The sequence below is a fragment of the Astatotilapia calliptera genome, chromosome 9 (assembly GCF_900246225.1).
Source record: "Astatotilapia calliptera chromosome 9, fAstCal1.2, whole genome shotgun sequence".
NCBI lineage: Eukaryota > Metazoa > Chordata > Actinopteri > Cichliformes > Cichlidae > Astatotilapia > Astatotilapia calliptera.
The window spans coordinates 23602462-23808434 of NC_039310.1; the positions used below are offsets into that span (position 1 = coordinate 23602462).

Here is a 205973-nt window from a genome sequence, read left to right on the forward strand (position 1 = left end):
ATGAAAGCATAGTAGTGATTGGATAATCACAATAAACACTTAAAAGTTTGGTTAGAGCAAGTTTTCTTTAACATTACACAACTTTAGTGACTTTGACGTCACATTACAAAGAAAACTGAAGCATAAATGTTCATAAAGATTGGGCTCAATTTCTCCCTTTTATGCCTTTTCTAGAGCATGCTGCTTTAAAAGCAGCCATAAGCATTTTTGTGGCCTCAAACCTCTGTTCATAATATGCTGGCCTGAAGGACAAGCAAGAATTCATTAGGTTTGATTGACTGATTGATAAAGATATTGATAAGTCCCATCTGACACTTTGTATGTGGAATGTAGGAATCGATACCGCTCTCATGATATTGGTAGCCATGAGTGTTGCACCACCATCGTGTCTTAGTGTTTTATTGCTTTATCCTTCAAGCTTCTATTCCGAAGCCACAGAAATGTAAATGTTTATGTAAATATCTTGAATTTCCTGTCTATTCGTTGACCTACATAAGCCCAATGTCTCCGTCCACCTATTTTGTGCACTGCTGCTAAAGTAATTAGTAGAAACAGTGTCACAGTGTCCCATTCTCCCTTCATTCGCTGTACTAATCACATGGACATACTTGAAAATGCTGAGTGGAATAATGGTAGGACACAATCAAGGGAAATCAGAGATCACTTCAAGGAGATTTAAGGAGTGACGCTCTGATTGTTGATGCCGCTGTCATGCAGATCAGTGGATGGCTGGCTGGGTCTGCAGCACCCGAGTCGACTCAGTCTGTGAAGACTGATTGAATAAGGCTACTGATGAGGCTATTGTGACCGTGGGTACGTGGTGTGAATGCATGACAGGCTCATGGCTGGCGTCAATGACTGGCCGCCATTGTGGCAAACCACTGGGCTGTGACTTACCCAGCTGTGGTGCACACATATCATGAAGCACTGAAATGAGTATTGGGATTGTGCAGTTGATAGAAAGATCATTAGGCAATCATTACTACAATATACATGCATGCTGCTCAATTTGGTCAGCCTTTGTTCAGCTGACCTGACAACCTTGCTCATTATAACATTAATGTGCATAGTCTGGGACACTTTTACTGCTGGGAGTCACATGAAATTAGACAATCTCTAATTGCAAATTGGTTTCTTTTGCTATCATGCAGGCAAGCACACCATGAAAACTGGGGAACTGCAGCACAACCTCAACATATATAGCTAATCTAAGTATCTCATGAGCTTCGTGAATGGATTTATTGAAGGCTGTAGGATGTGAATTGGATGAATGACAGTCTATTTATAGCTGCCTTTGATATTCAGACATTTAATTTTCATTTTGATCTCCTTAATCGGACACAGTATTTCTTTGAGACATTAGCACCCTTTGCAACTCTACAAATGCTAATTCGAGCTATTCACAGAAAGCTAATAATTATGTTGAATTATTAGTTTTCTATAAATATGCATAAGACTTTTACCACAGTGTGTATACTGGAAGGGTTTGATAGATATCAAATACTTGGTTCGGTGCTTTGAGTCAAATGCTAAACTTCAGCATGCTAACATGGTAATTTATCTAATTTATGCTAAGTCATGTTGTTTACCATCTTAGCCTTCTGTCACACATGCTTAGAGACTGTTCTAAAACCCACTGGTGCCTACTTATGCTAGGGAAAATGGTCATTCTCCAACCAGTTAATGGTTAGTTTCTGGCAGTTGAGGCTCTTCGTGTTGTACCAAAAACATGCTTGCGATTGCCTTGGTTGCTAGCAGACTTCTCTGGTCAGTGCTAGATTGCATGAAAGATGCCAGCTTGTGTGCAAACACTGGCCAACTACTTACTAATTAGTAATGAAACTGTGACACAAAAAGAGGCCATTGCATCTTTTAAAATGTGTAGATTTCAGCAGTAAGACACATCATTGACCTTGAAGGTGATTGGTCACTGTTTCGAAGATGTGTTGGCTAGTGTTTAAACGCTAGTCTGGATCTTTCAAACAAACTTACAGGCAATTATGGCAATCTGTTAGCAACCATAATAACCAAAATGTTTTGGTACAGTGCTTTGTGACTGACTTCACTAAACAAAAGCATAAACTTTGTGTGTGGGCCTTTAAAGTTTGTAGTTGAGTCATTTATGATATATGGAAATACATTCATGCCTCTTTGACAATACAAGTGTTAAATATATTATTTTCAACTTCTAATGACTAAATTTAAGAATATCTCTAATAAATAAAACTAAGGGTATATGTATGGAAACACAGCCATTAAAAAGTATTCCTATATTGAATATAATGTGGTCATAAATTACTTCAATTCTCCCCTTTTTGTTTCACCATGGTTTTCAAGGTGAAACAAAAAGGGGAGAATATATTAAAGGGTTAAAGGCTGACTTCATGATAGCACTAAATAAATAAAAAAATCAAATAAATATAAATCAAGTCAAATAAACCAATAAGTTAAATGCAAGAAAAACACTGCCATCCCCAGAGGCATGGTTAAAAAGTTTGTGGCCCAGGAATCTCAGTAAGTGCATTAAATAAAGTACACACTGTGAACAATAAACAGCTTTTGACCACGCTGTTTGCCCACTCCACTGTCATCCCACATTAGAAAAACCAGAAGGGGTTCATGACCCTGTGCTGAACAGTCCCAGCCATGACTCACCATCAAAACAGAGTTTGTCCTGTTCACCGGTAGAGAGGAGTTGCATAACTTGGCAATGCAAATGCCCCGCTTTGCGCTTCAGTATTCATATCTATCTATCAACAATTCTGTCTGTGATTTTGGGAGTTTTTGTTATAGCATCCCTTTAAGCCGTGGTAAAAGTTGACTTGACTTATATAAAGGATGACATCCAGAGAAAAAAAGTTCTGATTTTACTTATAGCTACACTCCCATATTACCTGTTACAAATGCCTAACATTAAAAGGCTTAAAAATATACCCATATGGCCTGGTTCTCCATCCAACTGCATATTGGAGCTTCATTAGAAGCTATGAAATTCAAGTATTTTAGTACTGAGATCTGGTGACTGTGCCTGAGGCCATTTTAGTGACATGTTCAGGAAACCACTTTGACATTACCGGGCTTTTCACATGAAGTGCTGTCCTGCTCATCAGAAGATGGCTACACTTTGGACATAAAGGGATGGACATGGTCAGCAAATGCTGCCATCTTTACTAGACTTGTATAGTCCCAAACAAATATGGGTACATATACAAGTCTTCTCAAGATATGATCTCACACATATGAAAAAAACTATAACAGCAACTGATAGCAAGAATGCCAGTTGTCCTTAAAACCTTTCATTATCTGCAGATATATTTATTTATTTATTATCCTGTGAATCTATAAAGGCACGTATAAGGGAACATGCAATGTGTGAAAACAGACAGACTGGAAAACCCATCACTGTGAAATTAACATGTGTTATCAGAACAAAGGTCAAGTTGAAGGAAAGATCTGCTGCTGCTAATTTGATAAAAATCCCTCCTCCATGAAAAACTGCAAACACTCATCCTATGAGAGAAATACCAGAGATGCTGTATGTTACACATCATCACGTCTTTCTTTCATTGCTTTTTCTGACTGGCTTTCTACTGTCATCATGAAAGACACTCGCATTTGCCTCGCGGCTAAACCTCACATCTGTCTGTGTTTCCAGATAATACGACAGCTCTGATCAGCGGTTAATGGCCAGCAGCATTTTAGTCATTTCACTCCTCCGCTTTCTTCGTTTTCTTTTAAAATAATCTACGCATTTTTTTCCTTATCATTAAACCCCAAAAGACCCAGAGGACCTGCAAATGAATCACTCATGCTGAAATACATCTGGGGACAAACAGCCACCGCTGAGATGATGCTGATTCGTGTGGCGTTTGGATGAAATCCAAGCTCGTCTCTGAAACATATTGTGATGCATTCACTGTCTAAGTTGTTTGTCTGCATGTACCCAGTCCCCTTCAAATGATTTTTTTTCTCTTTTTTGGCCCAAAGATGTCTGCTTTGCCCTGCGTCACTGCACGAATAACCAACAGGATTTAAGGGTGGGGTTGGGGTTCCTTCAAGCTGTCATTTTGCGTGTTCTTCTACGTCACAAGCATCACCTCTTAACACCAGTTTCTATGGAGAAGAGGGTAAAAAATAGTCTTTTCTGGGGTTTTTTCTTTTTACTTTTGTGGGAGAATGCAGATTAACAAAATGTCCACTGTTTGTGCAACTGCTATCACAAAAATGTGCACAGTTGGTCAGATATTAAAAGAACCTACAGCATATAACCATTCATCATTTTTTTCACCCCTCTGTCTGTCTGAGGACACCTAAGGGGTACAAACTAAAAAAAAAAACATGGAGTTGCTCTGACCCTGAAAATAGAGGTCACACAAGCTTTATATATTCCATTCAGTACAAAGAGGCAGAGCCATGGGGGCCTGCCACACAGGAACAGTTCATTTTAAATGTCCTGCAAACACCGACATATATCATGGATGTTCCGCATATGTTGTGACTGAATACTGCCATCCTGTTTCTTCAGGAAATAAACGAGCTTGAGGCAACATCATGACTATGTCAGCGTGATGTCCTCGCAGTACCATCCCTTCAGCACCCACTGGCTACATCGAAGGGGCTGTCTTTGCCCAAAATGCATTCAGAAAGGGGAAGATGAGGTTTTGCTTTATAAGGCCAAGCCTGCTGGATACCCTCAGAATACATTATGCCCCCCTCTGCGCTTTTAAGCTTGCGAGACTATTATCCAGCAGCTCCCAGTAAGTTCTTATCAGTGGCAGCCAGATGGAGAGCGCACCAGCAATACCTCAAGACTTGTTGATCGAGCAGTGCTGCCAGAAAGGCCGTCATTGTGGAGCGGTTCTGTGGTTTGAGATTAGCATCTTGGCTTTGTTTCCCCCTCTACATTTTATAATTGCTAAGAGAGGTCTCGTTAATGATTGTTCATTGGTTGGATTGATTTGTCAGCATGGACAGCTTGAAGGAGAAGAAAACTCTGGCGTTGCATTTTTTATGGTGTCCTTTTTAAAGCATTGGTCCACGTTGTCTTGTCCACACCTCCACATATTTGGCTTAATAATGGGATGTCACACATGTCCTAATAGCCTATCAAATGTAATCTAATCAACTGCAGTATGAGAAGATGTTCACCGAAGGGCTGTCTGCATGATAGGTTTGGCCACACAGACACCAGTACACACTGTCCTCTAGTGCTTCTTACCACTAGTGGCAACTCATCCACGAGATGTCCTGCAGTAAAGAAAGATTAGACATAAAAGCAGGCAGAGCAGAAATATGCCGAGTTAAAATCTGGAGATAAAAATATGATTGCATGTTGACATAAACTGATGCTGACTGCTCCACCGGCAAAACCATGTCACTGCAGAGAAAAGCACAAGAATAGGCATCCACCAGTGCGCAGTCTCTGGTCTCTACCTCAATTCTACCGAAGGGGTAAATACCCACAATGCACTACTTGATGCTTTTGTACTGAGTCCGCGTCACAATGGTGCTCTGACCCACTTTTTCAGCAGCCGGCAGGTTATTTTAGGATTTCATTAGCGGGAACATCAAGGGCAAATGAAAGGTGAAGAATCTCGTACCCGCAGTCAAATGAACTATCATGTTCTTTTTTCAATGGAATTGGTTTGAGCGTCTGTCCTGTTTTTATTGTGCAGCCTGGCTGGCAAAAGAATTGCAACCACATTTCAACCAGGTTTAAATGCAGGACCAAGTAACTTTGATGACAAGCGACGAGTTGTCAGTTATGGTTACATGTCCTCAGGGAGAACGTGTCACCCCTCCTCCTCAAAAGCACCAGACACCACCTGGAGACAAACTGAGTAAATAAACACATTATAAATAAAATCGTAAACTTAAATAACAGATTGTAGTCTGTTTTTTTCTATCAAGAAAAATAGTTCTGATCTAAAAAGGCATAACGATTTTCTTTTCTTTTTTACTCTTTTAGGAAATTTGCTGTCATGTTGAATCTTTTCAACTGCTCAACTCCTCATTAATGCAAATATCTAACTAGCCAATCATGCGGCAGCATCTTGGTGCATAGAGGCATGCAGACATGGTCGAGACAGTCTCCTGACATTTAAACCAAGCAACAAAATGAGGAAGAAAGTGCTTCGAGGTGAGAAGAAGGCAACAGTAACCACACATTACAACTGAGGTATGCAGAAGAGCCTCTCTTCTGGTTTCATAACAGATGAAACATTGAAGCAGATGGGCTACAGTTACAGAAGACCACACTAAGTGTCACTCCTGTCCATTTCTGCTGCACAAGCAACATAAAAGCACAGATCCTTCTCGTCTTATCGGTTGGGTCATGGGGTTGGTGATGTGATTGGTACAATTTCGGCTCCTTAGTACCAACTCAAAGCATAGTTTCAGGGTTTTCTAGAACATGGCAATGAGTTCACTGTACTCAAACAATCCAAGCGAAGAACCAAATTGTAAGAATGGCACCTCATGTTCTTACAACAGAGTGGATTATAAAAACATAACAGGGTCTCAATGGCAAAGGTTAAAAGTGATGCAAACACAGAAAACTAGTCTTTACATGCAAGACCCATGAACTGGGTGTTATGCACACGCTGTTACTCATTTTCATTAGATTATCATAGCACATCATTTAAAATCTGTTGAGACCTTCAAACAATAGGCCCGGCACAATACGTTACTCAACATCTCACAATAATCTCAGTAATTATGATACTGATATTAAACTCGCTGTTTTCAAACCCTATTTTCACCAGTCTGAGTGCTTTAGCTCCATTACAAGCCTCGTAATCCTTTATATAACATGTCTGAGGCATTTATTATGCAGCAGGTCTGAAACACCCCACCATTACAACAACAAAACATAACCCCGGCCCATTTGAACTCGCCAGTTCAAACACATTTTACTTGCACCATTAAGACTGTGATTGGTGGTTATTACAAGCTACTCTCTGTCAGAACGTCCAGATGCTCTTTTTGTCAAGGTCAGGATTATTGGAGGTGGACAGGGGAGGAGGCGGGGGTTTAAATTTGTACCCATCAGGCACTTGGAGCCTCCGCAGTGACGTGGCACCTGCAACCAGAAAAAGGCACAAAATGGAGTCCCAGCTGGCCTCACATGAGTGTGAGTCAAAGAGCCGGGGGAGGAATGGAGAATGCTTCAGGCTCGATTAGTCCCACATCGTATTTCCATCTTCTGCTCTGAGCTCTGTCACCCCGAGTCATTAGCACCAAATTCACAGTTGCCATTCTGCAGCATTAGCTGCTGCACGATGTGGCCTGTTTTTTTTTTGGGGGGGGGTTTTTGAAACGTGCTGATCAACCTTGGAGGCAAAAAAGATATAGTCATCTACCTCAACAACATCGTGCACCTTACTCGCTCTCTGCAGAAAAGCTGCCTTTACACCTCATCTCAGTGATGAGAGAGAGCAGAAGTGACATTGGCATGCCTCAGGAGGTGGGAAGAGAAGAGTGCTGGCAGGAGATACACCCACCCTTTTCCACCTTATGCGTCTGAGCAGACCAGCATGCACCTGTCCCTTCTGGCTGTACACAACCTGAGAGAAACTTCAGGTCGCTTGCGATTGCCTCCACTGCCATGAAATATCCCTATGCTGTCCAACCTTTGTATCGGGATAAAAAGACATAAAGAAAAGGATAAAAAGAGATGGAAGGAGCAACACATAATTGGAAATGACTGAATCTGTGCATAACAGAAGAGGGAGTATGCTGGGAGGGAGGAGGGATGTGAACGATAAGCAGATAGCGGGCGTGAGAATGGGAGTGACAGTGACAGAGTCCAATGGAAAGATAAACAGCCTGGGTGCAGCCCCTGTAATGGCTTTGCACAAGTAATTTGTCACTCCATGTGAAAAGCAAACAGCAGGAAAGGCAATGGCAACACTTTGCACTGACACTTAAGATTGGCCAAGGATGTCTCACCCATCTGTGTACAAAACTGGCTCGGCCTATTCCTCAAGAGCGAGAAAACACCTTGAAAACGTCCAGCCGCATTTCAGTTGACGAGATTATGTCAGGTTCATTATTTTAACTGGGTTTAAATAATTGTTGCTCCCTGGCTGAAGAAATACAGATTTAATAGGAGTCATAGCTTCTTGGTACAAACGTCTTTAGACATGAACAGAAACATAACTTAAGTGAAATCTGTAGTGTTTTAATTCCTTCTTTAAAGGCAGCTTTTATATCACTTGCAGTATATGAAACTCTACATAATGAAACATATTTTTTACATCTTTAAAAGGCTTGAAAATGGAAATTGACCAGCCACCATTTTGAAGTAAATGACAAGCGACATGAGCTGTAAACATAATTTAGCATGTGAGCACTGCCATCTTGTGGCCATTTCCAATACTACATGCAGAAGGAAAAAATATTTGCATCAATAAAAAGCAGGTGCCGACATTTTTCATTATAAATGAGAATATTAAAAACATTCCTGAGCCATTGAGGCATCAGCATAAAGAAATAGGGAACAAAACAATGCTGTGCAAGTCATTCAAATCCAGCAGTTCATTTTGAAACAAACAAACAAAGAACAGAATTTTGTGAAGGCATTGTGCACCATCTCAATATATTATCACACCAACCATTAACCTATTAAAATGCTCTCTGCAGGACCACCCAGCTGCGGCAGGTGAGAATGCAACAACCTTGACCTTTTCCCTGAGATGGGCAGAAGCTCGCCGTTGGCTTTCATCTGGTCTATTTTCCTGGACAGGTCGGCGTCGCTGTCAATGACCAAAGTGCACCTTTGGGCGTAGCTCACCAGAGTCTCTTCCCCTTGGCGAAAATTGCCAACCAAGGAGACCATGTCTTTACCCGCCAGGTGGAGCTCGGCAATTGATGCCGTGTTGGCGATGGTGTTCCGGTCAATTCCGAGATGGCGGAACGCTTCGCTCATGCTTTTCTTCTTGATGAAAGCGGACAGGACTTGTTTGTAGCGGTGAATGACGTACTGGACTCCGGTGGCTTGTGGAAATAGATGACAGGTTATGAAATATATGAGTTGCTGTTGCTTTTTATTAGTTTTAGTAACAATCTCAACTCTCACTGGACACACATACAAATAATTCATGCATATAGTTTCAGCCTTCCAATTTTAATTGAAAGATTTTATTTTGAAAACAGGGAAATCGTCTAACTCACTGTAACATTTGTTTATTTATTCCTATAATTTTTAGCATTGCTTTTAGGATTCACTAAGCCTTCAGCTGCTAATATCCACAAACAAATCTTAATTCTGTTACTGATGCACTGATACCACCTTTGGGTACTTAACTATCCTTTGTAATATTACATGACGTTAAAAATGTCACCTGCATCAGTTTGAGTGAAGAATTAATTTTCTGTTAATGTCCTTTTTAAAAAGTCATACACCTACAGTAAGACTGCAGCTGATAGGTGGGAAAACACATCAAACTTGTGTTTTTTAACAGCAGCTAATTATCTGCAGTGTTGTCTTTATGAAAGTGTGGTTATTATGCAGAACCTGCTGACTGCTTTTCATTTGCCTGCTCAACCAACCAGTTACTGCTGCCTTAAAATGGTGATGCTGGAACAAGACTTAGGCCTGATTCAGACCTAAGTGAATCTTTCTAGAGTCTACAATGTTGCCTATTTAAGTGCCGATGACTGTGCTGGCATTTATGCTTGTGTGCTATATTACGTGTTAATTACCAAGTGATCATTTCACTGTGTTTTATATGTGGCGACAGATGACAGAAACATGTAAAATACTAGGACTTTTTTCCCCTCCTGGGTCCCTGCGCTTTGTCGTGGTCCGTTTTTTGGGGGGGGGAGCAAATACATCTATCCCTCAAGTTTTTGCCACTTCTTTGTACATTCCCTCACATTCTGATAGCTTCAGCAGCCTCCCTCCAGGAACCTGCTGACATTTACGAGTCCTTATATTGATGCTATGATTATTAATCCTTAGTTTCAGACAATGATTGTTATTCTGCCACTGAGAAATTCAAAAACTGTGCACAAAAAAAAAAAAAGAGCTGGAAATGCATAAAAGCAATCGATGGTACAGGACGGGCCAATCACAGAAGTCACCGACTGCATCAACCTGATGTGTTGTTACATTTCAAGGGCGGTGCAATTCAGGTTAAGTTGTGAGTTACGGCGTATGGTTTTACAGCAGTTTGTAGTTATGACGTAGCTACAAGTAGATTTCCCACTGAAGCATAAATCCCCAGTTACAAGAATACATATAGCTCATGAGTGAAGCATAGGACCAATGAGTACTGATTATACTGATGCATCGCTAAATTCTAGTCAAACTCAATACAAGACTGAATTATTACCCCTTTTCCTGCTGTAGTCCCTCCCTTTCTTTGATCTTTTCTTATCCTTATGGTGTTTCTTGCGTCTGTGTTCACTAGATGCTGCAGACACTTCCGATGAGTCGGATGCCTCAGAGCCGCTGTCGCTGCTGGTGGAGGAACTAGAAGAAGCTCTTTCTCTCTTTCGAGATTTATTTTCTGAATGCTGCACTCTGCTCAGCTTGGGAGCTGAAAAAAGACAAAAAAAAAGCGTATAAGAGACAGTATGATAAATAACTTTGTGTGCACGATAATATTATACAGTATATGCTGTATACCTTAGTAGCGTTATAGTAACATCAAAGTTGACCTGGGCAGTTCAACCTACCAAAACATACTATCGATCTAACACCTAGCTGGCTAGCTGTTAGATCGATAGCCAATTGATGCCAATTGTTACTAGCATCATTCACAGCTAGTAACAATTGGCGCAAAGCAACATTGGAGCAACCGGTGGTTCAGGGGGCTGGGAAGCTCATCTTGTAACCGGAAGGTTACCGGTTCGATCTGCCGATCTGTCTTGGTCGTTGTATCCTTGGGCAAGACACTTCACCTACCGCCTACTGGTGTTGGCCAGAGGGGCCGATGGCGCGATATGGCAGCCTCGCTTCTGTCAGTCTGCCCCAGGGCAGCTGTGGCTACAACTGTAGCTGCCTCCACCAGTGTGTGAATGTGAGAGTGAACGAATACTGGAACTGTAAAGCGCTTTAAGGGTCTCGAAAAGCACTATATAAATGCAATCCATTATTATTATAACATTATTCAGCATAATATAGCAATACAGGATCAACTTAAATAAAATCATTTATTTAATTAAAAACAACAGTTTATTTAAGATGCTTTATACAGTAAAGATACTTCAGTATTATAGAGAAAACCTCAAGAATCATCTGATCCTCATACGAGCAGCAGGTGATGATGGCTAATGATGGAACCACAGGGGAACAGCTAAGAGGCAGTGGGGCAAAATATCTGCATCTTTTATGTTTTTTAAATGTAGTTCTTCAAGTAAAATAACTATAGACCATATAGAGGCAAGTGAAAGTTTTAGACTAGTTCTCATAAAAAAAGGCCTGTAGTACAGTAAAGAAACAGTATACTTCACTTCAGTTACTGACTTTCAGTCACAGGACTGGGGGCAGCAAACGCTGGCATGGAGCGGTTACTTGTGAGGTTTTCAATCTGGCTTCTCAGGAACTTGCGGTCTTGCATCAAATCCTCCACCTGCCTCTCGAGAGCAGCGATGCGTTCTTGTTTGCTCTCCAGCATGCACTGCAGCTTGGTGATGGTCAGCAGCACCCTCGGGGGAAGACCCTCTACTTGGGAAGCAGCTAGAAAAGACAAGACAGCCACACAAAAGAGGATTACAAGCACACAAGTTAAACTTCTATCATTTTTCTATCAGTTTTTGTCTGTAGAAAGGATGGTGTGCTTTTCAGGCAGTCGTTTCAGTATTTGTTCAGGATGAGAAGATAAAATCAAACAAATTATTATCTATTTTCTTAACTATCAACATGTTTACATCACTGCTAAGCCAGAGGCTGATGCTGGCTCAGCTTAAAGGACCATAACCATAAAAAGTAAACTACATGAAGCAGCAAATACTGTCAGAGCTTCCCATACCAGACATGGCACTGCTGGGTGTGTTGTCCTGAACAGCATCTGCTGATGCTCCCGTTTGAAAATTCTCCCACTTAATGATACGAAGGTCGTCTTGCTCCTGCTTTAGCCAGGCAGGAGAGCTGAGGCGCTCTTTGGTCCTCACGGAGCTGGAGTCGATTTCTACACAGGGCGAATAACATGACGGCTCCTGATGCCAAACAGATGACATCTCTTCAAACCTGGAAAAGGACAAGAAGGGGGTATCATAAGCCAAAAAGGTCAAAGGCTAAAGGACAGAATGATGTAAGAGTTCCTATATGGATGACACCCCAGAGAGAACAGGTTTTTCACCAATCAGAAGATTGGCGGTATAAATGACACCTCACCTGTACAAGTGCCCATTGGGAAGACAATGAATCTCAAAAATCACTCCTGATGCATTTATCAGTGAGTGTGATAGATTAAGTGCTTAAGCCTAAGTCACACAGTCCTTTAGACCAGGTAGCATCCCCCTGGCAACCACCAGTGATAAGGGAAAGGTAGGGTAGCACTTTAATTTGGTTTTTTTAAGGCAAACATTCGCAGTGTAAAGTTTGTGTTGCACGTTTTAGGGTTGCATTATCCCATGGTGAGTCGTTGCTGAGTATCTTCATTTTCCATGCAAACTATGGGTAATTTGCTAGTGACCAAAGAAAGGAGGTTTTTGGTGCAGCAGCCTCTTTTGACCAATTTCATGTAGCAACAGCCAGAAACCTCCAGCAACCACACACCAAGCAATAGGGGAACACTAGCCTGTAGGCCTGCTGAGGCCTTTAGTACTGGTGATGACTCCAGTACTAAACCTAAAACAACTTTTACTGTGTCACAGAAATTTCAGTCTTACATTAATGCAGGAGCATAGGGGTAATGCAATATCTGGAGAAACATTGATTAAAACAACAAAGCAACTGAGGAGTTTTTTCAAAGTTGCAACAGTACTGCTCAGGAGAAGACTGAAGTGCTTCTAGGGAACCAGAATCAAGTTACAAAGGCGTTTTGATGTCACTGTAAAAAGGGCTTCAACTTCTGGAAAAAACAATGTAATGTCAGGGACTCATGTGTAGCCACAGAAGGTGCCTCGTCACATGCACTTCTTTACAAAATGTCGACACATTTTAAATAATATTTACTGGTTTTGAGAGTACTATTCAGCAAATGTAGTACTTCCTGTGCTGTTCAACGGGGCCATGCTCAAATGTTAACTAGTCATTACTACAGAAAGAAACCAGGATTCTTCGATTACCAACAATCTTGAGTTTGACTCTGCAAAATCATCTGCAAATTTCTGTTCATGGAGATTTACAGGATGCCACTGGCAGTGATTTTTCTCAGGACTGCAGCTGTATTTTTTTGGTTTAATTAATGGATATGTGGACTTCCTTATGTTACTCATGTTAAATGTGACCACAGTTTAAAATGAAGAGGTTGGCCTATGTGCAAGTAATCCCTGTGAGCCAAGGTTCAGCCTCAGGTTCCAGACAGCTCTCGACACTCAGGTTTTCATTGTTGGTTTTACATGATGTCAGCAAGAGATGATACAAAGTGAGAACAATTCTGTACATTCGGTAAAAAGTTAAGACAATGAAGCATCATGAGGTTTTTGGACTGCCTGATGCATAACACAGTTTTAAGAATGGATCATTTAGTATTTCTTTATTGTTCAGAAAAAACAAGCAAATGTGATTTATAACCATGAAAAAAGTCAGCCACCCTCTGTTCCTGCACAAAGCTACAGGTTCAAACCAAAGGATTACTCACATGTGGTGGCTTGCATTGTTACAATGTTTACCATCAACAGCTCTCTGCAAGTAAACCTGCACCAAAGCTGTATCCATGGCAACTTGATATGATCTTGTAATTAAGCGATGTGTATCTTGTAATTAAGAGATGAAGATCTTGCAATTATGAGATATTTTTAAAAGATGCAGATCTTCTAATTATGAGATGGTACGTTAAAATTACGAGCTACAGAAGTCATAATTACGAGATAACATCACCAGTTCGTGCAACGTGCTACTGAGCAAATGAAGGCTTGATGTAAAACTGAAACATGACTCAAAGCGCTTTAGTACCTGAACAATGCTCACGCAGTATGACGGCCCTCTACGGCCTCATTTAATGCATGGCTGGCTGCATCAAGAGCTGTCACTCAAAATTAACATAACAAAGGCGATATTACTATCACGCTGTAGGTCATGCACAGCAGGCTTTAGTCCATACGTAGGTCTGAGGCATATAGTTTTAGCTGCAGTCAGGTTTACTCTGAGAAGAAAATAGATTTTATCTTCTAGATTCACTTGTAAAGAAAAGAACATTTTCCAAATTGTATATAAGGATGCACCCAGTTTTAGAAGTGTTGATGACTGAATTTGTCATCTGGATGAAGGACTGAAACAACTATTATTTATTAATTAGCAATGCTTAAAATAGCTTGAAACAAACTAATAAGCAAATATGACTTTTGTATATTAAATAATGAAAGAAAATCTGTTTATGCATTATGTTCATTAAAGAAAAGATGAACAGGATATTTTATTCTTCAATTATGATCTCTGTCATTCATAATTCTAATTTACTCACTCATAATTACAAGGAAAGGTCATCAGATGCTTGATTAGAAGTTTAATTATTATTATTTAATTTACCTCTATTTTAACATAACATTATACAGGATACCTGAAGAAGTTAGCAGGGTTTTTTCCATGTAGAATGACTCATGTGGCCTCTCATGGAAAACAGCCACATAATAGTTTCTGTTTCCCATCATCGTCATCATAACAGATCCAGAGGTTGACAGTGAGTCTAAAACATAGAGGTGCAAAGTTTTCCTCTGTGAGCTGACTGTTACCAAACATGGGAATGGTCACACACGGACTTTGTATAGTGAGAGTCATAGTTTAACATACTAACCTGAACGTGTATGGCCACAATTATTGGATAAAGACTATTAAACAAAGATAGATAGAGATGTGGCAGATTTTTCAAGAAAAACAAACGTGTTTGCATACACTGCATAAAAAGCAAACAAAGAAACAACACAATAAAGTGTATAAGAAGAAGAAGTCACCACAACCAGTATGGATCTACATATTTGAGCTGGCCGAATATCTTAACTTCTACACTATTGAATCATTCACTACCAGAAACCAACAACAGTTTCTAAAGGGTAAAATTTATTTTGAGTAGAACTGACTTCAGCTTTTTGGTTCAACCCAAATAATCCCTGTTTGTCATGTGGCCCCTTGGGAAAATTACTGCCCACCCCTGGTGTAACATCACAAAAACATCTATGCTAGTGTGGGCCACAGTCCTCTGGTGGGATATGAGGGTACTGCAGGTAGGCCACATATCTATTTTCTTCTACATATCCAGTACATGTCATGTCAGTAGGTGTCATGGAGAACTGGGACCTATCCCAGCTGTAATAGTGCGAGAGGCAGGCTTCACCCTAGACAGGGGCCACAGTCATTTACAATAAATAAACTTTTTATTTGGTTTTCTGAAATTCAATCAAATCAAATCAAATTTTTATGAAATGTTTCTACTGTTCTTCTAAAGAACTTTTGATGAAGGTTTTCTAATTTTATTTACTGGGTGGCCGAAGATGTTCACATTTCAAACTATGTTCAGACATCGATGTTCAGACACCTTTCATGGATCAGTGAAGGGTGCTTGCTACTTTTTCTGCTCCTGAATGAAACACTAAACAGCACTATGAGATCTTCAATCCAAATTATGAGATAATCTCTTCTGTGCTAAAACACTGAAACAAAAACACTTAGTTAAAAGCACATGTATCATTAGTTATTGTTTTAATCAGTAGTTACTATGAATATCCACAGTGTGTCTTTTGTCCTGTGTCCCTCCTGTTAACCCCCATTGGTTGCAGTAGATGTCTGCCCCTCCCTGAGCCCTGCCAGAGGCTTCTTCCTGTTAAAAGGCAGTTTTTCTTTCCCCCTGTAACCAAGTGCTTGCCCACAGGGGGCCTTTGACTGTTGTGGTTTAATTTAACCCTAATATTGTGGCATTTACCTTAAAGTGGCTTGAGGCAACTGTTTTTGTGATTTGGTACTATATCAATCAAATTGAACTGAATAGGTATAAACTGCAAAACGTTTATATGACGTTTATCACGTCTGAAACACAGTAATAATGCATGAGGAATAGCGAGGAATAGCAACTTCTGAGTATCTATACATCAGAATAATGCACTAAGTGCATTAATGGAACCACTAAGGTATTTTTATCCTCTATAACTGACGTCACATTGATCAGAAATTGAGTGCAGTTAAATAAGTAAGTGACCCGAGTGTTAGCTTTTCATGACATCAGTGGGTTTGTGGGCCTTTGGTAAATGATTGATGATTAATGATTGAAAAAGATAAAAAACTAAACTAAAAATAATCTGTCTGCTTTACTGCTGCAGTGAGCATTGCTTTTACCTTTGTGCAAAGGCCTCGTCATTTATTAATCAAGAACCATGAGTTCATAACATATCACACATTACTACACTCAAAAGGAGATCATGAACAAAGCACAAGTTAAGCATTGATTGATTATGTCCTAATTTCTGCTTCACTACAGTGTTATGCTGTTTTTCTAATTTTTTATCACTCATTAGCATGAAATGTACTTTGTTAGTCAGGAGAGGTTTCTGAATCAGACACACCTTTGCTGGGAAGATGTGGAAAGGAAACTCCAGGTGGAAAATATTTCTGAGTAATGCAACAACGCTCCATCTAAAGTGATGTATGTTTTAAGCTAAATTCTAGTGTTTACTGTCACAAACTTCTGGTAGCAGTTTCAAATGCGGCTCAGCCTCCTCACATGCATAAAACAAACAGCTGCTTCTGCAGGTAAAGAAAGCTTTGTTTACCATTTCTACTGTGATACTTACAGTGGGATCAAATATCAGAGGCTGCCTGCAACACATGAAGACGCACACCCTGTATTTACAAGACTTTGAAGGGTGAGCTTGGCTCTGTGTTGAAACGATAAAAACTCTTAAAGGTAGGAGGAAGAGTGGGTGACAAGCTATAAAAGAGATGTAAATAACATGACTTGTGAGTTTAGACACTTTTCTCTTTACATAATGAATTTTATGCCACCAAATGAACTCAAAATTGGTTTCTATCAATCAAACTTTTTGTCTGAAAGTAGCAAAGTGTAGCATGTACAATTATGCACTGAAAACCAAAATGATCTAATGTCTCTTTAATCTCTCTAATGGTTTAAGATGGTAGTGAGACTTGCTATGATGTATGGTTTGGAAACAGTGGCACACAAAAAAAAAAGAGCTGGAGGTGACGTAGCTGAAGATTTTCAAGGCTAACATTTTTACTGGGAATAACCAGAATGGACACGTCTAAAAATGAGCGCTGCAGAAGGACGGCTCTGCTGAATGTTTTGGAGACACAGTTGGAGAGGCAAGGCTGAGATGGTTTGGACATGTGCTGAGGAGAGATAGTGGATATATTGGACAAACAATGTTGAATAATAAACTGTTTGGTAGAGGGATGAGAGGAAGACTACAGAGAAGATTCATGGATGTAGTGAAGGAGGACATACAGGTGGTTGGTGTGACAGAGGAGGATGCTAGGGATAGAGTGCCATGGAGGCAGATGGAGTTGAACTTAAAAAAATGTAGATACATACAATTTTCTGTTAGAAATATGAAGCTTTATTTGCTGGAAGTTGGGCCAAAACTGAAGCAGAATTTCTCATCATATCTTAAACCAGTGAGGCCAAAACATTTCCCATAATGCAACTGAGCAGCACCTTTCAATTTCAGTTGTAGCACATTAATTCTGTTTAAACACTGTATAAAAGTCAACCAAAAAAGAAAAAACAAAACAAAATAATGAAATCACAACACACTGACTAAATGCTAAGCAAAAATAGTTCATCATACGTCTCCATAAATTCCTGCACCAGCAGACGCCAATCGTGAGAGACTGGACAAATGTCAGTGGTTAACGTTTGTAAGAAAAATCCCTTTTAATGAATGCAATATATGTATATATTATTTTAATCGTCGAAGGCTGGGCCAAAAAATGAAGCAGCTATGTCAAACCTCCATTGCCCAGAATGCAACCAAACTGTATGTTTTGTATTAAAACATCTTGAAGCATGCTCAATCATCCAGGTAAGTAAATCTCCAAAAGTTGATTCTGTTCATCTGAGACTGAAGAAGTCACTGGATGAGTGACGAAACGTTTCTCCCACTGAAAACGCTACGTCCAGATGAACAGAATCAATATTTGAAGATGCATTTTTTGTAGTTGTAATCAAAGTCCTCATTGTATAATTTCTCTCTTGCAACTTTTGTGGAAATACTAAAGTTTTGTGATGTTTGTGGCAATTTCTTCTAACCTCTTGGCCAGATCTCTCTGGAAAGAGATTCAGTCTCATCTGAATGAGACTTTAGTATATGTAAAATTAGCACAAAATTAACACAGAATCACAACATCATGATAAAAAACTAATGACACATCTGCATTAACTCATGATGATTCAGAATACTGGCCTTGTATTTACTAGGTATCTGATCTATACCAGTTATCGATCGATAATTTGCAGTATTGCACAGTATTAGTGTAAGATGTAATGGCTGCAGCCACAAGATAAGTGGTGCATTTAGGTGCTCAATTCCTTAATGCAGTATATCAAAATGACAGTAGTTTATCTGCTTGTGTAAACTGGAGGAAGTGGACATCACTGCTTAACTTGGTGTTTCCATGGAGATGTTGACTAACTCTTTAACAAGCTGAAGCACCAAAACACAAGTAAGTGAGTAAGTGCTGCAGTGATTAATCTGAGTCCAAAAAACACATTAATATCCGTGAGGTGATCCTAAGCTACTAAGAGAAAAACATGGGGCTCAATGCAGAAGGAAGACCAATGTTATTTTTTTTTAACCTCTATGTTAATTACAGAAGCATAAATGTGTTCGGCAACTGTTTTAAATAAGGATATTTAGCATGACAGAAGTTACAAACCTTATAAAACACACAAAGGTGCAACGTTTAGAAGACTACACAGGGCTAAACATGTCTCCTTGCAGTGGGTTTAATTAGCTCCTACCAAGATGGATGCTAATGACTGTAATTACCAGCAAAAGAAGGGGAAAGGGGAGCAAGCAACAAAGCCGGTGAAACACGCGGGACAACGTACCTTTAAGAGAGTCCAGTGGATAAAAGTGGAGGTGATAATGTCGTCCTGTTTGTCCTGCTGTCAGCTGAAAATTCACCTGGAGTAAATCACTTGGTTGGAGGGAAATATAAACAGAGACGGGTGAGAAAATGAGGGAGTACTGTAACGTGCGTGTCTGGCAGAGGGGCGGGGCCATGGAGCTGCCTTCAGGTGCTCCACAGAAAGTCAAGCTTCTCGTAACTGTAACTTTGATTTCAAAACTGTGGCGCTGTCGTTTCAGAGGTATAGCCAATGTAACTGGTTGCAAAGTTCTTGAAGTAACAGGAAATCATTAGTAGAGCTCCATGATTATAAAAAGCAATTTCTGGATGTAACAGTTGGAGTGTGAATGTTCTATATATCCAATATGTACCTTTTGCTGATGAGTTGTACACCGGATGCCCTGACTTGTGTCACCAGCTGGAAACAAACCAGACCTTTTACTTACCAAGCAAATGTGTGTTTTCTCGCCGGCTGGATTACAATGTATTAAATGCATTGTTGGACGTTGTTAATAATTAAATAACAATGGTGTTATATTACTGGAACAAAGATTGAAATGGTGACTGAATCAAATTTCTTACTAGCAGATCATAAGCTCTCTTGAAAATATAAGATATGGTGAATCAAATCTCAAAAAGCATTTTCTTTTTTGAATCTTGCTTTATCTCAGTTATTGTTCTGAGCTATGGGATAAAGCATATGACCTTAATTTGAAAACCTTAAAAAAATTATAGAAAGAACAACTAGGATAATAGCCGAGATGGGTTCAGGAGATCCCACCAACAAATTGTTTCTGAGTTTGTAAAACTTTAAGATGTGATTGACTTGTGATCAAAATTTGATTAATCATGTTCAAAGCAGTGGCCATTTGAGGCTAGCTCCAAAAGCATATTGATTGTGATATCCAGAGCTAAAAAGTCGAACTTTAAATAATTAAAAATAATCTTTGGATAGTTTCTCCCTTTCAAAAGGTCTTCACATAGTTCTTGCAAAGCTTTGATGTGTGTCTGGGCTCATTATTCATCTCCATGATGATGCAACAATGACACAACAATCATGGCTGCATTCACTGTTGCAAATGTTGTCTGTTGCAAATGCCAATCACCCATGATCTTCTTTCCCCCAGAAATGACTGCAAATGTGTTTCTAAATCTTTAAACTTTCTAATAATACTATGGAAAATAGTTTTTAAACTCTTTCACACCATCACCAGAGTAGGTACTTTAAGTTCAGAACTAGAATAGGAAATAATATTTATTCATGTTTGACATTATTTCTTGTGCGTCTTTGCTGATTTTATGAAGGCCAAGTTAGGATAACCACATGTTTTAAGAGTTATTTTTTGTTTTGTTTTTCAAATGTGTATTTCTTTTCTTTTCCTTTTTCCACAGAGAGAATTTTCTCTGGCTAGTGTTGTATGGTTCTGATCACCCCAAATTTATGTTCCAGTGTGAGTCAAAGAGTAGGTACTTGTCTGTGTCTGGGGTTTCTGGTAAATTTCATTACTGAGGCTTCCATCTTCCTCAGTGCACACAACAATAGTAACCTATTTTCTTTGGTTTTTATTTGTTTTTATCCACAGTGTTAATGTGTTTGTTAAGTTACAACAAATATTCTTACAATCTCAAAGATATTTTGAGGTTAATAAAAGAAAGCTCAACACTTACCTCCCAACTTGGTTAACTGTGTCCTTTACATGTGAACATTTCCCATTTTGATTTCCTAAATTAAATTACATTTACGTGCTGTTACCATATTTCCCACTGTCCTCGAAAGCAGCAAAGGGGTGGTGACAAACTTGAAGGTGGGGTCTCCTTTCACGGAACATAAAATGATAGTAAGCCTTTTCCCATTCAGTGTAACATGTTCAGTGTTCATGTTCCAGGCCATTTGGATTACTGAGGTATGAATAAAGTCAGACATGATGACATTAAAGGAAACTTTATTAGCAGTAAGACTAAAATTCTTTGGCTATATAGAAGCTAATAAGCAGGCTGATGCTGTGACTATCTCATGTGCTGTAAGTCATTTGAGTATCTTTTTGCAATATGTTTATAATAGTGGTCACTCATAAGAATAAATCTCAGCTGCCATTAACGGACACACAAGTGACACAGACATCAGATTCTCCACATGTTAAAAATCAACCTGAACATCACGATCAGATTTCTTTTCACACACCCTCTGGTCTATTCTAAGCAGTATGCTAAATAATGCTCCGTATTAAACACTCTTCTTTGTTAGTCATAAAATATATTTAAAAAAAAAAATACATGTATAACAAGGAGAGGTGTATTTGGATTTGTCAATTCCTTTTTTTTGCAACTAAATATATATCAATATATAATTTATTTCAATGAGAAACTGATAAAATATATAACCGCTGCTGTGAGAACAGTTCAGATTCAAGTCCATTGCATTGCATAGCCTTCATAATGTCAGCTAATACTCCTTCAACTCGAAATTTCACATTTCTTCATTTAAAAGCACAAAGCCATGCTGACTGATTGCATTAGTTATAACAGGCACAGTTTGGGGCACGGAGGGTGAAAAAGGTCAAAGAAGTATTTGATCTAAAGAAGCATAATACTTACATGAAAGTCTTAATAGATTAGTGAATGCAAGAGAATCAGGTAGCGAAGTAAATACAGGTCTTATGTTTTTAACGTCATTATCTTATCAAGTCTTAAGCCACCTGATCACACCACGCTCGATCTAATTGATTCAGTGTGACTACAGCTGGCTCCTGTTTGTGTTGTAGAAATCTTGGTGCTTTATACTGGCCACTATATAAATGCTGGTTAATTAAAGATTAAAAATTGACTAAGAAATGGGCAGTAATTGTGAGACACAGCTTCACTCACTGATAAGTTCTAAGTAAGAGAATCAAGGTCAGCGTCTGTGAAGGAGGTAAAATAGAGAGCCAACCACATTAACAGTAAGTCAGTTTGGACAAGACACGAGCCAAGTTAATTATTTAATCGCCCCACTACCCTCCTGCTCCGGTCACAATATCATACAGAGAGACCGAGTAAAGTTAGTTTGTTAACCAGACAACCCGCGTCCATCCTGCCTGCCTCTCTGGCTTTCAGTGGCAGATAGCGAGAAGGAGGCGCTTAAAGTCACCGCTGCACTCGTCCCTCAGGGCGTCCTTAAGGGACACATCATACTTCTCCAGGTACATGTCCTTGATGGTCTCCAAATCATACTGTTGAAAAAAAGAGAACCACAAAATTAAATTAGCCTTTATGTCGAGCCTGCCAGAAGTCAACTCATGGGAATTTACCAAATATAATATGATGGAAATAATCAGTTTCAACTTGACCCTCTAACAAATGTGGAGAAGACAAACTCATGTTTAAAGTTTCACTCACACAGGCCTAGAGACAGGCCAGCGATTCCCTAGAAACCTCTGGTCACTAGGGAAAAATGTGTATTCCCCAACTGGTTGATTAGCAGTCACTATAAGTTACTGGGTGAAAGTGGTCGCAAAGACGGTGTGGCATCGACAACCTGGAGTTACTGGGAGTACTGCCCAGTATCACCAGATAACATCTGGGAGTTAATTCTGAAGTGGTGCTTCTATGCAAATTGCTGATAACTGTGGTGACCAAAGCAATCACATAGAAGTTTTAGTTGCAGCAACATATACCTGTTTTTGCAACCAGTTTTTACAAAGCTAGAGCCACCAGTCTTCTGCAACCACTTGCCAACCACTTTGGGAATACACATTTTTCTCTAGCAACCAGTGGTTACCATGAGGTTACTGACTTTAAATCTCTGTGAGTAGGGCTTATACATCAGTTTCACAGTGACTGTCAGAAACCTAAAGCAACTACTCATAATTTATCTAGAATACAAATTTTTCCATAGTGACAAAAGGTTGCCAGGCAGTTGCCAACTGGTCTCTAACCTACGTGACTGGGGCCTAAATCATTTACATTTTCTGGAGTAGATTTCTGATCCACATTCTGCACTTGTTTGAATTCTTTTTGATTAGCATTTAAAAATGTCTTGTATACTATACGTTTGTATCTTAACATAAACCAGGGGACAGGATTTACCAGAGTTTGCCTGAAGATGGCAGTGAACAGTCTTATAAGTGACTTTAAAGTGTAAGAACATGCATACTGTAAAAAAAGATGTAATAATCAGTGAGCTGTTTAGTAATCGCAGCATGTTGTGAATGTTTTTAATCATCTTTTATCGTGTATTTTAGCTTGACAGTCTTTGGCCCCTTCTTATAAACAAGGTCATGCATCATTAGCGGAATTACCTCGGAGCGACACACAATGATGCGAATCAGGGTGTCCTCATCAGTGCCTGCTCCTTTCATCGCTTTGTTCACACGTCTCGCAAAGTAAAGCTGGGGATTCTTGGCAACTCTTACTGTGAGGAGGAGGAAAGGGTTTCATTAAATTCCACAGCAGATTATGAACCATATGTTCCTGCAGCAACAATTTATTATTCTTCAATATGCTTATTAAACACGAAACTTTTATTTGCATAGCACAATAGGAGTTTACCCAACGTACTTTCCTGTCATCTAGTATACAAAAAACTAGCAGTTTGCCATGTGATTTTGATGCTACCACTGCTTCTCTAATCTTCTAATCAAATTAAATCAAATCTAGAATCATAGATTTTAATATGGACAGCTTTCTAATTCATACTAACCGAGAGCAGTGTAGCATTTTTTCAGTGTCCCTCCAGTCTCGTTCTCAATGGCATCGAGGATTTCTGTTCCAGAGAGCTGTTGAGATAGTATAACTAGCTGAGTTAAGCACTGTAAATGTCTTACAGAGTAACCTTTCACTTTCCATATACAAATATTTCTTATGTAGTGATTTAGGTGTCAGGAAACAGTGATGTGATATGTGCAAGCAGATATGCAATATCACTGCAGCAGTGGGCACAAATACCAACCTGCTCATATATCTTGAAGGTGGCCTGGAGCTGCAGGTAATTTCTGGTGGCCAGGATGTAGGTGAAAGTGGATTCGTCTGTCCCAAAACGGCTTTCACCAGCCTGCATCAGTTCAGCGAATATTAATGTTTTTCAGGGTCAATAAATCTGCCACGATGCCATTATGAATAATTTAAAAATGAAACTGTACCTCAAACAGGGCAATAGCATCTTGTTCAGCCAAATTCTCATCCACCTCATAACTCTCATCTCTGTTGCCCTGGAAGAAGACAATTAAGAGGACTTTGGTCCTTACTGAGGTCTATTTATCTGACTCACGCAACTTTATCTGGGCTCCGTTTTACTCGTGAGAGGCTGTCTGGATGTTGGCCAGTGTGTGTGTGTGTGTTCACATGGCATGGTTTGGCGAAGGGAGAGTGAGCTCGATTTCAGTCCAGGGACAGATGGGAGGAATTTAGTTACACGAGTAGAGTAGAAACTCAGGGCCACTTACCTGCAAAAGAGCTGTGAGAAGGTTTCTAACATCCCCGCTCGTATCTCCCTCGATATCGGCTTCAAGATCACGCTCGTGCACTGCAAGAGTGACACCGAGAAAAGTCACAAAGCATGAGGACCACCAGATATTCTTTTACCATACGATACAAGTGTGTTGGTGTTTTCTGGATAGTATTTTATGTTAGTATATTCCTAGATTTCATCCACCATTTTAGCCATTTCCTGCAACCATTCACCTATTCTCATTTCCTTGCTGTGCATAAAAGTGTACAGCAACAATCAGAAAACTAGTTAATAGTGTAAAGTGAAGTAGTGCAGTTAGCTGCTTAGTTAGCTTCACAAGTAATATTGGAAGCAGAGCACATGACTCAAGTAAATATTTTCACATACTTGGTCATAGTCCTGGTTAAATGGGGCAGCACTCTAAACTATTAGGATTGGGCACTGGAATGATGGCATCTTTCTAACAAGCTATTATTTATTCTTTATAGCTGAGGTGACCAACAGACCAATTACTAGACAAATCTAGTGGTCTTTCTAGATTTGTCTGACCATTTCTATTTTACTCTGTGCAACATTTGTCACAGTTATATTAACCTGCACAGCCTTTTTCCTTTGTATTTACACTCAATGTATGGAAACAGGAAGAGAACTTATTTAAAGATTTTGCAACCAGCCTTTTTATTTTTGAATACAAACCTTCTTTTACTTGAAGTGAGAAAATAAGATTTTATTAATATTTTATTATAATTAATAAATTAATAATAAAAATTGTTGAACTACTGTTGAATTGCTGTTTGTGTTTTATTTATCTCTTATGCTATTCGTTATTGGCCCGTAAAGCATCAATAAAACATTTGATAACTATAACATGGTGCTTGACTACTATATGGAAGCTTGCTATTACATTTAATAATTTTCTCATTATACGTTTATTAGCAGTGTGCCCTGCATATGCTATTGTGCTAGCTTTATGCTGTCCCAAGTAAAACAACAATACCTAGCAAAGTCAGCAAAGTCATCGCTCAGGTCTATAAAATGTAAGCTTTAGCTATCAGTGTGCTAACATAGCATATTAGCTAGTTCACCCGAAGAATAAGGACAAAGCATGCTAATAATCTGTTCAGCTAACCAGCATATCCACAGGCTGATTAAAAGCCATCAAACACATCAACCAAAGAATGTTCTAGTCATTCTAAATCCTAATAAAACAAACTCTTAAATAATCATACGCACTCTGTAGAAAATTACAACGACAAACTTGAATGATGATGTAATTCCTTCCATGCATAATTATAAAAAGAAAACTAAACAGAGGTTACTCTGTTCAAAACTCATAAGATTTCAGTGCCTATAACCACAGAGGATATAGCCAGCTATAGTGGTAAGTATAATCAACTCTCAGCGCCAGCACAATAATGAAAGGGAAGTGGAAACAGGATGGGCCTTGACTAAACAAAATGTGACATAGCACTAGAGACAAAAATAATAAGCTACTGTATGAGGTGTAGGTTGATGACTCACACTTAGTAATTTCATCAAACGGAGAAGAGATTTAAAAACTGCTAAGTTGCTTATTGTACTAACCCTGAAAGTAGCATTCCTTGAACATGGCAATGTCCTGTTAAAAAAAAAAGTAGGAAGTTAGACATTTCCTCTGAAATTGAATTGCAATATGATTGTCAATATAAATATATATTTTGCTAGTTACAGCGTTTGTAGCGGTGCAGAGGAGCTCCACCAAGACATCTTCATCAGTGCCCGGACCTTTCATTGCCTTCCTGAGCTCCTTCACAGCATAGATAACCGGCGGATCCAGCATGGCAAGGACAGCCTTCTCAAAGTTCCCTGACAGCTCTTTCTTCAACACATCCACCAATTCCTATCCCAGACAGACATGCAGATTTTAGCAGAAACATAAAAAAAAAATGTTTCTTACACATTTGAAATGAGAAACATGTCAAATGGCACTCACGTCATCATATTTTTCAAAATAGGCCTGTTTAATTTCCTGACGCTGAGCTGAACTCCGGTTTGCCAGGATGTCAATAATAGCCTGCTCATCAGTTCCTGAAAAGAAGTCACAACAGATCAGATGCAGAGAAATCAGATGCATCCTTTCAAAGTTTAAAGAGACTAGTTTAATTAAATAATGTACCGTTTTCATCATATTCACAACCTACCTAACCCCTTGCAGGCTTTGCGAATGGCCTTGATGTCAGCAACAACATCAAAATCTTCATAGGGAAAAACTGTGGGCTGAGAAAACAAAAATAATAATGTTACATGCAGTAACTGTTATGGACACACACTGATTACAGCTAATCACTGTTTATGCAAGGATTTCTGATCGCAGGCAAGAGCAGCTGGCAGCTGGGGGAAGGGATGGTGCTCCTCGTTGAGGAATTCAGCAACTGAACTCTTTAAACAAACTTGGTGGAGGCCACATGAATGAAAGCAGTCAGTGAAGTGCAATCGAGGGACCAAAAGCAAGCTGAGAGGGGTTTCACAGAGAGAGAGAGAGAGAGAGAGAGAGAGAGAGAGAGAACAGTCTCCCATAGCAAAGATACATTAGACTACATATATGGGCATGAATATTATGGTATTTTCATATATACAGGTTCATACAACACCCCTAAAATAACATATGCGATATTTTAGGGGTGAGGGGAAACATTGATACAGCCGAGTATCTTAATATTTTGTATGGCGATAGGAACGCCAAATATCGATATGTTATTAAACAAATTCAAATACTGGACACACTTCGCTCGACAGGACAGCAACCTTCCTGCATCTACAAAAAACCTCTGCCTGATGGGAGGCAACCTTTCTGCAGTCACAATCTGCCTGGGACAGACGTAGAAAGATTGTCGTAGGCCTGTATTACTCTCTAATCTAAAATTGCAGACAATGCCAACATGTTGCCATCAGTCTGAATGAGTCTTTGTCAATAAGCCCAACTCAAGGGTCTGATCTCAGCTGGCTCCCAGCCATACTTGCCCACCTTGAGACCTCAGAATTAGGGAGACATTCAAAAGGGGGGGGTATACATATACATATATTTACAAAAAAAAACTTTAATTTTGCAGTGTTTATTTATCGGATAAAATAAGTTAAATGTCACCGTTATTATTGTCCGGCGGAACTGGCCTTCGCGGTCTAAGTGGGCCGGGTACTCCGAAAGCCAGGTAGACTGGAAGTGAGCAACTGTGAAATTGGAGGGTCTAACCTTCTTCTGTTTGACGTTTATTCAGCTGTGTGGAAACCCTCCCGAGGGATTAATAAAGTTTTATTTAATCTAATCTAATCTAATAACTTTAAACTCAGCCAAACCGATTTACTCACGAACAAATAAGACACTGAAAAAAGCCAAACAATAACATGTTTACGTTATCTAAGTGACTTATATGTCATGTTTAATGTGCCGGGAGTTTGCTGTTCTCGTCAGCTCAGATATTTGAAGTTTACACAGCTACATTCTCGCCTGAAAATATGTTAAAAGTTTATTTTGCGACCCAGAAAAAGTAATAAGAGTAATATAAAAACTAAGTAGCTGCAGTAGTAGTAGCCATTGTTGGAAACTGGAATTGACTGGGCCAGTGTGGGATATGGTTTTTCAATTTTGTTGTCCGGGTGGAAAATCGAGAGAAATTCGGGAGAATGATGGCTCCGGGAGATTTTTGGGAGGGGCATTGAAATTCAGGATTCTCCCGGAAAAATCTGGAGGGTTGGCATGTATGCTCCCAGCTGGTTTTATTCTGGTTATATTTCTATAGAACACAAAGGTTTCTGAGCACAAAGGTAACAAATGTGAATTTCTGTCTGTGTAGACAACATCAGATATGGGATTTTTGATGATTTATGACATTTCATTGGTGTATTGTCAAAAAAATTTAATAACTGGCTTGACACCCTTTAATTGCAGACTGATCGCAGACTGACTCCATCCTATGGCAGCATTTGTGGCAGGTTTTACTGATAGGGGCTGGCATGTTTTTGGGGTTTTTTTTTTGTCCATTTCTAAGCAAAAAAAAAAATAACTTAAGTGAGATAACTGTATACTGGATAAAACAGATACTGACAAAGTTTAACTTTGAGGACCCCTTCCTGTGCCCCCTTCCCTTGTTTAGTTTCAGCTGATCTCCTGACTGATCCTCATTTCAAATTTAACACCACGGGTGCTCAAGCTTTCAGCTGTGCCGCACCTTGTTTCTGAACCCATTATCGCTGCACTTTTGTCAGCTTGAGTCTTTGACAGAGTTCAAATCTCAGCTCAAAACTCATCTGTTTTCATTTTCACATCAGTGATAATCCATCCTGATTTTTGTGTTGTAAGGTGACCTTGAGTGTTTTGAAAGGCACAAACAAAAATATTAATTATTATTAATAATAATAATAATTTGCAATTAAATCACATTATAATTGCAATGAGTTTTACAATACTCAGCAAATCTTAAAATGTGAAGTCAAGATCTTCAAAATCAACTGAAATTTCCAGCCCCATAAATGGACGAGCCAAATAGCTTCTGGGAAAAAAATTTTTATGGTCAGACGAGACAAAGACTGACTTATTTTGGTTACAATGACAAGAGGAGTAAAGATGAGACTTTCAAAGCTTAGACCACTGTACCAGCTGTCATGCATGGTGGTGGTAGCATCATGCGCTGAGGCTGTTTTGCTGCCAGTGGTGCTGCTACATTGCACAAAGTGGATGGAATAATAAAGGTGGAGAGTTTTGAATTCTTCAGCTTCACCTCAAATCAACTTTTAACAAAATATCAGGCGGAGTCTATGGATGTATTAGAGCCTGTATACTTACATATAAAATAAATAAATATGAAATAAATCTCCTTTGCAAGTATCCTTATAACTGGACCTTATTCTACCTATTCTTCTTTCTGCATTTTAATCAGTCCAGTTATTTTTCTTTTCCCAGTTAAAATATATCAATAGCATTTTTAAAGGAACTTTGCCAAAAACTTCTCACAGAAATTTTCTTTCTGCCTTAAAATGTTTGACATATTATAGGTTCGACCTGCACTACACTTATTTTTTAATTCTACCAAAGTACAATATTTAGATTGAGAAAAGTTTATATAATTATTTAGCCTTGTTGTGCAAACAAGCCTGCAGAACTTAATAAATACAGAATTTGAAAAATAACAAACCTAAAAAGAAACACTAGGTACGAGATACATGAGGACCTGCGATACGGTGATACTTTTGGTAAACAACCATTTGACTAACATGTGTGTCTCACCTGCTCTTGTTCATCTGTTCTGTCCTCGTTCTCCTCTCTCTCCCTCTTTGTGCTGACAATCATCAAATATACAGTTGAAACCAGATATTTACAAACTCTTCAGATAAAAACACTTTTTTAATTGTAACATCAAATCAGACTAAATGTTTATTTCTTTAGATTGATAAATATAAAAACATATTTGTTAACTTTAAGAGTAAAGAGAGAAACTATCTGTATTTCTTAATTGCAAATGGCACCAAATTGTATTCAAACTTGAGCCACACTTATGGAGCTCCACAGTTCTTTTCCTGGTGTTTTGGTTGATATCTCTTGATTTTCCCATGTCAAAGAAACAGGCTCTGTGTTTTGCCTTATATGCATCCACAGCTGTGCCACCAGTTTACTCACATGGACTCTACTAACCTATCAGAAGCTTCTTCAGCTCAGATTGGAATCGTCTGGAGTTTTCTTATTAATTAACAATAAATTTAGTGTACATGTACTCCTAAATTTGATGAAAGTGATAAAAATAGCTCTGTCTCTCTTTATTCTGAAATTTAACTAATTCAAAATATATTTCAATATTTATCTAAAACAAAAGTTTACTCTAAATTGATGTTGTACAGTAAAAATGTTTTATGTTTTCTCCCTAAAGTGTATGTAAATATCTGGTTACAAATGTGAATATCCTGCTGTGTACTGAAATCCCTCTTGTTTTGCATAGAAATATACTGAACAACATACAAAGCATAATATATAAAATAACATTTACCTGAGTTTTTTCTTTGAAAGAACCCTCTAATGTCCATTCTTATGTTTCAGTACATAACTGAAACCGATTTAGTCGGGAGGGTAAGAACTGAGAATATGAAATAAACACACGTAAGCTAAGACTCTAAAAAAAAAATAGCATTTGTTCTGCTTTTCATTTTGCCATTTGTTGATTCACTTGAAGAGCAAGTAAAATAATATTGGTCAAGTGATCAGTTTGATATCAATCTTTCGTGATGCACCGTCATATTTACATTATTTGTACGGTACGAATGATTTGCTTTGGTACCTGGTCAAACTTAAGCTCTCCTTAGTATGTCTGGCTCCGTCTCTCCAACAGCGCACTCACGGGCAGCAGCTGCCCCGCCCCCTCGCTAAGTCGCTTAGTGCCTGAGCTTGGATCATACCAATATCAGGGGGGATTCACGCACAGTCGTAAATTCCCACCGTGTGCACTATGTGCTTCGAATATTGTGTGTACTTTTTGTTTTATACAGTTGTCAGCCAGGCATCTAACTTACAAGTTATTCACAACAATGTGCCAAGCCATATTACCTATAGCAGTATATAAGGAAGCATCTGAAAGACATCTCCTGGACTATTCTGCTCTGCCCTTCTATAATATTAAATATGACTAATATTGAAAAGTCCCTGATTTCCAGATGAGATTTTAAAGTCGAGGTCTTTTGCAGTGGATAGAATATGTTTTCACTGAGATAAGCCTTTGTGGATTCAGAAAATATATTGTACTTGTTTTTTTGTTAGTTTTTTTTTACATTTCAGGCTGGAAAATGCAGCCAGGAAGTGGTTAGTATGGTTAGTACGTTTCCAGTGGTCGAGTGTTGACAAAAACAATTCATCTCACGCTCTTCTCTCTACATCCAGCGCTGAATCATTAAAAGTATAGCTGTAGTATTTGCTCACTCAAATAAAAAGAGTAGTGTCAACCATTTGTACTGATTAATAACATGGTGATAGGACAGGATCCACAGCCTCCCGTGAAATCCTTTCATTGCGCACAGTCGAACTCATTAAAGAAAAAAAGAACTAGTGTAACGGGACCGTGATGAAATTCCGCAAAGGAGTGGCCCTTTCCTTTGCGTAAACCCCGATACGGCGTCTCCCAGACGGTGTCATTTGCAGCGTTTACACCGCTTGAACCTTAAAGAAACAGCGCTAACTGAGAATCTATATTCACAGCTCTTTATCTCGTCAGTGTAGTCGCAATAATAGAGGTTCCGTATGATGAAATGGGTTGTGCGTAAAGCCTTAAAAGTGGAGGGCGGCTCGCATTATACGGACTAAAATGATGCAAATAAAACATGTTTTAAACTCCTACAAAGACATAATCCAGCCGTCATTCCTGGCGGTGGTCGAACCGAAAGTATGGCTCATACAGACTTAAACCAGCGAAGCCAAGAGATTTTTTAAAAAAAAATCTAGCCTTTAATCAGTGTTTTTCTCAGAGAGATTAGGAGGAGAATGACGCCTACTTGACAGTTGCCCATTTTCGTGGAGATGATCCGTCAGCAGCGGCTGATCTCTTGTTGAACTGGCAGCCTTTGGGTGGGTTTGGGGGATATTTGACCTCTTCTGACCAAACTGCGACTCAGCTGCACATACTGGAATGTGACGTCACCGCGGAGCACAGCGTGGCCCGGTTACGTGCGCAGTTAACGTCCACAGCCCTTCCCCCGGTTTCTGTCTGACTTAATCATGCTTACTGTAAAGATCCACTCCAGAAATGTTGCGTTATATAAGAACATATTAGTAATTCTTCCGATTAAATAGTTTAATTAGCCAATATACAAATATTTTTAATAGTCGGTATGAAGATATGGTGCACAAACGAGGATTTTATTACACAGCAACCAGGAGCGTGTACTGAAGAGAGGCATAGGGCACCAACCCCCCCCCCTCCCCCCCCCCAATATTGATTATATGGTCATTATTTATAGTGAAGTTACTCTTCCTGCTCACTTCATGATTAGCTCCTGATCATTTACCATTATCAAAAATATTTAAAAAAATTAGTATGAATATACTTTTTTCTCTTAATGCCCCTTCAAGTTGGGGACAGTGTGCATCTTAAACACATTTATAGTACAATTATAATGGTCTAACGTAGCCCAGAAGTCAAAGCCATCCCACCAAAGTCGAGTTAATTAATAACTCAAATCAGGAAAATGCATTGTTTTTTTTTTTCCCTTTTCCTCTTCCTATGTGATACCAGAATTACAACAAAAATAATGAAAATCTGTGTGGATCACAAAGAAGAAATATTGTTTAGTTATATAAAAACAACATCGCATTTGAACATTTTGTACTTTTTGCAGATCCACTGTCCTATATGCATACCATACATTGATATGAATGGATACATTAGATGAGAACATTTTGAGAATCCATGTTGTCCCATATAGGAGGCAGCGAGGTGATTTAGATAATATATGGATTCCCTGTGGCCCTCCTGTACAATAATACAGACCCCCCCAGAAAAGATCGTCATGGATCAGTCCACTCCCTTTACAAGACTTTGTAGTAGATATAATAAATCATTGGGTAATGATTATTAGATCGCCATCAGTAACTCAGATACTAACCACACCTGGTGTGACTGCTTCTGATCAGTACAAATTAGTCAGACTTAATAAGGCATTCTACCAGATCCCAAAGGTGCTCAATTAGATTGAGATCTGGTGACTGTGGATGTCACTTAAGTGCAGTGAACTCATTGTCATGTTCAAGAAACCAGGTGGAGATGATCTTTGTTTTGTGACATGGTTCATTATCCTACTGGAAGCAGCCATCAAAAGATGGGTGGTCATAAAGGGATGGACACAGTCATCAACAACACTCAGGAGTCAGGTGGGGTGTAGTGTTTAAAGATTCTTAATTGATACTACGGGGCCCATAGTGTTGCAAGAAAACACCCCCACATCACCCATAGCCTGAGCTGTTGATACAAGGCAGGATGGATCCATGCTGCGTACACCAAATTCTGACCCTTCTGAACAATGCAGCAAAGATCAAGACTCATTAGACCAGGCGATGTTTTTCAAATCTTCTGCTGTCTAATTCTCTTGTCTGTATGAATCATTTCCTTTGTTTCCTGTTCTTGGCTGGCCAGAACCAACCCAGAATGATTTAGGTGTGATTTAACCATTTTTAATGTCTTTGACCAAAATGAATCTCATTTAATTGAATCATTCAGAAATATTTTCCTACATATATTTTAATGTTATTTTTAACTTGTTCACACATCATGTTTTTCCCACAAAGAAGTAAAGAGACACGAAATTAAACACTTTATTCATTTATTATAGTTATTGTACCCCTTTTCTTTAATTTAACAAGCGTTTATATAATTAATAAACCAGAGTCAGAAAGATGATCTGTTAAATCGTTAAAGAATTTAGTTTCTTACAGCATAATTACCAACCTTACCAGCCTGTGCTCCAACAGTGAGTATTTTACTGTCCCTTAAAACTGTCACTGCATCATAATTACTCACCCACTGAATGATAGCGCTGCCGCTGCCCTCCATAATACACGGTTTCCAATTAAATGCCTGATATCGTCACACTTACAAAGCCATATAATCAGAGGGAATGAGTCACCTCTCTTTGATATATCATTAAATGCTGATTTCCTGAAACATCAATCAGGGAAAGTTAAACTTATTTCGGCTGATTACTCACACAGTTTAATGTGAGACACTATAATAAGCAAATTAGCAACACATTCTAAAAAATGTGAGTCATTTTCAGCGACAACAATCACTAGCCAGATTAAGTTTCATCAGTAGTGATTCTCACTGGCCTGTGTAGGATGTCGTAATGACACACATTGTAAGCTCACATGAATTTGCTGAAACCAATTAAATAACAGTTGTCCACACTGTAATTTCTCATTCATAAAAGTTTCTGCAGCTTCGGTTCTCACTTTTGCAGCTCACTTAGTAAACAAGGTCTTGTGCAATTATGCTTGTGCTGATGCAATTCAAAATTCCTCCTAACATCAGAGCTGTAGACCTGGACTAAACTTAGATTAAATATAAATAAATAAGACATATACTCACAGGATGGTTGGTGAAGTTAGGAGGGCTGAGAGAGTCCCACACAGAGTGGTCCTGCTCAACCTGACCTGTCCCTCTGATGTACACATTTCTAATGCTGGCATGTGCTCAGTGAATACCTCAGGCAGCAGAAACCCAAGAAGGGGAGCAAGAGGAAGAACCATCATGGAAGGACAGGCCCTTGCACGGTATGTACCACCAGCAAATAGAGGAAGTGGCTGACATCCAGAAATCCTACCAGTGGCTGGACAAAGCTGGACTGAAAGACAGCACAGAGGCACTAATCATGGCAGCACAGGAACAAGCTTGGAGCACAAGATCCATAGAGGCTGGAGTCTATCACACCAGGCAAGACCCCAGGTGCAGGCTGTGTAAAGATGCCCCTGAGACAATCCAGCACATAACAGCAGGGTGCAAAATACTAGCTGGCAGAGCATACATGGAATGCCATAACCAAGTGGTCGGCATAGTATACACAAACATCTGTACCTGGAACGCACGTTGTGGTGACCCCCAAGCTAGGTGAGTGGCTCCAGCAGATCCCAGGAACAACATCCGAGATCTCTGTCCAGAAGAGTGCAGTCCTAGGAACAGTTAAGATACTGCGCAGGAGCCTCAAGCTCCCAGGCCTCGGGTGGAGGACCCGATCTTGAAGAACAGACCGCCTGCAGGGATGAGAGGGGATTTTTTTAATGCTGTCTTGTCTGGGAATACCTTGGAATCCCCCAGAAGGAACTGTAAAATGTGGCTGGGGAGAACAACATCTGGAATACCCTGCTTAGTCTGCTGCCTCCACGACCTGACTGTGTTTCAAGCTTCACTACTGGCAATTTTTCCTTGGTGAAAAGCCAAAGTATCTTTAATGGATGCCAACTTTTTTTTTTTTACTGAAGGAGAAACCCTGGAGTGTTTAAATCTGCTCCAAAGCATTAAGCAATCTACTGCTACAGAAGCACTGCCTCAGTTTAAACATGAAGGGAAGCCACAGCAGCCTCATTCATGGTATAGATCCCAAATAAATGAGATGTAAACTGTTTGTGGGCCAAAATGGTAATAGGTTGCTATGGTTACTTTCAGGCATCATAATGATTGTCTTTTGACTTTCTAAATTGATTGAAGTGGGTTTTTTTTTGAATACTCTAAAATACTCTATTTCACTGAAAAACAATGACAACAATGTCAAATTGACCCCTTTACTAACTGACCTTTACTTGTCCCATGTAAACACAAACTGATCTATAAATACAGTCTGATTATTTATGGCAAATATTTTTAGTAATACTCATCTGGCTGTTTGCTTTTCTTATGCTTTCAAAGAATTAAGAGATCTTAAGTTCAGATATTGAGACCAAAAGTTTTGCAATAACTTTAAACCTCTTTGAGGACTTGAAACACAATTTGTTGACTCACCAGTTAAGATGAACAAGTTCAATATGCTCAATATGCATTGACTTTTTTCTGCCAGGACAAGGTGTGATTGCGGTATGCAATGAGGAGCGCAACACTGTTGCAGGCACCTGTTTATTTGGCAGCAGCTGCAAACTGAAAGCTTGCTTTTGTTTTTGTAAATTGTTCAAAATGTCTCTGTTTGTGTTGTCTTAATTTATTGTTTTCCTTGCGAGAGTTCGCTGCTGAAACAGTCCAAATTTCTGAAGGACTACAAAACTGAGACGTGTCTGGGGGAGGGTGGAAGGGTCCTGGGCTTTATTTCACAGGCGGAGGAAAGGGATCCTGCTGAAGCTTCTAACACAGATCTGGGGGAGGAAACAAAGGCGACATTCAAGAGGATCCAGGCTGTAATGTCATGCTGGCACAGCACCCAGACTCCCGTTATGACCTCAAACACATCTTGTTTGGAGTCTGAGCAGCTCCGACTGTTAATAATCACAGACAGAGGGCTGCGTTTCATCTGCTCTGACACTAAAGACCTGCCTGGAAAAGGAGGCCAAAATATTTGTGTTTAAAAAAAGAAAACTACAGGAGAAAAATAGTCTTAGCACATCTTCATGGATTTGTTTGTTTCAATATTTTAACAAATTCATCAATTCAAGATTTTACTTCAGTTTTGGCTTCTTATCTGAGCAGATATTTTTCAGCCCTCTTTGAATTCTTTTAGTTCAGAGTGATCATGAGGCTTTCTGAGCACACTAGGCTTTTGTTTGCACAGAACAATGCTAATAAACAGTGCATTGTTTACCTGCTCTTGTGGTAAAATTCTAGCATTGTAGTGGCTTGTGGTCATTCTTGCTGTACCCAGGTGGTAGTTTGGGGCACCACACAAAGTGCTGCGTGGTCTCATTGTGTGGCAAATAAGAGCTGTGAAAACTTTGCATGCAATCTCGCTCAAATAGTTTAACTATTTGGCTGTTGAGGTTGTTGTTGTTGTTTTTACCAAAAAGAAGTATGAGGATGCATTAAAAGTATAAGTGATGCAATAAAGTACAAATGTTCTTCTTGGACTGAAGTAACTAACTTTTTAATCATCAGTGAGGTTTCAGCTTTTCACCATTTCTTTGTGTTGTCTCCTCTTCTCTACCTGCTTATTGATGTCTTTCTAGTACCAATTTTTGCTCTGCTATGGACACATTTAAAATAAGTATCTAAAGAAATGTTATGAAGATGATGTAGATGAGATGAAGTTTAACCTCTCTGCTGATACTGGATGCCTTAAAGTTCATTGTGGACTCTTTGGTGCTACTGGTGTCCTGCAGAAGATCTGACAGCGACACCTTTCCCTGGAAGAAACTCGTTGCTCTGCATAAACCTGTCGTGACATTCCTTAAAGTGGATCAACACCACCACCTAGTGGTCACAGTACTAAGTACAGTTGAAATGTGATTTCCGACTTTTCTCCTTAGTGCTTTCCCTCAGTTTTCAGATGTAATGTGTAGAAAGAGCATTTTTCTTTTTTGATTTGTTTTCAATGCAAATGTTTTAGAACACTGGGCCAAAGTGCCAAAGAGAAAATGTCTAGTGTCAGCAAAAACTACTCGTATATGACGTTAAAATGATTAAATTCCACAAGGTATTACATGCAGAAATATTCCATCGAATTGTCAAAATCTGTAAAGCCCACTGACTCTGCCAGCAGTCCTGTGAAAAACTAAGCCCTTCCTTACAACTTCCATAGGAATTAAGAGGGTAAGTAGCAGCCAGGTGCTGCTAACTATATGCACGTGATTAACTGATCATCAGCAAGTGCAAGCACTTCTTTAAAAGCAAAGGTTTTGGCAGTTTCCTGGTCTGGAGCAGTCAGGTGTGTGTTAACACAATGCCACAATCTTACCAGCAGTTGATGACCCTGCAAATTCACTCCAAAGTCTGACCTAAGAGCTACATTTCTACAGGCCTCAGTTAGCACGTTCAATGTTTAAGTTGATGACAATACAATTAGAAAAAGTTGGACCTGGGCTACAAGTAGTACCAAAGTATTCCAGAGTTAAATGTGACATCATTTATCTGATAGCTAAAAGGTCGGCTGAAATTGGATCAGGTAACAAGGTGAAGGTCCCAAGCACAGAAGCAAAAAAAGACACGCAGCAAGGCATTGCAATGTCCCCGTCAAAGTCCAGACCTCAACCTTATTGAAATGCTGCCACAGGAACTCACATGAATGTCCACAATCTCAACGAACTGAAGCAATGTCATATAGAAGAGTGAGCTAAAATTCAACAATAACAAAGCAACAGACTGATAATGTCAGACAAAAACTATTAATTCAATTCATTTGTGCTCCTTTAAGCAGTTCTTTAAGTTACTGATGCATGAACTATCCCAAATAACTGCCATTTCCATTTCAGTCTGCACCAGATTTAGGGGGGTTTAGTTATTTATTGTTTTGAAACTGAATCTGTATATTCTGTATTTGTTCCGTTGGGAGCAGCGCTCCGGTTCTGAGGCTGGGAAAAAGTCATTATTGTTGGTCTTCATATAACATTTGTTGTAAATAAAATTGATGTGAAATAGTACTATGTTTATCCTTTACAGGAACTAAAAATATGCCCCTAATCTGACACATAAGCTGTGAAACTTATTGCAAGTGCTGCTTGAAATGAAGCAGTTCCTTTAGATGTTGTTTCTCAAAGTTACAGTTCCTTCCAGGGTGAGTAATGGCAACAGGGCTGGGGGATAAAAGAGATAGGGTTGAAGCAGTTTATGTTATAGGCTGTGATCTGAACGTGAAGGTGTTTGCAAGCATCTACTCTTGTGAATGCATGACAACTAGAGCTGAAAGAATTTGCTGTCAGCTTTCACAAAAAATCTCTTATGTGTATATAGACAACTTGTTTTAGCTTCTTTTTCTTTACTTTTCTCATGCTAATGGGCATAAATATAAGGAAATATAAGATGCAAACATGCCACATTCATTCACAGTTTCCAGACTTGTCAAATAAAACTTTACAATAAACAAAACAAACAACAGAAACAACTATAAATAGTAACTTGATAAATACAAGAACAACGAGTCTGCTCCTTTATTGCCACTGCTAAGCTACGCCAATATTTAGTATCTTTACTGGTAGCACAGTTTGTGCAAATGTAGGGAACCCATAAGACACTGGTGGCACTGGTATCAATCTCCCTGTCAGTTTTGTGTTTAATTAATTTAAACGTAGTTTGTCAAGTCCATGTAAAAGCTCTAAAACCACATGGCTGCACTTTAAATGATCATAACCCAAAATATTGTGTTTCTCATTATAAAATGAGAATGACTTGCTACTCAAAAAATTTAAAATAGTTCTCTTTGAAGGTGATCCTACTGAATTGGTGTTTCTTCTGTTAATGACCAGGCAGTGAAAAACAAATAACTATCCATCCACCCGCTTATCCTTTTCAGGACTGCGGGGGGCGCTGGAGCCTATCCCAGCTGTCATAGGGCGAGAGGCGGGGTACACCCTGGACAAGTTGCCCGCCTGTCGCAGGGCTAACACATAGAGACACAGACAACCATTCGTACTCACATTCACTCCCGACATTTTGGTTTAAATTATTGTCATTTTGTATAACAGTGTTTGGGTGGCACTGGGATGTTCTGCCCTGGCTCCACCCATGCATAGGTCAATTACCCAGGCTTGTCCTCTCACACCTGTGCTTCCGGGATGTTTTCCATCAAGGAAGCACATTTAGGAGCTAGTGTGGCAATAGATCTCTGCCTGACCATACTATCCTCATGCGAGTAATTTTCTTGCCTTCTGTCTGCATGTTATCCTTGAGTAACCTATGTCTTTGTTCTCTAGCTTCGACCTGCACTCCAGTCTGAAAAGACCTGTTTGGCTTGGGAGGCCCGCACCTCAGAACATTAACGAAGCAGTGTGGGATCATACTGACAGAGAACAAAACAAAAGGTGCCAACATCCATAAAAGAGCTTTGAATGTGCTTCAAGAAGTCTGGAGAACTATTACTTAATACTGCTTAAAGAAATACCAAGAAAGCTTTCCTAAGAGAGTTCAGACTATGTTGAAGAACAAAGGAGATCATACCAATATTGACTTGTTAGGTTGTTAGAAGAAACTCTGTTTTTACCTTATATACTGTATTTCTATGAGTTTTCAAATACTTCACTAAATTGTTGCACCTATTTCTAGAAGAAATCTATAAAAAAGAAGAGTAGCTTAAGACAATGTTACTGCACATTACAGCACAAAGGAGATCATTAATACAAAGTACAAATAAAAGGGGCCCAAATAAGGAGCCTTGGAGGATTCCTGCAGAACATTTAAGGTAAGGAGGCTTGAGATTGCTAGTACATATACATTGCTTCCTATGGGCCAAATCTGATTTACATCACATTCTTCATGAAAATTGAAAAGTATTGTTGCATCACTCGAAATCACTTCTCTTCACATTTAAACCAAACAGGTAGTTAATGATGAGGGACAGTTGTTGGCGGTTTAATGGGAAAATATTGACCGTAAGACAATACCACTCAAAACCTCGTAAAGGCCCATTTCAGCTGGTTTACTTCAAATGTGAATCAATTGGTGGAAACGCACTCAATGACACAAACCAGCAAGAAACTTTGCCAGTATACTCATACTGACCCCAATTGCTCATACTTTTCTTTTTATGACCTGAACAGTGTTTACAATTTACACAAATGAATACTAAAAAGCAATAATATTGAGATATTTGGTGTTTGGCACTGATCATTTCCTTCTGTTTTTGTCTATGACCTTTACCAGTGAGTAAATACAACATTACACCTGAACTGTGGACTGCCAGTTACACATCATATCACATGTCTCTTTCTCCATTCTTGTTAAAGTCACGATATCTGAACTTTTATCGGTTTTAAATGCACAATCTGAATCTAAATTCCTCTACCCTGAAGCACACATCATTTCGTGCTCCAACTTCTGCAAGGGACTCGATTTTACTCCCAGATAATAAATCAATAAACCTGTTTTGTAACCCAGACTGTCTCCTCCGCTGACGGGGGAAAAAGCCTTTTGTGAGAGCTGGAGTTATCCATTTAGCTCCCACTGTAGCAAAGCCCACTCAAAATAAGTTGTACTATCAGGCTGACTCACATCGCCTTTCAGGCCGTGACTGCAAATGTGCTCTTTGTCTCCTCGTGCAGAATTCCCCTAGGCTTCCCGTGAGTGGAGGTGTGCAGTGTGGAGTGGCTGTATTGTCATGGAGGCAGTGATTAAGTAGTCTCAGCCTGATTATGTAACTAATTCAGTACTACAGTAGTGTGGATTAAATCCCCTGACTGCTCTCATTTAGTCTGAAACATCTTTTGATTAAACACAGAGGAAATACAGCAGAAATAATAATTAAATGCTTCTGACTTTATTTTCTTTTCCTTGTTTTATTCATTGTTGATCCACAGCTGTAGCAGCAGCTATGTTAACTCTGTTTTTGTTGTTATGTGGGTCTTACAGAGCTTTAGAGCATCACAAGACCTGCCTTTATATGTGCAACAATGGCTACTGAACATTTTGTATTTCTACAGTCATATGGACTGTGGCTACAAGAGCCTCCACACCATTGGTAAGACTTTATGTAACTTTATCCAAAAGTAGCTGAAGAGATTGAGGTAAGCAGCAGTTTGTGGTATACATAGAGAAAAGCAATCACATAGCAATCACACAGCTTTTGAAAACCATGTTTTTAACTCCAACACATCTTGTGCCTCATAATCACACACAATTTTAATACCTTAAATCACGTCTCAAACTCAAGCCTTGAGGGCCAAATTTTTCCCTTTTCAGATTTCAGCCTGGCCTTTAGGTTCTCAATTAATTTTTGCCCATCCTGCTGTGGCTGTGGTTGAATTAAGGGAGGGAGTCTTCTCCACTGCAGCTGCAAGCTAACAAGCTAGCTAACGTGAAATGGATCCAAAAAGAAAAGGTGATGGTTAAAGCCTCGATTATACTTTCCACATATGCAAGGTCGACTAAGGTCCGTGCAGATGTCCTCATACCTGCCTGGTTTTTCTGACCACGTGGACTTGCTTGCAGACAACTTACATTGCATGTCATTGGTACAATAACTAACGAGCTACGCGTGTGTCCTAGGTGACAGATTTCCAGGTGCCTTTAAAGAAATATAACAGGACCGGCGAGATGTCTGTGTCCATGTCATCAATGCAATATATCAAGGTCTAACGCCAGATTTCTTCAAGACAGAGCTTTAAACAAGGCCTAAGTATCTGCTTGCAATAATGTTTTGTGAAGATAATTATTTTAAAAGAGCTGGGAATTGAATCAATGTGTAGGGAAAGGAAGCTTTAGAAAGTGGCTAAACTATAAAAAGGTATGAAGTTACCACTGAATGTCCTGTTTGGAGTCGAATTTCAAAGTGATGAAGGCAAATTTCATCATAGGAGAGGAAATGATATGATGAGAGAGGGGGAACAGAAAAACTACCAAGCTCACTTGCAGTTTTTATGAATTTATTTGAGTGATTGTGAATTCTACATTATTTATGTAAAAAGGGCCCTCTAAAATGGGTCTGCTGCTCATGGTGACACATGAAGATACTGCAATCCTGAACATGTCTTTTATCCCATCAATAGTAGGAAATAAAAAATAGCGCAGTGGTTGTCTGGTACACCTGTTAATGGAAAATCAGCCTTGATGAGCAAATCATAAGGAGGTCAAAAGATATCAAAGAATGGTAAACTCACTGGCTCTTCTAAGCTCCTGGAGCACTCAAAGCACTTCATTCATACAAGCACCTTTTTTTTCCTCTATGTTCAAGTGCTGTTTTCTATCCAACATCCACACTCCGATGAACAGAGGTGAGTATCTTGCCCAAGGACACTTTGGCATGTAGACTGAAGCAGGCAGGGGTCAAATCACCAACCATCTGATTAGTAGATGCCCTGCTCTACCTCCTGAGCCACAGCCAGGAATCATTTTAGGCTCATGTGATGATCCGAGTTGTGATAAAAGGTTTGACATTTTCAGATTTCCAAGTTTACTACGGCAGTCTTAAGTTAAAGGATCGCTGGTGACAGCTGTAATTGTGACAAATTTAGGTGCAAGGTTAATTTGGTGTCCAGGACTCTGTGTTCCCTGCTAATCAATGGAGGAGTCTTAATCACATAAATTTGCCTGTGTAGTCAAAGAAAGGTTTAGTGGGAAGCATCTGCTGATGGAGAAGTCGCCTCAGGCACCATAGCATTCTGGTTCACAACTGGTTGAGGTCAAGGATATTCACACCAAACGGTGGTCTTATCTCACTACCTCAGGGTTCACATAATAGGTCAAATATCACACTTGTTTTGGTGATTTCTGACAGTGGTGCCAGCAGCTGTAATCCTGCATTCACTGTGCTTACTTTTAAGAGTTTGTAACTATTGGCCTGCATTCTTTACTCGTTCTTTAAAGTGTTTGATATTCACTTTGGCTAGCGTTAATCTTGTTAAAATGACATTAACGCCATAACCGCATTAACGTGGCAAATCTCCGTTAGCGAGTTAGCACGGCGTCAGCGTTAGCGCGGTTAGCTCTATCTAACGGAGATTTGGTGCGTTAATGCAGTTATGGCGTTAATGTCATTTTAACGAGATTAACACTGACAGCGCTAGTTATGATACAAATACATTTGAAGGCTGATGATTGAGGTTGACGTCACTTTATCACGTAACCTATGTGGTGCCTAATTATATTTCATTTTGTTTTTTGGGGGGTTTATTTTGTGTCTTAGCAACATTTTACAAAAAATACTATGAATTGCACTTTTTAAAATGATGATTTAATTTACTGAAGAAAAAAAAAATCTATCCGGCCCTGTGTGAAAAAATATTTTATGATGGCGTTGCACCAGCAAAGTAAAAGCAACTTTTGAAAAGGAAAAATAAGGGGAATAAATCTCTTTGTCTTGACCACTGTGGGCGGTGGTGGTAAAGCTACGTTTTGTTATATGTGCGTTTTTCTTTGTCTTACTATAGCCAATCATTGCAGAATGGCGCACATAGTCACATATTTCCTGCACGCATGAGTAAGAGTGAGTGACTAACAGTGTGTGAATGAGCTCACATTGGTCCCTGAGAGAGGCCGCCTCGTTCCCATCAATCAGTTGCCTGCATTCTACCTGGAGGCAGAAAACAGTGAAGACAAAGCACACTTACCTTCTGGAAATTGCTGTAATTGAGTGATTAAGACTGATGACGTCAAATGAAAGCCTGAATGAGCGCTCATTCACAAACAAACGGTATGTGGGTGACTCACCAGCATCCTGGCCTTGGGCTTTGTGCATGGCATCTGCATTCGTGCGGTAGCAGCTCCTGGTGAAAGACAGCGCCATGATTTAGAGTCAAACGGGCAGCGTTTGCACCTTTTCTACAATCAGAACAGAATATTGGATGAGTGGACCCGTGTTTGCCCTTTCCACACCAAGGGCATGTTTCTGTTGCCTACACTTGTGCATAAACCATGCCGGCGTTGTGATCGCTGCCATCATCGTACTCATAATCACTGTGGGGATGAGCCGTGTAATAATAAAAAACAATTTTACTGAGATGATTATCACGTAGATCTTTAACTCCATTACTGTACATCACTTACATCCAGGGTTCACTGTCATACAAACACAGGAAGAAGACTTATGTTTTTATCCCTGCTGTCCACTCACCCCTCTGCCTGCTGGACTCTGTTTAACGTGCAGATTTCCCCTGCCCTTTATAAATCAGATCACAACATCGCATCAACTTACAACTTAATATGATCACTACTCTGGAATCAGATAACAGTATACTTAAGGGACAAAGGCAAATGTAATTTTATTAATATTTTATAATTCCTGCTAACAGAGATTTTTTTCCATAGAATTCAATAATTTCTTTTAAAAAAATGCCACAAAATCTTTTGTTTCTCTGCCAGATTTAAGAAGTTAAAGCTTAACATACTGCAATGTACTATAAATGGTTAAGATACATATTAACTCTATATGATGGAAAATTTCTTTGTTACAGCAATGAAAAATGTATTTAAACATAACCCATTACAAACTATGTTAAATAAGAAGAATAGTATATAGTTAATAAAATAAACCCATAACAATATGAGTGCTTTTAGTGGAGATAGCATCTGAATTTCAGGAGCGGGACCGCTCCTCCTTCACGCCCCCTCCGGCCTCAGGCTATAAAAACCCTCCTTCTCCAATACCTGCTGTTCTCATTTTCATGCCCCACCCTGCCCACCCTTTTTCTTTCCACTCTTCTCCTGTCCTCTCCTCTCTTCCTTTCCTCTCTTCCTTTCTCGTTAGTACATGGGGGGCCCTTCAAGGCCTTCCCCAAACCGCAGCACTTTTCACACTCCTCATCACTCATCGTTACCAAAGATGTGGTCCCTGCTAGTGAAATCAGATTTTTTGATAACTTTATTTGACAAATCAAGATGTTTGTGTGGACATATACTTTAACAATAGTTAGCTAGCTAACTAAAATTATTATCACACATTTATGCAAAGGTAGGACTTATCTTTTTTTTTTTTTTAATAAAAGTTAACTTTTTTCCTTGAGTTTTTTTTTTTTTTTTTTACCCTGTTCATAAAGTCCATTCATTTGTCTGTGGTTCCCTGTTCAGCTATGGTTTCTTACTTCCTATTTTATTTTGCTACTTACCTGTCTATACTAATGATTGTCACTGTACTGCAGGGGTGTCAAACTCCAGGCCTCGAGGGCCGGTGTCCTGCAGGTTTGAGAGCTCACCCTGGGTCACCACACCTGAATCAAATGATTAGTTCATTACCAGGCCTCTGGAGAACTTCAAGACATGTTGAATAGGTGATTTAGCCATTTAAATCAGCTGTGATGGATCAACAACACATCTAAAACCTGCAGGACACTGGCCCTCGAGGCCTGGAGTTCGACACCTGTGTTGTACTGCCTGTATTGGCTTGTGCTGTGTTTGATTTGACTTCCCCTTCTCACATAATCTGATTAAAAGCTCAAACTAATCATGTGATCAGTTTAATCTGTACTCAGGTGTTTCTACTTTCCTCATTACCTTGTCTGTCTTTTCAAGCGTCTGGTACCCCAGGTGCTGACAATCACGCATCTGGCCTGATTGATGCTTGATTAACAGCACCTGTGAGCATGGCCTTTGCTACAGCAGTTGTTGTGTGCTCCTGGCATGCCACATTTGACTTATGTGGTTTGGGGACTTAGCACAGGGCAACTTCAAGCTGGTGTGCTGCAAATTCAAGTTGCAGCATTTTTTGGACCTATACTGGAGTCCTAGTATATAGAAGTAGTACAGTATAGATATTTATTTGTGCCTTTGAAGCTCAGGAACAGTTCAAACTGTTCTATGAATTTTGTTTCATAGAACATGGAAATCAGTTCACCTAAATATATATATTTTTTATTGTTCTGCCTTGAGACTGCCACATTTGGGCCTTTCTGGTACAAGTATAATAGTCCATACCTTTCCTATACCAGTAAGACAGCGGTTAATGAGGTTTGTTTGCCAAAGAGCTTTACGGGTTAAGATTATACCGGCAACGTGATTTGTGGCCAAACTGGCCACTCATGAACCAAAATACCTGCCTTCAGAGAAGAGTGCCCGGTTGTTTCAGGTGAAATTAAATACATCCAATCAACAAACAGAGTGAAAAGTGGGCAATGAATAACACACACATGAGCACACACACACGTAGGCCTACAGGACTCCAGCATAAAAATACAAACACTGTGTTCGCAGCTGGAGTGTGTCTGTCCAAATAACAGGAGCAAGAAGGGGAATTTCTCAGAGAAACAGCCTCCTCAGGGCTGAAGGCCTTCCCTAATTGGGAGAGAGGTGTCATCGACCCCCAGCAGTTAATCATGGCACTGTGAGGAGAGAACTGCAGACACGGAGGACTCATCGTTTCTCCCCCCCCCCTGCAAGACATCGTGAGTGCTTGCACAGTGTGCTGGGGAAACTCTCAGCTCCTTGTTACGTCTGCCAGGACGATAGCTTACACAGGTTCAAATAATTGTCTCGAGTATGTGGGATAATTACTGTAAAGCTATTTTCTGCTGGGCCATGTCTCTCTACTATCACTCAACTTGGATAAGCAGATATAATTTGGCTGATAAATGTCTAATAAACTCTAGATGTTGGGGAGGACTCCAGAGATTGACAGCATCTTGGGTTTCAGTAATAATAGCATTGATTGGCAATGTTTCTATTTATACTGTATATCATCCTGAACCAAAGCCATTATGTTACATTAGTCATCCGATTTCAGAGATGAGCCAGAACTGGTCTCATCCTGTCAGCTGGGGGAGATAAATTGCCTATTAGCCCTCTGGGTTTATGATAATTTTGTACAATCAATCATAGTGTATGAATAGGTGTCAAATAGAGACTCATCTAACTGGAATAATAAAAGGCTGTATTCATACAGAGTGTCTATTTGTTTTCCCCTGAAATGTGTGCTTATGAGTTGTTCGCTTATACTTTTTAAAAAAAATTTTAAATCAGGGCAGCAAATCTTTCATTGGTTATTAGTGTGTAAAATTAGTACCTGGCCTTATAAGTGTTCTTGGAGTGCGACTGGACGTTTTAGACTCCTCTCTCCTGTCATTTTTTTCTCTCTTAGACTGGTGACTGGTAGCAACGTGTCACAACAAAAGAGGAAAATGTGACACGTAATTTGTCCTTTGCTAGCATGGTCGCAGTAGAGGTAATGAGATGAGAAAGGGTTTTAACTGATTGTGGTGAGATGGGGCAATTTGGAAGCTATTCTGACGAGTGAACAGATATACTGAGCTGGGACTTTCTGCTCTCAGGATTATCTGCAACTGAATTCATCTAGAAAGCAATCGTTCTCTGCTAGGGTGAATTGAGATGCTCAGCCAGCCATAAAACACACAAATAAAGATACAAACTTTGCTTAATTCACTGTAAATATGTCCAGCATGAGGTGATCTGGAGCTACACAGCTTTATGAAATTGATCACTTATTGCAAAATACTGTATAACTTGTTTTTATGGTGTAATTATAGAGTCATTATTCTTGGCATGCATGACAGACTACATGCCTGCTACCAGTCAGTCAGTGCTTAATGGCTTTATATTCAGAAAAAGGTGGCAGGCACTGTAAAAACAAAAACAAACAAACAAACAAACAAACAAACAAAAAAACAGTGTTTGCAGCAATTAAAATCCACTCCCTGTATATAAAAGATGTAAACATTTATGGGCCTGAAAGGTGAAGCGAATGTGAAAGTTAGACCTGCATTCCTTCTAGTGGCCAGCAGAGGGGTGTCTCATCTGGTTGCATATGAAAGTGTGATTGCTTTGATGACTACGGGAAAAGATCCATTTCCTCACTTGATTTATAAACTCAGGTTTTATGCCTGTCATATTTTATGCCTCTCTAATATTATTTTATGTTTATTTTGTAAATGAGGGTCATTATTGGAAAATAATAGATGATAAATCAGAGTTTACTGTAGGAAAGGAGTAGACAATTCATTTTTCCAAGGTATCCCATTAAAAAACTGGTAGGTTTAAAATTAACTTGAACAGTCCCAGTTTTTCCATGTGGCCCTTTGGGGAAATCAATCCCCCAAACCCCTGCTTTGGGTCGTGGCTAACTCGTGATTGATCATTTGCTATTGCATGGCAGTGTGGTGTCTTTTTATTTTAATTTCTCTGTTCTAATATCAGATATTTACTCTGTCACAATCTGCACTGGCACATTTTCAGCCCTAACAACCTACATGTAGGGAGTATTATGATGTAGTAGATTGCCTGTCAGTAGCAATCCCAGGCCAGCCTCTGTAATTTGTATCTACAATGGCAATTTTTAGTCTGGTTTGCCTCCGCTGACTGCCTACCTGTTGCCTATCATGCCTACTGAATGAATAAAGTCTGCTTTTATCCTTCACCTCCCCGTCTGCTGAGCCCACTTAGTAAAGAATTATTTTGCAAAGTGTCCAACCCACAGTCTGACATCCCTCCTCCACCTCCTTGTTGGTATTTGTGTGGTTGGTTTGATTCTCTGGCTCAGGAGAGAACAAGCAGATTAGAAGATATCACGAGCTGCTCAGACCTCTGGCTTCTGTATTTTCTAACCTTTCCATGTCTCTCTTCTGCCTTTCAGGCACCTATAAGTTGATTTCAGGTGACGTGCGTCCGCTCAGCCACTCACTGTATTCATTATTGACCTTAATGACTGATCTAACCCCTTAACATTCACCCTTCTTTTTATCCAAAAAGACTAAAAGCTTGGCGGCTTTTTGTTTGTTGGACTCTCACAGTAAAAATAATGTGCATCGGTGATTCAAAAAGTAACTTGTGTGGTCCTCAACACAGAAAATCTATAAAACTACAGAAATGGGCTCTAGTTAGCTGTGGTTGTGGTATCTTTAAAAATGTTTGCACCATTTAAATGTTATAGTCTTGTGTACCAAAATCATTGGATTTTAAATCTGCTGATACTTTTCAAAACATAGCCACAGAATTTTCAATTACTGTAAATTTAAGGGTCACTTTGAATAAATTTTAGGTTCAATTTATCATTTTAGTTCAGTACTGATTAATATGTGACTCCTTTATTTGTCATTTACTTCAGGTTGGTGAATCCTATAAAAAAAAACAAACAAAACCAAAGGACAACTTTGTGTCCACAGACGAATGGGGAAACACACAGAGAAACACAGGAACACGAACACTGGTACAAATACTGAGGGAAGACCGCATTTTTCATACATAATAATATAGAGGTTTTGGTAGATTTAGTTTGACACTATTAAAAACACATGGCCTTTTTGGCTCAGTATAAATGCAAACACGGAGTATTTCTCCATAAGTTTAACAAATCATGCCAGGAATGAAACATGACAGAACTTAACTGATGAAGGAAATGAAAGAATCTGGTTACAGGACACAGTGTTACCCTCAAATCCAAAGCCTAAGAATTGTGTCACTGGTTTTATAATCATAAGCTATTTCGATGAGTGTAAAATAAAGCATTTTCAGAGGTACTGCCAACCTGCTCAGACATAATCTTTAAGAAAAGGTTTTACAAAAAAAAAAAAAAAAAAGCTCTGTGTGCCAAATAAATGAACAATAAAAGAAAAATCAAACCTTAAGAGTGCATCAGGAATCTGCGAGAGTTAAAAGGTCCTTTTCGGGTACATGTTTTGGGATGTATGCAGATGACATCAGTCCTCCAGAGATGTGTCATCATGTGTAAAGAGCTGATCTGTGAGCGTAATAGAGCAGAGTTACATTAGCTTCAAGGTTTTAATGCTCTTTGTTTCCACTTGTTTGCCTCAGCAGCAGTCACATCAGGGCATTTTTTTTAAATAACTGAATGACCCATTCATTACATACACAAGTAATTCAATCGTGATTGTGCACCTGAATGCTAAATTGTCTGTTAAAGCGTCGATTATTTCCCAGTCCTCCTCCCTCTGGGTGTGGAGGTGGTAGTAGTGGTGTTGGCGGCAGCAGCAGAGGAGCGTAACAGGAACGCTCTGTGAGTCATGAGTGCTTACATGAACCAGGGCCTCCTCCAGTGATGAAACCACCATTGAAGCTTGTAACGCTGTGTGGGAGTCCAGACCAGAGGACAGAGGCTTGTGGGTGTGTACTACTGGCTGGGGTCTCCAGCTTATCAAACATCCAGCTGACTGCTGAAATAAATCAGACTCCACGTTAAATAAAACAAAACCAAAGTGTCAGAAAATCCAAAAAGCTCAGAGGTACATTTACCCACTGAAACTCAATAACAAGATTCAAATCCTATCTCAATTCAAAGGTCACTGACCACTCTTGTTAAGGACATTAATGGGGGGCTTTTTTTTCTCACTGTTGGTCCCACATTTGTATTCTTGGAGTTTATAGAGAAGCAATGCAAGATTTATGGCTGTAAATAATCTTTATTTATCTTATACTGGGTCTTGTTGCCGCCCTTAGTTCCTCTCCCTTAAGCCATCTTTATCCTAATTGGGTGCTCCACACAAACAGACGGTTTAAACAGCATGTGCTCACAGGATATCATCATACATACATGTCCAACAGTAAAAAATGATTTAGAGCTGTATGAAGTATTATGGAGCGGTATTTCACTCATCTGCCTTCACACAGATGAACTCGAGTATCCTAATTTAGCCCTTAATCCACAGGGTTTAATTTCATGTTGGCCCACACTCGGAAGCTATAACAGCCTCAACTCTTCTAGGAAGGCTTTTTTACAAGATTTAGAAGTGTGCTCATAGGAATTTTTAACCATTTTTCCAGAAGTGCACTTGTGAGGTCAGACACTGATGTTGGATGAGGAGGCCTGGCTCGCAATTCCCACCCTGATTCATTCCAAAGGTGTTCTGTTGGGTTGAGGTCAGGTCTTTGTGCAGGCCAGTCAAGTTCTTCTAGACCCAACTCACAAATCCATTTCCATGTCCTGCTTTATGTACTGATCCACTCTACTCATCCCCAAACTGTTCCCACAAAGTTGGGAAACATAAAATTATCTAAGATTTCTTGGTATGCTGAAGCATTAACAGTTCCTTTCACTTGAACTGAGGAGCCAAGCCCAACGCCTGAACCCACACCATAATCCGGCACCACAGTACCACGCTGGAATTCACTGGGCCCCTGAGACCAACCCATTCTGCCACAAATAATTGTAGAAGCAGTCTGCATGCCTAGACTCTTGTTTGTTTGTTTTTTAAACCTGTGGCAATGGAAGTGATTGGAACACCTGGATTTGATGATTTGGATAGGTGAGTCAATACTTTTGGCAATACAGTGTATGTTGTCCTGATTATTTGAAACAGAACAGTATATACATGACAGAAAATACCATATGATAATAGGTCCACTTGGGGTTACCACAATGGAGCACCTTTCTCCATTTCACCCTATACCTAGTATCCTCCTCTGTCACACCAACCCTCCTAATGTCCTCCTTCACTACATCCACAAATCTTCTTCTTTTCCTTCTTTCTGGCACTTCCATATTCAACATCCTTCATCCAATAGATCCACTATCCTTCCTTGCACAAACCACCTCAAGCTTGCCTCTTTAACTTTGTCACAAAACTGCCCAACCTGAGCTGTCCCTCTGATCTACTCATTCCCAATTCTGTCCACTGTGGTCATAAATGCTTTAAAATTTTGTTAGGACAGGGAGAACACAGGAGGGTCTTGCCCACGTTCAGGCGCAGGCACCCCTTGTTGAGCCAACCACTCAGACTTTGTGCATTTAAATGACAAAATATATCCTTTATCCTTCACATCTGAATATTGTCTCATTTCTGAAAGCAGTTTGTCTGGGCAGCAGTGAGACAAAGTCATTAATTTACCAGTGAAAAATAAATGGTGAAGTCAAACTCTCCTCTTAAATTGTGTCTGTACTACATGAAGTTCAGTGTCGTTTCAAACTTTTTAATAGGTAACAGTTTGTGTGATTTTATACAGGAATAATGATCACAAAGTCAAGCTCCAAGTCTGGTTTGAGCTTAGACAGGTTTAAAGTCGACAAACTCTTAACTGGACTTACATTGTCACAAACTGAAAGCAGGGACTCAAGCGCAGAGCAGGTTGACGTATCAGAACACGATTTATTTACACACCAGTGCAATACTATATACAGTGATGGGAAAAGTCCAGGGTTCCAGGGGATTAGGGGAAGGCTCTCTCTTTCTCTCTCACGCTCGCTCACGTCCTCACATCCGACTCACACACGTCCGTACCGCGGGGAGGTCACAGGTCCGGGAAGATAAACTGGAATAGGGAAGGGAGAAATCACTCACAAATCACGAAGGTAGGGCATAAAGGTATAAGACCAAAAGAAAGACTAACGTCAGTAGCTCAATCATCCAGCGATGAGAGGATCTGTGACCCAGCCTCAAATAGTAGATCGGTAATCAGCTGATCGCCAACAGCTGTGTGAGCCAAGGGTGGGAGCCAGCTGTGAGCTCCGCTCAGGCAGAGAGGTAGGGGAGAGAGAGAAAAAGCAAAAACACAAGTGTAGCCTTGTGAGGCCGGCTGGGCAGGCACAGGGACCATGACATACATTTTTTTAGATTTCAGAATATATAAAAGTTTTAAATTAACCTCCTAGGACCTGGTGTCCACATATGTGGACATCACATTTTGGGTTATTTAGACCAAAATACTCAATTTTGCTCAATTTTGCCTGATATCCATTTACGAGGACATTATACTATCAAAATATTAAACGAATATCCTCATATGTGCCTCTTATTTTTCATAAAATCAAAAATAAGGTAAAAAAAAATATCTGGTAATTCTTTGTTTTTACATTTATCGGGCCCCAATATGCCCAAATATCAAAGAGAAATGAAAAATGCATGCCGTGGAAGAGTTTGGGTCTTAGGAGGTTAATCCAAAATGACGTCCTTCTGTGGTCATGAGCTACAGTAGAGAAAAACCAGATGCTTGCAGCTGTAATTATGTTGTACACATTTTGTGTTTCCACACGCATCTCCCACATTGCTCTCCCCCCACGCATGCACCCCCCTCTTTGTGAGTCATGAGTGCACCACAAGACACGATATGTCCTCAGTGTCTTTCCCCCTCCCACTACCCACCACCCCCACCCTCCCTCCGACCCTCCCTCAGCTGTTCCTGCGTCTGAAAGATGGATGAGTCAGCAGCAGAGTATACTTTGGCTTGTGCCAAGCCATCATCTTCCGCTCATCTCCCGTCTCGCCTCCTCTCAGCCGCCGTCCATCTCTACACGCATGCCCCTGCCACGAAAGGCTGTGATTCATGTGCTGTTCACTGTCTATACATAACAGACAACTTAGCAAAGAACCAGTTTTAAGTTATGTTTTCAGATGCTTTGTTAAAGAAATTATAAAAAAAATAATACATTATAATCTTCTTGTGACAAGCTGCTAGTAACAGAGTCTATGAAAAATGCCAAAGGTAACAGTTTGGCAGGCATTAAATAGTATTGTTGCAATAACATCAGCAATGTGATTCCCAAAGAACTATTAGCTTTAAAACTCGTGTCCTTAAAATATTTGAGGAAACTGAAAATAAGTGGCAACAGGTCCTATAGAGGGACAAATCCAAATGTGAGAATTGAATTGGTTCATGCTGTTCTGAGGCACTGTGCAGGGCAACTAGGAAGTGTGTTCCGGACTCTATTTCAACACTCAATTGACAATCACACCGTCCCCCAGCTGTGGAAACACTCGACAGTCATCCCCATCTCCAAAAGAAACAACCCAAAGTCTCTGAATGATCTTCGTCCTGTGGCCCTCACCTCCCTGGTGATGAAGGCCATGGAGAAGATCATAAAACAGCACATTGTAAGAACAACTGACCCCCTGATGGACCCATTCCAGTTTGCTTACCGTGCACACAGAGGTGTCGATGATGCAAAAATCTTCATCTTGGACCCCATCCACAAACATCTGGAGCTCCCTGACTCCTCCGACAGACTTCTGTTTGCTGATTTCTCATCAGCGTTCAACACTCTGCAGCCTCATATCCTGGCCACTAAGCTTTCCACCCAATTTCACCGGAATGATCAGCTAATACTGTGGATATTGGACTTTTTGACCAACAGGACTCAGAAAGTTCGGGTGAACAACTCTCTTTCTGGTCTCCGTTCCATCTCCACTGGCTCCCCCCAGGGCTGTGGGCTCTCCCCCCTGCTTTTCATCCTCTCCACTGATGACTGCAGATCCACACAGCCCAACTGTCAGCTGGTTCAATATGCTCACAACACAGTTCTCCTGTCACTGCTGTCAGGCCCCTCACAACACCATGGGCCCGCTCTGCAGGAGTTTGTAGAGTGGTGTGACAGCTCCAAACTTGAACTGAACGTGAGCAAAACCAAAGAGATGGTGGTGACCTTCTCCAGTAGGCAGAGGGATCTGGCTGCTTCAGTCACCACCACCATCCACGGGAAGCCAGTGGAGGTAGTTGAGGAGTACAAATACCTGGGAACCATCTTTCACAACCTCCTGAAATTCTCTGCCAACACAGAGGAGATTCTCAGGAGGTGCCACCAATGGCTATACCTCCTTAGGAAACTCAACTCCTTTGGAGTCAGCACACCCATCAAGACGACTTTTTACTATGCCTTCCTGGAAAGCATCATGACCTTCTCCATCACCTGCTGGCTCCACTCCCTCAGCGTTCAGAACAGGAACAGACTGCAGCACACTGCATCAGTGTGCTCTAAAATCATTGGCCTGCCTGTCAGAGCCCAAAGACAGGTAGCCAAAATCATCAATGACCATTTCAATGGCTCCCCTCTGGGCGACTCCTCCGCTGCATTTCCTGCAGGACTGAGAGGAGGAGAGCCACCTTTGTCCCCAAAGCCACTCTGCTTTTTAACTCCAGCCGATAAGACCATCTCCCACACCAGAAACATAAACTACTCTAGACTCTTTTTATACTACCGACACTTTATTCACTTTTAGTCACTGTTATATGTTAATTGCCCCTTGGGGATAAATAAAGTATTTCTGATTCTGATTCAGGAAGAAGTCAGGAGAGAGGGTAATGAGGGAAATGGAAACACCTAGGGAGACACAGCTGACACAAATGAACATGACGCCACCCGGGAAGTAAAACAAAACACCTTGAATGCAAGAGTTTCAAAATAAAACAGGAAACATGGAGAGACGTAGACATGATAACACAAGCTTGACAACATGAAACACAAAGACAAGAAATACATGACAGACTAACACAGGCAACAGGAAAAGACTCACAAACACAGAGACATAGGTGCAACATAACCTAGACTAAAACTCAACTAAACTCTAACTAATAATAACACAAGAACCTGTTATCACAACTTAATATAATTCCAATGAGACACGAGGAATCAAAAATACAAAATAAACTCAAAATGCTGGGTCACACACTCAGCCCCTGACAATAGCTTTCTACTGTTGCTAACAATAAGAATAAACAAACAGGAAAGAAAGAAAATATGAGTACCTGAAACCACGATGAAAAAAATATAATAACACTGTAGGTAGAAGTGTTAAAAAAAGAATCTAGGTACAGAAAAGCTCATTATCTCAACATGTGCATTCAATATTTTTTATGTTATCCTCGGATGACTCAAACTGCTTTCTAACCATAATTAATATTAAATGGAGCATCAAGTTCCATTTATCCAGTATCAGCACATCACAGGTTATTTATCATAATTAGTTCTTTTCTGCTCTAATGTTTCTCAATTTTAGTTCCCTGTAGCAGCCTGTATTGATCTTGTATTTATTAGAAAGGCTCTGCAAATGCTCTTTAAAGAGCAGTCAATGCTTAGCCTTTTGCACTGATATCTGACTGCATCTCGTCTTATGGGATGTTCAAAACTGTTGTAGTCTAAAGTCAGCCCTCATTTCTTCTATATTTTGCTTCCATACAGCCAGAGTTCTCCATCCTTTGTGAACATAAAAGTTTCTATGCACATTGGCTTTCTCTCACTTTTAGTCCAGTGCTTGCAACGGATCATTTCAGAGGATTTTTGTTTTGTTTACTAAGCCACTTAACCTTGACCTATGAATCATTCAAGCATAATAAATGCACCGAACTAAAGAGATGAACCTGTGTCGTGTCTACACATAACAGTCAACTTAGCAAATAACTTTTAATGGTATCTTAAGGCACTTTGTTACCAGCAGCCTGTCACAAAGACACATGATTTAGTCCCATTTCTTCAGTTGAATCTATGAAAAATGCCTAAGATAACACAACTGGAAAGGCAGTATTTTTGCACGAGGTGATAAAGAGTTACTAGCTGAAAACCTTGTGCATTTTTGCATGGTGCACAGCATATCCCTAAAAACTGTAAAATAAATAAATAAATAAGTAAATTGGACAGTTTAGTTTAGGACAAAAGAAGAAGTGGGAGGCCTAAAAAATATCTACAGCAGATCTGAAAGTATCAGAAAGTCATGTCCTTAAGAAATCCACTAAAGACCTCAAAGGGCCTGATTGTTGCATCTGGCCTTTCAGCTGATCCATCTGCTGTTTACTGAAGACTCATCAGAAATAGTCTCAGTAGTAGGTTGGCCCAAGAGTTAAGAAGCCATTCTTAAGGAAGAAAAGCTCGAGATATATAAAATTACAAAAGAACTGGACTGAAAATATTATGTTGTTATGGATCTTATTGTGAGATTTTCGGTTCAGATCATTGTCAGTGTGCACAAAGGAAGTCAGGAGAGACGTATCATCGGTAACCATGAGTGTGTACATCCTATAAAACATGGTGGAGACTCTGTCCTGGTTTGGGGCTGTATTTTAATAAGTGGTGTTGGGGGATTTTGTCAAAACTGAATTTTAAACACACCAAAGCACTGCCAAATTTTTTGATTCCCCATGTAATATCATCTGGAAAGCATTTAACTGCAATGGCTTCATTTTCCTGCAAGACAATGATCCCAAACACACTGCCATTGCAGTAAAAGCAGACCTTGGTGGAAAAAACAGACAATAGAACACTATTAGTCATTGACTGACCTCCCCAGAGGCCAGACCTCAAAATTAAAGCAGTATAGGATCATCTTGACAGAGAACAGAACAGAAGGCAGAGGACATCCAAGAACCATTCCTGAAGACTCATTACAATTGTACATAATCTGTTTAGCCTTATATACTGTATTTGCATGTGCATGTGCATATACACACTTGATATTTCATTGAATGCTATGATTTTATGTTGCTTTAAACTAGTGCTGTCAAAATTATCGTGTTAATTGTTAAGATCAACGCGAAATGTTTAATGCATTAAAAAAATTTAACGCTGATTTTGTTTTTTTTATTAATTTCCTGTAATCTAAGACCTTTAAATTCATGAGCACCTCTGGAGGAGGGGGCAACAGTGTGCTATGCTGGCGTTTGGCCTGACAGAAATGATTAGAAGAAGAAGAAGTGACACCATGCTACTATCTAGCTAACACTAGCTAACACACGCAAGCATGGACGAGGGCGGACTTTTGGGTGGAAAGTTTCTCTTTAAGAAGTTGCCTGATGGCTTGTTGGACAAAACGAGAGTAAGATGCACAATTTGCAACGCTGAATTCAAGTACCACAGAAGCAGTTCATCACTGGCGTATCACCTGAGAGCAAAACACCCAACTGAATCCACCTCTACGGGACCTCGCCAGTCTACGCTTCAGGAGTATGGTGCTTGTGGACGAATAACAAAAAATGTGAGAGAAAAGGTAACCAATTCCTTGGTTGTTTGGATAGCTAAAAACTGCCGACCAGTTAACATAGTAGAAGATGATGGACTGAGAGAAGTCATTCGTGCTGCATCAGGAGATGAGTGTTACAATCTGCCCTCGAGAGGAACCATTGTGTCGAGACTGCACACTTTGTATGGGGACCAGAGGGCTCAGCAGTCCAGCAAGCTTGTGCAAGTAAGGAATGTCGCTCTCACCGGAGACCACTGGACTTCGGTGAACAACGATAATTACTTAAAATATAAAGAATAAAAAAATGTAATTGGAGCCAGGCTATTAATAAAGTAATTGAGATTAATCGCAATTAATAACAGAAAATTGTGAGATTAGTTAGTTAATTTTTTTAAATCTATTGACAGCACTACTTTAAACAGTATTAACAGAGCAGGTTTTCCCTTTGGCTTGGGTATGAAATAATTTCACCTTGGCGGATAATTATCTCAGAATAGGAAAATAACAGCACTCAGTTTTTCTTCAGGGGTCTGGAGTCAGCATTTGATATAATCTTCTGTGTCCTGCTTCGTGTAGAGAATGTCCATTGATCTTCATCCAAAAAGACCACAATGAGCCATAAAAGCATTTCAGGGCAGTCGCCAAGAAGCACATACTCTAAAGTGGTTATGATGCACAAGGTCGTTAAATGCTGGACTTTCTCCAACTGTATGTCTGCACAAAGAATAAGCAAATCAATCTGAGACAGGCATGATTATAAGCAGAAATGCATCACGGGACTGTCTTCCTGTAGGATCTGAAGCATTGTAGTGGAAACAGAGGAGAACGCACAGTTAATTTTCATATAAATATTTATTGCAGAGGAGGTATCTTTTATGTACATGCTATCACAATATAACACAATATAAATCTACCAAATATTCCCATATATTGATGCTATAAGCTTGTCATAGAGCAATAGTTATAACAAGCACAATACAGTGGGTTAGAGACAGTATCACTCACTATACAACTTGTAACAGTCCATAAAAGATCAATTTTTTCTTTTCTTTCTTTTTTTTTTTGTTCTATCAAGGGCAGTGAAACATCGGTCCTACTAATTTCTTGAATTCATGCAGAAGCCACAAGAGCAAGATTTACGACGTTACAGCGTTGAGTAGTAGTAGTAGTAGCGATAGTAGTAGTTGTATTTGCCTTTGTGTGACTTTGTTTGGTCACAAGAAATAGAAGTCAGGTTTAAATGAAAGCAGCTAACCAACAAAAATGCACCATGGTAGAGACGACCCAATTGGAGGACAAAGAAGCTACGGGACACGGCGTGGTACAAGAACAATGATCTTGGATTTTCACACCCGAGTAAATGGCTGAGGTTCAAATACTCACAGACTCATTGATGAATTCCAGAGAGACGGACAGTAACAAACACTTGGTTATGTATCACACTGTTTAATACGCATACAGCTATGGACTGGCAGAACTGAGAATTCCTGCAGCAAGCACGCTATTGTAAATTAAAAAAGTAGACTCAAAGTTACATAAAACAGTGACTTCATTTAGTGCTGGGATGTTGCACTGTCATTTTTTGGGGTTTAGTTTTAAAATCAACATAAATGACACCATAAAAATTCCTTCTGTTGTTAAAAATGCTAACATATTGCTTGTTTTTGGTTCTTTTTCTTTTTGGGATTAAATTCAACCAAAATCATGGAGCCTCTATTCGCTCCATTTCACTTTGAAATATGAAAACAAACACATCTTTCCATTTTGAAATAACTTTCCTACAGTGACAGTAAAAGAGGCAGCAGGTTATTCTTCTCCCGAGTTCAGTGAAAATGGCAGTGACTCCAAAGTTAGGTTTAAATAAAGAAGGGGCTTTTCAAATGTCGCTGTACTCATGCAATAAAATCCTGACTCAGATGATAGATGACGCTTAACATCTGGTTCATAAAGATCACAAGGATCCATCAAAGGATTGCAATCAATCAGTGCTCTCTGACACCTCCCACAGGCTGGAGGTGGAGGTAATTCTCAGAAAATGATATCAGTTGCTGGATTGTTTTCATTTGAGTTGTGCCAAAGAAATTTAGTAATTCAAGAAAACTCACCGATGGGTACTGGCCTGAATCATAGTCATTACCAACCCCTAATGGGTTCTGAGGAAATTGACATGAAGACAGACAATTACAATCAGTAATTCTCACAAGATACCACAATGCACTGTGGATGCTTTACTGACACACAACTGCAAATATAAACGCGGGTATTTTTTTCACTTTGATAGTTTATGGTGACTATTTAGACATTTTGATACAAAACACGGCACATCTCAAAACCTTTAAAAGATTTAGTCAGATTATTATTTGATAACTACCATGCTAAGTTTAATTATGAACTTATTAGGTTGATAAACAAATGGGGGTTCAGTCTGATTTGTATTTAAGTTGAAATGACGCCTAATATGGAGATGCAAAGAAAAACTGCAGCAGTGCTTAACCTTTAAATATAAAAGGTCACACTATTGTCAGTATTTCACATCATTCAATGACAGTTCCTTTATCCAGTTAATAAAAACTTGGATTTTATTTTGGAAGTTATGGCCACTGTTTCTATCATTTAGATAGGATCATACTTGATGAACCTTCATTCATCCCTGTCTGTGTCCAGAGTTTCCTACATTGCAGATATCAGACTTGATGCTTAATCTGCACTAGACCATAAACTTTGAAACACTATATAAGTAAATAAAAGATGGATGTGAACAACATGACATCACTGATGAAGAGTTGAGTTTGGCATTTCGGCTGCTGTTGGGATTTCTTCTATTTTTTGGAGCCAGAAAGAACCACATGTGGAAGTGAGGATGAAGGTATAAGTCATCAACTTACCTTAACTAACCCAACCTGGTACTAGTGAGCAAAGTCCTGGAAATATTCTTCAGAGACTTTGGTTCATAGTGGCATGATCACACAGTTGCTGTAGATCCATAATGTGAATCTCACCACTGGAAGGTGCGCTATTGGATTAAGGTTTGGTGGAGGCCATTTGAGTACAGTGAACTTAACGTAATGTTCAAGAAACCATTTGAGATGATTTGAGGTTTGCGTTAGCCTACGGGGAGCAGCTATCGGACAATGGGTACGCTGTGATCATAAAAGGATCAGCAACAATACTGGGGTAGGCTGTGGCATTTAAACGGTGATGAATTTGTATTAGAGGCCTACATCCCCCAAGCTATTACAACACCACCAGCATCACCCTGAACCACTGATACAGAGTTGAACCATGCTTTTGTGTTGTTAACTCCAGCTTCTAACTCTACCATGCAAATGTTGGAGCAGAAATTGAGGCTTCTTAGACCAGAGGGAATATTTTTCCAGTCTTCTATTGTCCAGTTCTGGTGAGTCAATGTGAAATAGGCTCAGTTTCTTGTTCTTAGCTGACAGAAATAGCATCTAGGACAGGCTTCTCCAGCTATAGGTCATCGGCTTCAAGGTTAAGAGATGCTCTTCTGCATACGTTGCTTGTAACAAGTGGTTATAAGTATTTTTCTTTCTTTCCTATCAATTCCAAGTAGTTTGGCCATTCTCCTCCGACTTCTCACATCAAAAATGTCATTTTTGCCCAGAGAACTGCCATTCACCGGATATTTTTCTCTGTTTTTGGACCATTCTCTGTAAACTCTAGAGTGGGAATGTGAGAAAATATAAACAAATCAGCAGTTTCTGAAATATTCATCCCAGCTCATCTGACAACCACAATCATACTACGTTCAGTCACTTAAATCACAGATTTTTCCCATTCTAAACTTCCCTATTAGCAGGTCTTTTTGACCATGACCATGTGACTGACTAAGTCAAGATTTGCGCTAATGAACAGTGAACAGTTGAGTGTAAACAAAAACATACCAGCACTCACACTCATTACAACTGTTGTACAGACCTCTTGCATAGACTCTTAGTACATTGAAATGCATCATAATCTATAATATTTGTCAGATCACTCGCACACTGTAAAGTTGGGCATTTTCAATATTCTCAAGGGATTGACTGACTTAAACATAGTGGGCTCAAGTGCAGTGTAGCACACAAGTGTAGCTAACAAAGTCATCTATCGCTGTAAGATCCAGAAAAAGTAGCTATGTCTATGAAAAACGAGGTCCCAGAGGCACAGCAGCATTTCAGGCAGCTCATTTCTTTAACTAAAGGTTACTTTCTGTTGCTACAGCATGGATCTCCACATTTTCGATATTTATGCTAACTGCCCTTGCTGACATGACCCAAAAGCGATTAGTGTCTCCTTCATTTTCAAACAGGGTGTCTTTTGCTTTTAGGCCATTACATTAGACTATAATCTACAGATGCATAGCATGTTAATTTGTTTAATTTTGATGGATGATTATCCAGACTAAGTAATAACTTCCAGACAGTTTTAGCTAAGCCAGAAGTCTCCTTAAAAACCTGTGGGACTATCTGGCAAATTTTAGTGGCCACAACTACTAGACAGAACCCAAGTTTTAATTACCCAGAATGCTTCTGTTATTGTGTAAGAGAAGTTGCTTTCCTTTTTTTTACGTTGAGGCAGTAGGATGGTAAACACAAAGGCAAGAACAGATCTTCTGCAAATTTTTCTGCATCTCATTTGTCCTTTAAATATTGCATCCTCAGGCACACACTTACTCACATTTGGTGCAAGACGAAGATCCAAGCTGGATTCATACACAAAGCTGGTGCAAATAACTTTTCCTTCACTACTTTTGACATATGTGAACATATCTGACACATTCACGTTAACGCTGCTCTCAAATATCACCCTTTAGCTTTTGAAACTATAAAACAGGGTCTCAAAAAAGTGAACTGAAAACAACATTATAGATTTGCCAACACATTAACTGTTTTAGTAGACAAACCGGTAGGCTTCATCTACTCTCGATACCTGGCTGTGCATGCTGTTTATATAATTCACCATCACAAAATGCTGAAGAAGAAGACACTCGCTTCTCTTCAGACTGATACAAGACAATGCTAGTTAGATAGGCACATACAGTACATCTCCGCAGACTTGGAAGCATTTTAATCTGCTGAGAACTACAATTAAATAGATCTAAACAAAAAACAAACAAACAAAACATGTCTGAGTTTGGTCAGTGTGTTATATCGTGTGTGATATCATGCCATGTGGTTGAAAATAAGAAGACAAAATGTACAAGTTGGACATAACCTGTCCTCAGTTCTTAATTTGTGAAATTGGCTAAAGTGCTATAGACTGATTTCTTTCCTACGCCAAGGACAAAAACTAATAAATTAACTTTAGAGCTTTGAGACCTGCATCCCTCTTTGCAACTGTTCACTTGTTCTTTGGCTTTCACTTTCCCTGTTATGCAATTCAACCTTAATTTTATACTTTCTTGTTTATACACATCAATATTTGTCTCTACAGTCTCGTCCAAGAACTAATCATAGCAAAAAAAAAGTAAGAACAGCTGACATGGTGAACATGGATGTTTAACATTGCTTATGAAGTGAAAAGACTGAATTAAAAGTTGCATAATTAGTCTACAATTTCTCTTCAGGAGTGCCCTGTAATAATCTGGAATGCTCATCATGACTTTTTTTTTTTTGTAGATTTCACTTTTTTCCAAAATAGATAAAACAGGAACAAAACCTTGGAAAGGAAGGCAACTTGTGGATCAACTTTGCTTCCAAGTCACCGTACTAATAGTAAAAGGTGATATTTAACGATTTCAAAGTGGAAAAAAAGTATACATCAATAATTATAATATATCAGTGGTCCATTAAGGTTGAGTGTCATGCTTTCTTGCTCGACGTACTATCCTCAAAGTCCCAGGGACAAACATCTGCCTTTTTAGCAGCACCTACAGGCCCCCCTTTAGGAGTTGGTTTGCTCTGTTTCACTGCAGAAGAACTTTTGTCTGTATCCGTTTTTTCCTCAAAATCCCACGGACAGACTTCCGCCTGCTTTTCTTTGGCTGCTCCAACATTAGCGCTTTTCCTTTTTTCTACCAGCAGCATTTCCTGGTGACTCTCTACATCCCACGGGCAGACCTCGGCCATTTTTTGCTGGCCGACATGTTTCTCTGAAGATTTACTCTTGTCCTTCACCTTTGTTCTGCTTTTCTCATCATCAGTGTCTTTTGATTTTTCTTGGTCAACTGTTCTTGTGAAAGGGGGCCCTTTCTTTTTAGAAGGGGACTCCTTGGTTTTGGGTGCTTGTGAGGGGCTGGGTATCCTCTCTGAATTTGGAGCAGCTGCACTGTTGTCGAATTCCCATGGACAGACGTCGACTTTTGATATTAGTGGCTGGAGTGATCCTTTAGGTGGATCTCTCACATCCATTGGAGAGGTTCCCTTTTTCTGCTTTGTCACGTCTGGTGAGTGAGCTGACTCTGTTGGTTTTTTCAGCTCTTCGAAGTCCCAGGGACAAACATCTGCCCGATGTGTTCTGGAGCTTTCAACTGAAGAGGGAGGCTGCTGGGCTTTAGACTGAGACATCGATTGCTTCGATGGTTCCGCTTGACTGGCTTGAATCTCACCTCTGTCTTCCCATGGGCACACCTCTGCTCGAATAGCCGATGACCTCTGAATCTCCTTTGGGTGCCTGCCACTGGATGGAGAATGATCAGAACCTTTCTGCTTCTGAGACTTGGCTCCTTTCGTGCTACCTCCATGAACAGTTGTGGTTTCCTTTGGTGCAATAGATACATGCTTTTGAACCTTATTTTCAGATGGAGTTGGGAGATCTTCCACCTCCCAGGGGCATACTTCTGAGAGATCATAGAGGTCTTTTCCCTTAATGGGGTCGGAGCAGATTGTCGGTTGGCTGCCACTAACTGGCTGTTTCATGATTATGCCTTTTGTGGTGCTTTGTTTGTACTCGACTGACTGGCTGATAATCATCTTGGGTTGGCATTCATTTTCTGGCTCTACATTTGCCTTTGTGTCTTTGCTCTTTGGCTGACTCTTCTTATTGCTTTCCTCTGTACCCTGGGTCTTTCCAGTCAAGCCCAAAGTCTTCTCTTTGGCACTAGCAATGACACTGAGGGACTTCTGCAGCATGGAGGCTCTAGGATGAATTGGTTTCTTGTCTGCAGAGAGATTATGGGCGCTTGCTGACTTGCATACCAAGGGAACTGATTCTGTAGATTCACTGGGGGCGTTTATGTTCTCACTGGATGTCTTCTTGACCAGCTTCTTGCCCATAAGTGTATCCAGGAGGGACCCTTCAGCTGTGTTCTCATCAATCTTATCATTTACAGTGCTGCTGGAGTCCTCATTCTGGTCCCGGACGTGATCATAGCTACTGTGTGACTTCTTCAGGGAGAACACCTTGTTCTTCAGTGTCTCTTCCTTCGCTGGTTTTGCTGGGTGAGTCGTATCCAAGGGGGTTTTCTTCAGCATGGAGATGCTGTTACGATTGCTGCCATGCTCTCCCGCCTCCTTCTCTTCACGGCTGCACTGGCGATGCACAGACTCGGGAATCTCTGTGATGCGCCTCATCAGCGAGCGACCTAACCCTTTCTTAGAGCTTCGCTTTTTCTGGAGATGAGGGTTGTTTGCTAGCATCTTCTTCCTTTTGTAAATCTCCAACTGGGAGTACAGTTTCTTCAGCTCTTCCTACACATCAATGATAAGACAGATACAAAGTTATAAGTCTTTTTTTAAAGACATTAACCTGGCTAAATAAAGAAAACAAACAAACAAAGGTCGCGCTCAAACACTGCTACAGAAAAGCACACAATCTGCTGCACAGAAAGCATGCAGTACTACCTAATGACACATGACTACAAACAGTTTTTAAATAATGCATTACAGAGTATCACATGCTGAAAAAAAGCAAAGACAGGACAGTTTAGGACAGCATCAAATAAGAAAACGGAGTGTCTTTTAGTGTTAGGTCTGAAACAGCCTCTAAGCTCAGATCCTGAATCAGTTGGATTTTAATCTGCATTTCCCTCCGTGACAGTGAATGCTCTCAAACACCGGATGTCACCATAAAACCCCCTCTTCTACATTATAGGCTTAAGGTACCCAAATATTTTGGTAGAGAGACTTCTTCAGCTCTAACAGACAAACAGATATCTCTGCTCACGTTGGCACGTTTTTCCCAAAGGCTGTCGCAAGACCTTATGCCACAGCCATTAATAGAATTGAGATGGCCCATTTCGTCTGGTGTCTGCAATAAAAAACTGCCATGGCTCAGTATTTTTGGAGGATTCAAAAGGTGCACAATGGAAATGTAAAAGTTGGTGGAAACACCCCTCACCCTGATGTCCTCAGGGTCCAGGCTGTGCTCGCTCCATGCTGACGTTATGCTGCTGTTGAGGTACGATCCAGAGCGACCCATGTCCAACTCGTCCTCATAGGCCTCAGACGCGATATCATCTCTCATGTGGGTGCCAGCAAACAGGAACTGATGGAGGGCGGTAAAATTGGTCAACACTGATTGTTTCCATTACATTTCTTAAGCAAGGAAAAGCAAACAATGCAGAAATCACAATATACATATATAGCTTACTTACTTAACCTAACATTATTTAAGAAGATGGAAACAGTTCTTTAGTGCATTACTATGTATTTACGTGTCTATATAGCAAATATAAAACATTATATTTTACTGATGAAAATAAAGACCACCATGAAAGATAATTAATAAAATAAAAAGTAAGAATAAAAACAACAATAATAACAATATCTTAAATTGGAAATGCCTAAATCCTGGACAGCATCGAATACCAAAGGAGCTAAATTACAAGTAAAGCAGCATGTAAGCACAGGCTACATATGAAAGGTGAAGCCAATGGAGAAGTGCTTTAAATCTGGGCCAGTGGGGGCAAGTTGAATGGCCAAGTTAAGGCAATTTACTCATATACAGTAGAACATTTAAATGAAACTTAAGTGCTGCACAGATTCTTCTTCTTCTTTCCTTCCCTTAGGGGTGTCCACAGGGAATTGTGGACCCTATTTCTAGTGTCCTCCTCTATCACATCACCCCTCTGCATTTCCTGACTGCCAGATCCATGTTCACCATCCAATAATCCACTATTTCTCCTCTGCACAAACCTCTAACTTTGTCTCCAAACTGCTCAACTTGAGCTGTCTGTCTGATGTAGTCATTTCTAATTATGTCCCAATGAAAGTCTCAACATCTCCAGCTCTGCCTCCTGTTTTTGTCAGTGCCAATGTCAATGCCATGAAACATACATCATAGCATTCTCACTACTGTTTTGTAAACCTTCCCTGTCACTCTTGCTGCTATCCCTCAGACATAAATCACCCCCAACACTTTTTGGAGCTTAAACTTGAATTAATAAGAACTTTAAGGCTAACTGACCTAGGGAGCATGACATCTAAAACTGTAAATAAGCCCAACAGATACTCAGAGTGCTTACTGCTGATTTGTTCTATGAGTACACACTATTTTAGGCCCCAGTCACATAAGTCAAGAGACCAGTCAGCGACTCCATAGCAACCTTTGGAAAAATGCATATACCCCAGCTGGTTGCCGAGTGGTTGCTGCACCAAAAACCTTGCGATTTCATTGGTCGCTAGCAGTTTGCCAAAATTGACCACAGTTTGCATGCAAGACACTGACTTATCTATGGCAATCTGTTAGCGACCAAAGCAATCACAAGCAGGTTTTTATTACAACACAAAGTAAAAAGTAAAATAACCTCCAGTAACTACTCACTACCTGGTTGGTGAATATACTTTTTCACCCTAGCGACTTTTTTAGGGCAACCTCATAGACTAAATCTATACAAGTTGCTACACTGTGAGCATGGAGGGGTGCTTGTGATTCAGAGCTTCTGAAACTGAGGTCTCACAGTGATGGTTCACAAACTACAATTATTATTGTAGGGTCTTTACTTTGCAATATAAAGCGTCATGAGGCGACTGTTGTTGGGATTTGACGTTATATAAATAAACTTAAATTCAATTAGATACTACACCCATCTTTTCCATACATTTGTGAATGTATTGCATACATTGAAATGGTTACCTTAGGAATGAGTAGAAGACCCAGGGTGACAGTGACAGTTAGGTGAGTGTGGGTGAAGAACAGGAGCAGCATCCAGTCTGGATGCAGCTCAGGAGCGAGAGTGAACCTGTAAAAATAAAGACAGACATCCAGATGTGAAGCTGATGTTAGTCAATTTCATTGACTGCCGATAGGATTTCAGTTTCTTATATTCTGATATCTATAAAGCTGTTCAGCATCACTATTCAACCTGCTAAATCTCATCACATAAACCAGGAAAGTATTTGGACACAAAGACACGTCTTTATTATAGTTAATCAACTTTAAAGTGTTCATTCACTAACTGAAGTGAAACCTGCATCAAAGCTCTTGGATACAGATGGATGTGGGAGAGAAAGCTACCACCAGTGCAGCAGATTTAGCAGCAGTGTCTGTCTAGTCGTCAAATGCACTCCTGCAGTGTTCTACTTGGGTGATCCTCGTGCCAGCAAGGACACAATATTTTCCTCATCCGCTCAATTGGATTCACAATAAAAAGGAGTGACCTTCATCTGGTCAAAAGATTCAGTCTATGTGTACATCAGACGGGAACACACTAGGCTAGCTGTGCTGCAGCAGTTGGAGGAAAATAAGATAATTACCATCTGAAACAACAGTGGTGAGAGGAGTAGCTCCAGCCTGTTATTTAGAACGAACTAACAGGCTTTCAGCACAGTGAGACCTCGTGTGCACTAAGGATACGAAGGCATGTCTTGTTAGATGCTAATTCCACCACTGGAGAGCCTCTTAACAAGCAAATGTCATGTAGCAGGCTCATTACGCTGCTGAGGTTGGCAAATGGCTAATTAACAAACAGTTACTGTGGTAATAGCTGTGAGGCATGAATGAAGGCAAACGTCCAGCATATGAAATGTCTCGAAGCTTTGAAGTCTTCTCTCCTTCGTGTTTTGTGATGAGTTTGTGTGCAGATGAGGATTTAATAACTCTGGCATGCCGTTTCCTCTCAGCCAGCAGCATTTCACTGAGCGATCTCCACCACTCCTACGACTCCAGCGGTTTCATTCCAGCATCCCATTTACCTGGACCTGGCTTATACCTGAAGATGACCACAGCCAACACGGAAGCCTGAGCTTTAACTGGTCACTATGGGATCAAATAGCAGGTTCTTCATGCAACATAAATGGATGGCGGTTGCCTTTAACTAGCCCCGGTGCACACTGGAGCCCCAGGTGGCAACCAGACGGAATTAACCCACCACACCAGGCAGTTCTCCAGTTTATTAAGGACCTCATCTGGCCATTTTCTGCAGAGGAAAGCCTCACAACAATGCTCGAGAGGCTCGTTAAAAGAACTGGCCAAGCAATCACAAGAGCCAGATGTTCAAAAAGACATCAGAACACTTAAAAACTCGCATTTCTTCCAGTAAACTATCGATCATGCACAATTTATTGGTAATGAACGATAATAAAGCTACCAATAGTTCAAGTAATTGATGCTGTCTTAGAAAAAAAAAATCACCCTGACATGGTTCATTAGTGAATAATGTGATGTAGCTGAGCTCTCAATTAGGGCGGCTCGAGCTAGGAGCGGCTGTGGCAGTGTCAGCTGAAACATCTCATTTATTAAAACTGCACATTGCAGCTACTTGACGTGTAGACTGGAGGGAGAGGGCTGATTTCACTATGATCAAAATTAACTACGAGCTGAACAGAACAGTTGAGCTAGCGTACACGGAAATCAGGCGATCTACTGGAGGATATAAACATCAAAATGACAACCTGAAGACAGACTATGATATTAAATATGGAGCCAGTACGTACTGGGAATTTTGCAAATTTAAGTGACAACATTTGCATGCTGAACACAATGTATCTATTAGTAACTATGCTTAGAGCGCTATGTGGGTGGATTCGAGCCTTACTGTTATTCCAGTGTTAAGGTTCTGATTTTTGTGTTTGTTAAACTTGGACTTTGCTTTTGTTTCCTTTATTATTCCATTTACGTGTGCACACAGAAAGGTCCTGAGCTGGATTTGAACCCAACACCTTTTAGCTGTGAGGCAAAAGTGACACAGACTGCCATCCAAATAAAACAGACAAAACAAACAAAAAAACCCACTTCTTTATCTTAAATATCTTAAATAAAAGTGTCTCTTTTTCTTTTAACTGATCCTGTCAGTTATGTTACTGTCAGTTATCATCAGTGTTAGTCATAAAATAAAAGTTGGAGCGTATTTCAAGACAGAGGATTATTACCCAAAGAATCTCTAAATTCAGTATTGTATGGGGTATAACAGAATATAATTTGTGATGCTCAAAGTGTTTTGGTAAAAATTCTAGACAAATTTATTACATAAATAAATAGAAAATCAGTTTAAAAAGTTTTCAGTTTGGATATAGCATTATATCAGATGATGTAAGCTGTAGGCTTCTTACAGTATAGCACAGGTGGGGGAGTTTACTGCAAAAAACTGTCTGTGATGAGTCAGAAAACACAGCCTGACTGTGCAAACAGCACAGGTGTACCTGCGTATCTGCTGATACTTAAATGTCCACCTTTAACAAGTCTCACTGGACCCCAGAGTAGAGCCTTCCCAGTTTCATTTCAAGACAAGCTTATGCTTCTTCCTGCTCCTTTTTGAACATGAACGTTATTTGGAGTTGTGGTTGCTCGTTTTCCTTTTGTTTTGCTTTGTTCATTTGTCTCTTTTAATTCTATTTTGTTGTACTTTTTCAACATGTTCAAAATAAAGATTCAATCAATCAATCAAGACACCTCACAGATTTTTCTATCACACCACTGTATTCTTGGTTTGCATTTTGGGTTATTTTTGTTAAATAAATTGATTTTGCTCGGTTTCAGCCCTCTTCTCTTCAACTCTCTATAGCTTTAAATTATTTGAGCTGCTGCTGCCCATTTCCAGAAGAGGGCAGTACCTTTCCTGCCATTACCACAAACAACCTGAACCAAAAATGCAGCAGAATAATTAAATTCTGTGCCGTAACCTCAAAGTGTCTGAGAAGAGCTGCTGGTTTATACCAGGTCTGTACATATGTACCAAGAATCTGAACAGACTGACTACTTTACACAAAGCAAAAATGTTCTTATGCAGTACTGATAACATATAAGAAATTTCTAGCTGATTAAACAACCTTTCCCTCACTAGTCTGCACCACAAATACCAGCTGGTTGAGTAAATAATTACTATTTTACTCATGTGCAATAGTTAACTGTTCTCAGATGCTACACAGCAGTATGTGATTTAGAAAATGAACAGTTGTATGCAGGCTGTGAGAGAACAAGCTAGTGTATAATCACTGGAGTAATGTGCCATGAAGTACAGCACAGGCGCGTGGATGCTAACCTGCAAAGAAAGGAACACTTGGCAAACTAATCTGACATCATGAGTATGATGATTTGCAGTACAAAGTGCCGCACTGTTGAGTGACATTTAAAATATGATTTGATTATTAAAGAATGTAATTAACAGTTTCAAGTGGTTTCTAAATATAAGCACTGTTTACACAGCCAATTTTTATCCTCATCCATTAGATTAGGCTACATGTTTAATGTCTTTCGTACTATTGCTGGTCTGCTGGCTACCAAATGCAAAGCAAACTTTCCCCCTGAGCTAAGGGTGGTCCACACACGGAGCGATGTGGTGATCAGAGAACATAAAATGCCAAAGATGTTCAGCAACTTCAAGCGATAATAGGAGAAGTGAGTGGGCATGAGCAAATGCAGCAAATACCAACAATGGCGACCCCCACATATGTTGATCGACATATGAGGGGGTGGCAAATAAATTAGAAGGTTACCTAGGCAACTGAGGGCTGAATTGTCCAAAAGCAACCAACCATTGAATGACCAACAGGATGAGGAGGCATGTAACTGATAGCTGGAAAATTTGCCATTTTGCACACCTTCAAGGCTTCATCTATTTTTCCCGTCTCTGCATAAAAGTGAGCTGTGGAGCTCCGTTTCTAATTGTCATCATGGGTTTTTGCTTTGCAACATGATGCAAATTTGAGTTGAAAAATTTTAACCTGCGCAAATGCGGCTTCGCCTCTGTTTGCATTGCCCAGTGTGAATTTGCATCAAATCACCTCATGGGATTGAAAACATGTTCGCAGTTTGAAGGTTTTCAGACTTTCTGATTTCTGTCATGTCATTTCCTTAAGATTCATTCTAGCTTACTCGATGTGCTATAACCAAGAGACTATGTTGGCAGTTCACTGACCTTATAAACAAACTATTTATCTCATATAACTTTTACTAATTTTCTGGTACGATGCAATAATACGATAGAATATATTTGCATTTTTTTTAAATTCAACAAAAAAAACCTCATGGTGCCAAGTCACTAGGAGGAGGAGCTCTTACCTGATGATGTAGAATATAGCTGACAGCACAAGCTCATTATGAACAGCGATGGCCATGTAGCGAGGCTCGTGGAAGGCCGACGGCACAGTCCTCACGGCGTAACACAGATAGACCGCCCACAGCAGGAAGAGGAACTCGGCTGGGAAGCGAAAAAACAAAAAACAAGCTGTAAACACAGCGAATGCTCTGGCCAAGAAATCATTTCAATGCGGCACACGCTCCTTACATGGGCACCAACCAACCAGCCACTTCACACTCCAGCGCACACATGGAGCTGCCACAGATGGTTGTAAAACACACGTATACAGGAAAGTGGCCTGCTCGACAGACTCATTTGCAACAGCTGTGGTTGTATTCTCAGGGCATTAAATGAGTCCCCGTGCACCTCCGCGGCAGCCTCACATAAGGTTTCCAAGGTATCCAGCTCCGCAACTGTAAACACGCCAGGTTGCTGCCTGTGAGGGCAAGTGAATCATGTTTCCTTACAATAGGAACAACAATCACTGCAAAGTGACTCATTACTGTAAACGCCTCCCTGTCTGTTGGACTTCTTTTTTTAAATAATTAGATCTCAAACTTTTATTTTTGTAAGTAAAACTATTTACTCGAGACAACAATAGAAATAAATTTGTTTTCTCCGTTCCTTGAAATAAAATAGCGAGTGAGAGCAACAAGGGAAATCTAACTCTTTTTTAATGGTCTATTCAGAGCATTTGTAAATTATTTATCAGTAGTTCCAGCATATTAATCCTTCAAAATGGGCAGATTTGTTCATTTTTTTGTACTTGATTTTTTTTTTTTACAGCGTTAAACAAAAAATGTTTCTGGTACGTTACCAACTAAAAGACTTCACTCACAAGTTTAGCTACCTCAAAGCCTTTTCTTTCTTTTTTTTAACCATATATTCTGTTATAGAATATAACTTCTATAGAATAACTTTCTTTTTTTGTAATCTATCATGAACCTCCATACAGTTTAGAGTGGGCTTTGTGAAACCAATTATACAGAGGATTTGCAGACAAAGAACTGCTAACCCAATGACATTAACTCATCCCTGTGTATGAACACTTCTAGTGAAACTGGGACCATTTTCCTTCAAAATAAAAGCTGCACCTTTTAAACTTCTACTTTGATGGGGAGCCTTCTCCATTTCCAGTTTGCGTTGCACTTTTGCTAACTACAATCACTTGGGTAGTAGTTAGCAAGTATTTGCAGCCAAGCTGTTCGTCGCAAATTACAGGTGACCAAGGCAACCTACTAGCAACCAAAGCAATCATAATGAGCTTCTTAGTGCAGCATATCATATTCAATATGTTGAATAACGTGCACGCATGATATCACATGAAGAAAAAGAAATCTCTCTAGGTTGTATGGTGCAATATTTTTAAAAAATACTTACTACTCACTACTCATGTACTAATTTCTATAGTGTTTCTGTGTTCTATGATATTTAACCTTGCCATGGGTGTCACAAGAAACTAACTCGCACCAGCATGTGATTTACAAGAGAGGCTGTGTGAGGGATGAGGAAGAGGAGTGTGCAAAAGAAGTGTGTTCTCTTACCATGACTGCTGATAACTGCTTTTTTACTGTTTTCATGTTTATAAAGTTAGACTGCACAAGATTAATACAAGAATCTCAGTGTGCCTGTACTGTCCTCTACCTCTGCACATGCGAGCACATGATAACAACTACTGAAAGTGCAGTTTTGCTGCATGCTTGGGTCTTAACAATTCGTCTTTATTCGATAGGAGTTCATTTTTTATGGGATTGTTTCTGCGCAGAAACACAGCAGAGCAGAAAATACTACAATTATATCTCTTGCTGCGAGCAAATGCAGGTGTGGATTTCTAAATCTGAAAGATTTATTGCATCTCTGTGGGTGTAAATTATAAGCTGCATTCAGGTGGCATCAGAGTTGCCCCGCACTTCCATATTGCCAACCTATTTTTACCTCCTAATAAACAGAATGAAAATGTGTCCTCAGTATACAGTAGCGCAGCATGGCGGCCCGGCTGGGGGTCCATCTGTTTTCCCAGAACTCTAAAACGACCACAGCGCTCTCTCATGAAGCCTGAGTCAGCAGACATACACCAGCATGCAGACTTGCTCAAAGTGAGATGCTGCTCTCAAAGCATCTTTGATTTCTCATCTGTGTTCATCTGCTGCTGGTTGCCCTTCCCCTCCTGTGTACAACACAGGAAAGCATCCAAAAGCGTAGCACCAGTAGAGAGGATTAATGTCTTCTTTTGGGAAACATTTCCAAATGTACATGGAAGGGAGTTGTCTTAATCATCCAGCTTCACCCCATCACTCATTCTTCCCTCATCTCACTTTCAACTCCCATCGCTATCATGCCTAACAAATCACTTCTTAATTTCACGTGTCCATCAAGTAACCCACGTTTCCTCACCACACTTACCCACATGCAGAGTGCAGCACACTTAAATCTACTCACAGCGCCCTGCAGAGGCAGAGGGCAGTAACGGTACTTACCAACAGCCATCATATAGTCCCAGCGATCCAGGAGGCACATGCTGAACTGCAGCCCATTGGGCGTGTAGCCCACCTCGATGAGAGCCAACTTCCTGTCCGGGTTCTGACAGACAGCAGATGTCCAAGCCACCAGGAACCAGCAGACGATGAGCAGAATGATGCCCAGCAGACGTAGCACTCGCCAGCTGGTCATATAGGGGATCCTCTGGGCTGTACGGGACAGGAACACCTTCAGCACCCTGTGGAGGGAGAAGCTCACATTGAGACTGTTTCACAAAGTTTCATGTAAGCCTGTCGTCATTTCAAGTAAACAGAGTATCCATGAGAGGGAAATACCTCTACACTCAGTGTGCCTTGAGTGTATTTATCTTTTTATTTCCCATATCTGCTAGAATTTGAAACCTTCTACATGCAAAAGCTTTAAGCAAAAAATACATCACAGCTGCTTTACACACTGGTTTATTAGTCTATGGCAATATTAGTATCGGAAAAATATTGCTTCCACAATATGACATAAATACTTAACAGAAAACTAGTATTTCAATTTTCATAGACTCTTATTAAGCTTTATCCCAAAGTCAAGACTGCTGCGGCCCACTTAAAAACCAGAAAATCCCAAGGGGCCCACTCATTCTTAAATCTTCACTTTAATCAAAATGCAAGAGAAAGTGATGTATTTCCTTGAAAAGTTTCATTCCAAAAAACATAAACAACGCAGGCTGTTAAGGCTATAAATTGTTGATGCTACTTGGGTGTATGCAAAGTGTTTAGGTCAGTGTGTGACCCATCTTCCTCCTTGGACACGAACTTCACTCACCTGTGCCAATAGCAGTCACTGAACTGAAACTCTCTGCTGTGCTATTGCAGCCTTTCAAAGGATTTTTATTGTGTGCTGCTGTGTCCAAACAAACATGCTGAAAACGCCGACGTCAACTCTGTGATCAAAAGTGGGCCTGGCAAAAAATTAACCGTGATGGTGGATGCTGATGTAAAATATTAGTCTAGTCATGCTGTCTCTTGCGAAATGAGAAGTATACGTCATATTACTTTTTTTATATGGATGAATTTACCTTTATTAGCACCATTTCCTGTGAACTGGCTCCAACATGCTCAGAATCGATGATTTTCTCGACCATATTAGTTCATGAAATTTAACCAAAACAGTTTATCTGCCTTAAACTTACTAAACATAACAAAAAGAGCTGAGTAGGGTTGAGCGATAGGACGAATATATCAACTATCGACGATAGGCTAAGGCCATTGGTGATCGTTTTTACAAGGTCGATTTATTTATTTATTTGCCCATGAGTAAGTTTGCTAATAATGATGGAGCTAATAGAAGCAGTCAACAGAAAAAAAAATAATAGCACTGTTTTAACAGCACCCTTTTTCATCTGCGAGCAAATGCACGCTCCTAAATTCTGTGCCCAAATGCGTGTTGATGGAGCTGCAGAAGTTGGTGATAGCCTTGCATACTCAGCTGCATGGTGGACACGTACACGCTTATGCAAGTTAGTCGTGTTTGAGTACTTTGTTCACACTATACGTCTGCACAAGCGGCACACCGCTTTGGTTACATCCTTAGGTTTACCTCTTTCATCCCAAATTGGCAACTTTATACTTTTTTTAGTGCTGTCAGCATAATCACGACTAACGCGATTAACAATTAACCCATCTGGAGCACAGACGGAGTCAAAGTCCCTGAAATGTCTCTGTCAATGCATTTCAGGCAGTTTGTCCAAAGTTTGTTCATTCTGCACTCCAGATGGTTTAAGCGCGTTAAAATTTTTAATCGTGATGACCACATTAACACTGACATCCCTAATTCTTTGGGGAAATTAGTTCATCCATGTTTGGCCTTCTGTGTTGTAAACAGCAAATCAGTCCGTGCATGATTACATTGCTCCGCCCATCAAAAAGTCTGCGCATACGCGAATATATCGTCGATCGACGATTATTGGACTGACGACTGTCGGTTGGAAATTTTTTACATATCACCCAACCCTAGAGCTGAGTGATCAGAAAAGAAAAAAACAAAGCAAACTTATTGTTTGTCACCTCACTAAATGGGTGAAATTTTACACTATTTATTAAAAAATGCTAATATGTTGCAAACTTATTTAAGGGCTTTGGTTTAAAAGAAAGTGTGCCTTGAGGTATGATTAAATGACATGTCAAGACTTTTTCCTGACTTCCTGCAAAGCAGCGCAGCAGAAAAAAACTGCTAGCCATCACATTTGCAGCACTTATTCCACCTGCCAAATCCACAGACTGTGGAACATGAGTTAAACTCTGCTCAAACACATCACCGGCATAGCTATTCTTAGGCTCTGCCCTTCACGCACATTGATGAAGTGTCCACTGCTCTCTCCACTAATGAGCCCCCCATCAAAAATTGATCTGTGCAATATGTTAACTTGCACCTCTAAGGGTGAACTGGGCCCCGGCTCGTGTTAGCCACATCCTCTTAATCAGTATCTCCATTAGCGCATTTTGACAGATTCACCTGACAAAAAAAGGCCCACAAATGAAGAATTTCATCACTGTCACTTTAAATACAGTGGACCACCCTGTCTCATTAACAGCTATTCACAGCTGGAGAACTCCCCCCCAACACCACTCCACTGCATCCTCTGGCGATGCTTTCTGTCCCTGAGTTCTGCTTTTGTCTTTTTCTCAGCAACTGTCATTCAGGACTTTGTTAAATATGGAGCTCATTTGGGGCCAATGCGCTCCGTGTTTTCTTAATTACTTTACCACTTAATGAGGCAGTATAGCCTGGTGATGAAGTAGCTGAAAAACACGCTGCCATGACACATCACAGGACTCTTTATCAAAGGATTAAGAGGTCAGGTGTAATATAATCTGATGAGTGCTTCCAGGGATGGATAACAGTGTCGAACTGTGGGTGAAGTACCTGTACAACTTAAGAGTCAGCATCCCGTAGACGGTAGCGAAACCCAGCAGTCGAACCCAACGCAGAAGGATGCAACGGAAAACACTGGGCTGGAAGTAGAGAATCCCAACCTGGAAGAGGACAGAAGAAGCATTAAACAACAAAGGTCGTGAAAAGAAACTGAAAAATAAATAAATAAATAAATAAAAGAGCCACCCAACTGTGAGTGTTTTTTCTATCTAAATGATAATGGGCCCTCTTTCCCTGGGAAATTACATTTAAATTCGTGGGAAGCTGCTGCCTCATTGTGCTCTCAGTGGATGTCTCTATAAACAGTAAAGTAATCTTATTTAAATGTTGGTTTTCTCCAACTGTTTTCCTTTGGTGTCGCACAAGTGAATGAGTGGGTTTATGCAGTTTAGTTTACTGTACATCCTATCGCACATTAAGTCCCTCTATAATCAGTTACTTGCTTTGTTTCACCACAGAATCTACTCAGGAAGCTATTTTGCTTGTGTTCTCTAAACCTTTTCTACTTCCTCTGCCACCTTTCATCCATCAAAGGGAATTTAAAATACAGCAAAAGTGACCATCAGTGTGTATCGCCGATGCTGCAGATGAACTCAGTGTGTTTTGGGGCTGTGAACTTTTTTTTTTTATAGTGGTTTTTGTCAGCAGATGGTGTTTCCAGGGATGTCATGAATGTGTTGACATAAAAGATCAAATGCTGCTTGAATTCTAGGACCTTTTTGCTCATGTCGGCCAAAAAAAAAAAAGAGCACCAAATTTTTATTTTTTCTCATATGCTACAAAGAGCAGCTCCATCTGCTGATGAAGATCATGTGCTATGATCAAAAGGTCTGGGCATCAGTTGAGCGCATACACTTGGACTTACTTCTAGGACTCTCAAGGATCAAAAGTTTTGACCGTACTAAAATTACTATGGCTTAACAGCTGCTGAGCTTGCTTCTCAATAATGAAAAAGTAACATTTGTTGAGCACTTTTCCAGTCTGATTGAGCACTAAAAAGTACCTAACAGATACAATATGTACAACAGCTGCAGAAACAACAAAAGGTTTGCTCCACTAAAAGGTATAAGATAGCTTTCTTAGAACAATACTTTAAAAAGCTTGTTGGTGTACGGCAAAACTATGTGCCAATGATCAGGTTCCCTTGATGGAAAAATAACTAAATAAATAAAAACTTCAGAAGGTTTATGGTCCAGGTATGTTGATATACAACCTATTCAAGAAGGGGCAGTGTCAAACAGAACAATAAGTGGACACGACCACCAAAAATGAAATCCAGAGGAAATGATGTGCTCACAGTTGCTATGAGACAGTAAAGCATAGTAACTAACTAAACGAATATATAACAAAGATATAAAATATAACAAAATAACTACAAATAGCTGAAATTATAAATATTCTAGTATTATTAAATATGCACGCAGTGTTACTGTATATGCATATCGTAAAATTAAATATGCATACTTGACTTACCATATTGTCAGCACCCTGTGAAGCCCAGTAAGTAAAGGAGCTTAAGCTCGCGGTTACATCCAGTAACTACTATTTTATTATTATTTTCACTGTATATTTTTCCCTTTGACACATTTTAAGGGTATGACCACTCATTTGTAATTATCTTACAAGCTTTATTAACAACCATAACAAGAACAATGTTGACACTGCATATCAAGGCTGAAAATTCCCTCCACATTGTACATGGATTGACCCCAACCATAACCTTTTGAGAAATGTCACTAAAAGATTAAAAAAAATCAAACCAAACCAAACACATAACACAAAGGAACCAAGCTAATAAATTAATAATGCTAATAATTTAATAACTCAATAGAAGATTACTTAAAACACTGATTATATTTGAATCTTGTGATTTGCCAGACATCGTTTTATGAGCAAGATAAAGCAGTGTGTGTGTGTGTGTGTTATATGTGCATTCAGCGCTCTATCTCATTTATAAATAATTATTTCAGCTTGGCCAACCTTTGGTAAAAGTTTGAGCTAAACTTTGACCAGGCTGGAATTGGTTGTCACTACTTTTTAGTGTAATTTTTAATTTTCAAGTGAAAAACAAAATGAAAGAGACTATATTGAGGGCCGGTATGAATATCACAGTGTTGTTGGTGATTTGATGAATTTAATGTCTAGCTCTTCCAGTCTGGCAGAATGAAACTCATCCAGGAATAGTCTCCCAATCTTTAGGGATTTAAATCCGCATTCCTCTCTTTAGTGCATTGTTTGAACTCCAACAACAGTGACTCAGCTCAGATAATCTTTGAAAGAAACCTTCTGTTAACAGGATAACATCATAATGAGTGACTGACGCTTACCGCTTCGCTCCTAAAATGCCTCACACACATCGTCAGGGTTCAGCCGGTGCTTTGATATTGTTGCGAGCATACAAGTAAACAACCCTTACACTACAATGATTGCATAATAGAGCAATTAGGAATGAAAAACAACTGACATGTTCTGCACATAGTGTCTCAGATATAACACTCAATGAATAAATGTCTAAGAAAGAAACAGGTAGAGAAATTTCTAATAATTAGCATTATTTTCTCCAATAATTATAACTATAGTACAATTAATAGTAGTACTACTGATGCTGCCACTATTACGGGAGGTGAAACCATTTTGGTAGAGTCATTTTCATGAGAAATTTACCTTTTATACATCAAAGAGAAAATCCATGAACTGAATTAGTCATAACAGTAAAGTGCAGTGAAAGCTTGCCCTTGAGACACAGAGCGCATCCTCCTATGTTACATCTTCACGAGTAGATTCTTCTACAAGGACCTGAGCATGCTAAACAGTGCCCATCCATGCTGGTAAAAAAACGCTGATGGTCTTCCAAAGACATAAAAAGAGCCAGAACAAACAGAGAGAAAAAAGAAACAAACATCTGAGGCTACGTAATTATCTGTCCGTTGCAGATGTGCAGAGATTTCCCCTGCGGGATTGTTAATGTTAATCGGATTAGCTGAGGCATTAATACGTTCCCTCAGGCAGCGGCGAAGACGCAGGCATGTGGATATTTTTGCTCACTAGGTTCGAGTCAGTTAAGGGACACAGAGGACCCCACGGGAGGAACGGTGGCCCACATCTTCATCAGCTCACAGAGTCTGGAAGACCAACTGGAGAAACTTCTGATTCAAACAAAGCATGAACAGTTTGACTCGATTTTGCAAAAGGAACGTTGCGCTGAGGAAATAAAGACTTAAAGAGTGCTGAGCTGTTCATTTTCAATACATACAAGGTGCTTAATACTATATCTACTGTCAATATGTTTTTTAAAAGCCTTTTTTTTAAACAGGTGGGATTAACATAAATATCTAAACGATGTGTGACTGCTCCTCAATGCGTTACCTTTTTCACAAAATAAAGAGCAGAGGAACAGGAGCTGATAAAAAGATAGCCAGGCTGCCGCCGAGCAACTTGCTGACGCACGTTTGGCTCCACGGGGACAGGAGAGGGCACAGGAACAGGAGTAAAAATGCACAATGGGAAAACACAGCTCAGGACTCCCTTTTAGATAAACTACCAAATAGCATCTGAATCTCCATCACGTGCCAGTTTTAAGACTGGTGTTGTTTGTGATGAGACGGAAACGGGGAGGTGTTATCCGCCACATTCTTCCCTTGAGGGCTGGCTTTAAATGATCTGAATAAGCTGTCATAAAAAACTTTTTTTACACATTTAGCAGTCTGAGCTTCTCTTTTAATGGTGCGATCTCACCTCTGGTTATTTTAATGGCTCACAACAAGAAACAAAAAGTGATGGATATGTACAAACATTTAAGACATCCTTTTCATCCTTCTCTCCTGCAGTCGTGAATTGGATAATGGATGGATGGTGTGTCGTGTTCATCTTACTACAGTTCGAATGACAGATGATGAAGACATTAAAAGGTAATACCAAATCATTTTGATGATCGCTGCTGATACAAACATGGTGGAGAGGTCTAGTTCAATGACTTCAATGACTTCTGGCTTCATCGTACTTCCTTTGACTAACTTTCAAAGTGGTCACACCCATTACTAAAGTATCTTTTTGGATGATTTATCCAATTAAAAATAAGAAAACAAACAAAAAAACTACTGGTAGTGGTTGATGCTGTTTAATGCTGTCTAGCTCAACATTTTGAGGACTTCCTTTTGGAGCCACCCTCATGTGGCCATTTAAGGAACTGCACTTTTTGATGCTTCTCACTTGGCTTCATTTTTCAGCCTCAGAGGTGGTCACTTGTCCACACGTGTCTTCAAAAATTCTCAGACCAAAAGGCAAAAATAAGTCGCTATTGTCAGACATTACCATGACCCTCAGGTTTCATGATGATCTGCAGAAATTACACAATCAATTTATGCTGGCACAGTACTTCCCATCAGTAAGGTTTCTGGGAAGTTACTGGCCCCGATCCTCAGACAGGTTTCTCTTAATGTTAGTGGGTATAAAGAGTAAGATCAGTTTCTGCCCTCCTTCTCTTTTGAAACCTTCCATTAATAATCGATGTTAAGTGCTGGGAATACTGGATTCAGCGTTGTGGGGAGGGGAAGGAAAAGGATCAAATGTTATTGGTGAATATGTGTGTGTGTGTATGGTGTATATGCATGCAAGTGAGGTACAGTATACCTATCTAATGGACATCAATATCAAGGAGACAATTATGAACTAATATCAAGCCTCTATCTCAGCCCCATTTGCCTTGTCGTTTGCTTACAACATAGCAAAGGCTTCAGCTGAGCTGAGCAGTCCACTTTCCAGTTTTACTTTTTTCATTTCTTGAATCTCATCCTATTGCTATTTGAGATTTTAAAAAGTGCTAGTTCTTCTGTCAGTTTGCATGCAACAGATTTTGCAACTAGTAGTGAAGACATTTAGATAACGTAGTTTTTGTTTTGTTTTGCTTTCAGGCAGGTAGGTGAATATGTCCCAGCTGGATAAACGCCTAGATCAAGGGTCAGCAACCTTTCACACCCAAAGAGCCATTTGGACCCGGTTTCCACGCAAACGAAAACACTGGGAGCCGCAAATACTTTTTGACATCTAAAATGAAGATAACACTGTATATATTGTTTTTTACCTTTATGCTTTTTGTGAACAACTAAGGTGTGTTGCTTATGAAATCCATGAAGTGCTACAAAGAAAGTTACATTTTATTTATGTAATTAACACATTTTGAACTCTTAAAGAAATATAACCAAAGGAAAGACACCCAGCTGAACTAAAATGTTCCATGTAGCAAACAAAAACTGTTGTGAGCCGCCACCCTTATATTGCCTTTGGGCTTTTGGAGCCTTGACCTGACTTTTAAAAAATAATTGGAAAAAAGCACTATGCTGCTAAAAGATGAAAAATAGATATTTGCAAAATTCTGCCTAAATATGTATTTTACCTGGTTAATGTGTGTGGTGGGGCGTGGTCTACAGAGCCGCTGCAGGGGAGGCGGACGCACCTGAGCGGCACCCGCAATCACGCCTCGCCGCCTTAACGTCTGTGCTATCTATGCTGTTGTTGGTGTGTGTCGGGCTGTGAGCTGCAAAGCTACAGCCGGCTGTATGCGTACAGCAACTGTGTGTGAAAAGGGGTCAATAAAGAGATTCTGAAAAGCGTGTTCATGGAAACATCGTCGGGTCTGCCGTGATATGTTTACAATGGGACTTCTGCTCCTGAACCTCTGTGCACAGCGTCTGCAAATCGGGGCTTTTATCTTTACGCAGGACTGTAAGCTGTCATCTGTGAGGCGTGAGCGGTGTTTGTTTTTAACATAGTTCACGGTGGAGAATAGCTGCTGACATAATGTGGATCCGAAGGTCCATAATTGGCCTACCTGGGGTTGAAAGTCTCGATAAATGCACGGCGGGTACACCGGCTTCCGCAAGTGTGATGCTTATTTTGAGCGATGAAAAAATAATAGAATATATTTGTATTTTTATATTTCAATATCACATGGTCACATAAGTAGTATGTAAAAAAAAAAACAATAACAAAAAAACAAAAAAAACAAAAACAATGGTAGTGTCAACAGCTAATGCACTGAGCTGCTGCCACTGGAATGGCTGATTGAATAGTTGAATTACTGAGCAGTTCAACAGGTTTACTTTTCTGTGCATTTTGTACCAGTGGGTCAAGCATCTCTTTGACATTTTCCTTTTCAGATGAGCCACAGTACTAGCTACATATCCAGCATTGCACTAAGTGAGGATGTACAACTATTAACAAAATAATCAACTTCTGTCGGAGTAAAGTTTAAGTAGCTGATTCCCACTCTGCTGGTACATGACATGAAAGAAAACAACCATGGAGGAATCGCTTCCATAGTTCAGTTATAGCATTTCCAGAAACAAAGGCATCTACTGTATTGAAATTTATTTGCTAGTGTTTTGTAATATAAAACATTGTAAATCTGAATGTTATTAAAATACTCAGACAAAAGAGAGTTTTTAGGGATTAATGTTAAATGTTAAGTTTCTATGCTATATGTCAGGACAAGTTATTGCAATTTTATTGCAGTGTTGAGGCTGTCATATTCTTCATAAAGATGAGTGTTAATATTACCCAGAATAATTACTTAATCTAAACTGAACAAGTAAATCAGATTTAAAAAAAAAAAGTCTGAGAAGTTGAAAAGTCTTACCTACACGGTATTTTTGAAAACACAGCTTTTTCTATCCGTTTGGGCCTTTTGTCCACACGTAAACGGCGTTTTGGATTACTGAAAATGGAGATTTTTAAAAACTCCTGCCAGGGTGGAGATTTTCGAAAAACTCAGTTTATGCGTTTACACGTGGACGAGGAAAACTGAGATTTAGTCACGCAACGTCAAAGCTGTGCGCCTTTTTTGACGCTGTCCTTCGTCACGTTATTGTTTACCTGAGATGAATTTCTACAATGGCGGATATAGACAAAATACTGTTGCTGATAATCTTAGAGATCTTAGAGATATTTTTTCAGAAATGGGATTTGGGATTTTTTTTTTAAACGAAAAGGAAAAAAATCTCAGTTTTCCAAAATACCTGTGTATGTTTGGACGTAGCCTTAGTAAGGGCAAGGCAGATGATTCACAACAACTACTAAAACAGTTTTTTGAGTTTTTCACTTACGGTGGACGAGGTTATGGGTCTGCTTTTGAAATGAATTGGAAGAGAGCAACCTTATGGTCAATGCACTGTGTTTATTTGGATTACCTTTTGGTGCAGTTGAGGATATCTATATTTTATTCTTTCTTTTCCACTTAAATGTTGATGGTATGACATTTAGCACATTTCTCCTAAAAGCCAATTTAGAAAATTATAATGATTAAATAGAAAAATGATAAGAACTGACAATAGAAACAGGCATGGGACGAAATATATGATATATTATTATATATTATATCTATGTTGAACTAAGAAGATCTATGTTGAACAGTAAGGAGCAATGGGAGACTGAAAGTGCAGACAAACATGACACAAGCAAGATTCACTCACTCACCCACTTAGTGATTCAATCAACACTCAGTCACTTAATTTGCGGTTATCTCTCATTCCTAATCATCTCTCATTTCAGCACCCACCAGCTGGCTTCCACACTGAGATTCACTGGGTTGGTTACCCACCAGAAAGTGTCCCTGTTGATAGGACTGTGACGCAAGCCGGCCAGCTGTGGTGTGAGCATCAGCTTTCCAGGGAGCTATTGTGATGTTGGCTACTTTAACATTCTTTGAAGTTTTGTTATGTGTCACCGTTTAAAAGCTGCAGATAGTCTGTGTGATATTTGTTCTTCAATAAAATCCAAAGAATTTAACAAAGGATTTGAACTCACGTGTGAGGTTAACTTTTGCAAAAGGGGCTATAATTTGGGGTTAAACGGGAAGAATGTCTTGTTATTTTGAGTAGAAAAAACGCAATAGGAGAAAATGAATCTGCAGGTTAGAAACTACTTGAGAAGTCTTGTTAAAATGAGACAAAAACAACATTATTATGTAATATGTCATTACTACCATTTGTACAGGTTACTGTACAATAGGTTTTGTGGTACTCGGGTTTTGCTTTTGGATATTTAGACCTTAATGTGACCTTAACTGAAGAAGTCAGTTTTATCCTGTAAATGTAAACAGAACCTGTCATAGCAAACTTTTAACACAAACTTTAGCACTTTTCATTCCCCGAAGGCTTCATGTAAGAATGGCTGTACACCCACAACAAAAATATGACACCCAAACTAGATGCGCCACAGAGTGTAACAAAAATCATTTAGTGCTAGGACGCTTTGGATAATTAGCTCTCGCTGCAGGGCAAAAAAGAGATATTCAGCAAATAACACTTAAAAAAGGAAGTGGGTGGATTCTTTTATCAGACTAATGCAGTTAGAAGAAGCACTCCGAGAAGCAGCAGTGTGTAATTAAGTTGTTATGTGCAGACAATAAAAATGCAAATGCATAGGTGCAGGGTGTTTGGTGCAAAAGGTGAAAGCTTTAGGGATAGATCCACCTTCTTGTGAAGGTCAGGATGCCACAGGATATTGATCGCAGTGGACGACAGACCTCTCCCTTTGTGCCATTAAATCAGTATACTGCTTTCACTAAAGAGCAGAGAGCAAAAATTAACTGTGGTCTGTTTTCTTATGTTTTTAAAATCCTCTGTCTTCACAAAATAATGGCTGCTTAAATGCAGAGACAAAATTATTAGTGAGCTGAGTTCTTATGAAGCATTTAGAGGAAGTTTTCAGGTTATAGGGCAATGAGCTAAAAGACACTAAGGTGCTCTGTACCTCACAGTAACTCACACAGTCAACCAACTAAATGATCACCATTTTTCCTGAATGAATGTCTTTTGTCCTTTCTTCCTCCCCTCACCCCCAACTGCTCACGGCAGATGGCCGCCCCTCCTTGAGCCTGGTTCTGCCAGTGGTTTCTTCCTGTTTAAAGGAAGTTTTTCCTTCCCACTGTCGCTAAAGCGCTTGCTCATAAGGGGCCATCTGATTGTTGGCGTTTTCTCTGTAGTATTGTAGAGAGGTGCTTTATATTACATTACAATATAAAGCACCTTGAGGCAACTGAAGCTGCCCAAAAAAGTGATATAACTCAAAATTTTGAGTTAGTATCTCATTAGTTATAACTGTAAGTCAAAATTTCAACATACTAACCTGACATTTTCACTTACAGATGGAAAAAAACTATTAAATTCCAGTAGTGGAAAAAAGCTTCCATATGTGCTGGGCTCAGACCGCACAAATCTGTCTGTTCATGGTTGTGCACCGCTTTGTGAGGTGTTCACGTTAAGTGTCTATTTGTGTTCATATTGTTACTAGAAGGCCAGGTTCTACTTTACTTAAACCCGAGAGCAGCAAATGGCTGTAGCTTAGTAGCTAGCTTCGGCAGTGAAGCTAAATGGTAGTCATTCAATTAATTGGTTTTACTGGATTTGGAGGGAGGAGTGGGGTGTGTGGATGAGGGGGTGGGGAGTGTAAGCGTGAGCTTCCTTTTTTTCTGATGCTTCAATATCAGGAAAAAATCTCCAAAGTCACCAACTTGTTTCATGCATCTTAGGGAGAATCACAACATGGGTGTAGGTCCTTTGTTGCTGAGATTTATTGATAAAAACAGTACAAAAAATCAACCATTTGTACACATTTTTACAAATAATTATAAAAAGTGAGTGAGTACATTTCAACATTTTCAGCAATCACTCACAATCCTGGCACTGCCATGGTATCTGTAGTCTGCATTTACCACATGTGTATCTGTTGCAGTGAACACATCGCACAGTGGCATGATTGTTCTTGCAATTGTGTTTGACCTGACACATGGCTCTTTTTCCAGGGCTCGGTGTGGAGGGTTGTGTCAAAGGCAACTGTTCTTTTCTTGCCTTCTTCGCAGCTACATGAGAGTGAGCTAACTCCCTTGCAAGCTCCACCAGGAAGTCCACCCGTCTTTCCTTCGTCCCGGAGCATGCTTGATACAGCACATGTGCATTCAGTGCTGCCATGTCAATCATGTTATAAAACACGGCAACTGGCCAGCGCCGTGTTCCTCTGCGGACAGTGTACTCCCGAACCATCTGGTCCATCACATCCACGCCACACTTTGTTTTGTTGTAAAGGGTGACAGTGTTTGGCTTCCTTTTGGTAGTGTTATCAGTCTGAACCACGCCGTGCATGCTGCTAAGAATATAGACTGTCTTCTTCCGTTTGGCCGCATACGCCGTCAGCGTGGCAGCAGAGGTTGAAAACACCTAAGAAATAAGATAAATTGTTATTTCCATAGCACTTTTACACACAATGAAAGGGAGACAGGTCCCCACCTGTTCTTCACGCCACACTGTGCCATCTTTCGCTGTCTCAGTCCCCAAACAAGCTCTCTTTTTAGGTGGAGAAGCAGTCTCCTCATCTGCAGTGTGAACAAATTCAAATTGTGAGCAATGGGAAGGTCCAGTATCTCCTCCTTTTTCACATCGCTTTCACTTGCGCAAAAACTTCTTAGACGGAAAACCACCATCCTCGGCACAGTCAACAAGATTCGCAGGGAAATTCCTCAATCCACTAGACAGACAGATCGCAATGAATTCACCACTCAGGTATGTTGCAGGTCTTTTCTGGTTCTATGTTTATGTGTTTCATTGTGTGTAAAAGTGCTATGGAAATAACAATTTATCTTATTTCTTAGGTGTTTTCAACATCTGCTGCCACGCTGACGGCGTATGCGGCCAAACGGAAGAAGACAGTCTATATTCTTAGCAGCATGCACGGCGTGGTTCAGACTGATAACACTACCAAAAGGAAGCCAAACACTGTCACCCTTTACAACAAAACAAAGTGTGGCGTGGATGTGATGGACCAGATGGTTCGGGAGTACACTGTCCGCAGAGGAACACGGCGCTGGCCAGTTGCCGTGTTTTATAACATGATTGACATGGCAGCACTGAATGCACATGTGCTGTATCAAGCATGCTCCGGGACGAAGGAAAGACGGGTGGACTTCCTGGTGGAGCTTGCAAGGGAGTTAGCTCACTCTCATGTAGCTGCGAAGAAGGCAAGAAAAGAACAGTTGCCTTTGACACAACCCTCCACACCGAGCCCTGGAAAAAGAGCCATGTGTCAGGTCAAACACAATTGCAAGAACAATCATGCCACTGTGCGATGTGTTCACTGCAACAGATACACATGTGGTAAATGCAGACTACAGATACCATGGCAGTGCCAGGATTGTGAGTGATTGCTGAAAATGTTGAAATGTACTCACTCACTTTTTATAATTATTTGTAAAAATGTGTACAAATGGTTGATTTTTTGTACTGTTTTTATCAATAAATCTCAGCAACAAAGGACATACACCCATGTGTGTTGATTTCTCCCTAAGATGGCAAACTGAAACACTCCAAGTTGGTGACTTTTGGAGATTTGTTTCCCTGGATGATTGAGAATGCATCAAGATGAAACAAAAGGAAGCTCACCGCTTTTAGCAGCTCCCCCCCCCCCTCATCCACACACCCCCACTCCCCTCCCTCCAGAATTCCCAGGTAACAACCCAATTTACATATGAATGACTAGCCAATTTAGCTTCCTACTCTAGATTTCTAATTGTTATTATTAAGCTGAGTGGGTCCTTACTTCAGTTCTAGTTTAGTATTTATGGAGTGTGCTATTTAAATTTAGTTTTTGTTGTGTTTTCCTGTTAATTCCTGTTTGTCATTTAACCTGTGATAGACTGGTGACCTCTTTATGGTGCTCCACAGTCTGCATACGAACCTGAATTGGATGAGCATTTAAGAAAAAGGATGAATGGATAGACATTTTGCCCGAGTGAGACCTGTGAGGACTACGACTAAAGCAGATATATAACCTGTCGTTCTCCATAGTTATTACATTAAATAAAATTCAGATATTTGTATTAGAGCTATGGCTCCATTCCCAGACCTCCTGTCTCTCCAGGAAATACCTCAGCACAAACTTGAGCAGATATCAATCACAACAGACGCCATCGGATGCAGAATGAAATATGCGCTGGGAACATGGTATGTTGCAAACCAGCTTGCAGAGCACAGCAACTTTGCATAGCTGAAGCAGGTTAATTAAAACACTATACATGACTGTGTGTAAAGGTATCAAGAGATAAGAGCCAACCCATCAGCTGATGTTAATCTCACATGAAGATTAACCTCCTAAAACCCAAACTCTTCCACGGCATGCATTTTTAATTTCTCTTTGATAAATGGGCCGATTGGGACCTGATGAATGTAAAAACAAAGAATTACCAGATTTTTTTAACCTAATTTTTGTTTCCACATATGAGGATATTTGTTTAAAATTTCGATAGAACAGTAGCAGTATAATGTCCTCGTAAGTGGATATCAGGCCCTTGTAGAGTAACATTGAGTATTTTGGTCTAAATAACCCAAAATGTGATGTGGACGCCAGGTCCTAAGAGGTTAATGTTAGTTTTTGAGCAGTTTTACTGTAGTCACAGCAGTGTTTGCTGAATCATTGTTAGATAGCTTCATACTGTAAAGGTCTTACTATTTATTAACAGATTTTAAAAAATAGCCTGTAACAAACTTTGCGTAATACAAAATTACAGTTTGAATTATTTTCAGGGTTGCCAGCGATGACGGGTATAAGAGCAACATCATCCTAATGGAGCACTTACCGAAATGAAAGTGCAGAAATACAACATCATATATTAGTCATCTGTCAATTATGGAGTATAAACACATCACAATTTAGGTTCAAAAACGACTAACACCAAGCGCTAAAAACATTAGCCAGTTCCAGTCAAAAGAACAGACAGTGCCGAATTTCAGCCTTTTGTTATCACAGTTTCTTTGGAAACTGCTACCAGCTAAAAGGGAGAAAAATGACTTTCAGCCATTTAGTGTGTCTGTCTCCATCTGAGTAGAGAATGGGATTGTGCAGCCTCGGGAATCATTCTGTCACAACAAAGCTCTCACGCTACTTTTAATGTTTTGACATGAAATGGTGACAGCCATGCGGTCCGCCCATGCCCCACTTTGTCCGGTCATCATCTCCTGCTCATTCCCCGACCCTTCTATTTCTAATCTACGAAACACCTTCAGTATGAGAGAGTGGGAGGGAGCTGCGGTGGGAGGTGGAAGCAGAAGAGAGGTGGAGTGTTGTAATAGCAATGGATCCATTTTTATATGAAAGCTGACACTGCCACATGGGAAGGGCAGCTTTCTGGAGGGAGGTAATGGTTTCTTCTCCTCCCGCCGCTCCCTGAGGTGGGCTGAGTGTAAATTACATCCAGCTCAGCCTCTGCTCAGTCAAGACTGGAGCTGACTTGCACCCACCTCCCACATTCCCTTCCCTTCTCATCACCAGTTACAACCTCAGAGAGAGATATTCCCATCTTGCTAGGACACAATGAGACATATCAGAGGAAATAGCCTGCCTGCATGTCATACAACTCTCTTTTTTTCCCCACTCTCTCATAGTTCTTGTCTCTCTGCTCAAGCAAGTAGGAGCACTTGAGCTACAGCAACGCATCCTCAGCTTAGTCTCTGTATGCTCTGGGAGACTCTGGATTTTTCAGAAGGAGGAAAGGAAGTAGAGTATGAAGGGAAGGCTGCACATGCACAAAACAACTCTCCAGATCCACTCAAGTCAGATTGAAAGTGTCAGAGCAGCTTGGATGGCAGGCAGAGCAGAGAAAGGCAGACTAACGGGTGGCAGACTGTGTTTCATGGCCTGTCAGGTCAGGATCCATTATCCTCTGGCCATACTGTTTCTCATTAGCCCCCTGATGCGCTGTGAAGGCATGGCTTCGTCCTGCCATGCATGGCAAAACCCCTAAGTTGGAATGAGGCAGCACCTTGGCCCTCCTTGGCACAAAGACAATGCCGAGATTGGACAGGTGGAAAGACAGGGATGGGAAAAAGGGAGTAATACCCAAAAGACCAGTGGTGGAAAACATGGGGACTCTATAGATTCTCTACTTTGCCCCAACCAAACGACTGAGCAGAAGGTAGAGGACTATAATCTCTTCTATTATGGTTAAACACATTTTTCTTTTTCTTTTTTCTTTTAATATTTATTTAGTCAAGAAGTGAAACTCTTGAGACACTCTTTTACAACTGGATTGTGAAAAGCATTTGGAACTTTCACAGTGAGGATTTGGCAGATTTTTTTTAAGTAACACCCCAGTCACATAGGTCAGGAGACCAGTCAGCAACCACAAGTTGTTGAAAAAAAAAGTGTTTTCCCTACAACGGCTTGACAAGTTGTTGTTGACTGTCACTAGATGAAATTGGTTGCAAGAAGGTATACAGTGCTACACCAAAAACCCTTCTTGGATTTGATTGGTTCTCTAGCAGATCGCTAAAGTTGTCTATAGTTTGCATTCGAGATGCCAACTTGTCTGCAAATACTAACTGAGTAGTATTGAAACTGAAAAGTGCAGAAGTGCAGTGCAAACACTAAACAAAGACCCTTTGTCTTTGCTAAAGTAAATGTTGCACCTTTTGAAATATGTTGGTTGCAGAGATAAGGCACAACTTTCATTCTGAAGATATACATTCTCAACCAGCATGGCAGTTTCACTCCTGCTAGTTAGTGAAACTTGTAGTTTTAGTTTGGTAGTGTTTGCAGATAAGTCATCCCCTTCCTGTTCCAACATGACTGTCAGTGCACAAAGCCAGGTCCATAAAGACCTATATGAGCGACTTTGGTGTGGAACAACTCGTCTGGCCTGCACCTGAAGAACACTTTTGGGATGAACTAGAATGGAGACTGCGAGGCAGGCCTTCTCGTCAAACATCAGTCTCTGGCCTCACAAATATACTTTTAGGATAAGTCCAAAATTGCCATAAACCCACTCGTAAACCTTGTGGAAAGCCTTCCTGGAAGAGTTGAAGCTGTTATAGCTGCAAAGATGGGCTGACATCATATTAACTCCTATAGATTAAGAATTGGATGTACTTATGGACTTTTGGCAATATAAATAAATATGAAATACTGGTGGGCAGTAAAATTAAAGTAAAGTGGTAAACACAGAATAGAAAACAACAGAAACTCATCAGCTGCCTGGTTATTTAGAAGGGAAAAAAAGAGGAAAATCTAATTAAGACATGATCTCTGGGAAGTGAACTGACCAAAATCAAAAATAGTAAATTTGATATTATCGCTTTATTACCACTTTTACATATGTGTTAACATTTATGAATGCATGAGCAGCAGCGCAGGGGGTGTGGGAGGAAGAGAGCAACAACGAGGGCTGTCTCTGGGGCAGACTGCAGTGGAGTGCACACAAGAAGGGCTGGGAAGCCTCATATGATGCATTTACATGGATGTTACTGGTTATCTGCAGTGCTTTGTTATTTTTTTCCACCAATGGGTGACTTGGGTTTCCTTGCATTGAGTGGGTAAAGGAATCAAGGATGTGATTTCTGCAGGGGAAACCTTATTTTTGGCAAAGGTGATTTCTAATGTGTGTGCATATGCATGTGCATTTTTTCCATAACTGACTACAGAGATGTGGAAGAATTAAAGGAAGTAGATTTAATTCAACCCAAGTAAATAACCTGAATTTGATCATGAAGATATGTTTGTTTCTTTGGATCAGTAGTAGCTATTATATGAGCTTTAGTGTCCCTTGGCCTTAATTTTTCACATCTATAGAGCTCAGTAGGGATTGCCCACTTTTTCAGCATCCCCAGTCCTAAAAGTAAATTTCCCATGAATTCGATCATAGGAAAATAACGGGCCAAAAATAATGTCTAAAATCTCCAAAACTGTTAATTTGACGTCCTTTAAGTTATTAGGTAATTAAACATACTACAAACATAAGCCAGGAAAAGAGTAGGCAAGTACTGAATATTTGACATCACAAGTACTGAGGTGCATTGCTAAGAGCAACAGAAGCTAGAAGGTAGATAGAAAATAACAACAAGTGAAAGAACATCAACACGGATTAAAGTGACACACAGAAAACATGAGTAAATGGAGCACAAGTGAGGCAAATGTGGAAGAGTCTCTCTCTTCTGGAAGCTGTAGAAAACTAAAATAAGTAAAGTCATGTTCAGTAAAGCAGCTTTCTGTATTTCCATGTCTATCTCCCTTACAAGTCAAGTTTCCTATCTGAATGTGTTCCTGGCTCCACCTGAAAGGAAAACGCGCCGATCCAAACAGTCACTTTGCTCCAATCGAAGCCTCACCAACAGCGTCAATAAGAAGCCACAAAGACGCAAACTGGCAAGCTCATCCAAGGATCACATTGTGATTCACAAATGCGTGTCCATCTCTCCATCTCCGCAGCCAGACAGAAATAGTCAGTTTTGGCACTGCCATAGTTTTGCCTCTTTCCCTCTGCACTGTCTGTCCCTCCCTCCTCTCCTTTCATCTCAAAGCAGGAGGGAGTGGGGGGGGAAACTGAAGTTATTGCATGTGACACACCCAGGAGAGAAAAAAGGGGGGGAAAATCGCATTACTTCACAAAGCTGAATGCCACAGGAGCAGAAAGAGATGTAGCTCTCCTGCTGCTTAATAACAGTGGAAATATTTAAAATAGGAGCAGCGGCAGCAACGGTGGAATATTTCTGAATCTATATTTAGATTGGGAGTGATGTGCCTCGCCCTCGCAGCCATGGCTCATGTGGGATTCACAGGGGAGACATGGAAATGCATCAGGGTGGAGATCAATCTAGCATGCTGCAGAGTAAAATGCAGAAAGATGTCTTTCCCCTTGCACGAACACACACACACACACACAATTGGGCCAATATATCATATATTATCAAAACAAGTTCTGTCGTGTTCAGGCTGATGGCGGACGATCAAACTGAATCCTCCTGCATTTATTCCACAAGAACATTTCAAAGTATTGTAATCTCTAAATGAGGTAGGATTTACAGAGTGAGCTACAAAGTCAAATTCCTTTGTACAGCCTCTTTACAAGCCATCTATTTTTAGCTTCCGCTGCCATCACTACTCCAGCTGGATGCAAGAATATCATCTGCTATTCATTCATTCACTAACCAATAACCTGACTCCCGGGCTTGCTTTCACTCGCAGATTTCAAACATTATTACTTTCCAGGATCTTGTCACAGCAAATTGCATTGATTATTCGGCTCTACATCAGTTGGCTTTAATTACATTTACTTTGCATTGCTTCGCTAAGCATATATCTCCACGTGATTGCGACTAAATTACAATTAGCCAATGCCCCGTGCTCCTGGGAGAAAGACATAATGGTGGTTTCATGTAAATCAATGGCATGTGGGTGTTCATCTGCAAAAAATAATGAGGTACTGCAGAAGCTGGCTGAACAGTGTCACTGATAAACCTGAATTGATTTTTCACTGGTATAGATTGCATAACACTGTTAGACATAATTTTTTTGGTAAGTAAAATAAAGAAAGAGCCTTAATCTGTCGCACAGCTTACAGCTTCAGTGGATATTTTACATGGGTGGAATTACATTTATTCTTATTTAGCACTATTCAAAACTTATACCACAAGTGACAATCCAATATGTTTCTTATTTTCTACTTCAATTTCTCCCTGAATTATAAGAAATCCATTTCCAAAGCCCATTAACACACTGAAGAAGCTTTAAATCTTAAAATAGTATCATTATGTTTATTTATATCCCTTAGTTGCTGTCACATTGATACCCTTTTACAGTCTAAGTTGTTCATTTTAAAAATGGACACCATTTCAAACAATCAGGTCAAGAGAATTCCAGTGAGCCAAAAACGTCTAAAATCAACGTGCTTAAAATATGCAACGGGGGTTAGAGACCATCTCAATCTGACTCTGAGTCCTAAAACTAAAATCCCCTCCAATCAAAAACCAATAAAAGCCACAATTTCAACACAGTGTTTATGTCTGTGTTTGTGGGTGACACATATTTCTTAAATAAATCATACAAAATATACTTTGTAACAGAATCAGTTGTCTCTCCACTGAGCTTCTAATTACTTGGAAATACTCAAATGTTTGAAAAAAGCAAAACCATACCAGGTACACACACTGAAAATCAAAAAATCAGACAATGTCCAAAAAAGCCCTTTAAAGGCCTCTGGAAAGCCTGAAAAATTACTGCTCTAGACTACTTTAAAAATGAAGAAAAAAAAAGTGACTCCTTGGAAACAAAACATAAAGAAGAGAAGACTTTTGGACAGTACTGTAGGTATGGGCGAATCAGTATTGACACCAGCATTGGTAATCCAATTGGACTGAGGGGACCAACATTGTTATTTCAGCTTAGACATATCTGAAGTGAACATCTGAAGCCTCAGTAAACTACCAGCATAAAACAGTTTTCAGCCAGCTGCACGTTCTGGAGTGTCAGACCAGATCATGGAATACCAGCAGCTGCAGTCCGAGACTGTGGAGTTAGATCCTGCCACAGTAGAAAACTGATGAGTTCACCAGTGCTAAAATACAAGTGTGGGGATTGCCCAATTGTATATTGATCCCATCAGTGTCTCAAATGGAAGTAAATCTATATCTAATAATAACATAATAATAATATATATTTAAATACTTGGTGTCTAGTAATATATTTAGGAAGCCGGCCCAAATAAATGTTAAATATGTATATACTAAATTTTACTTATTTAGTTGTTTTTTTCCGTCAGTGATACAGCTAAACAATTTAATTCATATTCATGAATATGACCATGTATCTGTTCGGTTTGTATCTGTGAGTTTTTATGTTATATTCATTCACTGATGCAGGTATATATTATAATATATAAATAAACATATTTCAGCTGTTTACTTATCATTCTTTTGATTGGGCGCACAGTGCAGTGTTTTTTTTTTTTTTTACTTTATCAAAATCAGTGAGGTCGCATTGAGGAAAAATATCAAGCCACCCTTGCTCTAAATGGTCAGTTTTGTTTTATTTTATTCCTATATCGCTCTGGGATTAGCTCGTTTCCTTATATGGGCATTTCTGAGACGTGAAGGCGTGGCTTAGTTTTGTTTGGAGAAGCCAGGCGAGGGGCTGCCAATTAGAAGATACTTTCAGGAGGTGAGGATTAAAGAGACAGGAGCCTGGTTTTGTTCAGACAGAGAATGAACTGCAGGACTGTATATACTAAAGATACAACAAATTTTAATGTTAATTGTTAACTGTTAATTATGCAATGACGCTGCAGCAGATTCCAAGATTAGAAATATGGAGGTGGAGAAGAACACAGTAGGTCTTCTTTGAAAGTATCTACTCAATTATTTGATTCCTTGTGTCTTTAAAGCAAAGCGATTAAATGTATGTGTGAAGCAAAGAAAAAAGAAAGAAAGAATTGATCTCTAGATTGATGGATTAATAGATCAATGAATCGGTTAAAGGGAGAGTGCAGCAGGGGTTGGGTGTGGCTGACGTAGCAGAAGCTCAAGTACTAAATAATGAATTTAAAAATAAATCTTGAATTCAAGACACTATTAATGATAAGTTTAGTTCAGAACTAAAGAAACTGGATCAAATGATGGTAGTTTGTGTTAACAATAAATAAAAATAATAAAGTCTTAAAAAGGTTACAGTAAAAATAAATTCTGTGTGCTGGTTTTAAATTAACACAATGCGTATGAAGCAGCGTGAGTGGCTGGTCAACAGATGGTAGTGTTGACAGGCTGCTGGGTTCATTGGCCAGCTCTGTGTACAGTTAGCAGGGGGTCACCAACAAGCCCTGGGATGTTAGTCTCTGCCAGTCCCATTTTATCACATGCACACTTCGTCTGTGAAATCCCTTCTTATCACAGCTCCATTCAGCTGCCACCAAAAAAGCACCTGAACAGTATGATTTATGAACTGGGGTTTGCACTGTCTGACAAGGCAAACAATCCCACTTTGTGCCGCTGCTGCAGATATGAAACTTTGTTCTCAGATATGTGATTTTGCTTTAGATGAATGAGCGACGGTGTGAAGTGAAGGTCGAGCTGAATGCCAGCCTTCAGTCAAGGAGAACATTTTTATTTTCAGCTCAAAGGAGCATGGCATGTAGATTATCAGCTAACACTTCAAAAAATGATTGCATGAAGAGATCCAAGGCTGCACGGCGACACATGCACAAGCTCACAAGAGTCTCAGGCTTACTGGAAAGTAGAGAAGCAGAGCCCCGCACAGGATGGCCTCCAGCAGGACAAGACCTGATGCTCTGATACTCTGTGGAAACACAAACACACAACAATTATTAAACTTCTGATTTATCGACCATTTAATATATAAGAAATCTGAGCACAAAATAGGAATAATATGTTTAGCCAACTGGTATCAAAGACATTCACAAGCTCAAGTTGTTCATCTTTTACTAGTACAGGGTGGTGGGACTAGTGGTGTTGTTGTAGCCCCAGGGAGATCAGTCAACACATCAAGCTATGATTATTTAACTTGAAATCTGTATAAAGCAGAGATGCAGAGAACCACAACAGCAGCCAAGTCCTGATTCTTTCAGTACCTGTGCCAAATACTCTCAGTCTGGTGACGAGAAAATATAGCAATAGCAAAATCAACTTGTAGCAGTGGACAGAGCAATATTAAACCATTAAACCAACCATTAAAGGATAAGGCAGCTCAGGAGAGACTGTTCTGGTGGAAAATTGTCGTTGGCCGATCCTCCAGGAAGGACCAAAGCCTTAACTAACTATTACTGAGGTTTTATTGGGGCCTTTTCACTGAAGAAAAATCCACCAAACAACCACATTTCAAAGCCATGCAATGGCCATAACACCAAAACAGTGATGTCAAAGAGACTCAAATGCCACATAAAGAGCAATTGTAGTGTTGGGTGGTTTGTCACTATGACCAACTTCAATTACATTACAAACAGATTGCAGAAGAAAGTTTTTCAGTTTTTAATATAAAAACATAAATGGACAGCTTTAATTGTGATGTGTGTGTACCGTAAACAGAAATAAACCAAATAACATGTACAGAACTGCCCACTTTTTAAAAGATATAACAGAAACAGGGTATCATTTAGGCGATTCTGTAAGCCAAAAAGTTTTTATTCACATTAAAAATGTATCACACAGCATGTCAAAATACTCAAGGCTGATTTAAAGAGGATGGAGGTTTGTTCCTTGTTACTTGAAAGAGGAGAAGAGCAAAGCAAAAGCTCCTCCCTTAAGCACTTTTTATAGAAGCATCCACCATTTGCAGGCGCTTTGTGTGCACCTCTTGTGTAAGATATTTAGCAACATATCGTCCTCTAATTGACAAGGCGCTTGAGGGGGGCTTTCAGAGAGCAGAGGACAGCTGTGCCACCCATTTAAAGATACATGCAAAAGAAAGCAAAAGGGCTCTCTTGGTGCACCAGATAAACTTATTTAATTAAATTGCATGAATGTAATTGAAAAGTCTGCAAAGAACTTTGAAACAAAATCTTAAACTTAGTTTAATGACATTAATTGGAATTATATAAGTAGCCTTTAAATTATGACAAAGCCCTGGAGTACCTGAAACATCCATCTGCTTTAATAATGGGGATGATCCTTTGATGAACTCTAGCCGTTGTAATGGCAGAGTCCTCGGGTGTGGAAGACAGAGCAGCTAGAAGTTCCTTTGTCAGGAATGTGGAGCATCTTCAGGCTAAACCTCAGATGTTTGATGCTCAATTCAAAGCTAGTAATTAAGACACTTAACTGACAGAAACAACGAGAGCAATGGGAGGCTGAAAAGTTCAGAGATTTAATTAGGTAGATGTTAAACTAAAGAAAAAATGTTTGAAATATTAACCATACAAAATCAAGTTTTGTGTCTTGACATGAATATATATTTATTTTTTTGTTCCAAAACACGAGACATTGTACGGTGTATTCAGGTAACACTGAACAGTGGGAGCAGTCGCAGTTTTCCCCATATGGTATCTCACTTTTTCTTATCCTGGAAAAGTACACAATACACACCCCGTCTCCTTCTGCTTTTTGTGGGAGTTTTTTCTTCCCACTGTCGCAGAAGGGTTACTTGATTGGGTTGTCTGGCTGTTGAGGTTTTCTCTCTAACATTGTAGGGTCTCACACCTGAGTTGGCTCCTGTAGTGAAATGAAACTGAATCTCCTGTTTGTCTGCTACGGTTTGCAGATCCCAGCAAGTGTAGCATCCTGAGTGTGTGTTGAGGTAGTTCTGTGTTTTGAGTCGCAAAGCTTTTGAATATTAGTATTAATATATAAAACACTCTGTTTCTAATGCATGTTTCATTTTCCGGCATATTAGAGCAGTGATGCTCAGACACCATCAACAAATTGAGTTGCTAGACTGATGAGGAATCTGTGTCATCAAAGTGCTGCTTAGTAAATGACTAAAATATAGTCTTGCTGATAACTAACAAATGTAACTCAATGCCCTCCACAGCATTCTGACGCTAGTCTAATTCTGGTACTTGAAAACTCCAGGACTGATTCCTGGAGGATCGATCTCTGTCTCTCTTCCACAGCATGTCTTTTATCCTGTCGTCCTTCTCTCACCCCAACTGGTCGCGGCAGTTGGCCGACCCTCGCTGATCCTGGTTCTGCCGGTGGTTTCTTCCTGTTACAAGTGAGTTTTTCCTCCCCACTGTCGCCAAAGTGCTTGCCCATAGGGAGTCATATGATTGTTGAGTTTTCTCTGTATGCATTATTGTAGGGTCTACCTTACAACATGAAGCGCCTTGAGGCGACTGTTGTTGTGATTTGGCGCTGGATAAATAAAATTGAATAAAATTGAGTTGAAAAGCCAAATCCCACTTTTAAAAAAGTAGTTACGTAGATCCAAGAAACAAAAGAATCACCAAAGAGATGCTACGAATTAGACTGAATTTGTAATTCGTGTAAGTAGTATGTACTACTTCATGTACGGAAAGTATAGACTTAGAGAGGGTTAGAGTCAGAGGTTACGGTTAAATCACAATAACATGAAAAAATGAATGAGCTCTTTTGATCAACCACAAAATTTGTATAGGTATCCTCACCCAGGCAAAAAAAAAAGGACAACCGTTGTATTTGAACCCAAACCACAATCTTTTTCTAAACTTAACAGAATAGTTTTTTAAGCCTTTAAGTCCATTTAAAATCTCAAACCTGACTAAGTCTCTAAATTCCTCCACTACCAGCACATCCAGCCTGTTTTCTTTTTTTTTTTTCACTTTTTAGATAGAAATTGAGATCTAGAAAGGCGATACAGTAGATACAATGAGATGAAACTAGGAGGAGGATGATCCACTGTGGCGACCCCTAAAGGGAGCAGCTGAAAGTAGGTATGGGGCTTGTCAAATGAAAAAGCTCATTCAGGCAAAGAAAAACCAGACAAACACAAAAACAAAAATAAACGTGACTAATTCGCAAACTCATGCCATGCTCGAGTAAGAAACGAGTAAAATACAGTATTCTCCACGTTTGCTGATCATTCACTCTCTGTGACTGATTATAGGACCCCACCGTACCACAGGCAGCACTCTTGCATGAGCTAAATCTCAATCTTTACTTTGCATCACATCTTACATTCATACTCTTCTTTTTAAAGGTGCATGGTCTCAAGGTCATGTAAATAATGAAAAACTTAGTGAAGTTACTAAATTAAGCAGGGGATTTCAACCAGGTGTCATCATTCAAATATACATATAAACCACGCATCATAAGTAAAAGATTAAACAGATTGAATGGTGAGTGGTCTGATGTATGAATCAAAGTAAATGTGCTTTTGTGTTTGCAAACTTTGGTCGTGATCCAAGGTGGTGATTTTGACTTGATCTGAAGTGTTCGATTCATTTGAAATCATTTCAAAGCTTTATTGTGACCACCCACATTTGGAACTACTGTTTATTAGTTCGAGCGGGCTTTGATGACCATATTGTCATGGTCCCTGTGCCCTGCTGGTCAATCCTCTATTGGGCAATATGTTTGTGGTTTGTTTGCTCTCTCGCCCTCTCTCTCTCACTCTCTCTCTCTCTCGCCACGGCGATGCTCACTGCGGGCTCCCGCTGCTGGCCCACACACCTGCTCATCACCACACCGGCTGCTGATCCCAGCTGATTACTGCACTACTTAGATGGCGAGTCTGCACTAGTCTTCGCTGGATCGTTGAACTATCAGCGTCAGTCAAACTTGTGTATCTGCCAACCTGTATCTTGAAAGCCCTTTGTTATTATCCCGCTAACCCGACCTTTTGTGTTTAGATCGTTTTCGGAACCGGATTCTGAGAGGAGTGACTGAGGAGGAGCTTTTTGTACAGAAAGTGTGGAGCACCTTTTCCCCTAACCCTGTTTCCCACGGACCCTGGCGACCCGGACCCGTTTCCCCTGCACATTGTACATAGCCACTTGGTGATTGTGTTCACTGTAAATAAACGCACTGTTCTTCGCTTTAAAGGAAACCCTGGCCTGCGCCTGAGTCTCTTTCGGAACCCCTAACAGAACGATCCAGCCATTATGGACTCAGCAGGACAGGACCCCGTGGGCCGGGCTCTGGCCGCCCAGGAAGCCGCGCTGGCCCGTCATGAACAAATGCTCGGGCAGCTACGGCAGGATGTCGCCGCATTGACCCTGGCAGTGGCGCAGTTAATACCGCTGGAGGGAAATGCGCAACCAGGGAATCCCCAGCCACCCAGCCCGGCTCCCCAGGCGGCACCGCCCGCCGTAGCGTCAGGTAGCTCACCGCGGGTCGGTACGCCGTCTGACGGACCTTTACCCACACCGGAACCATTCTCGGGTGAGTCTGACAAATGCGCCGGATTTTTGGCTCAGGTGTCTCTGACGTTTCGCGAGCTGCAGCGTTTTCATGGCAACGATGGGGCGAAGATCACTTATTTCGTTCAACTTCTGAGGGGCCGTGCACTAAAGTGGGCCCAGGTTGTGTTAAACTCTGATCCTGTCATCACCTACGCTGACTTTCTCTCCAAGTTTAAGAATGTGTTTAACCCAGGCACCGGGGCAGAGGCCGCTGCTCTCCGTCTCCTCAACTTCAAACAAGGTAGGAGGAGCATGTCTGATTACGCTATCGACTTCTGGATTCTGGCAGAAGAGGCAGGGTGGAATCAGGAGGCGCTACGGAGCACGTTGCTGAACAATGTCAGAGAAGAATTAAGGGACGAGCTAATCATGCGTGATCTCCCTGCCTCCTTTAATGAGCTAATGTCCCTGTGCATTAAGGTGGATGAGCGGTTACGGGCTCGCCGGTCGCAGCGGAACTACAACTTCCATGAGGCTGCGGGAATCTCTGGCACCGGCGCCATGGCGGATGCCGGCCCCTCCCGGACTCACGAGAGCGGGGACGGAGAGGAACCCATGCAGCTGGGCGGCTCCCATCTCACCGCGGCGGAGCGTCAGCGCCGGATTACCGCCGGTGAGTGCCTCTATTGTGGTCACAGGGGACATGTTGTGGCTACCTGCCCTTCGCGGGCAAAAGGGCGCGCCCGCCAGTGATGGTAGGAGTACTGGTGGGCGAGCTGAGCCAGGAAGAAGCTCCTCCCCGTTTAACACTACCGGCCACGCTTTCCATTCACTCTAAGAGCCGCTCCCTATCGGTGTTAATCGACTCTGGGGCGGAACAAAACTTTATTGACTGTCAGTTAGCCCGGCAACTTGGGTTACTATTGGAGCCCCTGCCTCATGCATTACGTGTTACGGCATTGTCAGGTCAACGCCTTCCAGACATCACTCTGGTGACGGAGCCTGTCGAGCTCACCCTCTCTGGCAATCATTCTGAAGAAATCTGTTTTTTGGTGTTTAAAGCAACTCGCACTCCACTAGTTCTCGGCCATCCTTGGCTACAACAGCACAACCCTCACATAGATTGGCTGAAGGGGCGTGTCACTGGGTGGGGGGAGGACTGCCACATGACCTGCCTTAAAGCAGCCTCGCCTCCAAGCGTTGAAACGCCCTCTTCTGGGGTATTGGAATCAGCTGATTTAACTAATGTGCCCTAGCTGAGGTGTTTCAAAAGGCCCGCGCCCAGTCACTCCCTCCGCATAGACCCTATGACTGTGCTATCGAACTGCTCCCGGGAGCTCCTTTACCCACCAGTCGGCTATATAGCATCTCACTTCCAGAACGAGACGCTATGGACAAGTACATCACGGAATCCCTGGCTGCCGGCCTCATTCGGGCCTCCACCTCTCCAGTCGCGGCAGGCTTCTTCTTTGTCGAAAAGAAGGATAAAACCCTCCGGCCATGCATTGACTATCGCGGATTAAACAACATCACAGTAAAAAATAAATACCCTCTGCCGCTCCTCAGTTCTGCCTTCGAGCTCCTCCAGGGGGTTACTGTTTTCACCAAACTGGATTTGCGAAACGCATACCATCTGGTTCGCATCCGTGAGGGCGATGAGTGGAAGACCGCCTTCAACACCCACCTCGGCCACTTCGAGTACCTTGTCATGCCCTTTGGTCTCACTAACGCCCCTGCGGTGTTCCAAGCCCTGGTGAACGACGTGCTCAGAGACTTCATTAACCGTTTTGTTTTTGTCTATCTAGATGACATCCTGATCTTTTCCAGAAACCAATCCGAGCACGAGACCCATGTCAGACAGGTCCTGCAACGACTCCTCGAAAACCGATTGTTCGTCAAAGGAGAAAAGTGTGAGTTCCACGTCTCCACCGTTGCATTCCTGGGGTACATAATCGACCAAGGAAACCTCCGCCCGGACCCTGTGAAGGTAAAAGCCGTTGTTGAGTGGCCGGAACCTCCTAATAGGCACCAACTGCAACGTTTCCTTGGATTTGCCAACTTTTACCGGCGGTTCATTCGGGACTTCAGCCGAGTTGCCTTGCCGCTGACCCAGCTAACCTCTCCCAAGCTTCCTTTTCAGTTGAACAAAGAAGCTCAGGCAGCTTTCCAAGAACTGAAGAAACGATTCGCCTCAGCCCCCATCCTGATCCAACCCGACCTCACGCAGCCATTTGTGGTCGAGGTCGACGCGTCCGACTCAGGGGTTGGAGCGGTTCTGTCGCAACGGAAGGACGGTAAGCTCCACCCTTGTGCCTTCTTCTCCCGCCGTCTGTCCCCTGCAGAGAGAAACTATGACGTCGGGGATCGGGAACTGCTGGCGATAAAACTAGCCCTGGAGGAGTGGCGGCACTGGTTGGAGGGCACGGCTCAGCCTTTCCTCGTCTGGACAGACCACAAGAACCTGGCATACCTACAATCAGCTAAGAGGCTCAACGCTCGACAGGCCAGGTGGGCACTGTTTTTCACCCGTTTCCACTTCTCCATCTCTTACAGACCCGGTTCCCGGAATGTCAAACCCGATGCCCTGTCCCGTCAGTTCTCAGTCTCGGAGGACACCACTGAGCCCGCTCCCGTTCTCCCCGCCACCTGTGTCGTGGGCGCCATCTCCTGGGGGATCGAAGCAGCCATTCGGGAGGCTCAGGTGTTGGAACCGGATCCAGGAGGTGGGCCAGTCCAACGGCTCTACGTCCCTCAATCAGTACGTTCTCAAGTGCTTCAATGGGCCCACACTGCCCGCTTTACGTGCCACCCAGGGGTCCACCGCACTATCAACTTCCTCCAGCGCTACTTCTGGTGGCCCTCTCTGACTAAAGACGCTCGGGAGTACGTCTCCGCCTGCGCGACCTGTGCCCGGAATAAACCATCTCATCAGCCGCCCGCTGGACAGCTCAATCCCCTGCCGACTCCGTCCAGGCCGTGGTCCCATATAGCTTTGGACTTTGTAACCGGACTGCCGCAATCAGCAGGCAACACTGTCATACTTACCGTCGTGGACCGTTTTTCTAAAGCTGCCCACTTCATAGCTCTACCCAAGCTTCCTACGGCCATGGAGACCGCACGACTGCTCACCCGTCATGTGTTTCGTTTGCATGGGATCCCGGAAGACATTGTGTCTGACAGAGGCCCCCAGTTCACGTCTGGCGTCTGGAAGGAATTCTGCTCCTCATTAGGAGCAAAGGTCAGTCTGACCTCCGGTTACCATCCCCAAAGCAACGGTCAGTGTGAGCGAGCTAACCAGGAGCTCGAGGCAATGTTGCGGTGCACAGCGTCCTCCAACCAGTCCATCTGGAGTGATGAACTACCCTGGATTGAGTACGCCCACAACAGTCTGACTTCCTCCGCTACTGGTCTGTCTCCCTTCGAGGTCTCACTGGGTTTCCAGCCGCCTCTCTTCCCCTCTGTCGAGGGTGAGCATTCTGTGCCATCTGTCCAGGCCCATCTACGGAGGTGCCGACGAGCTTGGCGGGCCGCACGGACGGCGTTGCTGCGCACAAAGGACCGAACCAAACAGACCGCAGATCGCCGCCGCACACCAGCTCCAGCATACAGCGTGGGACAAAAGGTATGGCTGTCCACGCGCTTTGTTCCTCTCAGGACTGAGTCCAAGAAGCTCAACCCAAACTTCATTGGTCCCTTTGAGGTTTCGGCACTGATCAACCCCGTCTCTCTGAAACTCCGGCTGCCCCGCAACATGAGGATTCACAATGTGTTCCACGTCTCCCAAATCAAACCTGTCCAGAATAGCCCCCTGTGCCCTCCTTCCGGGCCCCCTCCGCCCGCCCGGCTTGTGGACGGCTTGCCCGCCTATTCCATCACGCGGATTATGGACTCTCGCCGCCGCGGGCGTGGCTTCCAGTACCTTGTGGACTGGGAGGGCTATGGCATTGAGGAGCGGTCCTGGGTTCCGCGGGCCGCTGTCCTGGACAAGCGTATGCTGCGGGCCTTCCATCTGTCTCATCCTGGTAAGCCTGGTGGGTCGCCGGGGGGCTCCCGTTGAGGGGGGGGTACTGTCATGGTCCCTGTGCCCTGCTGGTCAATCCTCTATTGGGCAATATGTTTGTGGTTTGTTTGCTCTCTCGCCCTCTCTCTCTCACTCTCTCTCTCTCTCGCCACGGCGATGCTCACTGCGGGCTCCCGCTGCTGGCCCACACACCTGCTCATCACCACACCGGCTGCTGATCCCAGCTGATTACTGCACTACTTAGATGGCGAGTCTGCACTAGTCTTCGCTGGATCGTTGAACTATCAGCGTCAGTCAAACTTGTGTATCTGCCAACCTGTATCTTGAAAGCCCTTTGTTATTATCCCGCTAACCCGACCTTTTGTGTTTAGATCGTTTTCGGAACCGGATTCTGAGAGGAGTGACTGAGGAGGAGCTTTTTGTACAGAAAGTGTGGAGCACCTTTTCCCCTAACCCTGTTTCCCACGGACCCTGGCGACCCGGACCCGTTTCCCCTGCACATTGTACATAGCCACTTGGTGATTGTGTTCACTGTAAATAAACGCACTGTTCTTCGCTTTAAAGGAAACCCTGGCCTGCGCCTGAGTCTCTTTCGGAACCCCTAACACATATGGCCTATAAAACATCAAACATGTTGATGTGATGTTGCAATTGTGAATTAAATTAGTGTAGATCTCTCTTATCCACTGTTGAGTCACAAAACTTTAGCTCTTCATGGCATTAATGACTACATTCTTGGTTTAAAACACATAAATATGATTATATTAAAGAAGAAGATGCCCTTTAATACCAATTCAAGATGACGTATCTGGAAAATCATTGTTTTATTATAACACCTACCTTATTCCTACGAAAGTGGTATATAAGGACCATGCTAATGAAGACGATCAGCATGCAGAGGCACTGGAAAGAGACCACAGCCATGCGAAGAGCGCCATCCTCTTGTACCACACAGGGGGTGTCATCTTTACAGTAGGCACAACCCTGCTGGCAAGGCAGGCAGTCACTGGAAGATCCCTCCTCTGTGTTGGGACTGCTATCTGCAGGTTTTCCCTTCCTCCCCATTCCTGTCAAAGAAAACATTGAAAAGAAGAAGTCCCAAAATCTTAAATACTCAAAGAAACAAACACTAAATAAAAACTCTCACAGGCTGATTTCATATTTTTTGTGTGTTCCAGGACAATTATAGCTACATTTTTAATAATAATAAAAAATAAATAAACGGCCCGAAATACTGACACAATAACCCCGCCAACAATTTTCTGCAACTGAAGTTCATTTAGGCTAAAGTAGCACATAAATTAGTGCATTTAATAAAAATTAAAAATACTAAAAAATATCTGAATTCAAGAGCACAATGTGCTGAATAAATACATTTCTGAAATATTAAATGCAATTCCAACAGCTAAAAGTCACGGATAAATATTTAATGGATAAAATGACAAATAAGTTTAGCTTATTCAGTTGGCTAACAATAGAAATGAATTATGAAATATAATGAAATAAAGGTTGTACTCTTAGTTTATAAAGCAAAACAAAAGAAAGATCAACAGTTGAAAAATGCTAGAATTAATGGTGGGACTGATAAGTTGTTAACTTAAAATAAATGAGCTAGATGATAAACTGTCGTGTGAAAAAGAAAGTACGCACTCAAGTTTTAAGTTTTTACGTATCAGGACATAAAAAGAGATCATCTGGTCCTTAAGAGGTTCAAAAACTGGTTAAATATAACCTCAGATAAACAACAGGGCAACATATTACACAATGTTACAGAATATTTAACAAAAAAATGAATGTGTGAAAAAACTATGTACACCCTTCCTCCATCCATAGGAATCAAGAGGGTAAATAGCATTTCTGCTAATCAGATGCAGATCATCGTAAACAAGTCTGAGCAGCTCTATAAAAGTAAAGAAGGCCATCATTGTACACTAAGAAAGATTATTCACAAGTGAAAAACATTCAAGACAGTTGCCATCTCTTACCAGGAGTGGACATTCAAGAAAATTCACCCCTAGATCAGACTGTGCAATGCTCAGAGAAACTCCAAAAACCCAAGAACTACAAAGCTTTGTCCAAATTTGTTCATGCAACATGACAATGATGAGCAAATCCACAACAGAACAGCTGGAAAAGAAATCAAGGTAATGCCATGGCCTTAAGAGAGCTGTGCATAAACAAATGCCTTTAATAGAAATTATTTAATAGAAAACACATAACAAATAGAATACCCATACGCTATAAAATAAATCAGAATATAAAAAAGTACATTTATTAATATGGTAACACAATCTGACAGAGTTAGTTAGCTAGAAACAGAACTAGAAAATCAGTTTGCCAGTTGGTTGAAATTTTTTGCTAAAGTTGAATGAATGAATTTGAAACAATAATCAATAGTGTAGTTAAAATATTGGTTGAATGGTTTGATCGCTTTGTTATAGGTAAATATAAAGATAAAAGACTGTAACATCTACTTTCACTGAATTAGGTTTTACACAACTACCCTTGACCTGTAAATCTTTTTGATTTGTATATGTGTTTTTTTTTTGTTTTTTTACTCAATAATTTGACATTCGACATCATATTTTGAAGAAGATAGGAACAGATGGTACAGCAACTGTCATTTAAATTTTCCTTGTTATTGAATTTTCCTCCAGATCTGTCCAGATGAAGTGCGTCAGTGGCAGAGTGAATCCCGACTGTATATATACTCTTCTTCGTCTCTGACCTTACAAGAAGCCATCGACACTGTGTCAACAAAAGGGAGATGGATCTCTGTGTGTGAACATGGAAAGTCAACACTGCTCAACCCTGTTCAGTCACAGGCATATCATACAAGGCTGATGACTTCAGCTCCCTAATAAAAACACACACAAAGACTTTTTTTAAAAAACTTTTTTGGTTTATCCTACCAGGACCAGAGAAGCTGTGAAATGTTTTTGAATGAAGCGTAGTATAAACTAACTATAACCACTTCAAAAGTAGCTGTTTTTTATTTGCTCAAATACATTGGTCACATTGGGAAGTAGCAAAAACTTACGCAAACTTAAGAAAAAAACTCTCTCTCAGGGTAAAGTAAGGTAAAAAAACCAAAAAACTAAACAAACCCAGGGGGACAACAAGGAGGAAGTGGACTTGTTATTGGCTTGTATAGAAATCCCCTGAGAGATGCCCATGTGGTTGGATAGATAACACATTTTGGACTTATAGAGCTTTTATAGAGGCTTTATTGGAAGCAGGCATTGTCTCAGAGATTTGCAGGGATTTTGCCTTTAAAAAGAAACTGGCCTATTTTTCAAAGCTATGACTCGGCACATCATTGATCCCTTCAAAAGGAGTACTTATCTCGGTAGCATTGAGTCATTTCCTTTAGCTCATTCTCAGTGGTTTGTTGCTGCTACGTTTGAGTGACAGTCAAAGGAAACGCAGCTACAGTAACCTCTCTCCCATATTTATATGCAAGATACACAATGTAAGATCACTGTGAGAGAAAGGGAAGAGAGTTGCACAGGCTTCCTCTGCAGGAGTGTCAGTGATGTCCCCTTGTGGATTAACAGGCTTGTTATTGGCCCCATGGTGGGCCAAACTGCAGCACAACGCCTCGCTAACAGGCTTGCTTTTCCTCTCTATTGCTGGGTTAACAAAGATGCACACACACTGAGCTTTCATGCAGATTTGAACACTTGCACATGCAAGTTTGTGTGCCTTCGCAGCACAGCAAACAACACAAATTGGCTAAATCAGACAGAACATATATTTAGCTCTCTGTGCACGAAGTGTGACGTTTTAGAGTAAAAAATGGATGCAATAAGATGGTGGAAAAATCTGAGTGAAGGAAGGTAAGGGGGAGGGAAATGGATGAGAATGGGGGTAAAATTGAAACAGACGCACGAGAACACGCTGTATGAGGTTTGAGTGGGATGAGGCAGGAGGGAAAGTGGATTGAAATGAAAGTATGGCACAGAAAGTGATGGAGGGCAGGTGAAAACCACTGGGGTTCTGTGTCTGCAAAAGCCTTTTTTAATTAACTCACAGCAGACAGAATAAACTGGAGAAAGTCGCTACCATTAAAAAGATATTTCCCTTCTCGAACCAGATTAGCCTCCCCAGGTACTGGGGCTACTTCAATTTTCAGACAGGGCGGATACGGTTATCGCAAATAGCTGACGGTCTTCGTCATAAAGTGCAGCTTTTAGCAGAGTCAGAATTAATAAAATGAACTTATTGTTAATTCATCTGCTCTATTTTAGTGAGAGAAAAAAGGATGATTATGTGGAAACATTTTAAAATTTCCAAACATTTGCTGCCCAACTGCTTGAAAAATCTGATGCTAAATAATAATTTTTTACCTTTGTGTCTCCTGTGCTTTTTACTTCCTGTTCCGCTAATTACCCGCTCTCACCTGCCTCTCATTGTGCAATCAGTCCTGTGTGTCTACATATAATCCTCCCTTCACCTTCATCAAGACGTCAGTTTTCCCCCCATGTTTTACTGGTTCTTAGTGTCTGGATACGCCCTGTTTAGTCCAGTGACTGCAGTGGACATTGTTTTTTTCAGATTTTTGCCAATTAAGGCACTTCTTTTTCATTGTTATTCCACCAAACTCTACATTCTGCACTCAGCTCTTCTCTTCACCTCAGTCCAGGACAAAGGTTTTAACTGTGGACGTTGCAAATCAAAAAGTACGATAAACACAACTTACCAATCCTTCAGTTTACTCACATTTGTCAGATCTTTCAGCCACGTTTCATGGACTGCTGTGGCGTTTAGTCAGTAAGAAAATTTCCAGACAATTTCCAGAAAATATTAAATGCCATCAAACATTTTGATATGCACAGAAGTAACTAATATATTTAACAAAGGTGAATTAAAGCCAGGGTATAATTGGGCACATACTGGCTATAATGTACGCACTTCCACCTGTGATTTCCCTGCTTTAAGTCGTAGGGTTGTTCATTGTTAGCATGTTTAGCAACACTTAAACGCAGCCACATGAATAAAGTCTGCATACAAAGGAACAATCATCTTACAGTGACTGATTTGCCATTACTTACTTGTAAAACCATTGACAGCTACTCTGTTGGGATGATAGAAACCTTTCCTGCAGTGGCACTTGTACTTGTCCAAGACAAATCCGTGACCACGGATCGGCAAACACTGAGAAGAGAAGACCAGAGACAAAAATGAGTGCAGTTTAAGCTAGAATAAGTTTTACAATCAACAGCGTTTAATCGTGACATCTTGTAATGCAGACACAGACGTGAAAACTATTAAAATATGTCAATACCAAAGCAAAAAGTAAAGCCCGCAAACCACATTCAGCAAACAGACTGAGATCAAGTGCCTTGCGGGAGGGACACGGGTCTAATTATTTAAGTTGTGAGATTCCTCTTTCTGTCTAACTGTGCCTCCTCGTCTCTCCATATTAAATTAGTAAAGCCTCTTCCATTTGATTGAACGTGTGATAGGAAGTAGACTGAGAAGAGCAGAGAAAAACACGAGGGGCGTCAGGGGGCACCCTTGGCAGACTTTGTGTGCTGTTTGCCAAATTACAAGACATAATTAATAGCTAAATTAAGAACAGACTTATTTGCCTGATTAAAGAATCGCCATTAATTCTATTTCTTGTGGGAATGAGATTTCATCATCTCCCCAGTACAAACACATTTTCCCCTCTCATTCTTGCTCTCCTTCAAAAACTCCTTTACTGTTTTTTTTATTTTTTTCTCCACACAACGTGAACATGTTTTTCTAAACCAAGACGATAATGACTTATGAATCCAAAGAAACGACAAGAGGCCCAGAATAGCAACGGTACTTTAGCTGACACTTGACACGCTATGAAGTGTTTGTGACCTGACTGAGAGATCTAGAGGAAAGGCCGGTGGCAACGTCAAAATGAAGCACCAGTCACTGTGATGCTCTTCACAGCGGACTGGACTCGGCATGTCTTGAGAGGCTGCTATTTCTGACTGTCTCTCAAGGTCCTTGGTGAGGGCTGAATGCATTTTTCAGTCCGAGAGTGTGCGCTCCTCAGTCGAAGCCTTGAGAGGCCAGCCAGGACTCAAAAGCCCAAGGTAATTACCAGGTTACTATTCAGTGGACAACTTCCTCAAGTAAATTCCACTGAAGAGGCCAAAGTATATGAAGTGACTCTTCACTAATCTGTCGAAGACGACTTGTCGTTTTAGTGGTGAGACCCTAGAAAGACCCTCAATCTGACACCCGTGAATCTGATTTTCCTCACCACTGTACTCAAACACTATATAATACCCACACGGCTCGTAACGAAGTAGATGCTTATTTCAAGACATACCCTCTATGTCACGTATCTGTCAAGTATTGGCGGAGAGACGACCCAAATGCAGGTAAAAATCATTAGAGAGCATGTCTTTATCAGCTAGAAAAACACACGGTCCGAAAGAGAAAACAAAACAGAATCACTGGGTGCTGTCTAGTATTTATAAAATGTCCTCCCACTTCCTTTACCCAAATCCATTTACCTGGAAAATGTCAAGAAATGTATAAAGTTATATGCACATAGCATTATATTTTAGTATATTATAGTATATTTATATTTTAGAATCCTTAACAACATGGCGACAAATCTCATCTGTGTTGCAGCATCAACAGAAAATGCACACCCTGCGTGATCTCACTTTGTTGTTTGAGCCAGGCCATATAAACAAGAACCACCAGTGAAAAACGTCAATTTATCCCAACAGCTGGAATTTTAAAGGAAAAGGAAGACGTGCTTGGATGAGGAAATCAATTAAAGGCAATCCCAAAGACTAAAAATACAATGACAACCTGAATCTTCAAAGATGACAACAATCTGTTTTGATAAGAAGCAGAGTTATTCACAGGAGCCTAATGTTCATAGTTCAGCTGTGGGCTTAACATAGCGACTTGTTGAAGGTTTATTATGGCTGCCAAACAGTTAGGAACCTTTCTGGGCACATTTGACTGTTTGAAACAAAAATGAAACATAAGCAAAAGCAGACAATCAGAAAGGAGGGAAAAGAACAAAAGCAGGAAATAAAAGAGCTGAGGAACCAAACCTTCAAAGTAAAACAGGAAGTAACCAAAAGATAACTAATTAACCACAAGGCATCACGACAGATAAAGGGGAACGCAGAAAGTAGAAAATAACACTAGAGACAACCGAACACTAACAGAACTGCTGACATTTTGTTATATATTTTATGCTATTAGTGTCACATGCTTTGAATATATTCCCCCATCATGCTTTTTTAAGCGCTCTTCCACCAGTCATGTTCATGGGGAATAAAAATGCCCAGAGTTTTTCTTTAAAATAAGTTTTACAGTAGCTTCTGTTAATTTTTGTTTATGCACAGACTGTGTATTGAAGGGTGTAGCCACAGTGATATGATTCACTGGTTTGTGAAGCTCCATCTGGAAGCCTTAAACTAAGTATTAAACACTCTGTTTTGAAAACAGACATATGAAGCTAGAGCTGACTGTCAAACTACAGTTTGACACTGCATGCTCATACCGTAGCAACTTCTCATTCAGAAAGTAGCCATGCCCGAAAGCATTCCCTGCTGCTGTCATCTGGTTCTCTCTGAAGAGCAACGTTAGTTACCCAATAAACATCATGTTATATTTAGTAAGATTTGAAACTAGTGACCACAAAGAAAATAGACCAAATGTTCATTAGCAAAGTGTTTAGTGTGGCTATAGAAAACGTGACCATCAGTCTTTATGTAGCCAGAGGAGTTGCCCCCAGCTGGTCAGCTAAAATAGAGGTGCGACTCCTTAGCCATCCTTTATTTACAGTCTGTGGGTTTGTTGTTATACTGTTGACTAAAGGATATTTTAAACCTCACTAGAAATAAATTATTTTATAGTGAAAGGCAGGTATATTTTGTAAAATTTAGTTACAGTGAAGATCACACAGAATTATCACCCAACCTGCACAGAATTTTAGCATCTTTAGCTCAGTGTGGTTGTTTAGTGAGAAGTTCTAGAGGTCCATCTGTGCAGCTCCAAAGAGTGTATGAACAGAGTTAGTGACTTGTTGTGTTTCACGTAAAGAGTGCTGCAGGAGCTTATGAATCAGTTTTGGAGTTAAGTACATCAGGTCTGACTCAGAGAAGTGACTCCAAATAGTAAATGGTAAATGAGTAATTATCTTAATATGCCACTCCATTATCTTACAAACTTGTTAACTTGTAATAACATATGCAAACAAGAGCACAGATACTCTAGAGAACAATGAGGGAGAAGAATATAGTTCATTATTATAAAAGTCTTACAGATGCAGAATTTGATTACTTTCTTTTGTAAAACTGCATTTTACTGATACCTTGTTTTGTACTTAATAAAATCGAGGCTTATGCAGCTTATGGACCTGATTTTTCTTTGCTTATTATTGGCTTGAAATGACAGCCAGAGGTAACTGCAAACTGCCAAGTCACTCAAAACCAGAGACTCAGATTGGACATTGATGAGTAAAATGAATGAGCGCATAAATAAGGTGCTTAGGAAGCTGTTTGGATTTCACTGGATAGTTTTAGCTCCGCACTGTCTAGAGACCAAAAAAAATCACAGAATTGAATCTGTAAAGCAGATGATTCGCCATATTGGCGAGTTGTCCATCTTTCATCTGAATCCACCTGCTCTTGCTTTAAATGAGGACTGTGGAACAACAAAAAGTCTGGTAACTGATTTCCCCACTGATTCTCCAAAAGTCACTACCTCAGGACAGGTTCATCGTGCTACAGCTACTGCCTGCCACTGTTAATATTCCCACCTGATGGAGACACTAGGAGAAACTGTCAGAGACAGGTGTGTGTGTGTGTGTGTGTGTGTGTGTGTGTGTGTGTGTGTGTGTGTGTGTGTGTGTGTGTGTGTGTGTGTGTGTGTGTGTGTCAGCATGCATATTTTTAGTGTGTGTGACAGGGGGAGCCAGGAATAGCCCTGGCAGTACATCCCATTCCTGCCTGCTGTGGTGACTGATGCAGGGGCTCAGATGTGGAGTTTGTTGAAGGGAGAAGCAGTCCACCTCTGAGCTACCTGCCATCAATCACATGTGATCTCAGGCAGAAGACTGGTACATTTCAAAGGACTGTAAAATGCAAAGCCACAAGAAATCTTTCATCTTAAAAAAACAAGATAATGTTCTTAGAAAATTAGTCATAAAACAGTAATTGTATCTTTTACATTGTTTTATGAACCATATTGACAATAGGTACAACTGTTCCTCTGCTCGTTAATCCAAATATCTAATCAGCCAATAGCACGGCAGCAAGTCAGTGCAATTAGGCATGTAGACATAGTTAGGATGTCTTACTGAATGTCAAACTGAGCATCAGGATGCAGCAGAAAGGTAATTTAAATGACTTTTAAACAGCATTTCAGAAACTGCTTATTTGCCGGGATTTTCCAACACAACCAACTTCAGGGTTTAAAGAGAAAATATCCAGTGAGCAGCAGGTCTCTGAGCTAAAATGTGTTATCAGTCAAGGTCAGAGTAGAATAGCTAGACTTCATCAAGCTGAAATAACCACTCGTTGCAAACCAAGGTTTGCAGAAGAGCATCTCTGAATACATAACCCATTTAAAGCTGAAGCAGATGGACCACAAGCAGCAGAAGACCACACTGGGTGTCACTCTCTGCACAACCTAAGCCCAAAACTGGACTCTCTGATGAGCTGATGACCATGCCACACATGTCACACTGTACTCAAATGGCCTTCACGGTCACCAGATCTGAATCCAGTAGAGGATTTTTGGGATGTGGTGGAACAGGAGATTCGCATTATCACGTGCAGCCAAAAAATCTGCAGCTACTGTGTGAAGCTTTGATCTCAATATTGACCTAAATCTCTGAGGAATGTTTCCAGCACCTTGTTGAATCTATCCAATGAAGAATCAAGACTGGAGGGGTTCAATCTGGTACCAGCAAAGCAGCTGTGCAGCAAGATGCAGTAAACACTTTAGGTTTGCAAATAATGATGAATATTGTAAAATATTAACATGGGGCTATAATTCTTTCCCTTATATACACTGTTACAATGGTGGACGCTCACATAGAGTAAAGTCATCCTTATGAGTAAAACTGAAAATGAGTGAAAATGAACACATCTTTCAAAATGTTTTATGGAGATGTGCACAATTCTAAGTTACCAAGAATATGACTTTTAGCAAGAAACAATTACCTGAGCCTATCACTGACAGAATATTGTCTAAGATCAACGCAGTATATTTGAAATTTAAGTCTTGGAACAATTAGTCAAATTGAAGATCATCTAGTTAAAATACCAAGCATTATGTACATGCATCTCATCAAATGTGTTTGAAATGTTTTCGAGTTTCAAGGGTTTTTTTGTGATGTAGAACGTTTTATGATGTAACTGACTAAACAACTGATTGCTGGAGGAAAGTATTTGCAGATAAATCAATAAAAGGAGGCTTTCAAATATAAATATATCACTGACATTGTCTATTCTGCATTCTGTTATGTAGGCTAAATCTTCTCTGCTTATAAAACAACACAGTGTTATGGTATTTCAAAGGAAGCACACACAGGCAGTGACCTACTTCTATATGCATGACATCTTCTATTAATTATGGTCCAGGCAGGGAAGCTGCAGGAACCCTATTGCAATTGTTCTGATTTTTCTTCTGTTGCTTCTTCTCATTTTAATTTATATTTCCCTGTTAAACGCGGAGCTTCAGACCAGGAAGCACGAAATATAAAGACAGTATTGCAAATTCCAGCCATGTAAATAATCAAATTTCTATTTCTGAAATTATCCCAGAATAAGATGTAAGTAAATAGATTTATTCTTTACGACAGTCGCGTGTATAAGAGACGTGCAGCGCTTGTATTGTAGTGAGTGCCTCAGACACTCCAGGTTTATCCATCAGCGTTGCTCATTGTTGTTTACCTCCCAGCTGTGGCAGCTGTCAGTCACGCACACTCTGACACGCTAATTGTCATGGTGACTTGGTGCCTTTGTGTTAGAGTGCATTGTGCTCTCAGACCAACATGGCCTGCCTTCAACAGGTACGTACACACAACTGGCGGCATGCTTCACATCCACACTCAGACTCCCTATCTCTGCGCTGCCTCTAACAGACCACATTTTAATCATTAATGTCTGATTTTTTTGTGATAATTTTAATTCAAATTTGACCTGAAAAAGCACCAAACAGAAATCCATTTAAGCTCAGCTCAAGCTTTATTTAACTTGAATAATATACCTTGGAATATTACTCTTGACTTGGACACAGAGAATTTGTGGTTTGTTTCTTATTAAGGACTATTTTCAATAGTTTGGATAAACAGCATCGCTTCTGATTTCTTATGTGGCTTTATGTGGGATGATGTTTTAGACAAAAGAACGCCTCCAGCAGTTTCTGTCCTTTCCTGTTTCAGCACGACAATAATGCTCTCATGCAATAAATAAATAAATAAATAAGATTTTGTGTCAGAACCTCTGTCCTGATACGTCCTTATCAACCGACACCCAGCCTCTCTAATGCTTTTGTGACTCATGGGATCAAATTCCTGCAGCCAGGATCCAAAAATGTGGAGGAGAGCCCAAAACCGGAGGAACCAGAAAAGCAGAGGTTTACGCACTGGTGGATGTTTCCGTGGTAACTTAGTGTATTAAAATCAATAGAATCTAAGCGTCTGCTCTGTGGTAGGGGTCTTTTGTCAAAGATAGTTACAGTTTATTTCTAAAATGTATCTTTTTGCCGCCATGTTTCAGATTCATAGCAGTGCACAGCTGCACCTGAATCCATGTTGATCTTTTTTTAATGACCCTGAAAGTCCTCACATTGTATCTCACCTTTGACCTGTGCATTAACAGTGAATAGAGAGCATTATTGAACTCGAGACTAATTCATTTGGGCAAAGCAGGGTCAGATAACAACACCACTTCAATTGTATTCATTTCAGATCAGGCCACTTCAGGTTTTAAAATGGTTTTTACGAGTAAGTTATTATCATTATTGTGGCTATTACTGTCAGTGGATTTATAACATTAGAACCATCATTTTCCATACCCATGGCCTCTATTTGGCATAAACAAATCCTTATGGTCCAAAACCTTTTTAAATTATTGGCACAAAAAAAGAAATCATACAGTATCGTTTGTTGATACTAGATTTTTCTTTGGTAACACAATTTTTCTGACTTATTTACATTTCTGCAATACCAAAATCAATCAACATAATTTTATTTCAGGGTTTTGAGTTGCTTTAGGATGTTTGGACGTGTGTTGATGATTAGTTGTTTAGTCTGTTTGGTTTCTCTCTTTTTGTTGCTCAAAGTAATCTTGTATTTTGACCACCAGTCAGTGTTCACAGAGTCTGAATAATTGTAAGATCATAGAGTGGTGAACCACCAACCTTCCGATGATCGGAAGGCTGGTGAGCTACAGCCACCACTTATGGTTGTTATTCATTTCCTGCTTTATTCTGTTAAGTAGTTCACTCTTTTATCTTGTTTTTGGCTTTACTTCCTGTTAGTTGATTGTCTTTATTATATTCAGCTGTGCCTTGTTCACCACTTCCCTAATCAGCCCTCTGTGTATATACAGTCCAGTCTTCTGTGTGGTGTTTGTTACGTTCTCTGCTTTGTCTTCATGTTTTCATTGTTCCTTGTATTCTTTGAACTGTGGTTAGCTGACACTTTTCATTATCGCTTAATAATGACGTTTGGTTGATTTTTATTCTGTAAAGTTGCATTTTTAACACTGTCACACAGTTGGGACTTCATTGACGGTGACAAACGTTAGAGCACTTACATCGTCTGCACATCCAAATCTTGACAAATCCATTGTAAACTTGTTTTTTTTTACTATTTAGTAGGTACCAAATAAGAAGAGGATAGGTCTGAGAAGAGATAGGGTTAGCTGTAACTATTAAGTAACTAGAGTAATTATAACAGTATAATATTGTGTACACTTTCAACATCTATTTTGTCCAGGCAAAGTCTTCCTCCCTCACCTCTGTACGGCATAAAGCATGAAAGTAAAAAAAGCAAAAAACAAATCTAAAATCAAGTTTATCTTCTCTAATTGATGCAGAGGCCAGGAGTCTTCTACCTGAATGGGAAACCAGAACTACCTTAATTTTGTTAGCTAATTAGAGCCTGCCAAGGACTCTTCCTCATTTTGAAATAGCCCACGCTCTTCCAGTCCAGCATAGCACCTAATCAAGCACTAATTAGCCTCTGTAGATATTTGTAATGATCCTGCAGTTCAGCAAAAACCCAGAGGAAAATTTTTTTATCCAATCATTGCACACTGAACTATAGAATGCACAGAAAGCAGGTTAGGCGGAGAAGGACGAGGAGGAGGGCAATTTATCCTGTTTGCATGTGTGTGCAGAGCAGGCAGTAAATTATCAGCTCGAGATGTGTATGCAGGCACGAGGGAAATTAGACGATGCATGTTTGTTTTTATTTTGAAGGAAGTTGTACGCGGTGTGCTGAACACTCAGGCATCCTGTTGCATTTCTCACCCTTTAGTGAGAGCTCTGAAAAAAAATGCATGCAAGTGACTTCCCATCCAGTCTCTTGTGTGGGTCGCTTCCCACTTGCTCTTTAAACCTTCTGTTTGCATGGGGCAGCTAGTTAGAAGAAAGTTGGCTTGAAGGGGTCTAAGGAGGTTGGACTTCTTTGAGTTTCGTGAAGACATTTCTCATCTGAGAAGCTTCTTCAGTTCTAAAGGTTTGAAAAAAAGTCATGGGTTATTTTTGGCTTATGTGATGAAGCACATAATCAATAGTGGGTCAACAACCCTTTTAAGGGACAGCCCTAAGTAGGGTTTAATACCTGGGACTCGCCACCATTTGGCTTTAGAGCTGAAACTCTTGGATGAGAGGAGAAACCTTGTCATGAAACTTAAAGAAGTCCAGTCGCTTTCTTTCCAAGCTCCTTAGATTACCATAACCTGGATGACTGAGAACCTGCACAAACATTTTGGCATCAAGAGAGGAGAAAGCTATATGAGATGGCTTGTTTTCAAGCAGCAGATGAAGTGAAGAGCAGCAACGTGGCCCATTTTAAGATAAATAAGGATTATTTTGATCGCTAAAGATCATGCAAAGTTACTTATAGAGCTAGAAATGAGCATAAACAGTCCACTTTAATGATGAGAAGATAAATTAAATTAGAGTAGCAAGAATATAGTTCACAGATTTTGTAGCTGTCTATTTTTTGTGAGAGAGAATAACACAGAGGTCAAAAGAAGAGAGTGTCTGACGTCAATTTTTATTTTTGCTTCGGGCTAGTATTGTACTTTTTTCTTCTTCTTCTTTTTTTTTAGCTTTTAGGGCAAAGATGGGGCAATGCATCTTGGCACTGGTTATGGCTATGAAATTTAAGGCTTGTGCAGACTCACCAGCAAACACAGAGGCAGTGACACTGCAGACTGCTGGATGACTGTGGCTCCCTGCTCAGAGGGACAGCTAGACAGGCAGCCAGGCCTTTAAACGAGGTCAACTAGCAGGAGTTTAACCGGAGCGGAGCTGCACTGACAGCAAGGCCTCGCTTTGGGTACAGTCCAAAGACCAAAGCCTAAACACCAGCAAGATAAACAGTCTGGCCTACGGGGAGCTTAACACTGCCATCAGAATGAGACGAGTAAACACATAGAGCTTCTTAGTGCACACAACAGACACTGCATGGATATTGCTTTCATAATCACATTTGCAGCTTATGTATGTGTCAAAACAAACTAGCCAGGCAAATTTATCCACACTGTACAATGCAAGTGATTCTTGCAACTTGCAGCAGACCGTCCACCACACGAACACACACATAAGCACTGAAAAAAGAACTGTAAGCATCGTCAGTGGGCACAGGGACAGAGGTCATGAATGCCTGGGATGTCTGCTGCTTTTGTTCATTGATATATTTCAGAGGCTGTTCTGTACCTGCCTTAGCTTGTTAGCTGAGCATCTCTAGTTCATCAGGCCTTCATTTGAACTATTATAATTGAGTGAAATGTAATTTTTCTGTGTTGTGATTTTTCCGATATTCTCTTAATACAAGGCTGACAGGCAGCAACTGAAGGAATGTGAATAAAAGCAGTGAGAATCCTCAGGCACCCTTTGGCAGACCTAGATGAGGAATTACATTTCATCGATATATTAGGATCTTTCAGGAGTAAAAGACGTGGGTGAAAAGAAGCCTGCTGCCAAGTCATTGTCACTGCTACTACCTTATCTTTTTGCCCGTGCACCCTCACTGTTCTTTTCCCAATTTTTTTGTTTGTAGCCACACAGCTGCACTCATTTTACATCCAATCTCATGGGTCCCTAGACAAATGTTTTACCTTTACTTTCAACCCATCTCTTATCCTCTCTGGGCCGACTGTTTGCTTTCTGCGTCAGCTGATGCCGTGCTGCTACGGCTGGGTAGAGCGGATGCAAGACTTTGCCCGGGGGCAAATGTATTCAACCCTTCAAAGTGTTTCCACGTAAATTCAGAGTTCCAGGATTATTCACATAGCCAATTAGTGCGACAGCATTTAAAGAGGCCTGCACTGCTGGGGGCAGGGAGCCACAGTTAACACCAGAAGTATCTTGTGATCTCTCCTCACTGTGCATTATGGCCAACAGCTCTCTACCTTGATGTTGTCATCTTGAACACCACTGAAGCGAAAACACTGTGGCCCACAGAGCATCTTATTTGTGTCCAGTGGGGAGATTAATTTTGTTCATCAGCGGTTTTATTTATCCTGAGTTAACAGGATATCAGAAAAACAAACAGAATCCTCAATATTGAGGATATGGGTTATTTTTAATGTTGCATGCTTTTCCAAACTGAATACTGAAAACAGAAACTTCACCATTTAAAATTTGCAGTTTAAAAAAAAAAAGAGGAAAAACTACATATGGGGAAAAACTTTACTTTCCCTCCACATATATGTGGGGAAAAAAGTAGATTTTCCCCCCATAAACGATATTATTTCTTAAAATAAACTGTATATGTATGTAAACAGACAGTAGAAATTACAGTATTACTATATAAATATTGTAAAAATAGAGAATCGCTACATACACACTATAGAAATGACATTATTGCTCTCTGTGTAGATTCTCAGTCAACTAAATCATGGTCATTCAAGGAATGTGAATGTTAACGTTAGATATAATACTGTATGCTTTTTATTGTGTTGTCCTCTAAAACAAATAAAAAAAACTTGAATAAATTACAATATAGTCACTGAAATTTTTACAGTAAAGAAATTGCAGCCTTGCTTCAAGTATTTTAATGTAAAAATGTGTGTTTTTCAATATATAGGGTAATATATATTTTTTAAAAAGTGCTTCCAGAAGGAGCTTTGTAAATATCTGAGGAATTATGAATCATTTGAGTGAGTCTGTTTGTTCTGAGACCCAGTACTCATGTTTGTGACTATATTAGTTATGTTAGATCCTTCTGTTAAAGTTTATGTAGCAAAGGAATTCTTTTTACAGAATATGGGTGCTAACCTTATGCCCACCCTCCAACAGTCTTTTGCTTGGCCTATACCCTTCAACTTTGCCAGTATGGGTGATCCTACCTGGTATAACTCTAAGGATCACTGATGCAAGCTCCTTGACCAAAACAAGGTGGTGACCTAACAGGGGTTAGGAGGAAGGGCCTTCAACATCTTGGAGGCACATGATACTGTGTAGTGAAAGAGTTCTTGGAAACCAAAGGAGAAAACATCCACGCAAATACTTCTTGAGGTGAATAGTTAGGAAGAACAGTTGAGCAGTTATCCAATTCAGGGTCCCAGGTTAGAGCCTACCCCAACAAACCCAAACATGCATGTCTTTGGTTTGTGGTAGGGAGACGGAGTACTTGGAGAAAACCTATAGACACACAAGCACAGGGAGAATAAGGAAATCACAGAAACTGAAAAGTCCTATAACTGAACAGTTATATCAGTGGCTTGTTTCTACCCCCTGAAAAGCAGCATATACATGTTCCTAAAACAGTCTGGATTCGGTGGCACACCAACCCCTAAACGTCAGGCAGGAGTTTGAGTCATAGTTTTAGGTTTTGCTGTTTGGGTATTTGGGAGAAAATTGTAATTTGGCTTGAAATGCCCTTTATACAACATTAAGCATGTATTTAAAATCTAAAGTCTATGTTACCCATTTTGACAACAGTGCACAATTTACATTGCACTTTTTCAATGTGACAATAGGTCAGTACAATTTCAAATACAGCTATCATTCTCATGAAACTACTTTTCCAGCACAAAACTATGTAACACTCCATCTGCAGAGCTGCAGATGGATCTAAATCGCTGTTCATCCTTAAGAAACTCCTTAATCTTTCTTTTAACAGTGGAAAGAGAGTTGAATTATCTTTTACCTTTTAAAGTTCTTCCTCCTTACAATGATGCATACCTCACCAGCACAAAAGGATTTCCAGACTTCCTTTCTATCTTATCAACTCTGAAGCATAATCACAGCTTTTGCTGAGATCACTGTAGATAATTATCAATTACCCTGTAAATCGCGTCCAACATACTCTTTCAACAGCAACAACAAGAAAGGAATGTAATTAATTAAAACTTGCTCCTCTTCACCGAGAATGCACAGGTTGAAAGGACCATGGCCCGGTGTGACACCATTCCTGACATGTGCGTCTTGAGGGAATCTCTGCCCCACAACGATGCCGAGTCTCTAACACCAGGGGAATTCCCAAGGTGCTAAAACAACTGCTTTTTTTTTTTTTAATCTTACAATACACGGGAGGCCTGCAGATGAAGAGGGAAGCGTTTTTGCTGAATGAGTGCAGAGGGAACACTTGGATGGGAAAGCTGTCAGAGAAACAAGCAGATAAATGTTGCTCAGCTAATGTGGATCACGTTCCCACAGGGGACTCTGGGATTTTCCTGAGTGTACGCCATGTCGAGTGAAATATGAAGATCCAGTGGAGAAAAAAAGGACATGTTTGGATGTAACTCAAAAGTAGGCCATGTAAAGCGCCTTTACTGACCACAAAAATACACCAATTCTTTGCACAGTATTAAATATCCATGTCTTTATATATTTTTGGAGTGTCAAAAAATGGATAAATGGAATATTTGGATATATTACCAGTTATGACCAGCAATAATGTAACCCGCCAAAAAACACTTAAAGTACATGTTTTTTTCTGTGCTCCCAAGCCCCTTGTCAGGCTTAAATGAGCAACAAAACTATTAAATTACACAAATTGAATATAAACTAAGATTTAATTGCATGTTTAATTGCTCTCAGTGTTGGGCTGAACAGGCATTTTAGCAGGAGAAAAGTAGCAACACTAGTTTTTCAATTACGGTGAATTTTAGGGAGAAAAAAATGGCAATTTTGCATATTCGAATGATTGCAAGCACAAAAGACAAGTCATTATGGGACAGAATGAGGTCTAAAACATTTACATGCAAATACAACTCAAATCAATCTTATTTGTGACACACTGACTAATGAATGTCAGTGTTTTAAAATGAGCCCCATCAGTTTAACCCGTCATATGTCATTTTTAAACGTTAAATGAATAGATGAGCCAAATTAAGGGACTGTATCTCATGTTTTCAAGTAAACTCTCCCAGTAGATTTGCATGTTCTTTTGCATCCACTGCCATGCAAATAAAGGGCACGTTATCATAGCTGCCAGTACAATATGCAGCCTTTTTCTTGCCTGATCTTGGTAAGTTATAGTCCGGCTGCAAGGAAAGATTGCTAGCCAATGAGATGTAAATCAGGGAAACAATGCGTGACATGGATGGCTTGTGTTGTACTGTTGGGGCCAATCAGCTGTTTTCCTTTCAAGCTTGTTGGGACTGCAGGATGTGTTTGCATTAATCGTAATGTTAGGATAGAAATCTGTTCATGCTGAAGAGAACAAATATAGTATGCTTGTAAAACCACTGCAGGGCCAAAAACCTTCCGAGTCTAATGGCCCATTTATGCTCGCCACATCAGTCGCTTCACACGCAAACAGTGATGTCGCCACAGTTATGTACCATTTTTACCAGCACTAGCTGCACTATTCTCGTAAATGATAGGTTTCACCGCCTAAACAAAAACTCCACATCAGCGTTGGTATTACTAAAAAACAGAACCAGAAGCAAGTACAAGGTTTTTGTTTGTTTTTTTAGAAAGCTTAGTCTTTGAAACTCTTGCAACATCTTCCTCTGTATAATCTATGAATCATCTTTGATTGTGTACTGAGATCATTAAAATCGCAGGAAAAACCAACACTGTCTTAAACGTGTGTCATCAATACACACGAGGTTGCAAAAAAGTGCAACTTGTGCCAGCGATGTGATCCGGCACTATTTGCAAGAATGATGAGCACAAATGGGACAATTGTTCTCCCTCCAAAGTCTTGACAACAAGGACACAGAAAATTATCATTCAAACGGACAAAACTCAAAAACTACTTTTAAACTTTCCTATTAAGGTTAAGGTTAGGGTGATGACTCAGGGTGTTTTCATCCCTGCTCTGTTTAGTCCATCTGAATCAGACTCTGGTCTGTTTTCCTCTTCCTTGGAACCAGACACAAGCCTCCTCCTCAAAAAACTCCAGTACAGTTTGTTTATGGTGAGAATGTGATTGGGCATCGATCCAAACCAACTATCAGCTGCAAGTGGGAACCACTGGTGTATTGTAGCCATGACGTTAAATATTTATTTTGGGCTATACTAGGAAAAAAATGTTGTGGAAGAAACCAATTAAATCTGGTCTTTGCATGGTTAATTATTCATTGTTGGACTAAAACATGTTGGTTAGTTTTTAATTTATATTGTGGTAAGTTTGGGAGATTGAGAGAGACAACGCGGTCATAGTGGATGAGCCCCCAGGAAATAAATGGAAGCCACTGTAATGTCCTAATGTGAGGACAACATATGTGTAGGACAGGGGGAGGGACAGAAGGTGAGATAAGACGGAGCAGCAGTTGTTTAACACTGATGCCGTTATTAATTCAGCAGTGCTGGGTGCACGGCGGAGGAATCAGCATGTGATTGAGATGATAACAGGCTGGGCCAGGACAACCTTGTGATCCAAGGTCAAGATGAAACAGTGATTCAACAGACAGAGCACAAATAACCATTTCAGATTTTCAACAGCAGACAGAGCACCACAGTGAGGCAAAAATAAACCGCACATGCTGCTGAGTGCATAAAACGCCATGAAACGTCACCCTGAAACGTCACCCTGAAACGTCACCCTGAAACGTCACCCTGAAACGTCACCGAGGCAGCGGTTTGGTTTTCTGAGTGCTTTCATGGATGTGCTATGTATGTTTTGAACAGGATGGTTGATGCAGCGCGTCCAAATGGAAAGCTTTTTTATTTATTTATTTATTTATTTGATATAATAAAAAGTTTTGTTGAAAATCCTGTTCCATTTAAATTTCTTGTCAAAACAAGCACATACAGCAACTTGAATTTCTACTTCAGTGTCTGGAGTGAGATATCTTTAACAAAAAAAGTTAAGATAGGAAAAAGCAGAGTTAGCCTTTTAAACTGGCTGACTAATTTAGTTTAGTTTATTTCCTTTTTTCTCATATAAAAAAAATAAATGTAATTAAGTAATATATACTTCACAGCTTTAATTTTAAATTAAAAATAATGAAACTCAGATACAAAAATATTATAATACACCAATATAAAGTTTGAGTTGCTGTCATTACCTTTGCCAAGGAGGTTATGTTTTTGGTAGTGTTTGCATGTCATGCTCAAGAACTAAATAAATTCTGGTAAAACCTTGTAGTGGTGTAGAGCAGAGTCATGGTAACAATCCAATACAATTTGGCTTACATCCACCGCAGTCTTCAAGATGAACTTGGTGACTTATTGCTTGAAAATTGACAAAAACCCTTGTAGACTGGATGACCCTTGAAAGTATGGTGTGTATTGTTAACATATAGAAAATACCATATAAAGATTTTCAATATCATGTCACATTTGACCTCTGACCTCTCCTTCAAGGTTGATAGATTGATCTGAAAGTCAGAGTGCTATATAGAACTATTTATAATGTTAATAATAATGTTTAAATACATTTTACAAAACAATAAAATAAATACTTCATTATAAAAGTAAATCAGGTGTGCTGAAATCTGTTTCAACAAAGCAAATAACAAAACTCTGCATTTTATATTTTAGTCGAAACAAGTGCAAATTTAACCTCCTAAGACCAGAACTCTTTGATGGCTATTTGGGCTGATTGGGACCTGATGAATGTAAAAACAAAGAATAACCAGATTTTTTTTTTTTTACCTAATGTTTGTTTCTGAGAAAAATGAGAGCCACATATGAGGACATTCATTTTAAATTTTGTTAGAACAGTGGCAGTATAATGTCCTCGTAAATGGATATCAGGCCCTCGTAGAGCAAAATTAGGTATTTGGTCTAGACATCCCAAAACGTGATGTCCACAAATGTGGATGCCAGGTCCTAGGAGGTTAAAATGCATTTAAAAAGAACAACAACAACAAACAAATATGTACAAAATGCAATACTATTCCTTTAAAAGGAAATACTGCCCAGAGACTGAAAGGCCTTGGTGGAGGTTTATGCCCTTGGAGTGCTTTTTGTGGAGTTTTTGTGTGTGTTTGTATTTTAGGTTTTTCTTCTTTCTTTTTTTTACTATTTCCAGTTAATAAAACTGAGTGAGAGGTTACTCATCTTACTCAGCATCCCTCAAAAAGAAACGGCACAGAACAGAGTCAGGGTTTCTTGTTACGGCGGGTGGCGTAATCATTCAGGTAATGTGTCACTGGCTTTCACAGGCTACGATCCCCCTGGGCCCCACCACTTGTTCCCAGCAATAAGCTAATTGATTGAAACATTCATCATCATCCACAGCCACATTCTCTTATGAAAGCTGACCCCAGGGCAGCAAAGTCCTAGACTTTTGGAGAACATTGAAACGCACTAATGGAAGTGCCATTAGTGAGAGATGAGAGGAGGAGAGACGAGAACCCCAACAGGAGTGTGTACACTTTTTCCACAGGAAATGAAGGTAAGATTGGGGTTGATCATCCGTGGGCTTCGCGCTCGTCTCTGTTCATTCGTGTAGTTTCATCGTGATTGGTTTAAGTCAGACCTGCATCTCTAATCAAAGGAACTGCAGTGTTTGCTCCTAGCTAAATAAATGCAGTCTATAATTAAATTGATTGCTATACTACTTTTTGACAGCAGTACAGTGGCAAGCCTGCTCCTGCAAACTGATGGTGATGTATGTGTAATGCCTAGCATATAATCTTCTGCATAGAAAACCCTGAGCTCATTGGCAATATAGGGAAACATCACTTGTGCTATTTTCCTGCACCAGTAAATGCATCATTGCACGTGATTAAAATATCACCGATCAATGATAAATAAATACAAAGATGTATTTTTATGATAAATAAAATGAAATATTAAAATATTAATACTTCATTATTTCGAATACTGTTTCCTTTCCTCTTTTATGTCTATATTTCGCATTATGGTTTTAAGTGCTTGAGTACTGATATTTCCTGAGGCAATGTGTGTATAGTAATGTACTGTACGGTGCAAAAGCCATCCATCCTTCTTTAGTTGGCACTATTACAAAATGCCCAAGATAGCATAGCTTGAAAAGGCATAGTGCAGCATATTTGCACCAATGAGGTGATTTCCAAAAGGCTATTAGCACTGAACCTGGTATAGTTCAGCATGGTGTGCAATGTGTCTTTAAAAATTTTGAGGAAATTGGCCAAAAGAGATGACAAAATAAGAAGTGGCAGGCTTAAAAAAAAATTCTGTCTACAGCAGAAGAACGGTATCTGAAAGTCATGACTTAACCCTTTAAGACCTACCATAGAACCAAGTCCGCCAGAGCTTATATTATATTTTTGGTAAATGGCCTGTATTTATATAGCGCTTTACTAGTCCCTAAGGACCCCAAAGCGCTTTACATATCCAGTCATCCACCCATTCACGCACACATTCACACACTGGTGATGGCAAGCTACATTGTAGCCACAGCCACCCTGGGGCGCACTGACAGAGGCGAGGCTGCCGGACACTGGCGCCACCGGGCCCTCTGACCACCACCAGTAGGCAACGGGTGAAGTGTCTTGCCCAAGGACACAACGACCGAGACTGTCCAAGCCGGGGCTCGAACCGGCAACCTTCCGATTACAAGGCGAACTCCCAACTCTTGAGCCACGATCACCACGAACGATTTACATGCTGTAGTGCCATTTTTGGGACCATTTCAAGTTGCTATACATCAATACAACCGTTATAGCCCAAACTTAAATAATATGTATGCATTAAGTGCATAATAACTACATAAATTGCAAAAAAGTGCAATAAACTACAAACAAATTGAAAATTGTTTTTGTGGGGTTTTTTTTACATATATTTCTAGTTAGAGAAATTTAAGAGGTTTATCCCTCAAAACTGTAAATACAAAAAAGTTGCACAAAATAGTTTCCCACCACAGGAAATTCATTTTGATTGTCTTCATAGTTTTATTTTGAGATACACCAATTTTTATATACTGCAGGAAAAATGAAGAAAAAATATTATAATGCAAATTTACAAAAAAACAGCATGTGCATCAAAATAAACTATTTCCAGCAGTGCAATTTTAGTCCTAAGCATCCCTGAAACTATTCAGGAAAGCATAAAGTCAAACATGACTTTAAAAAACACCAGCATAGGCTTATAAGGCCCCGAAGGTAAACTACATTTTCTGCGAAAATGACGTCACTCCCGGTTTCAGGCAAGTAATGGCAGACATAGTTCGCTCTGACGTCTGTTCCAACGTAGGAAGTGTTATGAACAGCTGATCGGATCGGCAAAGCATTTTTCTGGAATATAACCGAATAAGAAACCGTGACCTAGGGCAAGCTGATGGCATAACATGTAAGTACAACTCCTCTGGTTTCATATGCAAAAAAATTATTGTGCTAGCTTACGTGGTTGCAGTTCTATAGGGATTTAAAAATAGTTACGCAAAACGGAGCGTGCCCACTCCGACCGGTTTTAAAGGGTTAACAGACCTGACAAAGGACCTGAGAGATGCATCTGACCTTTTTAGTTGATCCATTTAACCTAAATGAGATTATCCTAATGGAAGAGTAGCTGTCAAGAAGCCATTCTTATGGAAGGGAAACGGGAATAATGGTCGAACCCAAAACTGGATTGAAAATCAGCAGCAAGGGGTCTTTTTCTAGGAAAATACAGAGAAGGTGTGACTTCAGCCTTTTTCACAATCTCTATGTAGGAATCCTGTGTATTAACAGGTTGAGCAGGTTGCTATTTTGTGAGTCTTTCATATCACTCAGTTGCTTCCCCAGAGATTATGTCATACACAGTTCAACTTCAGCTTGCACAGCAGCTGGTGACATCTTGATATTCATTTGTCAAATAATATTTTTTCCAACAAAATGGTATTGTTTAATGATTTCACACACAGTTTAGAAATCTGTAAGAAATGGTGAAATGAAAATGAAGTTGTCCCGTTGGGCAGGCCAGTGCGTTTGTGGCATGGACCCAAAAGCAGACACGGAAGAGACAAAAACTAAGGTGTAACAAAACGTGAGCTGTTTATTTGGCCAAAAAACGTGAATACAAATCAATGCAGAGCAAACCGGGACGAAAACTAAAACTAAAACCTAGACTGGGAAAAACTAAACTATGACAACTATGACAATAAGACATGATCATGATTCTGAGCAGGTAAATATGAGAAACTATGAGACAAACATGAACATAACCTAAACAGAATCATGAGATTCCTGAAGACATGACATGAAGAAACGAAAACAGACACACCAACACTGAACAGAGGAAGACAGAGGACTTAAATACACAGAAGGGCAATGAGGGAAGTGGAAACACCTGGGGAGACACAGCTGACACAAATGAGCAAGATGCCACGGGGGAAGCAAAACTAAACACACTGAACATGTAAACACAATACTTTCAAAATAAAACAGGAAGCATGGAGACACATGAACTGGGATGCAAGTTGCAAGCCTGACACAAGAGACAGAGAGAGGGAAAGGGACACAGAGGAGAGAGACACAGGGGGAACCTATATAGACAAGGAGATAACACATGACAAACAGAAAAAGACTCATAAACAAGGAGACATAGGTGAAACACAAACAAGACTAAACACAACAAAACTAATAATAACAATACAAGAACTTAACATATTTCAAATATAACATAAGAAATCAAAAATACAAACTAAAGAATCAAAGACAAATATTGACAGATTTTAAGACAGCATTGCCCTCAAATAACCACAGGCTTTGGATGCTGTTGGGGTTGTTGTATTTTTCCTGTCAATAATCTGAGCTTCATTGTGCTTTGCCTTAGTGTGCGCGCCTGTTGGATCAGTCATCCATGTCATCTGCCTCCATCTGAGTTTGGGCTGCCTGTACGCTCGGCTGGACAAACAGCAGCTTGAGAGGAAAGAGAGGCCTGGAAATCCGGCAGGGCGGCTGGAAGCGACTGCATTTTATCAAATTCAGTTGCTGGAATGGTGCCACTTAAGCAGCTCCTAAGATGCAAATGAAAAACAGCGGATGCGCGACGCATGGAAGTTGTAGTTGTTATGCAAATAATGATGGCGAGATGCATGCATAAAGGACACTAAGTAGTAGTGACGGGTTTGCTGTAAATGCTGCTATAAAGAGCATCTGAGGGTGGAAAAGAAATGTGAATGCTGCACATAAATAAACAACCCCAACACCATCATAACAAAGTGCTTTGTTTCCAATAAAACAAAGAAAGTACGCCTTACATGGATCTTAAAATGGTCCCAAAGAAACCCATTACACATCAAATTGCTGCACATAAAGAGGGAATACCTATACAGCTTAAAAAACAGTCAATAAAACTAAATGAATGCCTATTTGCAAATACAGGGGAACCCTTTTAGTGTTTTTTACAGCATTACCACACAAAAAATCCTAAAACACTTGATTACACTTCAGTCATGCTTTCTATGCCTCCTCTATCAGCCCCAAATTGCCTGTTCATGCACTTTAAGACCAGAAAGAGGCTCTAACAGACACAAAGATTTTGCTTTTTAGTTTCTTGCAAAACATATGAATTACAACCCCTGCATTCCACATCAAAGACTAATAATGTGGTGGCTGCAGCTGCTCTTGCTCTTGGTCAGCGTACGTCCACATATACAGTTGCTCTCCCTGTCCACATAGTTTATCTAGCAGGCATGACAATAATGAGCACCTCCGCACGATAAAGCTGTCAAGCAACACAGGACACATCCTGTAGTGTGCCACAACCACAACAGCTTTCATCATTCGGCTCTGAGCAAGCACGCTCCTGACATGCTCCCGCGGTGTGAGCACACATTATTCCGCAAACCCGGCTAAAATCCATGCCATTAACCAAGCATTTCTCTCCTCGCAGTCACCCGACACAGAGGCACTATGTCAAATGTCTCTGCCATTGACTGTCCACAGAGAGGTGCAAGTGCTCAGACAAAGAGAGTGATTAATTATTCAAAGAGGCTCACTGCAATCCATTACATCACATGCATTATGAAGCAGCCTGATCTACGGCACCTCTTCAAAATCTATCAGTCTTAAGGATGAGGCTGAAACGCACAGGACACTACCTGCTAGGTAGACAGCAGGACAGGTAAATAAAGGGCTGCAATTAACAGCAGGAATAAAAATGTAATGACCTGCACATAACATGGCATTATTAATTATTTAATTAGTGAAACTTTAAATCTTTACTTTTGCACTTTTATTTTCATACTTTTCTCATTTTGAACTGGTCATCCACTAGGTTATTGAACCATTTTTACCAGCAATAACCTAAGTTTAAATAGGTAATCAATGTTCTGTTGCATGACCCACTTTCAGCTGTTGGACGGATGGTCTCATATTTAACTCCAGAATAAGTGCCCAGTTCACATGTCTGCAAAACCAGCCCATCCCTCCACCACCACGCTTGACTAGCATAAGATGTTTGGTTTTCTCTAAACACGACGTTGTGCTTTTATAAACGTGCTCACACTGATGCAGAGCTACTCAAGCTAACTTGAAGAACGTGGTGAAATTAGAAACTAAAGATCAAAAAGTTGTCCAAAACAAGCCAAGTAATATGACTATCTGACCCAAAACCTAACTTCAGTGTTTAATGATAATAGTTTTCAAAATGGTGAATGTGAATGTCTGACATTCTCTTAAAAATAACAGTACTGAGAATTTTATCATCTTTTCCAAGTAGGCCTTGAGACAAGACGTTTTTCATTTTAAAAATGACCAGAGCTACTCTGCCAATGCTGAACATGAGTATAACCCTCCGTCTCAATTCCAGGCACCTATACTTAGAGTTAAATATATTTCTTGACCCTGGAAGGAAACCCTCAAGATTTGAACCAATAGGGTCTGTGTACTTTATCAGTTGGCTAATGACTACAAAATGACTTGGCTCATCTCTGTCTACCTAGTTTCACGCAAAGCTGTGCATTCAGTGTCAGACAAACACATCATATTTCATGACAACGCAACCTTGACAGAGGTAATAGCTGAGACGAGCTGCAGCTGCCTTTGACAAAGCTTCATGTGTGACAAAAACATAAATCTTCCCTGCAGCCTTGGCACGCTGTGGGATATATTCGCATAGATAAACATCAAGTGATGCTTTGTATCCACTGTACACTTCAGTTTAGTGGTTATATTGTTAGCAGTATCATTTAAGGTGAATCGGATCCCCACATTTGTCACAAGACATACAGATTTACTGGTTTTCCATTTGGAGCCTTGTGTAGATGTGACACAGTAGGTGTGGATTACAGTTCAGTTTAACTGAGCAAATCAATCTAGCCCCTATGCTTGGCACACTCACCTCCATAGTGGTCAGGTTGCATCGATGGGTTCCAGCAAACCAGCCATCAGTGGAGCACTGGTCGATATCAACATCCTGTAGATTAATGTCCACTCGAACCACTCCCCTGCAAGATGGAAGGACATTAAAAGAGATCTATTAGGGTCATTTCTACCTCCATGTTTTTATTCTTGGACTCAACTAGAGCTTTACATGATTTTCTAACATTTCACGATTTGATTGTTATGGTGAACAGCTGTGGAATTGAAGCACTTTGAAATTGTATCATTCTTTCTTAAGCATATTGTATATCAGAAAAGTTGAGTGTGGAGGTTTGAATGCAAAACAAGGCCATTAGTTCAGGCAGAAAAAGTTCACGACATCAATGTGAAAACCAACACACATGAAAAAAGATCAAGTGCAAAAAAGGAAGCACAACAGACGCTTCCCTGTGACGACGGGACTATTTATACACACAGGTTTGATTGGACAGTAGAACACACGTGGTATAACTAACAAAGGACATGACAGAAAACTCAATCTTCAAATAAATCAGAAAGTAACAGAAAGAAAACAAAGAATCACTGAGGGAACTACTAAAAGAAACAATGAAATGAACCAAAACACAGGATGTAAAACTGAAACTTGGCATTACAAAAAAACACAAGAAACAACAGGAAGCAAATACTCAAAAATGGACACAAAAAATAAAGCTTGTAATCTGCTAGAATAAAGAAATCAAAACAAGAACCGAAACATTCAACAAACACAAAAATCAAAACTTGAAACATTTGGAACAACAATAAAACCTCAAGTCTAAACTCAATTATATTTGCAAGGAAATCAAAACCCGAAAACAACAAAAAGACCACGGAGTAAACAAAGTGTAGTAAAGCCAACTAAAACCCGCTGTTGAAGAAAGTCATTTACCCTTTTGTTGATTTATTGATTGAGTGATTGATTGATTTGTGTCAGACGGGATTTTTTTTGGATGGTTTTCTAAATAGAAGCTTTTCAAATTAAAAGAGTTGAACTGAGGAAGGTAGATAAAGCAAGTACATTATGAGCTGTATGTTATTGTCTGATCTACAAATTTCACTTAAAAGTACAGTAAAGTTACAACAGCGGTCCCCGACCTTTTTAGCGCCACGGACCAGTTTATGTTTGACAATATTTTCATGGACCGGCTTTTAAGGTGTTGCGGATAGATGCAACAAAATAAAACCAGTACCAGTACCAAAAAAAAGGAAGATTTATTCATAACACATGGGAAAAGACCCAGGGAAACTGAGTTAACGATAAGGATTCTAAAGAATAACGCTAAAAAACGATAAAAACCCTGAAAACCATAAATTTCACACGCGAGGATTAACTCTCGCGGCCACTGAGCCGGTACCGGTCCGTGGCCCGTGGGTTGGGGACCGCTGAGTTACACTACCTTAAAATCCTCAACATGTAATTGCACAAACCTGTACTTGGAATCTTAACTGAAATTTTAATAGGTTCTAACATGTTATAAAGCAAAAACAGACATTTGTCTGCCTCATGTCTCATCTCTTCTTCCTAAGAAAGAAATCAGTCTGACAGAGATGCAATTAGCCGTGCACTACATCACAACGAGACACTCTGCAAGAGGCTGGACTCTTTGTTCCGTTTCGACCAGCTGAGCCAGGCAGGACCTTCTAATGGAGCTGTTGAGGATTTAGACTTACTTAGCTTTCTGAAGCTCTGTGAAGAGAAGGTCACTGTATGTGATTTTGAAGGTCAGCCCCTTTGATTCTGACAAATCTTTTCACTGGTGTGGCATATGTCCCTTTCACAAGTGCAGCTCACAGGACAAGCCAACAGACAGTTACATAATGCTGTATACTATATGCGTAACTATACAAGGAAAAAAAACTAAACAAGCTTGACAAAATACTTCAAATCCACAAGAAACTCTAAACTGTCTCTCAGCGACCTCAGCCCACTTACAGGCTTTCTCTCTTGGTAGACTTAAAAATGGAGCACAGCCCGAGGCAAGTGTTGTTAGAAAATCTATACCGACTTTAAACTTTATGGAAGACATGCTCTGGAGAGTTATAGCTCAGTAGGACGAGTGTCATGACACCAAGATAATGTGCACATATGAAAAAAGGTATTTCTCTGATCCAGCATTCAGAGCCTTCAAGTTTCTCACACACAACATTTTACATAAACGCCAGCCGACACAAGAGGAAAAAAACCCGAGTGTTGCCGTGTAGCTTTCGAACAAAATCACCAAATATACACTTTGTTATTTGATCAGGATGAATATAAACACAAACCCTGCTCTGAAGTGAGCGGGCGAATCAGCGCTGTTATCTATTTAATCAGGCAAAACCTGCAGCTGCTTCCCTGCAAATAAATCAGCGGCCGACTTTGCACTGACCTTTAACTCCTTTGATGCCCGTTTGAACACTGACATTCACACTGGGTTTATTTTGTTATAGGATTAACAGGAAACTTTGGTCTCCCAGTTTCCAGGATTTGTGTTTTGCGTTTAAAGGAAAATTAGATTTTAAACTATTGACCCTGACCCTGAACTAGTATGGATATACATCATATACCACCGCATTAATCACCTAAGTCTAAGTTCTCATTGTCATCGAAATACTAACCCTAACCCGTAATCTGACCTTAGGCAATTAAAATATGTAATTTGTATCTTTTTTATACTGACACAACATCATATACAACATTTTTTTTTCCAAAAAAGTCTGTTTTGCCTTTCTCCTGAAACGATGGGATGGTTTGATCAATTGCTCGAATGATGTAGAAAAGTGCTACAAAAGTGTCAAAGTGGTTTCTTTGTCATGGTCCTGCGGCCATGACTCAGTGACTTTGTGTTTGTGTTCTTTATTGTTATTACTTTCATTATTATTCGTGGCTGTTTTGGGATGGTTTGTGTTTTGGGATTTTAGATACTGGGTTCTGGGGTTGTGCTCCCTCTATTGGTCCCTGGTGTTAGTGTTCCCCTGTCTCGTCAGGTTAATCAGGTCCAGCTGTGTCCCCCACCTGTGTGTGATTTCCCAGTGTCTCTCTGTGTACTTATAGTGTGTGTTTTCCTCTGTTCCTCGTCGCGTCGTCTGTGTTCATACTCTGTGAAATCCCCTGCGTGCTCTCCCTGCTGTTCTCCCTTCATGTTCAGGTTTGCTACTCCTTGGTGTAGTTTCTCCCAGTTTAGTTCATCCTTAGTTCTGTTTTGCCATCTCCACTTTATGTTTGGTATTGTTAATAAATCGCCCTCACGTCTAAATAAGTAATGCATTTGAGTCCTCCTTTCCACTCCTCACACGGCCACTGACCCGAACCGTGACAGTACGACGCGACCACAAGATGGACCCAGCAGCGCTTAATCCGTCTAAGGAGCTATGGGAGAATCTCATTGATGCCACACAGGAGCTCATCGACCTGTGGCTGGAAAACCCGGGTGGCAAGTCCCAGCGCGCTATAGAGAGGCGGCTACAGCGTCTTGTGACCGGTCTCCCATGGCTTCTAGGCTCGCTTTGTCCGTGGGAGCGGGAGTTTCTCCTTTTGGATCTTGGACTTCACCCCCCGTCTGCATTCACTTTCGAACAGCCCGATACGGTGAGTGAGCGGGACGCTTTGGCTTCCCCAGATTCCGGGACTTTGTTTTCTGGGGCTATTCAGAGCGGGATGGGAGACAGTATGGGTTGCTTACCTACCTTCGTGGTAACAGATCCTTCCCAAGTGGGCGTCTACAAACCCTCTGCAAAACTGACGGACTGTGTCTCTGCCGCTCCTTCTGAGCCAGGACTTTATCGCCATTCTCCGGCTCAGTTCTGTGTCCAGCCACAAGCTTCCCAGTCTGTAGCTCAACCGTTAGCCTCGCTAAGGGCACAATTACCTGTTCTGCCGCCGCTCCAGTTAGCCACTCAGCCATCACCACCGCTAGCATCGCTACAACCCATAGTTCAGTTAATGGCTGTCACAATTTTCACACTGTTTTTCCACCGCTGTTTCTGAGCAGGGAGAAGAAATGTTTCACAACGGACCTGTTCCTCAAAAGCTGGCAACATTAGTGACCGTTACTCGCTCCGGGGCTTCCCCAGAGGCTGGGTTACAGCCCTCAGCTTACTCTGGACCCCTGGAGGCCGAGATGCCAGCTGTGAACTGCACCGGGCTGTCACTGCCTGAGCAGGGTCAGTGCTCTGCGCAGCTGCGGCCCTCCTTATGTGTGCCAGAGGCCCATGTGCCTACTGGTTTTGTTTCATGTGTGCCAGAGGCCCATGTGCCTACTGGTCTTGTTTCATGTGTGCCAGAGGCCCCTGTGCCTACTGGTTTTGTTTCACGTGTGCCAGAGGCCCGCGAGCCTGCTGGTTTTGTTTTTTGTGTGCCAGGGGCCCCGGTGCCCACTGGTTCTGTGGCTGTTTTCGCTGGGGGGCCCGAGGAGCCCGTCCAGCCTCCTGTTTCGCCGGCTGGGGGGCCCGAGGAGCCCGTCCGGCCTCCTGTGTCGCCGGCTGGGGGGCCCGAGGAGCTCGTCCAGCCTCATGCCACGTCGGCTGGGGGGCCCGAGGAGCCCGTCCAGCCTCATGCCACGTCGGTTGGGGGGCCCGAGGAGCCTCACACGGCCACTGACCCGAACCGTGACATTCTTAATGCAAGCCTCATTTGTCTATTAATACACATTCATGCTCAAGTCTCTTTTTTATGCCAAACCACTTTTAGTATTTAGTATATTGCCTAAACAGGGTCCCGTTATACCGGCGGGCCATTATTATAACATTATACTACGGGCTTTGTACACTAAAGGTGACATCATCACACCATGAACTCCAGCTTTACTTTACCTACAGCAAAACGTCAGAGGTTACAAAAATTGAGTGGTGCACAATCAGCCAAAACTTGGCTCATTTGCAAGATCAAGAACATCCACATTAGAGGAGCCAATGTTCAACCACTAACTTTCTGATTAGTAAATGCCTCAATCTTCCTCCTGAGCCACAGTCAAGCCCAGAGTTCATCAGAGAATTAAGACAACTTCCATCCATCCATCCATCTTCATCCGCTTTATCCGAGGCCGGGTCGCGGGGGCAGCAGCCTAAGCAAAGAGGCCCAGACCTCCCTCTCCCCAGCCACCTCCTCCAGCTTATCCGGGGGAACACCAAGGCGTTCCCAGGCCAGCCGAGAGATATAATCTCTCCAGCGTGTCCTGGGTCTGCCCCGGGGCCTCCTCCCGGTGGGACATGCCTGGAACACCTCACCCAGGAGGCGCCCAGAGGGCATCCTTGTCAGATGGCCGAACCACCTCAGCTGGCTCCTTTCGATGTGGAGCAGCAGCGGCTCTACTCTGCACCCCTCCCGGATGGCCGAACTTCTCACCCTATCTCTAAGGGAGAGGCCAGCCACCCTTCGGAGGAAGCTGATTTCTGCCGCTTGTATCCGCGATCTCGTTCTTTCGGTCACTACCCACAGCTCGTGGCCATAGGTGAGGGTAGGGACGTAGATTGACCGGTAAATTGAGAGCTTCGCTTTTACACTCGGCTCCCTCTGCACCACGACGGACCAGTGCAGCGTCTGCATTCCTGCAGCTGCAGCCCCAATCCGTCTGTCGATCTCCGGCTCCCTTCTCCCATCACTCGCGAACAAGACCCCGAGATACTTGAACTCCTCCACTTGGGGCAGGAACTCATCCCTGACCGGAGTGGGCACTCCACCCTTTTCCGGCTGAGAACCATGGCCTCAGATTTGGAGGTGCTGATCCTCATTCCCGCTGCTTCACACTCGGCTGCGAACCGTTCCAGTGCGAGCTGGAGGCCATCACCCGATGAAGCCAACAGAACCACATCATCCGCAAAAATCAGAGATGAGATTCTGAGGCCACCAAAGCGAAAGCCCTCCGCCACTTGGCTGCGCCTAGAAATCCTGTCCATAAAAATTATGAACAGAACCGGAGACAAAGGGCAGCCCTGGCGGAGCCCATCACCCACCAGGAATGGGAACGAGTCCGACTTATTGCCGGCAATGCGAACCAAGCTCTTACAGCGGTTGTATAGGGATCGAATGGCCCGTAGCAATGGGCCAGACACCCCATACTCCCGCAACACCTCCCACAGGACACCCCGAGGGACACGGTCGAATGCCTTCTCCAAGTCCACAAAACACATGTAGACTGGTTGGGCAAACTCCCATGCACCCTCAAGTATCCTCGAGAGGATAAAGAGGTGGTCCAGTGTTCCGCGACCAGGACAAAAACCGCATTGTTCCTCCTGTATCCGAGGTTCAACTAGTGGACGAACTCTCCTTTCCAGCACCCTGGCATAGACTTTCCCAGGGAGGCTGAGGAGTGTGATCCCCCTGTAGTTGGAACACACCCTCCGGTCCCCCTTCTTAAAGATGGGGACCACCACCCCGGTCTGCCAGTCCACAGGTACTGCCCCTGATCTCCACGCAACATTGCAGAGGCGTGTCAACCAGGACAGCCCTACAACGTCCAGAGCCTTCAGGAACTCGGGGCGGACCTCATCAACACCAGGGGCTCTGCCACCAAGGAGTTGTTTAACTGCCTCAGTGACCTCGCTCCCGGAAATTGGCGGGTCATTCCCCTCATCCCCAGACTCTGCTTCCTCCTCGGAAGACGTGTCAATGGGATTAAGGAGGTCCTCGAAGTATTCCTTCCACCGCCTGACAATTTTCTCAGTCGACGTCAGCAGCGCTCCGCCAGCACTATACACAGTGCAGGTAGAGCACCGCTTTCCCCTCCTGAGACGCCTGACGGTTTGCCAGAATCTCTTCGAGGCAGTCCGAAAGTCTTTTTCCATGGCCTCTCCGAACTCCTCCCACACCCGAGTTTTTGCTTCAGCCACTGCCCGAGCTGCATTCCGCTTGGCCTGTCGATACCTGTCGGCTGCCTCCGGAGTCCCACAGGCTAACCAAGCCCGATAGGACTCCTTCTTCAGCCTGGTGGCTCCCTTCACCTCTGGTGTCCACCATTTGGTTCGGGGATTACCACCACAGCAGGCGCCAACCACCTTGCGGCCGCAGCTCAATGCAGCAGCTTCGGCAATGGAGACGCTGTACATGGTCCATTCGGACTCAATGTCCCCAGTCTCCCTCGGAATGCTGTTGAAGCTCTGCCGGAGGTGTGCGTTGAAGATCTCGCGGACTGGGGCCTCTGCTAGACGTTCCCAGCACACCCTCACTACGCGTTTAGGTGCACCAGGTCTGTCCAGCGTCCTCCCCCGCCACCTGATCCAACTCACCACCAGGTGGTGATCAGTTGACAGCTCAGCCCCTCTCTTTACCCGAGTGTCCAGAACATATGGTCGCAGGTCTGGTGATGCGATTACAAAATCGATCATCGACCTATGGCCTAGAGCGTCCTGGTGCCACGTGCACTTATGGACACTCTTATGTTCGAACAGGGTGTTCGTTATGGCCAAACTGTGATTAGCACAGAAGTCCAATAACAAAGCACCGCTCGGGTTCAGATCAGGGAGGCCGTTCCTCCCAATCACGCCCCTCCGGGTCTCGCTGTCGTTACCCACGTGAGCATTGAAGTCTCCCAGCAGGACAACAGAGGGACAATTAAGACAACTTGCCTAATAGAAATCCCCCTAATTCTGCCAAAATAACTATGACACCATCAATGAAATCACCAACAACACCTCTGAATTTCTTCTGTAGTATCAGGCACCTAACCTTCACAGTAGATGTTTTTAAGCCCTGAAAGTTGTATGGTGTGGTGGTCTGAGAAGTTAACCTCTTCAAATCTTTGTCATGGTCCTCTAACCATTCCTGAAGAATATTTGAAGTGCGGCAGTACGCCTCTTCCATCAGGAAAATGCACGCAGTCTGCGTCAATGCTTAAGGAGTTAATATTAGTCAGTAAAATCTACATAAACGTTGGGAACCAAGCTTAGCCAGATGAATTGTGACAACCGTAGTTTCCGCCATTGCGTCTTTGTTTTGATATATATTGTGCATGCATAAAAACACATAACAACAAATTATATCTGATTTCATATAAACACTGATTTATTTATCATTTGCTGTAGAGTGCACATGTAGTTCATTTTTGTATCTTTAACATTTTAAAATGTCATTATCTTATTTTACAAGCTTATTTCTGATGTGTATCAGCGCAACACCAATGCTGTGTCTGGTTCCACTTGGTAAATGGACTGGTTCTTATATAGGGGTTTTCTACTCTACAAACCTTATCCAATCCTATCCATATTCACCCATTCATACAAGCACTGTTTTCTACGGTGTTGTTTTTTCTTCTTCTATCTAACATGCAGACTGGAGCAGCTCGGGGTCGAGCCACAAACCTTTCAGTTAGTGTATGACCTGCTCTACCTCCTAAGCTATAATCACTTTATAGCAAAGATACCCCACAAGACCTTTTGGGTATGCTCTAAACCTCAGCTGTCTACACGTCAGAATTTGGCTTTAAATTTTAACTGGCAGGAGCTATGCTAGCAAAGCTATTCACCTCATCTATTTTAGTGTTGTGGCTGATTGGTGATTCATGACTGAGATCTGTTTCAGGGTGTAGATGATGAAAGTTTCAGCTGATCATTGGCTATTAAGGCTTTAATTAGTGCCCAATGATTTGTTAATGCATTTCGCCCCTGGTGCCACTTTGTTAAAGTGTCATGGTCTGGAGAACACTGTTATCTGCAGCCTGTTTTTAAATGAACAACCCTCTTCACATCTTATTCAACTTGTTTTTGTAATTTAACGTTAATAATAAGGCATTTTGACTGATGACAAACCTGTATGTAAAAGAGTTGTTGATTAGATATTTGGTACGATTCTGTGGTTTCCATCATATCATACAGTAGAGTTGCACCAACCACTAATGATCAGAATCAGAATACTTGAATAATCCTTAAGGAAAATATGTGGGTTACAGTTGCTCCAACACAGTAAGAGTAACAGACTAAACTAATTAAATAATACGATATATTATAAAGGTTACAGATCTCTATGTAGTTTAGATTGATGACTAATGTAAAATTAGTTATGGCTTCATACATTAGCAACCTAGTCCTAGATGGCAGTTAGCATACTCTGTGCTCACATGAGCTGGAACTCATACAAACACCTTGTCCCATACTGCTCAGTTTTGAGACCAGGCAAAAGTGTGGTTTCCATAGTAACACCTTGGTTGAACCATGTCTTGCTGTAACTAAACAATACACAAAACAGCAGGTGGCAGAAGATGCCGTCAATGTTGACATATCACTTTTTGGGGAGAATAAAAGACAGAGTTCATGGTTTATGTAATTTAACAAAAAGACAAAAAACTAATGACAGAAAGCAATAAAAAAAAAACTGCACCTGTGACAAACTGAAAGTGGGAGAAGCAGCAGGTACCAAAGGAAAGGCAAAATTTACTGATCCATAAGCGTTAAAAAAAACTGTGGATATTTCTGAATGTCATAGCAGAAGAAAAGACAGGCAGAACTAGCAGCTTTATCACAGGACTGTAACCGGCTTACAGTCTTATTATTTCCATCTGTGTGTTTAAACTGTCCACCTGTTCACCATATAGTGCCCTATATCATGCCCACACCATTTTATAGTGGTGCTCAAAATCTCATCTGTAAACTTCCACTGTAGTGCACTACAAAATCATCACACGTACCACGCAGGTTCTATTATGCTTTTGTGTGCAGATGCAGTTCTTATCATTTTTATTTAAATGCTGTGGGGAGATAAGTTTCAATTGCACTGTGCAATCATTCAGACATAGCAATCCTGAGTTATCCCTGGCCCCAAGTATGATGCAGATGTTCTGCTATTGTTTTGGTGACAGATATCTGGAGCAAATGTATCATCAGCTGTCTGCACTTGTTCCCTAGTTAGTCCAAACGCCATATGAGTGAAAAACTGGACAATTCAAACAGAGCCAGGCAATTCTTAATTTTTGGTTGGCTGACTTTGAGTGGATAGAAACCCAGTATGTACAACATTAGCTACCCTTCAGTTCCCCCTTTCTCATGTTAAATCTCTTCCTCATGTATGACCTTTGCTTGTTTCTGGACTTTTGTAAGTCCCTGGCTGGAAATAGTCGCTTCACTGACTTCTTCACTGTGAGAGCGCTGCCCGTTTTGGATGAAAGATTCCCATTGTGTCCCAGTTTCCTGCATCTGAGTCCTCGAACACAAGAGTTCTTCAGCACACACACACACACACACACACACACACACACACACACACACACACACACACACACACACTTATTTGAAACAATACAACATGAAATGAAAAAAAAAAATCAAAGAAATATCAAAAATAAACAGGAGGGAATATTACTACACATTAATAAAACCATCCTTAGAACATGGTATCTAATATTGTATCACAACAACCAAATCTTTTTTAGCCTAATATTGAGAAATGAACTTACTATGCTAAATAAGAAATTAACTATCCCTCCCTCCATTTTCTTCCACTAAACAGATTCAGGGTACTCGGGGACAGAAGGTCACCCCACCTGTCATAAAGTAAGACAGGTGCATATCCTTGTAGTTAGTGGGGTAAGCTAAACTAAGTCAAACTAAAGTCCATCATGTAGATAAATCAAATTTATTTAGGGAATTATCTATTTGTTGTTATCTATTTATTTGGCCACGTAAACTGTCATTGGTAAACATGACAAGTGATAATGCCAAGGCCATCTTCGAGCCTTGATGGTTTCATTTAATGCCGGGATTCCAAACAAATCAAATTACCGCAACTGACACACAGTATGAAACATTGTGGAGGCTCAGCAGGCCTACAGCAGTCTTTGTCCATCTGGTAATCCATGCTAGAGTGTTATCACTTATTTAGCATAGTAAGTAAAAGCTCCAGGGTCAAAACAAGCAGCTAAAACTTGGGGATGTGTTGCACTGGTGTTTCCCTGTGCATGAATAGACTAGTTGTTTGTCCCAAAAAAACAAAATAAAAAAATATATTCATGTTATCAAAATAGCAATAAAAAATAATAATGTACACGCATACACAAATACTGCTGCTCTGGCATGTTCTCCAGGTGTATAAGAGGCGGTTTACTATTCCCGGTTCCCAGTGGACACCAGGTGAGTGCAATGCTCTCTTTGCCTGTACCTCTGTTATTAATAACTGCTGCTCTGGTCCTGCCTTGGGGCAAACTGACCTCGCTGCTTTCTCCTGCACTGCTGGTTGTTTCGTGTGAGAAATTACATGCAATTCTCTGTTATATAATAAGGATTGGAAATGTCGCACTGAAACACAGCAGACGCACAAGAATACGCCGATTTGTTAGTGATGGAGGAGTCATGAAACCGTTAGTTTCAGTGGCAACTGAAGTAATAACATTTGCTTAGGTTTTGCATTTGAAAAGTGAGTCTGCACAAAGAGGAAAATAGTCTGCAGTCGGCTTCTCTTTTTTTCCCCTTCTGCTCCCAACTCCCCAGGCAACCTTTAGCTTCCCAGTCAAAGAGGACATATGGTGTATAAAATGGCTTTTGGGGGGGGAAAAGAAAGAAGAAAATGTTGGAAACGGTGGTGTTGACTGGGTATGTGCTGCACAAAGACTGGGTCGTAATTGAGAGCAGCAGCGAGGAGCATGTGGCAGAGCCATCATGGTGGCCATCAAGGCCCTCGGGCATAAAGACAGGATTATCACAGAGAGCAAGAGATAGAGGTGCCCAAGGAAACAGAGTGCTTTCTCCTTTCATCCTCCATTCTTTGTGGGTCTAAAGGCCAGGCCAGCAAAGAGAGGAGCATCCCACCAGCAGGAGTCTTTCTGACTGACTCTTTCTGAGCTAATGTTAGCTGCACAAACATTAAGAAGCTGACTGTAGATATATCTGCATAATAGCTTATATTCACAAAAGGATATTCATCAAAAGATGCTTGCATTGAAGGCCTGCTTGTGTCCTCTTTGTTACAAGTCAGTCTTAGATGTATTCATCAGTGAACACTGAATTTCATACGCTTTGAGCTATAGGTCTCAAAGCAGAAAATAGACTCTGAAACTGATTAGCCTGTTTAGTCACAGGACAGGATGCTGCAATATATAACAACTTTAGCTAGTTTAGGGCCTTACACAGACCTAAAACAAACCTACTTTAAAAAAATGTTTAGTTATGTTAAAACAATGGGAAATTGATAGACTACCAAATGTGAAATGTTACTTATACTTAACAGCTGTCTGGTGTAAGTGTTCATTGCATATAAGCACTGCGATACCTAAAATTACAGGTGTCGAACTCCAGGCCTCGAGGGCCGGTGTCCTGCAGGTTTTAGATGTAACCTTGATACAACACAGCTGATTTAAATGACTAAATTACCTCCTCAACATGTCTTGAAGTTCTCAAGAGTCCTGGTAATGAACTAATCATTTGATTCAGGTGTGCTGACCCAGGGTGAGATCCAAAAACTGCAGGACACCCGCCCTCGAGGCCTGGAGTTCGACACCCCTGCTTAAGTCTTCAGTTTACAGTTACAGCTAATTTCTCAGTTTCCAACATCCTCTTATTTTTTCACTCCTATTCTTTCAAATACTAAAATTTCTTTGTTTGAACATTTTTAACTGCTAGCTAACATTTTTTAACTAAGTGTGTAAAGAACAGTGTTGGGACTAACGCGTTATTAAGTAACGCGTTACAGTAACTACGTTATTATTGTGGTAACGAGCACGGTAACTAGTTATTATGCCAAAATCAGGAACGCGTTAGTCGTTACTGGGATTTAGATAGGGTCGTTACTCGTTACTTCGTGTGGTGGCTATCGCGGAGCTTCCACAGATTCAGTAACATTAGCAAGTGGTGGAGGCCAGCAGGTGGATGAAGGAAAAGGGACGCAGAAGGAAAAGAGACCCGAGGCGGCCACCGGTCCAAGTGTGAACTGAACTTCAGGTAAGAAGTTATGACCTGCAGTCTCTCTGGGTCAGATATGAACCAGGTTTAGGTGCAGTTTATTTTCGTTATTCTGACTTTTTCCGTACTGCGTGCTAGCTAGCATGACGGAGTTTCTATACAGCTGGGTGGTGCTATGAAGTTAATGATGTTGAACTTTATTTTGTTCATAAGTTATTAGAGTTGCCAACCGTCCCGCCTGGTATTCAGAGAAAATATTACGTGTTTCTTATTGAGGTGAAAAGGAACAGTTTGTCCCGTAAATCAGCTACAATGAAAAAGACACAAAGCTGGAGTTTTCCTGTGTCTTTGCTGCACAGCTGCCTCTTCTTCTTTCATTCTCTCCCTCCCTCTCCCGTTTCTACTTCAATCATGAAACTGATCAATGATCAGCTGATCGGCTCTCTTGTTTGTTTATCGCTCACTTTGCGCCAGAAAGAGGAAACCAGCGGATGTCGCGGTAAACAACAGCAGCACTTTTAAGCTTGATCAGCTGTTGTTAGAATTTATTTAATATTAATTTCTAGTATCAGCTGATGTTTGATGGAGCCACAGCTGTAAAGCTGCTGGTCATGATATGGTTTGGTTATCTGGTGAGAGGGAAACATGAAGATGAAACCAGGAGACGTCCTTACTGGATCATCAGAGCTGAACAGGTGATGGAGAAACAGGTTTACCTTTTAGGTGACATGAATGAGTTGAAGGGAAGTTATGAACTGTTTCTGAGAGACAAATAACCCCAGGATCCTTTTTTAGGTAGCTGACAGCTGGTAACTGTGCAGGGGCGGGTCTAGCAAAGTGTTTCCAGGGGGGCAGGTAGGGCATTAACAGGGAAAGGGGGGCACAAAGAAATACTTTTCTTTCTTATTCTTATTTAAAATGTCTAGCTTTTAAAAAATAATTATCTGAATCTTACAACAAACAATTGATAGATTGATGCATATATACCATCAAACAGTGTACATCACTGTCACAACAGTGTTTATTTTCATTCAAAGGCTTTATGATTTTTCCTATAATGGTGGGCCAGTCTCTAGTCAAAATGCCCGGGCCAATTTTCTGTCCCAGTCCAGCCCTGTATGCAGCTCATCTGCAGTCTGGTGTTGCCTACATCTTCCTATTCAGAAGGCAGAATTTCTGAGTTCTGAGTACAATCGAAAGCACCACGACTGCAGTTTTTGTGTTGGATGTAAAAGGCGCACATGACTCTGTGACGTAGGCTAGAATCATGGCAGCAGTCAATGACGGTCCAGGCGTGGAATTTCTCTCGTGGAAATATGAACATTATCTTTTCCTTTCTATTGGTAGGTGGCACAGTGCACTTGTGGCAAGTAAGCAAGCTAGAAGACTGGCAAAGTTATGAAAGAAACACATTAACAAGAGAATTCTGAGTAAAACCAAAGTTACTTTCCCTAGTAACTAGTTACTTTGAAAGTAACGAGTAACTTGAAGTAACTGAGTTACTTTTGAGAGAAGTAACTAGTAATGTAACTAAGTTACTTTTTAAAAGTAACTTACCCAACACTGGTAAAGAATAAAAAAAACATATTTAATATATTTAAGTCTCTTCTTTTCATTGTGCAGGGTTAAAATTTCAAATGTTTACTACAAGCTCCTCCACAATCAGAAGCTGAGCAATTACATTTGGCACATGGGTATGATGTCATCACGTTGCCTATCAACCACTTACTAAAATGCTAAAATGACCCATTAAGCTGTGTACACACTAGAAACGATTTCCTTATCACACGCTGCTTTGAAGTTGATGGTGCCATTCCAGGCTGTGGTTGCCTATGTGATCCTCTCACATTTGTTCTACCAAGTAATATGTCAATGAACATTATTGTTCTCTCGCACTGGCATTTGCTTCAGTTACTCACCTTAAAGTTGTGAAAAGTTTATCTTAGGTACTGCCCACTTCTCATCATCAGCAGTTATTTGCCCGTAGTGAGTTGAAGTTGCAGAACGTTATTCACTTTCTATTCACGTTCTAGAAGATCTCATTTATGCTCTTCGCTGCCTAATGCCTCTGTAGAGAGGCTTATCCATGATTTGATAGCTTAGCACAGCTAACTGTTGCCAAAAAATTCAAGGTCAAACTCAAGACACAAGAATTGGGGTTCCAATATCTACCCTTCTCATGGTAAATACAAGCCAATTGGAAGGTACCATAAATTCATAAAGCACCTTGTTTCAGATGTGTAGACACTATCCCTTCACTATTTAGATCACTAGCTAAGAAGCTAAGAAGCTAAGAGCTTCTTAGCTAAGAAGCTAGTGATCAATAGTTTAAAAGTTTACTGATTGTTTTAAAACTGCTTTATAGACAGTTATCTGGACAGTTATTGTACAGTTGCAAGGTTTATTGATAAAGCACTGGTAATGGTTAATAAATACTGTACATCACATCTATACGCATTGTCGGATGCTTGTTATGACATTATGAACAATGCTGGGCATCCTCTGCACATGGCCATTAACAACCAGAAGAGTCTGTTCAGTGACAGGTTGCTTCTCCCCAAGACAAGAACTAACAGACTTAAAAACTCCTTTGTCCCACACACCATCAAACTGTTTAACTCCTCTCTGGAGGGGAGAGGGAGGGGAAACAGGAGGACAAAGGAGGGGGGAACAACTAAACTGTAGTGCCTCTTCACCTCACTGTACAATACCTTGTGCAATACTTTTTGTAAATAGTCAATGGTGCAATAGACCTCAATACTTGAAATGTGCAATTCACTTGTATTTTTTATTTTTATTCCTATTTATTATATTTATCCCCTTCGTATATTTTATTTATATTTGTCTCTGTATTTATATATGTGTGTGTATGTGTGTGTGTGTGTGTGTATATATATATATATAATATTCTGTAACTCTGAACTTCTGTCGGTGCTGTGCTTTTTGGAAATCGAATTTCCCAGAGGAACCCACCCGAGGGATTAATAAAGTTCTATCTTATCTTATCTTATGAAGCTGAAACTGGTTCTTGTAAATTAAGTGATATTTAACCTCCCAGTTCCCTAGCAAAAAAAATAAAAAAAATCAGTGTTTGATTATTCTGTGGAGGTTAAAGTCCAATGACTTAATCGGTGGGCATGCTGTACACTGCCTTCTGCATGCTCTATCCACGTGGCACCCTCACCTAATGTAGGTAAATATTTTGAGTATTTTTACAAAACACATCTTGAGCAGACCTGTGCTACATGTAACAAAGTGCAACTTTGAACGATGGAAGTATTCACATACTGTCTGGAACTGAAGCAAAACATTCCCTTAAACCAAAGTTAATGCAAAAGAGATGAAAACACAAAAGCTTAAAAGTCATCCTTTAGCAGTGTAGCCAAAGGAGTTGCAAGCCTGCATGAACTTGCATGCACATATCTCCTACTCCGGGTCTCGACAAGAACACGGTGCTGTCCTTTTAGGAGGGCACAATTTGTGCATTATGCCGTGGAACCATCACAATGCAGGAACCCGTGCAGCTTTCTCAAGGAAAAATGTCCCTTACGTGATGGAAATGCATTAAGCTAACAGGACACGTAGAAAATGTGAGTCGAGCCGCCGGGCACGATGCTGCTTGTCTACCATTATTTCAGTGCAACCTGGGTTATTTTATTGAGTCCTGTCTCTGGTCATCAAAAAAGACACAGCGCCTGCGGAGAAGTGGCTGTGACAGAAAGTGAATAAAGACTGCTTCTTCTTCAGAGTGCTGGCACTTTCTCTTATAGTCGGTACGCTCGTGTCATTAAAGGAAAAGTTCACCCCAAAATCCAATTTCTGTGTATTTTTTTCTCCCTCTGGCTTGTAGCGCTGTTTATCCATCTAGATTGTTTTGGTGTGAGTTCCCAGTTTTGGAAATATATTTGCTGTAGAGATGTCTACCTTCTCTTGAATATAATGGAAGTAAATGACTCTTGCCTTGTGGTGCTCAAAGCAACAACAACAAAATACAGCTGCAGCGTCTCTTTCCATAAATCACGACCGGATACTTTATAAATATATTGCAGGCTGAATATAGGAACTATTTTTTCTAGTGTCCACATTCACCTTTTTTTAACTAACCAAGTCATAATTTTTGGAAAGAGACATTGCTGCTGAGTTTTTCTAAATGTATTGTTGGTTAATCGACTACCACCAATGCCATGTAATTCTCCTATATCTCCATAACTGTGCAAATCACACCAAAGCAATCTAGATTCATAACCAATGCAGGAATAGTTTGATGAATTTTGCAGTGGACTGCCCCTTTAAAACCCTTCTTCCAATGAACAAACCAAAGTAAGACGGAGGTATGTTAGCGATTATGAATAAATGATGATAAATGATCATAAAGCATTTGAGCTACAGAACAGATTTACTGAATGAACTACTCAGTTCTGGGTACCTTTCTTTTCTATGTAAAAATATGTACCAAATTGTACAAACATGAACATTTTCCTGACAGACAAGATGAAACTGGAGCGATTCTTCCATGGCAATATTGGAGAGATACACCAAAGGACCAGCTGCAGCACTTCTGTGTATTACATATCACCTATCCTAAAGCTGAATTTCCTTCTATTTGTCGTCTTCGCTGAGGGTTATGTTGTCATTGTAATTGTCATGTTTATTATAAGTTATCTTCTGTAATATCTTCCTGTATTTTTGTCAATTTATGGAATCTAACAACAGTCCAAATCTTTATAAATTCTCCAAACGCAGCACAGCACTCAGTCCTTACTCTGTTAGACCAGGTCATTAAAGATAACCTTACATAGTTATTAGCAAAAAACAAATCCTACCAAACAGCACTCTTTAATACCTGAGTAGCTCGATTTTCCTTAATGTTGACATTTACTGGCTGAAGGCTTTGACAGGCCACCTTACTGAGCAGCGGAGTCCCACTGACGTCAGCAGTAAGAGAAGCAGCGCCTCGGGGATATTTAACCCCTGCTTCCTCCAGGTCGCACTCAATGGAAAATCTACAAGGTCGGACTCGTTTTTGCTCATCAGGTTTAAAAGCTTCCTTCTGTGTGTACAGTTTAGTTTTCTCCTTGCTGGTATGCTTAGCTGAAAATCTAATTTACCTCTTGGATGCACTTTTTTTTTTTACTCCTACCACCTTTCATCTCAGTTTAGCATCAAACATTATTGCATTTAGCCTCGGGAATTGTGGGATTTTCTTCCTATTTGTTTCTGGATGGAGTCCATGGAAGCAGATGCTGCTGGCTCCTCCTGGAGCTCCAGGCCTCCCACTCTGTTACATGCTGGGTATCACAAAGCACTCGGGCTGTCCAGACAGAGCTGCATTAATAGTAAAATGAGAGGCAAAGCAAAAACGTAGAGGATCCTGCACATAGTTAGAACTTATTTGGCCTTTTTGAGAGATAAGCTGAAAATGCATACTTTTCACCATTTAGTTTTGCTTTTAAGCTTCATTTAATCTTGCTTATTCCTGCTGCTGCCGGTGAAACTGCCTGAGCTCCAGCCTCAAAGCAATTAAGGTCTGTGTTGTGAAAGGTGAGCTTGAAGTAATGCGCCTGCCTCACTTTCCTTCCCTTACTTTCTTTTGTTTGTTCTAACACTTTTTTCTTTATTTGTGCCTCTGCTGTCATGAGTTTCTATCTGAAGTTAGAGTGATCTGCCAATTAGGACTACAAAGTGTCATCCTGAAGAATGTCTGAACCTCCACCAATGGCATTCACACGCTCACACACACAGATACACACTGCACACTTGGAAACAGCCAATCCTCTCTGTGCGGGCTAAGCTGTCTCCCCTGTGCCTTGAGCGCAGCTGAAGAGACAGACTGGAAAGGAAAGAGACGAAGTGCGAGAGGTGCGATTTCTTGCACCTTCGCAGAAACAACAGGTCGATCTATCGCAAACGAACGTCCGCACACTTCTGCTTCGACAAGTCACATAAGTTGTTTAGCACCTGCACGTTCAACAAGCAAAAGGGGCGACGTGGGGGGGGGGGTAGTCTCGGTTTGTGTTAATTTCCATATGCCAGAGCCACGAAAAAGTCCAAACGAGTCACCTTGCTGCTTGCAACATCATCACCCTAAAGAGGAAGTGACTGAGGCTGGAAATAAAGACAGCCCGTGCAGGGTTGTTGTTCTACATCTTTCATTATTAATTCATTGTTGTATTGATTGTGTATTCATCTGGAGGGGAAGCGGAGGAGAACTGATGTCTGAGGCAGCTATATTAGCCAGCACTTCCCTTCCTCTCCTGTTTCTTATCTGGCAGGCTGCTGAGGCGCTGGGAGGATGCAGGGTGAGCCGCCTGCTACTCTGATACAAGCGTCAGAGGAAAGATACAAACCTGGAAAAAGGGCACGACAATGTGGAAAAAAAGAAGAGCTTGACCAGAGATGGGCAGTAACGCGTTCATCTCGCGTTACTTGTAACGCGTTACTGTAATCCGATTACTTTTTTGAGTAACGAGTAAAGTAAGGGATTACTATTGCAAAGAGGGTAATTAGATTACTGTTACTTTCCCGTAAGCACGCTGCGTTACTGCGTTACTAAAACCGTGATTTTCTTGCGAGAGTGTCTCATGATAATGACGTAAGCGAGTGTGACATCGTGGCAACAGCTGTGTGCAGATCAACAATGGATAATATATGGAGTGCGGGAGAGAGTATGAGCATGCAGCGTTTAAAGCGTGGAAGTACTGACCTTACTTTGAGTTTGATTCTGTAAAAAGTGACAAAAACATTAGTGTCCGTTGTTCACTGCGTGGGAAGAAAACCCCTAAACTTCCGAGCAAGCACCGAGTAATGTGAAATTCACAGAGAAACTCGCAGATTCTTCAACTGACCAGGGTAAACCTCCGCCTACCCCACTCCTGCTGTACAGGTGAAAATAGAGCAAAAGGACCGCTAGTCTTTGATTTTATTTATTTTCTTCTGTGTTTTACTTGCATTTATTTGAAAGACTGAGTGTAAACACAAAAAAATATTTTATTTTTTGTGCTGGAATGTGCAGAAAATAGGTTTAAATGTTAAACTAATTTCTTCCAGTCAGTGAATGTTGCATATAATTAAATTTTTGCTTGATGCATAAAGTTAAAAGATTAAAACTAATAAAACAAGTTTTAAAAAAAGACTTTTCCATTTGATTACATTTTGTATGATGGATTATGCAGAAAAAGTAGAATTGGGCTGAAAGATCTATTTATCACCTATTCATGTTGTAAATCGTGTTTTTAAAAAGTAACTAAGTAACTAAGTAATTAATTACTTTTGAAAATAAGTAATCAGTAAAGTAACGGGATTACTTTTTGGGGAAGTAATCAGTAATTAGTTGCTGATTACTTTTTTCAAGTAACTTGACCAACACTGAGCTTGACTGTGCAAAATATGTATTTCAAAGCCAAGTGGTACACATGAACCAAGCTGACTGTCAAGTTTTTCAAGACCATGCCAGTGATTAATGAGAACAGCATGTCCTTTCTTAACAATTTTAATTTCTTTCTAACATTTGGGTCAACAGGAGAGAGAGAAGGAAACCAGACAGAAAGGGTAGTGAGAGGTTCAAAAGTTCTACTGCAATATTTCTCCTAGGACTATTCATCTCATCTCCATGTGTCCTGTTATATTTCAGGTTGAATCAGCACACATTTGATGCAATCTTTGAGATCCTCTTATGGCAAAAAGATGAGATTTGGTGAGTATTGACTTCATTAGTAATGGGGTAGTTCAACACTTTTACACAGTGTATACAAAGCCACTGCAAGAAGCCAATGAACCGGACTAATCATAAAGGTTGAAACCACTAGCCTGGGTCTGCAAAATTCATCTGAACCTCACTGAATGCAGCTGAAAGTACACAATTGATTAAAACTGCTTATGTGGCTTGATTTAATATGGCTTGGTATCAATCAGAAAAGCAACATGCATTTTTGAGAGAAGACTATTCTCACGTCTGTGAAGGTTCCCAGTCATCCAGGTCATCGTAGTCAAAGGAGCTTGCAAAGAAAAGCGTCTGGACTTCTTTAAGTTACTTGAAGACGTTTCACCTCTCATCCGAGAAGCTTCTCGGATGAGAGGTGAATATTCTCACATATTTATGTTCAGAGCAGGAGAGGAGAGATGAAAGAACAACAGATCTTATGCAAATGTTAAGGACTAATACTATTCCTCCCACTTCATCCTGCTTGGTAGCTCAGATCGCAACCTGATTTACCTAACCCTCTACTGTGTCCCTCTAGTCAAGAAGCAGCCTCTGACCCCACGGATGGTGAGTATATGGTCATAGGATGCTTTTGTGGCCCTGCCAGGCCGCTCTGAGGGGAATGGTTGGCCAGTCCTCTGTGAGTCGTAGTGAGAGGACATTGATGGGAGCGTAAAATTGATCAGTCTACATAAATTTCTGCACCGACTCCATAATTCCAAAGGAACAACAACAAATCATGTGTAACAAAGGACATCAAAGCACTCCTTAAAAAGAAAACGAGGACCTTCAGAGCTGGCAGTATGGAGGAGAGAGAAGCTTAAAGTATCCTAAAGAAATCCATCAAGAAGGCATGGACAACTACAGGAGAAAACTGGAGTGGAAAATCCAGCAGACCAACATGAGGGCAGTCTGGAGTGGCATGAAGTCCATCATTGGTTTAAGACCAACAAACAGCGCTGCAGTTGAAAACTGTGGAATTAACCAATAGACTAAATCCGTTCTTTAATAGCACAAACCTATGTGCTTTAACTTTGGAATATTTAAAGCTCCTTAGTTTTTCTTATTTTTACTCTTTTTTTTTAGGGAGACTTTACTTTTTAATTGAATATTTATATTTAACTTATATTAATGTCTGAAACAAGTCTGATACCTCAGTGGAAAATAAGGACACAAAAACTAAAAAGCAGCCTAAGGAGGCCACTTTTGGACTGCAACTGACTGTAGCAATGGGGTTTTGTAAAAAATAAATAACAATAATAATTAAAATAATAAAAACAAATATGATATACTGTTCACTTTCAGTCTCTTTAGCATTAAGTGGTTCTTCGCTGTTTTGCTAGCTGCACTGAAATGGGAAAATCCAGCTACTGGCCATAATTTTAGGGTTTTTAGAGCATTTTCCAAATGAGGACTGTGTGGGGGAGAGCCTGTTTGAGTCTGGTGCACCAGACAGACAAGCTGAAGTCCGACACTCTGATTTTTAATCATCAGTTAGGGTGTAGTTAACAAATGGCGTGTAAATTAGCCTTTATACATGTAGTGTTTCATGTCTACTTTAAGAGTATGAGGAGATATTTAGAAGATTTTAATGCTCCAAGAACCAAGAAAAGCACTAAAATGTAAAAATTCTGATTGGTAAAACACTTAACTGTAAATTATGGTATAGATTGTACTCTCCTGTTTCTTTACTGTTCTTTACAGACAGCTTTTCAGGGATTTCACACAATACAAATACCTATACATCGCCTGCAGTGGGTTATGGAGAAGGCTTCAGCTGAACTGGTTTAATAAAAATGTCTGTAACTCAGATCCTTTGGGGACAAAAAATCTCCAAACAAAAAGTCTGGTTTCACTAATAAACTAGAGTTGGTGTGTCAGACAGGTTTGACTTCAGGTTGCTTTAGTGGGAGTGTGAGCTTTGCTGTGAAGCTGCTCTGAGAGGATTTAGTGTGGGATAACACCAGGTAGCTGATAGCCTATTACAGTATAATCACTGAAGGTTTTTGCTCATTTGCAATCCGTGCCAGCCTGTGAGCAACTAGAGTGTATCAATGAAAGATTCATTGAAGGCAGTACAAACACAACTAGTGATCTGGATTAAATATTCATTGAGGAGATGTTAGTCGGGATCCTATGGAGCTTTAACACTTGACTCTTTCAGTGCATGTCACTATTGCTGGAATAAAACATGGCTCATTATAGCATCGAGCTGCAGCCGAGGAGGTTTTATGGTTTGGAGAAATTCAACCAAATATCCTCATCTGCTGCTGCTGCTGAGCTTGTTTTTCTTACGGAACTCATTGCAGATTTAACAGCCTCCTCTCTTGAAGAAGGTAAAAGAAAGGGCACAAGGCATTTCCTGAGTGCATCCCCTGTGAGTTTGAAAAATGAATTAGGGCCTGCAGCCAGAGGTTTCCACCGCTGTTACATCCAGTAACACCCTGGGTTATTTTTAGCATCCCGCCGTCTTGTCAGACTGGAGAAGAGAAGAAACACCCCCCCCCCCCCCCCCCCCCCCTCATGTAACAAGAGGAGGCTAGTGGGAAGCTGTAAGGCAGGTATGATCACCTTATAAAGCTTTATCCAGGTTTGGAGATGTAGTGGAGGGTAAGCTCACCTGAGCACACCTTTAGGTTGACAAAAAAAGTCATTGTTACATAAATATATTGTTCTGCTGAAAAAGTGAAGGCGCTGCACATTTGTGTTAGGCTTTGGAAATGTGGTTATATATATATATATATATATATATATATATATATATATATATATGATAGATAGATAGATAGATAGATAGATAGATAGATAGATAGATAGATAGATAGATAGATAGATAGATAGATAGATAGATAGATATGAATCACTTTTAGATCCACATCATAGCGCAGGTTTGGACCCTCTGTGCTTACCTGAATTCAGGAGCCAGGTTGGATTTCAGGCCATAGAAGGCAGCAGATAAGGTCAAAAGCCAACGGGGAACAAAATTCCCATTCTCACACTCCAAGTAGGGCGCAGACCATCTGACGTGCGTCTTGTCCGGAATAAAACTCTCTCCTCTTTTCACTGAATTGTCCACCGATCTGAAATCTTGGCTCAGCGCTCTTTTATGGAAATTGGGGTTCTTCCTGTCTTTTATTTCGTGGTACCACTCTGTCTCTGCCGTGCGGTTGTGCAGATGTCGGTGGGCCATGCTGGAGAGGTCTTGGAGTACTATTTCACCGCCGGCCCTGGTGGCTTGAAGAAGCACCGAGGGCCCCGGGAAGGATGAATCCCCGCTAAAAGTAACAACCGCCCGGTGAATCTTGGCGTCTCCCTCCAGTATACTCCTGACTAACGCGTGGTACCACTCAATGTCTCGCCGGAGGTTGTGCTCCCTGGACCTGTTGGCTTGCAGGATCATGTTGAGGAAGTTTGTGGCGTGCAGCACCGTATCCAGCACGCTGCTCATGGAGTAATGCGGGGTAGCGTGTGACCTTCCCCGCAGAGAGGTGAGCTCGTACTTTCGCGAGCAGTTGGCATGCTTTAAGGTGGTCGAGTCCCCGGTGTGTAAAAAAGCCGTGACGACCCTGGGTAGAAGCTCGTCTGTCTTCTGCGGCAGCTCCGCCGTCTCCCCGGCAGCGTGATGAGGCGCACGGAGATGCGCCAGCTGCCAGCGGTGCGTCTGAGCGCCGTGAATCGCCTCCCGTGCCCCGTTATCCTCCCCGTGCCCTGACCATTCCGCGTATTTATGGTTTGATCCGATCACAAATCCAACTTGCAGCAGCAGCGACAGCCGGAAAACAGCCATCTCCCTCAAGAGAGCGACCACAGATGTTTGGGGGATTGCTGCTCGGAATTAACAGTGTCGTCGGGCGAGTGTGCTGTAGAAAAAACACAGAGAACCTATCAAATTGCCCCGCTAAACCATCGCTTCACCACTTGTAGGATATTCTTCTGAGCTCCACGCCTCTGTTCTTGAAATCACAAAAAGAGGGAAACCCGCCAGGAACCCCTTCCCTCGTCAAATGCCTTCTCCTTCCTCACAGATGCCTCATACAGCTTGTTGATGTTGAGTATCCGCTTGCAGCTGTTTCCCCCCACCTCTCTCTCTCCCTCTCTTTCACACACTGTAGACAAGACTGTGTTGGCTTTGCTGTGCCGCGGACGTTCTCCTTCTGCGTGTAGGCTACACAGACTGAATCAAAACGAGGAGGAGGGAGGGGTAAGGGGCGGTTATTATTATATTTATATGCTTTTTTTAGGAGGCACCGAGTCGAGGAGCTTCTCACTTGGATGGCAAACGCACTCCGCCCTCTTCCGACCACAGCAAGCATTAAGCAGGCCTATAAAAGCCACGAAGAAGCAACATCAGGATCCGTGCGCTTTCAAAGCCCGTCGTCTTCGTCGTCTCATAGGGGCTCCAGGAGCGCCATTGATCCGCGTGTGGCCGCTTCTTCTGTCAATCTCGGAGCGGTGTTTGGTGGAGCGGTGAAGGAGCTGTCCGGCGCTGAAACCGATGAAGCACTGAAGGAGCTGTCCGACGCTGAAACAGACAAAGTCACCCTCAGCCGATTTATCACAATCAAGCACTTAATTTTAGATCAATTTTCGGAGACTAAGATTTTTTTTCTATCATCAGTGAGGGGAAAGCTTTATTAAATACGATTTGATTCATGATTGTAAACTTTTGGAGCAAGGTGCAGACTGGATTCATCTTTTCTTTCTAAATTTCTGCTATCTTCAAATCTGAAAGCTGAAATGCTTCTGACTAAGAATTTATCTGCGTTTCTCTGATTTTCACCTGCTTCCACAACAATTCACCTGACCTTCACATTTAAAAATATGCTGGTGTATTGTTGGATAGATGAATAAGTGCACCACCAAATCTGAAGTCATTTGGATGAGAGGTTCTCATGTTTTGGCTAAAGGTTTTTCTACAATAGAAATTAAAGCCAAGCCTCCAATCTCAGTTTAACCACAACAACAACGTGCTGCTCACTTAAACCTTGTGATGATGCCTGTGTTGGCTTAAGACTTTCTTTTTTGAGTTGTTTTCATCTAATATGTGATTGTGTGTTTTCTGATTGGTTTCATTGTTGTTTATATGCCTGCAGTAATCTTTCCAAGGAGCCCTTTGTGTATAAATAGTCCTGTCTTCCCTTCAGTATGGGGCACAACATGCATCCGTCATGCTCAGCTGTTAGGTTTCCAACTGTGTGATCTTCAGTTTTTGGATTTACTTTGTTTCTGAACTTTGTTTATGGTCTAAAAAAAATCCATGCCCTCTTTATCACGCCTTTTGGTCCAAAACTGCACTGTTGTGCAGGGAAGTAAGAGCAGGTAGAAAAGTTCTGACTTTTCCAACATTTTGTCACTCTTTTGTTCTAAGATTCCAACTGGTTCCTCTAAAATACAGCTGGTATGTTTGGGTTTAATTTACATAAAAAGCCAGTCTGTGTCACTCATTGTTAATATTTAGACAGGCACGCACAGACACACACAAACACACACACACAGTGAATCTATCCTTACCGCACTTTTAAAGCAATAATTTTGTGTTTACCTACATTTGATGAGTTTAGGAGATACGACTGAATTGTAGGTACAAAAACTGACCACAAGATAACTGTGTTTAACTTTTGGGGGGCAATAAAATGTCCCCAAGCTCTAAAAACTCTATATTTGGACAATTTCCTTTGTGTGTTCCTCAGTCTGTTCCTCTCAGTCTTTTCCTGACCTAAAATGTAAAACAAACAAAAAAAATGTAAAAACAGAAAGAAATTAGAAAAAATACACATTTTGGTTATGTAAGTTGAATGAAAAGCTTTTAATATTTTCTGCAGTATTTCTGTCTTTATTTCTGTGACACAGTGGTGCAGAAGGTAACAGCAAAAAGATTCTGGAGTTGAACTTTCATGAGATCTTCAGTCTCCCTGCGAACCTAACATGCATGTCCAAAGCCTTGCATGGTATGCATACTCAAGACATCACTGAATGCACACATTAATAAGGCATGTAGACACACCTATCATTCACATTGGCATGCAGTAAAATCAAATGTGAGATCAGAAAACCTTTGAAGCTTTGGTTAAAATTAAAGAAGTGCTATGCAAATACCCGTTCACATTTGAATAAATAACAAATATATGTAATATATAAGTTAATGTGTCCCCCTGCCTCTAATTTTACCCACTTTTTAAGAGCTTTGATTAACATTATGGTACAAAATTTTCACCAGAGGTTCAAGTGCAAATAAGCATCATACAGTAGTAGTGCTTTAGCATGTAACACCCCAGTTACATCTCAAAATATATAATTAGGTGCTGTATTTTATGAGAGAATAAGTTATCTTTTTTTGCAACATATTGTTTTTTTTCTATAAATTCTAATAAAAACTAGTGTTAGACATGTAAAAGTGCACTAACAGATGTGGGATTTTACTACACAGGAAAAAGAGGAACATGATGAGTTTTTTTATGTTATCTCCAATCCCTCTTCTTATCAGTTGATGCTCTCACATACACTCACACTCTCTCCAGCTCTGCCTTCATCCTGGGTGTAGGGCCATCTCATGTCATGCTGTGCAGTCCAGAGGCATCTCGCCTAGGAAGCAGGGCGAGGGAAGACAGGCATGACGGAGGGTGACAGAGCTGTGCAGCAGCCATGAAAGATGCAGAAAGTTAAAACCAGAAGACTTTTCTTTTTTGGGGAGGGGGGGTTAAGTTCTACTTAGAGTAAAGCTGAATCCAAGGCTCCTTACTTCTCTTCCTTTGTTAAACTCTCCATATCTGCAAGTAAAGAGCCGACAACAAGACACCGGCAGCTACCGTTGCAGCACCGCTGTACACAAAACACTTGCTCCTAAGCAATCTGATTAGCATTCACTCTTTACCCTAGAGTGGAAAAAGCAGTAAGAACCTCTTTATTCAGTTTATCTGTCCCAATTCAGTGTGTTGTTTTATTCTTTGGAAAGTATTCAAATAAGAATACTCACAATTTACATTCTAATATTTAAAGTTTATATGCACACTAAATGTTAACCTATCTGCAGCAACAAGCATGAAGCATATCTATAATTAAGTTATTTCCTTTCTGTTTGGTCTCCAGCGGTTTATAGTTCTGTGCAAAATGCTACAAATGAATGCAACTGAAACAATAGAAAAATTCTAAACATCAGTCATGATCACAAGGATGGTGGTGGTAGCTTTGGTGGACATAACGCTTCCTTTTGAGGTGTGAGCCATCTGTATGGGTTCTTGCTTTTAATGCGCTGCCAGTTGGAGGCCATTATGATGAATATGCCACCAACACCACTTCCTGAAACTGAGAAATTGTAGTGCAGCTTAATTATGGACAGTTTGGAATAATGTGACATTTGAATGGCATGTAAATGAAGTAAAGGGTGGGGGGGCAATTGTGGCAGCTTTGCAATTTTTTTTGAGTCCCGATTGCTTCTGAAATCTATTTAATGGTAATTCAGGGCACTATTCAAAGCCACATACTGGCAGCGGTGGCTCAGGAGTTAGAGTCATCCACTAATCAGCTCCTCCAGTCTGCATGGTGAAGTTTCCTGAAGCAAGAAACTAAACCCCAGATTGTCCGTGATGTATCTATCGATGTGTGAGTGTGATAAATAAAGGCCTGTATGAATGAGTGGGTGAAAGGGGCTTGTAGTATAAAGCCCTTTGAGTGGTTAATAAGAGGGAAAAAGCACAATATAAATGCCACTCTTTATTGTCTAACCAGGCAGCGATAAAAAGAGTAGAAAAATAGACATTCACGTTAGTAATTCATAAACATTCATTTAACTTTTGCAGCGATTTATCCAGATAAAAGTCATCTTATCTCTCTGATTATCTTAATGCAAATAATGGCATTAAGATAACTATCAGGATTTCCTTAACTGGTAGGTTTTAGACAACATCACACGCTCGCCTGCCTTAATTCGTCATGGCATATATTCAAGGTGCTGGAAACATTCCTTGGAGACTTTGGTCCATACTGACATGATATCATAATACAGTTTGATTTGCTGGCTGCATTTGATCCATCGTGCAACTCTTCTATTCCTTTACATCCCAAATAAGTGTCTTTGTGGGTTACTTTTGCCTTCCTCAATTTTAAACAAACCATAAACAATGCAAAGTTTTTGTCTCAAGATTTTTTTTAAATTACATCTTCTCACTAAATGCAGCAAACGTATTTTTAAAAAAAACCATAAAACTAGTTTGGTTTATCAATTAGTAAAATTACAAAAATAAAATAGTCTCTATATTGACGTTTCTAACGTAAAATAACAGAAACATTTTATTTACTTTTACACAGAAAAAATATAAACATAATATGCTAAGATGCTTTCTTTATTTAAAAGATATAACTACTGAAAACTAGCTTTATGCTGTACAAACATATCAAAAATGTGATGAAATTAGTGTAAAATAACACAAAGAATGACAGAGGAAAAAGGAATTTTACTGTAATTTAACATTGGTTTGTTTATTCATTAACAGACATGTTGTGAAATTACAGAGGTTATCACCACAAAACTGGTGGAGAAATTGTATCAATGTTTTTTTATGAGTGTATAAAATCTGCAAGTATTGTGTCAAAAGCTATCATTACGCTAATTTCACAGTTGATGTATTTCATATTACCAAAATTGGTAAAAGTTTAGTAAAGTAATAACAATAGAAACTATTGAACCAACTCTTCCCTCTCATGATATTAAGAGGAGAGCGGACTTGCTAGCAATGCTAATGGCTGAGGTGATGTTAGCCGTTTTAGCTTTTCAGCTACCTGTACAAAATAATTAGCATTAAGCAGTATGCCTCTTTGGATTTAGACAGATTTATCTATTTACCTATTTAAGTGTCCCCTGTTCCCACATTTGTTATTCTATCTCTCGGCAGATTCATTATGACTTGTTGGTGTCAAGGGCTAGTGAAAAGGTGAGTTTGCACCATATGCGTTTTAGGGATGTTCAGAAATTACACTTATATTTACGTGAAAACCCTGAAAGATTATATATATATATATATATATATATATATATATAATGAAATTTGAAAATATAGAATGAAACACTTGAGTATATAGAATGAATGAACCTCATGTTTAGAGTTGAGGTTTTTCTGAATTTTCTGCCTTTACAAAATGGCATCAGCTGAACTATTTCAGTATTTTGAAGATTTTGAGTCTATATTGCGTCAACTTGAAGATCACATTTTCATTTCTAGCTCCCAGAATATTTTTTAAGGATTTTTTTGTTAAATTTTTTTTCTTTTTTTTTACGGTGCACATTGTGAGATTTTGTTTTAATAGTTCAAGACCTTATTATGCAGGGGGGTGGCTCTGGCTCAGGTAGAGCAGTTTGTGTACTAATTGGAAGGTTGGTGGTTCAGTCGCTGCTGCCCCAGATACTGAACCTCGAGCTGTACCCAGTGCATACACAGGAGTGTGAATGTGTGTGAATGTTAGACAGAAGGCACTTGGACACAGAATAACATGCTTGCGTGAATGGGTGTGTGAATGGATGAATGCGGTATGTTGTATTAAGCGCTTTAAGCGCTCAAGTAGACATAAAAGTGCGAAGAAAAGCATTATATTAGAACCAGTCTGTTCACCATTTATCATGCACCCAACAGTAGTGAGATGCATACTGTTTCCTGGAATGTGCATGCATGGGACACTGTAACAGCATAAGGATCCCACAATGCAATGCAGACAAAACATATAATGCACTGAAAAATATTCACTGTAGCTGAGATCCAGTGTCAATAAGACTTTAGTTTAAGTGTTCATACTTGATTTTATTGTTTACATTTGTCAATAAATCAGTGGAGCATCTCAAACAAGATCAAACAAGGTTGTTTTAGCCACTGGCAATGTGTCTAAAACAAGAATAAATAAACTGGGAGGGGCACGGTCTCAGATTTTGGAGTTCTAATTTAGACAATACAACACATTCATAAATGAATATCTTACATCATAAAGTCTAAATTATTTTCACTTGTAAGGTTGTTATTTAAATAAATCTAACTTATACTGAAATCACTTACTTTCAAAGCAGCTGTTCTAATTTAATCTAAAATTGAATCTGACTAAAAGTCCTTACTGTAGCCACTTTTGGTTATAGTTTGGTGACTTTCACAGTGTTCTCTTTGCTCTCTTCCTTTTCTGACCTGCGTGTGAATATTGTCAGGATTACTGGGATGAAAACAAGGCCGTGAACCATCCCGATAAACATGACAAGAAAAAAAATCTTAAAAAATGTTCTAAAGGTGTTAAACTTTGATACAGACAACACTGACACCCCGAAAATGGTGGACAAGCCACCTTGGAGGACGGGGAACCCCAGATGTGTGAGAGCATCCACAGCCTTTGCGTTAGGATCCGTCTTTTTGCTGGAGACGAAGGCGTAAGACACGTGAGCGGAGAAATCGACAGTGAAGCCAATGCAGACGGTGAAAATGATCATGGATATGGAATCCAGGCTGATGTCCCAGAGCGCCATGAAGCCGGTCACGCCTACAGTCACTGAACCAATCGAACAAGTCACCAGAAATGAGCAGATAGGCTTAGGAATGAGCAGGAGAGAGACGATGAACATCACAGCTGCGATCACACCAACATTTTTGATCGTGCTGCTCACTACAACATCATACTGGTCAAAGAAGATGAATTTCTGGTTATAGACTAATAAAGAAGCTGCTCTGCAATCAGCTGAGGTGGACCGAAGTGCTTTAAGTGCATAAAGTTCCATGCTGCCACTGTCAATATCAACCATCTGTACGAAAACTCGGGAGGCGTGGATGACATCTCCGGTGATGTTCACATCTTGCTGGTAGAAAGGGAATAATTCAAAAAAATGAGGGAGATTTTTGAGGAAGGCATCTTTATCATTAAGGGTTAAATTATTTGCCTGCCCATACAACAAATAAGAGTCCAGCCAGGATGAAAAAATGCCTTTATCTACAATGCGGAGCCCTTTAAAGTCCTCCACGCATGCCTGGAGTTCGTGCCGCTTGGTTTCATCCCAGTATGGAAAAGGCTCACTGATAATAACCATCACAGATGGGCCATAATCATAGAAATAATGCCGATCCTTCCTGTTGAATGTGTTAACAAGGGAGTCATCAGCTGCCAGGTCGTGAAGCTCAAACCCCTGCTGTACATGGAGGCATCCATAAATGCTTACAGCTAAATATGCCACAAAGAAGAAGATCACCATTCCCTTGACCCAGGGTTTGATCAAAAATGGGCCGTAGTAATCCTTAAAGAAATAGCTGACTGGTTGCATCTTCTCTGCTCCAGTGCTCTTATCAAAGTCACCTCCCACGCAGCAGATGCTGTATAGCTCAGAGCGATTTTTAGGTCTGTCTGATGGGATTCGCTTGCAGGTCAGCCAGTGCCTGTTGCTGCCTTCCCGCCGCCCATTTAAAGCCAAGAAGGCTCCAAAGAAGGTGATGGTGTAGATGTAACAGAATATGATTGAGGTGCTGGTGTACAAGCAGAAGGCCTGCATGGATGGGAAGTAAGACTTGACACCTATGAAGAACTTGAGAACATCGGTCACAGCGGTGATGGTGATGGGCATGATGGCTTCTTTGTAAGTGTGAGCCATCCTCTTTGGGACCGGGTCATTCACATGTGTGTGCCGCCAGTCAGACACCATTATGAACATGTTGTTCAGACCAATTCCTGGGAAAAAAGTGATAACAGTTCATGATAGTTTTACGGTACTCACATGACTCACATGTTTATAAATGAATAAAGTCACCACCTTACAAAACACCACTGAAACTTTTTTTATGTTGTCACCTTTATTACTTTTATTACACTTTTAATTACTTGGCTGGTTTTGCACCTCCAGCTAAAAGCTAAAACTAAAGTGTGGAAGGAAAGAAGCCAAGAGTGAATTTTTCTCACCAAGTAAAAGGAAAACGGCGTTTGCGACGGTGATAACAAACGGCACTCCGATGTAAAGCAGCAGGCCAAAGCCAGACAGAACTGCCAGCACAGCGGAGAGGATACCGAAGACAGCCACCCACACCTTGTTCCTCACATTGTCCAGCCTGCCAAGGAGGAATAAATTGTATTTAAATCCATACAGATGATAAAGATAACAGTGAACTGAGGGCAAGGTCCAGTTTTTCTGGGCAGCCTGTAAAGGATCATTGTTGGATGTTTTATAACAAAACAACTTCCTAAATATGACCTTTTATTGTGGATGTTCTTACAATTTGTAAAGTGAAGCTTGTAAAAAAAAGCCTGTTGTTCATAGTTAATACAGAGGTGGCAACACCTGACACAATCTGAGCCATAAACCTGATAAACAATAGCTATCACACGCTCTGAAAATGTCCCGTCATAAAAAGAGAAACAGAAGGTAAATATACTGACCTGATTGTTAATTATTATCTTTCCCTGTTACTCAAGTTATATGTTATATTCCCTGTTGTTAATTATTACCTGGTTAAATATCCAGGAAAAAAAGATACGTGCCGCCTTAAAAATCTGTGGAATAAGATTATAAAAAATCTACATTTAAGCTAAATATAGAAATGTAGTTTTTTTTAAGAAAAATATGGAAGATTTCATAAATGTTTTTTAAATTGTATCTTCAGAAAGTAATCATTTGGTAAACATGGGCAGTTGTATGTTAACCTAACATGTAAGACCATGTTCTAATAATATTTTTATGTAAATTGAAAAGTAAGTAAGAATTTTACTGATTAAGTGCACAGCGTGTTGTTGATTAATTGAAGTTGTTAGTGATAATAAGTCAAGAAACTTTTAAAGACTCTACAATAATACAGAGAAAATCCCTTTGAGAAGCCACTTGGTGACAGTGGGAAGAAAAAACTCCCTTTTAACAGGAAGAAACCTCTGACAGAACCAGGTTGAGGGAGGGGAGGCTATCTGCTGTTACCAGATGGGGAAGAACTGCGGAAGCGAGTCAGAGTAATATTACCAATGATTAAATGCAGTGTTGTGTATAAACACAGAGTGATTGAGTAAAGATTAAATATTTGGATGCATCATGGGAGCCTAGAACTAGCAGTGTGACTAAAGGAGGATTCAGGGACACCTGATCAAGTCCTGCCTATACTGTACGTGTTGTCAAAAAGATAAATTATAACCTAATCTTAAAAGTGGGGAGGGTGTCAGTCTCAGAAAATAGAGGACATTTCATGTGACATGAACTGTTTTTAAAAGCACTGTTCACCATACGTTCTTATGTCTTCAAACAGTTTGAAGATAGAGGCATCAGCTGCTTTAAATATGAAAAATGGAAACAATGTTTGGCTCTGATAAAGGTAAAAAAAAAATGCCTCCGATGTGTAACTCTGAAGCTCTAAAGCTCGGTAATTGAGATTGTGTTTCTTCAGTTGGATTATAAATCAAAGTGCAATAAAAACTTTTCCAAGTACAAAAGATTTAAGTGAGACATTATTGCTCTTTACCTCAAGACAAAACTAGGCCAGCAGCTTCTCTCTTTGACTAAGCTTCTGGCTGTAGCTTGATTTTCAACAACTAAGCATGTGAGTCTTATCAGTGTTTAATAGGAGGGGTGATAATTGCACATGTTTTACAGCAACAGGAGCTGGGCACCTTGTAGTAATTGAATCAGTCATTAACTCCTCTATAGGAGGAGTTATTCTAGAGTCAAACGTGAGGCCATCTAACAGCTAAAACTGAAACTAGATCATGAGACATCCAGATCCAGGCCTCAACCTGACTGAAATGGTGGGACTTTAAGAGAGCTGTGCATAGATTTCAATGAGCTGAAGCAACGCTGTAAAACAATTGCTCACGTTACTTCAGATTATTAAGGCTAAAGGTGGTTTTACAAGCTTCTGAATCATGGGGGTGTAGTTAGGTTTCCACACATTGCTTCAGATTCAACTTCAGCTTTTTGTTTGTTAAATTAATAAAGACACTGTTATACATTGATATAGATCCTGGTTATTCTTCACCTCAGGCTGTATTTCCATAACTGTTAAGTACCAGATTAGTTTTATTGTCCTTAGAATTTAAAGAAGGTCTATTTCTTTTTACTAGAACTGTAACTATGAATTCAAACTTCTTAATCTACATGAAAATAGCTCAAAACAAAAAAAAAAGTTAATTGTACTGCACTACATGTAACCTGACCTGGGTCAGACAAGCGCTCTGCATCCTGGATTTTGCCACTTACTGCGTGACGGTTGCTGATCACTTCTTACCTCAGGCAGGATATCACAGAGACGGTGACAGCACAGCCATAAGCGATGAGGAATAGGGGGAAGCCATCTGTGGTGTGGCTGTCAATCTCATCCTGCTTGGATTTCGAGGTGTAGTAAGACACCTACAAAAGAGCACAGCAGAAGGAAGTCAGCTTGAGCGTTTAAGTCACAAAAAATGATTGCACATGGAAGTCCTGGCAGCTGTTACATCAGTGTTACTCAACAGTTTGGATTTAAAAGGGCAGTTCACCCATAAAAGTCAAATATTTAGATTTTTCCTCTGGCCTGTAATGCTTGCCTGTTCCTCCACTTAGACTTTTCTACAGTTTACTTCCAAAAACTAGGAAATTCAATCCAAACAGTCTATCTTCTCATGAATATAATGCACTATGTGATAGCAGTACAGTACTTTTACAAGAAACCCTGCAGAAATGTTTTTTGTTCTTCAAATCATACAATGTTAGTTCAACAAGGAAATCTTCAGACCTTGTAATGAGCATGTTTAATGTTGGAACACATCTGCCAACTAAAAGAAATGTGTGCATAGTTCACATTACAACCATTTTCAGGTTATAAATGACTCTATTATTCAGGAATACTTTCTTAATGGCTCAGTTTGATTATTCCATTTTTGTAGTTTCCTTTCATCATGAGATCAAGAGCTTGGTCCGCATAGCCGACAATAAGTCAGACTCGTTTCCAGTGCATGATGGACTCTGCCAGGGCTGCCCTTTGTCACTGCTTCTGTTAGTAAATTTTATGGACAGAATTTCTAGGCCTATCCAAGTGGTGGGAGGCTTTCACTTGGGTGGTCTGAGAATCTCATCTCTGCTTTTCGCAGATGATGTGGTTCTGTTGGCTTTATCGGGTGATGGCCTTCAGATCACACTGGAATGGTTCGTGGCCAAGTGTGAAACGGTGGGAATGACAATAAACACCTCCAAATCTGAGGCGATAGTCCTCAGGTGGCGTGCCCACTCCGGGTCAAGGATGAGATCCTGCCCCAAGTGGAGGAGTTTAAATATCTCAGGGTCTTGTTCATGAGTGACAGGAGAAGGAAGCGGGAGATTGACAGATGGATTGGTGCTCCGGCTGCAGTGACGCTGTACCGGTCCGTCGTGGTGAAGAAAGAGAACCCAAAGTAAAAGCAATGCTCTCAATTTACCAATCAATCTACGTCCCTACCCTCACCTATTGTCACGAGCTGTGGGTAGTGCCCGAAAGAACGAGATCGCAGATACAAGCGGCAGAAAAGAGCTTCCTCTAAGAGAGGACTCCACTTGGCCCACTGAAGATTTAAAAAGTTATTTTCCAAAAAAATACAGGGGGAAGACATGAACTAGTTTGTGCATAAAGTGTGAGAATGTCAGTGTCAAACAACATAAAAGTAAAGTAGTTATTCCTAAATCATATTTTGTTTAACTAAATAAAATGAGGCTTAAAACTAGAATTACATTACAATAAGCTGTTAAACCATCACTGATAATGGCATTATGAATTAAAAACACTGTAACGTGACATTTTGTGGGGGTGTTTTTGCATGACTTTGGTATTTTTATGGAGTTTTTCCATGCTGTTGGTAAAGAGAACAAACAACATAAAAAAGGACAATAAAAAAAGAAACAACCACTCAGTGTGGCTGGTAGTTTTCCACTGCTGATGGCACGTACTTGACCTTCATCCAAATTGTCTTTAACTCAAGTAGAACATTAAACCGCACAATGCTTCCAATGCTTCTTTTTTGTCAAAAAGCTTTTGGTGGCACATTCCAATGAAGAAAATCTTTCTGTAGTCGGTCTGTGGTCAAATGTATCTTTCTGTGATCATTTTATGTTGCTTTAGTTTTGTGATTGAGGTCATTGTTTTTGCCCCAATTTTTGCAACCATGTGACTGGAAGAGTTTGGGCTAGAAGCACAAGTCTGCACAAAACTTTTTTATTTTTCAAAATTTATGAAAGATTTATTAAAAAATAATAATACTCATTACCAAACACAAAAAGCATCATTTGATGGCATTGTTAAAAGTATTTGTGGCTTTTGCAAAGCATTTCATCAGTCATGTGAAAAATAGTTAATCGTAAATGCACATCGAATAAATACACCCAAGAATCTCTGTTTGCGCTTAAGCATTCAGAGAGGTTATGTTACTTGCTTCAACTTTAAAGTTTAAAAAGAAAATGAATAATAAAAACATGAGTAATGATGTGATACTCACATAAATGTGTTCGCTGTCTGTGTTGTCTGATAGGAGCTTTTTAAATTCTTTCAGCCATAATTTTGAGGCTTCAGCTGTGCTTTCCCGATCATCTAAGTAGTAGAAAAGTTTGACAGCTTCAGCATTTCTGACTGAGTCGCTATCATCTGTAATAACACCACCCAGCACTGCACCTAGAAAGAGTGGAGTAGCTTTGTGCATGTGGACTGGATAGGTGATGCTGGTCTGATTGGTTAGACTGTAGCTGAGGATTTCCAGGATGAGGTTTGAAACACACTCTCCGTTGGCTCTGGCACACAGTTCATTGAAGCCCAGTCTTCCATTGTCCACAGTGATATCAAGGATCTTATTGTTAAGTGAGATGATGTCCTCTAAAACAAGTGTGTCCAGTAGATTACGGCTGTTCCTGGCCATAGCAATGAGGGATGCAAAGCTGCCCTTGTCATACTGTCTGTCTTCAGAAAACATGGAGTAATTGTAGGGAAAGTTTTCTTTCACAAAGGCTCTGGTTGCCTTTGAGGGTCCTTTAGTTGGCGTAAACTGGCGCTCAAGACTATTGTCCTGTCTTCCCTCGAGAAAAATGAAACCCCCGCTGAGTGCTGCTGAGAGTAACACAGGAACAATGAAAAAATATAATGGATAGGATCCTACTTTTGATCCAAGATTTTCAAAAAGCCGTGACAGAGGCTTTGTCAGGCAGTCAGTGCGTCTAGAATCCATCCTTAGTGTTGCAGGGCAGTGACACGGATCTGTTGTGACTGCACACTTATAAAGGGTGTCAAGATAAGCTTAATCCTAATATTTATTGCTTCTGGGAAGAGCTACCCTTATTCCAGGAAAAACAAGATGACATGCAAATTATTCAGTGTTCAGTTTTTATTCTGTGACAGTAAAACGATAAGGCAAGCCTTTAGAATGATAAAAGGAAACAAGCTAATTAGTGAACCTAGACAAGGATTACCAAATGCTGACCTTGCTCTGACTTAATGAAAATAACCAGGGCGGTGAAAAATCCGATTTTATGACATTATGTTGCAACTATACCTGTAAAACTGTGTTATAACTATGTGACTTTATAACTAAATTACTTTGTAGTTGTGTCATGTCACTAAAATTACTTAAGAAGACTCAATGCTGAAGACAAACAAGCTCATAAAAAAATTTGATTACTTCTTAAATTAGTTAGTCATATCAAAGTATCCCTTTCTGTGAAGACTCTTTTGACATTTTGAAATTTAAAATGAGTGGTCAAAGCATTTCTGTCACCAAGCTGTAGCATGTAGCTCCTCTCCTCCTCTCCCTTAGCTTCCCTGCTTAGCCTCTTATGTCCTTGTCTAGTCTCGTGTTTTTTGTATTACTTATCCCTGGAACATTCTCTCACAGTCCGTTCTCTAAAACCTAAAAGAGGAATTATGGATTTGATCAACTGGTCCCTAAATGCAATTGACACCCCTTTCTCAACGAGAAGTTTGGCCTTGGGTGAGCCTGAGTGCTGAAGATATCTACCTATTCGGAACCATGGTAACAGGGTTCTGGCGAATCAGAGCTGGCTTGGCCCTGACTTATCGAAGAATTAAGAAAGCGAAACCGGCTGTTCAAACCCCCACAAGGCTGCCCGCTGGGATTGAAACGATGGGAAGAGGTGAATAAAGCCTTGATTGATTTCACTGATTGATTGATTAAAGTCAACTCCCTGTGAACTACTTGAACCTTCCATTGCTGCTGCTATGATGCAACCTAAATCTCCTGTTATGACCATTTGTACCCACTGACCTTAGGGAACATCGACTTCTATGTCAAACTGTCCAGATGCTGGAAATCCCCAGAATTACCACAAACACTCTGGTTTGTGGTACTCTGGTCTATAGTACACTTCTACAATACATTTTGTATCTCAAAATGTACTATAGGTGTATGAAGGCTTGCAATTAGCTGTGAAATTAACATAAATTCACACTTTTCTCACACAGTACCTTTGTCATGTACTTACATTTGTTGCTCCCAACCCAAACACACCTGGCCAGTGACCAGACTAAACATTATCACGTGGTTTGTAGTGACACATTTTGGTTCACATGGAGTTTTTGTGACCACAGAGACTCGTCCTCTGACAATTTTTAATTGATTGTAATTCATTATAATATATTTATAATTCAACTGCACGTGCACCCCAGGCAGTGTCCTTAAAGTCAACATCATAGAACTATGACAGGAATGACTATTTGGTCATTGGATTTCCAGCTAACCACACCTGATTGTAACCTAAGCTTCACACTAAATTTACTGTACTGCAGTGTTGTGGATTTTGTTATGTATTTGCCTACAGAGAGTGATTCTCAACCAATGCAAACATGCTTCCATGCAGTCCAAATGCACCTCACTCGACGTGGATGGCACTGGGCATCAGTCAACAGGAAACAGTTAAGGAATTGACAATGAAGTTCACCAGGAATGGGAAAATTTAAACAATTGATGATCAAAAATGTTCTGCGAACAACGTGCAGGCAGTGTTCCAGTCAGTTTCCTTCCAGCTCTTTGTGTCTTCTAACCTTGCTCTTTTCCATGATGGACCAACAACAGCACTTAAATTCAATAGTTGCACCATAAACGGTGTTATAGATGCTGCCTTCATCTGACAACAGATGTTCAGCAGGTAGACAGGCAGTTCCTAGCTGGGCACAAAATGCCGTGGACTGCCAACGTGCTACCACCACTGAACTATAATTTCCCCCATAATGTTTCAAGGGACAACTGAAGGTCAGTTATAAAAATGTGTTTGGAATTTAGCAACACACACAAGGTGTGAAAATCCAGGAGGATTAGTTTTACACTTCCAAGCTTGTCTCCATTGATATCATTTAACCCCTGTCATTCAGCTGTCAGTCAGAGCCCTGCCTTCGAGCCACAGCTCATATCTCATCTTGCAGAGGTCCTTCATGGGGTCATCAATTTCTCATTCTCTTGGTGATTCTAGCAGACAGTTGGCAGAAGACTGCTGGAGACATCAGTTAAATCAAATCTTTTCTTCAACTTGCCTTTTGTCTTTAAGGCTATTAAAGACTGTAAACAATAGACACAAACACTGGTGTTTGTTCTTTAGCTCTCAGTTTGCATCAGCATGCAAATGAGTTGTTCCACTCCAAAAGCTACCATCTTCAGATGGATGAGTAAAAGTTGACACTTTCATTAGCTTTTCTCTCCCTCCTGTGTTAGTGAATGTGTTGCAGAAAACCAGGAAAACCTGGCTTCATTTGATGTTGACAAGCAATGGTTCTACTCTGAGCTCCTCACCCTACCTCTAAGGGAGAGCACAGGCACCCTTCAAAGAAAAAACATTTCTAAACCAGTCATGACGACCTTTGTAATATCATAATCGTATCATTAACGAAAATCAAATGACGAAGATGAAAACCCAAACCTCCTAAACCCATACAATGTTTATATTAAACTTTATTATTAATGGCTTTCCACCCAAACACTCTCACCAAAGCACGCAACCAGCTGCCAAGAATTTAACTCAGATCTTTGCAATGGTGGGCGAGTGTTTTTACCTTTGCTTCAGTACCAATATTTAGTGCCAGAATTATATGCCAATGCTTTCCTTTTTTTTAATGTGCCAAGATGGACAAGGATTAACTGTTCCCCCTGTGGGTTTTATTCTTGGCAGAGTGGAGAAGACTCTGAAATAGCATTTATTCAAAGCATCAAGGGACAGTAAAATGACACTGAACCAATGCTAATGACTTTCTGTGGGGATGTTTGAAGCTGCAGTTCATTTATACAACAAATGAGTGTAAAATTTGAAAAGACAGGGGAAACATTCTATATTTTTACACACATTAAACTCAACCATGGAAAGGCTTGCAGTTTTAATTTGACTGTGCCACATTGCCAGCCACTTCATTAGAATTGCTATTGTAAATATCATATCAGCCAATTACATGGCCTCAAGAGAACATGCTAAATTTCAAACCAAGCATCAGAATGAGGAAGAAGGATCTCTTAACTGGCTTTGAACCTGGCATGGTAGCTGAATCCAGATGGGCTGGTCTGAATATTTTAGGAACTGCTGATCTACTGGAATTTTTACACGCAATGCTTTCTATGGTTTACAGGGAATGGTCATAAAAAGAGAAAACACTCAGTGGGTGGTAAAAATACCTTGTTGATGCAGTAGGTCAGGAGAGAGTGACCAGATAGCTTACAGCTGACAGTAAGGCAACAGTAACTGAAATAAACACTTGTTACAGCAAAGGTATGCAGAAGAGCATCTCTGAATGCACAACATGTTGATCCTTGATGCAGAAGACCACACAGAGTATCACTTCTGTCACCTAAGAACAGGAAACTGAGCCTACAATTTGCACCATCTTACTTGAATTAAATTCAATTCAATTAAATTAGCTGAATATTATTGCTGACCATGTCCATCCTTTTATGGCCACAGTGTACACATCTTCTGATCACTGTGTCACAAAGTTTAAATCATCTCAGACTGGTTCCTTAAACATAAGAATGAGTTCACTCTACTCAGATGACCTCAACAGTCATCAGATAGCAATCCAACAGAGCACCTTTGGGATGTCTGGGAAAGGAAGATTTGAATCGTAGATGTGGAGCCGACAAATTAGCAGCGACTGTGTGATACTGATCACGTCAAAAGGGAACAAATGTCTGAGGAAGGTTTTTAACACCTCATTGAGTCTGTGCCATTAAGAATTCAGGCAGCTCTGAAGGCAAAAGGACAACACCACTGCTGATCGGTCTGGCCTGGCCCTGCTGAGATCCTCCTTGAAGTGTTTTGTTTTTTGTTTTTTTTTAGTAGCTCCAGTGCTTCACCAATCGTATTCTATCATTTTTAGTTGTGTTTAGTTTAGTATATATTCTTTTTTTTTGGCGGGGAAAAATCCCAGTTCCCAAACCGACTACAGCTGACTGCAGTCGTGCAACACTTCTTCATAAACACCACAGGTTAATAAATTACCTGGCAGTGCTGTTGTTTTATAGGTTATATAAAGAATCTTTATAAAAGCAAGCAGCTAGAAGCAGAAGCACAATCTCAACATGGTCCACTGGATTTTCTTTCTAAACTCCTGCGATGCATTCATTTCTTCTTCTCTTTTCTATTTCCCTTCACTGTTAAAGAGGAGTTTCCATTATGCCAGTGGTTCACATTAAAGAGATGGGAACAGGCTGCTACCTGCAATTCTCCTTGCTCACCCAGCCGTGGGTCACTAGGTGCTGAGCGACAGCTGGCTGTCTCGTTCCCTCCACCACTCACACACACTAACAGTCACACACCTGCACACCACACTCATGTGGTTCCAGACTCCTTCCCACCCATTCTTTACATTCACCTGCCAAGCAGCTTTATAAGGCCAATGTTCAGAGCGATACAAACCGCAGACACATAGGTGACACACAGAATCAGTGCAGTGTGTTCTGTAATATATTCATGCATAGAAAAGCGATCAGTCATCCTGTAAGTGTGGAAGAACAAACACACACACACACACAATGTAAGCAACGACAAAGTGATTGTTAAGAAACAATACTGACTCGGTTAGACTTTTCTGATTGAAAAACAGTGGGATCAAGTTAGGAACACCAATGCAAGACTAAAGGTTCTAATAATGAATTACGACATTCCCTTAAATAACAAAAGAATAAATAAAAATGAAGGTTTTATTGATGTATGATGTTTGATACAAATTTGAATGGGGAATACAGTCAGGGGCTTTAAATTTGTGTGTTTTGCCCCTTTTTTATACACTCTCAAAGTATGAGTGTAGGAAGTACAAGACAGTCATAAACATGACTGTGCTAAAAAATACAAACAATAGCAACTACAGTTAATGGATAATGAAAAGGCAATCAAATGAGCTGATAAACCATAGCTCTAGAAGACCTAATAGGTACTACACACTGTGACTGTGATATTAAAGTGTTAACCAGATTGCCAGTTACTATTACAGAAAATACTTCTTCTCACTTCCTGCAAAGAGAGATAGTGATCCAGATCAGAGGGCATGCTAGCAAAGTGCTTTGTCAAATCCGGCCTGACTTTCCATCTATTTTAACAACTGCAGCCATAAGCAATCCTGCAGATCTATGAAACGTATCTTCCCCCTTCCTCTTGCCACAGCTGCTGAGGCAGCACCTGGATTTAAATGACTAGACTCATTTCTGAACGCCTGATGGTGACAGCTGAGGATGGAGAAATTACCCACAGACCTGTTTCTATTCTTTCTCATGTGAGAGGCATCTGGGAAGAATAACTGTAAATTGTTTCATTCCTTTATAACCACCACCTTAACAAGTTCACGTGCTGCATTCTTATCATCAAAATCCACGACGATACCATACAGTAAAAAAGTCTTTGACCACTTGTAGTTTGGTGATATTTTGTTAAGGAAATAGGAAACTTTAGTGGCCTTCATGAATAGTTCACAAGGACATTCACAGCTCTTCATGCCTTTTGTTTCTGTTCTCAGTCAAGATGATTGGGCCCTGAGGACACCAGTTAATGATCGATGGCGCTCCATTGTTCTTTCTTCTGTCCAGGTATGTTTTTACTGCACTGGCAGTGTGTTTGGGATCATTGTCATGCTGATAAATTAAGCCGTTGATAATTAGACACTATTCAGATCCATGGTGGATCAAAATCTGAGAAAATTTGACAAATCAGTTTTGACAAGATCGCCACCTTTGACTGAAATGCTAACTCCAAACCATGACAGAGCCACCATCATGTTTTACAGATGCCTGTAGACATTCTGAAAAGGGTCATGTTCAAGGACTGGACTGAAAATGGGTGAAAAAGCAGTCAATTACCAAAGATCTTAGAAAGCCCTTCAGAAAGGTTGGAGGACTATTGCTCAAGACCACTTTTGAAACAACTGCAAAAAAGTCTAGCTCCTTGGAATTAACAAATTTAAGAATCAAGTGATGGATTAAGACTTTTACACGGTGCTCTATATGTCAGAAGTCTGGTTTTTATGACAAAAAAAGCATTTTCTAGCTTATCGAGCAACTATTAAACTCCTCCAGGTTTACATGGTCAATACTGGAAAAAACGCAAATTACTAAGAAAAGATGAGGTGAATAAAACATCACTTTATAATTAAAAAATGATTTAACAGTCAGATTTTATTACTGCAGAAATGTGTGATTAAAGTAACAATATTGATTTTTACACCATATTTTACTGGTATTTGACCTTCCCCCTGCATCTACATCCATATACTGTTGATGAACGCAGCAGTAGCCAAGGGGTAGACATCCCCATCTAGTGAGCTTGGAATCCAGACTTTCATGAGAACAAATGTTGCATAATCAATAAATGAGTAATAAAGCTGTTTAAAGCTCTATTAGAGTATAATTTGTGTAAAATATGTTCATTTTTCTCAATCCTGGGGGCTCAGACAGATTTACCTTTTTAATTTGTCTTTAAATGCATTTTCACGAGGTTGCTCGCTCATTTGTTTCCCTTTATTGACATGTTAATCAAGATTTTAGGTTTTTTCTTTTGTAATGTGCAGGGGTGCACATAAGTGGTGCACATTTGCTGTCAAAATAAAAGACGTGCACCAGATAAGAAGTTGCAACGCGCGTTTGCGTACATATAAAAGGCACTGTTTTTGTCCGCTAGAGAGGGATTTTCACAGCACATTCTGCACCACATCTCTGTGCGTTCATCATTTGTTTGAAGCCAGCTCACCTTCTGCAACCACTTTTCTGAGTATACGCGCTTCTTTTGCGGTTCGGACTCCTGATATTTCTTTGGAGGTGGAGGAACACCAAAGTAACTGGTTAAAGGAGCTTCTTCAACATTTTTAAGAGTTCGAAACACATGTCTGTCCTCCTCCAGAAAATCTTATGTACACAAATGCGCGTTGCAACTTCTTATCTTGTGCGCGTTTTTTATTTTGACAGCGAATGCGAACCTGCGGACCACTTATGTGCACCCCTGGTAATGTGTTCTGTTTGCAGTAAAAATCAAGTGGATGAAACAAAGAGGACAAAGAAAAAGAGTACTTTTGTAATTTCTGGCTAATTACTTGAAGCTGGACATCAACAAAAGCTGGGATCATTTTACATAACTTTTAAGAAGGAGTCCTGTATCATGCTCTCCACCTGGTCTACCAGCACACTGTACTCTGCTTCACAAATGCTGTGTTTCCTCTTGGCACTTTCTTTCAGGCATTTTATCATCTCTCTGTGCATTTCTGGTCTGGATGCAATAAGTTCCAGCTTCTTGAGCTGCTCAGCGGGATCCTCTGGAATATTTGGGATTTGTAAAGCTTTGAACACAGCGGGAGCAAATTTCCCATAGTGAGCCGTGGAACAAAACACTACGGGACACGAGCCATCCTGCAGCCTATCAGCGACGAATTTAGCCACAGCCGTGTGTGTGTCCATGACGTAGCCCGTCTGTGTGTGAACTCTCTGGATGGCGGCCAAGCAGTCATCCTCAGAGCACCAGCCAGACAGCACTTCCTGCTGAATCGTGCCAAGAAGAGGCTCGGGAACCTGAAAGTGCTGCTGTCTGTCTAAGCGTGTGAACAGGTCCTTGACAAGATGGCTGTTTCCGTCGGAGACGTGGTAGATAAACCTCTCGAGGTTGGAGGACTTCAGGATATCTATAGCGGGGGAGTGGGAGAGCATCAGAGACCGTCCCCGAAGATCGTACTGGCCTGTCTTGATAAAGTCAGTGATGACACGGTTGTGGTTGGATGCACAGATAACTTTTCTTATCGGGATGCCCATTTGTTTGGCGTACACAGCTGACATGGCATTGCCAAAGTTGCCAGTAGGGATGCAAACATCAATGGGATCGCCGAATTTGATGACACCATCCCTGCACAGATCCAGATAGGCTGATGAATGATAGACCACCTGAAAGAGGAGAAAATGTTAGTAAAACTTTGCTTAGTGTTGCCAAAATAATACTGCCCTTGTGACTGACTAAAAATCACAGACTTTTAGCAAGTAAGTGAATTCCTGAAGAACAGCAAAACACCTGGATCAAACTTTTGGTGTTTTCACAACAACAGAATGGGAAACACAATAAAATTTCACTTTACAATAACGTTGTATTCCTGTTTCTGCATTTTAAAGAAAGACTGCATACTGGGGTCATAGTTTGAAGTTTAGTTCCACTTCCTTGCAGCACAAACCAGAAATGGACACCACTGACCTTCAAAATCAGTTTTTTAAAACACGTTGGCTGCAGCTCTGAAACAACCATTTTTGGTAACCATGGAAGTCTGCTGGCAACCAAAGCAATCACAATGTTGGCTACGAAAAAGCTTATTAAGATGTAATGTTATAATTAAATGCTTATATTTATAAAAATCAATGTCTTCTTGCAGCGACACTCGGTGATCAGCAACCTACCTGTGGCAACAGGCGTGCCCAGTTGATGGAGTTGCCGGTGCTGAGGACTGTGCCGTACTCTACAGCGAGATGCCCTGTCAGCCCCGCCTCCCCAAACATCCTCTTGATATTTCTCTGGCAGAAGTCAAAGTCTGACAGGACGCTGACACCCCTGGCATTGCCCTCCCTGTAGCTCATCATCTGGAGCTTCTGAATCTCACTCACTCCTCCCTCCGGGAAGAACACCAGGACGCCGGTGCGGTGTCTGTCAGTGCCGCTCAGCCTGCTGAAGCCACTGAGCACTGCACTGCCAGTGTCTCCAGATGTGGCTACCAGGATGAGGTAGTTGCACATGGGTGGGAGGCAGTAGGCGAAGAGCTGAGGCATCAGCTGCAAAGCGAGGTCCTTGAAGGAGGCGGTGGGGCCGTGAAAAAGCTCCTGAATGTACTGATTGTGGGCGAGGTGTTTTACAGGTGCGACAGCCTTGCTGCCAAAGTTTGACCCATACGCCTTGAATATCATTGTTCTGAGATCCAAAGCAGAGATGTCCAGAGGGTGGATGCACTTTTCAAGTAAAACTAACGCTCGCTCTGGGTACGACATCTCAACTAACCTCTGCCATTCGCGTGTGCCTATCTTTGGGAAGCCATTTTTGGGAACATAAAGTCCTCCATCTGGAGCCAGACCCTCCACAACCACATCACTAAAGTATATTTTCTGCTTGGACAATCCTGCGCTATCACATCGGGTTGAAATGAATGTTTCTTCATCACTTTTCTGGTATCTCTCCACAGCTTTCAGCACCTTCTCTGCTACCTCCTCCACTGTGTCTCCTGTTCCACACAGCACCCTCACATCCAGCCATTTCTCATAAAACTGTTTCCTGTAAAGCAAAATGTCCCTCATGGATACCCCTTCCTCCTGGCCCACTATCCTGTTCACCTTCATGCTGGTGAGTCTCTGTAAGATGTCCTCACTGTCCACATCCAGGTAGAAGACCAGCCCGCTCTGTTTGACATGCTGCATTGCTTCAGCATGAAGAGGATTAGAGCCCGTCAGGGAAACAACACACCCAGAGGCAGAGAAGTTACACAAAGCTCGACCTTCTTCCTCCAAGAAACACCTTCCGCCAACTGCTGCCAACTTAGCGGCAACAGGCATCTTCCATGCCGTCTCCAAGACATCATCATCAACATCTATGACAGGGAGTCCCAGTTTGTGGGCCACTATCTTCCCCACCGTAGTTTTTCCTGCTCCCGGAGGACCCATGAGCAGGATGTTCTTGTCTCCCAGGCAGGTGGATCTGGCGGAAAGCCATGATTTTTGTGTAGACAGTGAACTCAGGCACCATTTGGCAGCTCTTATTGGAAGCTGGCTTGTATTCAGTAAACCCATTCAGCAATCAAAGGACAACTGCCCTTACCCCTGTGAAAAAGAACATATTTCAGTTTTCTTTCTTTCTTTTTTTTAGAACAATGGTATTCTAAGATTATAGTACACCTAAATTTACAAGTCAGCATGTTAGCTTTTTGACAGACCTTGAAAAGTATTATATAATCTTGTCACACACCCAAACATCTTAAAGATAAGAAGACACCGTTCTAAAATCATTATCTCTTCCATTTAGACAATAACTCTTATTGCTTTTACATTGGCCCTAAAAAGCCATACCAAAGCTGTAAATGTAAACAGAAATTTTTCTGATTACATAAGATGCGTAATAATAGACCTACCAAGCATATATGCAGTTACATTGCAAGTACATTTAAGTGCATTGACAGGCACACCTCCCCCTTTTTAGTCACATGCACTGATGTCCAAATGTGGTGAAAACTGTCCCACTTTAGGCACAGCATTTCTATGCCTTCTCCCTCATTGTACACAGCGAGAGGCTCTAATTTACAATGGCAGCGAGATGATTATCAGGCAGAAGAAAAGATCATATCTGCTGAAGATATCAGTATCTGATTACTGGGAGGTGGGGTTAACAAAATATCAGATAACATCATAAAAACAAACCTCCGCTTTGATTTTATACAAGTTGGTAAGCTTGTATAAAACAAGATAAAGTGCATCTGTCCTTCAGATGCCTGATGTGAGTTTTAACCTTCACACGCAAACATGTGCTTTACCCCATATGCAGTCTGCGGGGGACAAACTAGAAAACTCGAATTCATTGCAAGAACTTTTTTTTCATAATTCGTACAGTTCAATAGTGTTCAACAGCAGCATAAAAAAATATTTATTTGTTTTTTTAACGTAGGTCAGTTTGTTTCATTTAAATTGACCGTTAAGGTATAATTACAGATATCAGTAGCATGCTTAGATTTCTGCTTTCGAAGTTTAGAGAGTTAGCCGAGGAATTTAAAGACAGCTGCAGTTGTAATTACCAAGCTTATAAGCTTTGATAAAATATCGTAAAAGGCTGGGATAACTTCTCGGCTTATTCAGGACACTCGCAGATGACCGTAAATGAAATTGAATAAGCAATACACTTACGCAAATAACGACTTTCCATAAGCTCCACCTGTTAATAAATGACTTTGTAAATTACGTAATTCTGTGATCTTGTTAGTTTACACAAGGAAATGAACTCTTTGCTGCAACAGTCTCCACAACAGTCGCCATAAATAACTATGGTGAGCCTAGAGGGACAAAATTATATTTATCACTGGAAGCAAAAAAAGAAAAGAAAAAATGCTTAACTACATATAAATTCAGCGACGTTTTAAACTGTAACCAAACAGCTTGGAAGTTGTAGCAAACATCTAGAAAAATCCACAAAACAAAGAGAAAATCTGAAGGCAAAGCTGAACTCTTTACTGCTTTCAAGTCTGCCTCGAAAATCCCCCCTCTAAACGCCGAACAAACTTCACGCGAAAATAGCATATAGCCCTAGTAATCTTAAAGCAAGAGGAGAAGAATATTTTATGCAATTTAATGGATAACGTGAAACATTTTACATTTGCAACTTTCAAAAATAACAAGATATAACCCTAAATGAGACACTTTCCGACCGCTCATGAACGCAACATCTGCTGTTCTTGTTTCCTAGCAACTAGCTGGTGTCAAACAAATTTGGAGATTTTAAGGCTATTAGCCTTCAAAAGAAGCTACGGCACTCTTTCGTTAATCGCCTCTTTATTCATGATGTCTGAAGATGTTCATCTTCCAGAAAGTGCCTTCAATCTCCTTCCAGTGGAAGACAAAAAGAAGGAAAAAGCTCCCAGGTAAATTGCTTCAACTTAGCTCAAAGTACGCAGTTAGCTTTAAAGTGTTATTTGGGGTAAACAAAACAAAATCACGACATCAGTTTGACATTAAAGTTTTACAAAGTCTTTTGGGTTTTTGTTTGTTTGTTTGCTTGTTTTGTTTTCCAGAAATAACTAATAAACTTGGCGTAAGTAGTAAATTGTAGTTTTACAGAGAATTTTTTATTAAAATAAAGAGAAAAGAAAAACATTCCTATAGCTTTGTTTTTATTTGCGTTTTTAAATGTTTGCTTTTAGTTTTATGGAGATTGTTTTTAGAGTATGTTTGCTCATTTTTATTGAAACGTTTTGGTGTCTGTTAAAGGTTTCTTTTTTCCTTTTACGTATGTAAAGAGTTAATTAGAGAGATTTTATACTTGTTTGATGTTTTAGTAAAGACTCTGGATTCATGATTCCTTGTAAGCTTTTACTGTGTGTAACTGAGGAGACATTACATGCAAGTAGCTTGACTCCGGGGGTGGGAACCCAGTCCTGTTAGACATTTTTCCTGCGTGCATGCGCAGTGAACTGTTCGCTTCGAACAGGTATGGTAAACCCCCACTAGTCAGATGTTCTACACTACTGTAAATTTAGATTAGGTCGTAAAACAGATACGCAGCTTTTGGACGGTATTTTAAAAATAGTATAGGGGGGGGGAATCCAGTATTGTGTAATAATGTAGTTGATTTAATGTTCTTTCAGTTTGTTATGTAAATTAAAATGAAAAACTAAAAAAACTCATCACTACCTATTTTGTTGACGAGTTTGACTTAAAAATAACAGCAGAAAAGACTAAAAATAGTGATTTATAATATTACATTTTGTGAGTACAGTATATCAATTCAGTTTTCTTTTATTTTAAAGCATAGTTTTCATTTGTTTTTAATTAAAATAATAATAATTTTGTTTTAAGTTTTTGTAGTGATTGCTTCAACTAATGTGTTGCTTTTTCTTTTTTTAAGGTATGTATCAAAATTCAGGCCTGCAGTTATGTTGGAGAGAAAACTGGTGAAGGAGCCGATAAGGACGATGGGACCTGCCAGATTGGAGTTGCCATCTCCAGAGAATTTCCTCAAGAAGCATTCGAAAGAGCCCAAACTGCCTGAACGTGAGTTCATCTGTCACACCGTTTTATTAGCGTGTGGGTTTGCCTTGAGATGGTGAATATGAGCTTCTTGGCATTGCATCTTTCAGAGACACAGAGCTCCAAAGATGTTCATAAAACCTGCTCTTTCACTGAGAGGAAACCTCCAGTCCCCAGAAGGAATGACAAACCACTGATGGGAATTCACACCAAGAGGGACTTTTTAAAGGAAACACCTGAACTGGTGCCAATGAAACCACAGCCTGCATGCGTAGACACCAGCAAGGGGCACAAACAGGTGCTGGAAAACTCAGGGCTTGTCCCAAAGTTCATCACACGAAAGGTATTTTCCTACAGTTGCTACTTGCAGTCTTATAAATATCAACATAAGGCATGCTAGAATAATATCATGTTTATATTTGCTCATAAAACACACCCTGCATGAAGGACTTTGGTAGAGTACCAGCGTACCTCCAGCAGCGCAGCGAAGCAGAGAGGAGGGCTCGAGAGGAGTATGAAAACTTTGTAAAAGCAGAGCGGGAGCAGAGGGCCATGAAACACATGACAGAGGAGGAGAGACAAGCCATCCTGAAGGTAAATAAATGCAGGGGAACCATGCTGGATCTTACAATTTAGTGGATTTAACTTGAGTTATACAGGGTTTTGAACTTCAGTTATTCACATGCATTAACACAGTGAAGCTGTAGGATGACAGTTAGATTGTTCTCAGTTAAAGTAAATGTTGAGGGTTCTTTGTCAGAGTACAGTTTTTCATTTAAACTTGATTTTTCTATATAAGGACTTGCAGTAGGAAGTCAGAAGACTAGCGGGACCATCGATATTTAACTTTAGATCCTTGATTTCTCAATGTGGGCATCATTATTTTGTGTTTAAGCTTTGCCTCGTGTGAGTAGGTGATATGGTATCCAGTGATTCATATGGCACAGAACAATGTTAATGTTTAGCCATTAACACGACACAGTGTCTGTCCCTGTGCGGGGTATGAGGCACAAAAACTGAGATCTCTGAGATCATTCCAGCAACATTTTCTGAGTTTAATTATAAAAATGTTCACAACTAAACTTGTATAAAGTGCATGTAACATCAAATTAATTAGAACTCTCATACTCGTGTATACTGTTTTTTAGTTCAAGAGATTTCTCCTCCTTAACTGCTGCACATGCAAAAATAAACAACAATACACCAAAGCCAAATCTGGCTGCAAAATATCAGTTTTCCTTCCTTACTCAGCAGGATTTCTTAGATAATTACCCTCTGTAACATCTCTGACTGATGCCTGTTTACTCAGAAAAGCCTTGAATACAGATAGTCTGTCTTGTGACATTGATGCGTTTCCTTCCCCAAATCTTCTGTCCAGCGCCTGAAGGAGACCTGGGATAAGCTACATCACGAGTACCAGGCCCTTCCCCTCATCATCGACACTATGTCACAGAGGGCCACCAAGGACTGCCTCGAAAGGCAAATGAAGCAGCTGGAGGACGACATCGACTTATTCGAGAGGTTCAAAATCATCTACATACCTAACGATGATTAAACTCAGCAGAGATGAGATGCAGTGTAGTGAATGTTGTTATTTGCCCCATTCATGAGGAAAATAAACTGGTTGATTTACTGTATATTTTTTGCAGTGTCAGTTCATTTTTTTACAAAGCTAATACAAAATACAAGATTTTTTTTCAGACAAACAACACTCACATGAATTTATGACTTGGGCCACTTCCATGTGTAGTCCAAAAACATAAATTTGTTGTGCTGTGTCATAACATGAGAGAAAGTTTTGGCTGATGATGACGAACCCTGCTATTTAGTTTCTGTGAGATTTTAACAGAGGAAGAAAAGCTCAAAACATAAATCAGGTTACAAGCTCAACACCGACTTCCTTTAACCCTCTTGCTCTTTTAAAGCTATCAGGGGAAAGTAGATTACAAGGTTGTTGTTGTTTTCCAGCATGATCTCAGTTTAAACTGAGTTTTGAGGATGAGTTCTGGCAGAAGATCAACCCTTAAGATACTGAAACTATGACTGTTCCCTCCTGCGCTCATGTCCCTTCCAACGTTTGGCCTTTTGAGTTTGAAGGTTGTTTCATGACTAAAGCCCAAATGATGCAGGATTTTTAAGAGCAATACTAAATTCACTATTTTGGGCATTTAAAATTCTGATATATCAGCCAATACATTTTTTTCTGTCAGTCACATGTAAGATAAACATCTTTTTCTGGCATTTGTTGTGTAGCTGCCAAGAGGGAACTTGCAGAGTGTCCTCTTTGGGGAAAACAATGCAATGTCAACACTCATATCATGGTTGAACGGTGTTTCTCTGATGTTGTCATTACTTTATAAATTTTCACTTGTCGCCCAGTATAAATAGCTAATATCCAAAACCATCAGACTCTATTCACAACTTTTCTTTCACGTTATTTCCATTACTCACAGTTCCAGTTAAATTAGGACAGTCGACAGTTGCAACGTGACACTTTAATACAAGTTAAATGTAAGTCAAAGTGGCACATGAATTTGCAAAATAAATGGAAAAACATTTTACAATAAATCTAAATGTTTGCTTTTGTCTGTCATGTTTTTGAGCCCGATGTGACGTCAAAAAACTTGGCAAGTCATGTACTAAAATTTTCCTCAGACTTTCTGATTTGTTTGACACTTGTGCAGGACTGTGCTGTTAACTGAAGTTTTTATTTCAGTTGGGCAGCACAGCAGTGGAGTGGCTAGAACAGTTTTTTCATAGCAAGGAGGTCTCGAGTTTAAATCTATCAGTCACTTGGTGCCTTTCTGTGTGGGTTTTCTTTGGTTCTCCAGCTTCCTCCCACAGTCCAATGACATGCTTGTTAAATGAAATTTGGCCTTCATTTGAATGGTGATCTGTCTCTTGCTGTTAGCCTTTTGATGGATTGGCAAGCTGTTCAAGGTGCACCCCAAATTTAACTTTATAACAGCAGGTCCAGCCTTTTCACAACACTAAATTGGATAAGGAGTTAAGAAAACGAATGGATTTTGGCTTTCAATAAGTATCAGAACAACGTGATCTCAGCCCCTTAGTTCTCATTTACAAGTGTCCTCCATGAAATCCCAAATTCACTCCCCCACAAGGCTGTGGCTGTGTTTACTTCAGGTCACATTTCTCATTTTGTTTTTTCTGATGAATTACCCACTATTTCCCCAAAGTAATCACATTACATTGTTGTGATCTCAATATCGACCAAAGTAATTGCAATTACAATTTTTACTGTCACTGAGCAGCCCTTCATTCAAGTGGATTTTCAAGTCTAGCTCTTCTTTTCTCCTTCTGTGAATACATAAATCCAGAGCTAAAATTTAAGCATTTATTAAATGACAAATAATTTCTTATTGTGTTCCTTAAAAAGTATAATCCCTCAGAAAACTGAATAAAATTTACTGCTTACGTACTGAACCAATCATTTGTTGTTAGATTTCTTTCCCCCTTCCCCCGTCTGCAGTGGCCTGCGATGCGGCCACGAGCCAGCACAGCATCACATGAAGCTGATTATCCATGTAAATCTCCACAACCAAAACAACGCTTTCCTTTTGCACAAATGACTCAAGCGTGATCGCACAGCCCATGAGGCTGGCTGGGACTCGTCTGGATGCCTCGCCTTCCTATTTTCCCTCTCTGCTTTGTGAGTGGGCGCTGAAAAGAAGGCAACAGTAACAGTAAGTGATGATTTGTTAACAACAGATTAGAGATGTTGCTCTGGATGTTAGTGAAGGTCGTATTTGAAGAAATGTTTCTCTACGTGTTACCACTTTTGTCTTGTTCAGAAGGAAGTAAGCTGTTTTTGTGTTTTCACTTAAGGTCACTTTCACGTGGATTCACCTATAAGTTGTGCCACAATGTCAGCACTGCTACAGATGGACAATGCAGAGATAAAAAAAAGAATTGTGGTATGTTTAACACCACGTTTAAACATCTATAGTGCTAAAGTATTGTTTGGTAGTTACTTTTACGGCTATTAGAGGCTATTATTCCCGTTTTTGCTACTTAATATCTTTTGTGGTTTTGTAATAAACAAAGCAGTAAAGACGACTGTCTGCTTTCAATTTTAGTTGTTTTTTTTAATTCAGAGATTTAAAAAAATATATAACTTCCAATTTTTTTTGTTTATCAAGACACACAAGTCAACTAAATGAAACTAAAATGAAAAAGCAAAGCAATTTTATAGTAACGTAAATTAAATAAATATAAATAATTGATTAAAACAAACATCATCACACTATAATGATTGTAGCATATGTATGTATGTATTGTTGTATCTTCCCAGCATATGTTTATACTGCCAATAATCGGTCCTGACAATAATTTGCCTGTCCTAGATAAAAGATGATTGGCCAGGCTACAGTCTGGACCTGTTCACCTATCCTGAGCACTACCATGATGACATCGAGAGTATTTACATTCCACATGGGGTAATCATGAATAGGTAAGAAAGGCCTACAACATCACAATGATGTCATAAAATTTCGTAAAATCACACGCTGCGTGAATATATGTTAAAATGTCACATTTTTACAGCTTATTGACAACAAAAGATTTCAGCCACTTCTGCTCCAATCGTATGGTAAATGGCCTGTATTTGTATAGCACTTTTCTAGTCCCCAAGGACCCCAAAGCACTTTACACAACCAGTCATCCACCCATTCACTCACTGGTGATGGCAAGCTACATTGTAGCCACAGCCACCCTGGGGCGCACTGACAGAGGCGAGGCTGCCGGACCCTGGCGCCACCCAGCCCTCTGACCACCACCAGTAGGCAACGGGTGTAGTGTCTTGCTCAAGGACACAACGACCGAGACTGTTCAACCCGGGGCTCGAACCTTGGCGAACTCCCAACTCTTGAGCCACAATCGCCCCTAATGAAGCATACGAGTAAAGAAAATAAAATACACTATTTCAGAATGTAGCGTTCAACATCACAGGTCAAAGGAGGACAATCTTTGTTTGAGCTTATTATTTTCCCAATACAACATTATGTTGCTTTACAATGACACGAAAACATTATATGCTATCCTAGATTTCTATATTAACAATGCTGACAGCATAAAACATCAAACTAAAAGGCATGAAACATCAAAGGGCTGTTGCTCTTAGGAGGGGGCTGCGATCTCTGAGTGTTCTCATTTGTAGTATGATTTGATTTGCTCTTGCAGGACCGAACGCCTGGCCCACTACATCATGGATGACTTTCGGGATGACAACATAATGGTCCTGTGTGTTCTGAAGGGAGGCTACAAATTCTGTGCAGATCTGGTGGAGTTCATCAAGATTCTCGGCCGGAACTCCAACAAGTACCTGGAGACCCGAGTAGAGTTCATCCGTCTGAAGAGCTACCTGGTGGGTAGTGCAGCAATCTATGAAAAAACTTTCATAAATTGCCTCAAAGGGCATTTTGCCCAGCATCTCCACCCTATGGTGTGACAGGTACGCTGTTAGATTTTTACATTTAATTAATGCTTTAAGTTAGGAATGTTTCACGTAGCTTTGAGCTCTCCATCAAGTCTCAGAACTGGACCTCTTAATTTTAATTGAGGTGTAGGTGCCTATTGGAGTAACTATCTGCCAAATCACATGGCAAAAAGTCTGTAAATGAGTAAAGGTGTAGTAGTTTAGCCATATGCTGCTATCACAAATTACAAGACATCTCTGTCTGTGCAATGAACCCATAAAGTTTATGGATGCACCTTGTTAACCAAGCTTGCCACTGTGGGCTGATAACTTGGAACTCCATCATTTCATCCAGATGTGATCACTTCTGGCTGAAAAACAACATGGCAGTAGGTAAACTGAGGATTTACAAACTAATGAACACATGGCAAATGTCAAAACATTACAACATATTACATGCTTTAATCACATCGTCCCATTTTTTTCCTTCTTATACACTCCAGCTCAAATATTAGTGAAATATTCTTGGTTCTAGCTTTCCACCTGGGAGGACTTCCTTTGCAGTTTTATATCAGTCAATTGACTGAATATGTTGTGTAAACAGACGAAGCAAGCAATGTGAGGATTCCAATCTCCTATCAGGAAGTGGAACATGCATTTTTACTGTGCTTTTTTGTTATTTTAACCTTAAATAAATAAAAGTAAAACAAAATCTTAAATGATAATGACCACAATTTTTGCGGAAGCCCTGCTTTCAACGCAGACTTTAGCCAGAGCCACCAGATGTCACTGTTGTTCATGTTTAATGTGAAACATTCACACAGGGCAACTCAAGGACGACTCATTGTGGAGTGACTGCATAGCTCAGGTCATGAAAATAGCAGTCTGCTAATTGGTGCAGCTGTTGCTGCCAAGAAAAACTGCTCATGTCATGATGGAGTCCAACACCTGGAATGCATAAACTGTGGAACGACGCAGCAGTGGTAACAATTATATCAACTGTCGGCAAAGTCACTTGTTTTATTGTGGTGTGTTTTGGCAAGCAGCACATCTGAAAGGATGTGATTTGTTTTTCTCTACATGTGGTCACATTTTTTTAGTCCCTTTTGAGCACGGGGGAGGATTCACTGGCTTTCGTGGAGGTTAAAGCAGCGAGGACAGCCTAGTGATGCTGTGATGTTCCACGATATTAAGAAAATAAGGTTTTTATTTTTCTTAGGGCAAGGTTGAATGAGTTATTTAAATAATACCAAAATAAGTTCAACTTACTAGAGCTTTATTTAACTCTGTGAAGGCTACAGAAAATTAAGACAAAAGTACAAAACTGGCAGAAATCAACCTTAAATCTGAAAAGATATGATGACAAGTTAAGAGACCATACAAAAGTATAATCTTATATTAAAGTTCATCTGATTCCTGATCATTGTATTTTGATGTCAACAACATGGCTTGGGGTAGCGGTTGCTGTTACTGCACTGTAGGACTGTGTGTTTGAGTGATAATGTCATTAGTCAATCTCGCAGATCATGATGGAGACATGTGACCTGCCCCAGGCCAGGATTTTGTCCACGTCACTGCTGCTCTTATCCGAGTGATGCATCTATAGCAGCCCAAGTCTAACTTCAAAGCTTTCATTCTTAAAAGCTTTAAATACCATGCTTCCTCAGAGTTCATATCTTTGTTTATGTTCAGGACATTTTATCTCAAACACTTTGTGAAATATGTCTCCCTATGTGCAGTTATGTACCACACAGTGGTAACTATATACATATATATATATATATCCCTGTATCACTATATCTTCTTTTCTGATGTTCCCATGGTGGCCTGTCTGATGAAGTAAAAACACCTTCATGTTTAAATCCAAGTTCAGCCAGTTCGAGTTCAACCGATCTTGGATTACAATTAAAATTTTTGAAACCACCCATAGCGTTCCTATTATGTTAGCAAGAACGGTATTTTTTTAGTGTTCTTACGCCCCTGTTTTTGCAGGTGCGTCATATAATAGTGATACATTTCATTAAGCTTACTGATCAAGCATTCATTATTTTCTATCCTAACAATTTTGTTTGTAGCATTAGCTAGCAGTTAGCTGTTGATTCATACCATTAGCTAGCAGTTAGCTGTTGATTCATACCATTAGTTAACATATAGCTGCTAGTCTATTTAGAAAAAAAGCTTTTTATTCATAGTTTTAAGAAATTACTGCATTTCAAATATCTGTGTGAATGTTTAGATAATTTTTTATCTAGTGTTAGCTGTTAGCTAATAATTATAACTGTTAGCAAAATATTTAGTGAGATTTTACAATCATTTAATCACTTTAATATACCATATAATTTTATCATTAATGTGTATTTCTTTTCAATGGATATTCTCTACTGCTTATCCATTACTTTTACTAAATTATTATATTTTCTGACCCTTTTTCAAGCCTGTCAGGATCTGTTTGCTTTTTTAACACAGTGGTTCCCAAATAGTGTGCCTTAGATTTTGTGTCAACTAAGCATTTGTGTTGTCACTGTACAAAAAGTAACAAATGTAATTTAGATGTGCTATATTAGAACACATGAAATTCCCTGATTAGAGGCCCTGGTTATTGAAGTCAAATAATCACTATCATGTGTGGAGAAAACCCCGCAAAAGAAACTGTCAAAAGACACTACTGCAAAAGCTACGCTTCACCTGGACTGGGGTTGACAGCCTTCTGCCCAAGTGTATCATTTGCTGAAAGGAGTTATTAAGATACACTCATTCACGCATTCAGACACCAAAAAAGTATCTGATAACAAGATTGATGCAAGTTATATACAAGTGGAGTTTATTGCAGATGTAAGGATCTGTATTCCTGCAAGTTCCTTCATCTGACAATAGCAGCAAATGAAGAACTGCTGATATTCCAGATGACTTAGAGGCCATTTTCTCCAATTATGAGAATGGGTGTGCCTTGAAATTTTGGTGTGGCTTGAGCAAAAACAAATTTTGAAAACCAATGCAGTTAATTGAGGTTGCTGCAAATATCCCTGACTGTAAATCACAGTTAAAGGCAATTTATTGTAATTAACAGGAACCATGGAGTAACAAAAAGGGCAAAAATTACAATTGCTGGGTTGCAAAATAAAAATTAACTGCCCTCTTTTCATCTTCTCACCAGAATGACCAATCAACAGAGGACCTGCACATCATAGGATGCCGAGATCTGTCTTTTCTGCGTGGAAAGGTGTGTGTTTGTAATTAAGCAAAGTCAGGATAATGACATGGGATAAGGATATTTTTACATGCTGTTTTAAAAGAAACTACCCTAGCCTCAAGAGGGAGCTGTCAGTTAATCTGTCTTTAGGTAGAATTTTTTCCCAAGTGATCAAAGTCACACAGTTACATTTGTTAGACTTAGTCTTAGACAAGACCACACCGTTATGCTCTGACTTTTGAGGCTTGCTCACCATATCGTCCTACAGTCTCCAGGCTGGCCATGAATCAGAGATTTCAGGCAAATGAAGAAGGCAGATTTATTGACTGTTTGTCCCTGCTAATCCCTGGCAGGGAGGACTGAGGAGCCTGTAAGGACAGTCTGTGGCATTGTGAGGAATTACCCTGGAGTAAAAAAAAACCACTGATGTTGAATTCTTTAAAGTTAGCTGTCAAAATGTGCTTTAGCTACAATATATTTTCACTTCGGTTAAGAAGGTCAGAGGGAATAAAAACAGAAAATCTGACAGGCACCTTACACAGAAAGCATGAATCATTTGGGGAAAAAAAATGTTGGTGCTCTTGTCATAATTCTTCCTCTGGACGGAAATGTTACACACAAGCCTCCCACAAGTCTCATACATTATCAACAAAACTAATCATCAGTCATCATCATTTCCTCGGCGAAATATTTCTGAGGCTCAGTTCCAATTCGAGTATGAGTTTCTTTGTGATGATGCCAGCATAATGTCAGCTCAGTGATGTAAATGTTATGTTGATCTGTGAGGTGACATGAACACAGAGCTGTGCCTGAGATGACCATATTAATGATACTACTACTACTTTGATTCGCATCACAGGGGGCATTTGCACAAAGTTTGGTGCACAGGATGACCCACAGCCAATTAAGTTTCTGAATTTTCCTCTGGCGCCATCGCCGGGTCACTATTTCAGTGATAAATTAACACTTATTCCTTCTAATGGTAATTAAAAGGTGTTACAATATTTAAAGAATAAACTAAGAAAGGTAAAATTGCAGTGGGTCTAAATCAGGAAAATATAGCTCTCCTCCTTCAGGTTAAATCGGGGATGTCAAACTAATTTTTTTATCGTGAGTCACATACAGCTCAGTTTGATCTTAAGTGGATCGGACAAGTGAAATACCTCTTTCTGTCACACATTTAATCCCTGAGATATCTTAATATAAGAAATAGCACAATTTCAACAGCATATCTCAGTTTTTCAAAACAAAAAAATATAAAAATACCTTAAAAGTTCAAAAGTGTATGCCCTCTTTCACATTTTCTAAAGCCATCCAGTGGGCAAAATTGGAGTCTTTGCACGGCCAGTCCTGGTCCACGGGCCGTATGTTTGACACAACTGGGATGGATTTTCAAAAGCCTGAAAACAGAGACTTGAGGAGGTGCAGACAACTAGTTCCCTCTTAGATCACTTGAATCACAAAACATTAAAAGTTGGATGACCTGAAAGCCTTGTTTGTTCCAACTGGCCATGTACTGAATGCATGCCTCACTGAAATAAAAGCAAAAATCTCAATTAGCAGGTTTCTGACATGTTTTGTCCCCCCCAGAAAAAAAGAAAAACGTTGTAATGTTTACCAGCTTTAACTTGGTAAACACTACAAGTGATTCCCAAGGTTCCCAAAAATGTAACTACAAAAACAAGTCAAAACATCTCATTTACAGATCCTAGGAGAATCATAAAATCCCAGCCAATGATGCCATACACAGTGAAATAATTGCCAGTGCATATTTGTTGCCCAACTGGCTCCATAGTTTGCAGCAGGCAGTAAGACAGGTATGTTGTGCTGTAGTTCTTGTGTTCTTTACTTGTTCCTATTAAGCATTATGCAAGAGTGTTCAGGTGTAGACTGGGAACACTGGCCAGGCGCCCGCATTCTCTGCGATCACTCTCCCCAAAACCATAGATACTCTCCACCGCTCTCACAAAGAGTCCCATACACCCAGCCAAGGAAACAAGAATTCATTTGAAAGTGTGCAGCAGTGAAAGTGTGCAGCTCCGAAGTGACTTTTGCTCACTGTAGACACAGATGTTCATTACTGAGGAGAAGAGAATGAGTCGTCTGTGTTTTTGTTCAGGCGCTAAAAATACTGCCAACATCGCTGCTATAGATACCATCTCTAAGAAATTCAAAGACACAACACCGCCTTTATTTTTGCTTTGCTTGAACAGTATTAAAATTCAAAGGTGACCGTTCTCTAATCTTTTTCTTTCCTTGTTTTTCACATGTTACCAAGAGTGTGCTCATTGTTGAGGTGAGTGTGTGTGTATGTTTTTCTATTTTTGTCGGATAAATCCCTTCAATTAGAACCATTTCTGCCCCCTTTGAGACATCATTTACTTTTGAAAAGTCGTTGTTGTTGTTGTTGTTGTTGTTGTTGTTGTTGTTGTTGTTGTTGTTGTTGTTGTTGTTTATGTCAACGTAAGGGGAAAAAACTCATTCTGTTCCTCTTTGGGATCATGTTCCAGTTGTGAAGGTTTCTGGACTAGATTCAGACACACATAAGAACATGAAAAAAAAGCATGCTCTGATAGCTTCAGATGCAAAACAACGAACAGCTGCTCAAGCTCAATGTAATCTTTCTCAGTTATACGATGTCTTAGCTCTTAAATGAATGTAACAGAAAAGTTTTAAGTAACTGGAAATCCTCTCTCAGATGCCACTCATGTATTCATTAATCGCTCATCAATGCATTTACCTATTTCAGTTGATCAATATCTGTGCAAAAGTCTTGAGCTACCCCTCATTCCTTTTTATATTTCTGGGAAAATGGGAAATAGGTGCAGAAATTTATTGAGATTTGTCTAAGCATAAATAAAAATACAGTATATAACACAAAAACAGTCTTTGTACAGTTCTAACAAGCTTGAAAGTCAATATTTGTTTTTTGCTTTTTTCATTCTTCAACACAGTCTGAACTTTCTTGAGCAAGCTTTCTTTTCATTTCTTTAAGTAGTCTTCAGGAATATTTCTCCAGGCTTCAGGAAGCTATTCAAAGACCCCACACTGCTTCTATAATATTGCTAGTGTTCCCCATTCGACCGTGACCATTTCTGACGAGGTTTTAACAAACGCATGGATCAACAGAAGGGTCACATGGATCTCTAAGGTCTTGTGTCAAGTCTTTGCTGGATTTTCTTCCTAATTCTTAATGACATGACTTTCAGATTCTGTCCATCCGCTATATGTAGCTTTATGAGACCTGCTTCTTCTTCTTTTGTCCACTTATCAGGTTGGTGTCCTCCTAAAAGTTCTTTGGGAAACACCTCAATTGCATTATCTTTGGCATTTTTCATAGTGAAAAGTGTTTTTGTGACAGGCTGCTCATAAATTGTCTCAGAATTCCTCTGATGGACGTGTGCAAGGACTGAACACATGAAAACCAGCCAATGTCCAAAGGCAAAGTTTAAAAGACCTTCATAAAGCCTGAAAAACTTTAAAAGTACAAAAAAATCTGCCTCCTCCTGGCAAGCAAAATATAAAGAAATCAGTTGTGGCTCAAGACTTTTGCATAGTACTGTATCTTGATCTTTTTTTTACTCTCATATATCCCACGTTCTTTCCTCCAAATCTCTTCCTCTCTTCCTTTGCTCTTCCCTCCCCTCAGGCCATAGTTGACACAGGAAAGACCATGAAGGCCCTTCTGAAGCATGTGGAGACCTTTGAACCCAAGATGGTCAAGGTCGCAGGGTGAGCCAGTCTGTGTTTTCCCCTGTAAAGGAAATGTCAAGCGTGTGACAAGCACAAGAAGATATCACTTGTCCACAGTCACTGCTATCTCGTGTCTGTGGGCTGTTCCTATGCATTCCCGAGATCACAGAAACATGATAAACATCTCTCACACATGGTTCATGTTGAAAGTTTATTTCCTCTGGATTGTGAAAACACTCCAAAAATGTACATTTTTAAAAATATTCAAGTCTTTGTCTTATCACCATGGTTTTTGGACCAATAAATGTCTTGAAATTAAACTGAAAAAGTCAACTTTTTGATATTGCATACATCATTTAACATTTGAGGGTAATTAACGTTATTATTTTGTATTTCAGGCTGCTTGTGAAGAGGCTCCCTAACATGGCTGAAAGTCTGACAGACTGTAACTATGCTCTTTGTTTTAACCTTCGTAGCACCCACACCGTACCCTACTTGCCAGTCTTTTTCATTTATTCTTATTCTTTCACTTTTTTCAAAGTTGAGATAATTTAGCAAATTGTTCGTTATTAGGGAAGTGTCCTGACCTGATAGTCCTCCCATAATTAATCCCAAAATACAAAAGAAGTGTGTGTTCAAGGTGCCTTGCCACATGACACAAGTAAGTGACCTCCTGGAGTTCAGGAAGTCAGTTTTTGAACAAATTAAACAAACAAGATATAGCTTTAGGTTACAAATATTAACTACTGGCTGCAGTCATGGGAAAAAGAAAGTATACTCTTGTTGAACTCTAAAGCCTTGCATATCAGGACATAATCAAAATGATCTAGTCTTTAGCAGGTTCTGAAATGACCTAAATACAACCTCATATGAACAATCATACATGATCTACGCCACGTCTTTATGTGTAATAGAAAAACTAAGCCAAAATGCAGGAACAGTAGGTTAAAACTAAGTACACTCCATGATTTTTTAGCTTGTAAAACAATCTTTAGCAAGTCATCATTTTATGTGGGATTTTATCAGTCTTTCACTTTGTTGTGGAGGAATTTGAACCCACTCTTCTTTACAATGTTGCTAATGTTGTTCATTAGGATTTGCAGTAATTCGCTTATGCACAGATCTTTACTACATGCCTCATTCACATGCATATTCATATAAGCACTTTTTCCTATACCTAAGCGCTGTGTCTAACATTTTCACACACACACTAACACACTAAAATAGAAGCACTGGAAACACAAAAAGCATCAAAGACAGTCCTTTTATGTCCAAATCAAATGAAAAAACAATTTTTTGAACCAAGCTTTGAACTGTGAACTGGCCTCCTGTGGCTAGTGGAGGTGTTGCAGATTTTCTCACATCATCTTTAGCTTAACTTTTCAGCTCTAGATACTGGTATTTAAAAATAAAAGTTTACAGCAGCTTACAGCAGGGTACTCAGAAGTATTAGCACAAATTTAAAAGTCTGCTACATTAAAAAAGTCACATACCTAGTTTTCTCTTTTCATTTAAATTTTCTTTCTTTGAGTTTAAGCTCTGGGTGTTAGATTTTCCTCCTAACATGTGTCACTTGTTTCTCTTGTTCGCTTAATCAGATGTGATGATTCAGGTGAGACTGCTTCATCAACACCTATCAGTCATCTTTAATTTGAGCTGAAATTTATTTGTTACACCTCATAATTAGTTCAAATAAAGGCATCAAAATGTGTATTTCTAGCTGTTATGTGCGATATCACAGCCACTCACTCCTGGTTTAGTCAAAAGACTAACATGGAATTTTTGTTTAATGTTAAACAAATCAGGATACTTAACATTCGTGTCTGTGTTTGCATTGTCAGATGTTGGATTTGAAATTCCCAACCGGTTTGTTGTTGGCTATGCCCTTGACTACAATGAATACTTCCGTGACCTGAATGTAAGTCTGACACTCCAAAGAGCTGAGAGAAAGGGATGAAAGAGACAGGAGGGGAGAGTAAACATAGTAAATCAAAGACGACATTTCTTTTGCCTGAAACCTAAACTCACCCAACAGGTATGCTCCCCGCCACGAGGAGATTTTACATGTAGGCAAAGTAGCTCAGAGCAGGTGGTTTCTGTCTGTGTTCACAAGGAGGTCTGTGTCACCCAGGACAGGAGTCACTGAATGATATGGATGATAGATTTTTTTACATGTAAGATAAAAATGAATGAAGTATTGTGTCTATTTTTTCCAGTTCCTGATAAACCATAAATGGTGAGTTTACTGGGTTGTATGAAGATGTAACCAACAGACTTGATGTACTAACCCCCCAAAATGATCTCAAACAGCGCTCATTAGCCAACTTGTGAGGTACATTAGTTCAACTGCTTGTTAAAACAAATATCTAATTCGCCAATCACATGGCAGCAACTTAGTGCGTTTAGCCATGAAGCCATGGTCAAGACAACCCGTTCAAACCAAATGGGGAGGAAAGTGTTCTTAGGTGACTTCGAACATGAACATTTTTTCTTGGCACACTTTGGCCCACAGCTCTTTTCTGACACAGTGTACCCACCTTGTGATGACTCCTTTCAGCAGGATAAAATCACCATAATATAGAGTTTAAATCACATCAAACTTGTTTCTTGAACATGACAGTGACCTCACTGTACTCAAGTAGCCTCCACAGTCACCAGATCTCAATCCAAGTTTTGGATTTGGTGGAACGCAATGGCGTCCACATAGAAGTGCAGCTGTCTAGTTCTGCAGCAACTGTGTAATGCTATCATGCCAGTACGGCCCCAAATCTCTGAGGAATGTTTCCAGGAACTTGTTGAATCTGTGTCATGAAGAATCAAGGCACTTCTAAAGACAAAAGAGGTCCAACCCAGTACTAGCAAGAGGTACCAAATACAGTGTACAGTGAGCGTACGTTGTTGTTGAGTCAAGATTCAAACTGTAGCACAAATATTAATCTGAAAAATTGTTCTAAAGTGCTTTAAGTTGAACAAAAAACACAGATTTATCCACTGCTTCTAAATGTTAGGATTAAGAAGACTGCTGTTTTATTTTAAGCTATGTAAAAGTTCCTCTGGAGAATAGAGTGGACTGCACAGCACCAATGGCAGCAGTTATTACCAATGAACTAATATCACAGTGCTTCACTTTACGCAGGGGTTCTAGGCAAGGATAGCTTCTCTGCCCTCCTTTGTTTTCCATTATCATTTATCCTGCTTCAACCTGCTAATTCAAGCATAAAATAAACTGAGCGCTATACCTGCAAAGCCTTCCTCTTCAATATCCAAATCCACACACTATTCACACTTTACAAATATCATCTATCTTTTGCACATTGTTAAATGCACATTTTTAATAGTCACCAAACTACAACCCAGTCTTAAAAACAGCAGAAGATAACCCTTAATGTTGAATTAGTCTATACTTATGATAAACTACTTATTTCCAAGCCCCCATCCACTTGGTTCAAATTCCTAGAAACTCCAACCTCCAAATGGCATTACACCACTAAGAGCAGGACACATGGTTACTTACTGTAAGCGCAATGTGCTTAACACAGAAGGTAAAAAATATTAAACCCTGTGTAGGTAACAATGCGTTAAGGTAGTGAAATAAGCTAAATAAATAAGCACTGGTCAGAACTCAAATAATAATGTACATGCATTTTATTTTTGTTCCATGTTTTAATTTGAGAAGGATTACCTCTTCCTGTGCTTTTATATCATTATTCTTTCTGCTGAAGCTCAGCACATGACCCACAATTTATAATTACTCTGTATTTTCCTTGCTTTCTTTAAATTACTACACAAGCATTTGCGCAATCCTTTTCTATCGGTTTATTTCTGTTTACTTTTAGTGGAAATATAGTAAAACATATGGATTATTTAGATTAGTTTTTTTCTTTAGGCTGTTGTTCCTCTGTAAATATTCTCACTTTCTTTTTGATATGAATTCAGTTTAATTCAAGTCTTTCTGAAAGCGATAAGTTCAAATCTATATGGACCCTGCTGTTTTTATCTGTGAAACGTGACCTCGAATTTACCTCTTACTCATGTGAAACACTAAGCTTGACTCCCATAGTCACGTACAGTATGTGCAGCATGCACTGTTTGTACTGTATGGTTGTGTGTGTGGCTCTTGTCCATGTTTGAGGGGGGTGGTATTCGTTATGAAAGTTTGAAGGCGTGTGACCTGTGGAATGTAGAGGTTAGGCTCTGATAATCAGACAGAGTTAAAGCTTACCCTCTTATCTGTCCTCATCCCACAGAAGAAATATGAGTTGAATCCCCAGGACACCCGAAGCTAGATTAATGAATGAGTCATATCTTTGGAGATCACTTTCTTCTCTTTTCAAATTTGCTGGTTTTTATGGTTTCATGCTGCAAATGGAATTTAAAGTTTGTAAAAATGATCGCAAAGCTAATTGTTTTGTTTTTTTTATCACCCCTTGTCATTTCAGCATATCTGTGTCCTCAGCAGAACAGGAAAGATGAAGTACAAGATATGAGAAGACATGAAGCCATTAGTTATACTCAGTTTTACAGCAGCACATATTTCTCTCCCGTTGCTGTAACAATTTGGGAGGGGGGGTTGGTCTTCATTACAATTCAGTGCTGGATGGACACTGTGAAATGTTTTTATGTGTGAATTAAAAGGCATTTAATTCAGTTATTGCCTCATTCTTTATTTGCATGTTGATGAGATTCACACTGCAACAAAGAAAGTGTTAAATAAAAGAAAGACAAGCCGCCCACCAGGACAGGACGCTGGTGACAGATGGAGAGAGCTTATGGACGTTGGCATCCTCGTACCCGGATGACGCCCACAGCATACAGTGGGTACTGCATCTCCACACCACACTGTATCTGCTTGTTTCTGTCAGTGGGGGGTTTTTTTCCTGTGTAAGTTTGACCTTCTCTATATAGGATGATGTATGTGTAGCGTTTGACAGTAGATGTTTTTACTTTCACTTGCTAAAAGTTGCAATACCTTTGAGCGTAAGGCAAAGATGCACAAGCCTGACTAATTAGGAAAAATAATTTCTTGGCCCGTGGGAGTCCACGTGGCCTTGACAAAAGTGCCGTGAAAGCTGGAAACTACAAAATTGTAATTTCAGTGTTACGTTACTTGAGTGACTTTTAAAACAAAAATTCTTTAGCTAAAAGAAAAATGAATTTTTGTTTTCTTAATCTATAAATAAATATGTGTATTTGTATTCAAGTCATATCTGACATTTACATTACTCTCAAGCCAAAACACATTAGCGGGAAACTGTATGTGGCCAACACCAATGAGAAATTTTACCTAACCACATAAAGATTACAGTACCATAACATGTGGAATATTTGTGCTAAAATACTAAAACCATTCAATTCATTTTGATTTGTATAGCGCCTTATCACAACCAAAGTCACCTCAAGGTGCTTGATATTGTAAGGTAAAGGTCTTACAATGATAGAGAGAAAACCCCAACAATTATTGATGACCCCCTATGAGCAAACGCTTGGCAACAGTGGGAAGAAAAAAATACCTTTTAACAGGAAGAAACCTCCAACAGAAGCAGGCTCAGAGAGGCTTTGCCATCTCCCTTGACCGGTTGGGCATGAGAGAAGGCAAACAGGACCTAAAATGAATTATAACTAATGAATAACTACAATAATAAATGAGGAGTGGTGTATAAACTCATACTAAGTCAAAGAGAAACACACAGTGCATCATGGGAAGCCACACTCTCATTTTAAATAAAGTAAATTTTAATTAAAAAATATATATATATATATATATATATATATACAGGAAATGCCCTTAGCTTTAGTGTTTAGTAGCTTGGTCAAAAAAAAAAAAACTAAACTAAAAGGAGCATACACACTCAGGAAACGAACTGAGACAAACCTGAATTGAAAGCAAAAGTTCAAAACTAAAGAATAACAAGTCATAAAAAATAGTCCTCAGCCAGTCATAGTTGAAGTGCAAAGCAGCCTTGCTTTCATAAAGGAATTTAACCAAATTATAAACATTTGGCAACCAGATGAGTCGAGTCCCTTACTGAAAAGAGACTCAAATTGTTGTGTTGGGAATCCACCTGCATTTAAAAACGAGACAACAATTATTTGCAAACTTTTGCCACTCTGTCTGAGAATGATTGCAGTCAGTCTGAGTCATACCATAATCAATGGAGACACTTTGTCTCTCACCAGGCGAACTCTGTAATCACCTTCTGATTGAAACTGGTTGCCCAGAAGTTGAACGACCAACAAGCTCAACATCTGGGCAACGCGAGTACTTGTAATCGATGTCTGACGTCTGACATCAAAAATAAAATCGGGTAACCATCAATTTTTCCTACTCATGAGGCCTTTTACTTTAGTGTGATTGAGCCGCAAAGAATCACTGCATATTTATATTATGTATGTATGTTTACTGTCTGAGCTCCTGATTTCCGGAAAAAAGGCTTGCTCTACACTTGCCACATTAAAATATCTGCAGTCTAGAGGAACCTTCTCTACAAACAAACACACACACACACTCATAGTGAGGTTTAAGTCTAAAGGAGTCAATTGTGCGTATCGACAGACAGACCAGAGCACGCTTCACTGCATAGCAAGCACTCGGGGAGTGTTATCATGTGGCTAAGCGCTCTTGATTCTCAATCACCTGAAACTGCAAACAGCCGTCACATCACATAACAGGAATGCATGTATACACGGAGGTATCCTTCGAAAGATCTAAAAAGATTTCTTGAAATCGCATCTCAGCTAAAAGAAGATGAAATAATTAGTGTGTTTATGTTTACTCTTAGTCAGTGTCTTCATCACTTAATGCCGATAACTTGTGACTGCGTTCGCTGTTTCATGTAGAGGCCACCAAGATGTGAAGTGATTCTTGGCTTGAAAGAATATATTAAAAGGAAATTCATTTTTTTCTCATCGTCTCTCTGTAGTAATTCAAAAATCAAATGTGTGTTTTTCTCACATTTTAAAAACATGTTTCCAAGCCAAAGGTAATGATGCGTCTCCAGCTACAAGGCCTCTCCGCATTAAATGACCTGTTAAATGAGTTGCTATTTGGATAATATGAATGAGTGCAAACAAAGGAGTTCTGGGAGGTTTGGAGCACTCAGCTCCTGCATTAGAAAACACTCTCAGGTTTCACAGCACCTTAGCTATTATATTTAGGGGAACCCTGGATTTAGTCAGATTTCAGCTCTTGTTTGTGAATCTTGCAGAGGTGTGAGATAAGAAATAGGAAAAACTTACAAATAAATCACACAGCTGTCTGGTTTTGAGCTCTGTGCAGTCTGAGCTACAAATACCCCCATTGTACTGCTGTGTATCCTTATCATAAGACATCAGCACTTGGAGGTAGTTGTTAACTTATCCCAGCGCTAATGCCCTCCTGCGCTGCCCTGGGAACTCGCAGGCCATTGTCCTTCACCTCCATGCAGAGTTTGGTGAAAGGAGGAAGGGACAAAAAGCCTTGTAGGGTTCACATGCTGCAGCTTTGTAGCGCTTCGTCGAGGGAACAGAGGTTGGGGATGACCGCAGAAAGTAGGCTACAGGTAAACTGCGATCAGTACAAAAGGAACAAAATGGGAATTGTGCATTTGAATGGCCACACATCCCTGCATCTGACATATAAAGCCTGTAGTTAGAAACAGCCAGCTGGATAGATTTACATCTCACCAGCACAGCAGATGAGGCATATTTTTTTCCTGATGGCAATTATTTGGCTCTTCTACCATTAGAGGAGAGGTTGACATTTCATGTCTGTTAAATACACAGCCAGCAGTCTGTTAGACTAGCTCTGCATAGGGAATGGAAGAACACAAACATATGCTAATTTTGATGACAAATAAATAAGATACCAGAATTTAACTCACGAAAACCAGAGTACAAGCTTCTCTGTACCATTTTTAGCACATTTAAACACACAAAAAAGCATTTTATATAATAATAATAATAATATGTAGCCAATAATGCACAGCAGTAAGCATTATGTACATTTAAGCAGCTAAGTCATAAAAAAAACCCTGTACAGTTGTGATCACACACCTAACATGTTTCTTATTGTGGATGGTGTGTCTTGTGTTTTGGCAGACTTAGCTGGGTAGGGTATCTCTGCTAAAGCGTAATTTGTGGTCCTGTACCCCACAACCAATTTGTTGTTTATGAAATCAGACAGCAAGGAGAGGGGTTTCCACCCACCATTTCCACCCACTACCCAACATATGCTCACATGTAGTCCTCCAAAAACCCAAGTGCACATTGCCAAGTAGGCCAGAATAGGGAAGCGAGCGACACCAGACCTTCTTGACCCTCAAGAGTGTTTTTTCCACATTCGCTGTACACTGCCTCCATCAACAACAAAGCTCTCCTCGGGTAGATGGGCTGTACCTGGACTGCCAGCAGATTGCAAACACACAACCTCCCTAATGAGCAATAGATCCACTTTAGATAGCTACCCTGTGGACC

The 205973-nt window shown here is 40.4% G+C and overlaps 7 protein-coding genes and 1 long non-coding RNA gene across 11 annotated transcripts; 2 read left to right on the plus strand and 6 right to left on the minus strand.

The window, feature by feature from the left end:
* Positions 1-8161: 8161 nt before the first annotated feature.
* Positions 8162-19357, minus strand: LOC113029909 (coiled-coil domain-containing protein 106-like). Its single transcript, XM_026180926.1, has 5 exons — positions 19170-19357; positions 11979-12196; positions 11474-11686; positions 10338-10544; positions 8162-8997 (listed from the first exon to the last, which is right to left on the minus strand). The coding sequence occupies exons 2-5, from the start codon at positions 12184-12186 to the stop codon at positions 8618-8620; spliced, it is 1008 nt and encodes a 335-aa protein (XP_026036711.1). The 5' UTR covers positions 12187-12196; positions 19170-19357; the 3' UTR covers positions 8162-8617.
* A 1758-nt stretch (positions 19358-21115) lies between these two features.
* On the minus strand, positions 21116-32280 carry anxa13 (annexin A13). The gene is made up of 11 exons (XM_026180172.1): positions 32121-32280; positions 26795-26870; positions 26587-26681; positions 26323-26493; positions 26199-26232; positions 24610-24689; positions 24307-24375; positions 24117-24218; positions 23868-23943; positions 23467-23579; positions 21116-22398 (listed from the first exon to the last, which is right to left on the minus strand). The coding sequence occupies exons 1-11, from the start codon at positions 32133-32135 to the stop codon at positions 22279-22281; spliced, it is 951 nt and encodes a 316-aa protein (XP_026035957.1). The 5' UTR covers positions 32136-32280; the 3' UTR covers positions 21116-22278.
* Positions 32281-52702: 20422 nt separating this feature from the next.
* On the minus strand, positions 52703-53087 carry LOC113028713 (uncharacterized). The gene is made up of 2 exons (XR_003273261.1): positions 52964-53087; positions 52703-52885 (listed from the first exon to the last, which is right to left on the minus strand). It is a non-coding gene; the product is annotated as an uncharacterized LOC113028713 (long non-coding RNA).
* Positions 53088-61981: 8894 nt separating this feature from the next.
* gpr158a (G protein-coupled receptor 158a) lies at positions 61982-159687 on the minus strand. Of its 3 annotated transcripts, XM_026180082.1 has the most exons (12): positions 157980-159687; positions 134554-134659; positions 111753-111855; positions 107539-107765; positions 98132-98200; positions 78089-78198; positions 75172-75410; positions 72676-72814; positions 68314-68419; positions 66577-66723; positions 66403-66486; positions 61982-65927 (listed from the first exon to the last, which is right to left on the minus strand). In XM_026180082.1, the coding sequence occupies exons 1-12, from the start codon at positions 158855-158857 to the stop codon at positions 64101-64103; spliced, it is 4035 nt and encodes a 1344-aa protein (XP_026035867.1). In that variant the 5' UTR covers positions 158858-159687; the 3' UTR covers positions 61982-64100. The 3 variants fall into 3 exon arrangements, with proteins under 3 accessions (XP_026035867.1, XP_026035868.1, XP_026035866.1); XM_026180083.1 differs by lacking the exon at positions 66403-66486; XM_026180081.1 differs by having other exon boundaries at positions 66403-66723.
* A 5491-nt stretch (positions 159688-165178) lies between these two features.
* Positions 165179-172212, minus strand: LOC113028712 (patched domain-containing protein 3). The gene is made up of 4 exons (XM_026179094.1): positions 171493-172212; positions 169278-169399; positions 166978-167123; positions 165179-166749 (listed from the first exon to the last, which is right to left on the minus strand). The coding sequence occupies exons 1-4, from the start codon at positions 172210-172212 to the stop codon at positions 165179-165181; spliced, it is 2559 nt and encodes an 852-aa protein (XP_026034879.1).
* A 7307-nt stretch (positions 172213-179519) lies between these two features.
* thnsl1 (threonine synthase like 1) lies at positions 179520-183760 on the minus strand. The gene is made up of 3 exons (XM_026179653.1): positions 183370-183760; positions 180892-182295; positions 179520-180390 (listed from the first exon to the last, which is right to left on the minus strand). Exons 2-3 carry the CDS (start codon positions 182263-182265, stop codon positions 179587-179589), a joined length of 2178 nt encoding a protein of 725 aa, XP_026035438.1. The 5' UTR covers positions 182266-182295; positions 183370-183760; the 3' UTR covers positions 179520-179586.
* Positions 183761-183887: 127 nt separating this feature from the next.
* Positions 183888-186823, plus strand: enkur (enkurin, TRPC channel interacting protein). Its single transcript, XM_026180131.1, has 5 exons — positions 183888-184100; positions 185084-185229; positions 185316-185548; positions 185653-185799; positions 186584-186823. Exons 1-5 carry the CDS (start codon positions 184018-184020, stop codon positions 186758-186760), a joined length of 786 nt encoding a protein of 261 aa, XP_026035916.1. The 5' UTR covers positions 183888-184017; the 3' UTR covers positions 186761-186823.
* A 1864-nt stretch (positions 186824-188687) lies between these two features.
* On the plus strand, positions 188688-202169 carry prtfdc1a (phosphoribosyl transferase domain containing 1a). Of its 2 annotated transcripts, XM_026180787.1 has the most exons (10): positions 188771-188909; positions 189052-189140; positions 189570-189676; positions 190405-190588; positions 193794-193859; positions 196108-196125; positions 197479-197561; positions 197921-197967; positions 199364-199440; positions 201962-202077. In XM_026180787.1, the coding sequence occupies exons 2-10, from the start codon at positions 189090-189092 to the stop codon at positions 202007-202009; spliced, it is 681 nt and encodes a 226-aa protein (XP_026036572.1). In that variant the 5' UTR covers positions 188771-188909; positions 189052-189089; the 3' UTR covers positions 202010-202077. The 2 variants fall into 2 exon arrangements, with proteins under 2 accessions (XP_026036571.1, XP_026036572.1); XM_026180786.1 differs by lacking the exon at positions 199364-199440 and having other exon boundaries at positions 188688-188909; positions 201962-202169.
* Positions 202170-205973: the final 3804 nt, after the last annotated feature.

Excerpts from the sequence above, each read along its gene's own strand:
- thnsl1 (XM_026179653.1), bottom strand. The coding sequence starts at position 182,265 with ATGGGTTTACTGAATACAAGCCAGCTTCCAATAAGAGCTGCCAAATGG. Across the intron at positions 180,391-180,891 it reads GGGCACGCCTGTTGCCACAG|GTGGTCTATCATTCATCAGC; the intron begins GTAGGTTGCTGA and ends CTCCTCTTTCAG.
- LOC113028712 (XM_026179094.1), bottom strand. The coding sequence starts at position 172,212 with ATGGATTCTAGACGCACTGACTGCCTGACAAAGCCTCTGTCACGGCTT. Across the intron at positions 167,124-169,277 it reads TCTGTGATATCCTGCCTGAG|GCTGGACAATGTGAGGAACA; the intron begins GTAAGAAGTGAT and ends CCTCCTTGGCAG. Across the intron at positions 166,750-166,977 it reads CGCCGTTTTCCTTTTACTTG|GAATTGGTCTGAACAACATG; the intron begins GTGAGAAAAATT and ends CTTTTTTCCCAG.
- prtfdc1a (XM_026180786.1), top strand. The coding sequence starts at position 189,090 with ATGTCAGCACTGCTACAGATGGACAATGCAGAGATAAAAAAAAGAATT. Across the intron at positions 197,562-197,920 it reads AAGATGGTCAAGGTCGCAGG|GCTGCTTGTGAAGAGGCTCC; the intron begins GTGAGCCAGTCT and ends TTTGTATTTCAG. Across the intron at positions 197,968-201,961 it reads GGCTGAAAGTCTGACAGACT|CATATCTGTGTCCTCAGCAG; the intron begins GTAACTATGCTC and ends TTGTCATTTCAG.
- enkur (XM_026180131.1), top strand. The coding sequence starts at position 184,018 with ATGATGTCTGAAGATGTTCATCTTCCAGAAAGTGCCTTCAATCTCCTT. Across the intron at positions 185,230-185,315 it reads AGAGCCCAAACTGCCTGAAC|AGACACAGAGCTCCAAAGAT; the intron begins GTGAGTTCATCT and ends TGCATCTTTCAG. Across the intron at positions 185,549-185,652 it reads CAAAGTTCATCACACGAAAG|GACTTTGGTAGAGTACCAGC; the intron begins GTATTTTCCTAC and ends CCCTGCATGAAG.
- anxa13 (XM_026180172.1), bottom strand. Across the intron at positions 26,682-26,794 it reads CAAAGCCTGCAAGGGGTTAG|GAACTGATGAGCAGGCTATT; the intron begins GTAGGTTGTGAA and ends ACTTCTTTTCAG. Across the intron at positions 22,399-23,466 it reads TCATTGTGTGTCGCTCCGAG|TATGATTTGGAGACCATCAA; the intron begins GTAATTCCGCTA and ends TTTTTTCAACAG.
- LOC113029909 (XM_026180926.1), bottom strand. The coding sequence starts at position 12,186 with ATGTCATCTGTTTGGCATCAGGAGCCGTCATGTTATTCGCCCTGTGTA. Across the intron at positions 11,687-11,978 it reads ACCCAGCAGTGCCATGTCTG|CTGCTTCCCAAGTAGAGGGT; the intron begins GTATGGGAAGCT and ends TGTCTTTTCTAG. Across the intron at positions 8,998-10,337 it reads GGACTACAGCAGGAAAAGGG|CCACCGGAGTCCAGTACGTC; the intron begins GTAATAATTCAG and ends TATTTCCACAAG.
- gpr158a (XM_026180081.1), bottom strand. The coding sequence starts at position 158,857 with ATGGCTGTTTTCCGGCTGTCGCTGCTGCTGCAAGTTGGATTTGTGATC. Across the intron at positions 107,766-111,752 it reads AGCTGTCAATGGTTTTACAA|GAATGGGGAGGAAGGGAAAA; the intron begins GTAAGTAATGGC and ends TTTCTTTGACAG. Across the intron at positions 75,411-78,088 it reads CTGACTCTTAAGTTGTACAG|GGTGCTGAAGGTGTTCCTGT; the intron begins GTACTTCACCCA and ends CTCCCTCCACAG.